The sequence below is a fragment of the Dendropsophus ebraccatus genome, chromosome 11 (assembly GCF_027789765.1).
Source record: "Dendropsophus ebraccatus isolate aDenEbr1 chromosome 11, aDenEbr1.pat, whole genome shotgun sequence".
Taxonomy (NCBI): domain Eukaryota; kingdom Metazoa; phylum Chordata; class Amphibia; order Anura; family Hylidae; genus Dendropsophus; species Dendropsophus ebraccatus.
Window position 1 is genome coordinate 61,764,933 of NC_091464.1, and position 288,358 is coordinate 62,053,290.

The following is a 288,358-nucleotide window of genomic DNA, read 5'->3' on the forward strand; positions in this document are numbered from 1 at the left end:
GACTTGTGGTTCATGAGGTGTTAAAATGACAGGTTCCCTTTAGGGACAGGTTCCCTTTAGGGCCATGTTCACACAACATCCTTTTTTATGAAACGAATGGTCATTGTTTTCCATTAAAACAAAGGCTGTTCTTTTCATACTGCAATGATATGAACTGAAGTTAACGCAACAATGGAACAACGACAGCCAAGTTGTTGCATTGACTTCAACGCATATCATTGCAGTATGAAATGAACAGCTGCTGTTTTAATGGAAAACAATGGCTGTTCTTTTACTAAAAAGTATATTGTATGAACATAGCCTAAGACCACAAAGTCGTCACATAACATGGATAGTGAGACGCTTCTGTATTGCCCGATGCCCAGCAAGTATTGTGCATGTGCTCTGTTCTCTTTTATAGGACACGTGTGGGACGCCTGCTGGGCAGCTCCAGGTTACCAAGGCAAGTAAGTCCTTGGCTTTACGTAACCAGCTGAAGAAAAAAAAAAAAAAAAAAGGAGAAGATTGTACATGTGAAATAAAAATGTTCTGAAACTACCTCCTTGTGCCTGTACTGTGGTAACCTGTGTAATTTGCCCACCAGGAGGGCTCACCACTTGCAATAACTGCAGTGCATTATGGATTTCAGGGCCTGTTTTGCTGTTGCTGGGTTTCTGGCACCGTATCGCCAGAACAGATGTTGTACAGCAGAAAAACATCAAGAGCACCTGCAAAATAACTCCAAAAGGCAGTCCCCCACCTTCTCTTCTGTGGAGACACGATGGGAATTACTGTAATTGTGTTTAAACATGGGGGAGAAAAAGTTCCACCTAAACATATTCATTCAGCAGTGATTGATTATTTTGGGCTAAATAGAGGGAAAAGATTTACAATTGTTCTAAGTCTAATAAGAAGCAGATCTGAAGTAGTTCTTTATAAAGACTGAGAGGTTTGATATATGCTGGGGATCAGGTTTCTATCCCACGCTCTATATAAGCCATGTGACATCCTGTGGAGCTTGGTCACTTCTAGTATAGGGCTACGGGGACAACATCAGTCATGCAACAGCAAATCACTTTCCTACTGGACCAACCAAAATATTTGTGCTTTTTTAAACTTGACATTGCGCAACATTGCTTAAAAAGAAACAAAAACACAATTCACAATTTCAAGCAGGTTACAGTCACATGTAACATGCACTGAGGTCAGGTACACAGACCCATTACTGTACAAGGGCTTGGATCTCCATATGGCCAAGTATGATAACAGCATTAGGTTGTCAAAATTTACTGTCCCCATGTAGTTGCTATACCTAAAGGGGTAGTCCCATATCTCTCTCTCTCGATATACACTCACCGGCCACTTTATTAGGTACACCTGTCCAACTGCACGTTACCACTTTATTTCTAATCAGCCAATCACATGGAGGCAACTTAGTGCATTTAGGCATGTAGACATGGTCAAGACAATCTCCTGCAGTTCAAACCGAGCATCAGTATGGGGAAGAAAGGTGATTTGAGGGCCTTTGAACGTGGCATGGTTGTTGGTGCCAGAAGGGCTGGTCTGAGTATTTCAGAAACTTCTGATCTACTGGGATTTTCACGCACAACCATCTCTAGGGTTTACAGAGAATGGTCCGAAAAAGAAAAAACATCCAGTGAGCGGCAGTTCTGTGGGCGGAAATGCCTTGTTGATGCCAGAGGTCAGAGGAGAATGGGCAGACTGGTTCGAGCTGATAGGCAACAGTGACTCAAATAGCCAACCGTTACAACCAAGGTAGGCAGAAGAACATCTCTGAACGCACAGTACGTCCAACTTTGAGGCAGATGGGCTACAGCAGCAGAAGACCACACCGGGTGCCACTCCTTTCAGCTAAGAACAGGAAACTGAGGCTACAATTTGCACAAGCTCATCGAAATTGGACAGTAGAAGATTGGAAAAAACGTTGCCTGGTCTGATGAGTCTCAATTTCTGCTGCGACATTCGGATGGTAGGGTCAGAATTTGGCATCAACAACATGAAAGCATGGATCCATCCTGCCTTGTATCAACGGTTCAGGCTGGTGGTGGTGGTGTCATGGTGTGGGGAATATTTTCTTGGCACTCTTTGGGCCCCTTGGTACCAATTGAGCATCGTTGCAACGCCACAGCCTACCTGAGTATTGTTGCTTAACATGTCCATCCCTTTATGACCACAATGTACCCAACATCTGATGGCTACTTTCAGCAGGATAATGTCATAAAGCTAGAATCATCTCAGACTGGTTTCTTGAACATGACAATGAGTTCACTGTACTCCAATGGCCTCCACAGTCACCAGATCTCAATCCAATAGAGCATCTTTGGGATGTGGTGGAACGGGAGATTCGCATCATGGATGTGCAGCCGACAAATCTGCGGCAACTGTGTGATGCCATCATGTCAATATGGACCAAAATCTCTGAGGAATGCTTCCAGCACCTTGTTGTATCTATGCCACGAAGAATTGAGGCAGTTCTGAAGGCAAAAGGGGGTCCAACCCGTTAGTAGCATGGTGTACCTAATAAAGTGGCCGGTGAGTGTATAGATTGAGGGGAACCTGTAGGCCCTGGACGACCCCCCCAAACCCATTCTACCCCTGGATACAGCCCCCATACTTACCCCATCCTGCTGGTCCCATCACCCGCTCATCTGCACACTATGCAATATGCAAATGAGCAAAGAAAAGTGGAGCAGTGATTTCCTATGGACGTCGGACTCATCTCTGCTCATATGCATATTATATACATACATACACACAGCCATTTATCATCCAGACCACTGCTTTTAAAGCACAGCAGTGGCCGGTAACCTAGACAACAAGCTGTCAACAATGGGAGGGAAAAAGCAGCATATCTGTAGGAGGGGACAAGTTTTATAAATGTACATGCAAAAAGTTAAGATGGAAATACTGCTTTAACACCAACAACCTTACATATGGTACATCCATTCCTACATGTCATTTGCTTTGCATGTTAAATGTGAACATTGGGAGCATTTCATGACATATGCTAACGTATATTGCACAGTATACGCTCTTTCACGGGACATCTCTATATAATCATTACTTTTCTATTGGGCAAAAACGTTCACCAAGATAAATTGTCCAGTGAAGGTCCTAAGCACAATCTCAGACCTCTGTTAGGGAATGGGTGCCTACGAATATGTTTATTATATACAGCGAGAACCTTTAACGTCTATATACCTTACATAGGCGGTGTCACATCCATTAGAAATCCACTTCAGATTGGGGATGTGTCCTCACCTGGCTGAGACACTGCAGACCTACTCCCATACTGGAAGCGGCTTCCCCATATACAAACTAACTTCTTTGTTTTTTTTCTTCCCCTGGATACCGCAGCCCCAACCAGAGGTCTAAAGGAAGTAAAGTGCCTAGCTGCACGCTTCTCCATGCTATATCTAATGATTGATGGGGTTGGAAAACAAAACCTTGACCAATAACTATTGAGACGTAAAAATTTTTTTAAAAAAAATTTACGTGACATGGAGACTTTAGACCCGCACTGTAAAAGCAACCAGTCACCGGGGCAGAGGAATTGTGCTAGGCTGTGCCAAAGAAAACCCTGTTATCTCTAGGTCACAGCCAGCAGACTCTAGCCTCTGGTTTTGTCTATAGCTAGGTTCACACTGTGTTTTATCAGTACGTCACATGTTGAAGTTGATAAAATGTTCCATATCTTTGTAGTAGAAACACATATTACTTCTATGGTATCTTTATTCCAAAGATGAACAATCCCAATTCTTGTAACCCATTCAGATCTCCTATATCCTTTTCCTGAGACCTGTGACGATGAATTATTAGTGAGAAAAAGCGAGAGACATCGCGCCTCACTCCCTGCCTGCCCACCCAACCACACTGATTATAGGATTCCAGCTCCACAGACTTAGGGTCCTATTACACAGAACGATTTTTAATAACGATAAACAATAGCAAACGGATTTATTGTTAACCTAAAATCGTTCATCACATTACACAGAATGATGGTCGTTATTTACGATCATTACTGCCATCGTTACTATGATCATTTACTCCATCTGATCCCAGCTAAACAATGTGCAATTACACTAAATTATTAAGGAACAACTGCGGAGCTTGAGCGAACGAATGTGGAATTACAGCGAATGATTAGCGATAATTTTAGGTTCAGATCTAAATCAACGATTGTTGCCTGCAATTACACAGAACGATTATCGTTTAAATTCGAACGATATAACGCTTTTTCGCATAATAATCGTTCCATGTAATAGGTCCCTTATATTAAAGGACAACTCCGGTGCCAAGAAGAAAAAAAAAACAAAAAACAATCAGAAACATAGTTTATATACTTCTCATCCCTCCTGAGCTGTTACTGTTTTAATTTCCCACCGTCTGCATACCGCCTGATCTCTAGTCTTGGTGTTCATTTCTTCCTTACTTCCTGGTTTCAGCTTCCCATGATGCACTTTGGCTGCTGTGATGTTGCAAGTGCCTGCCCCTCCATTCACTTCAACTCCCATCATACACTTAACATGACCCCCTCTCTCTTTCTTCCATCAGGCTGCTGTATAATCACACAGGTTGTCAGCCCCTGCACTGAAGCTGCACACACATACTTTCACTTTGCAATGTAGTGTACATAGCAAAGTGACATCTGCAAGCTGGCCGTCCTTAATGAGGTCAGGGTAGCAGGAGAGATAAGATGGGGTCTGTCAAGGAGGCACAGGACTCTTTCACTCACTGAGTTCACTCGGCAGCAGGAGAGAGTATGAGGGGAGGGGGGGGGGGGAGGCTGTCTATGTGCTTGGAGTCTGTAAAGGAGAAAATAAGCAAGTGACATGACTTGCAGTTGCTCAGCCAATGGGATTGGAGCAAGCTGAGTCACCTGACAAGGCAGGGGAGGGGGAGGCTGGTGTAACAGGAGCTAGAGCAGCCCTCCTGCTGATGACTCAGTCACAAGAAGGAGCTGCCTGGTGATGTGAGGACAGTCATTAGGTCTGTGTGAGTTAGGACACTTCCTGGTGGGGGGTGGAGGGGGAAAAAGACAGGGAAGGGAGGCAAATAGGTGATTGAAGCACATTACACAGTTATATAACTTTGTAATGTGCTTCAATTACTGGGAAAAAGTTTTTCATTGGAGTTGTCCTTTAACCTCTTAAGGACATATGACGTACCGGTACGTCATATGTCCGCACTTGCACTTCAAAGCGGGGCCGCGCGGCGGCCCCGCTTTGAAGTGCCGCGATCCCGGGTGCCGCGAGTAGCCCGGGACCGCTGCTATTAGCGGGCACGGTCTGATCGCCGTGCCCGCTAATTAGCTAATCGGAGGCAGCTGTCAAAGTTGACAGCTGCCTCCGATTACCGGAGGCAAACGTTTCCCTGGTGTCTAGTGGGGGAGATCGCTCCTCCGGGACCTTGTCCCGGAGGAGCGATCTCCGTTACTGATGCCGGGGACGCGTCCAAGATGGCGCCGTCCTCGGCTCGGCACTCGTTCGTTTTCGGCTGCAGCAGCCGAAAGCAAACGAGTGCCGATCTCATGGATCTCTGCAGCATATCTATGCTGCAGAGATCTCAATGAGAGATCACAGTGTATATACTAGAAGTCCCCCAGGGGGGCTTCTAGTATATGTGTAAAAAAAAAAAATATAAAGTGTTGTTAATAGTAAAAAGCCCCCTCCCCTAATAAAAAGTCTGAATCACCCCCCTTTTCCCAGGTTTTAAATAAAAGTAAACAAATAAATAAATAAATAAACATGTTTGGTATCGCCGCGTGCGTAATCGCCCGAACTATTAATTAATCACATTCCTGATCTCGTACGGTAAACGGCGTCAGCGCCAAAAAATCCCAAAGTGCAAAATTGCGCATTTTTGGTCGCATCAAATCCAGAAAAAATGTAATAAAAAGCGATCAAAAAGACGTATATGGGCAATCAAGGTACCGATAGAAAGATCACATCATGGCGCAAAAAATGACACCTCGCACAGCCCCATAGACCAAAGGATAAAAGCGCTATAAGCCTGGGAATGGAGCGATTTTAAGGAACGTATATTGGTTAACAACGGTTTGAATTTTTTACAGGCCATCAGATACAATATAAGTTATACATGTTATATATCGTTTTAATCGTAACAACTTGAGGAACATGCATAACAAGTCAGTTTTACCCCAGGGCGAATGGCGTAAAAACACATTTCCCCCAAATAAAAGAAATGCGTTTTTTTTTTTTCAATTTCACCACACTTTGAATTTTTTTCTGGTTTCGCAGTGTACTTTATGCAAAAATTCAGCCTGTAATTGCAAAGTACAATTAGTGACGCAAAAAATAAGGGGTCATGTGGGTTTCTAGGTGGAAAAATGCAAGTGCTATGACCTTTTAAACACAAGGAGGAAAAACCGAAAACGTAAAAACGAAAATGGGCCATGTCCTTAAAGGGTTAAAGCTCAACTCCTGTAATAGGGCCCTTTTATTAAAGCTCAACGACTGGTCACACTATGCTGGTGCACACTGTTGTGGCTAAAATACAGACAAAAACAACAGAGGACCATCTCTCTCAGGTTCACCTTAACATGGCGAATTGGTGCACTCATTTGCTAAGAACTCCATTTTTTTTTACCAAATATTTTTAGAGTAGTTTTCCATTTCAAAACTATACCTATATTGTGCATACAAACGGAGAGGGGGTTGCATGTTCGCTTAGGAAATAAATTGTGACCTAGATATATTGTCTCTCTGTATATATTATTTACTAATATAGTATTTATTTACTTAAAGGGAACCAATCACCGGAAAAAAGCATATAGAGCTTTAGAAATGTGCTGTTAGAGCACACAGCACACTTGTCACACGTGTTTCCATAGCCTCCGTGCCTTCCCCGTGTAAGCCGCAAAGTAACTTTATAAAACTGGCGCCCTGTATGCTAATTACCTGAGGTAGTCACTTGGGCGGTGTGTGGCTAGCAGGTAGTCACTGTCCCCTGGGCGTTCTTCCGCTGTAATCACGCCCCTCTGGGCGTGATTCAAATGGCCGAGTAGCTGTGACTTTCTGATGCCGGACGCCGCCGCACATGCGCAGTGCAGCCGCTTCCATTCCGGCGGTACTGCGCCTGTGCAGAATAGCCTGTTAGCCGGAGTTCGAGGCTATTCTGCACAGGCGCAGTGCAACCGGAATGGAAGCGGCTGCACTGCGCATGTGCGGCGGCGTCCGGCATCAGTACGTAAGCGCACCGACGTTGGGCACGGCGCGCTCCCGAGTGACGCCACAGCCACTCTGCCATTTGAATCACGCCCAGAGGGGCGTGATTACAGCGGAAGAACGCCCAGGGGACCGTGACTACCTGCTAGCCGAACACCGCCCAAGTGACTACCTCAGGTAATTAGCATACAGGGCGCCAGTTTTATAAAGTTACTTTGCGGCTTACACGGGGGAGGCACGGAGGCTATGGAAACACGTGTGACAAGTGTGCTGTGTGCTCTAACAGCACATTTCAAAAGCTCTATATGCGTTTTTCCAGTGATTGGTTCCCTTTAAGGACGTCTTACCCCAACAGCTCTAAAGTCTTGGCCACTAGATTTCCACCTTTGCTGCTATCTGTGGTTTGCAGTCTGTTGTTGGGGAAAAACTGTCTCTAGAAACAGGTAAATCAGGACAATATACAGAAAGTGGAATGTACCATGTGCAGAAGAGAGAGGGGGGCACAGACAGACTGTGTGTGGGCTGTGTGCATGCAAGCCAAGCCAGTTTGCCTGCTAAAAATGATACCACTGCTTGCCTGCAACATCCGTGCGTCCACTTCTATCAGCTTCCAGCTGCTTGACAGACATCCACTCGGCTTTACTTATATCTTCACCTACTGAGAGCTGAGCTTCTCCCAGCAGCCTCAATGACTGGTCTGTGCTTGGGGTTTTGAAAGCTCAGACAAGACTCTAGAGGCAGCTGAGAGAAGCCCAGAGAACAGAGCATGCACTACGCATGGTTTGCAGAGCACCGGTGTGGTATTTCATCTCAGGAGACACAGCTGAAAGTAAAGCCTGGTGGATGTCACTCTACAGCTGGATGTGGATAAAAGTGACAACAGGGGCACTGCAGGCAGGCAGGCATTGCGATTTGCATAGCGTGCATCCATAGGGAAAATCCCTCGGAAATCATTTCCATAATAAGACAGCTAGGCACTGGAAGGCTCAATCTGTAAAAGCAAGGTATGCATGAGATCAGACCGAGAAGCCCTATTCAACCATTCCCCTTAGTTTAACCACCTAAAACCCTGAGACAGATATGCTTTAACACCTTGCTGCAAAATGACATAGCAGCACGTTATGAAAACATGTAAATTCTAGCATCATGACGTGCTGGTACGTCATAATGTGCAGGGGCTCTATGTAGCAAGCTCAGGAGCTAATAGGCTCCGGGTCCTCACCTGCCGCCTGCCATTAACCCCTAAATGTGCCGCTTAACGAGTCGCTGCCCTTCTGTCACTGTCTGATCAGAATCCCCACAGTGTGATTGCAATCAGCTCAGCGAGCTTCTAATAAACTTTAACAAAGGTAGATCTCAACATGCCCAATCCTTCTCTCCCCTACCATCATCTGCCTGGGAAGAGTCGGACAACTTCTCTACTGTTGATATGAAATATACAGAAACCTTGGTGAACTAGCGACTACATTGGTGTAAAGAGAGAATAAACAACTTTAACACACACACACTTACCTATAAGCTCTGCAATCGCACTGAAAGGCCACGTATGACTGGTGGAATTGGTGTGCAGAAACTTGGGGCACAACTGGAACACAAAGAGACAATAACATCAGCAAAAAAACACTACAGGTTACATGATCCAAAAGCCAATGACAGACGCTCAACCTCCCGATCGATCCCAAGTGGTAGACCTGGTATTCTGTGTTATAGATGCCATTCTTTGCCTGGATCTATAGTGCAGTACCATTATAGCTGGTGACAGTACCACAATACGGCAGAAGGGAAATACTGTGCACATATATACTAAAACACATCTGCAGGTGGGTGCCTTACCATTAGTAATTGGACTCTAGACTGATACATTGTACATAGCCAGTCCTGCCCTTAGCTGAGAAGTAATACAATTGTATCCAGTGTAGACAATGCTCTGTGAGCTCTACAACCTGGACTCCAGACTGATACATTGTACATAGCTAGTCCTGCTCTCAGCTGAGAAGTAACACAATTGTAGCCAGTCTGTGTATTTCTGCTGTGTATGAATTCGCCCTGAATGTAAACAGGAGCATTGTTATTCCCCAACAGTAAAGCTTGGGCTCTGTACACATTTGCACTGGACTCCAGAGGAATCCACGTATCACAATGGGTCTAATGAGATCTGCTAGAATTCTAGGTAAAGGGTTATTCACATCCTATGTAATGTCCACAGGATAGGTTGCTGCAACTACATCAAGAATGAGGGCCCTGGTCTGGTTGCAGTAGATATTTCATGGGTTGTTTCTGTTGTCTCCATAAATAGGAATTATGGGAACAGTGTAGCACCATGGGCTCTGCTGCATCCATGATATCTATCAGATACAGAGACGGCTGTGTTCACTATCCTGGGCACCTATGGCTGCTGCAGCCAGATAAGGGTTCTGCTCAGGGCTTTATCCTAGATTCCATAGATGTCAGATAGGAGCTGTACTGTGCACCACACTGGCTGTATCACTGCTGTGTTTATCTTAGTCTGAGCTGTGGGGGTTGTGTTCAGTGTGCTGTTTTACACTGTATGGTTGTGGAAGAGGATAACCTGTAGGGTTAAGAGGTCATAGAATGAACCGGTTACGACTAGCTCAATAAAGACATTTTCCCATCATATACACTATTACATCACTATACACATCGCTGTTTCCCCTGCTGAGCTAGGGTGGCGGAAGAATAGTGAACAGCGAGTAATGTCAGCTTCTGAACAGTTACATTACTTCCTATAGTGGTCTAGGGTCCTGAAGAGGTTAAAGGGGTTATCCAGCGCTACAAAAACATGGCCACTTTCCCCCTACTGTTGTCTCCAGTTTGGGTGGGGTTTTGAAACTCAGTTCCAATGAAGTAAATGGAGCTTAATTGCAAACCACACCTGAACTGGAGACAACAGTAGGGGGAAAAGTGGCCATGTTTTTGTAGCGCTAAATAACCCCTTTAACACAACCCAAAGTAGTTCCCAGCAATGTCACTAGCGGCCCTTAGCTCTTGCAAAACTACAATTCTCATCATCATCATCATGCCTGGACAGCTGAAGCTAAAGCTAGGGCTGAAGCGTGAGTTTTACAACCCCTGCCCTGTTCACAGGATAGTGATAGATTCCCACTATGAGAATAATGCAGAGAATCAGGCAAACAAATGGTTAAGGCGCTGTATATATTGATCGGCTGATGCACATGCCTGTATTTCTGCACCGGCCTGTAAGGAGAGAACATACATATACAATATACATATACAATATATATATATATATATATATATATATATATATATATATATATATATATATATACACCCTTATGTGTATAAAGGATCCTTTATGACGCCGGAAAATAAAACATCACTGATATAGAAACAAACAAATAGTAAACTAAAACCCGAAACCAGCCTCTCCTCTGTGACTCAGACGTGCGAGACGTCACAACAGGGAAACGAAACTGAAACCAGTTAAAGATACAGCTTATCCCTCACTACCAAATCTACCCAGACTCCATCATCAGAACCAGGGATCTCAGACACTACTCATAGAACCAGTACCATCGACTTCACCCAGCACTGATAGAACTGCAGTGTCCCAGAGCAGGGGTCACTGCTTTTCTAGCAGCAGGTATAGGACGGTACCATGTGTTGTGGACTCAGAGACTGAAGTACGTGTGATGCTGCTCCCACCACCGTTTACTACTGTCTTATTTGCACGGCTGACGGATTTCCTCTATTGATTGTATAAGCCACTATATACTTGCACTACACTTTGACTAATCCCTGAGCTAGCTACCGCAGGAGCTACTGCCCTATCACAGAGGGTTATTTTGTCCTTCTACTTAGGCCCCAAAGGCCTAAGTTATTTATATTAGGATTGGGACTGATTTAGGTGGTCTGTAGTCAGTTCAAGTCAGAGTGTGTATAAGACAACACAACAGAGTCTGTTGAGAGACTTTCCTGGGCCTGGCCAGGCGGCCAGGACCCTTGTGCAGGAATATACTTGCTTTTTACTTCTGAGATGCTAGCTACGTCTAGCTAGAGCACCACAAGAGGGGCATTGGATGCCAGGACTAAATGCTAAGTGCATAAGCCAAGCCTCTACTCCAAACACGTTAGGTCCTAAGGGTAATCCCGATGGCTAGCTTTACCCACAAAGTGGGGCCTACATCGCTGGATTTGTTTCACTCTGTGCCCACATTAGGCGGAAGTCCATACCTGTGGGTGTAGGTAAGTCTTATCTAAAGACCCCCAAGCTCAGTGCCAAAGTATGCCTTGACAGGATCCCATATACACTCCACAGTTTCCTAAACCGCTTCAGTACAGCTACACGAATTCTAAAGTCACTTCAATTCAACTCACACCAAGGTCTAAAAAGTATACTGTCTACAGAGACTGTACCAGTACTCCTACAGCTAGAGATATACTTGTTTAACATTGTGCAAAGTATCAAAGTGATTACTCTTATCTACTACTGTTTCAACTGTGTCTGTAATATCTGGAAAAAAAAAAGCACAAAAGTCTATTATTTGACCAAAGATTCCGATACTCAGAGAGGCTGTTTATCCTTGTCCTTGAACACGTAAAAAGCGATATTTGTATATAACTACATTACGCTGTCTCGAACTACAACATTACTCAGTAAAAGCCTTAAAGGGGTATTCCACTCAAATATAACGTCTCATATTGCTGAGACTAACAATTCATTCCCTACGTACTATCTAGTCTGTCTCCTTTTCCCAGTTCTGAACTGCTGCTTTCGGCTGAAAACAAAAAATTGTGTCTGAGATGTTTTCTTAGTCTCCTCCTCCTTCCCCCTTTCTTCTGAGGCAGATGATGTAAACAAGTCCCTGGCAGTCTTTATCTACAACACTACAGCTTTCTTGTAAAGCTAGAATGCTAGCGGAACCGGCCCCGGGGACCCCGCACAGCCCTGACGGAACCGGCCCCGGGGACCCCGCACAGCCCTGACGGAACCGGCCCCGGGGACCCCGCACAGCCCTGACGGAACCGGCCCCGGGGACCCCGCACAGCCCTGACGGAACCGGCCCCGGGGACCCCGCACAGCCCTGACGGAACCGGCCCCGGGGACCCCGCACAGCCCTGACGGAACCGGCCCCGGGGACCCCGCACAGCCCTGACGGAACCGGCCCCGGGGACCCCGCACAGCCCTGACGGAACCGGCCCCGGGGACCCCGCACAGCCCTGACGGAACCGGCCCCGGGGACCCCGCACAGCCCTGACGGAACCGGCCCCGGGGACCCCGCACAGCCCTGACGGAACCGGCCCCGGGGACCCCGCACAGCCCTGACGGAACCGGCCCCGGGGACCCCGCACAGCCCTGACGGAACCGGCCCCGGGGACCCCGCACAGCCCTGACGGAACCGGCCCCGGGGACCCCGCACAGCCCTGACGGAACCGGCCCCGGGGACCCCGCACAGCCCTGACGGAACCGGCCCCGGGGACCCCGCACAGCCCTGACGGAACCGGCACCGGGGACCCCGCACAGCCCTGACGGAACCGGCCCCGGGGACCCCGCACAGCCCTGACGGAACCGGCCCCGGGGACCCCGCACAGCCCTGACGGAACCGGCATCTGGAAACACATTTCCAACCAGGGGCCCCAGCCATTAGCACAATTCATAGAGATAAGCCTGAATCAGGAACAGCCGCCCCCAGCAGCCTCAGCCTCCTCAGTCCCTGCGGAACCATAGTCACAGAGCCCGAGTTCCCTCCAGCACATCACGGAGCGCGCACCCAGCGTTATCAGCCCCTTCACCACAGAGCTGGAGCCGCGCTCAGTCCCGGGCAGCCCGGCTGTGTCCGGCCTCAGTGCGCCCCCATCCCTCCCTGTACCGCGGCCGCCCCGTTAACCCCTCTCTCACCGCACTCAGACGGATCCCCTCCGTTGCCTCTGCCGCCATCTTTGGGGAAAAAAAAAAAAACGAGAAACAGCTGAGCACTCCCCACTTCCGGGCGGAGACAGCGGCCGCCTCATCCAATCAGAACAACGCGCGAGGAATAACATTAAAATCACGTGACTGAGGCCGCTGTCAGCGTGCTGGATGGGTGCTGTGCGCGCTTGGCGCTCTAGGTGGCGCTGTACTCATCAACATAAATATTTACTACTGAATATATACGTGTATCTGTGCACGTGTCTGATTTGCATAGTGTGAATCCTTTAGGTGTGTGCACGTGGTTCCTACCACTCATATTAGCCAGGATTCGGCTGAGGCTGTTATGGCGACCGGACAGGATACTGGTCGTGTGGGGAAATATGGCTGTGGTGTGCTGCTGCCTCACAGCTTAGGTTAGGGTTACACGACCAAGGATCGCCATGTGCAGCTGATATAACATAGATAATGAATGTAAATCGAGTCTGGGTGGCGGCCATTGGTGCTGTGTCTGTGGGGTGGTGTCTGGTCACCATTGTTGGTTCGGTGGGGTGGGGCTGCCATTGTTAGTGCTGTATTTGTGGGGTAGGTTGTAGCAGCTATTGTTGGTGCTGTGTCTGTGGGGTGTGGTGGCCATTGTTGGCGCTGTGTCTGTGGGGTGTGGTGGCCATTGTTGGTGCTGTGTCTGTGGGGTGTGGTGGCCATTGTTGGTGCTGTGTCTGTGGGGTGGGGCGTGGTGGCCATTGTTGGTCCTATGGGGTGTGGTGGCCTTTGTTGGCGCTGTGTCTGTGGGGTGTGGTGGCCATTGTTGGCGCTGTGTCTGTGGGGTGTGGTGGCCATTGTTGGTCCTATGGGGTGTGGTGGCCATTGTTGGCGCTGTGTCTGTGGGGTGTGGTGGCCATTGTTGGTCCTATGGGGTGTGGTGGCCATAGTTGGTGCTGTGTCTGTGGGGTGTGGTGGCCATTGCTGGCGCTGTGTCTGTTGGGTGTGGTGGCCATTGTTGGCGCTGTGTCTGTGGGGTGTGTTGGCCATTGTTGGTGCTGTGTCGGTGAGGTGGCCATTGTTGGTGCTGTGTCGGTGGGGTGTGGTGGCCATTGTTGGTGCTGTGTCTGTGGGGTGTGGTGGCCATTGTTGGCGCTGTGTCTATGGGGTGTGGTGGCCATTGTTGGCGCTGTGTCTGTGGGGTGTGGTGGCCATTGTTGGCGCTGTGTCTGTGGGGTGTGGTGGCCATTGTTGGGCCTATGGGGTGTGGTGGCCATTGTTGGCGCTGTGTCTGTGGGGTGTGGTGGCCATTGTTGGTGCTGTGTCTGTGGGGTGGGGCGTGGTGGCCATTGTTGGCGCTGTGTCTGTGGGGTGTGGTGGCCATTGTTGGTCCTATGGGGTGTGGTGGCCATTGTTGGCGCTGTGTCTGTGGGGTGTGGTGGCCATTGTTGGTCCTATGGGGTGTGGTGGCCATAGTTGGTGCTGTGTCTGTGGGGTGTGGTGGCCATTGCTGGCGCTGTGTCTGTTGGGTGTGGTGGCCATTGTTGGCGCTGTGTCTGTGGGGTGTGTTGGCCATTGTTGGTGCTGTGTCGGTGAGGTGGCCATTGTTGGTGCTGTGTCGGTGGGGTGTGGTGGCCATTGTTGGTGCTGTGTCTGTGGGGTGTGGTGGCCATTGTTGGCGCTGTGTCTGTGGGGTGTGGTGGCCATTGTTGGTCCTATGGGGTGTGGTGGCCATTGTTGGCGCTGTGTCTGTGGGGTGTGGTGGCCATTGTTGGCGCTGTGTCTGTGGGGTGTGGTGGCCATTGTTGGGCCTATGGGGTGTGGTGGCCATTGTTGGCGCTGTGTCTGTGGGGTGTGGTGGCCATTGTTGGTGCTGTGTCTGTGGGGTGGGGCGTGGTGGCCATTGTTGGCGCTGTGTCTGTGGGGTGTGGTGGCCATTGTTGGTCCTATGGGGTGTGGTGGCCATTGTTGGCGCTGTGTCTGTGGGGTGTGGTGGCCATTGTTGGTCCTATGGGGTGTGGTGGCCATAGTTGGTGCTGTGTCTGTGGGGTGTGGTGGCCATTGCTGGCGCTGTGTCTGTTGGGTGTGGTGGCCATTGTTGGCGCTGTGTCTGTGGGGTGTGTTGGCCATTGTTGGTGCTGTGTCGGTGAGGTGGCCATTGTTGGTGCTGTGTCGGTGGGGTGTGGTGGCCATTGTTGGTGCTGTGTCTGTGGGGTGTGGTGGCCATTGTTGGTGCTGTGTCTGTGGGGTGTGGTGGCCATTGTTGGTCCTATGGGGTGTGGTGGCCATTGTTGGCGCTGTGTCTGTGGGGTGTGGTGGCCATTGTTGGCGCTGTGTCTGTGGGGTGTGGTGGCCATTGTTGGGCCTATGGGGTGTGGTGGCCATTGTTGGCGCTGTGTCTGTGGGGTGTGGTGGCCATTGTTGGTTCTATGGGGTGTGGTGGCCATTGTTGGCGCTGTGTCTGTTGGGTGCGGTGGCCATTATTGGCGCTGTGTCTGTGGGGTGTGGTGGCCATTGTTGGTGCTGTGTCGGTGAGGTGGCCATTGTTGGTGCTGTGTCGGTGGGGTGGGGTGTGGTGGCCATTGTTGGTGCTGTGGGGTGTGGTGGCCATTGTTGGTGCTGTGTCGGTGGGGTGGGGTGTGGTGGCCATTGTTTGTGCTGTGGGGTGTGGTGGCCATTGTTGGCGCTGTGTCAGTGGGGTGTGGTGGCCATTGTTGGCGCTGTGTCTGTGGGGTGTGGTGGCCATTGTTGGTGCTGTGTCGATGGGGTGGGGTGTGGTGGCCATTGTTGGTGCTGTGTCTGTGGGGTGTTCCATGGAAATGAGTGAACGTTTTCAGGTTTTTCGCAATAGTGTTCGTTTGAGATTGTTAATCGTTAACGATTATGCAAACGATAATCGTCTGGTGGAATAGGGCCCTAAGAGAGAACTCTGGCTGTGGCTTGTCCCTCACAGAACAAAGGGGTCAACTGGTGATTTTCCATCATGCACGATCCCTATCTCCACTGACATCATCTGCACCATTGTATTTGTCACCATTTAGATTAGCGACCCAGACAAATCAGGAACCATGAAGTGCCATGTGGGCTTCTACAATTTGATCAAAATGTATGCCAACTAGGGATGCACGATGCACCGAAATATCGATACTACTATCGATATTTCGGGCAAAAATACGGTTCGGTACCAGGATTTCCTGATATCGAAAGCAGAGAACATGGCCGGCGGCTAACTGAGCGCTGGCCATGTTCTCTGGGTGCTGCCCCCTGGTGTCACCTCCTCCGTCCCTCCCCTCCCTCCGCTCACAGCAGTGATAAGCTATAGCCGGCACATAGCGATCGCATGTGCCGCCTATGTAGCTGTAGCTCACGCTGTCCCACTGACAGCAGCATCTGACCCGTTCCAGAAGCAGTGGGGGTCGGCTACTATGTGTAGCAGATCCCCTCCGCTAATGACTGCAGCCTGCCGCAGGGTGAGGGGGTCCTCGGGTGGAGGGACAGTCTTGTTGTAGTGATGACCCCCGGACACGCACACACCAGGGTCCCGCAGCTTTCCGGCAGCCTCAGAATGGAGGTCGGAGGTTATCCGTGCAGGGGATGATAAGGCATACATGTCTTGTATTGTGGTCTTTAACCCTATCGGCTCCTGTAATGATAGCCTCCTTTCTCCATTCTGCCGGCAAGGACTCCGGTGTGTGTGTCCAAGGTTCAACAGAGCAGGAAGACGGGCCAGGGCCATCCTGACAGCATTATGCCACCCCTCCCACCTCCCCTATATATGATCTCTCCTACCTGATAAAAGCAATTAAAATGGTAGGAACGGCAGCAGCCTCATAATGCAGGCTGTGCTACACTACTACAAGTCTTGCCACATGCAAGCCTTTACCTAAGAGGACGATAGAGCAAATTGTCAGAAAATGCATAATGGTATATAACAAAAAAATTCTAATTATATCACATGCAATACTGACAAAATACCACCTGCTAAGTCTATGTCCCCATGTAGTAGTGGAGGAAAAACTCTAGGGTATCGCCACCATATTATGGCTTCGTCAGGACGTGGTGGCGATACCCATGCAGTTTTTTCCTCCACTACTACATGGGGACATAGACTTAGCAGGTGGTATTTTGTCAGTATTGCATGTGATATCATTTGAATTTTTTTGTTATATACCATTATGCATTTTCTGACAATTTGCTCTATCGTCCTCTTAGGTAAAGGCTTGCATGTGGCAAGACTTGTAGTAGTGTAGCACAGCCTGCATTATGAGGCTACTGCCGTTCAGACCATTTTAATTGCTTTTATCATTTCTTTTGTAATGGTGCCGGCACACAGAGAGATTTATCTGACAGATTCTGGAAGCCAAAGCCAGGAATGGATTTGAAAAGAGGAGAAATCTTAGTCTTTCCTTTATGACCCGTCTCCTGTTTATAGTCTGTTTCTGGCTTTGGCTTCAAAAATCTGTCAGATAAATCTGTCTGTGTAAACGCACCATTAGCCGGCTTAATGAAGCTATTTTAATTACATTTCATTGGTGTGCACTGTGATTTATATATCCTATATTTCTGTCATTTTTTGTTTTGTTCCATTGGTATTAGTGTATAGGGTACACGGTAGCACCCTTTCTTATTATTGTGTATACCTGTGGGGCCCACTTTGTTCTTCTTTTTCTCTTTTTTTTTAACCTCTTCTACCTGACATGTTATTAAAGGGGTCTCCTCTGCTGGGGGCACCACAAGTCTCAGCAGATAATCAGTCCTGCTTGGGACACTAACATTCCCACCATAATGTTTCCTGTTTGGGGCACACTAACCTGTAGACATCTGGATCTTAACTAACAGAATATTACAAGCACCATCACTCCCAGCATTGTGAATACTTCCTGTCTGATGTACTACAACCCTCAGCAGAATCACCTCTCCAGTCTGCAGCAATACAGGGGGATTGACTATAGAGGGGGTGCTTACTACAGGGAGCTGACTATTCTGTGGGCTACCTACGAGAGGGATAGCTACATATAGGTTACTATATTTTTACTATGATTTTTGGTCACATCACACCCCCCAAAAAAATTCATTAAGTGATCAAAAGGTCACATATATACTAACATGATACCAAATAAAACTGCAGATCACAGTGCAGAAAATAATCCCGCACACCACAGCCATACAGGGCAAAACATGAAAGGTTAGAGTAGTCAGAGTAGGACAACTTTTAAGCTCTTTTATGTAAAAAAAATGTAAACTATTTCTAAGATAGTAAAATAAAATAAAAAGCCCATAACCTGATGTCACCATAATAGTGCAGACCTGAAGACCATAACAGCACAAAAACAGTTGGGGGTGTAGCTTTTTCTCATACTTGGGTATCGAATTGGTATCGAGTATCGAAATAAAAAATTAAGTATTGGTATTGAACTCAAAATTCTGGTATCGTGACATCACTAATACCAACTCCTGATGTTAGCCGAGACCAGTGTATAGCGTGTGGATGTGCAGCCATGTCTTTCTCTCTCCTTAGCAGTGGGCCATTCACATATCCGCAATATAGGGTCCGTGCATGGATTGTATACTGTGGACCAGACTTTCCATGAGAGTTTACTGCGGGGAAACTGAATAAGCTGGACTCCGCTCTATGCCAGGTTTCCGGGAAACTCAGATGAGTGAAATCCTTCCTTGATGTGGTCCAGACTTTAGAACTCCCACCATTTTCATTCATTATTTTTTATCTTAAAGCACGCCTCTTAGCGAATCCAGCCAGGCTCCCTTCCCTGCGCCTGAGGTGCCAGATCTACAGCAGGCGTAAATCATGATAAATGAGGTGAGCTCACCCATCAGGCGAGTGGAGGATGCAGCAGGCGTATGCCAGGGAGAAGGGGCAAATCTGCTTTTTTTCTGCTTTCCTTTAGTCTTTTAGCAGCACAAGTGAAGTACATGTGAACTGGTAAGACAGATGGAAATGTAATGACTAACATAAATGAATAAATAAATAACTATTAAGCCTGTAAACTCCCCTCTATAAAGGAGATCCCACCCCAAAGAGAAGTGTGTAATAAGTAATTTCATTCAATTTGTGTGCTGTTGTTGGGACTAAAAGAAAACAGGTGAAAAGAAGCTCCACGAAAATAAAAAACAATAGTTGGGCAGGGGGTATGGGAACATAATAAAGTATACTTACCGGTCGCCGCGCCCCAGTAGTTCTTACTGCGCTCGGACAAGTGACAAATGTCATTTCGGTCCACTTCCTGGTACGTCACAGCCCACTAATGGATTGCCTGCTCAGCCAGTCAGTGACTGCAGCAGTGTCCTGTCCCAGTCACTGATTGGCTGAGCGGGACGTGAAGACGATGGAAGCCCGAAAGCAAGCTGGAGCGGGGAGGAGGTGAAGTATGCGCTTCGGCAGCGGGGGATTAACGGGGCAGGCTGTTGACATACAGCGGGATGTGCATCCCATTGCGAGTCTGTCTGCCCATAGAGTGTACAGGGCAGGGATCCGCAGCGGGTCTCGCATCGAGAAAATCCGTTGCGGAAAATTGGGGGGGGGGCTTGGCCGCACTATAACACAGCTCCTGCTCAATACAGCAACTGGTAACCAGTTCTAACATCAAAACGGGTCCATCTGCACCACAAAGACCCCTTAAAACGCAAAGGATGGGCAAGAGAGGAAGACCTTTGGTGAAACAAAGAAAACTCACTGATTTCTACTTCTCTGTGGGCAGATCCGAATCCCAAGATGGATACCAAATGACCTGTGCAGCATGATTCTTCTGTATCTGGCCCGCCTGGGACATATTCCTCCTGCAGTCGCAGAAGCTATTCTCTACCTCCAAACTCGCCTCAGGTTCACCACCCAGGGGGTAGAGGACAATCTGATGCATATTGAAACTAAAATGGGGGAATATACCACTTCCCACAACAACCTTATTAATGCCCACTACAACCTGGAATCGGATGTCATTGCACTACGATCCAAAGTCGCAGACCTTGATGGCAGCTTGCACTGGTTGAATTTAGGAGCGTACTAATATCAGTACCCCCTTGATAAGGCCAGGATATGCAATTTTACCTACCTGCACCGTACCTATATGACTACACACATATATAGGCCTCTTGCTCAGAAGCTCATTTCTTACCTTGGAAAACTTCTGATATGGACACTAGAAAGAATGTTTTGTCTCAAGAACTATTTCCCTCAGAGACATGTTTATCAGCGTTCAAGGCCATTCTCAGAGGAAAGCTGCCTGTCTGTTACAGTGGGAATAATGTGAAAGTATCATTGCACAGAATGTATTGTTCTAACCTTTTTGAATAATAATAATGAATACTAATATAGATGCCATTGCGCATGACTGAATATCTAAATCACTAGCACCGCCTCATCTATGCCTTATTAGCATTTGTTACCACCCTATATTTTATCTGTCTATAAAATGTGATGACCATAATAAAACTTGGGCCATTTTCTCCAGGCTTATAATCATGATACATTGTCTTATCTGTGTCCATGACGTATAAGTAACGAGTGGGAACACTGCAGGTTTCACCTCTAGATATAATTAAAAAACCATCCTTTACCTGGGTTTTTGGCTTCTCTCCATAGAGAGAGGTCAACATATAAATTTAACCTTAACACCCCTAAAGATCTGAGCCGTTATATTCAAGACTTTATGAAAGGACAAGTGCCATGAAAAACTTTTTCCCAGTAATTGAAGGAGCTGCCTGGTGACGGTGACAACAGTAATCAGGTCTGTGTGAGTCAGGACACTTCCTGGTGGGGGGTGGAGGGGGGAAAAGACAGGGAAGGGAGGCAGATAGGTGATTGAAGCATATTACAGAGTTATATAACTTTGAAATGTGCTTCAATTACTGGGAAAAAGGTTTTCATGGCACTTGTCCTTTAAAGTCATGCTGTCCAACTGCACACCTCAAGATATAATTATTGATAGGGCAAACAGAGTGCCAAAACCCGGACACTTGTCTGAAGAGGTCCAGAGAGTAAGGCTGCATTCCCACATTCCGTGATCCTGACGGATCATGGACGTGGAATGCATGTACCGGAGTCCCCCCGCACCCGGACAGCATCTGTAATTCGATGCTGGGAGCGGGGGAGACTGTATTCATAAGCGCCGTGCTGTAATGAATCAGCCGCGCGGTGCTGTTACTACAGCGCGGCGCTTATGAATACAGTCTCCCCCGCTCCCAGCATCTAATTACAGATGCTGTCCGGGCGTGGGGGGACTCCGGTACCGGCATTCCAAGTCCGTGATATGTCAGGATCACGGAACGTGGGAATGCAGCCTTAGGACCCTACTACACAGGACGATTGTCATGCAAAAAACTTATATCATTCAAATTCAAACAATAATCATTTAGTATGGATGCAGGCAATGATCGAAAAATCATTCATGTGTCGATCGTATCTTTTGAGCAGAACCTAAAATTATTCTTAATCCTTTGCTAATCGTTCACTGTAATTCCACATTTGTTCAATCGTTCAGTGTAATTTCACATGGAGTAAACAATCGTAGTAAGGAGAGTAACTAACAACTGGCGATTCTTTGGGCGGATGGTGGATAAGGCATGAGAAATCTTATTGAATCAATGGAACAGGAGGTGCAAACTCCGCTTGAAATTCAGTGCCTATTCCATAGTGTGAACATACCCTTATGGTGCATTGTAGTAAAGGCCAACAGAGTTTAGCCTTAAAACTAACTTTGTTACCCCACTAACATTGCATATTTTTCTTTCGCAACACATGTAGTGTTTTCATCTGTTTTCGTGTTGTTATTTTAATTTTCAGTGCATCTCTATTTTACACAGTTTCATTCTAGTGTATTTGTGATATGGGATGACAAAAATAATAGAGGAACGCGGTTGTTATTTATTTGTTATACGGCAAAAAAAAAAATAATAATAAAAAGATAGAATTTTTACTTCTTTCAAATCAACTGGTGTCAAAAAGGTATACTGATTTGTAAATTACTTCTATTTAAAATGTAAATTTTCCAGTACTTATCAGCTGCTGTATGTCCTGCATGAATTGGTGTATTCTTTCCAGTATGACACAGTGCTCTCTGCTGCCACCTCTGTCCATGTCAGGAACTGTCCACAGCAAGAGAGGTTTTCTATGGGGATTTGCTACCGCTCTGTACAGTTCCTGAAATGGACAGAGGTGGCAGTAGAGAGCACTGTGTCCGACTGCAAAGAATAGTCTACTTACTGCAGGGCATACAGCAGTTGAAAGCTCCTGAATGGACTGAGATTTAGAAGTAAATTTAGAAGAAGTAAGCAAATTCATAGAGAAAAGATGAGGGCACTCACCACTTCACGTGATCTTCTTTTTATTTCATCTCTTTGCGTGTATTAAAATTACTGGGCATTCCGGGCTTCAGCGTGGACGCCAGACACCCACCGGATCGGGTAACAGCTGTTTCACGCGCATGCGCGCTTCTACAGGTCTGTAGAAGCGCGCATGTGCGTGAAACAGCTGTTACCCGATCTGGTGGGTGTCTGGCGTCCACGTTAAAGCCCGGAATGCCCAGTAATTTTTTTATGCACGCAAAGAGATTAAATAATAGATCACATGAAGTGGTGAGTGCCCTCATCTTTTCTCTATGAATTTGCTAAGTTTAGATACATCTAGTATCGTAGTGAGCACCAACCAGTGATCACCATCTAAATCTCTATTCATCTGTGGGATCCTAATACGTGAAGCCTAAGTTCAGCAGTGGCGGTGGCTATTTGTCTTTTCAACTGTTTAGAAGAAGTAAATTAAAAATCTATATAAATTAATGATACCAGTTGACTTGAAAGTTTTTGTTTTTTTCCATCGGAGTACCCTTTTAACAAGAAGTATCCCTATTTAAAATAGACCACCCCAAAGGCCGTGTATTCTGAAAATTCAACATCAAACCTACAGCGGCTAATAAATGTTGCATGTGAACTCCATGGGGCTGCATTACATACCTGATCGAGAGGAATCAGACTCGGATGTAGAGACAGACTGAGTAGAATCAGTGGCATCCATAGCAAAAATGGCATGCCTGATCCATCTACATAGAGTGGGCTCAGGAGATTTCAAGCCCCTATTCCTGCCAGAAAATTGGTTTAGGATTCTACTCTTTTAAAATCCTTGGTCTCAGAGTCGCACACAGAGTCGCACACTTGTACACATGTAAAAAAAAAATGTGCAAATACACTGCATAACAATATTATACATTTTGTGCAGTTGAAACTGGCACTTCTAGAAATGTTCTTTGGACTGAAAAACAAAATAAATCTTATTTAGGGTGGCTTTACACGTACCGTATCGCTGCGTTCTTATCGCTGCGTGTTTGGTGCGATTTTTACATGCGAGTTTTGAATTTCACATGATTTTCATGTGAAAATCAAAACTCGCATGTAAAAAAAAAATCGCACCAAAAACGCAGCGATAAATACGCAGCATTAAATACGCAGCGATACGGTACGTGTGAAGGCACCCTTAAAAAGAAAAAAATGACAAAGGATGAAGTGCAAGCTTGAAAAAGGAAAGAAAAGTTGCAAATGATAAAGTTCACCCATAGTGTAACACTGAACACCTAAACCAGACCTGTACAAACTTCAAAGGACTCCAATACACATCTCCTTATCTGAGCTGAGGAAGGGGGCTGGGCAAAAGGATAATCTTTTTGCCCCCCACCAGTTATCCCATTATTCATCCATGAGACACCTCATTTGCCTTATAATCTGGTGAACTGTTTAGGAAACCCAACTTTACATTATCATGGGGGCAGCCTTCTTGCCTGATCTGTGATATCAGCATGCACCATTGTCAGGTATGGAGGTAAAGGTATGGCCCTCATAAGAGAAACATTTCAATCTACAATGTATACTAACACGTGATTTTTATTACAATATATAATTCTTAACAAACTGCTTCAGATATATTATATATATATATATATATATATATATATATATATATATTTATTAGTAGCTCGTAACTGCTTCTGCAAGGCAAGCCTTCACATGGAAGATTAATGGTTCCTGTCCTGGACAAAGAGTGGTATGCTGGTGGTTTGCAGAGGAAGCTAGAGGAAGTCACGTCCAGAAGATATGTGAAGATAGAAAACGTTACTACTACAAGAGTCTAACGGCCTAAGCTACGCAGTAGAAAATGCATAAATGAATAGAAATTGGTGTAATCCAATTAGATCAAAGAGGATTGTAATAATGTCATATTGTAACCACCCCTATATTCTACCGTATAAATGTATGGATCAAGGAAGTAATAAAAGAAGTGTATATGGAACTTGGACCAAACTGGTTGTTGGTGTGATTTCCTGACGGCCGACACTTCCCTATTTTCCAATCTGGACATAGGCAGTTAGTTGAAGCGTGGCAGACTAAATTACCCTAATTACCTCATACCTCCCTGCCACGACACCATGAACATGGGCAACAATGGCCAGCAGTTGTCCAAATGACATGATTGGGAAATGTGACCTCCTCCAGTGCCTGAGGTATCATAATATTGCAAAAAAGACATTTAAGAAACACAGGAACAGCCAGATATCCCTCCGGGAAGGACCCAGGGCCGTATTTGCCACTAGGCACCCGTGGTCCGATGCCTTGGGGCGACGGCCAGCGGGGGGCAGCATCTGCAGGGATCTATATAAATATAATATAAATTTTATATATATATTATATAATATAAATATTATTAACCCCCGCCGCGCTGGGTACCGGGCCAGTGGTGCCTAGTCCGCGGCCGGTGGGGGGGGGGGGGGTCGTGCAGCCCTGGGGCGTCCGGGGTCAGCTCCTTCCGCAACAGACTGCCTCTATTCACAGGCCAGAAGCTCACCCCTGCAGCCCCGCGGTGCCCGAACGTCTTCTTGCTCGGCGCAATGACGTCACGTGCGCTGCAGCAGGAGAGAAGTTCAGGACCGCGGGGCTGCAGGGGTGAGCTTCCACCCCGGACGCCCCGAAGCTGCTTTGGGGGGACCTGCCCAGTCTGCCTCTTCCCCCCCAAGATTCTCCCTCTGCCTGTCCCCCATCTGCTCCCCCTTCCTGTGCCCCCATCTGCTCCCCCTGCCCCCCAGCTGCTCCCCTGCCTCCAGCTTCTCCGATTCCCCCCAGCTGCTCCCTCTTCTCCCCCTGCCCCCCATCTTCTCCCCCTTCCACCCCCCCCTTCCACCCCAGCTGCCCCCATCCTCTCCCTGCCCCCCAGATGTTCCCCCTGCCTCCCCAGCTGCCTCCCTTCCCTAGTCCCCCCCCAGCTGCCAGCCTGCAGACTAGTTGTGGTCGGAGAAGTCTTCATGATGGCTGCCAGATGGAGAAGAAAGCAAAAAGTGAGCAACGCCAATCGGAGAAGACGTCACCTGTGAGTCATTAGCAACTGCACTGTAATCACCTCTATAGTGTGCAGAGCCTGTGTACCATTGGTGTCTAATGGCCCTATTCCACGGGCCGTCTAGAGGAGCAAACGAGCGCTCTCAGCGCTTGTTTGCTCCTCGTTTCCCGCTCGCTGCCGCCGCTATTCAGCGTGGCTGCAGCGAGCGGGTGAGTGCGGGAGGGGCGGCGGGGAGCTGCCCGGGTGATTGCTAATCGTCCGGGCAGCCCATAGGATATAGCAGCGTCTGCTGCTGATGCTCCTATTCAACAGAACGACGGCAGCAGATCGTTGCTGTATCAGTCGCTTGTTTTTCAACGTTAAAAAACAAGCGACTGCAACGATCAGCCGACAGGAACGATGTCGGCTGATCGTTGCACTCTATTCCACGGGACGATTATCGTCCGTAGCGGCCGATAACCGTTCCGTTTAACAGGGCCTTAAATGGGTCAGTGTATGGTTTGCGGTAGTGTACTGACACAGCCCCGCACACTACAGTACACTAGCACAAACTTTTAAACTTGGACCCAACTAAAAGAGCTGCAGGCACTACAACTTCCAGCATATCCTGAGGGCTGCAGACTGTCAGTAAATGCTGGGAGTTGTAGTGCCTGCAGCTGTTGTAGTTGGGCCCTAGGTGGCATAAAAGAATACATAGGGGATAAGGGTAGATGTTTTTGTTCTATCCCCTATCAGTTCTGCTGTTCTGGGGTCACTTCCCTGCACAGAGCACCCACAGATCTATGTATTCTTATATACCACAAAGCATCCAGTGTATAAAGCACCTAGGACCCAACTACAACAGCTGCAGGCACTACAACTCCCAGCATTTACTGACAGTCTGCAGCCCTCAGCATATGCTGGGAGTTGTAGTGCCTGCAGCTGTTGTAGTTGGGTCCTAGGTGCATTATACACTGGATGCTTTGTGGGAGATCAGAATACATAGATCTGTGGGGCTCAGTGCAGGGAAGTGACCCCAGAACATCACTAATAGGGGATAGAACAAAAACATCTCCCCCTATCCCCTATTAGTGCGGTTCTGGGGTCACTTCCCTACACTGAGCCCCCACAGATCTATGTATTCTGATCTCCCACAAAGCATCCAGTGTATAATCCACCTAGGACCCAACTACAGCAGCTGCAGGCACTACAACTCCCAGCATGTACTGACAGTCTGCAGCCCTCAGGATATGCTGGAAGTTGTAGTACAATAGTAGACAGATGTATTGCTGGACCTTCAGGGCTGATGGCTGCAATCTGTGGGTGACAACTACCAGGAGACTCTGCACACAGTGATTTATTAAAGGGTTGTCCACTGAGAAACTACAACTCCCAGCATACCCTGAGAGCTGTATAAATGTAGGGATTTGTCACAGATACAGATAAATCCAGGAGAGGAGCGGCTCAGCATGTCGTGTCTCACTTGTTCTATATTGGTGGGCCCCAGGGATCATTTCCTCTGGTGGGCCCCAGGTACCCAAGTCTGACACTGGATAGAAGGGGTCCCCAAACTAAGACGTCCCCGGCCTCCTTCCTTCCTCCATGACGTCTGTTTGATGACAATAGCGGGCATTAAACAGAGCGGCACACAAGTGCCAGGGTATATACCATGCATGTAACCTGCCAGTGCCGGGAGGGGGGGGGGGGGGAGGGAAACCACCAAAACCACCATATAAAGTGGCGCTATAAGTCAATGTAATGACAAGAGGAAAAACCAAGGCCAGGTGTCTATCCACAGACAGCTGTTTCAGGGTGTTGCCCCTCATCAATGTGGAGCAGGATTCTGGGAGACCAGCCAAGGATAACACTGTCAGATGCTGGTTAAAGCGCTCAATGCAGTAAAATCCTAGGGGCATTGCTCCCAGGGAAACATGAATATGCAAAAAAGAGCCTGTGAAGCCTCATTTAAGAGTCTCAAAAAATGAGTTATCATTATGTACACCTGCTAGCAGGCATAAATCATGGTGAAAATCTACACCAGCTCCGGAGCTCTGGATTTCTCTGACTGCCATGTGGCAGCCTTGGAATCACATTTACTGAAAATCTTGTTCCTCTTAGCTTGTGCTTTGCATTACCCTGCTTCTGCCATGTTATTATTTATTTATAAGACGTCCTCAATTCCAGAGCACTATACAGTAAATAGGGGTAACATTACATGAAGGCAAATGGCAGACTGGTACATGGAGGAAGAGGACCCTGCCCGCGAGGGCTTACAATCTATAAGGTACAGGGAGAGAGGCTGGAGGTAAAGTGCAGCCAGTCACAGTGTGATGCACACTTGTTATAGGTTGTAGCCTAGTTTAAAGAGATGTGTTTTCGGGTTACTTTTGAAGGGCTTAATGGTGGATGAAAGCCAGATGTGTCGGGGTAGCGAGTTCCAGAATATGGGGGAAGCTCAGGCAAAGCATTGGATGTGGTTGTGTGAGGTAAGAACAAGGGGGAGCGCAAAAGGAGGTCACTAGAGGATCGAAGGTTGCGTGAGGGGCAGTAGCGGGATATCAGGTCAGAGATGTGTAGAGGGGACAGGTTGTGGATGGCCTTGTACGTAATGGTCAACAATTTAAAGTGAACACGGGCAATGGGGAGCCAGTGGAGGGATTGGCAGAGGGGAGAGGCAGAAGTAAAGCGAGGAGAAAGGTGGATTAGTCGGGCAGCAGTGTTAAGGATAGACTGGAGGGGACCAAGGGAGTTAGATGGAAGGCCAGAGCGGAGGATGTTACAGTAAGCGGGGGATAATGAGAGCATGGACCAGCAGTTTTGTGGAGTCAGGGGTGAGAAAAGAGCGGATTCTGGAAATGTTTTTGAGGTGAAGGCGGCAGGAGGTGGTCAGGGCCTGAATGTGTGGTTTAAAACAGTGCTTCTTAAACTGTGAGGCGGGCCTCACCAGTGAGGCGCCCCCTAGTTGTTGGTGAGGCCCAGCTGGGGAGCCAGTTTTCACAAAAAAACTATGATCTGCACAGTCCTTTTGCTGTTTGCAAAAATCTCCATTTTAGCAACAATATTAATGTATTTTGTACTTGCTTTATTAGTATATAGAGCTTGGGAGATGGGTGAAAGGTAAACCTAGCATTATTTTCAGCTTTTAAATGGACTTCCACCACAGATAGTGAGGCCCAGGAGCCCTCTTGGTCCGTCTGGTGAGGCCCAGGCATTGCCTTGGTCTGTTGGGTGAGGCTCCAGTAGAAAAAGTTTGAGAAGCACTGGTTTAAAAGACAGGGCAAAATCAAAGGTGACCCCAAGGCAGTGGATTGGGGGACAGAGTGCAGCCACTGTGATTGACAGATTAGATGGCGAGGTGTTCTCTGTCATACACCCAATGCGGGTACTGGCAGCATTCTATTACTCTACAACTAGAGCAGTTAAAAACATTAGCAGGGCTCTGATTGGTTACTTTCAGTTCCTGTTGTTTTTTTTCTGTTAGATTGTTTGCTCTGTATTCAGTGCCTAATCATGGATCACTGAATCCAGAGGTAGGTAGAAATATATGAGGCATATATAGTGATCATATAATATTTGGCCCAACACCTCTTTTCTCTTGTTCTGTCGTTCAACCATTGTACACACACATTCGGAAAAAAAAAGTTTATTAAACCTTTATTGAACGTTTTACACAATTCCTGGTTGTGCAGATTCCATTTTTACAAACCCACAACCGGCAAAATTAGAAGAACCAGTAATCAGAATTACATTCATAATAAAACACAGTAAAGTTCACATTCTGGCTGAGAAATAAAACATAATTTCAGGGATGAAAAGTTAAATGTACAGGGCCTCACATATAGAGAACATGCGGCCTTGTTGCCCATAGCAACCAAGGCCCTAAAATGAAATCTGCATTGTGATTGGTTGCTATAAACAACAAGGCCATTTTATTCCCCTTGAGGGCATTTTTTTTCCTTTTTAAATAAAACTACAATCAAATCTAATCTATTTTCATATTCCGTATCTGCCTTATACTGGGATAAATTATCAAAAAAATAATTACTGCAAGAAATATTGGGGTCCCCAGCAAGTTAATGTTACTCTTTTTCTGATTATATAGAATCAAATAATAGATCCTAAATATGGAAAATTGAGACTACGTTGGAAATTGTAAACGTGTCCTATTAGATGGGGTAATTATTTGCCAGACTGGCCGATACTGCCCTGTGTAATGAGACCAGCTGATCAGGTACTTTTAACACGTCATAGTAGATGTGCAACCAATGGCTGATTGCATCAAAGGGCTGCATGGGCGATCCAGTAATTATTAGTCTGGCCCTTCCTACCTGACACTTGGGACATGTAAAGGCTCTATACACAAGTGCCAATCTACAAGACTGATGCTAGTTTCCTATGCGAGGTCTGGCCGCACAAATGGGCCCTGACTCTCAGAATGCTGGGAACTATACTTTCACAGTCATAGGGCTGCAGACCAAAATCTCTGAATTCTTTACATGCTGAGATTTGTAGTCCCATAACTACTGGCCAACAACTGGTTCCCCATGTCTGAAAGCTTTAATGCCATTGCCACTGTATTTGTCATATCTAGAGATGAGAAAATTTACAGTAAGTTTAAGGTTTTTGCATACCCGAACTTAATGTAAATTTGCTCATCTCGAGTGGTATTGATTATTGATCAGTGGAGTATTACAACAAAACATCTTATTAGCAGCTACATATTATCACCATGAATCTTAATTAGAGATGAGCGAACCTGGAGCATGCTCGAGTCGATCCGAACCCGAACGTTCGGCATTTGATTAGCGGTGAAAGCCCTAAGGCTATGTGGAAATCATGGATATAGTCAGTGGCTGTATCCATGTTTTCCAGACAACCTTAGAGCTTTATCCAAGTTCAGCAGCCCCAGCTAATCAAATGCCGAACGTTTGGGTTCGGATGGACTCAAACCCAAACCCGGTTCGCTCATCTCTAATCTTAATCTCTTTTGTATGTAATCTCTATTGTATGTAATAAATATACAGGAAGCCTGCGCATACATAGGTCATACTTCACATAGGTCATACCGCACATACATAGGTCATACCGCACATACATAGGTCATACTGCACATACATAGGTAATCTTGCTAACAATCTCTTTGGGCTTTTGTTCCTTCATTAATGTAAACATAGAAAGTCCTTACTGAAGTCTCTGCAGAGTAATCCGTGCAAACAAAATGAAACAAGCAGTATTAAAGAGGACCTGTCATTGGGTTTAGGTGTTTAAATTTAGTGCATTGTTGTATAGGGCTTCGAAGTCTGATGTCATGCATACCTTGCTTTTACAAATTGAGCCATTAATGCAGAGATAGAAATCTTTTTATTAATATGAAAATAATTCCAAAAACCCAGGGGGTATTCCCCCTGGATGAAAAAGCCCAGCTGTGTAGATCCCATGGCTTACGTGCAATGCCTGTGTTCACTTCTATCAGCTACCAGCTACTTGACTGATGTTCACTAGACTTTACTTTCATCTTAACCTACTGGGAGCTGAGCTTCTCCCATCAGCCTCAATAACTGGTCTGCGCTTGGGCTTTTAGCAGCTCAAACAAGATCTAGAGGCAGATGAGAGAATCCCAAAGAATTGTCATGGTTTGCAGAGCACTCACACAGGACTCTCATGAGACATAGATAAAAGTAAAGCCTAGTGAATGTCACCTAAACAGCTGGAGGTGGACAGAAGTAAGCACAGAGGCGATGCAGACAAGGGCTAAGATTTTCATAGCTGTCATATCCAGTGGGAACACCCCCTGGGGTTTTGGAGCTTATTTCCATATCACAGTACTAGAGGGCTCAATCTGTAAAAGCAAGGTATGCATGAAATTAGACGTAGATGCCACTTAGTTTAACCACCTAAAACCATGAGACAAGTCTGCTTAAAGTATAAGGGAAAGTTTTACATTGGCATAAGCGCAATACAGGCGCAACACTTAGCGCTACTGAACCACAGTTAGACCTGAAAAGTAGAGCGCAAAATGGAAGTCAGATTTGTGGCCTCGTCTGGGCTTCGGTAAACACAGTCAAACTTCTTATTAAAAGAACTTAAGGGGTTTTATCCACAAAGGGCACTTTATAATCTATCCATAGGATAGACGTGTCTGATCACTGGGGGTGGGGGGGGCACAATAAAAGGAATCCTACGTCCCTGTTTGATAGGCAGTGGTCAAGCATGTCCTTGATGAGGTCCCTGTGATCAGACCCTTGTCACCTATCCTGAATAGGAAAATCGTCTGAACCCACTTGTCCACCTGCCATAATACCCCATGGCTCATACATAGCCAGTGTCACGTTACCTAAAGTTATTATGAAAAATTAACTAATACGGCAGTAGGCAAGGAAAGAGTGGTCCAAGTAATGTCAAGCCTCCTCACACATTCTTTTTCACCCAAGATATATGTAATCTGAGTCAGACTATGGACATGCTACTTGATAACCAAGGACTATGTTACTGTGTAACCCCAGAGCAGCTGCAGCTGTTAAGCAATGCATGTCTAAAAATCTGACCTATTCAGACATAATTCAGTATTTAGCTTTAAAGGGGTTATCCAAGCTTAGAAAAACAAGGCCGCTTTCTTCCAGAAACAGCACCACCCCTGTCCTCAGGCTGGATGTGGGTTTTGCAATTCAGTTCCATTGAAGTGAACAGAACTGAATTGTAATACCACACATAACCTGAGAAGGAGCTGCAATGTTTTTGCGCAGAACTTTTTGACATTCTAATAAGCTATGAGAAAATTTAGGCTGCAATCTGATTGGTGGATATCAGCAACACTGACTTTATATGTTTTGTTTATATGAGTCTTCTTCAGCTATTTTGGGCTCCTCCCATACTATACATATATGTACTGTATAAGCCAACTTATCTTATATTAGAATATCTTAAATACAATATACTTACAACCTCACAGAGATTCCCTATGGAAGGAATATTTGTCCTATTTATATATATTTATACTGGATTTATGTGTATTTTATGTTCACCATCCTGTGTTGTATAGCGGCACTGTAAACAGTGATCATGCCCCGCCCCATGATCTGTACATGGCGACATTTTAACTTGACATGCTCTCCAGGAAGTCAGATTCCACGTTTTCTTCAAGATCCCTCAGGACCCGTGTAGTGTCTTCTACGGGGTATTCCACCAAGATGTCCAGATCATGAGAAGCCCCTAATCCCCTTCCCTTTGCTTTAAAAACAAAACTGAGAGTCCTAAAGAACGGCATGAGCTGCATGATTTTAGATATAGAACGGAGACTGAGAAGTGGGAATTCCCTCTTCAGATCTGAGCTTTCTGTCACGGTTTCCTGAAAATCAGAAGAAAATCTGCTTTATGCCTTATGCTTATAACAGAACAGTGAGTGCAGCTCTGGAGTAACTCAGTACAGGATGTAACTCAGGATCAGTAGAGGATAAGTAATGTAATGTATGTACACAGTGACCCCACCAGCAGAATAGTGAGTGCAGCTCCAGAGTATAATACAGGATGTAACTCAGGATCAGTACAGGATAAGTAATGTATGTACACAGTGACCCCACCAGCAGAATAGTGAGTGCAGCTCTGGAGTATAATACAAGATGTAACTCAGGATCAGTACAGGATAAGTAATGTAATGTATGTACACAGTGACCCCACCAGCAGAATAGTGAGTGCAGCTCTGGAGTATAATACAAGATGTAACTCAGGATCAGTACAGGATAAGTAATGTAATGTATGTACACAGTGACCTTATCAGCAGAATAGTGAGTGCAGCTCTGGAGTATAATACATGATGTAACTCAGGATCAGTACAGGATAAGTAATGTATGTATATAGTGACCTCACCAGCAGAATAGTGAGTGGAGCTCTGGAGTGGTGATTGCAGCTCCAATTAGTTTTGGGTGTGGTCCTGCTGTGTGAGGCTGTGCGAGTCTGCTGCTCCTGAGCTCCAGGCAAGCAAGATCTGCCCCTGGGCCTGCTCTCTCCTCCCCAGGGAGGGAGCAGGTTTTCAGGCATGAGCGAGCCAAGGAGAGCCCCAACTCCTGCCCCCCGAACCAGGTCCGTGGGGGGCAGAGGAATCCAGCGACCAACAGAGGGAATACCATCAGAGGTCCAAGGGCTGAGGCGTTCTACTAGGAGGTGCAGCGATGCTTCTCCAGCCGCCCCTGAACCAGAGGTAACAAAGGGTAGCCGCAAGGCTACAGCAAGTTGTGGAACTACAAGTGCCGGAAGTTCTGGAACAACTATGGAAACCAGCCAGGAAAATCTGTGCAGTGACACTCCTCCTGGAGCAAGGCTGTCTGCCCATGAAGGTGTGGAGGAAGATTGGGGGGCAGACCTATGGCCTACAGATTGCTGCAAGCCTCTGTGGGTATGAGGAAGCCAGGAACCAGCTGTACAAGCTCCAGGAGGAGGTATGTGCTGTAAAAGCATTGATGGACACTGTTATCAGCAAAAATGAAATGTCTGAAAGCTGACATCAAAAAGATAGTGAAAAAGAGAACTTTTGTTTTGGAGAACAGTGGTCTGTTTAAAGAGAAACTGCAGAATGACGATCGTTTTGCTCAAACAGAGAGAGAAAGGCAGAGAAGGCTGAGAGGGCTCCAGCCAGAGAGCCGGGTGGAGGAGGAAGGAGACGCTGCGGAGGTACGTGATGTTGAGCCGAATCCACCCAGGGGTCCGCAACAACAGACCCCATACAGTGGGCTCCCTGCAGGGCAAGCAGCATTGTCATCTAGCCGCGGTTCGGGGGATGAAAGCAACACCAGTTACCAGGGAGGGGCGCTGATGGCCCAGATCCAGCTCCTGGAGTCACCAGGGCGCCTCCAGGACTTCGTATTCGGAGATGAGTTACCAGAGGAGGCGCCTGGGAGAAAGACTAAGGTAAAGACCACCAAGCTTCAGGAGCAGGTAACATTTGTATATTCCCCCCTCCCTGTGCCCCCCGGACTGGCCTCAGGGTCAGCTCACTGTGTGAACCCCATATCTCAGCCCGGCCTGAGTTCTGTTGTGGACTCAGTGCAGGAGAATGGGGAGAGTATGGAGTCAAGTATGGCAGTAAGCTCCATCTCTGTTTGCAGTAGCAGAGGTGGAGCAGGTGAGGAACCGGCCGTAAGGTCGGACAGTGATATTGGCCCAGTGGCGGGCAGTGGTAGGAGAGATGGCCCAGCAGTGGGCAGTAACCTTAAAAACACTGGTGCATCAGCTCACTCCCTGCCGGGAGGGGGGAGCGGCTGTGTGCCGGAGTCAGCTGCGGGAGCTCCGGTGGCGCTTGGCGCTGGCACTGCTGTTCCTTTGGGGCAGCGGTGTCGTCGTCGAGATGCTGCAGGGGCTAAGATGCCTTCGCCTCCCAAGAGAAAGACTGGACTTAAGCCTTTATTTTGTATTGGAGTTGCTGGACCAGATCGTGCTGAGGACTCTAGTACTGATGAGGCAGAGGGTACCAGCAGAAATAGGGCAGGGGCTGCCTCTAAACAGTCCAGGCAGGCTGTTCGGTCCTTTCTTAAGGGATCGGTGGCCTGTCCTGTGGAGGTGGCTCCGGTCCTGGTACCCAATGACGCTGATGGTACAAAATCTCTTTCTGTCCCAGAACACACCGGTCCACCCAATGTGAATGGGGGAATTAATGTTGGGGGGAAGGCAGGAGTGAATGTGGGGAGGAATCTGTCTGGGGCTTTGGAGGGTGGTCGGGGCAGTGTGACATGTGGTATTGGTGTGGGTATGGATTATGTGGAGGAGGGTGGTGAAGGGGCACAGACTAGTGGTGGGAGCATAGGGCCTGGTCCAGTGGGGTGCCTTCCTCGTCCTCGGGCCCTGGGGATGGTGACTTGCATTGACGCGTCCTGCAGGCCTTAAAGAGAGGGGAGAGAACAATCAATGTAGAGGGTAGGGAGGTTGATCTGTCTTTCTTGATAGAAAGGCATGGCCTTGCAGCCTTCCGAGAGGAAAGGGGTAGGGAAACTGTGTGGTCTCTCCCAACAGCCGGGCCGGGCGGTGTCCGAAGGAATGTGGTCCGTCTGAGGTGGAGAGGCAGTGATACATGTCCCCCAAGATCTAAAGTTGTTGAGCTCCTGCTGAGGATGAGCTTCAAGGCAGCCGACATCTTTGCCTTGATACATCCCTTTGGTACCCCTGAATTCGATATCAGCTTTGTTCGGCCGGAGGGGCTTGAGCTTTTTTGGTCGAACTATGAGCTGGTAAAGGATGAGCCCGGCTGGCGAGACTTTGCCATTCAGGTGGTGTCTCGCCAAAATAACGTCAAGAGATTGACCGTTTTAACCCGTAACGAATCACTCTCTTGTATTGACATCATGACGTGGCTTGGCCGGTATGGAGAGGTGGTGGAAGTCCCAAAAAAGAACAGGGACGAATATGGCATCTGGTCAGGGGCTTGAACCTTTATGGTCAAACTTAGGTATTCAGGAAACACCGTTACCCATATATCATCTCCCACCTTCCTAGGAAGGGATCTAATCCAGGTCTTCTACCAGGGTCAGCCTAAGCTCTGTCACAGGTGCGGTGACCCCACACATTTCAGTGCTAGGTGCACGGTGATGAAGTGCTCATTGTGTGGGGAAATAGGCCATCTCGCTGCATCCTGTGTGGAGATTAGGTGTCACCTGTGTGGTGACTTAGGTCACCCATTCAGTCGCTGCTCTCGTTCCTTTGCCAATGCAGTTGTTACCCCGGTGGAGAAAGGTCGTGAGGAGGAATCTACTGGGGGGGCAGCTGACGGAGGTGAAGGAGTAAAAGAGCCAAGGAAGAAAAGTAAGCAAAAGACGCTAGCCCAACTGAGGCGTCGGGATAAGCGCCAAAGGGAGAGGGAGATGGGGGAGTCTCAGGAGCCTTGCGCAACTGATGTGACCTCTGATCTCATCCCTGAGGCCAATCTTACTGCTGAGGCTCTGAGAGACAGTGATCTGGATGAGGAGATTTGGAGGATTCGGAAAGAAGAAGGTGCCATCTCTTCACTGTCCTCCCATGGTGAGAGCGCGGATGAGGATAGTGGGAGATGGGTGGAGCACAAGCGGGGTACTAAAAAGAAGAAAAGGGGAGATGTAAGATCTTCTCCCACCCCCCAGATGCCAAAGGAAGGTACAACCATCCTCCCTCTGATTGGTCTCTCGAACCGGTTCCAAACCCTCCAAGATATTTCCTCCTCAGAGGTGCAGGAGGCACAGGGTGAGGTTACGGTTTGTGTGATGACGGGGGGGCCTGCAGGGGACGTCGAATCCTCTCTCCCTGGGGAACGTATTTCCTTTGGGGGGAGGATCTGCCCAGAGTCGGGGGACGAGGAAATTGTAAATAAAGGGGACATGGATACATCTGTTTCACTAAAGAGAGGTAAACCATCATCAGATGAGGAAGGTGGCGGGCAGGATGGTAAGGATAGTGGGAAAAAGAAAGCCGTCTAACTCAATCACCCATGATGGCGGCACCCTCTCCGTTGACGCTGGCTTCCATTAATGTAGCCAGCATTAAGTCAGATACGGCTAGATTTGCGGCCTATGATTATTTTGCCCACGTTAATGCTGACATTTTCTTTTTGCAGGAGACCAGGCTAACAGACATGTCATCTATATTTAAAGCCAGAAGGGAATGGAGGAATGGGCCCTCCTACTGGTCTCTTGCGGCTGAGCCGTATAGCGGGGTGGCGGTCCTTTTTGCCGCATCGGTAGAATGCCGACGGGTTATTGAGTTAGAGATGGGGAGGTGCCTGATTCTAGATGTCCTCATGAAGGGACAAGAACTTCGCCTTATTAACTTCTATGGTCCACAGTCCAAGTGGGATCGGAAGTGTCTCTTTATGAGGATCAAGCCCTATCTTTTTACAAGTCGGCAGGTGGTCTTTGGAGGGGACTTCAATGCTGTCACAAGGCCCAAGGATAGGGGAGGTTCCAGAGACAAGCTGACTTATGATGGCGTCGCCCTGAATAGTATAGCTAGTGAGGCTCGCCTGGTGGATGTTCACATCCGGCATACACCAGGCCATGCGGGATTCACCTATCATAGGGGTAGTTGTAGGTCCAGGATAGACAGGTTTTATTTAAAGGAGGAAGACGTCTCTTCAGCGGTGTCCGTTGTTGAGGTGGAGTTCTCCGACCACTGTTTAATTTTGTTTTCTCTGAATGTTACAGAGACCCCCCCGGATGGGTAGAGGCTACTGGAAGCTCAATTCGTCTCTCTTGGAAGAAGCGGAAATAAGACAGTCCTTTGAGGATTTTCTTCAGAGCCAGGTACCATTGCTGGGCCTTTGTAGCAGTAAGTCACAGTGGTGGGAGATGTTCAAAAAAAGGGTTGCGAGATTCTCTTGAGCCTCAGGAGTCTGGACAGGTATCGCCTGTACCAGGGCCTGAGGAAGAAACTTCAACGTCTTGTCTCGACTGGAGGTAGTCGTGATGATATCTCCAGAGTGAAAGCCTTGCTATTGAGGTGCCAGTATGATAGACACGCATCTTTGGTTTTTGAGAGGGATTATGGGAAGTACCGCTCGCCCAACCCTTACAGAAACTGCAAGATGTCAGTGAATAGTAAAATAGTCTCAGGACTGATTGATAGTACAGGATCCCTGAAAAAGTCCAGATCAGGGATCCTGGAGGTCGTCAGATCCTTTTACTCGCACCTCTTGGGGAGGAAGGATCTAGATCGGGATAAGGACTCAGCTTTCTTGACTGAAACCGTCCCTGAACCAGGGGTAGACCCCTCTCTTGACGTTTTGACAGAGATGATCCAAGAAGAGGAAGTCAGGGTGGCTATTGATGGTCTTGCCCTCAAGAAGTCACCCGGTCCAGATGGCTTAACATCTGAGTTCTATAAGACCTTTAAGGACACTTTGGTACCCCTCTTGACTGAGGTATTTCTGAGTGTCTCTCCTCGGGCACTCTGCCGAGGTCAATGAGGAGGTCAGCCTTGATCATCTTGTCAAAGGGTAAAGACCCGTCCCGCATTGAGAATTGGCGTCCCATAGCGCTTCTCAGTGTGGACAGAAAGATTCTGGCAAAAGTGCTGTTTAATCGGCTGGTGAAGTTTGCATCCCAGCTCCTTTCGGGGGCCCAGCATTGCTCTGTTCCAGGCCGCAGTACCTTTAGTGCTGTGCTCGGTGTCCGGGAGGCTGTGGAGCAGGGTAGGGCGGGTCACTGGAAGGGGTACTTGCTGTCCTTGGATCAGGCAAAAGCGTTTGATCGGGTTAACCACGAGTACCTCTGGTCTGTTCTTCTGAGATATGGCCTGCCGGGGGTTTTTGTTGATTGGCTTAAGACCTTGTATGCAGGGGCAGAGAGTTTCCCGCTTGTGAATGGTTGGATTGGCCGCTCTTTTGAGGTTGGGTCTGGTGTCCGTCAGGGTTGCCCTTTGAGCCCACTGTTGTACGTGTTTGCAGTTGATCCTTTCCTTAGGAGGATTGATTGTGGACCGTTGACGGGGGTGAGAATGGACCCTGCGGTGCCGGATTCCACTCTGAGGGTACAAACCCACTTGACCTATTTGCTGCGTGAATCAGTCTTAAAAATAAGCAGGCAAAACGCAGGTTGGCTTTATACAATTGTTCTGCGCTAAAATACGCAATTGCGTATTTTTGAAGCGTGAAGCTACATGCGTTTTTCGCAAAGGTTGTTAACAACTGATGCTTTGCTAACAACAAGCTTCACGCTTCAAAAATACGCAATTGCGTATTTTAACGCAGAACAATTGTATAAAGCCAACCTGCGTTTTGCCTGCTTATTTTTAAGACTGATTCACGCAACAAATACGTCAAGTGGGTTTGTACCCTGAGGGTGGTAGCGTATGCCGATGATGTCACCATATTCGTCTCCTGGCAAGAGGAGGTGCAGTGTGTGATGTCAGAGGTGGAGCGCTACTCAGAGGCATCTGGGTCCAAGATCAACCAGGATAAGTGTGAGAGTCTCTGGCTGGGAGGTGGAGATCCTGGATTTGATCTCCCGGACACCCTTCCAAAACCCCAGGAGTTTGCAAAAGTTCTCGGCATCAAATTCGGCCAAGGGGATTACCCCAAACAAAACTGGGACAGCAGGCTTAAGATCGCCGCTCAGAAGGTGGATCAGTGGAAGGGTTGGTCTTTGACCCTCAGGGAAAGGGTTAACCTGATCAAAACTTTCCTGCTCCCTTTGCTGATATATCTGGGCAGTGTTTGCATTTTGCCAGAACCTCTCTGGACTCGGGTCTACAGTGTGTTCTTTCAACTGTTATGGGGGAATAGACTGAACCTAGTCAAGAGGGAGGTTACTTACCGTACGAGGAGACAAGGGGGGTTGTGTATGGTCAACCCCGTGGTGTTCCTGGTGAATACCTTTCTTAAGACCAACATTTCAAACCTCTGGAAAGAGAGGGCTCCTCCGTGGGTATTCTCCTGTAGGGGATGGTTTCGGCCTTTCTTCCAGGAATGGGAGACAGGAGGGCAAGTGAATGATCTCCGCACACCACATTGGCATCTTCCGGCTTCTGCTACCCTGGTTCTGAAGGTCATTCGTCGGTGGGGTTTGGGGATGTGGGAGATTAGGACTCTGTCGAGGAAATTCCTTGACAATAGGGTCCTGTCATCCCATTTCCAAAAACCGCTGGCGCTCAAGGATTGCCCAAGTCGGGATCTGGAGGTTGGTTTGGGCCTATTGAATTCCATCAGGATCCCCTTGAAGTTTTAGGACTTGGCTTGGCGCTGCTTCCATGGGAAACTGTATGTGAGGGACAATCTGAAGTGCAGGAGCTCTGAGGATCGGGGATGTCCTCGGGAGGAGTGTGGAGGCATGCTGGAAAGCATGGAGCATTTTCTGCTTCATTGTCCCTTTAATACAGAGGTTTACAACAGGGTGGGCGCTTCCATCGGGTGGCCCAGGTTGGCCCGCCTCTCCTATGCGGAATGGGCCTATGGAGCATTCAGAGACCTTGGTGGCTGGGACCGGAGCACTTTATTCCTAGTCAGCATAGTGGTCAGGTACCACACGTGGAGTGCACGGTGTCGACGGTCGTCGGTATCGACGCAGCGTAAAATCCTCCCTGTGGATAAAGTGGTTAGGGGCACACTCGGTGAACTGGTGAAGGTGCGTTCTTTGGAGTACGAGAGGCTGGGGGCTGGTAGGGCCTCTTGTCTTTGGAGGGGCTTTGCCTATAAGGTTCCTTAGCCTGCGTCTCCTCTCCTGGTGGTGGGCTGATGCTGGCACCTTAGTCTTTTGTTTTGTGCTGTAGAGATACTGGAGTATAGGGCTTGCAGGCGCTGAACTTGGGCTTTTGGGCGTGTGTGGGGCTGAGAAGTCTCATTATTGTTGGGTTTAGTATGTTATATATTTTTGTATTGTGATTGTCTTTGTATGTTTGTATAAATTGTATATACTGTATATATTATATATGTTTTGTTTGCACCTGGGGTTCGGGTTTAATGATAGGTTGGGTGGTGGGTAAAAGGGGGGAGGGGGGGAGGCGGAGCGAGCAGCCGATGGAGTAGGACGTGCAGAGGAGAGCTCCTGACCCACGCAGCCTATACAGAAGACCCCTTCACTCCCAAGGCACCCCGTACATGGGGAAAACTACCAGAAAGTCCTCAAAGGCACCCTCCGCTACCCCCAGACCTGGTCCGGGGGTCTCACCCATAAAAAGGTACTTTGCCCGCCTCGGTACCGCGGCCTCTCTCTCCCCCAGCCCTCCTCCTTCAGCGCTGCGGAGATCGAGGAGAGCCCGCACCCGACCCCGAACTGATCCCCCTGCTGCTGTCTTACCCCACGGACGAGCGGGTGCTCCGATAGCGGGGGAGACCCCTCCAAGCACCCCGGTATTGTCCACGCAGCCCTCCCTCCGGCAGGCGCTAGAAGACTCTTCGGCTCCGGGCCCGGCGCCATCTTGCCGTCACGTGGGACGACCGCAGGGCCGGCTGGGTGAACCGCACGGCAGCAGCCCGGACAAGCGGACCGGCTTTCTTGAGCTGACATCGGCGGTCGGGGGTTCTCTGGTGCCCTCTCCGTTTGAGGAGAGATCAGGGGGGATCTGTTGTGGTGGGAGCCCGCCATCTCCCCTCCTGCAAACTGTGCCGCCGCGATCCCCTGCACGGAGGCTGGGGACTGTGCCTCACTGCGGCTCTCCAGGTAGTGTGCACCTGCTGGACACCCCCACTCAGCTCCTGCAGCCCCTACATCGGCCTGACAAACCGGACTGCCCACCATTAACCCTCTCAGGGCTGATAAAGGGGACTCCCCCCCCCCTCGCTACGTGCAGCCCCCATCACTAAGGCCCAGGCCTATAGCCCTACCATGGCCTCCCAGCCTAAACCACAGAGAGCTGAAAAGGGGCGCCTGACCACACGGGCCCTCACCCATGTAGCTGCTGAGAGTCATGCCTCCCCTGCTGACCCCCTATACCCGCTGGGTGCGGATAGCTCTCCCTCAGGGATTTGGCCCATGGCCCAGGACTCGGACTCTGACTCTCTCCCCCCTAAAGGGGCCTCCATGCAAGATGTCCGCCACCTCCTATCCCAACTCCCTACAAAAAATGACTTCCTTTCATTGATTTCGGAGGTCAAGAAAGCATGTATGGAAATATCTGAAGTGCGAAAGGATATCCAGCTGATTACGACTAGAATGGAGACTCTAGAGGATGATCATGACGCTACCAGGGGCTATATAGCACAATTACAATCCACGGTCTGCTCCCAAACTTCTGCCCTGAGCGACATGCAAAGACACCTTGAGGATTTGGACAATAGGGGGAGGCGGAATAATGTAAGGGTTCGAGGCTTACCAGAGGCTACACGAGATGAGGATCTATCTGAGACTCTGGAGGCTATCTTTAACTCCATCCTGGGGGAGCCTGCATCTCACAAAGTGAAGCTCGATCGGGCTCATAGGGCCCTACGGCCACGGTCCTCCTCTGGTGTTCCCAGGGACGTAATTTGCTGTGTACATGATTTTCAGCTGAAGGAGCGTATAATGAACACGGCAAGAAATATGCATAATCTGGAGTTTGATGGGGCCCCAATTCAGCTATTTCCAGATCTCTCCTGGATCACCCTGCAAAAACGACGTTTACTCCGCCCCCTCCTGACCTTGCTGAGGGACAACGACATTACCTATAGGTGGAACTTCCCGTTTGCCTTATCTGCCCGCAAAGATGGACGCTCTGCTGTTCTACGGGACCTCTCGGATCTTACTCGATTCTGCGACACTCTGAATATCCGAGAACCCAAGATTGAGGAGTGGACTCTATCACCGCCGCCCCCCCCCTCTTCCTCCGGTTTGGCAACAGGTGGGACAAAAGAAGCGTCGACGTCGATCTGGAACTCTGTCCCCTGGTCATCGGTCCTCCCATGGGACCCCCACCTGAACCCATGGTAGCTTGGAGCTAGAGGACTTGGGTTCGACTATGTTTGCCTTAATGCATTAACGGTATTCTTATTGCAATTAGGGTCTTCTCATTGGTCTTTGAAATGTGCATTTTCTTCTCTTTGCTGCGTGGGTCTGCTCTGTAGATCGGAGTTTGTTTCTTTTTCTGCGCTCTCCTCCTCTGTCCCTATTCTTTCGCCTCTGTTGGGGTTCAGGCTTTCTTCTTGTGAGTTTATCTCCCTGGCTTTCTCTCTACCCCACTCCCTACGTTTGGTGTATGGGGCATTGGCCTTGTGCCTTCATTGTAATGTTAACACTTTACCCCTATGGGTTAGTCTTGTCTGTGTCTTCCCTTGCCTTCCCTACCTTGTCTCTCCATAGTTTTGTCCTAGTTTACAGATCTCCAGTCCGACACCGTCTTTGTCGGGTCGAATCTACTGAAGGTCCTCCGCCTGCGGGTCTTTGTTGCACCCTGGAGCCGGGTGAGCCTCCATATGGGCAAGTATCCTCCCTTAATTGCCTCCAATGATTAAGTGTGTTTCAATTAATGTGAAAGGACTAAATTCTAATGTTAAGAGGAGACTGGCGCTGAGGGAATTGAAGGAGGCTCAGGCCGATGTAGCTTTCTTGCAGGAGACACACTTTGATCACACTGCTAATTTTAGGTTTGCTCAGCATCAGTTTCCTCAGGTGTACTCTGCCTCGGCGGGTAGTAAATGTGCGGGAGTGGCTATTTTAATATCACGGCACTGCCCTATGCAGGTGATTTCCTCCTTTCAAGACCCAGGGGGGAGATATGTTATCGTGGAGGGTACTATTCAGGGGCGGCCGGTTCTACTTTGTAATGTGTATGCGCCGAACCGCACTCAGATTCCCTTTCTCCGCAGGGTCCTCAAGCGAGTGGCTGCCTATCCACCATCGCCACGTGTGATTGGAGGGGATTTTAACCTTCCCGTGTCGGGGATAATGGATAGGCACTCTGTTGCGGGTACGCCTCCATCTCCTGAGCTGCTTAGACTTTCTAGGGAATTCAGGAAGCTAATTCGTACCCACAATCTTTATGATCTGTGGCGCATTGATCACCCTGCGGAGCGCTCCTATACATTCTATTCTCATCCCCGTCAGACGCATACTAGAATTGACTACTTCTTTGGGAACGTGCCGACTGTGCGTTTATTAAAAGGTGCCTCCATAGGGCCGATCTCCTGGTCGGACCATGGTCATGTCGCCATATCAGTGGCCTCTCTGTTATCCCCTACCCGCTGCTGTCATTGGAGGCTAAATGAAACACTCTTGAAGACTGAGATTCATAGGGACTCTATAAAAGAATGCATTTCCACATATTTTAGGGAAAACGAGGGCACGGTTGGGCTGCAGTCCACCCTATGGGAGGCTCATAAGGCGGTAGTCAGAGGGCACTGTATCGCACTAGGCTCCCGACTTAAAAAAGACACCCAGGCACAGGCACAGACTGCTAGGACGGAGATAGCGACACTTGAACGGAAGTTGACTGATCAGCCCTCCCTTGGGACACTGCGTAAGCTCATAGCGGCTAGAGCGCGCCTAAAGGACCTTCTCATGCACAAGGTGGAGCGTTTGTTGCTCTACTCTAAACAGAGATTTTATGAGAAGGGGAATAAAGCCCACACATTACTGGCACGCATGCTTTCTGACCGCTCGGCCGCTCAGACCCCGCATGTCCTCAAGGATCATATGGGCATTCCAAAGTACCACCCCCGGGATATTGCCTCTGTATTCTCTCGCTTTCTCTCTACACTGTACTCTCTCCCTTCCACCTTGCCCTCGGACCCGGGGGCTCGACAGCGGCGGATACGGGACTTCCTGAAGGAATGTCGGCTTCCGACTTTGCCTTCAGAGGCACTAGAGGAGCTTAACGCCCCAGTTACCACGGAGGAGCTTCAGGAGATTTTGAAGTCCCTGCCGTCTGGCAAAGCCCCGGGCCCGGATGGCTTTACGTATCTGTACTATAAAACTTTTTCTTCTCTTCTCCTACCTCACCTTGTCCTTTTGTTTAATGCCTTCATGCGAGGGGAACAGATGCCCACCCCCCTTCTCCACTCATATATTACCCTTATCCCTAAGCCGGAGAAGGATCCGTCGGACTGTGCTAATTACAGGCCGATCGCGCTACTGAATTCTGACCTCAAATTGTATACCAAGTTATTGGCGACCCGATTGGGATATTGGCTCCCCACCCTTATACACAAGGACCAGGTTGGTTTTGTACCTGGACGCCAGGGGGCGGATAATACCCGCAGGGCTATAGATATCATTGACGCAGTGAATAAGCAGTCGGGACGGGCTCTGATGCTGAGTTTGGACGCGGAAAAGGCGTTTGATCACCTTAGTTGGCCTTTTCTCTTTGAGACTTTACGCTACTACGGTATCTCGGGCTCGTTCCTGACTGCAATTCATGGCCTCTACACTAACCCCACAGCTTCGGTTAAATTACCCAATCAATTGTCTAGCCCCTTCCAGATCCATAATGGCACGCGCCAGGGGTGTCCTCTCTCACCGTTATTGTTTGCATTGTGCATAGAGCCCCTGGCGTGTGCCATTCGGAACAACCCTGATATCCGGGGAGTGAAGGTGGGGGATAGGGAATTTAAAATTATGCTTTTTGCAGATGACATCCTGCTGTCCCTGACGGACCCCCTCACTACCTTGCCTGTCCTCCACACCCTCCTGACTTCTTTCGGCCAGCTGTCTGGTTATAAGGTTAACACGACTAAGACTGAGGCCCTTCCTATTAACCTCCCTCAGGCCCAAGTGGTGCACTTGCAGGCCAATTATAAGTATAAATGGTCTACATCGTCCTTAAAGTATTTGGGTAATGAGCTCACACCCTCGTATGAGACTTTGTATGCTGCAAACTTTCCGCAGCTGTTTAGGGATCTCAGGATTCTCCTGGGGAAGTGGAACTCCCAGTATATCTCCCTCTTGGGTCGCATAGCCTCGGTGAAAATGACCATCTTACCGAAACTCCTATATTATTTTGAAACCCTTCCTGTCCGAGTCCCCCTGAGTGAGCTGAAAGCACTGCAGGCGGCGGTCTTTCGCTTCATATGGGCTAATAAGCGGCATAGGGTTCCTAAATCAGTGATGATGCATAACAAGTCCCAGGGGGGACTGTCCACCCCCAACATCCTCCATTATTATTGGGCCACACACCTGCGCCAGATCTCAGGATGGGCGTCCCAAAGCACGTTTAAAGTATGGGCGGTGATAGAAAAACTATGGTTGGCTCCTGTTCATCCGAACTCCTATCTGTGGTCTTCTGCCCCTCCCCCCATTCCCTCCTCTTCCACACTTGGCCCGATTCTCTTCACTAGACAGATATGGACCACGTGCGCAGCTAGGTTCGGCCTTTACTCTCGGGCCTCTCCTCTCATGTCCTTCTTGCTAACGCCCGCCCTCGAGACGGGCATGTCCCCCTCAGTGGTGAGACATTGGATAGATAGAAAGTTGTTCCACTACGCGGACATCGTGGATCCGGTGACGCGAACCCTCCAGCCCTTTGACAAGCTCAGGGAGAAGTACGACCTTCCTAGGTCGGAGTATTTCTCCTACCTGGCCATACGACATTATATGCACTCGATTTTTGGGTCATTCACAGTCTCGAGACCCACAGCCTTTGAGCAGTTGATAAGGGCTGGAGGATCCACCAGAGGCCTCATCTCGGCCATATACCAAATTTTGAACTCTCCTGTGGGGGATATGCCTGTTCGACACAAATACATGGATAGATGGGAGGCTTCACTGGGTAGAGTGGTTTCCCCTGAGCTGTGGCAGGTGATATGGAGCAGGGCGGCCTCTTCTTCAATCTGTACAAACTATAAGGAGACCCACTACAAGTTCCTAATGCACTGGTATCATACCCCTGAATTGCTACATAAATTGAATTGCAGTATTCCCTCGGCTTGCTGGAGGTGTAATGGTGGGGTGGGCACCCTGCTCCATGTCTTCTGGGACTGCCCGCTCATAACGGGCTTCTGGCTTCAGGTGGCTGCAATGCTTTCATCAGTCTTGGAAGTTCCGGTCCCCTTAGATCCCCTAACGTATCTTTTTAATGTTACGCCTAAAACACTAGGTAAAAAACCTACTAAATTGATGCTACAGATACTTACAGCGGCTAAGACCCTCATCCCCCGTAATTGGAAGCAGACATCCCCTCCATCATTTGAGGACCTACTGGCTAGGGTAAAAGAAATCAGGGGCCTCGAAAGACTCACCGCATCCCTGAACAATCAACTTCCATTGTTTGAATCGGTTTGGGCTCCCTGGGAAGCTTACTGTGGGCGCTCTGGAATACCTCACTAATAGAGTAGAGTATTGGCTGGGTTGATCTGTACCTACCCCCCCTCCCTTTTCCCTGCTTCTCCTTTATGTGTTTTCCCTAAGTCTGCGTGTATCTGTGTTTTTACCCATAGCTCTATTTTTTGGGGGGGCTACCCAATGTTTCTTTTTGACTGAATTGCATAGGTGTATTGATGGTCTGGCTGATATATGTCTACTACGGTTAGCAATGCTATTTGTCTGCTTTCAAACTTTGCATTAAGCCATACACCTAAGTTGGCATGTGTTTGGTAGCCCTGTTTGCCTGTTTACTTTGTTTTCTTCTAAAAACTGTCAATAAAAATTACATTTATAAAAAAAAAAAAGGGGGGAGGGGGTTTCTGTGGGACTTTGTAGGGACTTTTATATATATAAAATCCTGGGCTGGTTCATGGACGTCCGTGATCATGTACTGGGGGCATGGGATGCGGGACCAGCTCAGGGCCAAAAAAAATAAAAAATAAATAAATAATTAAAAATATTATATGTATTGTTTAGTTGTAGGTTATTATTTTGTATCGTGTCTTGTTTAGTTTTAGTTTATTTGTGTAATGATGTCTTGTTTAATTGGTGTTGGGTTGAGTAGAATTATGTCTGTGGTATTAGGTTGTGCACAATGCAACTGGGCCAGGGGGTTCACATTTAGTTATTTATATAGGTGTATAGTATATAGTGGTGTATTGTATATAGTAGTGTATATAGGTGTGTTTATAAGTGTATAGTATATAGTAGTATATATAGGTTTGTGTATAGTAGTGTATATAGTTTATTAATATGTTTAGCTAAATAGTTTATATTGTGTATATATTGTATATAGGTATATGGGTTGTATGTGTGGAAGAATGAGTGTGGGGATGGACCGGTGGTTTATGTTATAGTTTCATTTTTCTATTGTTTTGTTCTGGTCAGATATGGTGTGTTATTTCTTGTTATTTATTTATTGTTATGTTTAAAATTTTAATAAAACAAATACAAGATGTAACTCAGGATCAGTACAGGATAAGTAATGTAATGTGACAGTGACCCCACCAGCAGAATAGTGAGCACAGCTCCGGAGTATAATACAGGATGTAACTCAGGATCAGTACAGGATAAGTAATGTAATGTATGTACACAGTGACCCCTCCAGCAGAATAGTGAGTGCAGCTCTAGAGTATAATACAGGATGTAACTCAGGATCAGTACAGGATAAGTAATGTAATGTATGTACACAGTGACCCCTCCAGCAGAATAGTGAGTGCAGCTCTAGAGTATAATACAGGATGTAACTCAGGATCAGTACAGGATAAGTAATGTAATGTATGTACGCAGCCTCTCCACCAACAGAATGGTGAGTGCAGCTCTGGAGTATAATAGAGAATGAAATTTAGTGCTTAACGGAGAAGTCCAGGGTCGGGCATTTCTTTCAAGCCGGGGAAGATGTGGCTGAACATAACAACACATACCTACCTCCTCGGTGGCCAGCGCAGTGGTCCGTTGTCCTCCACTACGGTTCCCGGTCCCCTGGCCACTTCCTGGTCTGAGTGAGGACCTGCGTTGTGATGTGTCAGCCTTGCTCAGCCAGACAGCTACCATAGTGGGGTCATGTTAGTTATGTTAAGTGCATGTTGTTATGTTCAGCCACCTCCTCCTCCTTGGCTCTTTTGGAAAAAAAAAAAGTCTGACCCCGGACTTTAAAAGGTAGTGCAATGTATTTACAATGTATGTAAACATGATATATAGATCACATCAACATACCTGTTTACAAAGGCGTAGCATAGGAGATAAAATAGTCTGCAGTTACACAGACACACAGATACATACCCTAAACCTAAACCTCATAAGCTCCAGGATGCGGACAACGTGGGGTTTACACTCCTGGTGATTTTCTACCATGTCTGCTGCTGGGACCGCACAGGACTCTGTGTCCACCTCCGGAACAAAAGCCCATCTGTACCTGAAATACAGCAGAAACCATAAAGGACCATACAGAATGACGTCATATTCAGGATACAATAAAAGTAGTGTGTTTCCCCTAAATTCTATACATTTACACCTTCCCTACTGCCTAACATTAATTGATAGACTAGACAGGGGAAGGAGATGTCTGCTGCTATGTGCCTTTACTTACCCTCTGTGACTGCCAAAGTCTGTCTACTAATAGATTGTGGCTCAAGCAGACTCTGCTAGCAGATCACCGATCATACGGATACAGGCAATGCCATAACATTTCATGTTACAGTATCTAATCCTATGAAAGATCCCTATGGGGACTTTGTATACAAAAATACACATATTTGGTATCACTGCATGCGGAATTGTCTGAGATATTAAAATATAATGTTATTGATCCTGCATGGTTCATGTCATCAGAAATTTGTTTTTGGGGTCACATGAGTCTAATTGGATAAAAAGTGACCAGTTTCAATTTTCACTTTTTTTTCCCATTTTTGTCTGTATACTTTATGGTAAAATGTAGTCTGTCATTACACAGTCCAGTTGGTTCTGCAACAAGCAAGCCCTACTATGGCTGTGTAGGAGGGAAGATTAAAGAGCGTGAGGTGGAATAAGATTAATGAGGGTTCATCATAACATTTCTTATTTAACCTTAGGGGGTCTGACTTTAAAGGGGTGGCAGCTACTTAAAGGAAATAAGCTCCAGTACCAGACCCAGCTTCTACAGTACCAGACAGTACCAGATGCAGCTTCTACAGTACCAGATGCAGCTCCTACAGTACCACATGCAGCTCCTATAGTAGCACAGTACCAGATCCAGTTCCTACAGTACCAGACAGTATCAGATCTAGCTCCTACAGTACCAGACACAGCTCCTACAGTACAAGACAGTACCAGATGCAGCTCCTACAGTACCAGATGCTGCTCTCCTACAGTACCACAGTACCAGATGCAGTTCCTACAGTACTAGATGCAGCTCCTACAGTACCAGACGCAGCTCACAGTACCAGATGCAGCTCCTACAGTACCAGATGCAGCTCCTACAGTAGCAAATGCAGCTCCTACAGTAGCAAACAGTACCAGATGCAGCTCCTTCAGTGCCAGACAGTACCAGATGCAGCTCCTTCAGTGCCAGACAGTAGCAGATGCAGCTCCTACAGTACCAGAGAGTAGCAGATGCAGCTCCTACAGTACCAGAGAGTAGCAGATGCAGCTCCTACAGTACCAGATGCAGCTCCTACAGTAGCAGATGCAGCTCCTACAGTACCAGACAGTACCAGATGCAGCTCCTACAGTACCAGACAGTAGCAGATGCAGTTCCTACAGTACCAGACAGTAGCAGATGCAGCTCCTACAGTACCAGACAGTGCCAGATGCAGCTCCTACAGTACCAGACAGTGCCAGATGCAGCTCCTACAGTACCAGACAGTGCCAGATGCAGCTCCTACAGTACCAGATGCAGCTCCTACAGTACCAGACAGTATTAGATTCTGCTCCTATGGTACCAGATGCAGCTCCTACAGTACCAGACAGTAGCAGATGCAGCTCCTACAGTACCAGATGCAGCTCCTACAGTACCAGACAGTAGCAGATGCAGCTCCTACAGTACCAGATGCAGCTCCTACAGTACCAGATGCAGCTCCTACAGTACCAGATGCAGCTCCTACAGTACCAGACAGTACCAGATGCAGCCAGGGCCGCCATCAGGGCAGTATTGCCGGTAGTGCTGTAAGGGGCCCGGGCCAGGTGACTCACAGAGGGGGGCCCGGTGCTGCTGTCAGGACACTGCAATGCTTAGTGAGAAGAACGGACCTTTACAGACCTGTTCTTCTCACTAAGCTGCAGTCTGGGGATCCTGCTCCCTCCCTTGTGTGGAGATGTTACCGGGGCCCCCACCCTCCTGGCTTTCACAGACTCCTTCCTGCCCCGTGCAGATGAGGAGGGGGAGGGGCGGGAGAGCTGGTGCCAGTGAGAAGGAGGAGGACAGAGGATCTGCAGGTGCTGGGAAGATGTAAGGAGCTTCCTAATGAAATGTAAGTGCCTGTTGGTGTGTGTGTGTGAGAGTGTGAGTGAATGAATGTATATGTGTATGTATGTGTGAGAGTGAATGTATGTGTGAGAGTGAATGTATGTGTGAGAGTGAATGTATGTATGTATGTATGCAGGGGCGTTGCTAGGGTCCTAAAACATCTGGGGCACGGGCCCCCGCAACTGCCCCCCCCCCCATCCCGGCTACATTACTCACCAACGTGCAGAACACTACGCCACTTGACCCATCCCCACACACACACTATCCCAGTTGACCCATCCGCACCCACACTACACACACTACCTGACCCATCTTCTCCCCCCACATTACACCTCCTCCATTCTCCTCAGTCCTCTCCCCCCACATTACACCTCCTCAGTCCTCTCCCCCCACATTACACCTCCTCAGTCCTCTCCCCCCACATTACACCTCCTCAGTCCTCTTCCTCCACATTACACCTCCTTAGTCCTCTCCCCCCACATTACACCTCCTCAGTCCTCTTCCTCCACATTACACCTCCTTAGTCCTCTCCCCCCACATTACACCTCCTCAGTCCTCTTCCTCCACATTACACCTCCTCAGTCCTCTTCCTCCACATTACACCTCCTTAGTCCTCTCCCCCCACATTACACCTCCTCAGTCCTCTTCCTCCACATTACACCTCCTCATATTGTCAGACTGGGGTACCTGGGGCCCACCAGAGGAAATGATCATTGGGGCCCACCAATGAACAACCAGCAAGACACCAGGAATCTTACCTGCCTCACTGATTAATTGTGATGTCTTGCGCACCTCTGCTCTCCGCTAAAATAATTGACATGTCCTTAAGCGGAGGCACGTGAGACATGACATTGAGTCAGTGAGGCAGGCGAGATTCCCAGCGGAGTCTGCGGCGTGGGCTCCACAAGGAATTTCCACCTGTTTTGATCAGTGTTAATGTACCCCAACTCAGCTTTTCAAGGATTATGAATACATAAACTAACATTATGTTTTGCTTGCAGGTACTATGGGACACTAAAGAGTAGTACAAGTACTCATACTATCTATCTCCTATCTATCTATCTCCTATCTGACTATCTATCTATCTATCTATCTATCTATCTCCTATCTATGATAATAGATGGAAGATAGATAGATAGGAGATAGATAGATAGATAGATAGATAGAGAGATAGATAGGAGATAGATAGATAGATAGGGGCACAGGTAGACATGGAGAGAGGGAGACAGAAGACCCTGGAGGCTGCACAGGGAGATTGAAGAGGAGGAGGCACACAAGCCGTGCAGAGGTCACCACACTGCAGGGAAGCACGGCCAGATAACCCTACAGCTGCCTCACACACAGACTACACAGCACAGAGTTTAGCAGGCTGTATGGGCAGCTGGAGGGTTATCTTATCTCCTTCTCCTCCAGCAGGCCTGACAGTGACAGGAGAAAGCGCTCCCCCCTCCCCTCACTCACACAACACGACTCTTCAGTGTACTGCCCCCTTCCCCAGTCGGCACCCGCAGGGTTAAAGCTCCTCTCCCAGGCCCAAGTCATGAGGAGCCATGCAGCAGACAGGTAAAGATCAGGGACTCGGATCTGGGCTGGGGGAGGGGCCTCAATCCTGCAAGTGCCGACTTACTGTTCAGGGGAAAGGACTGAACCATCGGGTCCTGCGAGGGGGCATACACTGCCTGTGCCGCTGTGACAATGTCTGCAGCAGGGGGCCCGGGACTGTCACATTCAGTGTGCCTGTGTGAGTCTGCAGGTGCTGGACTGGGGGCCCACCAGAGGATCCTCCGGTGGCCCAGTCCGACACTGCCTCAGTCCTCTCCCTCCCTCTCTCCCTCTTGGTAGCCGGCATTACCTCTCTTGTTCTTCATCTCTTCTCCCGTCTGTCATATCGTTTCCCCGCCATCAGCACTCTCTCATCAGGCTCCTCTCCCGGCCCTAGGCAACAACAGAGCGACACTTCCGCTTCTGTTTGCCCCATCCAATCAGGAACAAGCAATGCTTGGCCCGCGCGGGCTGCTAAGAATTTGAACATCAGTGTAAACAGTGTGCGGGGCAGGAGTGTGGCGCCGGCATCCAGTGAACAAGTGACGGGTGACGTCACTATAACAGCGTCTGGGAGGTACATGGAGCGGGCAATACATAGTGAGGCCAGGCCAGGGATCACAGCGGCTGCTGTCATTTTGGTGCAGGCAGTAGGCAGGTGGCGGGAGCAGAAAAACCTTCGGGGCTAGGCTGAAATCATTCGGGGCTTCAGCCCCGAATGATTGTGCCTAGCGACGCCACTGTATGTATGTATGTGTGAGTGAATGTGTGTATGTATATGTGTGAGAGTGAATGAATGAATGTGTGTGTGTGTGTGTGTGTGTGTGTGAATGCATGTGTGAGAGTGAATGTGTGTATGTGAAAAGTCTGCTCTGACCTGCAGAGGAAGCTGTAGCACTTCGGGCAAGCTTCTCTTCCTGCAGGTCAGGGCACCCGCTGCTGGGCCGTTCGCCTGCCCGTCCCCAGGAGACCAGAACCGCTGTGCGCCCCCATCACCTCATCCCGCGGAGCAATTCATGTGAAGGCTCCTCAGTGTCATGTGATGAAGAGTTCATGACAGCGCGCTTGTTTGCTGACAGGGATGCTGCAGCTGTTGGTGCTGCCTAATTCAAACATGGCAGCCAGGTGAGCGTGTCCTGTGAGTCCAGTGCCATCGCACATGCTGGGATCATGCTCCCCCAATGTCACCCACATTGGTGATGTCTCCTCCCATACTCCCCTACACTGAAGAGGTCAGAAGTGAGAGACACCTGAAAGGAACATGTGCTGGGCCGGTGTAGCAGAGCTGAGTTAGTAGACATGCTGGGAGCTGAAGGACTGTCATGTGGTGTCAGAGAGGGTTCTCCCATTCTGTGTGTATCCAGCTGGTGCAACACTACAACTCCCAGCATGTACTGACAGCTAGCCTGTGACAACACTACAACTCCCAGCATGTACTGACAGCTAGCCTGTGACAACACTACAACTCCCAGCATGTACTGACAGCTAGCCTGTGACAACACTACAACTCCCAGCATGTACTGACAGCTAGCCTGTGACAACACTACAACTCCCAGCATGTACTGACAGCTAGCTTGTGACAACACTACAACTCCCAACATGTACTGACTGCCTGTGACAACACTACAACTCCCAGCATGTACTGACTGCCTGTGACAACACTACAACTCCCAGCATGTACTAACAGTGCATGCTGGGAGTTGTAGTGTTGTCCCAGGCTGTCAGTGCATGCTGGGAGTTGTAGTGTTGTCACAGGCTGTCAGTACATGTTGGGATTTGTAGTGTTGTCCCAGGCTGTCAGTAAATGCTGGGAGTTGTAGTGTTGTCACAGGCTGTCAGTACATGCTGGGAGTTGTAGTGTTGTCACAGGCTGTCAGTAAATGCTGGGAGTTGTAGTGTTGTCACAGGCAGTCAGTACATGCTGGGATTTGTAGTGTTGTCCCAGGCTGTCAGTACATGCTGGGAGTTGTAGTGTTGTCCCAGGCTGTCAGTACATGCTGGGAGTTGTAGTGTTGTCCCAGGCTGTCAGTACATGCTGGGAGTTGTAGTGTTGTCCCAGGCTGTCAGTAAATGCTGGGAGTTGTAGTGTTGTCACAGGCTGTCAGTACATGCTGGGAGTTGTAGTGTTGTCCCAGGCTGTCAGTAAATGCTGGGAGTTGTAGTGTTGTCACAGGCTGTCAGTACATGCTGGGAGTTGTAGTGTTGTCACAGGCAGTCAGTGCATGCTGGGAGTTGTAGAGCTGTCATAGGCTGTCAATGCATGCTGGGAGTTGTAGAGTTGTCATAGGCTGTCAATGCATGCTGGGAGTTGAATTGTTGTCACAGGCTGTCAGTACATGCTGGGATTTGTAGTGTTGTCACAGGCTGTCAGTAAATGCTGGGAGTTGTAGTGTTGTCCCAGGCAGTCAGTACATGCTGGGATTTGTAGTGTTGTCCCAGGCTGTCAGTACATGCTAGGAGTTGTAGTGTTGTCACAGGCTGTCAGTACATGCTGGGAGTTGTAGTGTTGTCACAGGCAGTCAGTAAATGCTGGGAGTTGTAGAGCTGTCATAGGCTGTCAATGCATGCTGGGAGTTGTAGAGTTGTCATAGGCTGTCAATGCATGCTGGGAGTTGAATTGTTGTCACAGGCTGTCAGTACATGCTGGGATTTGTAGTGTTGTCCCAGGCTGTCAGTAAATGCTGGGAGTTGTAGTGTTGTCACAGGCTGTCAGTACATGCTGGGAGTTGTAGTGTTGTCACAGGCTGTCAGTAAATGCTGGGAGTTGTAGTGTTGTCACAGGCTGTCAGTACATGCTGGGAGTTGTAGTGTTGTCACAGGCTGTCAGTAAATGCTGGGAGTTGTAGTGTTGTCACAGGCAGTCAGTACATGCTGGGATTTGTAGTGTTGTCCCAGGCTGTCAGTACATGCTGGGAGTTGTAGTGTTGTCACAGGCTGTCAGTACATGCTGGGAGTTGTAGTGTTGTCACAGGCAGTCAGTGCATGCTGGGAGTTGTAGAGCTGTCATAGGCTGTCAATGCATGCTGGGAGTTGAATTGTTGTCACAGGCTGTCAGTACATGCTGGGATTTGTAGTGTTGTCCCAGGCTGTCAGTAAATGCTGGGAGTTGTAGTGTTGTCACAGGCTGTCAGTACATGCTGGGAGTTGTAGTGTTGTCACAGGCTGTCAGTAAATGCTGGGAGTTGTAGTGTTGTCACAGGCAGTCAGTACATGCTGGGATTTGTAGTGTTGTCCCAGGCTGTCAGTACATGCTGGGAGTTGTAGTGTTGTCACAGGCAGTCAGTGCATGCTGGGAGTTGTAGAGCTGTCATAGGCTGTCAATGCATGCTGGGAGTTGTAGAGTTGTCATAGGCTGTCAATGCATGCTGGGAGTTGAATTGTTGTCACAGGCTGTCAGTACATGCTGGGATTTGTAGTGTTGTCCCAGGCTGTCAGTAAATGCTGGGAGTTGTAGTGTTGTCACAGGCTGTCAGTACATGCTGGGAGTTGTAGTGTTGTCACAGGCTGTCAGTAAATGCTGGGAGTTGTAGTGTTGTCACAGGCAGTCAGTACATGCTGGGATTTGTAGTGTTGTCCCAGGCTGTCAGTACATGCTGGGAGTTGTAGTGTTGTCACAGGCTGTCAGTACATGCTGGGAGTTGTAGTGTTGTCATAGGCTGTCAATGCATGCTGGGAGTTGAATTGTTGTCACAGGCTGTCAGTACATGCTGGGATTTGTAGTGTTGTCCCAGGCTGTCAGTAAATGCTGGGAGTTGTAGTGTTGTCCCAGGCTGTCAGTACATGCTGGGAGTTGTAGTGTTGTCCCAGGCTGTCAGTAAATGCTGGGAGTTGTAGTGTTGTCACAGGCTGTCAGTACATGCTGGGAGTTGTAGTGTTGTCACAGGCAGTCAGTACATGCTGGGATTTGTAGTGTTGTCAGTACATGCTGGGATTTGTAGTGTTGTCACAGGTTGTCAGTACATGCTGGGAGTTGTAGAGTTGTCATAGGCTGTCAGTGCATGCTGGGAGTTGTAGAGCTGTCATAGGCTGTCAATGCATGCTGGGAGTTGTAGAGTTGTCATAGGCTGTCAGTGCATGCTGGGAGTTGTAGTGCTGTCGCATGTTAGCTGTCAGCCTGTAACAACACTAAAACTCCCAGCATGTACTGACAGCTAACCTGCTACTACACTACAACTTCCAGCATGTACTGACAGCTAACCTGCGACTACACTACAACTCCCAGCATGTACTGATTACCTGTTCTACTACACGCTGCAATACTGATAACTGTTACTATGACATATCAGAGATTGCAGAAAAGGTACCGTACATTATATTTTGGCTTGTAATTCAGCAAATATTTTGGACTGTAAAAAAACAATAATATGTCCCCCATTTTGGTAGGGGGGCCCAGACATTTTGGCTGTATGGGGCCCAAAAATTCCTGATGGCGGCCCTGGATGCAGCTCCTACAGTACCAGACAGTGCCAGATGCAGCTCCTTCAGTACCAGACAGTGCCAGATGCAGCTCCTGCAGTACCAGACAGTGCCAGATGCAGCTCCTGCAGTACCAGACAGTGCCAGATGCAGCTCCTATGGTATCAGATGCAGCTCCTACAGTACCAGACAGTATTAGATTCTGCTCCTATGGTACCAGATGCAGCTCCTACAGTACCAGACAGTGCCAGATGCAGCTCCTATGGTATCAGATGCAGCTCCTACAGTACCAGACAGTATTAGATGCTGCTTCTATGGTACCAGATGCAGCTCCTACAGTACCAGACAGTAGCAGATGCAGCTCCTACAGTAGCAGATGCAGCTCCTACAGTACCAGATGCAGCTCCTACAGTACAAGAAAGTAGCAGATGCAGTTCCTACAGTACCAGACAGTAGCAGATGCAGCTCCTACAGTACCAGACAGTGCCAGATGCAGCTCCTACAGTACCAGATGCAGCTCCTACAGTACCAGACAGTATTAGATGCTGCTCCTATGGTACCAGATGCAGCTCCTACAGTACCAGACAATACCACATGCATCTCCTATAGTACCAGATGCAGCTCCTAATGGTACCAGATGCAGCTCCTACAGTACCAGATGCAGCTCCTTCAGTGCCAGACAGTAGCAGATGCAGTTCCTACAGTACCAGATGCAGATCCTACAGTACAAGACAGTACCAGATGCAGCTCCTTCAGTACCAGACAGTATTAGATGCTGCTCCTATAGTACCAGATGCAGCTCCTACAGTACCAGATGCAGCTCCTACAGTACCACACAGTACCAGATGCAGCTCCTACAGTACCAGACACAGCTCCTACAGTACCAGACAGCACCAGATTCAGCTCCTACAGTACTAGATGCAGCTCCTACAGTACCAGACGCAGCTCACAGTACCAGATGCAGCTCCTACAGTAGCAAATGCAGCTCCTACAGTAGCAAACAGTACCAGATGCAGCTCCTTCAGTGCCAGACAGTAGCAGATGCTGCTCCTACAGTACCAGAGAGAAGCAGATGCAGCTCCTACAGTAGCAGACAGTACCAGATGCAGCTCCTACAGTATCAGACAGTACCAGATGCAGCTCCTACAGTACCAGACAGTGCCAGATGCAGCTCCTATGGTATCAGACAGTACCAGATGCAGCTCCTACAGTACCAGATGCAGCTCCTACAGTACCAGACAGTGCCAGATGCAGCTCCTATGGTATCAGACAGTACCAGATGCAGCTCCTACAGTACCAGATGCAGCTCCTACAGTACCAGACAGTGCCAGATGCAGCTCCTATGGTATCAGATGCAGTTCCTACAGTACCAGACAGTAGCAGATGCAGCTCCTACAGTACCAGACAGTATTAGATGCAGCTCCTATGGTATCAGATGCTGCTCCTACAGTACCAGACAGTAGCAGATGCAGCTCCTACAGTAGCAGATGCAGCTCCTACAGTACCAGATGCAGCTCCTACAGTACAAGACAGTACCAGATGCAGCTCCTACAGTACCAGATGCTGCTCCTACAGTACCAGATGCAGCTCCTACAGTACCAGACGCAGCTCACAGTATCAGATGCAGCTCCTACAGTACCAGACAGTAGCAGATGCAGCTCCTACAGTACCAGATGCAGCTCCTACAGTAGCAGATGCAGCTCCTACAGTACCAGACAGTGCCAGATGCAGCTCCTACAGTACCAGACAGTGCCAGATGCATCTCCTACAGTACCAGACAGTGCCAGATGCAGCTCCTACGGTATCAGATGCAGCTCCTACAGTACCAGACAGTATTAGATGCTGCTCCTATGGTACCAGATGCAGCTCCTACAGTACCAGACAGTAGCAGATGCAGCTCCTACAGTACCAGACAGTAGCAGATGCAGCTCCTACAGTACCAGACAGTAGCAGATGCAGCTCCTACAGTACCAGACAGTGCCAGATGCAGCTCCTTCAGTACCAGACAGTACCAGATGCAGCTCCTTCAGTACCAGACAGTGCCAGATGCAGCTCCTACAGTACCAGACAGTGCCAGATGCATCTCCTACAGTACCAGACAGTGCCAGATGCAGCTCCTACGGTATCAGATGCAGCTCCTACAGTACCAGACAGTATTAGATGCTGCTCCTATGGTACCAGATGCAGCTCCTACAGTACCAGACAGTAGCAGATGCAGCTCCTACAGTACCAGACAGTAGCAGATGCAGCTCCTACAGTACCAGACAGTAGCAGATGCAGCTCCTACAGTACCAGACAGTGCCAGATGCAGCTCCTACAGTACCAGACAGTGCCAGATGCAGCTCCTATGGTATCAGATGCAGTTCCTACGGTATCAGATGCAGCTCCTACAGTACCAGACAGTAGCAGATGCAGCTCCTACAGTACCAGATGCAGCTCCTACAGTACCAGACAGTATTAGATGCTGCTTCTATGGTACCAGATGCAGTTCCTACAGTACCAGACAATACCACATGCATCTCCTATAGTACCAGATGCAGCTCCTACAGTACCAGATGCAGCTCCTTCAGTGCCAGACAGTAGCAGATGCAGCTCCTACAGTACCAGATGCAGATCCTACAGTACAAGACAGTACCAGATGCAGCTCCTTCAGTACCAGACAGTATTAGATGCTGCTCCTATAGTACCAGATGCAGCTCCTACAGTACCAGACACAGCTCCTACAGTACCAGACAGTACCAGATGCAGCTCCTACAGTACTAGATGCAGCTCCTACAGTACTAGATGCAGCTCCTACAGTACCAGACGCAGCTCACAGTACCAGATGCAGCTCCTACAGTAGCAAACAGTACCAGATGCAGCTCCTTCAGTGCCAGACAGTAGCAGATGCTGCTCATACAGTACCAGAGAGAAGCAGATGCAGCTCCTACAGTAGCAGATGCAGCTCCTACAGTACCAGACAGTGCCAGATGCAGCTCCTATGGTATCAGACAGTACCAGATGCAGCTCCTACAGTACCAGACAGTGCCAGATGCAGCTCCTATGGTTTGAGACAGTACCAGAGAGATGCAGCTCCTACAGTACCAGATGCAGCTCCTACAGTACCAGATGCAGCTCCTACAGTACCAGACAGTGCCAGATGCAGCTCCTATGGTATCAGACAGTACCAGATGCAGCTCCTACAGTACCAGATGCAGCTCCTACAGTACCAGATGCAGCTCCTACAGTATCAGACAGTGCCAGATGCAGCTCCTACAGTACCAGACAGTGCCAGATGCAGCTCCTATGGTATCAGACAGTACCAGATGCAGCTCCTACAGTACCAGATGCAGCTCCTACAGTATCAGACAGTGCCAGATGCAGCTCCTACAGTACCAGACAGTGCCAGATGCAGCTCCTACAGTATCAGACAGTGCCAGATGCAGCTCCTATGGTATCAGATGCAGCTCCTACAGTACCAGACAGTATTAGATGCTGCTCCTATGGTACCAGATGCAGTTCCTACAGTACCAGACAGTAGCAGATGCAGCTCCTACAGTAGCAGATGCAGCTCCTACAGTACCAGTTGCAGCTCCTACAGTGCCAGACAGTAGCAGATGCAGCTCCTACAGTACCAGATGCAGCTCCTACAGTACAAGACAGTACCAGATGCAGCTCCTATGGTATCAGACAGTATTAGATGCTGCTCCTATGGTACCAGATGCAGCTCCTACAGTACCAGATGCAGCTCCTACAGTACTAGATGCAGCTCCTACAGTACCAGACGCAGCTCCTACAGTACCAGATGCAGCTCCTACAGTACCAGATGCAGCTCCTACAGTACCAGACAGTGCCAGATGCAGCTCCTATGGTATCAGATGCAGCTCCTACAGTACCAGACAGTATTAGATGCTGCTTCTATGGTACCAGATGCAGCTCCTACAGTACCAGACAGTACCAGATGCAGCTCCTACAGTACCAGACAGTACCAGATGCAGCTCCTTCAGTACCAGATGCAGTTTCTACAGTACCAGACAGTATTAGATGCTGCTCCTATGGTACCAGATGCAGTTCCTACAGTACCAGACAATACCACATGCATCTCCTATAGTACCAGATGCAGCTCCTAACGGTACCAGATGCAGCTCACCTCAGACAGTACCAGATGCAGCTCCTACAGTACCAGATGCAGCTCCTTCAGTGCCAGACAGTAGCAGATGCAGCTCCTACGGTATCAGATGCAGCTCCTTCAGTACCAGACAGTATTAGATGCTGCTCCTATAGTACCAGATGCAGCTCCTACAGTACCAGACACAGCTCCAGGCCTGTATTTAGAGTTCATGCTGCCTTAGGCACCTTGCTTGCTTGTTCTATCCCCTATTAGGGATGTTCTGTGGTCACTTCCCTGCACTGAGCCTCCACAGATCTATGTATTCTTATATGCCACCTAGGGCCCAACTACAACAGCTGCAGGCACTACAACTCCCAGCATGTACTGACAGTCTGCAGCCCTCAGCATATGCTGGGAGTTGTAGTGCCTGTAGCTCTTGTAGTTGAGTCCTAGTTTAAAAGTTTGCGCTAGTGTACTGTAGTGATCGCGGGGCTGTGTCAGTACACTACCGCAAACCATACACTGACCCATTTAGACCCCAGTGGTACACAGGCTCTGCACACTATAGAGGTGATTACAGTGTAGTTACTAATGACTCACAGGTGATGTCTTCTCCTATTGCCGTCGCTAACTTTTTGCTTTCTTCTCCATCTGGCAGCCATCATGAAGACTTCTCCGACCACAACTTGTCTGCAGGCGGGCAGCTGGGGGTGACTGGGGAAGTGAGGCAGCTGGGGGTGACTGGGGAAGGGAGGCAGCTGGGGGGGGGACTAAGGAAGGGAGGCAGCTGGGGGGGGGCTGAGGAAGGGAGGCAGCTGCGGGGGGGACTGGGGAAGGGAGGCAGCTGGGGGTGACTGGGGAAGGGAGGCAGCTGGGGGGGGCTGAGGAAGGGAGGCAGCTGGGGGGGGCTGAGGAAGGGAGGCAGCTGGGGGGGCTGAGGAAGGGAGGCAGCTGGGGGGTGACTGGGGAAGGGAGGCAGCTGGGGGGGGGCTGGGGAAGGGAGGCAGCTGGGGGGGGGGCTGGGGAAGGGAGGCAGCTGGGGGGGGGGCTGGGGAAGGGAGGCAGCTGGGGGGGACTGGGAAAGGGAGGCAGCTGGGGGGGGACTGGGGAAGGGAGGCAGCTGGGGGGGGACTGGGGAAGGGAGGCAGCTGGGGGGGACTGAGGAAGAGAGGCATCTGGGGGGGGACTGGGGAAGGGAGGCAGCGGGGGGGGACTGGGGACGGGAGGCAGCTGGGGGGGACTGGGGAAGAGGCAGCTGGGGGGGGGCTGAGGAAGAGAGGCATCTGGGGGGGCTGGGAGGCAGCTGGGGGGGACTGAGGAAGGGAGGCAGCGGGGGGGGGGGGGGCTGGGGAAGGGAGGCAGCTGGGGGGGGCTGGGGAAGGGAGGCAGCTGGGGGGTGACTGGGGAAGGGAGGCAGCTGGGGGGGTGACTGGGGAAGGGAGGCAGCTGGGGGAGACAGGGGGGAAAAGCTGGGGTGACAGAGGGAGAGCAGCTGTGGTGACGGAAAGGGGGAGCAGCTGGGGGTGGCAGGGGCAGGGTGAGAATCTGGGGAGGCAGGGTGAGAATCTGGGGAGGCAGGGGGAGCATCTGGGAGTGCAGGGGGAGGATGGGGCAGCTGGGGTGGCAGGGGAGAAGCTGGGGTGTAAGGGGGAGAAGATGGGGGGCAGAGGGAGAAGCTGGGGGGCCAAGGGGAGAAGAGGGAGCAGCTGGGGGGCAGCCGAGCAGCTGGGGGCACAGGCAGGGGGAGCAGATGGGTGGCACAGGCAGGGGGAGCAGATGGGTGGCACAGGCAGGGGGAGCAGATGGGTGGCACAGGCAGGGGGAGCAGATGGGTGGCACAGGCAGGGGGAGCAGATGGGGCAGATGGGGGGCACAGGCAGGGGGAGCAGATGGGTGGCACAGGCAGGGGGAGCAGATGGGTGGCACAGGCAGGGGGAGCAGATGGGTGGCACAGGCAGGGGGAGCAGATGGGGCAGATGGGGGGCACAGGCAGGGGGAGCAGATGGGTGGCACAGGCAGGGGGAGCAGATGGGTGGCACAGGCAGGGGGAGCAGATGGGGGGCACAGGCAGGGGGAGCAGATGGGGGGCACAGGCAGGGGGAGCAGATGGGGGGCACAGGCATGGGGAGCAGATGGGGGCACAGGCAGGGGGAGAAGCTGTGGGGAGAAGAGAGAACAGCCGGGGGCAGAGGCAGACTAGTCAGGTCCCCCCAAAGCAGCTTCGTGGCGTCCGCGGTGCCCGAACTTCTTCCTGCTGCAGCGCTCGTGACGTCATCGCGCCGAGCAGGAAGAAGTTCGGGCACCGCGGGGCTGCAGGGGTGAGCTGCCGGCCTGAGATAGAAGCAGCGTGTGCCGGAAGGAGCTCGCCCCGGGGCTGCACAACGGCGGCGTCGCACCCCCCCCCCGGCCGCGGACTAGGCACCCGTGGCTCGGTACCTAGGGCGGCGGGGGTTAAAAAATATTTTTTATTTAAAAAATATATATTTTGATCCCTGCAGGTGCCGCCCCCCGCAGGGCGCCGCCCTAGGCACCGGACCACGGGTGCCTAGTGGCAAATACGGCCCTGCACAGCTCCTACAGTACCAGACAGTACCAGATGCAGCTCCTACAGCACCAGATTCAGCTCCTACAGTACTAGATGCAGCTCCTACAGTACCAGACGCAGCTCACAGTACCAGATGCAGCTCCTACAGTAGCAAATGCAGCTCCTACAGTAGCAAACAGTACCAGATGCAGCTCCTTCAGTGCCAGACAGTAGCAAATGCTGCTCCTACAGTACCAGAGAGTAGCAGATGCAGCTCCTACAGTAGCAGATGCAGCTCCTACAGTACAAGACAGTACCAGATGCAGCTCCTACAGTACCAGATGCAGCTCCTACAGTACAAGACAGTACCAGATGCAGCTCCTACAGTACCAGATGCAGCTCGCTTTGTGCTCGTGTAAAAAATAAAGAAGACGTGGCACTCACAGGAATGCTGTCGCCCTGAAATTGTGCCAATGATTGACACTTACACTGAAAGGAAGCCCATCAATGTTAAACTTCTGGAGAATCTCTTTGCTCACATGTTATGTTATGTATGCAATGTTATATCCAGTACTATGTCAGAAAACAGCATTCCTCTCTATGGGAGGTGTGCACATAACCTAAGAAACTACTCGATTAGTAATATAATGGTGTCTCGGTAAGTAATATAACAGCTGTCTCACTACACACATAACCTATACTGTATACTGGTGATGAGTTGATAATCCCTTAAAGGTTTTAATGATGCATTGGAGTTAAAGTGGTAACTCAGCTATATAAAACTCAAGACCATCTATAATAGATCAGAAATATTATGACTTCTGGCAGCTCCACCTATCAGTGGTCATGGTGCTCATTAGAGTGCTGCAGCCTCTTCAATGTTTACTAGTGCTCACATCTGCACTAGTAGCAGTGCCGGAGGGTACTGCAGTGTTGTTCCATTAACATAAATAGGACAATGGTGGAGTAACCTGCATCAGCACTACCAATATGGGTGCAAGCAGCAGTGAATATTGAAGAATGTGTAACACCTAAACGAGCAACGTGGCATGAGCAGCTGGGGGTCACACCCTGCCAATCTAATATTAATAGCCTATACTGATGACAGGCCCTGGATTTTAGATCCACTTTATACCAGTGTCTCAGTGGAGAACCGTGCACACATATTCTTTGTTCTATTACCTGTATACTATGATGATATAGTAACTCAGCTAATATGTATGTAATAGAAAAAACTTTAACAATGACCTATAAGTAACAAAAAAAAGTAGTGACCTACATCTGGAATAGCTGCATCTTGTCTGGAGGAAAGGACAGTGCGGTGTCTAAGAACTTGCAGGCAGATAAGTACAGGTCTAGGCTGTTCTGCGGGATCTCAGTGTACACCGGGCCATTGCTCTCAGCCGTCGCAGCCTTCTGTTTATTGGCTTTGCTGTTCCTGAAATTAATAACATTCTGTAAATGAGCAGACAAGGAATAAAAAAAGCCATTCTGACATTACTGCACAGATGAGAGGATTACGGATAAAGAAGTGAGACATATGATGTTACATACAGAGACATCAATCAGGTCTTACTTTGCTGTGGTCTCCTCTTCCATCAAATCATCTTGCAGTTGGACGAATGTGTGTATCTGCGGACAAAGAGATTGTTTCAGGACACATCAGCACCCAAAAAAATTTATATTTGCATGCCTACACACCCATAGCTTTGGGTATATAATACATGGCTCTGGCATTGTGGTCAGGGAAATATGGAATGAGTCAGAGTGGAGCTGCATGCTATCCATATTATAGGAGTTGTGCAGGCAGACTCTCCTATCAGGCATAGAGAGATGAAACAGCATGCTGAGCAATAAAAATGAGAGACAGCCGTCTAAAGCCCAGCAAGTTCTGTGTATGGGGCCCATAAGTTAGAATAGGGCCCGTAGATGATACTTGTTGGGAGTCATAAGAATGATTTTGCATCAATTCGCCCAGCCCACAGCTGTGCCTCTTCATGTCATTAGAGCAGAGAGTATGGCCACAAAACCCCTCGAGGGTACAAACACACACACCGTATACGCAGCAGATACGCTGAAGATTTGATGGTGCAGATTTGATGCTGTGTTCAGTTATTTAGATCTAATCCGCTGCTTATCTGCTGCGTATCACATCAGAAAATACGCTGCGGTGTGTGTTTTTACCCTTAGGGTACAAACACACACCGTATACGCAGCATATTTTCTGCTGCAATACGCAGCAGATACGCAGCAGATTATATCTAAACAACTAAACACAGCATCAAATCTGCACCATCAAATCTGCTGCGTATCTGCTGCATATACGGTGTGTATGTTTGTACCCTTAGGGTAGCTTCACACGTACCGTATTGCAGCTGATTTTCTGCTGCGGATCCGCAGCAGATTTGACTAAATTAATGGACACAGCATTAAATCCGCACTGTAAAATCCGCAGCAGAAAATCCGCACTGCGGATCCGCAGCAGAAAATCCACTGCAATACGGTACTGTGGGAAGCTACCCTTAAGGGTACAAACACACACACCAGATATGCAGCAGATATCTGGTGCATATCTGATGGTGCAGATTTGATGCTGTGTTCAGTTATTTAGATCTAATCTGCGTATTTGCTGCGTATCGCAGCAGTAAATACACTGCGTATACGGTGTGTTTGTACCCTAAGACTTTTCATAAATGGCTGCAAGGTATATGCTGCAATAGCGCTTGTCTTAAAAAAGACTGGATAATTTGTTATAGTCTTATTGCGTGGCATCACATTCCTTGGCATCAATTATTCCACAATAAGTCCATTATATCATCTCTTGCCTGCACCATTAGTCTGTGGTCTCCAATCTGCTGTTCTGCAGTTTTTTTTGACAATCCAAATCCCAGCCAGATGCAGTTGGCTGGGAGCATGCTAGGAGTTGTAGTCCAGCTGTCATCACAGTCCAGAGTCATCACAGATTAAACACCACTGGGTTATAGTTGAAAAATGAGTCTTACATTTACTAAAACTGAGAACAGATATAAAGATCGTCACCCTCCAAGATGCCAGGGGTCTGTGCCATTTATGCTACTGTATGATTAATATTACGGATCTTACAGTGTTTGGGGTCACACTTTGGTTTTGCATTGTGGATTGTATACACACTAATGCACGCTTAAGGTACAAACACACACAGCTTATACGCTGCGTATTTACTGCTGCGATACGCAGCAGATACGCAGCAGATTAGATCTAAATAACTGAACACAGTATCGTATCTGCTGCATATCTGCTGTGTGTGTTTGTACCCTTAGGGTATGTTCACACCAGGGCAGTTTCTAGACCATTTTGGCTACAGGGCGACTTTGAAAAAAGTGCCCCCCCCCTTCCTATTGATAACGGCTGATTGAGGTCCAGGAGGGGGGGAGCTATCAATCACTGCTAAGTAAGGTATGAGGCCTGGGTGAGACACAGACTGCAGAGTGCCCCTATCTGGAACATGTGTCCTGGATTCCTGGGAGGGATGATGCTGACGGACACTTACAGAAGGAACCAGTGAGAAGAGACCTGCTCCCATCCATCCTGTATCAGTCACTACAGCTTCTTTGAATAACAACTACAACTCTCAGAATGCCCTACACTTAGGGTATAAACCCACACACCGTATATGCAGCGTATTTACTGCTGCGATACGCAGCAAACTCGCAGCAAACTCGCAGCAGATTAGATCTAAATAACTGAACACAGCATCAAATCTGTACCAACAAATCTGCTGCGTATTTGTTGCATATCTGCTGCGTATACGGTGTGTGGGTTTATACCCTTACAGTATAAAGCTCTTAGGGTATGCTGGGAGTTATAGTTTGTGAGGGGACAACACCTTGAGGTGTCTGCTCATTTGTACTTCAACTTCAGCTGTTGTAGTTGGAGGGTCCCGGCTGCATTGGTTTATTATGCTTTATGCCTGCAAACAGGTGGAAATCATGGTGGAAATCTACACCTGTTCCAGAGCAGGCGCAGGTCCCTCTGAATTTACTAAAGCAGGGTTTACACAGGGAGATTTATCTGACAGATTTTTTACGCCAAATCCAGGAATGGATTTGAAAAGAGGAGAAATCTCAATCTTTCCTTTATGACCTGTTCCCTGTTTATAGTCTGTTACTGGCTTTGGCTTCAAAAATCTTCCAGATAAAATCTCTGTGTAAACGCACCCTTAGGGTACAAACACACACACCGTATATGCAGCAGATTTGATGGTGCAGATTTGATACTGTGTTCAGTTATTTAGATCTAATCTGCTGCGTACCGCAGCAGTAAATACGCTGCGTATACGGTGTGTGTGTTTGTACCCTAAGGGTGTCTAAACACACACTGAATCCACTGCAGTTGGATTGCATGTATGTAAGTTAACCCCCCGCCGGCCGGAGCATACATCATCTCCTCCCCGCTCCGGCTTGCTTTGGGGGTTCTTGGCTGGATGTCCCACTCAGCCAATCAGTGGCATGCAGTGGGGCAGCGCACTTATTGGAACTCCCAAAGCAAGCCGGAGGGGGGAGGAGATGATGTATTCTCCAGCCGCCCGGGGGTTTACTTACATACTCGCAGTGGGATGTATACTCACAGGGATGAACTGGCACTGGATACGCAGCAGATTTCCCTGCAAATTCACAGTGTGAAATCTGCTGCGGATCCGGTGTGTGTGAAGACACCCTTAGGCTATGTTCACATGTAGCAAAAGTGGCGGAATGCCACCAGCCTCCCTATCATAATGACAATCTAAGGGAGGCTTACGCACCTCCTCTCTGCGCTGAAGAATGAACACTTTTGCTATATGTGAACGTAGCCTTAGGAAGTTCATTCCCAGATGGCTATATAATAGGACCAGCGGTCAGCCAACAGGTGAGCAAACTCCTTCTTGTTTGCTGACTGTATCTTTTGGACGACCATATAAACTACTGTGACTGGTTGCAGATAGCAATGCATTTAAATAGCTGATTGAATGATACAGCAGCCTGGCTGCACAATACTGCGTACTGGGCCATGTAAAGGGTCCTTCCTATAGTAATATGGGTCTGCACTGTAACTATCACTTCTCTGGCTCTTTCAGTTTCTCCTCATCAGACACTTATGGTGCGTTTACACACACAGATTTACCTGACAGATTTTGGATGCCAAAGCCAGGAATGGATTTAAAAACAGGAGAAATCTCAGTCTTTCCTTTATCACCTGTTCCCTGTGAGAGGAATGAGTTAATCCATCCAAAGAGAGGAATGAGTTAATCCATCCAAAGAAATAAGAAGAAAAATAAATTCTTTTCTAAATGAACTTTCCTACATGACTGACCTTCAAGGACTTGTTTCACCATCTGTTTCCAGCAGATAATAAATGTTATTTTATTATTCACATTTTTGTAAGCAGATAACAAATATTCATGTATCAACATCCTTATGTAAACAATTTTTAATTGAACATTTAATCTTATTGTATAGCCATATCTGTCAAAACATATCTGTAGTTATTCGTTCTTTTGAAGTTGATGACTTGCATAGTGTATGACTTTGCATTTTACATTCATATCCATTGGTTTTTTCCTGTATAAATAAAGGTGGGTTCTCAGAGATGGGGGAACACACCAGACTTGTTTGCAAGATACGTAATCTGTGTCCTCATTCTAAGTGCATGGTGTGGGAGAGGGGATCCGGACCCATTCTCCAACTCAATTAGGAAACAGCCAACAACAGTAGGCCTTCTTTGGGAAGGCACCTCGACACCTGTTTACAGTCTGCTCCTGGATTTGGCTTCCAAAATCTGTCAGATAAATCTGCCTGTGTAAACGCACCATTATTTATTGCAGCAAAGAGATAGGTGTAACCCTTACATTGCCTTTACAGGTAACTGATTCAAGGCAGTGAAAGGGTTAATTTCTCAGCAGTAAGTACAAGTGTCTGATAAAGAGAAAGAGGAGACTCCAGAGAATGAAGCTGCCTGTTGCTCTACCACCCCCCCCCCCCCCCCCATATACAGGACGACACTGAACTGCTGATTCTCCTCAGTGACCCCAGCCCCCCAGCCCCCAGCCCAGCTATAATACAAGACAAGAGAGCAGGACTCACACTGATGCTGCTCTTCTGCTGTGTGCCGGCCGGGTCGGGGGAGGAGATAATAGCACATGGGAGCTTCTGCCTGTTTGCTTAATCAGCCGCAGAGGAGCGTCAGGAAGTCCGTGCTGCCTCCACTCTCTACTTCCCTGCAGTGACAGGCCACAAAGAGGACCCTCCCAGGAGCCAGGTGCCATGTGTGGGGGCGCACTGAAGTCTCAGCTCACTGCACTGGGCACAGACAATGTCGGCCACTGCTACAAGGTGAGGTGGTGGAGGGCGCCCCCTAGCTGTCAGCGCCCCGTGCAGTGGCCCGCCCTGCACGGTGCTAGAAACGGCCCTGGTTCACACTATGTATCTGTGCGGCTGTATTTTTTACGCGGCTGGAAATGTGCGGCTGAAACTACGGCCGTGGGAAAAAATAGACATGCCGCTGAAAACATACGGTCATTTACTTGGAAATCTGGTTCAACTAAAAATAACAAATAAAATCTTTAGAAAGTGATGCAAACACCTCTGGATGCATCTGGGAAAGCAGGGAACACAGTTTACATGAATTGCTATTACCGGGGTTTGCGATCCTCTGCAGTAATGCGATGCCTCTCATGGTTAATATATTTAATTAATAAAACACATTTCGTTGTAATAAAGTCCCTTTCGTTGTTCAATAATTAAATTTAAACGAATCCATCATTTTGCAATTAAATATACTGTTAAAATAAATATATATATATAAATAATATATATATAAATAAATGTATATTTATATATATATTTATTTTTTGACAGTATATTTAATTGCACAATGATGGATTTGTTTAAATTAAATTATTGAACAACGAAACTGATTTTATTACAACAAAAATGTGTTTTATTAATTAAATATTAATTAGTACAGGAAGCTCCATAAGCCGTTAATTCATATTCCCGGCAATAGAGCATTCTGTACTAATCATCACTTTACTTTAATGAAAACATCAAATGTTTCTTCTAATTATGTTATCACAATAGCATTATTAGAAGAAACATTTAGAATTATATGTGCGCTCAGCTGATTGGCTGATCGGCTGAGCGCACATATAAAGAGCCGGTCTTCAGTACAGTGACTTCATTGTGCTGCGGACCAGCGAAGAGGACACATTGGGGTGAGTATACAGCTCTCCCCACCCCCTCCCCAGCACTGCACCCATCCCAGCAAGGAAGGGGGGTCACTTAACCCCTTCCTTGCTGGGATGGGTGCAGTCTGACATCAGTCTGGCCCCCAAGGGGTTAAGGGGGATGCAATGCATTTTCCCTTAACCCCTTGGGGGCCAGACTGTAAGCAGCGATCTGTAAAGATGCTGCATACTGTAAGAAGCACGACACTGCTCACAATGATGGGTGTTGTGCTCCTGTTTGTGTGTTTCTCCCTTTTTGGTTTTCAGATATCGGTATCCTGTGGATTCCGACGATGACCAGCGGTTGTTTGGTGTTTTTTTTAACAAAATGGTCAATGAGGGGTGTGGGGGTGTTTTTATTTGAATAAAAAAAATTTTTCACTTGTGTCTTGTCTTTATTTCTTTACTTTATAGACTTAGTAGTGGAAGCTGGATAGACGGAATCCATTACTAAGTCGGGACCTAGTGTTAGCCGGTATAAAATGGCTAAAACTAACCCCCCATTATTACCCCAGTACCCAATGCCACCAGGGGTACTGGGAAGAGCCGGGTGCCAGGGGTCCCGGAATGTCAAAATTGGCGCTCCTGGACTGGGGCGGCAGCAGGCTGGTAAGATTTAGGCTGGGGAGGGCCTAAACCAATGGCTCTTCCCACCCTGGTGTTACCAGGCTGGTTATAAAAATAGGGGGGACCCTATGCGTTCTTTTTTTTAAATAAATAAATATTTTTAAAAAACAGCATAGGGTCCCCCCTATTTTCACAACCAGCCGGGTTAAAAACCAAGCAACAGCAGCCTGGTAACATCAGGGTGGGAAGAGCCATTGGTTTAGGCCCTCCCCAGCCTAAATCTTACCAGCCTGCTGCCGCCCCAGTCCAGGAGCGCCAATTTTGACGCTCCGGGACCACTGGCACCCGGCTCTTCCCAGTACCCCTGGTGGCATTGGGTACTGGGGTAATAATGGGGGATTAGTGTTAGCCATTTTATACCGGCTAACACTAGGCCCCGACTTAGTAATGGATTCCGTCTATTAGACGGCTTCCACTACTAAGTCTATAAAGTAAAGAAATAAAGACAAGACACAAGTGAAATTTTTTTTTTATTCAAATAAAAACACCCCCACACCCCTCATTGACCATTTTATTAAAAAACACACCAAACAACCGCTGGTCATCGACGTAGTCCACGGAATCCGACGTAATCCACAGGATACCGATATCTGAAAAACAAAAAGGGAGAAACACACAAAAAACACACAAACACAACACCCATCATTGTGAGCGGTGTTGTGCACCTTACAGTATGCAGCATCTTTACAGATCGCTGCTTACAGTCTGGCCCCCAAGGGGTTAAGGGAGGATGCATTGTATCCCCCTTAACCCCTTGGGGGCCAGACTGATGTCAGACTGCACCCATCCCAGCAAGGAAGGGGTTAAGTGACCCCCCTTCCTTGCTGGGATGGGTGCAGTGCTGGGGAGGGGGTGGGGAGAGCTTTATACTCACCCCGATGTGTCCTCTTCGCTGGTCCGCAGCACAATGAAGTCACTGTACTGCGGACCGGCTCTTTATATGTGCACTGAGCCGATCAGGCAATCAGCTGAGCGCACATATAATTCTAAATGTTTCTTCTAATAATGCTATTGTGATAACATAATTAGAAGAAACATTTGATGTTTTCATTAAAGTAAAGTGTTGATTAGTACAGAATGCTCTATTTACTGGGAATATGAATTAACAGCTTAATGGAGCTTCCTGTACTAATTAATATTTAATTAATAAAACACATTTTTGTTGTAATAAAATCAGTTTCGTTGTTCAATAATTTAATTTAAACGAATCCATCATTGTGCAATTAAATATACTGTCAAAAAATAAATAAATATATATATATATATATATATATATATAAATTTATTTATATATATATATTTATTTTAACAGTATATTTAATTGCACAATGATGGATTCGTTTAAATTAAATTATTGAACAACGAAAGGGACTTTATTACAAAGAAAATGTGTTTTATTAATTTAATATATTAACTATTAGAGGCATCGGCATTCAGCATCATTGCCGGCTATTTTTTTTTAAGTACTCCGTACGGACCGCCTGTCAATCCACGGCCGTGAATTTGCACAGTTCCGGCCGCAAACAATGGTCTTGTTAATTTTTTACGGGTCAGTTTACGATCGGCCGTAGGCTCATACATAGTGTGCACTGTGCGCCGTATATCGTATACTATCCAGCGTACGCATGAACCTGAAAAATACGGCCGATGATTTACAGCCCGCAATACAGCCGCACAGATACATAGTGTGAACATAGCCTCAGTCAGTAACTAAGTACAGGAAAGAGTTCAGAACTCACCAGCTCTGTCACCATAATTGGCCACAATGATGTAAGATGTTGTGGAGAAATCCTCAGCAACAAGACGCGGAAAAACAGGAACATCTGTGCTGCCATGATGGGCGTCTGTCCTACACGAATATTTTCTGTCAAACGTTCTTAAAAATACAAAAGGTAAATGGTATTTCCAAATATGTAACATTCATAGAGGCCATAAAGAGAAAGGACCCCATTCACATCAAGATTTTTTTTGTGTTTAGTGTTTTAAGTAAAAAACTGAACTCAACCTTCCAACTCTCCATGGACAGATGATGTCGGGGGGGAGAAGGTCAGATGTGTTAGATTACTACCACCTGAACCTATTGTTCTAGGAGAGATATGCTACTGGCAAGGCTGGCAATGACTTAACCCCTCTCTATAGGTGAGATATGAACATTAGACCGTGCTGAGTGTTCATATGGAGAAGTTGGGAAAGAGAGAACTGTCGGCCCACCTAGCAATAAAAACCCTCCAGTACAATATTGTGCTTGAAATTCATCAAGGAGAACACACTTTTTGCTCCTATAGACTCTATATTTGTATTCTTTCCTTTTTTCATAGGCTTTTTATATAAAATATCCCTGTCTTGTTTTGATTTATATAATAATCATCTTTGTTAATGAGACGTAGGGACAAGTAGGGAAGCAGCGATCACATGTATCCAGTTTCTTAATGTTGTAAAAGAAATCAAGTATAATATATATATATATATATATATATATATATATATATATGTATGCTATATATGCTCTATTTCTATCCAGTCTGCAGCCTTTATTCTTTATCCTTGCTTATGACCTATGGAACATTGGATTCTGCTGTAAGCAGGTAAACAAGAAAGCAACATATGCATTTTGAGACGTATATCTCACATAAATATGGCAGCTTTCTTCCAGCTACTACCTCCATGTGTAATGTGATCAGACCAGCAGAGTGATGACCTTTCAGCCTTCTACATGTACGCTGTGTGGAGTCAACAATCTGTCGGCAGTACTGTATATATCTGGTGCATCTCACCATGGAGTCGACCTATACTGACCTTGAATCAGTGGTAGGTACAGGTGATACTGATCCAGTTCTCCACTAAATACGGCAAAGCCCTGACGTTTTAGCAGCATTGCCTTCTGCTCGATGCTGGGGTAAAGCTTCAGAGAACTGCTTGGCATGTCTGTCAAAGAAAAAGCAAGAAACATATAAAAAAAGAAGAAGGAATATATGTTCACCTTACATTCAAGGGTTTGTCTGAGAAAAGGTTAACTGTGATCTTCATTTGTATATGGTTTACAGCTCAGGATGTTTTTTTCTTTATCTACTACTGCTATAAGTGGGTATAAACCAGGAGGATATTCCTATTTCTGAGCTGCAAATTTAATAATAACTAATTTCGGTGCCTATAGATGAAGATCATGACATACTGTTCTATTATTGTGAACAATTGAAGCTGTATAATTATGCAGAGAGCTCCCCCTAGTGGTGTCTGCAGGAACATAACTTTATCATAGACAGAACTGGCAACCTAGTCCTCTGCATCAAAGAGAAAGCTAGGCCTAGGCCTAAATAAAGATATGATTATAACTACACTGGCCTATCCAAAACCTCTCCATCATCTCCTGCACTATCCCTAACCACCAGGAATAATCAGAGTCGTCCTTTATTTCCAGACAGTACATGTAATGTAGAATCCAGAACTTACCCTGTCTAGGCTATGACATAACACTTACATACACTTACTCATCAGATCTTTAAACATGGTTTTCTCATGGGTCAAAAGGTGGTCGATGATTGATTTCCAGCTATTTAATGATAGAAAAGAAATTTAATACATATGTTTAGGCAAAGAATATACATAAAATACATAAAACTGGTAAAAAATAGATGTCACGCCAACCAAACTAGTCTAGAAGGTCTTGTTTTGGGATCACAGTGGTTTGGAGACTACATATAATGTACAGGGGCATTATGATACTACAGAACATTTACTGACGCATAGACTTGACTGAATACTGAGATCTCAATTTGTGCTCACTGAATGCAAGACGTATCCATCTGGAAAAATCCGGGATCCATGTACAAGTCCAGCACCTCCTTCTTCCAGGCCCGCTTGGTGTAGGCATACCCACTGAGACTGCTCAGGAGCTGGGCACCGGCACGGAAACTGGGAACGTTGTAGGCACTGAAAATGGAGTAAACATGAAATGGTAACAAAATCTCATACCTATTACTGCATGATCACCTCTCCATACAGATCCATCACTGACTCTCACTTATACTCAATTACTAACTCTCTGTTACAACGTCAGAGGAGCCCAGACATACAGCTCACCAAATACCCCCTCACCTGCCCCATTCTGCCCCGTGCACTGTCTACTACTGCATTAAAAAAAAAAATATTTTAAGATCTATTTTATTATTATACATTTTTCTTTTTTCCTGGGGGTTCTAATCCTAAGTACACTAGATCATCTCCAGAATATGAGTAGGTGTCCATACTTATGATTTCGCAGATAAGGAAAGACGAAGTACAGAAGCCGGGATATTAAAGGCACAGCTTTCTCCTTCTCATCACTTCTGTACACCATATCCAAGAGGGTAGCCAGGACCTTTAAGAAACACAAAAGAATGGTCACCTATAGGAAAATACTGTACAATCATGATAATGGATCCTGGAGGTCACAGTGACTGCTTTCAGGACCTCACTGGTCATGTAGTAGGTATCATCCCACGTACCCCTGACTCATGATAGATGTACAAACACCACTGTATAATATATAGGAGCACTTACCTCTGCGAGTAACGACAATGCATGGACACTATAGACGGATGGGGCGGATGCAGAGACCATGGAGGACTGAGCAGCAGCAGCAGCATCATCTGTACAGAGAACACAGATTATTCTCATATATTCTAAATGGCTTAGTACTGGTGTCATCTTCTACCTGTATCTACAGGAGCAGCTTTCTAGCACCCACAAATCCCGTCACTAATACCCCACGATAATCAGAAAGAGATGTCATATAATGTTGTAATCTCACAGTACAACCTATTTCTTACCATACAGCTCCCCGTCGGCATCCGCTTCATCCAGAGACACCTGTGGTTGAGCCTTCACCTCCAGATTCCTGCTTAGCCAGCTAGTCTGTTCCAAGGATGATCCGGCCACATTGCCCACCGCCTCCAGGATCTTCTGGGTCACCTCCTGCCATGACAAGAAAGAAAACACATCTTGCAAAAAGTTTTAGTACTGAGCAAGTTTTTTTTCTATAATGGCAACCTATGGGTGACATACACCATTGTATACCTATATACTTGTATGTCTTATAGGCTTCATGTAGACATAAAAGTCAGAAGGCTTTCCTAGCCCAACCTGGTGCTGCAAATGAGTGCAGATCAGCGTTTGTTTGCAGATCATTTACAAAGCTGAATCATTGGTGCAGTCAGGTTAGTCATATACATAAGAGCTCCCAATACATCTATATGTTCACAGGCAACAGTCTCTCTCCATCCCCATACATGAGTGTACATATGTTTAGAATGGCAGCTTATCGCCTTGAGAACAAAAGAATCAGCCATCCTGAAAACCATCATGTCTGATCCTTCTCTCCTGACATCTACCATCAGATGAGAGTTGGAAGGGACCCTGTACACATTACATGTATGATCAGCTATATACTCTATAAGAAATGACAGATGGAAAGGTGCTATTTTACCTGCAGATCTTTTTGGTCTTTCTTATTCTCCAAGTTTGGTGTCCTTGTCACAAAGTCATTCAGTATACTGTCCGGGACCAAGGAAAAGAAACATGTGTATCACAGAGCATTGATTTTTTTTTAATATAATATATGTGGTTACATAGATACGTATAGCATTTTTACAAAAACACACACACACACACGCACGCACACGAGCAGTTCTAGCTCTTTCCATAAATCCCAGCATATCCTGGGATGGGAAAACCATTTAACTCTATTTAAATTCTAATTGATTTCTCTAACCAAGTAAATGAGAAACCAGGCCTGCTGAGGCAATATCCACAGCATTCTTATTCTGATACTATATGAACACAGAACAGATTCCCTATATATAAACTTAGGTGCAACTATGGCTAAAGGTGGCCATACACCTTCAATCATTTGGCCTACAGTTATCTCTCCTGTCCTCCCATTAACGTGAATGTTTGGCTTGGCCAAACGTCCCTATATTCTTCATGGGGAGAGGAAAGAGAGCTCTGTTTAGCGATTGTTTATTTCTCCGAGAACAGAGGGGTCGGGCAGAGAAACTCCATTGTGCCTGTCGGGTTGGCCGACATTGGTATATAGTGTATGAGGACCTTAACTCAAATATAACAAATCTGAATACACACAGTAAATATAAATATACCTTCATTGAGAGGAAATGATTTTATGTGACTTATCTTGGATAATAAAAAGCTGAAACAATTGGATCATACGGTCTTGCATGCACTATGAAGGGACACTGGATACATTGTATTTTTTCCTAGTTTAGCTTGCAAGTTGGAAATCTCCTTATGTACACCTAAACATCCAGACCCGACCAATCTATAGGTTTGATATGTTTGTGTACAAGTGACAGGAACACTTTCATAAGAGAATATAAAGGGTTACCTCAAGAGCAGAAAGAATCCTGGTGGAGCCAGATTTAAAGGGACAGATTCCTTTAACAAAATCAGCAATGACTGAAAGTTTTCCTGCATATCAGATGGTGAGAGCCTGCAAGGTGAGAGGACAAATTTACATCATGTTTGAGTCCTATGTCCTGGGCTCTATTCACTCAACTATGCTTAGTCGACTATGCTACACTATTTGGCAGCAATCTGCAAAAAAAGGTATAGAACCCGGAATGTTTTTTGTTTTTCCAACATGGATGTCTACAGGCAACGTTTACCACTGTATGCCTATACAGTGACATAAATCAGTGCTTCCTGCTGGAGGTATGCCTCAAAAAATTCTACCAATGTAGATATTCAACAGATGGTTTCAATATTATGAGAATAGGGACTAAACTCATGTAGTACAAGTGGCTGCCATTAGTTGGCATCTTGCTTACACTTGTTTGCGTCACATAAAGACGCCAATGGTCGTCTAAAAATAAACTAACTCCGCCTTTTTGTTCATTTAAAATCAGTAGTGTATGGAGAACATTAGGCCTCATTCACACGTTCAGTGATTTTTACGAGATGAGAAGCCAGGACCGCTACCTCCACTGTTTTTTCTCTGTGATCTGTGGAAAGTGATCCGTAATTGCATTTATGTCAGTTTTCACAAAAAAAAATGTACACTACCAGTAATGACGACGTTATGATCTGTGCTTTTCTCGGATGCAACATCAATGACGTCCGTGAAAAACATAGATCCCATAGACTTCTATTGGCTAATCCGAGCTGCAATTTCAATCTGCACTAGGATATGTGCTATTTTTTTATGACTCGGATTGCAGATCTGTGAAAGCACAGAATATATTAATAGCCCAATAGAAATCAATGGGCAAGAAATCAATATGTTGATTCATGGTTTCGGATCCGCAATCACGGACATCTTCGCTGAATGTGTGAATAACGCCTTAGTAGCTACAAATATAAGTAGAGGAAAGATGATAACAGTGCCACATACAGGTCATAAACAGTACTACTACACAGAAAGAAATACATCTGTTATAAAACAATGTAACATCCATTGTTCAACCTGTCACAGATTGCCCTTTACTATATATATATAAAAAAATAAATATATATATATATATATATATATATATATATATATATATATATATATATTATAAAGTTGAGGCGGCACTCCGGTATAAAGTGAATGAAAAAGGTTTGTATTCACCAATTAATGTGCGACGTTTCGATCTCTCATTGAGATCTTTTTCAAGCAACAGTTGCAATGAGACAATGACTGGTATTTAACTTAGAAACCCCTCCCATTGTCCAATCATTAGTGACATCATCATGATTAGTATATATAAACAATAAATGATTTTTGATGTTTATATATACTAATCATGATGATGTCACTAATGATGGGAGGGACAATGGGAGGGGTTTCTAAGTTAAATACCAGTCATTGTCTTATTGTAACTATTGCTTGAAAAAGATCTCAATGAGAGATCAAACGCCGCACATAAATGGGTGAATAAAAACCTTTTTCATTCACTTTATGCCGGAGTGCCGCCTCATATCAACTTTATTGTGGACTCGGAAGTCTGGGTCTGACTACCTGAGGTTGTGCACCCACCTGAGCCTTAAGCCTGCACAGTGCCATCCTGCAACCTTTTCCTTTGTGTGTGTGTATATATATATATATATATATATATATATATATATATATATATACACACATTTATTTTTTGCTCCAATTAATTATGAAACAAAGTACTTTGCAAACAGTGATCTTAAAGTATCCCTGACAATAGAAAAAACTTTTGACATGTTTCAGAGGCACGGTCAGTGTTGAGGTTCCACTGTTTCCATCACTGTGATCTTTGACTGCATGAGACGGGCTTCATTACAAGTTTATGCAGGAAGCTGGGGGTGAAGAACATAACTTCACGCTTCTCCTGGCTGGTTTGAAAGATGATTGGGGGTCTGAACACCCAGAAATCAATAGAGACAAGTTTTATGAAGACTATTTGCATAACCTACCTTTGTATAAAGGCAAAGCTGAACTGAAGCATCGGTATATCGACTAGTGATGTCTTCTAAAGAAATCAGAGAAGAATCACAATTTAGAAAGATACTTGTAACAGAAACATGAAGGTAGACCATCACCAACAAGTACCTCATCCCCTTTTATCTGAGGAGGCTTCTTCACCACCTCTTTTACAAGATGCAAAATGGTGTCAGTCTTCAGTGTCTTTAGAGCACATACCAGATCAACCAGTGTCAGCTGAGACTCACTGGGCACCGGTATAATCTGCAGGAGGAATCAGAAGGCAGGTTCAATGTGATTTGGATCTGACAGCCTGGTTGTTACAAATACAATGATTATGAAGATATATTGTGTAAATGGGCATCATTGCTTTGCGTTCTCAGCTCCTATGCAGACAGGTATACTGCCATGGTAACAGACAACAAACAAGGCCTGTGTAGTCTCATCCCTTAGGGTACTATTAGACGAGCCGATGGGGGCCCGATAATAACCGTAAACGAGTGCCGATCTGCTAGATCGGCGCTCGTTTACTAGGCCTATTACACGGCCCCATAGTTCTTTAACAACGGCTGCATGGACATCGTTACTGATGTCTTTGCAGCCCTTGCTTAAACTGTATACTTTACCTATCCACGCTCCAGGGCTCCTTCTGCGCTCTGCTTCTCCTGGGTCCTGCGCACTGCTGCTTCAGAGCGGCCTGTCTCATCTCACAGGCTGCTCAGCCAATCACAGGCGGCGGTCCCGACCTGTGATTGGCTGAGCGGCCTGTCAGCTAAGACCGCTCTGAAGCGTCAGCGCGCGGGACATGGGAGATGCAGAGCGCAGAAGGAGCCCTGGACCATGGATAGGTAAAGTATTCTGTTTGCATATCGTCAGCCGCCAGGCCGCGCACCGCTGTTACACGCAGCGATGCGCGGTTGGCGCCCGACGATTATAGGTCAGAACCTATATCAACGATCAGCTGATGACTACGATCATCGGCTGATCGTTGTCGTTATTACACGGAACGATAATTGGCCGGATAGGGCAGATTATCGTTCCGTGTAATAGTACCCTTAGTCCCTTCTATCTGTCCTCTGTGTTTTGCTAAACTACCAAAGTTAGCATATGTTAGCATAAAATACACAATGAAGGTAAAGAAACGTGATCTCACTTAAAAAGGTCTGTTTGTAGTATGACACCATGAAGACACATACAGTAGGTCTGTATAGGAGCCAAAAAAACAGACCAATTGCAGAGTTGATAGTATTTTAGATGCAAAATGTGATTGTAGAAGTTAAGGGGGTTCTCCAGGATTATAAAAAAGATACCTTTTTGCTAAAACAGCGCCATCCCTGTGCTAAGGTTGTGTGTGGTATTACATTTTTGCTCCATTCACTTTAATTAAAATGAGTTGAAAAACTGCATCCAAACTGAGGACAAGCGTGATGCCCTATAATCCATTATCTCACCTTGGCTTTGCTCTGAGCCTTGTTGAATCTTTTCCTCTTCCACACAGCGGCAACTGCTGCAATGAGCTGCACCCCCAGATGTGACGTCAGTGGGTTGAGAAATTCCAAGATTTTCTGCTTCAGTGTCTGTAATGCAGGAAATAATGTAGATAGTAAATATCTCCCTTCTCTTTTGCACAAGGCAACAGATATTTGATAGACCAAAAGAAGATGCAGGAAAGTGCAGATCTGAATGGCTGGATTATTGATCATAAGCAGCGGCAGATGAATCAAATTGACTCTTAGGGGGTATTCACACCATAATTCTACTGTCTAATGCAGGGGATGGCAGAATCTTGGTGTGAGCCCTGCCGTATCCAAGCCCCACCTGAAATAAGTGTGGTGTAGTAAAGGGAAGGGGCCTTGTCTGATAAGTTTAACACTAGGGATGGTCCGAAGCTGCCGAGGTTCGGGTTTGTACGAACCCGGACTGTCGGCAATGATTCCCGCTGTCTTAAACCTCCGTGGAGAGGGTGGATACAGCGGGAGGACCGACTGGAAAAGCGGGATACAGCCACAGCCATAGACTGTATCCCAGTTTTCCAGGGGGTCCTCCCGCTTTATCCACCCGCTGCACGAAGTTTTAAGACAGCGGGAATCATTGCCAAGTCCGGGTTCATGCGAACCCAAACCTCGGCAGGTTCGGACCATGCCTATTTAACACCTAACGATTATTGGCCAAAAATCGCTTGGTGTTTTAGGGCCTTTATGGTCTATCATCAATATCTGATTGTAGAGTATCAATACCTAGAATCCCTGCCGATCAGCTGCCGCACCAAGATATACAGAGTAAAGAGAGCTGGAGGCTTCAGCTCAGTTAATCATGTATTGGCCATACCGGGATACCGCAGCTCAGCTACAATTCCCTTTAATGGGACATCCATTGCCTTTAGGGGTTCTCTGTAAAATCAAAGTCTCTTTGTATGAAACTACAGGTAATGGTCCTATTACATGGACTGAAGTGTGCTGTAAAAGCCTTTCACAAGACTTTACTATTGTACAGGAAAGACTGAATAAACGAATGCTGGTATGGGCTCCTTGCTTCATTCCTTCCTAGGCCAAACATCTCTTATTCCATGGGAAGATATGCGGTCAATGAACAATGTTTTCCTGGCAAAGTGGAATGAAATGATCAGCTGACGAGCGAGCATTTGCTCATTTGTCATCTAGTCACTGACCCTATGACACAGGACAATATTGGCCTGTTCAGTAGATAACCGCTCTATGTAAGAGGGCCCGCTACCTAAAGTCAGTTTTAGGTCTTACTTTTGTAGATTTGAAATAGACAGAAGTTGATCCTTTTATTGTCCCCAGGAGATCGGAGGGTCTTCTCTCCCGCTCCTGTCGGGTGATGACGCTCCACAGGAGAGATAAGCTGTTGACGATACGCGGTAGTTCCTCCAGGAGAGCGTGGCGAGCATTCTTAAGATTAGCCGGATCTGAAGAGGAGGACTGAGCGAAATACACATATATATTAAGGAATATTATTACTTGACTTGTTGACAGTCACATTAACCTACAGCCAACCAGATCCTAGCAATAAAGACAACAGTGGCAAAGGAGTGTGCTGATCATGTGGGAGGCAGTGACCTGTCCAGTCATTACACTACTAATGTAACAATATTAACATGGTAAGAAGAGATCGAAATTAATAAAAAATCATAGACTAAGAAAAGGGGCAACACATCATAAATAGGATTCCATTGATTTTCATGCAGACAGTGACCTGACCACTTGTGGTTATGTTATCATGGACGTTCACGGTTCAGTGTGCTTAGTATTCTTATTAAAACTGCACAATATCTGCAACAATACAGTGCCGTAGTAAAAGAATTGCTTTAAATAGATGACACTAAAAGAAAATGATAGAGAATACCTTCTTTGTCTGACCTGGATGATCCATCAGGCAGAAATGACCAATGGTAGTGAGTCCCTCCAGGAGGGTGAGGGGGTAATCTGGGGAAACGTTCTCTCTTTTACAGGCCGTGCTGTTGGTGAAAATCCACTATGAGCTTTTTATTCTCAAAAACGTCTACCCACTCAACCAACCCATCCATCTCTACAACATCTACTCATCCACCCACCTCTATACCTATCCACTCACCCAAGAATCAACACATCCATCAATCCACTCACCCATCTCTACAGCCATCCACTCACCAACCAATCTACACATCTATCCACTCACCCACCCATCACAAAATCCATCCACTCACTGACTCATCTATACACTCACCTAGCTGCTTATCTGTACTCCCATCCATCCATAAATCCATTCATCCAATTTAATCTTTTCAGTCTGCATAGGAACTGAATACAATCATAACATTCTATTAGATTACATACTTCTTTTTAACTTACCTTATTTTAAGTGATTCATTTTCATACTGCTTCACAAGTTCATCTAAGTTCTTACATATCTGGGCAACAAAGGGTGCTACAGTGAGTCCTAAAGATTTGCCAAAGTAAGGCAGAGATGATGTGACCAGAGCCACCCATGGAGGGTGCATGCCATAGCCGTACTCCGGACGTAACGCTCTCACCACTGCGGACACAAACAATCCTTGTGACGTTATCGCATGTGACTGCACATACTGCATGGCATTAATAGACTGTTGAAAGTTTACACCCCGATGCCATTCCTTAGAGAGGTCTACTGGAGAATCTTGGTCTTCTTGTAGCTGCCGCAAGTGATGCTCCAGAACGATCAAAACCTGGAGAAGCTTCAGCAACTCAATCTGAAGAGGGTGCTCACTCCAGATCTGGTCCTGACCAAAATTGATGACGCTCTCTTCGAACAAGCCTTCGTCTGCCATGTCCTTGTTGCCACCATGAGACACCAGCTCATACTTCTTCTGACTCGTGTACATGGATGCCGACAAGGACAAAAGAACAAATTCCTGAACTTTGCATCTTTCCAGTAAGTTGTGTATAAAGTCGACATTCTTCCCTTCTGAGTTTTTGGCTGTAGCGGCCAGCTGTGACATCACCCGGATGAGAACCTCCACGCTCTTTACTTGGACATCCCGATTGCCGAGCACATCCCTGTGGTTCACTTTTAGGTAGCAAGGGTAATATGATCGCAAAAAACTAAGGCATAGATATGTCAGAAGTTCAATCAGAAGAGAATGAGGACACATGGATGGTGATTGACTCTGAAGCTTCCCATAAAAACTTTGTCCAACCAAAGCTTCCTGGTGGCGTGCAAGAAGGTTGTATATTAAGTTGAGGTGTGCGGTGGAGCTGGTGTCCATACTAGTGCTGGCTACGGCTTCAATAAACTCTTTGGGGTTTGTTTTTAGAACAGCCTCCAACACTGAAAATGCATATAAGACCCTCTTGGAGTCATAAGGCTGCAAGTATAGGAGGATGTGCTTAAAGAGTGCTTCGATTAATTCCTCCTTCTCCTTTTGTTGCTTGAGAAGCTTGGAAGTCCTGATGGCCTGGAGTTCTAGATCAGCTTCATCGTCACTAGAAAGTGACTCCGAGGTCTGCGTGACATCAGACTCTGTACGAACCAAGTTCAACAAGGCGCTAGGTCTGGGCGCATTGATGCAGGACATGTTCGGATGGCAAAAAGGCCTTGTAGAACCTTGCCCATCAATGTTGTCGCCATTACTCCAGCGATGGTCGACACTTGAGTCTACAGAGCTGGGGTTAAAGGAAGATGTGTTTTCACTGGCACTTTGCCCAACGCTGGTGTCAGCGGATTCTGTGTGCTCACTCTCCTCCTGGTCATCATACTCGTAGAGCGGAAGTTCAGCGCCCTCTGAAATATGGTGATCGGTGAACTCGTTCTTCATCTTTTCAGGATCCTTTTCCACCTCAGCCCAGATGGCTTCTCTGTCAACGGTGTTAAACTGAGGGAGAACCTCATCTGAATTACTCTCAGGATACTCGAGGCATCCTCCGGTGTCCTTCAGGGAAGATCTTTTGCGTCTGCACCAGTAGCTGATTTCTTCTAGATGTTAAAAATTAACAAATATTATATTGCAGATGGTTGTAGACTCATGAGTGCAACTGGATAACCCTGGTACAAATGCTCTACTATGCTATATATATATATATATATATATATATATATATATATATATATATATATATATATATATATATCAGAAAGTGTAAGGCCAGCTCTATTTCATGGGTATCCAATAAGTGGATTTTCAGCTGTTTCACAACTACAATTCCCACCACGCCTGGACTGCCAAAGGCAAAGCTTGACATGGCCTGCAAGTTTACCTATATTAGTTAAGATGGGAATACACCTTTAAGAGGTGAGTATGAAGTTGTAGCTAATGGATGAGTGTCTGCAGTACCTGAGGAGTTCTTCTGTTTAATACACTGGATCGATGTTCTCTGGGTCTTAGGATGCAGAAGAAGTAACAAGACAGGTTCTAGGATCCGGGCAACATCATTTAAGGAGAGTGCGCGTACCAACCAACCCTGAGCAGCTGCACCGATAGCACCATCTGTGCAATTCAAGCTGTCCAGAACCACAAAGAGAGACCTGCAAAAAGCAAGGGCTTAGTAATGCAGAAGGTATAGCAGCTCAAAGCTGTACTACTATCTGGTCAGGAGAACTTCTCTTTTAACAATATATCTGAATCACCTATCAAAGGATCTGTTATGGGATGTTACACGGCTGCCTTGAATCTCCCTTGTCAGATGCCAAATCACAGAGAACCGAAACAACGCCTCCAGTCTGATCACCTGCAACGTAAAATACAAGAATTAAAACATATTATAAAAATTAAAAGCATCAAAAAGAAAGTTCATGTCCAAATTTGTTAGGAGGGTCTTGCGTATTAGATGGTCAGCAGGTCCCTCTAATATTGACAGGTTTGGCCAACATGTACCAAATGAGTATGGTTAGCTTTAATCTTTTTTTTTCAAACTCAGTTTATTAGACAGATGTGCAAAATAAAAATAACGTTTTACAGCAAATTAGAAAACAAGAGCCATAGAGCATAGAGCCATTTGTAACCAGTTATATCTAGGCACTCACTGCATGAGCTGGTGTAGCCGTCAACTGAGAATTATACCACAAACACCACATCTTCTCATATTTTCTCAAATTCTTGGGCATGCCCAAATTAGATGCCAAAAGTCTGCAGGTTGATTTGGGGCATGACATTCAGGGATTCTAGCCATTCTACATAACTTGACAGGGGTCAGGTAGCATTGATGTATGGTATACAGTTGCGTTAACCTATTGTTCGTAGCTGGAGTGATTTTGCAATTGGCAGTGTTGGGTTTTGTCCTAATGATGTGGTTGTATAAAGAGGAGATCAGTCTGGCCTGGGGGCTTTAGATCTAATTATCCCGATCATTGGGTATGAAGAGCTTGCTGCTTTAGGTGGAGGGGACTGACTGTTGAAAGCGCAACATGGTTGAAGAAATCTATAAAACTGGTTGTATGGGATGTCACATTTACGATAGGGTAGGGTTTTAAACGTTACCACTCTGTCATTCTCAAATACATTAGCCAGCATGCTGATCCCTAACCCTGACCAAAACTGCTGATCTGGTGGTTAGCTTTATGTTAGCTTTATCTTGATGTGATTCAAGGGATAGCTGTGTCAGGGCCATATTACATGGGGCAATACCGCCTTTTTGACAGGTTAATAAACCATTGTTTTGTAACCACACATCTCACTGTGTTATATGAGCTATGTGTCCAACAAAGAATGGAAGTATAAAACCACACAAAACAATCAAGTGATTGTTCATGCAGCACCGCGGCTTGTAATAGGCTCTGTAAATGGACACAAACCTAAGTGATCGACGCTTGTTTACTGCACAAGTCAGGCCTTTACTCAACATTAAGCAGATTGGCCTTTATCCAACTAAAACAAAGAAGTGAGTTTACCTGCAGGCTTGTGCAAATCCACAAATACACATCGTGATTACAAATTGGGCTCTGCTACATGAGCACACATAGAGGTATCACCCTGGCACACAGGCCTGCCATACCTTATCATTGTCCAGCAGGGTCTGGCAGATGATCTCTTCACAGATATTAGCAGAAGGTGCCAGGCAGTGCAGTCTATAGAACAGCTCCACACAGGTGATATGGTGCTCCCTGGTTTCCATGTTCAGCTGGTTCCACAGCACATTAGCCACTCTCTGGTCAAGGAGAGAAGTCATTACTATCACTGTGCTAACTACTTTCTTAGATTTTGAACATTCTACTATGTGTGACCATTTTTACCATTGCTCCAAAGCATCTACAATAAAAAAAAATTAAACAATGTTGCAAAGAGTCTTGATTAAAAATCTACCGTCTATCTTTAGGTTATCAAGAAGAGAGGGCAGAGGGAGTGAAGTAACACACGATTGCAGGATCTGACTACACAGGGTTTATTTGTAGTCTGTAACCATGGAGACACAGACTTGCATAGGACTTGCAAAATGTATTTTATTTCTTTATTTATATGTATAGGTGCGATAAATTGGTTGCAAATGTGTACATAGATTTATGATCCCTTGGTTAACACTTACTGGGTAGAAGTCTGTCTTTTCCGCAATAAGTTTGAGGACTCCTGGAGAGACGGGAGGAACTGTGACCATCTGCAACTTCCCAAAGACTGCACTGTAGCTGGGCATTTTTGAGCGCTTCATTCTGTCTTCCATGACCAGCGAAAGGGACTGTGAATGATTAACCACTTCCAATAGAGTAGAGATGGCCACGTTCTGTATGTAACAATCCTTCACACAGCAGCAGACCGTCATAAGGGACTTGAACCACAGGGGGAATCCGGCATCACCTGACCCTGGTACAGATCAGGGAAAAAGAAAATTAGCCAACTATGTAAAAGAACATTCCCACCTACTGCTGTCAGAGTAGAGCTGTCACTCAGGGCCAGGGAAGTGCTTAGTGCCCATAGCTCTTTCCATTAATGGCCAACCTCCTTGGCACCGATGGTAGCAGAGCCCAGGACAATACAGATGTTTTTCACAGGTTTTTACTCCTCTTACAATCCACTATATATGAGAATCCCTTTAATCCAACCAGCACTTTAGGGGGTTTAGTGATCCCTATTGCACCTCCTATTTCATTCTTGCCCTTTTAGGGTATGTTCACACTGAGTAAAATAGGCCTTATTGTGTCAATGGGATGTTTTGTGTGCCTCCACTCTCCGCTCAAAGAATTGACGTGTCAATTCTCTAAGCAAAGAGAGGCAGCATGCAAGGCATCCCATTGACACACTGAGGCAGGCAGGATTCCACGGCGGGGCACCGTCACGTAATTCCGCTTATTTTACTCAGTGTAAACCGAGCCTTACCGAAAAGGCTTACAATTATTATTTTTATTTTTTTTACCAGATTATTTTTGTTAGCCTTTTTTCACAAAATACAAAACAAAACTGTACATTAGAAAAAACTTTTGACACGTCAACCGATCATTAGAACAAACCAGGAGAAGTGCTCAGTTAGGTGCATGAGACGAGTGCCATAAATTTATAAAGTATGTCTCATGCAGTATGATGGGAACTGCAAAGAACTAGGGAGGGAAGCGCACAACTGTTCCCTTCTCCCTGCTCATTTTAATGATTGGTGAGGGTCTGAATGTTCAACTCACCAATAATTAAAAGAGCATGCATATGACTGATCAAATCTATTTACATGTCTCTGTGACAGGGACAACTGGCATTTGATTAGGATGCTGTCACTTTAACCCCCTCTTACCAGGAACTTGGCATAGCGAGGAATATAACTGTTCCATCTCTTCTTCTGATAAATAGACAGGGAAGGTGGCACAATCCAGCAGGAAGTGACAGGCAGCAGCAAAGGCGTCCCGGCAGTCTTCTGACATCTGGCCCATATTCTGGATGAAGCTGTCGATGTCCCACTCTTCATCTGACCCCTTAGTAACTCTCTTACCGGGGCTGTAAGATGGAGAATATTCAATCTTATCATTTTTCTGTTTTAATATTGTAGGCCGCGGAGTAAAGAAATCAGTCAGCATCTGCTTGAACTGCGGCACAGTGATCTGTTTGGGTTCCCAGTGACCCTTCCTCTTTATAGATCCTTCCTTCCCCTGGGACCCAACTCCATCACTCTGCGTCTGTAGCTGTAAACCAAACAGATGCTTGCTGGCAAAATTAGCCACTAGATCCTGTATACAATGTAAAGTCTTCTGTACGCTGCCCCCCTTCTTCCAGACGTCTCCCTTTTCTGGGCACACTTTGGGCATGCGTAAGTATCCAGACAACTCCGGGGATGAAGCGCTCAAACCAATTCCGCTGTCTTCTGACTTTAATGGAGGGAATATAGGGTCTTCTCCCACCTCCACCTCGGATTCACTGTTCGTCTTCAGTTTCAGTGACTCCTTGGATGGACTCTACAATAAGAGAGTGATTGTTTAATATGGCAACAATAAGAAAGAAGTGTCTCCATTTAAACCTGAGCATAGATACACATATAAGGCTGGGTTTATATCTGCACTGCATACATCAGTTACAGTTACATCAAAAGCACCAGGCAAAGTAGACAAAGCATGCTGCGCTATTTACTAAGTTACGGGCTCCATGATAAAACCTTACCGACTGAGTAAAGTCAAAGGGATTTGCAGACATTCATGGCATGTAACAGATCTGCCGATTCCATTTTTTCCATTATTCTGCTCCAAGGCTGAAAATACTACACAATGTGACCCAACCCAATGTACCTGATACATCTGACTGTATAAGTATTGATAGACCAGCTACTCCTAGAGGGTAGTCCTGAGCAGGGAAACTCTGCCTATACCATCCATATGCCCTAGCAGGGATAGGGAGTTCAATATCCCTGACTGATTAAACGCAATGGGCGGCTTACACTGTCCGGGCTCACAGACTCCATATCCAGGTAGGCTGGAGGCATCTGCACTTTACTGAGGACTTTGAAACAAGTTTTCAGCGCCTGTGTCAGTTCCGGGAGGCTGAGTGCATCCATGTTCTCCGATAGAGACTGAGCCATGTAGCTCAGCATCTGCGGCAGGTACTGGGTCTGGACTTCAGAGTAGAGTTCCTGACAAGAGCAAAAACAATTCATTGAGAATATTATTTCCCCATAGTGCAATAAAACAATAACTGATAAGTATAAAATATATAAAGAGGAGATGAGCTTCTTGGTCATGATGTGTCCACCAGTCCCACTCTATAGGAACACATAAGATAGCTGGTTTTGTTGGCATCGTTATCCCTTCAAATACATGAAAGCTCAGGGCGTCCTAGCATTCAGGTGTTTGTAATGAAGGAGTCTGACAAACTCTGGCAGCTTATTATCTAACAAAGAACAAAAGGATCAGGCAGTTGAAATACAATATACCTGATCCTTCTATTCCTCAACATAACAAATGTTGCTCCCCCTAAATTGTGCAGCTAAGGTGAGTGGATTGGTTTGTGTTACAACCCACGAGTGGCTACAACCCTACATTTGCCAGGTGGATTTTTGGAAACGGACACTTGCATGCTGTGGTTAAAGTCGCCATGTAACCTAAAGCTTTATTAATCTATAAGCCTGAACAACCCCTTTAAGGTTTGTGAATGCACGTACCAGAGGAATGACGTCAAGCAGGAAGACCAGGAGAGTGCAGACCTCGGACACACAAGGAGCTCGTCCCACGTACTTGTGGTCACTATTGTCACCGGTTTTTCTGTAAAGAAAGAGTTAATGGTTCAGGCTCTGACTAAACTGATTAAACTACAGGTCCAAGCATATAATCTTTATTTAGCCGCTCACCAGATACAATGAAAAACCATACCGTACAGCATACACACCTGAAACTATGCTCAAAGCACAAAGTCATGTAATCCCACAGGAAGTCGGTGCTGAGGGAGGTGATGAGGAGATTCACCGTCTTTACAATTTCGGAGGCGGTTTTATTTTCTTTAATTGCACTGGAAAACAGGAAATATTGGGGGAGAACTATCACAACCAATAAAGATTTCAGCTTTATAAAAGTATGTAGGGGGAGGGGGCACTTATGCACGTTGCTGATCCATGCATTATCTATAGAAGTCTCAGAGATACTAAACACTCTACTTGGCTAGCTTCAGCAGGTAGGAAGACAGTTTCCTTGGATCCTTGGATCCTTGGATCCCCATCATGTCTGGACAGCTGAAAGTTTGGCTTTCCCATCATCCCTTGACAGCCAATTATAGTTCTGAACAGCTAGAGGGCCCCAGGCTCTCTATCACTGCCATCAAAATTGTTGGCCATCAATATTAGATGAGAGGGGATGTGACTTGTAGCACCTCAGCTTTTTCAAGGGACCATGACATTCATGCGAACGTACCAGCTTGTGCTCCTCCCTGCATTGCTGTACTATTTGTAGGTGGTGCAAGGAATGGCAGTGTTGTTCTATTCAAATGAACAGGTCAGAGCTGGAGTGGCTACGACACTGAAGCACCGAGCACCGTGGCCCCTTTAAACAGCTGAATGGCGAGGTGACAGGAGTCAGACCTCCGGCCATTCAGTCCTAGGAATAAACCATCATGTGTCATGAAGAAACAGCCGAACAAACATGAAGTTGGGGCCGTTAAATGGGACATCCAAAGATTAAAACATTATACCCTATATATGGGATAGGGGATAAGTATCTGATCAGTTGGGATAAAACCTCTGGCAACACCGCTTATCACAAGAATAGGGTTCCCTTGTCTCCAGAGCATGTCACTTGTGCCAGAAGAGCTCTGCACTCGGCCATCTTCAGCATAGTGAGTTTAGTGGTGGCCAATCACATGCACTGTTCCTCTGTTCACTTGGAAAACAAGGGACCTCTGTTCTCAAGGTGGCTAGATAGATAATAATGGGATAACCACCAAACTGTGCACAAAATTGCTAAAAAGTGCTAGGTTTTGAAAGTGTGAAGCACTCTGGTTAAATTCTATAAATATTATAACATCCAGGGATGTGGCTCTAGATATTAAATTATTGACTACATCTATGTGCCCAAGCCATAGCAGAATAGATGAGCTGTACTCTGTGATGGTGCTGATGTAGTCAGATGGAGTCTTCATTTTGGCAGATCCCTGCACTGCTATGAATACCTTATGAGCTGGCTGCCGCTCTGGCCATAGCTCAGCTTTATATCTGTCCCAAGAGTGTCTCTGCAGTAGGCATAAAAAGCTCGGATCACTTCCAGGAACAAATCTCCCACCACCGGAGGACCTGAGGGGATACAACATATTGTTCCATCATACATAATGTGCCGCCAGTGACATCAGACTGTACAGGGATCTTAGGCCTGGATGGGACTGAGGACAATTTTCTATAATGAGAAGCTTTACACCTGTTTAATATACTTTGTTCGCTCTAAACATTTCTAGGCATTCTTAAGTGAATTTTCCACTGCAGAAAGTCCACAGCTTATCCGCCCAGCTTAAATCCGAACATAAACTTAAGGGATATTATAAATTATTACCATTCATGGTTTATCTATAGGTTACTCTGGGGGCATTGCTGCAGTTGCTATGAAAAGGAGAAGTAGAGGGTGCGACAGTCAAGCACACTGTGACGTTAAGGGTACATTCACACTAACTCAATTTACTGTGTACTTGATGGCGCCAATTTTAGCTATTTATATTGGTTAAATCCACACCATAAAATCTGCACCATGAAATCGGCAACAGTACGCTTAATGCCCTAAAGTGTGTAAAAAGCCCAGCTGTTTCCATACCTCCCATAGGCTGCAATGGAAAGAGCCACACACATTCCCAGTTTGACCCCACTACAGGAGTGATAGAAGCTATGCAATAAGTTATACCCATATTCTCACAGGATATTATTATACAGCCACTCAGATTACCTATCTCTGGCTTGTCCAGAAGACTGACAAGGATTCGGAAAGGCTTCAGATAGACATGCAGGCCTTGTTCTGTGTCAGAATACAGGATATTCTGGTGCAAAATCTGCATCAGGGCCTGTAGAAAAAAATAACATCAATAAGTGAAGGCAGGGCTCTCTCCTTCTAGATCTATTACTAAGTCTGACCCACATTTCTTTTACACACATGTGTATTACATATATATATATATATATATATATATAATATATATATATATATATATATATATAGTAGAACTGTACAGCAGAAATATTGCAATGCCATACCGTGTTTCTCCACCAGAGGGAGTACAATATTTTTTAGCAAACAAAAGGCTTAATAAAAGTTACACAAAGATACAGGAGTAAAAGCCCTATTCCGCTGAACGATTATCGTCCGTATTCAGCTGTATTCGGCCGCTGCGGAAAATAACCGTCCCGTGGATAGAGTGCAGCGATCAGCCGACATCGTTCATGTCGGCTGATCGTTGCAGTCGCTTGTTTTTCAACGTGTTATAGCAGCGATCTTCTGCCGTCGCTCCGTTGAATAGGAGCATCGGCAGCAGACGCTGCTATATCCTAATGGCTGCCCGGACGATCAGCGATCACCCGGGCAGCCCCCCCCCGCCCCTCCCGCACTCACACACTCGCTGCTGCTGCGTTTAATAGCGGTGGCAGCGAGCAGGGAACGAGGAGCAAACGAGCGCTGAGAGCGCTCGTTTGTTCCTCTATGACGACCCGTGGAATAGTGCCATAAGAGTCTAATAAAGTATAATATTCTAGAGCCCTCAGGACTTGACGGATGATGCATTACTGAATATAAAACTGGGGTTGTCAGGAAGAACTAATTCACTTTATTTTTTTATCCTTCATCTAATAAGGATGGTCCTTGGACAATTCTCTTTTGCTACACACAGAACAGTGATTCACTTACCTGGACTAATAAATCTTTTGAGTATTTTGCAAAAAAGCAGGAGCCATATTCCTCTTCTCCCGAAGTGGCTTTCAGCTCTGGAGCAACAACGCTGCCTTTTATGTCAGAACCTGCACACAGAAAATATAGGTTTGTGGGTGAGATCACAATAGGCCCATAGAAGGGTTATGGACTTGGTGCCAGAATCGACTAACTTTATTTATATAGTAAAAAAAAACAAACAAACAAACATGGTGAACATAGAAAACCCATGGTTTTATTGTTTTATTCATGGAGAGATAAGCCACCACCAGAGGAGTCTGACAGAAGCTAACCCCCCCCCCATCATAACACATGGAAGTTCAGGCAAGCCGTGTATGTGGGAACCAGGAGAGATAGCTGTTCAGCCATCCCATGTATATGTGGGAATCCTGAGAGATAGCTGTGCAGCCATCCCATGTATATGTGGGAATCCTGAGAGATAGCTGTGCAGCCATCCCATGTATATGTGGGAATCCTGAGAGATAGCTGTGCAGCCATCCCATGTATATGTGGGAATCCTGAGAGATAGCTGTGCAGCCATCCCATGTATATGTGGGAATCCTGAGAGATAGCTGTGCAGCCATCCCATGTATATGTGGGAATCCTGAGAGATAGCTGTTCAGCCATCTCATGTATCTGTGGGAATCATGAGATATAGCTGTTCAGCCATCTTATGTATATGTGGGAATCCTGAGAGATAGCTGTTCAGCCATCTTATGTATATGTGGGAATCATGAGATATAGCTGTTCAGCCATCTCATATATGGCTACTTTACAGGCTCCATTACTATATGGAGTATAAACTGGTAATCTGTGGTTACTGTATTGACAACCTTGCCTGAAACTTATAAAGTATACAGACAATGCTGAATGGATGTTGTTAGCTGTATAATAAACATATGGACACAGCTGAACTGATTATGTCATATATAAGAAATCTGGTTCCAGAGAGTAGGGGGCTGGAACTTGTCAGGAAATTACATTTATCAATGTCAATGGTGACTGTATAAAAATCACTATGTAAAATAGCATTATGTCAATCTTGGCATTGCTACAGGTCTACGGCTCCTTACAGGGGTAATTGTCGTCAACTGACAAAAGTTATACAGATATTGTAAATTACTTCTGTTTAAAAATCTCAAGGACTTATCAGCTGCTGTATGTCCTGCAGGAATTGGTGTATTCTTTCTTTCTAGTCTGACACAGTCCTCTCGGCTGCCACTTCTGTCCATGTCAGGAACTGCCCAAAGCAGGAGAAGTTTTCTATAGGTTTTGCTGCTGCTCTCTACAGTTCCTGACATCGAACGAGGTGGCAGCAGAGAGCACTGTGTTAGACAGGAAAGAATCCACCACCTCCTGCAGGACATACAGCAGCTGATAAGTACTGGAAGACTGGAGTTTTTTAATTAGAATTTACAAATGTATATAGAGTACCCCTTTAACAAACTCACCTAGCAGCCAGGCAAATAACCTTCTGTTGAGCGACATGTCCCGTCTCAGCACAGTCTGGATGGCACAGGAGAGGATGTGAATGATATCCGTTTGCTGCAGCGACATAGGACAATCCCCGGAATCCTGCGCAAAAATGTCCCAAAGCACACTGTAACCACAAGTAAGGACCAGCGAACAACTACTGAAGAAGCGGGGGATCCAACCAGTGAGCACTATGTGTACTTAATAATGTTTTCTGCTGCCCGTTTCTGGCCATTATATATAGTAACTTGTATATGACATTTTTGTATTATGTTGCATTTATAATAGTTTGACACCCCTGTGTTAGATTGTTATACAATAATATACAGTAAGATTACCAGACAAGTGTGAAAAGGGAAGAAGAAAAGCAGAATTTCCAGCGTGTTCCTCTGAACTAGAACATTGGAATCCATTACCGAGACGCAGAGAGATTTTATCTGGAGGATAGAGAAAAAAAAAGTCACATGATTCTGTCGGTGAAATCACAAGAAACTAATGGTGGCTGGCTGGCGTTCTAACAAGCTGTTGTGTTATATTTAAAGGGGTTGTAAACATGGCTGCTTTCTTCTAAAATGAGTGCCACTGTTGTCTACAGGTTGTGTGTGGTATTGCAGGTAAACTGAGACACCAGACACAACCCATGGACAGGTATGGCAATGTTTTTGGAAGAAAGCAAAACAATAGCAGGACTGTAGTTAAAAGGATTGTCCATGATTAGAGAAAGGAGTTTTTTTCTTGGAAACAGTGCCCTTCTTGTCCATAGGCTGGGTCTGGTATTGCAGTTCAGCCCCATTCACTTTAATTTTGCAAGACCAGATAAAATCCACAAGCAACAGTGGTGCTGTTTCTGGGAAAAAAAAGTTTGCTTGCAGTCCTAGGAAAAAAAAAACTGACTGTGACATCACCTAGCTGTATAAGTAGTACCATGACATACCCATGTGTCCTTAGCACGGCCATACACCTTAATAGATGTCACCTGAACATGCCAGCTATCTCTCCATACTTGGTTGAGGACTGGCCAAATAAAATCCAACATGCCTGATCCTTCTCACCCTTGACTGATTTGTTGGAGGAGAGTCAGAGGGCCTCCTTACACATAAGATGATCAGCTGCTTCCTATGGAATTTGCAGGTATTAGCCAGCTCTCTCATGGAGGCCTTATGGCTTGTGTTTTGGAAACAATATACCTATAGATCAGTGGTCTAACACCAGGGTGTTTCCAGCTGTAACTACAACTCCTAGCATGCCCATGCATGACATGCCACAGGCCACTACAGAAGACTGTTCATACTCACAGCCAGCTTCTTGTCATTCCCGAGCATGTGACTCTGCGCTTTAGCTGAGACGTCTCTGTTGATGTGACTGACTACAAAGAGAGAGGCTGGTAGTCGGATGGAGCTGCTGACCAGGACGCTGCCCCATAGAGAGCTGTAGAAGACTTCTTGTCCGATCACCATGGACAGCTTCTGAAGTAATATGTCCGTCCTGATGAAAAAGAAATGGACAAAATAGGAACATGGAGATTTGCTAGAATCTTAAAGGGCAAACCTGCTTTGTTACAAGGCTTGCTGCATTGCTTTTTATTATAACTAAACCTAAGTTCTTGGTTAGGCTAGGTTCACACTGCGTTTTCAGCATCCGTTTAACGGATCCGTTTTTTTTAACGTCCACAAAAATAGGGTCAGCAACGTTTTTTGGTCCGTTTTGGTCCGCCAAAAAAAACGGATCCGTTTTTTTTTTATAATGGAAGTCAATGGAAAAACGGATGCACACAAATGAATCCGTTTTTTGCAATCCGTTTTTCATGCGTTTTTGCAAAAAACGGATGCGTTAAACGGATGCTGAAAACGCAGTGTGAACCTAGCCTTACCATGAAAAAAACATTTACACCAGTGATCATGCTTTTCGGCTGCTCGTGTAGTGACAGAACCCCACAGATTCCTTTAAGGGATCAGCTACACTGCTGCCATTTTACGACAGGCAGGTAACCATCCAACACAGGTCTCCAAGGATCATGGGAACTTAGCTTAAAGAAGAACTCCAGGCTGGGGTGATTTTAGGCAGAGTGCTGGGGAGGGGAAGGATAAAAGACATCACATGCTCTCACCTCTCCTGCTCCAGCGCTGGTGCCAGCTGGAATGTGACGTGCCATGCTCGGTCAGCCAGTCAGTGGTCGTAGCGGGGTCCTGCCTTGGCCACTGATCGGCTGAGGGGGCCTGGTATGGCACATCCCAGGTCCCAATTCAGACCCAGAAGCGGCTGGGATCAGGGGACCTAAGCTGCGGGATACCGGCATCAGCGCTGGAGTGGGGGAGTTTAGAGCATGTTACTTCTTTCATCCTTCCCCTCCCAAGCACTCTGCCAAAACTCACCCAGCCCAGAGTTCCCCTTTAATTATGACATGGTTCTGGCACTTTAACCCCTGACATGTTAGATTGTGACCATGACATTTAAACAGGGTTTGTGCAGAACCCTAGGGTGAACTGTCTTTGATGGAATACAGGCTCTCATTGAAGAGACCCATCTGGTGTATACAGCCTGGAAAATAGGTCTCTCTAGTGCCACGTATCAGTAGCTACCCTGTAAGCCGATATCTGACCCAATAAAGATCCTTGAAACAAGACGAGGGATTGTGCAGCTCTAGGAAATGTACCAAAAGCTACTGAAAAGGAGGAGCACAGTCAGGACACAGCAAGACTTTTACATGTGGTTTTGTATACTGCAGTTTGTCCAAGTCTGCAATTATTTATTATTGTTCCTTTGCATGAAACATTTAGTGTTATTGTAATTTTGACAAGTCCTCAGACATTCAGTCAGTTACTGATCACAGCGGTCGTTCTCCTGAGACCCACTGTGACCACAAGATAGAGCCCGAGGGGAGTGCGCAGCCGTGTTCTCTACTCCTTGCTTGTCAGGAACATCCAACTTGTTCTCTCTATAGACTCTAATGGAGCAGTCAGTCGGGGAGTGAAGACACAGATCTGCAATAGCAATGGGTTTATATTCCTTACCTGTCATAAATCTCAGAACCTTCTTCAAGGCCTGGCAGTAATCCTGTGATGAATGCCTGGAGACTGGGCAGCAAGGACCTCTGAAGAGGTAAGAAGTACGTCTCATACAGGCCTAGGAGCAGCGGCTTCACAGACATGGCCGCATGCGACAGCAGCGGAAACAGACCTGAACTGTATATGGAAAAGCCGTAAAGGTAATTACATAGGTGATATCACATAGGGAGGGCTGATATGAGGGCCAGATATAGAAGCTTTCTATACAAAGTTATTACAAACATTTATATACATAGAGCCATATTCCCAAGGGATCCATCAGCCACAATATTAAGTATACATCACTTATCACAGCTATAATGCCATTGAAGTACCTGTATATTCACAGTGCATTTTAAATGGTGCAACTTCTCTAATGTATATGGCCAGTAGAGATGAGCATGCTCGAGTCCATCCGAACCCGAACGTTCGGCATTTGATTAGCAGTGGCTACTGAAGTTGGATAAAGCCCTAAGGCTATGTGGAAATCATGGATATAGTCATTGGCTGTATCCATGTTTTCCAGACAACCTTAGAGCTTTATCCAAGTTCAGCAGCCCCCGCTAATCAAATGCCGAACATTCGGGTTCGGATGGACCTGAACCCGATTCGCTCATCTCTAACGGCCAGCTTTAGTCCGCAATAGAGCAAATATGTGTTATCTGAGAAAATGTGGAATACTACCTACACTTTGTAAAAGAGGAACTTACAGCCAGCTGTAAATAGAGGCAATGTCTCAGAGGAACGATCATAGGAACAATAGTCCTTTATATTGGTAATTTGACCAAAAGCAAGACCCGGTGGCATCAAAACAAAGGTGCTATACAGAACTGGGCAAAATAATGAAAAATAACTATTTCTAAGCTGCATTCCCATTGTACTTTCTATATTTTTATTTATACATTTGAAAAAACCCTTTGATAAAAAAAAAAAAAAAAAAAGGTTTGGCATGCTCAAAAAGGGGTTACCTGTACAAGAAAAGGTCTCTGGAAAGCCATTTTGTTCCAATGATTTTAAATATGATTTCATAGGTCTCAAGAGCTTTTAAGTGCACCCCGCTTGGCAGAGCCGGGTGCAGGCATTGTGCCAGTCTCTTACTAATGATCAGTCTCCTTGGTAATAAGCAGTACTTGAGATTACTCTGCAGAGCCTGAAATACATAAGTATAAAAGCAATGTTAATGATAACACTCTGACTCACCATGCGCCATATGTCCTGAGGGAAGAAACCGCAGACATTCATACCGGGACATGTAATGTGTTTATACCGTGGATATAAACCCCACAAGGCATTCCCCTCCTTTGTTTACCTGGAGGCCGCCATTCCAGCCTCCAGAAGGGTTATCATTCTATTTTTTCTGACTTCTAAAAGATGGTGATTTTGTATACTCACCTACATAATCCAGACGCCCATATTCCCATATACATAGCTATAGTAGGTACAATGATGATAGATGCGCAAGGGCCCTGATGCTTAAAGGGGCCCACTTTGCCACAATATTAGTATTTTCAACTAGTGCACACAGCAGAAGGTGGATACCCTGGAGCTACAGCTTACAGCTCTGTATATCCTGCCTACTTGGAATCAACATGATTATTCTACATGGTTTTATAACGTCACAATAATTGCAGATTCATAACATAGGAGCCATTGTGTAACTTCCCCCCATCTGCGGTACGTCCTATCTCTCACTTCATCGCTTTATTATTCCTTATCTTACATTTCAAATACTGCATGAGCTAAATAGGCGGTAATATACTGTACAGATTCCTAACATATAAATCTGCTATTCTATCCCATCTGCCTATAGAAATTTTTATCCTGTGCAAAATTTAAGTATGTATAATTGTGCAAGGTTGTCCAGGGTTGCGCACACAGCTGGCCATAGCTGGAGAAAAATGGCTGCCTGCCTGGGCATCCCCCCACGTTGTGTATTATCATGAGTTTGGGTGGAAAATCATACTAAGCTTTAGGCCCCAAGACGGAATTTTATGCTGGTCTGATGATAAAATCTGATGTGTGAACAAGCCTTTAATCTGTACAGCTACCTTACCTGACTCACCAATAATTATCTCTGTGCAACTACAGCAAATGTGCAGGTGTGTAAGTGCATGTATATGGTATATGGTGTTGGCATAGTGCTGAGGTCTACATGCAAGGTTACACGACCTTAGCCATTCTGTTGCATACATTTGCACAATCCACTGCAAATAATGGGGTCCATGATAGTGTCGGTCATTATACTAGGAAAAAAGTGGTACCATGTAAGTAGTGACAACTTTCCTTACTTTAGGAAGAAAATCTGTCAAATATGTCAACCAGAATAAATCCCAGGATCAACAACCTTTCTTCAGAATCTAGTGACCATAACCTACAATATTATTACACTCCAAGAACGCATCAAGGCTTTTATGGAGTTCACCCTATTTGCTTCCTTTGGCAGAAAGCTCCACAGTCTCACTGCTCTTACAGTAAAGAATCCCTTTCTGTCTTGGTATAAAACCTATTTTTCCACTCCACATTATATTAAATGCACAATTATGTCTACATCCCCTATGTGACCATTACTTGACCAGAACAGATTTTTATCCACTAAAAGTGAACACTAAAGGCCCCATACACCTTCAGCACCTGATGGCCGAACAATCGTCTAGCTGTTAGTTTTATCTCCCTCTTGCAGCCCGTCCTCCCCATCAATACACAGGAACATTTAGCATGGCCAAGCATGCCTGTGTTCTCTATGGGTAAAAGTTCTCTCTTTGCAGTTTATCTCTCTCTGAACAAAGGCATAGACAGAAGACTGACGACAAAGCAGCCACAAGCAGCGGGTACGGCTGACTATAGTCTAAAGCAGGGGTCTCAAACTCGCGGCCCTCCAGCTGTTGCAAAACTACAATTCCCATCATGCCTGGGACAGCCAAAGCTTGGTCCTTTTAAGAGCGAAATATGTCCCTTCAAGAGTGAAATATGTCCCTTTAAGAGTGACCTGGGTCCTTTTAAGAGTGAAATGGGTCCCTTTAAGAGCAACCTAGGTCCCTTTAAGAGCGAAATGCGTCCCTTTAAGATCGAAATGGGTCTCTTTAAGAGCGACCTGGGTCCCTTTAAGAGCGACCTGGATTCCTTTAAGAGCGACCTTGGTCCCTTTAAGAGCGAAGGGACCTAGGTCGCTCCTAAAAAGAGACCCATGTCCCCTTCAAGGGACGGGAGCAAAGTTGCTCTTAAAGGGATGGGACCCAACTCGCTCTTAAAGGGACGGCACCCAGGATTAAAGTTTCTCTTAAAAGGAAGTCGCTGGTAAAGGGGTGCTCTGGAAGTCACTAGTAAATGGGCGCTCTTGTCAAGCACTATGTATTTCCCTGGAAATGCAAATCTAGTTTTTTTTATTATGCAAAGAATGGCTTAATTGCTATGGCTATACACGGTTAAAGATCACAGGTCGCGCTGCCTGAATCACAGCCAGTAAAAGTGAACATGGCCAGGTTGCGGCGACTATTGAGTTGAAACACGACCACATTTACTTTCATTAGCATTGACACAGCTAGCATGACAAACCTATCACTACGTGACCTGTGTTGAAAGAGGTTAAATAATAATAGCGACTTTCAATTATTACTAGTACAATAGTAAATGAAACAATACATTTAATGGCATAAAAAAGGACTGGAAATGATTATGAATGATTCTTTGCTTACTGGTATTGTGCCGAGGGACTGGCGTAAGGCAAATGTAGTGCCGATCTTCAAAAAGGGCTCTCGAACTTCCCCAGGTAACTATAGACCCGTAAGCTTAACGTCCATTGTGGGGAAACTATTTGAGGGGCTTATAAAGAACTACATCCAGGAATATGTAGTGGCTAATAGTATTATAAGTGATAACCAGCATGGTTTTACTAAGGACAGAAGCTGTCAAACCAACCTAATATGTTTCTATGAAGAGGTAAGTAGAAGCCTGGTGCGGCTATGGATATCGTGTACCTGGATTTTGCAAAAGCGTTTGACACAGTTCCTCATGGACGTCTGATGGGTAAGAAAGTCTATCGGTTTGGAAAATTTAATGTGTAACTGGATTGAAAACTGGCTTAATAAGAGAGTGGTGGTCAATGATTCCTACTCCGAATGGTCCCCGGTAATAAGTGGTGTACCCCAAGGGTCAGTACTGGGCCCTCTTCTGTTTAACTTGTTTATTAATGATATTGAGAATGGAATTAACAGCAATGTTTCTATCTTTGCAGATGACACCAAGCTTTGTAGTACAGTACAGTCTATGGAGGATGTGCAGATGTTACAGGATGACTTAGACACACTGAGTGTTTGGGCGTCCACTTGGCAAATGAGGTTCAATGTGGATAAATGTAAAGTTATGCACCTGGGTACTAATAACCCGCATGCATCATATGTCCTAGGGGGAGTTACACTGGGAGAGTCACTGATAGAGAAGGATCTGGGTGTACTTGTAGATAATAGACTACAGAACAGCACACAATGTCAGTCAGCTGCTTCTAAGGCCAGCAGGATATTGTCATGCATTAAAACAGGCATGGACTCACGGGACAGGGATATAATATTACCGCAAGAGGAGAAGGGGGATTGGGAAGTCGGCACTCCAGGACGTAGTGGATAAAATATAACTTTTATTCGTGCATTAAAATCCCATGGTGGGCAAACAAAGACCTACGCGTTTCACGCTTCTGCGCTTAATCATGGTTTTTTTAGACCACGATTAAGCGCAGAAGCGTGAAACGTCTAGGTCTTTGTTTGCCCACCATGGGATTTTAATGCACGAATAAAAGTTATATTTTATCCACTACGTCCCGGAGTGCCGACTTCCCAATCCCCCTTCTCCTCTTGCTGAAGTTTAGCTTATGGCGTCTGGCCAACGCCCTGGAGTTCGAGCACCCACCTTTGCACTCAACCTGTTGCTGCTATCCCTGAAGGACTGGTGAGCTGTATCTATTTTTTCTTTTTGCTATATAATATTACCGCTTTATAAACCTTTGGTGCGGCCCCATCTGGAGTATGCCGTCCAGTTTTGGAACCCGATTCATAAAAAGGATGTTCTAGAGCTGGAGAGGGTACAAAGACGGGCAACTAAACTAATAAGGGGAATGGAGCATCTTAGTTATGAGGAGAGATTAAAAGAATTACATTTGTTTAGTCTGGAGAAGAGACGTTTAAGGGGAGATATGATTAACTTATTTAAATATATAAATGGCCCCTACAAGAGATATGGAGAAAAGATGTTCCAGGTAAAACCCCCTAAAAGGACAAGGGGGCACTGCCTCCGCCTGGAGAAAAAAAGGTTCTATCTCCGGAGGCGACAAGTCTTCTTTACCATGAGAACTGTGAATCTGTGGAACAGTCTACCACAGGATCTGGTCACAGCAAAAACAGTAGAGGGCTTCAAAACCGGCCTAGACAAGTTCTTAGAGCAAAATAATATAAATGCATATGTATAGAACCTATCACCCCTCCGATTCCCTGTATCCATCCCCTCCTTGGTTGAACTTGATGGACATGTGTCTTTTTTCAACCGTATTAACTATGTAACTATGTAACTATGAATGAGGTCATTGACAGGTAAGTAAGGATGAGGTGAGAGCTGCAGCACAGTAATAGAAAATGACGCACTCCGGCACATGACCGGGAATGCCAGCGTGTCAGTATAATGTAAACAAGTGACACAATACACATGGCATGTGACGGTCAGCAGTGACACATCTCACTCTCCATGGGCTTTCTACTTCATTTATAAATCCTGCTGCCTAGAACATAATGCTGATGCCGATGCCCCTGCCAACCACTAAGGTTACACTTTCACTTTCATTTTCAAAGCTGGAATCTGGCTGGTTGCTATGGTGACCACTCATCTATGAGTCTGAGGCCTAGTATGGTCCCTGTGATACTTTACCCTGGGTGAATACAAAATTCATTGTGTTGCCCATAGCAACCAGATTTTTTTTTTTACCTTTCTTCTTCTAGTGTAACTTCAACTTTTAAGTAAACTTTCAAGTTTTACTCTTGTACTAATAATATACAGAGGAATGTTTCGCTTGGCTTACACTATGTATTAGTATTCCCCAGCACTGTAAAACATTGTGCACATGGTCATATAACCAATCTTTCAATAAAGGAAACACCATATTGACTATATGGTAGTGCAGGGTAAGGCAGTGCAAACATCCCCTGCTGTGTAATACATACTTAAAGAGACCGGGACTACAGCAAGGACATTTAACTAGCAGAAGAAAAATCAATGCATTCCTCATAGAGCCTCTAAATAACACAGAGGTGCAATGCAGCTACGATAACACATCTTATTTCTACCATGTCATAGAAAAGGAGACTAGCTCCAGTAATCTCCTATCTCCGGCGATGGCATTAGGCACCAGGAACACTTGCCAATGGCTTTGGATGCAAAATGAATCATATATTTATTGTCTGCTACCACCAATGGCTGTGTTGGGAACTGCAAGGCTGCTCAAGCCCAGTCCTGACACAGTAAGGGTATGTCCATACTACGGAATCCCGCCGGCCGCGTGCATCTCCGCCGGTCTCATAGGCTTCATTCCATGGTTTGGCAGATTCTGCCATCTGCCCAAAGAATAAACCTGCTCATTCTTCGGGCGGATGGCGAAAGTGTGGCCCTTTACACACACAGATATCTGACAGATTTTTGAGGAATGGATCTGAAAAGAAGAGAAATATCAGTCTTTCCTTTATGAGCTGTTCTCTGTTTATAGTCTGTTCCTGGCTTTGGCTTATGTCAGACACCTGTGTGTAAAGGGACTCTTACATATTGCTTCAATTTCAAGATTTTGAAAAAGATTTTATTTTTATTTTTTTTACAATGGAAGTCAATAGAAAAATGGATAACATTGGATGCACACAAATGCATCAGTTTTTTCAGCCATATTTTTTGCATAAAACAGATGAAAAAATGGACTAAAAATACAGTATGAACCCAGCTTTCTAAATGTTAGCATCAGAATAAATGTTACACTGGGGAAGCTGTTGGTGTCACTAGTGCTGACAGTTATCCCTGCCCGCTCTGCTACACTGTGCTGAACGCTCCAGAAAAAAAAGCTTCCCCAAGTGTAATGTCTATTCTAATATTTACACATATTATCTGGACATCATGGGAGGCTCAGTATCTGCATGCAGTACTAATGATAGGTCACTGTGCCAGGACCAGGGCTTGGGCACGCCTGTAGTTTCCGACACAGCCATTGGTGGCAGCACCATGTCGCCCTGCTGCTGCTCAATGTAAAAAAAAAAATTACATTTTCTTCTATAACATTACATTACAAAGTTATACATTTTTATTAAAAGAAATGTAAATATATAAATAAATACATTTTCGCCAGAATACTCCTTTACAATGTAGGTCTACAGTGAAGTACACAGTTACTACCGCAAAGAATATATTAGGAAATCATTTGGATCAGATTTTTCAAACAATTTTAACGTCATTTCCATCACGTACTAAAACATATCCAAAACTTACCTTCCTCGCAGTCTGTCAGACCACTCTCCATTACTTGTTCAGCTGCAATGGGGGTATAGACCCCCTGGTTCGGGGCCAGTGTGGCGACTGAACCCCTTCTGGTTACAATTGATTGATACTGACGGGTCTATGGGTACAGCTATTACTGAGTTTTTTGCACATAATGTTGGCTCTGCTGCCAGACCCATTGTGTGGGATGCCATGAAGGCATATGTCCGGGGTCTCTATATCCAAAAAATTAGTAGACACAAAACTAAATCGAGAGCTATGCTACTTTCTTATGAACATCGAGTGGCAGACACTGAAGCTAAATATGTGTTAGATCCATCCGCACAACATTTGAGCAACTGGGAAGAAGCTCAAAAATTGCTTAAGGACTACCAAATCAGCACTGCTGATCATAAACGATTCTTTTGCAAACAAGCACATTACCAGGAGGGGGAAAGTGTTGGACATATGTTGGCAATGGTTGTCAGGGCGCAAACGGGCTCTCCACACATAGCTGAACTTATGTCACCTGATAAGGGGAGGGTGGTGGATGACGCTAGCATCTTGACATGCCTCTATGATTTCTATAAGTCACTTTATGTTTCTAGGTTGTCCGACTCTGATCGGGACAGTATTGGGGAATATGTAGCTGATATACCCTTGCCCACATTGACCATAGAGCAAATGAGAATGCTAGATGAGCCGGTGACTCTGGAGGAACTGGAGAGAGCTGTGCAATCTTTGGCAAATGAAAAGGCCCCGGGGGTGGATGGTCTACCAGGGGAGTTCTACAAAAAGCATAGCGATATTCTTCTCCCACAGCTTCTGGAAACATTTAATGAAGCACTGTTGGCCGGTAGTCTGGCCCAGTCACAAAGGGAAGCCATTATAGTGGTTATTCCAAAACCGGGTAAAGACCCCACATGCCCCGACTCATATAGGCCTATATCCTTGCTCACGGCTGACATCAAGCTCTTGGCGAGAGTGTTGGCAGACCGATTGACCTTGGTTATAGATAGCCTAATCCACCCGGATCAGTCGGGCTTTATGCCTAGCCGTTTCACCTCACAGAACATCAGGCGGTTGTATATGAACCTCCAGGCTCACTCGGGGGGAGGAGGGAGGGGTGGTGCAGCGGTGATCTCACTCGACGCGGCCAAAGCTTTTGACAGCGTCGAGTGGGAGTACCTTTGGGCAGTGATGCATAAGATGGGTATTGGCGAGGGGTATATGAAATGGGTCCGTCTATTGTACGCCAACCCGATAGCAAGGGTGCGGGCTAATGGGGGCCTCTCGGATAGCTTTTCTTTATTTAGGGGAACTAGGCAGGGCTGCCCGCTGTCGCCCCTGTTGTTTGCCATAGCTGTGGAGCCATTAGCCTCATTGATTCGCTCATCTACTGACATAAAGGGGTTTCCCTGGGGGGGGGAGGGGAGGGAGGAGGAGAGAGTCTCCCTATATGCAGATGATATGCTGTTATATACGGATGACTATAATAGCTCCATTGGCCCTATTATGAATATCATCACACGGTTCGGGTCTAAATCAGGCTTTACCATTAACTGGGACAAATCCGTGGTTATGCCCCTGACGGCCTCGGTGTTACTGTCTAGGTCCCCTTCCATCCCCCTGCAGAGAGTTGAACGATTTAAATATTTGGGGGTGGTGGTGTCGGTGCAAGCAGGAGCGTACGTCCAAGATAATCTAGTGCCCATTATTAGAAGAAGTGTAACCAAGGTAGATACATGGTGCCGGATGCCCTTATCGGCAGTGGGCAGGGGTAATCTAATCAAGATGGTGCTTATGCCACAGCTTTTGTACATATTACATAATTCTCCCATATGGATCCCGAATAAATACTTCAAAAAGATTAATACCCTGTTTAGAGAACTCATATGGCAGAAGAAATCAGCTAGAATTAGACTAGATACTTTCCAGAGACCCAAGACAGAGGGGGGGCTAGCAATCCCGGATCCCTTCCTCTATTTTATTGCAGCTCAGTTGCAGCATATGAAAGGGTGGGGACAGACAGATGAACTGGGTGTAGTGGGACGGCTGACCTCCTGGTTGACAGGGCACACACCACCTCTGGCTGCAGTGGACACGGCCTGTGTTATGGGCAGGGGTAGGTTTGTGCCTACTTTGCGCTTATTGAGTAGGGTTTGGGCTCACACAAAAACAATGCTGGGGGTATCTGGCTTTACTAACCTCACTCCGCTATGGAGGAATCCGCAATTGCCTGAACTGTTTCGACTGGAGGGCTTCTCTCCATGGAAACGTGCAGGAGTCTATTATGTCGCACAGGTATGGAAGGATGGCTCTATTGTTTCCTTTGAGACGCTCAAAGAAACCTTCCTCTTCACGAATGTCATGTTCCATAAGTATTTACAGATCCGCCACGCATTGCAGGCCCAACATAACTTAACGCCCCTAGCCCTGTCATCTCACCACCTTCTAGACGCTGTAGGAGATAGGGGGGTGCGAAGAGGGGCTATATCCTATGCATACTCCTCTCTGCTATCCTCAAAATTTTCTGCAACGCCCCTGACTATCAGGGATAAGTGGGTGCAGGAAGTCGGACCCGTTGATGACTCTCAGTGGCAGGAGATGCTGGAACTGGTCCCCTTGTTATCTTTGTGTGAGGCCCAACGGATGCCACAGTTGTTTTTGCTACACAGGGTCTATAAAACCCCGCATATTATGCACAAGATTGGTTACCGGGCGACATCTCAGTGCCCGAGATGTGATGAGGGGGGCGCCCACATACTCCATATGTTTTGGGACTGTCCAGAATTAGAAGCCTTCTGGAAGGGGATAAGGGATATAATTCGCCAGGTTTTTGGTATTTCTATACTTTTAACACCGCAACATTACATTCTTGGGCTACTTGGCACCCTACAATTGGATGACTACACAACATTAGGGGTTCAACGGATTATATACCAAGCGCGTAAATGTATTGCTTCTAAATGGATCAATAGAGAGCCGCCGACCATACCTGACTTCTTGAACAGAATGAACAATATTGTTAGATTGGAAAGGGGTGTCTATGTAAAACGGAAATGTCTCCGCAAATTTGAACAAATATGGGGGAGGTGGCTGGACACACCGGGCATACCAAGCCAAATATTGCTGCAGACCTGTAGAAACCCCCTTCAGCAGTTCCTCAATGCAATGTCCAGTTAAAGGACACATAATGGAAGTACGGTACTGTTGAGGGGCGTGGAGGGGCTCCCTATATAGTTGCGTCAAAATGAACGACGCCAGTGTGGGCGCCGTAGCTAATTATATATGATACGCAGTGAGAGCTATAGCAGTTTTCGGTTCATAGTTTAAGTTGAATGTTAAGATTTTCTCCTTTTTTCCTCACTATACATGACCTACCTAAGCCGGATATGGTGCACTATCGACACGGGGTGTCGAGCAAGCTGTAGGGTACAACGTGCCCGATAGTATCTTCATAAATATGGGGGGGAGGGGGAGGGCTGGTAGCTCTACTTGTTATTCGCGGTTACAGTATAGTTGGTTTGATTAGGAGGAAAATGCAGAAAATGGAGGTTGCATTGCAGACGCCACCTATTGTCTTCCCTGTAATAATTACAGAACATTTCAAACTGTATATCGTGTATTTTTCTACTGTATATTCCTAAATTTCTATGACACGTAAACATTCTGTACATGACGTATATTGCATGTGTGGCTGTACTGCAATGTGTATGTTAATAAAAATTACCTGATTAAAAAAAAAAAAAAAAAAAAACATATCCAAAAGGATGTATTTGAGAAGGAATCCTCCATTTGCCCTTCAGACGTCACTAAAACAGAAGCAGGGATGGAGGCAGATTGTGCAGATGCCAAAGCATAGCTGATAAGAGAATGGAAAATACAAGCTGCAGTCCTGCCAAGCACATCCCACTACAATTTCTGGAGTGTGGGCACTTTCTTAAGGATTCCCTTACATGAGTGTACAATCATTAAAACTCCCTGCAAAAAAAAATCTATTCTTCATTATCGTCCATTACACAGTGGAGCCTGGAGTCCGGCTGCCTTAGGACGTGCACCCATCAGCTATAAGCTTTACTTTTGACTTGAAGTCCACACAGTGCCATTCAGCTAATACTGATTTATTGATTCTTAAAGGGGCATTTTAGAGATTTTTTTTTCAAATTTGCATTGCTCATTACTTTGTAATATAACTTACTTTTGTGTATTACTTTTATATCAATATTAGTGTTGGGAACTGCAGGGCTACTCATGCCCTGATCTCCACTTGCCCATTGTGTTCATGCGCTCCTGTGCACACAACACTACTGACACAGATCCTCCCTCAATGTATTCTAATGCCGATCTAAAATGTGTTAGGATATATAGTACACATAGGTTCTGTGTCAGTGGCACTTAAACACAGCGGTTGAGCGGAGACCAGAGCATGAACAACCCTACAGTTCCTGACGAAAACATTGGTGGTAACAGAGAGCCCTGTGTTGCCTCCTATACTGCCAAACAACGTATAAAAGTAAGTAATACAAAAATTATACAGTGGTGCCTTGGAATAAGAGCATAATTCGTTCCAGGACTGCACTTGTAATCCAAATCCACTCTTAAACCAAAGCAAATTTTCCCATAAGAAATCATAGAAATGCAGACAATTGGTTCCACACCCTAAAAATAATGATTTATTATCCTGAATAACATGTAAAACAGATGAAACAAACATTCAGAAACAGCAGAATATGTGATATTATAGGTTACTGTACAGTAATGGAGAGGATGGGAAACACAAGGGCGGACGGACTGCAGGGAGTATGAAGGAAAGAGCAGGGCAGATGTGGGCACATACATGCAGCACTCTCTGTCCGGGGAGAGAGGGGTTACAGCTATGGAGAGATTACCACCACAGTCCTGTCCTCTGATGTAAGCTCCAGCCTGAAGTGGATCTGCTATGATTTGGAAGGTAAAGGAGACTTCCTGGGTCAGAGTACAGTGCTGTAGACCCCGCTATGCAGGCCATGCCCCTCCTTCACTCTCGCTCCCACCCAGTACAGGGAGCTCTTAAACCAAAACAATGCTCTTAAACCAAGTCACAATTTTGAAAAACTGTGAGCTCTTAAACCAAGGTACCACTGTACTTTTTATTTTTTATAGAGTTGGTCATGAGATGATCTCATAGGTGCAGGGCTCAGTAATGGAGTTCGGCCCTTGTGTGTCCATCATATGACCAGGGCAGATTTCTATCCGCAGGAGGTAAATAAGGAAAACAAACAGAAAAGGTGAGTAATGGATAAATAAAGCATATTACATCCTATTTCACTAAATAAAGAAAAACAAAAAAAAACTCAATCTGTATCAGTAGATTTAGTATTGATTTGCAGCTTAATATGGGCTATGCATTAAACTATGACTGTCCTAGTGACAGGCTGCCCACGTGTATATATTGTGCAAGAAGCAATAATAAAGCCATCCCGCCACAGCTGCTCCATTCGCTCTTACATTGTCCTTCCACATCCTGTTGAGCACTGTTTACTCTCTCTGTCTGTGACACACCCGCAAAGATCACTGTGCACACCAAAGAAGCTGCAGCCAAGTGCCGAACAATTGTGGAATAGCAGAGATGTCAGTGCCCTGCACCTATAACACTGCCAGGAATCAGAGGGCACCTGCAAACATAACATTTGCCAGTACACCATACATATGCCCCACAGTTAGGGCCCTAATAGATGGGTCCATTATCTATAGATGGATCTGTAATATGCTGTGTTTACACAGAGACATTTATCTGACCGATTTTTGAAGCCAAAGCCAGGAATGGATTTGAAGAGAAGAAATCTCTTTCATTTATAACCTATTCTCTGCTAATAGTCTGTTCCTGGCTTTGGCTTAAAAAATCTGTCAGATAAATCTCTCTGTGTAAATAGGGCTTGTGATTAGTTAAGGCCCTATTACACGGGCCAATGTTTAGGAGCAAGATCACCGTTTGCTTGCTCCTCCTTCCCTACTAGCTGTCACTACTATTACACGCACCAACAGTGAGTGGGGGTGGGGGGGGAAGCTGCCTGCACGATCTTTAGTCTGCTGCCGCCACTCCTATTACATGGAGCGATGGCCAACAGACTATCGCTATCGTTTAAGTTTTTTTCAATATGTAGAAAGACAAGGATCAGCCAACAATATGCATGTCGCTGTTCATTGCCTTTTAACAGGAGCTATTACACCAAGTGATTATCGGCCATAACAGATGATAATCGCTTGGTGTAATAGGGCCTTTAGTCTGGCAGCTGAACAGGTCGTACTGATAGGTTGAAAAGATCAGCGCCCATTGGTTGCAAGTCTTCCTGTGTAATTATGGATGTGCATCCGACAGCTGATTGCCAGAAAGGGACGCAGGAATGATCCAAAAATGAGAGCTGATCACAGATCAGGCTTGTACTAACAGGCGGCCTCGGACCAACTAAAAGGGCCTTTAAAGGCTAAGAAAAACATGTCCACTTTCTATTAGAATAAGCACCTCTCCTGTCCTCAGTTTGGGTGTGGGATTTGCCGCTCAGTACCATTTAAGTGAATGGAGGTGATCTGTAATACCACACACAACCTGAAGATAGGGGCGGGGCAATTTTTTTTAAAGACAGGGGCGGGGCAAGAAAGTTGCTGTTTTTTTTTCTAATCCCAGAAAACTACCATATACTTTATGCTAAAGTTGGCTATCCGTATCAGGTGTATGGGGGCTTCCCAAGTTTCCACCAGAAGAGGAGATTGCTGGAGATAGGGGTCAGATGCAATAGAGTTTTACTGTCCAACTCTTTTGTTCTCATTGGGATAAGCCGGTCCCATTGTGTTGAAGGCCAACCTGTTCTCTCACCACAGAAAACACTCGAACATAGCATTATACCTCACGACTCCCTATATATGTTTGGCTTGGCCAAATGTACATTTGGCTGCAATTACAAGCCTCTGCCAGGCACCCTATCAGCAAGCCCTGGATGCGTTATATCTAATGTGTACTGGCTTCTAAATTCCCTTTTTACAAAAACAATCCCAGTCATACCATCATGTGTCATATGTAGGTCATAGGAAATGTTTTGCAATGCTTAAAAAAAAAAAAAAAAAAAAAAAAAATCACCATTTTGCCAGGACCTGCTTTCTATAACTGCTGCAGTATTATAGCAAAGTCCTGTGAAATTGGTAATGGTATAGTAGTGGGCAAAATCTAATTGAACAGCACCATTAAAGTGGGTCATACACAAAAATGTATCTAGATAGATAATAATGGGCCAATTATTTGGCAAAATGAGTGCGGATCATATGAGTGTTCGTGGCAGGAGGTTTTCTCCCCAAGATCAAAAGGACCTGACATGCCAGAATCCAACTTGCCCAAACTTTCTGAGGGGCCTTCCAGATGTTCCAAAATGGTGTACAGGCCTGTCAAGGTAATACTGCATATGCTGTACCTCCCAACACAAAGGGGGAGATTTATGAAACATGGTGTAAAGTGAAACTGTCTCAGTTGCCCCTGGCAACCAATCAGATTCCACTTTTCATTCCTCACAGACTCTTTGGAAAATGAAAGGTGGAATCTGACTGGTTGATAGGGGCAACTGAGCAAGTTCCACTTTACACCATGCTTGATAAATCTCCCTCAATGTTTACCAGTTGGCAGCCACCACTAGGGGGAGCTCAATGCATACAGTTGTATGACTGACTAAAATGTATAGACAGTAAGCAGTAAGCTTCTCCACTGTCTATAGTGGTGGCTGCAGACAGACAGAGTCCTGTCACTTGACTTTATGTCTATTCAGGGGGTTTGATACTTAGTATAAGAAACCCAATTCTCCAATCCTTATCAATATATAATTAAAGGGAAAGTCTATATTTAGTTATCTTCTGGTATGTCAAAACATAAGAGAGAGGGTTACAGGAAGTAGTGCGCGCTGGGAATATTAGTATAGTAGTCACTAGTACATAGTATGAGAATTGACTCTCTGAACCGGATAACCCCTGTAATAACCCCAGGAGTCTCCTCCAGACCATCCACCCTAGGTCACAATGATGAAGCACAGTCAAAATATAGTAAAACCCTTTATAGAAAGTAGAATACCTCCAGAACATATACTTATGTATAGCACACCCAGAAATCTATGACTAAGGGCATGAGCTGAACTCTAATAAAGAATTCATGACTATATTTAGAGGCGTGCTGGACCTTAATTGCTCCCAACAAAGGCCCGATGGCCTAAAATGCGTTAGTAATAGTTGTACAGATGCTCATCACCTGTATAATGTAAGTGTCAAACTATAATAACAGGAACCTGGCAACTCATAGATTGATCAAATACCGAAAAATGAATTACGACCCACAGGATGTGTCAGCCTTTAAATGATCACTTTTATTATAACTTTTAACATCAAATAATCAGTAGATGAAATATAACGCAAGTTTGCAATTTATTATTTTATTTTCTTATCATACTTTAAAACAGTGCTATATTTACTATACTTACCTGTACCCAGGTCCAGTCCCCTGAAGGTAGTATTATACTACTGCACTCACTATTCAGCTGGAAGGGTCACTGTGTACATACATTACATTACTTATCCTGTACTGATCCTGAGTTAGGGTGGGTTCAGACTGAGGAATTCTCGCGGAAAATGTCCGCGGAATTCCGTCAGCTGTCCACCCGTACGGGCACGCGCTTTTCCGCTGGCTCCATAGACACCATTTTATGGGCCGGCGTATTCTGCGATCCGCTGAAAGAAGTGACATGACACTTCTTTCAGCGTATAGCGGAATACGCTGGCCCATAGAATGGTGTCTATGGGGCCAGCGGAAAGGCGCCCAGATGTGCGGGCGGACAGCTGACGGAATTCCGCAGACATTTTCTGCGAGAATTCCTCAGTCTGAACCCACCCTTACATCCTGTATTATACTCCAGAACTGCACTCACTATTCTGCTGGAGGGGTCACTGTGTATACATTACATTACTTATCCTGCACTGATCCTGAGTTACATCCTGTATTATACTCCAGAGCTGTGCTCACTATTCTGCTGGTGGGGTCACCAGGAGGCCATAACACACACACACACATATTATATATATATATATATATATATATATATATATATATATATATATATATATATATATATATATACACTGTATTTTGTTTAATGAAAAGAAATTATAAAGTGATAGTCTAGTTTAATATTTTAATCTGATATTGCTATATATATATATATATATATATATATATATATATATATATATATATATATATATATAAATATATATATATATATATATATATATATATTTATTTATTTTTTTATTTTTTTTTTATTTTTAAGCTGAAAATCCAAACCGGTGTCTGGTAATAAACAGGACAACCTGGCTGAGCTGTATACAACTGGACTATGTACTGTGGATGATAAGCTCTGTGAGTGATTTATTCCTTACAGGAGTGGAAGTCTTGGAAGCACAATGCCAGCAGCTTATTATGTATCAGAGTGTAATAGGCACAAAGTGAGCTTTTATTTTACCAGAGCTGTGATGGGTGATTATTGGCAGTTCTGGGCCCATAGGACATCTGTATAATGGTATACAAGCTGCAGTAGGCTGGAATAGTTTCTTGCTTGCAAACTCAGGTCCTGAATAGATTGGCCAACAAATCCCCATTCTGCTAAATTACAGGGTGCCTATCACAGGGTACTAGAACAAATCTATAGCCTTTCTGGACTCCTGGCCTCATGGCTCCCATGTGTTTTTTGGGTGGTTATGGGCCCCACAGGAGCTCAGGGCCCCGGGCTGCCACCCGAAACACCCCTATTATAATCCACTACTGGTCATCCACTCCAGAATGAACAGGAGTGTGAATAACCCTTTAAATGTTTAAGGCCCCCCAGCCTTTTACTAGTAAGCGTTTCAACAGCTTGAAACCCCCTTTCAATGTATGAGATCAGCAAGAACCCACCACCACCACCACCACCAGGAAGGAGTGTGGTCCAAAAGGTCAGGGTCCACCAATACCCAGGTCCATACTGCTATGCCCAGTCCAAACAGTGTAAAGTACAGAAGTCAGCAAAGGTCATCAGGGCCATCATCTCACAAGAGTCCAGTCCAACCTGTCTGCCCTGCTGCCCAGTGATAGGATCTAACACCAGCCAATGTGCAGCCTCCAGGAAATAAGCAGACATTGCTGAGCTGGAAATGCCAGGTCCACAGGAATGGGTAGTTACCATCGGACAAAACAACACCTGTCTCATCTGTGATTGCAGCTCTGGAGTATAAAACAGGATGTAATTCAGTATCAGTACAGGATAAGTAATGTAATGTATGTATACAGTGACTCCACCAGCAGAATAGTGAGTGCAGCTCTGGAGTATAATACAGGATGTAACTCAGGAGCCTTACAGGGTAAAGATATAATGTACGTACACAGTGACCCCACCAGCAGAATAGTGAGCGCAGCTCTGGAGTATAATACAGGATGTAACTCAGGAGCCTTACAGGGTAAGGATATAATGTATGTACACAGTGACCCCACCAGCAGAATAGTGAGCGCAGCTCTGGGATCTAACGGGAAATCAGTAGAACCTGTAATGTATTATGTCATACTGTATAATGTATAATGTCAGAAACTAGGAAATAACACTTAAAGGTTGACATTCCCTGCCTTTTCGTATGTGATCTCTGTATAAATTTGCAGGTATCTGCTTTCGGAAGGTTTGGCACTTATATTATACAAATGAAGAGTATATCTGCACAACTATTACATATGCATTTCTTGCAAGTTTATCCTATAAGTAGGGAGTAAAATAGACCTGTACTTCAGATAACTGTGAACAATCACATGTAAGGATGTGAATCACATTCTATTCCTAACATAGGACAGGAGGAAGCTTGGCATGACACAAGGGATATCTACTGATGTTCCTGTGTCATGCTCCGTCCCCTTAGGCCCTGCACTTGGATATACATATGGCGTAGTGCTCCTTAAAGGGAACCAATCTGCACAGGCCTCGCAGCCAGGACTCCTATCATGTCGGTGGTTGCAGACTCTGTAGCTTCAGGTCCCGGTAAAACGCTGTTTAATCACGAGTGCGAGGCAGTGGGAGAGCCATGATTAGTCATGTGGGTGGTGTCCTAGTGACGGCTATCTGCCTGTCAGCGAACTCTGCAGGAGTGGGGGCCCAATGGGGGCCCATTAGAGGCAACATTACCGGTCATTTACAGAGCCCATTAGAGGCCACTTTGCCTGTCAATCACAGGACCCAGAACCCCCTACACAATAGGCGACCCAGCTGTCAGGTCTGTGCAGCCGCTCTGGGAGCCTAATCAGCACAAATGTGCTGATTGGTTCCCTTTAAAAGGGAATCTACCAGTACCCGGGCTCTACCTGAGGTGTTAACAGTGTGTTCTAAGCTGGCAGTCCTCTTGTGAGCAGGTTATCATTTTGGAATTTGTCCGTAGAGTGAATTATGTGGATCTTGGGTCAAAGAGGAGTTGTGTTTGTGCACTCTTGCCCTCTCCTTCTCTCCTCTTCATGAATAACCTCTGCTGCCTGGCTTCCTGCTCACTCAGCTGTCAGTCAGTGTCTCTGGGTGTTTATTTCAGACAGAAACTGCCCACAGAGGACTAATCTGCAATCAGATATACAGTAGTTAAATCTCCTACCCTAACTATTAGAGCTGTGATCTAGGGGTAAATCACCAGTCTAGAAACTAAGAACAGTTTATTTTTCCTGGGTTCAATTCCCCTGATGGAAATGAAATATATATTTTTTTTCTTCTCATTATTGTATCATTTTTAAAAATGCAAAGAATTCTCAATCAGGTCCAAATTAGTTTCAAAATGTAGTTTTTTTAATGCAATGATGAGAAAAAATAAATAACTATATATTATTTCCATCTGGGTAATTGAACCCGGAAAAAAAGCTGTTGTTGGTCTTTAGACAGGTTATTTACCTCTGTAGACAGACACTGTCTGACAGCGCAAGCGAGCAGAACAGAATATTCATGAAAAAGAGGGAGGAGGAAGGAGTAGTGAGGTGTGCCAGAGTGCAGCACAAACACTGAGCCACAACTCCTCTTTCACTCTTCATTACAGAAGGAGACCTGAGATTGTGAATAATCCACTCCACGGACAAATTACCAAAAGGTAATATGCTCACTAGGGAACTTCCAGCAGCTCAGGTAGGGGCTAAGTGCTGACAGATTACCTTTAACCTTGTGTTGAACACTAGTCAGTAGCTAAAGCAAACATGATCAGCGCTGCACATGAACTGCATTATAAACAACACAAACATACATTTGAATGACAAATTGAGCTCTGCTACATCTGTTTATTTTAAGGTACATTAGGCATGTGGCAGAACAAGCTGTGGTGCCCATGAGCTAGCGTTTCCATACGGATAATAAACAGTACAAATTCTGTACATTATTCTGCACACTTTCATTTACCAGTTCACACTACAGGCCTCACACATCCAGGATGCACAGGGCGTCAATCAGCCGTATAGTGGGAACTGGCAGACGTAGCATGAGCCTCTCCCTGCTCCGTCACTGGTGCATTCATGCAGAGCCGGCAGCATCAATCTCTTTCTAGAAGTGAGGACAAATGAGCAGCAAATCAGCGTGTGAACAAGTCCTTGAGGCCATGTCTAGTTGGATCTGGGCAGATGTGACTGCCATCTCAGATGATGCGTGCCGGTGTCACGTGCGGCCCACTTTTTACCGGATCTAATGGGATCTTATTATTTATTAAAGTAAAGTAAACAAAGCTTTGAACCAACAACGCAAAGTAAAGTCCTATGACACTATAGAATTCTCTGTGGATTTCAGTATGAACTTGAATTTTAACTTGGAAAAAGTGATCCAAACTGATGTCTGTTATTTCAGTCAAAATCCCATAGAACAATGTTTTCCAATCCTAATACTAAATGATGCTTGAGAGATGTATGTTTCTGTTGCCTTTTAAAGAGCAGGATAGCCTAAAAATAAATTGATCACAGTCAATAGAAAGTGTCATCGCCATCATGACTTGTGTAAATAAATACTGTATAGCAAATTACACCATATAATCCAACAGTCCAATTTTTGCAGGACTGTGCACCAAATGAGGCGACACAAAGGTGGCATGTATGCAAATCTACTTATAAAAGTGAGTTCTGATAGTTCTGGGGCGCTGCCAGATGAATTAGGACACGGCTTTGAATGGTTATTTTCATTTCAAACCACTTCCCGTCACCAAATAGCCTACGTGATTCCTGATAATTCTGTGAATCACTTCACGTACTATAAATGAATTCTGACCCCAGAAGAACAACACTAAAATCTCAGCAACCAGATGTCTTCCTTTTCTGATATCTGCTGTCCGATGCATGAAAAGAAAAATCTGTCTCTAGTAGCACAGAGACCAAGACCGAGCTCAGGAAATGGGGGTGGGGCTTAGCTAGTGCTATGTGAAGAAGAGGGGTTGAGAAATACGGTGAAATGACTACCACATTGTTCTTTGAATTTGTTGCACTACCTGTAAGCTGTGTCTTTCAGTCAGAAGATATACACTGTCCCTGAAGGTTCAAGTTCAGGATCAGCAGTTCGGGGCATAGTGTAACCCCCCTGGAAGGCCACCGTGCTATTGAACGGTGGACACATGAGAACAGGGGCCCCAATAGGTGATGTTATTTTGGACTAGGTTTGCTTTCCCTGTCTCTCTTTATTTGCAGGTGATGGTTGTAAGGATCCGAGTCTATTGGCTGCGGGAGTGATGACGTCACCACTATGTCTTAGTAATGCTGTATCCAGGCAGATTAGATCACCATGGTGACAGCCGGGCAGCGCTGATTGGACGCAGCACTGAGCGGGAAGGAGCCTGTATATAAATCAGCGCTCTGTGACAAGAGGCTCAGTTAATTACCTCACCAGTAACAGCGCCCCGCCCCCCCGGCCCTCAAGTTATCCCCATAAAAAAAAAAAAAAAAAAAAATCGTCACTGTGTTTTATTAGTGGATGTGGTCACAGAAGTAATCTCTGTGGACTGGGTTTTATTTTGGTCTTGAAGTTATTATATTTATGAATATTTATTAATAAATAATATTTAATGGTTGGTTTTAATAAAGTAAGCCATAATAAAACACCGTGGCCTGTTTCACCAAAGCAATTTGTCGCGTTTTATTTAGTATGATGTTTATATTAAGTATATATGTTAAGTGGGCCTTCTGGTTTCATGCTATGCAGCAGTAACTACATACATTACTTATCCTGTACTGATCCTGAGTTATATCCTGTATTATACTGCAAAGCTGCACTCACTATTCTGCAGGTGGGGTCACTGTGTACATACATTATTACTGATGCTGAGTTACATCCTGTATTATACTCCAGAGCTGCACTCACTATTCTGCTGGTGGGGTCACTGTGTACATACATTATATTACATTACTTATCCTGTACTGATCCTGAGTTACATCCTGTATTAGACTGAAGAGCTGCACTCACGATTCTGCTGGTGGGGGTCACTGTGTACATATATTACATTACTTATCCTGTACTGATCCTAAGTTACATCCGGTGTCATCCTCCAGAGCTGCACTCACGATTCTGCTGGTGGGGTCACTGTGTACATACATTACTTATCCTGTACTGATCCTAAGTTACATCCGGTGTTATCCTCCAGAGCTGCACTCACTGTAGTCCAGAGATGCTGGAGGGGACAGGGGCTGTAGACATTAGTAGACAAAGAACTCTGAAGAGGCTGGAAACACAAACAGCAAGAACCAGGAAGCACAGTGGTCAAACAGGATACTGGTGCTGAGAGACGCCTCCATACATTTCTGTTGTAAGACGTCTCCAGGATCAGTACACCCACCAAGCGGAATTCATATTTCTTCCTCCAACACTGTGGAATCCTTATATCAGAAACTGAAGGGGAACTGGGCCAAATGTTGGTGTAGGAAGCTTATTCTGTGTATAATAAAAAGTTCTGCAATGTTCTGACAACCCTTGTGTTTAAATCCTTCATTTTTAATATCTCTGCTTACTGCCAGTGACTGTTCATCATCCAGAGACCTAACACAACTCCAGATACATAACAAGCTGGGACGCCAGGTAGATGTCTTCTTACTCTTGTCTCATAGAGGATTTAAGCGGCTCCACAGTCCTGGGTCGTCTTTGCCTCATTTTCCTGTCATGATGCACCAAATCTTTTCTATTGGTGAAAGGTCGGGAGACAAGTTCAGTACACGGGCTGTTGTGATGCATGTACATGTGGTTTAGCGCTGTCTTAGTGAAATGTGCAAGGACTTCTCTGAAAGAGATGTAGTCTGGATGTGTAAGCTGCCCACACCACAGACATTGGATGGAGGCCTAAGGGTACTATTACACGGCTGATGAAGGCCCGATCAATATTGTAAATAAGCGTCAATCTGCTAGATCGGCGCTCGTTTACTAAGCCTATAACACGACCCGATAACCGTTTAGCAAAGGCTGCACAAACATTGTTAGCGATGTCTGTCCAGCCGTTGCCCAAACAGCTAATACATTACCTGTCCACGCTCCCGGTCCTCTTCTGCACTCTGCTCGCTTCCCAGTCCTGCAGCCGCAGCTCCAGAGAGGTCCACTCAGCCAATGGATGGGACCACCGTGGCCAGTCATCTCAGAGAAGCTGCAGTGCGTGGTGTCGGGAAGAGAGTAGAGTGCAGGAGAAAACCAGGAGCGTGTACAGGTAATGTATTAACTGTTTGTTCAATTATCAGCGATGAGCACGCGACGCCTGATGATCTTAGGTGAGGGCCTTAAGAAATGATCAACCAACGATTGTTTCATTTGGCTGCTTATCTCTCCATGTAATAGGGCCCTAAGTTGTTCTATATACCATTCAACATTGATAGCGGCTATACAGATGTGTAAGCTGCCACACTAATGCTCCTTTAGCTGTTTGTTATTAGTACCACTTACTTTTTTAGCTTTTTGCCGCCCCTGCCCAAACTTTTTTGCGATGCCTTCAAGTTCATTTTTTCACGACCCAGTAAAATGTCTGATTTCCCCATCTGATAGGTGCTCTAGTGTATGTGTCTTACTGTGAATGAATGATGGCTCTATGTAATGTGCATTTATTTACATTTTACACTGTATTCCAACTACTCTGGTATTGGGGTTGTACCTCCAAAGGCTCCGGGTTTTCTACAATTGTATCCAATCTAGACATCAGGCTGTGTAGGTAAAATGTATTGGATACACTGTATAAAACAGTCAGGGCAGGAGATACATTTGTGCTGTTTTTCAGTGACATAGACTGCAAACATCTATAGCAGACTACCATAGGCTCCATTTACCCCTTGGTGTCTGCTGGAGGTGCAGGCACACAGTGACATATAGCGCCCATAGGCTCTCATGTAGTGGGATTTGTTTACTAGATTCCCAACAGCACATAAAGTGTATAGGAGCCAGGTGGAGGCCAAACGAAATGACTGGCACCTATACTCTCTTTTTTTTTCTATGTTTTCTATGTTTAAATGAAGGTAATACATATGGCCATTGGATGACTCCCTTCTTGTTAAACTGCAGTCCATGCTCCCTCTGTACTGATATTTGGTCTTTTCTCTGGTCTTTTCAAAAAAAGAGACCAACCACCAGAAGGCCCAGTCCTTTGCGCACTGACAGACGTGACTTGGTATTGATTGACAGCAATTCCTGAGCGCACATGGACAGGGAAAAGTCTTTACTGTGCACGTGTACAGCTGCTTCGCGTCCACATTCAGTAGCGTAGAATCCTGGGGGGGTGCTTGCATTGTATGGTCAGCTCTCCTGTCACACAGCACCAAAACCTCTGTAATCTCACAGTGACATTATACTGACTGAATTGTTGCATAATAAAGAGCATTGTCTCCTGGTAATCATGCATAGTTAATATAATTAGCTTAAGTTAATAACATAATTAGCGCTCAGTTGATATACAACCTGCATGGTGGACAGGTGTCTCTCCTTGTTTGACTGCACAATGCAATGGGACTTCCTGTGTTTGGTCTTTTTTTTTTTTTTAAACCAAATATAAGCACGGAGGGAGCATAGGAGCAGCTTGACAGGAAGGGAGACATTTAGACCAAGATTTATCAAAGGGTGTAAAATATACACAGGTGTAAACTGCTCAAAGAAACCAATCACAGCTCAGCTTATATTTTACCAAGCTGAGAGCTGAGCTGTGTGGGTTGCTGGGTGCAGTTCACACCAGTGTATATTTTATACCCATTGATAAATATTCCCCCTAGTGGCCATATGTATAACATTGATTTAAACACAGAAAACTTGCACAACTGCTTGTGATCACAGCCCCTGTTGATGTCTGATGACATGCCAAAAGTTAGTTTTAGTTACAGTGCCCATTTACAGCGTTCTTGTTTTTTTTCAGGTGACATGAACGTCATATGGTAGCTATTTACTATAGTGGTGCTTCTACAAAACCTTTAATTTTATTATCTAGCAGTAAGTAGCTTCCTTATACGACTTTTAACCTAAGGGTATACCTGTCTTACCTTACCACATGCACTTGGATCCCCAGGTGTGTGATACAGCCCGCAATGACCGCCATCTTTGTTCTCAGCATCCATATAGCATCTCATTAGAGATACTCCAGACCTTTATTTTAGGACAACATACATACTATCTCCACAATATTCCCTGATGAACCTATGCACACCACATAGGGGAAACACGTTGGAAGTGGAACAACCCTGATTAACTGTTTCTCCAAAATTATTTGTTTAGACTATATGTCCTCCTCTCTATGTTCTGATGCACTCTACCTCACCAGACGGCAATACTGTATTCCCCTAACACCAATACCTGACTGAAACTTATCTTGACAGCCTGATAACAGTTTTCTAGTGTAAGGCTGCATTCACACGTTCAGTGTTTTTCCCGGTCCGTGATTGTGGTCCAGCAGCAACCTCCGTGATCCGTGCAAAACAGTCCGTTTTTCATCCGTTTTGCATCCGTTTTGTATACGTGTCCGTTTTTTTTCATGGATCTTTGCTAAAGCATTTTAAATACATTGATTACATCACATCCACGGATCTCATTGATTTCTATGGGGAATCCTTTCGGTGCATCCGTTCCGAGTAATGACATGTCCTATTTATTAACGGAACAGATCACGGATCATCACGGAACATCTGAATAGCCCAATAGAAAGCAATGGGCTGTAAAATTGTCCGTGCGCACGGACAACTTCCCGGAACGTGTGAATGCAGCCTAAGGGCATCTTCCGTCTGGCTAAGGGACGCCTGACACAGCAGTTCTCTTCTACGCTAGGCAGGGTCTTACAGGGCTACCTTCCCGACAGAACCTTAGCCTACTTTCTTACCTATACCCTCTGCTGTACAAATTTGTAATACTTGTATATACTTGTATATAGACTTTTCAGCGCACACAGCGCACAGCAGCACTTAAAGCGCAAATCTAGTAAAGACATTATACGGGTAAGTATCTAGCATTACCTGTTCATTCTATGGAGAGTAGCGGGGGTTGGAGGGTTATGCTGCTGCAAGTCACTTCTGGTGCCACATTTCCCTTAGAGAACAATAGACAATTGCACAAAAATTCCAAATTGGCTGTTCTCTACTCACCAGAGTACAGATACTTCGTGGGGTCAATACACAATGAAAAAAAGCTCTTATGGCAGTTATCCAGGTAGGCCCATAGGCAGGGTGTAGAGGTACCATGTCCTACAGAATATATATACCAGACAGCAGACACATGGTATACAGCACCACCTCTTACCTTATTGAGCTTCCCCAGTGACGAGATGAGATCCGCCCATTCTGTAGAAGACTCAAAGTTTCTCAGCGCCTTCTCAATGACAGAAGAATAATTCCTGTATCTGTAATCCCCCAGCAGCTCCTGCTCTTCAGGGTCCATTTTTCATCCTTTCTGGGGGATGCCCTGAAAAACAGAGACAGGGTGAGATGGGTCTATAGAAAAAAGGGTGCAACAACTGCTGTAAATTTAAGGATTTTCTAGCAGGATAGACTTTTTAGGGTCAATAAAACAAAGTTTCTCTATAAAGTATAAAGAAAACATTGATTAACTTTGCAACTGGATTTTAAACTTTCAAAATTTCTCTCGTTGCTCTTAGAAACAGACAACAGTTTAGCTCTACACTGCTGTCAGACATGTGACCTCACTGTAACTGCTATCCAAGCTCCCACAGTGGAATCAGAACTTTGAATTTTTTTATTTTTTTTTTAATTCAAAATTTTATTCATTTTCAAAATTTTACAGAGAGACACAGGTATACCATTAGCTGTACACGTCAGAGTAAGGACAAAGCACCTTTGGGTGCGCAAGCCAAAAATGAAACATGGACAAAGAGCCAACATGGCTCAACATTACCAACAGAAGCTTCCAAAGTAACTCCCACAACGGGGAGGCCATCCATAAAGGTGAGACACATCTCATCATGTAGAGAGCAGAACTTTGAATTTAAGTGGAAAAGGAAATCAATGAAAAGTGAACGTGGCAAGTAGAGACTTTGTCAGGTGATATTACACATTATCACAGCACGGGTGGCCACGTTTTTATAATAAGTTTACATTTTTAATACATTACAAAGTTTCATATTTTTTGTTTTTAGTTGTTTTTAAAAATCTTATAAAATCCCTTTAACTATTCACTGGACTCCACACGGCAGGACACTGTCATCACTCACATAGCAATAATGGAGATTAACAGCAGGATGTCAGGTCCTAGTCCTTAATCTAGACGGGAGATAAAAGGACTTTGACACTTATAACTTCAGTAATTACTATAGAGCCGTGTATTACCAGTCAGCATCTGATGCCCCTCCTACTCTTACTGACACATGTACTAGAAAAGTGGCATATGCATCACGTAACTGCCTTAATGTCCTCATGACAACACTGAACTTCCAAGGTTAGTAAACAGTACTATTGACCAGTCCTTGCTAGTGACAGGAATGTTTGTCAGAGGTCCACCGTGTATAGACATTCCTCGACATTCCTCAGCAGCCTTATATATTTCCCACATTCTCTAGGTGGTGCAATGAAGTAGCGCAAACAGAGGTGGGAGCGGGCTGAAATATTTACAGACCATGCAAAGTGCAGCACTGAGAAAATCAGAGCAGCCCACCCTCAGCTCCCCAGAGCAGCCCACCCTCAGCTCCCCAGAGCAGCCCACCCTCAGCTCCCCAGAGCAGCCCACCCTCAGCTCTCCAGAGCAGCCGACCCTCAGCTCCCCAGAGCAGCCCACCCTCAGCTCCCCAGAGCAGCCGACCCTCAGCTCCCCAGAGCAGCCGACCCTCAGAATTACCCTCAGTAATTCATCATAGAAACCGCTGCAGATCAATTATGTAGAGGAATTCCAATACTTACAATGGCGCAGTGTTCACAATTATCAACCTAAAAATAGGTTTCTGTCTGTTCCTAGGAAAGCTGGGTGAGAACCAATATGGCCGCCATACTAGCTCGGCTCACCAGGGTTGCCACCTGTTTATATAAGGGGCAGTGTTCCCAATCACTATACAATAAATGGCTCTCTTTATAGTATATAGCATAGTATATAATATATCAGGTTCGAAAACAGATTTGTGCTGCTGGTTTATGACGCTCACAGAGTATTGTCCTGAGGATACTGCTGTTGTAAAGCCTGGAGTTCTATACCTCATTGTAGTCACAGTCACATGACTGTGATATCCTAAAGGTCAACACAAACATCACCCTATAGAGCGATGACATATCCCACAGCATTACAGCTGGAGAGACTAACTACAGACAGTGGTCCCTATAGAGAGGAGCAACAGTCCATAACAGACAGTGGTCCCTAGAGAGGGGTTATAGTCCATAACAGATAGCGGTCCCTAGAGAGGGGTAACAGTCCATAAAAGTTAGCGGTCCCTAGAGAGGAGTAACAGTTCATAACAGACAGCGGTCCCTAGAGTGGGGTTATAGTCCATAACAGATAGCGGTCCCTAGAGAGGAGTAACAGTTCATAACAGACAGTTGTCCCTAGAGAGGAGTAACAGTCCATAACAGACAGTGGTCCCTAGAGAGGGGTTATAGTCCATAACAGACAGTGGTCCCTAAAGAGGAGTAACAGTCCATAACAGGCAGTGGTCACCAAGAGAGGAGCAACAGTCCATAACAGACAGTGGTCCCTAGAGAGGGGTAACAGTCCATAACAGTTAGCGGTCCCTAGAGAGGAGTAACAGTTCATAACAGACAGCGGTCCCTAGAGAGGAGTAACAGTCCATAACAGACAGCGGTCCCTAGAGAGGGGTAACAGTCCCTAACAGACAGGGGTCCCTAGAGAGGGGTTACAGTCCATAACAGGGCCCTAAAGAGGGGTAACAGTCCATAACAGACAGCGGTCCCTACAGAGAGGGGTAACAGTTCCCTAAGGGAGATGTACTTAAAGGGATTGTACCATCAGGCTCGGGCCGAAGCACTGGAGGCGGGCCAACCCACCCCCAGTGGGAGGAACCCCCCACCCTTTTATGATGCGGCTCCCACTGGGGGTGATTCGGCCCGCCTCCAGTGCTTCAGCCCGAGCCTGATGGTACAATCCCTTTAAAGGTAGGTAATGGTCCACAAGAGGCAGTGGTCCCTGAGAGGAGTAATAGTCTACAAGAGGCAGTGGTCCCTGAGAGGAGAAATAGTCTACAAGAGGCAGTGGTCCCTGAGAGGAGGAATAGTCTACAAGAGGCAGTGGTCCCTGAGAGGAGGAATAGTCTACAAGAGGCAGTGGTCCCTGAGAGGAGGAATAGTCTACAAGAGGCAGTGGTCCCTGAGAGGAGGAATAGTCTACAAGAGGCAGTGGTCCCTGAGAGGAGGAATAGTCTACAAGAGGCAGTGGTCCCTGAGAGGAGGAATAGTCTACAAGAGGCAGTGGTCCCTGAGAGGAGGAATAGTCTACAAGAGGCAGTGGTCCCTGAGAGGAGGAATAGTCTACAAGAGGCAGTGGTCCCTGAGAGGAGGAATAGTCTACAAGAGGCAGTGCTCCCTGAGAGGAGGAATAGTCTACAAGAGGCAGTGGTCCCTGAAGAAAAAGAATAGTCCCCTGCAGGCAAGTGGGCCAGAGCGAGGAGTAAGGGCCCTATTACACAGAGCGATACACTCCATGTATAGAGAGATCGGCCGATGACAACAATCATAGAGACAATCATCGTCCGATCGTTGATTTAGGTTTGGACTGAAAATCATCAGGTGCCGACCGCGCATCGCTACGTGCAATAGTGATCGGGCATACAGTAACATTATAATGTGTACCGTTTAATGTACTGTATGTATACTTTTTAATGAAGGGCTGCAAGGGCATTGGTAACGATGTCCGTGCAGCCCTTGGTAAAACATTATCGGGCCGTGTAATAGGCCCAGTAAACGAGCGCCGACCTAGCAGATCGGAGCTTGTTAACAGATATGATCGGACCCCATCGGCCCGTGTAATACTACCCTAACAATAGTACCCTAGTCCATTACATATAGTGGTCACTATAGAGAGATGACAGTCCATAACATGTAGTGGTCACTATAGAGAGATGACAGTCCATCACATATAGTGGTCACTATAGAGAGATGACAGTCCATCAGATGTAGTGGTCACTATAGAGAGGTGACAGTCCATCAGATGTAGTGGTCACTATAGAGAGGTGACAGTCCATCAGATGTAGTGGTCACTATAGAGAGGTGACAGTCCATCACATATAGTGGTCACTATAGAGAGGTGACAGTCCATCAGATGTAGTGGTCACTATAGAGAGGTGACAGTCCATCACATATAGTGGTCACTATAGAGAGGTGACAGTCCATCAGATGTAGTGACAGTCCATCACATGTAGTGGTCACTATAGAGAGGTGACAGTCCATCACATGTAGTGGTCACTATAGAGAGGTGACAGTCCTTACATATAGTGGTCACTATAGAGAGGTGACAGTCCTTACATATAGTGGTCACTATAGAGAGGTGACAGTCCTTACATATAGTGGTCACTATAGAGAGGTGACAGTCCTTACATATAGTGGTCACTATAGAGAGGTGACAGTCCTTACATATAGTGGTCACTATAGAGAGGTGACAGTCCATCAGATGTAGTGGTCACTATAGAGAGGTGACAGTCCTTACATATAGTGGTCACTATAGAGAGGTGACAGTCCTTACATATAGTGGTCACTATAGAGAGGTGACAGTCCTTACATATAGTGGTCACTATAGAGAGGTGACAGTCCATCACATATAGTGGTCACTATAGAGAGGTGACAGTCCATCAGATGTAGTGGTCACTATAGAGAGGTGACAGTCCTTACATATAGTGGTCACTATAGAGAGGTGACAGTCCTTACATATAGTGGTCACTATAGAGAGGTGACAGTCCTTACATATAGTGGTCACTATAGAGAGGTGACAGTCCATCACATATAGTGGTCACTATAGAGAGGTGACAGTCCATCAGATGTAGTGGTCACTATAGAGAGGTGACAGTCCATCAGATGTAGGGGTCACTATAGAGAGGTGACAGTCCATCAGATGTAGTGGTCACTATAGAGAGGTGACAGTCCATCAGATGTAGTGGTCACTATAGAGAGGTGACAGTCCATCAGATATAGTGGTCACTATAGAGAGGTGACAGTCCATCAGATATAGTGGTCACTATAGAGAGGTGACAGTCCTTACATATAGTGGTCACTATAGAGAGGTGACAGTCCTTACATATAGTGGTCACTATAGAGAGGTGACAGTCCTTACATATAGTGTTCACTATAGAGAGGTGACAGTCCATCAGATGTAGTGGTCACTATAGAGAGGTGACAGTCCTTACATATAGTGGTCACTATAGAGAGGTGACAGTCCATCAGATATAGTGGTCACTATAGAGAGGTGACAGTCCTTAGATATAGTGGCCGCTATATCCTTAGATGTAGTGACAGGCCATTAGATGACTGATATTACACTGGGATGTACCATTCGCACAGGGCAGGTGGGTGCCTGCAGTGATTTCAGGGTTAGGGCAGTATATAACATACGGGTCTCTCTCAGTCCCCCCTCCCCTGTTCCCCAGGTCTGCACCCACCTGGCTCCGCCGTGTCCTCCGCTCCTCCCCTCCGGGCATCAGCCTCCTGTCCCGGGTACAATGTGCCGGAGCTGCGGACACTACAGGTCTGACAGACAGCCCAGGACTGCCAGCCAGCGGACCACACCACTCCCTACAGGAGGGGAGCACTAGGTCACAAACCCAGCCCTTTCTCACACTGGTCAACATCACTATAGTGAATGACTAGTATTTCCATCTGTATAATGTAACATTATCTCATATGAACTCAAACTGTTCTACAATACTGCAAACATTGCTTAATGGGATAAAATAGGCTGTTCCTCTGTATCCCCCTGTGCAGCACATGGTACAGTCCCACAGCTCAGCTAGTTGTTCAGGTTCTGCCGCTAAAAGTGACGTCAGACGGGCGAAATTAACTCATTTGTCGCTGGTTAGTATCAGACCTGTATGAATCAAGTGCAGAAAACTAGTTGTACAAGGCTCTTAAGCTGTTCCAAAACTACAACTCCCAGCATGCAGTTTGATTGCAGTACTGACACAGTGCCCCATATAATAGGGCCTGTGGGTACCATCACTACCATGTAGTTACACCCCTGCAGTGGGGTCGCTTACACTTATGTTGGATGTGTGTCCGTACATGATGGGAGTTGTAGTTTTACAACAGCTAAGCAGTCATATGCTGGGGAACATATAGGCTGAAAGTAGTTTTTTTTTTAATTATTCTAAAATATTTAAGCAACATCTAAAGACAGTGGTGTACCTGCTATGTGATGCTAATGGCAATGCTGCCTCCTGCAGGTCAGGAGTGGGTATAACAAGGTCATGTCTAAACAGTGTGCAGCTACCTGACCAGCCAGTCTAAGGACCTTCTTAGCAGGGATTCCCTGAGGTAAGAAGAAAGCAGGAGGCGGCAAAGCTAGGTAAGGCTCAGTTTACACTGCTGTCACAGTTTTCATTACAAAATCCCTTATGGCAGTGCCAGATTTGGCACCATTCACATGACATTATAAAAAGTACACAAAAGTACACTTTTTTCTGTACATTAAAATGAAATGTACTGAAATAGGGAAACCGACAGGAAAATGTAGTGTGAACCATCTGAAGCCTACGCTCTATGCCAACATAACATACATACATTCTAAGCCTACATTCTTTGTCAACATTCTATGCATACATCCAATGCCAACATGATATGCCAGCATTCTATTTCAATATTTTAAGCCTACATTTTTCTTCTCCAGGCCACATTATGGCAGCAGCATTTACATTAATATATAATTCATGTATGTAAGGCGGGCAGGAGGTGTGGCCTCTCCCTGCCCCTGATTTATCATTGGTTTATTTCTGGAAACAGGAGCTCTGGATCAGGTGTAGATTTCTGCGCAAGCTCTGTGACAGGCGCAGGTCCCACCAGATTTACTTAGAGACTGCGCCTATGCTGGTCTTTATAAATGTCCCCCATTGTGTTAACCCTTTTCAATTTGGAACCTGCCTATGCTGTTCACCAACAATGGTTAAAAATATATAATTTTTAGCTCTTTATTATATATCCAAGCATTTGCATTAGGGCCCGTAAATCTTTAGCTATGCCCCTAGTAGGGCAGTTAAGGGCACTATGGGTATGGCACTGTAAGGGCATGTTCATATCACATTTGGGTCTTTCATGGCATATATATACATAGGAAAAATGTATACATGTTGCAGAAGGCACAGATGTGAACCCTGCCTCATTTATTTAACTTTACAGCAGTCAGGGGCTTGGAGCAGCAAATAGGATTAAGAGGGGCAGCAGGCTGGGAGGTTGTGAGACGGTCGGGAAGGAGAAACATGGAGCCAAAGGTGTCTGTGTAGCAAAGTCTACAGAGGTGATTCATCACTGTAAGAAGTAATCATAGCCATATTGGTTATATGGAGGAGATGGGAAAGTAAGCATGCACAATCAGAGATGGGGACTCTTATACTGTGCACTGTATATAGGGCCACAATCTGCCACAGTGCACCAGAGATATCTGACAGATTTTTGCAGTCAAAGTCAGGAATGGATTTGAAAAGAGGAGAAATCTTGGATATCGGCAGCAGATTTGATTGTGCAGATAAATAACTGAGCACAGCATCAAATCTGCTGTGGATCCTGTACTTGTAAATGTGGTGTCCCACCACGGGTGATCCTAGTCTGACTCCTGTCGTAAAAGTCTTATACTCTAAAGCGGTGCTTCTCAATTCCAGTCCTCAGGCCTCACCAACAGGTCATGTTTTGAGGATTTTCCATACAAAGAAAACCTGTGATAAGACCTGATGCATTGAGTATAATGATATCACCTGTTAAATACTGAGGAAATCCTATAAACATGACCTGTTGGTGAGGCCTGAGGACTGGAACTGAGAAGCACTGCTCTAAAGTAAGGTGGTGATGAAGTTGTATGTAAGTTTCACCACCAGATGTCTGTGTTCATAACTCTGTATGTATTGCACAGCTGTGGTCACTATAGGGTTACTGTTTTGTTATTTGATTCTGTGAACCAATGGGAGATGCTTTTTCCCTCTACTTATCTCTATCCTCCTTCCTCTGCATACTCTTTTCTCCATCACTCACAGGGACTCTTACACCTGTAGGAAGTAGTAACTTGGGCAGAGGAAGTGTAGCGTCACATAGTTAGTTTCCCTCTGATTCTCTGAGGAGTAGGACACACACAGATCAGGCATCCCTACTGTACTTAGCCAGGGCCTGGCTCTGTTAGGTTCCTGCCTGGGACAGACCAGCTGTGGTAGTGGACACAGACATGTGTATGGAGAACCCAGAGACTTTCTTTCTACAACATATAACTACAGACACTATACAGTGTTGAGCAACTAAAGGATGACAAGTCAGAGATGACCCCAGCCAACGCCGAGAACTAGGGCGGTATCCTAGGACAGAGGAACTGACTCGGATAGAGTAAAGCTACCGTATAAAGGTCTACGTACTCTATTTCGCAACGCAGGAGAAACCGGGACACCCTCAGACACTTAGCTTCACCCGGGTAACATAGACTGGGACTTGTGTCACCCTCGTAGGACGGGTACCCAGACACTGCAGGGCAGAAGGTGGTATAGAAACAGTAAGGTCGAAACATGGAAATAAGTATTCACTTCTTAAGTCCTCTTCTGTTCAGTACTTTTCTCTTAAGTTCCGGCAGAGCACATTACTACATTGGGTGGGGGCTCTCCAAACAAACTACTCTCAACTTCTCTAAGCTCCTCTACTCTTCTCAACACTCAACTGAAACAGCACTGCTACTCTACAGCACTTGAATATTTCTCAGCACAGATTCAGTGAGCTCAAGTCTGTATCACAGAAGTCACCTATTGAACAGCTATTGTGCATTGCAAGAGACTTTCAGTAAAACCACTTCATTATTCTACTGGGACTCACTGATCATTGCACCAGCACAAACACACACACCAGTTACACCATCCTTGGTTTATTTCCCCTTTCTGTGGGTGGCGGTACCAACAGTCCGGGTGGGTCATCTTCCCACTCTGGACCATTGTGATAAGAGCCCAAGGAACCCATCACAGCCCGGCAGGTTACCAACCATTGAGAATCAATATAGACACTAAACAAAGTAGGTATACCACCACACCTGTGTGCTGAGTTAGCACTGGCGTCAAGACTGTACCATCACTGGCTGAGCTATATTCCAACCACCGACATAACAACATCCAGGCGGTTGGGCACAGATACCACATAAACACACCCTTGATTAGATGTAGGTATATATGTAAGGTGTGTTTTGTCTGTGTGTGTGTTAGTATTATTAGATGTATGTATATGTAAGGTGTGTTGTGTCTGTGTGTTAGTATGATTAGATGTAGGTATATATGTAAGGTGTGTTTTGTCTGTGTGTGTGTTAGTATGATTAGATGTATGTATATGTAAGGTGTGTTGTGTCTGTGTGTTAGTATGATTAGATGTATGTATATATGTAAGGTGTGTTTTGTCTGTGTGTGTGTTAGTATGATTAGATGTATGTATATGTAAGGTGTGTTGTGTCTGTGTGTTAGTATGATTAGATGTATGTATATATGTAAGGTGTGTTGTGTCTGTGTGTGTGTGTTAGTATGATTAGATGTATGTATATATGTAAGGTGTGTTGTGTCTGTGTGTGTGTGTGTGTGTGTGTGTTAGTATGATTAGATGTAGGTATATATGTAAGGTGTGTTGTGTCTGTGCGTGTGTTTGTATGATTAGATGTAGGTATATATGTAAGGTGTGTTGTGTCTGTGTGTGTGTGTTAGTATGATTAGATGTATGTATATATGTAAGGTGTGTGTGTTAGTATGATTAGATGTAGGTATATATGTAAGGTGTGTTGTGTCTGTGTGTGTGTTAGTATGATTAGATGTATGTATATATGTAAGGTGTGTTGTGTCTGTGTGTGTGTGTGTTAGTATGATTAGATGTAGGTATATATGTAAGGTGTGTTGTGTCTGTGCGTGTGTTTGTATGATTAGATGTAGGTATATATGTAAGGTGTGTTGTGTCTGTGTGTGTGTGTTAGTATGATTAGATGTATGTATATATGTAAGGTGTGTGTGTTAGTATGATTAGATGTAGGTATATATGTAAGGTGTGTTGTGTCTGTGTGTGTGTGTTAGTATAATTAGATGTATGTATATATGTAAGGTGTGTGTGTTAGTATTATTAGATGTATGTATATGTAAGGTGTGTTGTGTCTGTGTGTTAGTATGATTAGATGTAGGTATATATGTAAGGTGTGTTTTGTCTGTGTGTGTGTTAGTATGATTAGATGTATGTATATGTAAGGTGTGTTGTGTCTGTGTGTTAGTATGATTAGATGTATGTATATATGTAAGGTGTGTTGTGTCTGTGTGTGTGTGTTAGTATGATTAGATGTATGTATATATGTAAGGTGTGTGTGTTAGTATGATTAGATGTAGGTATATATGTAAGGTGTGTTGTGTCTGTGTGTGTGTGTGTTAGTATGATTAGATGTAGGTATATATGTAAGGTGTGTTGTGCATATTTGTGTATGTCATTTTGTGTGTATATATGTGTATGTGATGATAAAAAGTTTGCACACTGGAGGTCCAGTTGTGCAGGAGATCCCTGAGGCTTAGGGGCTGATCGGCTGATTCAGTATTATAGGAGTGATGGTAGGATGATAGGAGTAGTAGTAGACATAACAGTAAGACTTTCATCAATGGATGAGGCGTTTTGAGGGGAACCCTCTTTGTCAGATCTATTGAGGGTTTTCTACAAAAAATTTCATCCATTGATTAAAGTCTTACTGTTACTTCTACTACAACTCCTATCATCTTTGATGTGAGAATCCTGAATCAGCTGATCAGCGCCTAAGCCTCACAGATCTCCTGCACAACTGGGACCTCCAGAGTGCAAACTTCTTCTCAATTATTGCACCAACTCAAAAAATAAAGATATAAGCAGCATCAGACACAGGTAGTATAATGCCCAGCTCATCTGACTGCACCCCCTCCAGACACAGGTAGTATAATGCCCCCTCATCTGACTGCACCCCCTCCAGACACGGGTAGTATAATGCCCCCCTCATCTGACTGCACCCCCTCCAGACACGGGTAGTATAATGCTCCCCTCATCTGACTGCACCCCCTCCAGACACAGGTAGTATAATGCCCCCTCATCTGACTGCACCCCCTCCAGACACAGGTAGTATAATGCCCCCTCATCTGACTGCACTCCCTCCAGACACATGTAGTATAATGCCCCCTCATCTGACTGCACCCCCTCCAGACACAGGTAGTGTAATGCCCCCTCATCTGACTGCACCCCCTCCAGACACAGGTAGTATAATGCCCCCCTCATCTGACTGCACCCCCTCCAGACACAGGTAGTATAATGCCTCCTCATCTGACTGCACCCCCTCCAGACACATGTAGTATAATGCCCCCTCATCTGACTGCACCCCCTCCAGACACATGTAGTATAATGCCCCCCTCATCTGACTGCACCCCCTCCAGACACATGTAGTATAATGCCCCCCTCATCTGACTGCACCCCCTCCAGACACATGTAGTATAATGCCCCCCTCATCTGACTGCACCCCCTCCAGACACAGGTAGTATAATGCCCCCCTCATCTGACTGCACCCCCTCCAGACACGGGTAGTATAATGCCCCCTCATCTGACTGCACCCCCTCCAGACACATGTAGTATAATGCCCCCCTCATCTGACTGCACCCCCTCCAGACACAGGTAGTATAATGCCCCCCTCATCTGACTGCACCCCCTCCAGACACGGGTAGTATAATGCCCCCTCATCTGACTGCACCCCCTCCAGACACATGTAGTATAATGCCCCCCTCATCTGACTGCACCCCCTCCAGACACATGTAGTATAATGCCCCCCTCATCTGACTGCACCCCCTCCAGACACAGGTAGTATAATGCCCCCCTCATCTGACTGCACCCCCTCCAGACACAGGTAGTATAATGCCCCCTCATCTGACTGCACCCCCTCCAGACACAGGTAGTATAATGCCCCCTCATCTGACTGCACCCCCTCCAGACACAGGTAGTATAATGCCCCCCTCATCTGACTGCACCCCCTCCAGACACAGGTAGTATAATGCCCCCTCATCTGACTGCACCCCCTCCAGACACAGGTAGTATAATGCCCCCCTCATCTGACTGCACCCCTCCAGACACAGGTAGTATAATGCCCCCCTCATCTGACTGCACCCCCTCCAGACACAGTTAGTATAATGCCCCCTCATCTGACTGCACCCCCTCCAGACACAGGTAGTATAATGCCCCCCTCATCTGACTGCACCCCTCCAGACACAAGTAGTATAATGCCCCCTCATCTGACTGCACCCCCTCCAGACACAGGTAGTATAATGCCCCCCTCATCTCACTGCACCCACTCCAGACACAAGTAGTATAATGCCCCCTCATCTGACTGCACCCCCTCCAGACACAGGTAGTATAATGCCCCCCTCATCTGACTGCACCCCTCCAGACACAAGTAGTATAATGCCCCCTCATCTGACTGCACCCCCTCCAGACACAGGTAGTATAATGCCCCCCTCATCTCACTGCACCCACTCCAGACACAGGTAGTATAATGCCCCCTCATCTGACTGCACCCCCTCCAGACACAGGTAGTATAATGCCCCCCCTCATCTGACTGCCCCCTCCAGACACAGGTAGTATAATGCCCCCTCATCTGACTGCACCCCCTCCAGACACAGGTAGTATAATGCTTCCCTCATCTGACTGCACTCCCTCCAGACACAGGTAGTGTAATGCCCCCTCATCTGACTGCACCCCCTCCAGACACAGGTAGTATAATGCCCCCTCATCTGACTGCCCTCCCTCCAGACACAGGTAGTATAATGCCCCCCTCATCTGACTGCACCCCCTCCAGACACAGGTAGTATAATGCCCCCTCATCTGACTGCACCCCCTCCAGACACAGGTAGTATAATGCCCCCCTCATCTGACTGCACCCCCTCCAGACACAGGTAGTGTAATGCCCCCTCATCTGACTGCACCCCCTCCAGACACAGGTAGTATAATGCCCCCTCATCTGACTGCACCCCCTCCAGACACATGTAGTATAATGCCCCCCTCATCTGACTGCACCCCCTCCAGACACAGGTAGTATAATGCCCCCCTCATCTGACTGCACCCCCTCCAGACACAGGTAGTGTAATGCCTCCTCATCTGACTGCACCCCCTCCAGACACAGGTAGTATAATGCCCCCTCATCTGACTGCACCCCCTCCAGACACAGGTAGTATAATGCCCCCTCATCTGACTGCACCCCCTCCAGACACAGGTAGTATAATGCCCCCTCATCTGACTGCACCCCCTCCAGACACAGTTAGTATAATGCCCCCTCATCTGACTGCACCCCCTCCAGACACAGTTAGTATAATGCCTCCTCATCTGACTGCACCCCCTCCAGACACATGTAGTATAATGCCCCCCTCATCTGACTGCACCCCCTCCAGACACAGGTAGTATAATGCCCCCCTCATCTGACTGCACCCCCTCCAGACACGGGTAGTATAATGCCCCCCTCATCTGACTGCACTCCCTCCAGACACAGGTAGTATAATGCCCCCTCATCTGACTGCACCCCCTCCAGACACAGGTAGTGTAATGCCCCCTCATCTGACTGCACTCCCTCCAGACACAGGTAGTGTAATGCCCCCCTCATCTGACTGCACTCCCTCCAGACACGGGTAGTATAATGCCCCCCTCATCTTACTGCACCCCTCCAGACACAGGTAGTATAATGCCCCCCTCATCTGACTGCACCCCCTCCAGACACAGGTAGTATAATGCCCCCCTCATCTGACTGCACCCTCTCCAGACACAGGTAGTATAATGCCCCCTCATCTGACTGCCCCCCCTCCAGACACAGGTAGTATAATGCCCCCTCATCTGACTGCACCCCCTCCAGACACAGGTAGTATAATGCCCCCTCATCTGACTGCACCCCCTCCAGACACAGGTAGTATAATGCCCCCCTCATCTGACTGCACCCCCTCCAGACACATGTAGTATAATGCCCCCCTCATCTGACTGCACCCCCTCCAGACACAGGTAGTATAATGCCCCCCTCATCTGACTGCACCCCCTCCAGACACAGGTAGTATAATGCCCCCTCATCTGACTGCACCCCCTCCAGACACAGGTAGTATAATGCCCCCCTCATCTGACTGCACCCCCTCCAGACACGGGTAGTATAATGCCCCCTCATCTGACTGCACCCCCTCCAGACACAGGTAGTATAATGCCCCCTCATCTGACTGCACCCCCTCCAGACACAGGTAGTATAATGCCCCCTCATCTGACTGCACCCCCTCCAGACACAGGTAGTATAATGCCCCCCTCATCTGACTGCACCCCCTCCAGACACAGGTAGTATAATGCCCCCTCATCTGACTGCACCCCCTCCAGACACAGGTAGTATAATGCCCCCCTCATCTGACTGCACCCCCTCCAGACACGGGTAGTATAATGCCCCCCTCATCTGACTGCACCCCCTCCAGACACGGGTAGTATAATGCCCCCCTCATCTGACTGCACCCCCTCCAGACACAGGTAGTATAATGCCCCCTCATCTGACTGCACTCCCTCCAGACACAGGTAGTATAATGCCCCATCATCTGACTGCACCCCCTCCAGACACGGGTAGTATAATGCCCCCCTCATCTGACTGCACCCCCTCCAGACACAGGTAGTATAATGCCCCCCTCATCTGACTGCACCCCCTCCAGACACAGGTAGTATAATGCCCCCCTCATCTGACTGCACCCCCTCCAGACACAGGTAGTATAATGCCCCCCTCATCTGACTGCACCCCCTCCAGACACAGGTAGTATAATGCCCCCCTCATCTGACTGCACCCCCTCCAGACACAGGTAGTATAATGCCCCCTCATCTGACTGCACCCCCTCCAGACACAGGTAGTATAATGCCCCCTCATCTGACTGCACCCCCTCCAGACACAGGTAGTATAATGCCCCCCTCATCTGACTGCACCCCCTCCAGACACAGGTAGTATAATGCCCCCCTCATCTGACTGCACCCCCTCCAGACACAGGTAGTATAATGCCCCCCTCATCTGACTGCACCCCCTCCAGACACAGGTAGTATAATGCCCCCTCATCTGACTGCACCCCCTCCAGACACAGGTAGTATAATGCCCCCTCATCTGACTGCACCCCCTCCAGACACAGGTAGTATAATGCCCCCTCATCTGACTGCACCCCCTCCAGACACAGTTAAAAAATATCAGCAGCACAGACTGCACCAAAGTAGGAAAAAAATCTTGTGACTTGATTCACACCCTCTAGCGCGATATTTCGGTTTTAGCCCTGAGAAAGGCTAGAGTACACCGAAACCTCGCACAGGAGGGAGTGAATAAAATCACAAGATTTTGTACTACTTTGGTGCAGTCTCTGCTGCGAAATGATTGTACAGAGTCTCCTGGTTCCGTTGAAAGGGCTGCAGGCGGCATCAATGTGTATAAGGTACCGCTAAAGTAACTGGCCAGCAGCGCCACAAGAAACTGACATGTCAGTTTTTTGCAGCCACTATTCATTGAATAGCGGCTGCAGAGAACCTGTCAGTGCATACAATGGAGCTCCGGCTGCATGCTCCATTGTGTGCATCGGGGAATTCAGATGCGAGCACACACGGGTGTGCCTGAATCACAATTCAACAGAGATGAAGACCATCCGGCTGGGATATTCTGGTAAAAGGGGTATTCTGGTGAAAAATATTTTTTCAAATTAACTGCTCTGAGGAAGTTATAGGAATTTGTAAATTACGTCTAATTAAAAATCTCCAGTCTTCCAATACTTATCAGCTGCTGTATGTCCTGCAGGAAGTTGTGTATTCCCTCCAGTTTGACACAGTGCTCTCTGCTGCCACCTCTGTCCATGTCAGGAACTGCCCAGAGTAGGAGAGGTTTTCTATGGGGATTTGCTACTGCTCTGGACAGTTCCTGACATGGACAGAGGTGGCAGCAGAGAGCACTGTGTCAGACTGGAGAGAATACACCACTTCCTGCAGGACATACAGCAGCTGATAAGTACTGGAAGACTGAAGATATTTAAATCAAAGTAATTTACTGATCTGTAACTTCTGACAGATTTGAAAAAAATATATTATTTACCTGAGTACCCCTTTAACGCTTTAATGACCACTGATATGCCTTTCATGAAGGTCCTTAAAAGTCTTATTCTAGCCCAACACCTTGTGGTGAGGCTAGAATAAACCATTATTGGTCTCCTCTGCTGGAGATTGTAATATAAGAATAGACTAGATGGTCATTTTCTCCTTCATCGTTTATGTTTCTAAGTCTGTGTTCACACATGACATTTTTCATGTGTTTTTGCAGCAATATTAAAGAGAACCTGTCACCTCCCGTGCCGGGTCAGAGCCCGGCCGACCCCGCTAGAGCCCCTTATAGTCACCTCATTCCCGAAGTACCGCTTCTTCAGCCGGAGTGGGGCGACGGAGATATCACTGTGGGAAGCCCGGAGCACGCGCTGCTGAGATGAGAATGACGGCTCCATTCATTCTCTATGAGCGTCGGACTCATCTCAGCCGCACTCGCCAGGCTTCCCATGGTGATATCTCCGTCCCCGCACTGGCTGAAGAAGCGGGACTTCGGGAATGAGGTGACTATAAGGGGCTCTAGCGGGGTCGGCCGGGCTCTGACCCGGCACGGGAGGTGACAGGTTCTCTTTAAGTTTCTACCTAAATGGTGCAGTTTTACCACAACTGCATCAATCAGTAACAACTGTATAAGTGTTGGCAGTGCACTAGTATTGCTGCTCACATACACAGCTCTATGCAAAATCGCTGTACTAACGTGAAAGGTTTGGTGCTGATTATGTCTTTAAATGTTGGGTGGGCCCCAAGAATCAATTTCCCTGGTGGGCCCAAGGTACCCCAGTCCGACACTGAGCGAGCGGCTCCGGCCGCACGCTCCATAGTGTGCTGTGAGAGTTCTGATGCATCAGAACTCTGCGGTTTCAAAGATCATTCGGCCGGTACTGCAGTATTGGTTGGGATGATCTTTTCAGAGACTGGCCGGTCTCTTACGCAGTCTGAACATAGCCTTAAGCAGTATTCATCAGTCACTGTATGGTGGTATTCAGTCACCATATAGCAGTATTCATCAGTCACTGTATGGTGGTATTCAGACACTATATAGCAGTATTCATCAGTCACTGTATGGTGGTATTCAGTAACCATATAGCAGTATTCATCAGTCACTGTATGGTGTTATTCAGTCACCATATAGCAGTATTCATCAGTCACTGTATGGTGGTATTCAGTAACTATATAGCAGTATTCATCAGTCACTGTATGGTGTTATTCAGTCACCATATAGCAGTATTCATCAGTCACTGTATGGTGGTATTCAGTCACTATATAGCAGTATTCATCAGTCACTGTATGGTGTTATTCAGACACTATATAGCAGTATTCATCAGTCACTGTATGGTGGTATTCAGTCACTATATACAGTAGCAGTATTCATCAGTCACTGTATGGTGGTAATATTTGGTCACTGCCTGACTGAATTATTCAGTCATTATAGGATTATTGCTAAGTTTATATAATGATATTATTTTGTTCGGTGACATATTTATGACAGGATGGCTATTATATCCCCATTTAGTGCTTTTCTACACAAATTTTAATATTAAACTAACACAATTCAGCATGCAGTTAAAATAACATATATATTAATAAATGTCTTCTATGGGTCACTACAATTACAGCGATACTAAATTTGTATTTTTTTTTTAACTATTACCACTTTGGCACAATGGAAACTACGGTATCTTCCTGAAAAAATGACATAACTGTCGCCCCATTGGAGGATCAATAGCGTTCTTATTTTCGTGTGACAGAGCTGGCAATTCTGGTTCTGCTTTTTTTTTAAAAAAAACAAAAACAAAACAGTTTTACAGCAGTGCATTGTGCAGCCTAAATAATAATATAGTTTTATAGCTTGGGTTTTTACAGACGTGGCGATACCAAACATGCATAGTTTATTTTTGTATTTTGTTTTTTTATATTTTATGTACCAGTTTATTTTTAATGGAGAATACAATATAATTTGTATGTTTTGTTTTGTATGTTTTATTTCCCACTTTCTTTCCCACTAGTGTACATTACAGTACACTAAAGTACATTAACCATTGATCTTTTGATTACTGTCACAATACACTACACTACCACATCAGTACCAAACACCATGCATCAGCACAATATGCCTCCACAGGAGTGTCAAACACCACAATACAGCACAATATACCTCTGCAGCAATACCAAAACACCACAGTGCAGCACAATATACCTCCCAGCAGTACCAAACACCACGGTGCAGCACAATATACCTCCCAGCAGTACCAAACACCACGGTGCAGCACAATATACCTCCGCAGCAGTACCAAAAACCACGGTGCAGCACAATATACCTCCGCAGCAGTACCAAACACCACGGTGCAGCACAATATACCTCCGCAGCAGTACCAAACACCACAGTGCAGCACAATATACCTTCGCAGCAATACCAAAACACCACAGTGCAGCACAATATACCTCCCCAGCAGTACCAAACACCACGGTGCAGCACAATATACCTCCCAGCAGTACCAAACACCACGGTGCAGCACAATATACCTCCGCAGCAGTACCAAAAACCACGGTGCAGCACAATATACCTCCGCAGCAGTACCAAACACCACGGTGCAGCACAATATACCTCCGCAGCAGTACCAAACACCACAGTGCAGCACAATATACCTCCGCAGCAATACCAAAATACCACAGTGCAGCACAATATACCTCCGCAGCAATACCAAAACACCACAGTGCAGCACAATATACCTCCCCAGCAGTACCAAACACCACAGTGCAGCACAATATGCCTCCACAGCAGTGTCAAACACCACAATACAGCACAATATACCTCCGCAGCAGTACCAAACACCACAATACAGCACAATATACCTCCGCAGCAGTACCAAACACCATGGTGCAGCACAATATACCTCCGCAGCAATACCAAAACACCACAGTGCAGCACAATATACCTCCGCAGCAATACCAAAACACCACAGTGCAGCACAATATACCTCCCCAGCAGTACCAAACACCACGGTGCAGCACAATATACCTCCGCAGCAGTACCAAACACCACAGTGCAGCACAATATGCCTCCACAGCAGTGTCAAACACCACAATACAGCACAATATACCTCCGCAGCAGTACCAAACACCACGGTGCAGCACAATATACCTCCGCAGCAGTACCAAAACACCACAATACAGCACAATATACCTCCGCAGCAGTACCAAAACACCACAATACAGCACAATATACCTCCGCAGCAGTACCAAAACACCACAATACAGCACAATATACCTCCGCAGCAGTACCAAAACACCACAGCATAGCATCACATATTTTCTCAGCCACACTAAACAAATACCACAGTGCAGCGCAAAATACCTCTCCAGCAGTGCTAAAGGATCAGCACAGATCTGGGTAGGGATCTGTTCACATCTGTACACATAACAAAGATGCATATCTGCAAAACGAATAATTAATGCACCGAAGGACTGAACATGATATTTTGCAAAAGAACAGAGGATGGCCCACAAAATGAAGGTATAAGTTCTGAAAATGGTCCTAATAGCAGCACTAATAGACTACATGCAGTCCATTTATGTCAATGGGCTTGCTGCCTGGTAGCCATGTCAGCATAGCTTCTTGAAGGATGGGCTGATATATACTCAGAATGAGGTAAATGTTATTGGAACACAGCCATATTTTTACTGCCTAGTTTCGCCCCCCTCCCACCCCCTCCTCCAAGTGAAAGGGAAATGTTCCTGCATGACAAACCCTACACTGATGATCTATCATAAGGTTATTGTGAAGAATGGCCCATGGGATTACAAACTAAATAACTTATTATGCAGGCACTATATGGTCGCATGATATAGGCTTTAAAATGCAACTTTTTTTGTACCATATAGCAATATTATGTGATTTAGAGTAGCATCACCATGTAAAGATGACGACGAAGGGGCCAGGGCCTTTGCTTATTGCCTAAGGCGCCCTGGTCAACGATGTTCATGTAATTTACCAATGTAATAATAATAATAATAATAATACTTTATTATTTCACCATAAAATGTTAATAAATGTACAGTGGATAATGGTCCCAATGTCTATGCAATCAAATCTGCTCCAATCTGATTGGTTGTAATGTGCCTGGTTCGAATCCCAGCGTTTTTGTTGTGGTTACCAAGTCACAACTTTCTTCTCGCTGACCAGCTCCCCATGTGGGGAATCTGCTGAATCCGGGAGGAGAGCCAAATATACCGGGGTCAGCGCACCCTCATCTGGGGACTTGGTGGCATTAGGACCCGCCATATCAGTCCTCACCCACCCTGGGCAGCAGGCATTGAGGAGAATGCCATCTCCTTTACTGGTCTTCTTTAGTTCCCGTGCTTGAATTTTAGATAACACTGTTACCCCAATTTTGGACACCCCATAAGCAAAGTTTGGCCAGCCCCTTTCTTGATGGACTCCGTTCTTGGCATCTTCCACAAACTTCTCCATGAGCCTGACCAGCTCGTCTTCTGTGATGGTGTCGCTGCGGAATCTCTCCTGGAGTTTGGGGCTGCACTTTGAAAGAGACGTGTGGCTGAAGATACTGGACACGTTAACCACTCTGCCTATGGGGCAAGATATGAAGATATTAATAAACCTATTACATCCATGGGCCTAGCGAATACATAGTATGTTCTCAAGAGGCTACATAAAGATTATTCTCCTTTATTTCAAGATTCTCATCATCTAAACAAGTCTGTGCAACATGAAGAAAGTCTCTTGTAGAGCAGTGGCTGCTTCTATTAGCAGACCAATGAAAATCCTGATCCCACAGTGATTGGCTTGAGGGTAACAATGGTCACTAAGGCTGGGTTCACACTGCATTTTTGCAATCCGTTTTTTTAATTAAATTTTTGCAGAAAACGGATGCATTTGTGTGCATCTGTTTTAATCCGTTTTTCCATTGACTCCCATTATAAAAAAAGAAAATAGATCAGTTTTTTTTAACAGACACAAAAATGGGGGCAACTACGGTTTTTTTGTGTATGTTAAAAAAACTGATCTGTTATGATCATTTTTTTTTTTTATAATGAAAAATGGATGAAACTAAACGGATTGCGTAGTGTGAACCCAGCCTAAGAGACCTAATTTGTGCCCATACGCCATGTTACAACCTGGCAGAAATATGAGCTTAGCTGAACCACTACAGTCAGGTTTTTGCTCTAACAACTGGGATTAGAGAAACCAAAAATGTAACCCCTGAGATGCAATAGTTAATAGGAATGTGTTACGTGGTTTCAGACGGAGAGCGCTCCTTATGTGATCCCATTGCAAGGTGCTCCAGTTTTTAATAGCAGCCATGGGTGGATAGAAGGTTTCCAGGGTTCGTACTCCAATTAGGTTGAATAAGATGCCAGTTAGAATTGCAATGCACTGTATAAGTACTCCAGTATATTATATCAGTGATAAAACAATTACATGTCCATTGCGTCCATAAGGCAGAACCCTGGGCTGTGCTCAGCTTTCCAACCACCTCTGGTTGCTGCAGGCAGGTGTGAGTTAGGTGTGGACCAAGAGGTATCAGAAGTTTAAGGAATATCCTGTGGATAAGCTATACATGGTGTAGATTAGAATAAACTTTTATGAAAAGTTAATCAACTGTACGGCCCTCAAAGTGGTGCCAAAATTGTGGTAAAATCTGACTGGCTATCTGGCGACATATGTGTCCCGCTGCTCCAATCTGACAGGAGACTCTGGTCCCCATTCTCAAGATTGTGTGTGTGTGTGTGTGAGCTGATGTGCATTGAAAGTCTGTCTAGGTCATGACGCATGGAGTGAATGCGTGTGGACTTCTCCCAGCTCAATCTCCTGATTGGTCAAGTCTAAACACTCTAATGGTGCGTTTACACACAGAGATTTATCTGACAGATTTTGGAAGCCAAAGCCAGGAATGGATTTGAAAAGAGGATAGATCCCAGTCTTTCCTTTATGACGTGATCCCTATTTATAGTCTGTTCCTGGTTTGGGCTTCAAAGATCTGTCAGATAAATCTGTCTGTGTAAATGCACCATAACTCTGACCAATAATTTTTTTTCATATGTCTCTCTGAGGTATCAAAGTTATTTTTTAATAACAGTGCCCATTTAAACTTACCATTGGGCTTGATGAGTGGCAGCAGCTCATTACAAACATCCCTCGTACCAAAAAAGTTAGTTCTTAGAATGACTTTGGCTTGGATTCCAAATGGGGTTGTGTCAGCAGCTGATGATTATAGAGACAGAAATTTAGTAAGTTATATATCTTGGGGTGATAGTTTAATTCAGAAACTATTTTCTGATGCCAGAAAACCCCTTTAATTCTTTGGTGTAGCCTCCATTTAACCCTTTTAAAAATAAACTCCTAATTTTAGGACCTTCCTTGAAAAAAGGTATCCCTTGTTTAAAGAGAATCTTTCAGTGTGCTGACAGTGTGCTGTGGCTGGCAGTCCACTAGTGAGTATGGTGACTGTCCGTGCAGTGGATTATGCACAATCTTACTGTAATGTAGTGTCAAAAAGTTGTATGTGCCACACTCTGGCCGCCTCACCACTCGTTCCTCCTCCCTCCTCTTCATGAATGAATAATCAATCCTGCCCGGCCTTTTGCTCCCTCAGCTGTCAGCCAGTGTCTCTGATTGCAGATCAGTCCTCTGTAGGCAGGTTATGTCTGAAAGAAACCCTCAGATATAGTTGAATCTCTGAAGCCAAACGTGTTGTGGCTGTGGTCTAGGGGTAACTCACCTGTTTACAGACCTGCCAACAGTTCATACTTTGGTTTGAATCCCCATGATTTAAGATTAAATATAGGTCTTAATTTTTTTTCTCAGTCAGTCCTCTATTTGCAGACACTGACTGACAGGTGAGTGAGCAGGAGGCCGAGCAGCATTGATTATTCATGAAGAAGAGGGAGGAGGCGTGCCAGAGTGCAGCACAAACACTGAGCCACAACACCTCATTGACTCTTTATTACAGTAGAAAAACAGAGATGCGCATAATTCACTCCACTGACAAATTATCAAAAGGTATCATGCTCACTAGGGGACTGCCAGCTACAGCACACTGTCAGCATTAGTGGTGGGGATAGGGTGCTGACAGATTCTCTTTAAACAGACATCCACTGTGTGCTGTCCACTGTGTGGTGCTATTGGTTACACACTTCGTAAAAGACTGTACTTTTTGAGTGTAAGTGGTGATGTAGTAGTACCAAAGTTTCGCCACAAGATGTCGGTATTGCTAGTATGTATGCTCAGTTATTGCACAGCTGTAGTTCTTAAGGGGTTATTGTTTGTGTGTCACATAGATGGATGCTAATGCCAATGCATGTATGCCAAAAAGAGTTCTTTCTTCTTCTCCTCACCTATCATCTCTCTCTTTACTTATCACATACACACTGCTCACACACTCACAGCACACTTTAGAGGAAGGACACAAGCCAGAACGCTCTCTACAGTGGTCCAGTTGGGCCCTGGCCCCTGCCAGGTCTCCAGTCTAAGTTGTGGTCTAGACGTATAGCACATGTACCTAGACACCGTTTCTTCTCAAGCCACCTCACTCAACACTATGCAGTGTTAAACCTTCACTAGAGAGGACAAGTCAGGGGTCATCCTAACCCACTCTGTGGACAAGGAGAGACACAGTTCAGGACAGTATCCATAAAGAAAGTAAAGGAACTGATCCTGATAGAGCAAAGTTGCTAGAAGCCTATGAATTCTATCTCGCCGCGCGGGTGTAATCAGGGAACCCTCAGCATTCCGCTAATCCCAAGTAACAAGGTCTCGGGCTTGTGTCACCCTCTAGGATGGGTCATTTGACACTGGTGGGCAATAGGTGGTGCAAAGACCAAAGAGTCAAAACACAGGCACAAGTATTCTCTCTCCTTTCAAGTATTCTATTTCTACCTCCAAAGTTCCGGCAGAGCACAGTACTACTTGGGTTGAGACTCTCTCGACATCCTCCACTCTACTCTTCTGATTCTTTCTTCTACTTATCAGCACGCAGCTCAGTCAGTACAACTGTACCACTCTCTCTACTCTCAATACACATCTGGATCCTAAAGTATTAAGTAAATAAGATTTTATTTATGCTAAAGAGACTCTGTGATTCCTCGTCAAGCACCGACACAGTACACACACACTCTTTGGGCCATTTTTTGATGGGTTGGCTGACTAATAGTAATAAAGTCTAAGGGCCCTATAACACAGGGAGATTATCTGCCAAATCAGGCAGATATCTCCCCGTGTATTAGATATCATGTAAAAAAATAATCAGCCAGGCATCTCTTTATATAATAGGCAGAAGGCTAATTAAAATCTGATCTACCATCTACAATGTTTCTAGTTTTTACTTGGTTCCTTGAAGAAGCCTGAGTGTCGAAACGTACGTAGGGACGGTTGTAGCCGCTGCAATACAAATGGGTGAGTGTTGGCTCTAATTAGTGTTTACAAATGTCTAAGTGCACTATTGCACATTATGTTTAGTGAGAGTTTGTTTACATGGATCAATAGCCTAGGAACATAGCAGTCCAGCACTTTATCTATCAAATTTCCATATTGCTCGGCAGTGGTGTATATTTTTTATGTTAATCATTGGTGATCATTTTTTTAACTATTGATAATAATTTTTATAATTTTTTCTGTATATGTGCAGTTTATATTTTTAAGTATGTGAATAAAAAGATACTTCGTACTTTTTGAACTATACCCATATGTTCTTTTCACATATGTAATAATTGCTTTGATGGGTTGTTCTTACTAAGGATTTAGTGACACCTAGTGGTGGTTTGATTTATTACAGCACCTTTTTTACACTGTTGGTTAGATATTTCTTGTCACTACATCCCAAACCATTTGTGTATTCTTTTAGTTTATACTTTTGCACATTGAATTGGATCTAAAATGTAATACACATACATATATGTGAATGCACCAGGGCTAATGTGTACATATACAACTATATGGATGGAAAAAGTGGGGATAACTTAACTGCGCCATGCTGATTGTTGCAAAACCCAACATGCCTGGGTATGCTAGGACTTATAGTTTTGCAAAAGCTGGTGAGCGACACTTTGGAGAACGCTGTTTTAGGATCTATCTTTTTTTTTTTTTTAAGTAAATTAATAATAGCCGGTGTTCTACCCATAGAACAGCAATAAACTGAATTATAACATACCTTTAAATGCGATTCCTGCATTATTGATGAGAACATCCAGACCACCATACTTTTCCTTTAGGAAGTCCCGCAGAGCCCGGATACTGGTCAGGTCATTGATGTCCAGCTGATGGAAGAGCGGAGACAACCCCTCACTATTCAGGGCCTTGACAGCTTCTTCTCCAAGCTTGGGGTTCCTGGCTGTCAGATACACATCCCCCTTAAACTGCTTGCACATGGCCCTGACCACAGCCAGCCCAACTCCCTTATTGCCCCCTGTGACTACTGCAACTCGCACCCCGGCCATGCTGACAGCTCTTACTGTGTACAAGACCCAGCTTTTGTAGAAGGAACTGGAAATGTTAGTGGCTCTTTGTATTTATTACAAGAGCTCCACCTCTATAAGAAGATAAAGCTGAGTTACAGAGATCATATAACATAGTACGATTAATGATTGTTAGAATGTTATCCCTCACATTATCTTCACATTGGCCTCTCTAACATTTATTTTGGCGGTGAATATGCATGTGTGGTGACTGAGGGGCTGCAAGTTGTTATATACAGAGCTAGCAGGTGTTGCGGTACCGCTGCAGCACTTGTCACCTGGCTTGAGTGGTATACTGGGGTTTTCCAAAGTCCCAACACACATTGAAAATGTTCCTATTACCCTTTTTTTCTTTTTTTTTTTAACCAGGTGTTGGTGCAGGACACAGTCACAAGGAGTCCAGGGATGACTGCTGAACGTTAAACTTTATTTGAAAAGTTTTTAAAGGTGCAGGTACAGAATAACAGTCACAGTTCAGTAAGGGTAGTAGTGGGTGTAGGGAGGGCACCACTGAATAATATATGGAAGGGTGCTGTAATGCCTAAGCAAATTACAATGACTAAAAAAAGAAAAGAAATAGAAAGCACTATACTAGCACACCTTCATTATCAAGCAAAAATATTTTTTATTGAGGCACAGAAAGAAAAATATTTAAAAACATGCATACACATAGAACAACCCATGATAAGGTGTACTAATGACTCTGTCCAAGACAGCAATTGTATGGGGTTAATAACCCTGATAGGGGAAAAGGAAACAATACACTAAAGCAGATAGGTATAGGGTGCAGATAATTAGAGTATCAGATATGCATAATATGCTGCTCCCAACTCCATATGCAAAAAAACCCTAGTGCACAGGAATGCCATGGCCGGGCAAACCGAAAGTTCCCTCTGAGCCGGAAGTGATGTATGGAGGATGGGCACTAAGATGTTACCCTGCCGCAATGCCAACATGAAAGACTAACATGATAGATATACTGTAGAAATTGTACTGCATAACAATAATGTATGTTCAACATACTGAGTAAGTACAGCACATGCGCACGAGAGGTAGCGGGCGCCATATTGGAAGAGGCAATATAGTAAATCTGCATAGTTCGTCTGCGCATGTGCATGGATGATAGCGGCCGCCATGTTGGTAGAGATGTTAAGTAACATGAAATTATAACAATATACAATGCGGGTGCAAATGGCAATCAAATAATATCGCTGTATATCCGCATATTTATATGCTCACAAGGTTACAGTATATGCTGACAATACTCAAATATGTACAAAATATAAACTATGTAATTTAACTCCTATAAATGTATGCATACTACCCCTATTTCTAATGCTTAAGAATGGAATAACCATATAGGCATGTTGCCATAATATAAATATGTATAACTGGTTCCTCACATTTATAATATCTATAGAAGCATATATGAATAAAAAGATAACTGCTGTCCAACTAAGCAAATGCGACGCATGCGCACAAAGGGTAGCGGGCGATATATTCAAAAGGGTAAAAATAATATATTTGCAATGTACGTTTGTGCAACGCATAAATAATAATGGCCGCCATGTGGGTGAAAATATAAAATGACATGAAGTCTTGACAGATATACAAAGCATGCGCAGACAGCTTTCCAATGGTATCATGGTGTACTCACATGCTCATATGTCCACATATAATATACTAACAATAAATATTGAAGCATGAAATATCACTAATGCTAAATATGTTCATCGATTCCAATAAGTGTATTGCATGCAGCCCATATAGCTAATACCAAAAAAATGGGACAAACATGTGGGTAGACTGCCATAATGAACAGATCATATGCCATGCTAGATATACAGAATAATAAAGCTAAATGTAAACCAATCTCATATAATATTGCACTATACCAAATAGTAAACACAATAGCCTAATTGATTGCACTAAAAATGTAAGTGAAGATAAAATATAGTGTCCATATTTACATGCATACATATGTGATATAACATGCCAAATACAGTGAAGTATTCTATAGTGAAAAGTAATATCATATAAAGTAATATATGCCCTATGTATTAGGATACCATTTAGGGCATGATATGCCCGTCGTGGTTACCATGTGATCAGTCACAAACAATAAACAAATAATAATAATAAGCATTAGATAAAGTGATAAAGTGCAAATAAGCTGTGTAGCTACATAGCATAATCACGGCATGTGAGGAGATTATTGTCCAAACCATATGGGGAGCAACCACCACTCTGCGCTACGACGGCGGGACCACTGGCCCGGAGACCAGAGAGACACCACGGAATATGCCCCAAGATGGGGTGATGCATATATTCTGCATGTATTTCAATGTCTCTAACCATAGATGGGTCCAATATGGAACATAAATCATGAAGCGGATCCAAGACACTAGTGAGTTAGGCAAGGAATTTTCTTATTGTGTGAAGGCATCCTACAGTTCAGTAAGGTACAGCATTTTCTTCACAAGGCAAAGTAGCCTTCCCCTTTAAGAGGGTTGAAATCACTGCTTTGTTTGGGGTAGTGATTTTATTTACAATAGTTAATTTAGAGGTGAAATATAGAAGAGTGAGAAGGTAAACTACAAAAAGGGGCATCGCCCATACAGTACTGTACTCTCCTAGCAAGAATCCTGACAACTTTGGTTAGGTTGCAGTTACTTACAAGATGTAGAGACAACTAGTACTCATGGTAAAAAATACTTTCTTGCTGTGAAGAGTATGTGGATGGGCACATCCAGGAGTACTTGGCATAAGTGCGGCAGTGGTAGTAGCCGACCTTTCACATTTTTCAGGAAAGGGTTTAAAGAAAGCAGAGGAACACTTCGGCAAAAATGCAGCTTCTCCAACCTCTGACAAGACTTGACTCGAGACTTTAAAGAAGATTACCCTCTCAGCATTCACACGTATGTTCCCTCAGGCGTAGTTGCACCTTTGGTGGTTTAACTGTGCATGCTTATGCACACAGGAACAACAGCAGGATGGAAAGTGGTGGGCTCTGGCCAGTGGCCATATCCCTGGAAGAAGACTGTCTGGAGCAGGAACAGACTGGAGTAGCCTCAGGAAGAAAACTCAGACCAAGAACTAGGAAATACCTCATACCTGCACTAACCACCCTACATCACAAATCGTTGTTTTAGAACACTGCACATGTACTCTGAAATACTGCCACTACTGAAAAACACCTATTTTTTCCACAGAGGAATATGTGCCATTACAACTTCCACTGGGCCATATGTAATAATAACCACCATGAAAATCCCATTAAAACAATAATATGTTGATTTCCTTCATAATCAGCATCAAAATACACAATATATCATCTCCATCTTTTTACAGTGTAGATACCCTTAGCGTCAAGAGACATCTAGTGGTAAGAAATCAAAATGCACCAAGTTTTCTATAGAACTGTGACAATTTTTTTGCATTTATTTCATTTATATTACATATAAAAACTTCCACATTGGATCTGGGTCTTGTTATAAAGAAAAAAACTGGTGTTGAATATACATTTATGTTCATGCTTGTTGTGGCACATGATTGTAGAGCATTGCATTACAGAAGAAGTATAGTCACAGAGATCAGCTCTGCTACATCTTGGTATGCACAATTTCATTGTAGGGTATTTTAAACTTGGTTCTAGTTGGAATGATGAGAAATTGTATTAGAATTACCTTAGGGCCTGAAGGAGTGAAGCGCTCAGCCAGACGCTTTTCCTGGCTCTATCTGTCCGTGGTCTTCAATGACCGATAAAAACCTTTGATGTCTGTGTGACACTTTCAGTGTTCCTAAAGAGATAGGTTAAGTATATAGAAAGTAAACATAGATTGTATGTATTTGTATAGTTTATAGATATGTAATTTCTCAGTAGCTCATAGGACACACAGATCAAGAAGAGCTTAGTCATGGTTATTCTGCATCATAAGATATTAGCTGGCTCATTATGAGCTTCTAAATAGGGTCATCAATATCAGATCAGTAGTAGTCTGACTGTCTGCTGATCCCCTGATGCTGTGTTCAGTTTGGATCCAGCTTGAGATGATATTGCGGCTTAGTCCCCTTTTACTTGACTAGGACTGAGCTGCAGTACCAGCTTTGGTCACTTCCAAATGGGCAGCCCTGTGCCCTATAAACTATGGGGGGGGGGGGGGGGGGATCAGGCTCACAGCAGCATCTTCAGCTAACTGCGAAGGGTCTCAGGAGTTTACTAATTGGATATTGGAGGATATAAAGTAGATGGGCACAGAACGGTGGTACAGCCCACAAGTACACCATGGACCCTCTTGATGACCTAGGATTTATGGGGCGAAAGAATTGAAAAGTGACTCATTACCTCTGTGTCAAATTCCACCGGTGGAGTCCTACAATTCTACACCTGTGCCACAAACATACAAGATTATAAAATACCTTAAAAGATCGAGAAAAAAATATGCATTTTAAATAACCTCATACTTTATTTTTAACTGAGGCCAACATCTGACAAAAGGGCACCTTGCTCTCAAATTAGACATCTACCAGGAAACAACTTTATTTTCACTGACCAGCTCCTCATAGGGTGAATCTGATGAATTGGGGAGCAGAGCCAAATATACCGTGGTCACAGCACCTTCATCTGGGGGCTTGGGGGCATTAGGACCCGCCATATCAGCCCTCACCCACCCTGGGCAGCTGGCATGGGGAGAACAACATCTCCTGTCCTGGTCTTTTTTAGTTCTCTTGTCTGAATTCGGGACAATGTCATATTCCGGATTTTGGACACCCCATAGGCAGTGTTTGGCCAGCCCCTTTCTCGATGGACTTAGTTCTTGGCATCTTCTACAAACTTCTCCATCAGCCTCACTAAATCGTCCTCTGTGATGGTGTTGTTGCGGAACCTCTCCAGGAGTTTGGGGCTGCACTTTGGAAGGAACGTGTGGCTCAAGATACTGGACATGGTAACCACTCTGCCTGTGGGGAAAGGTATGGAGAAGTTAATACTTATGGCAGGTTCTTTAAAAGAATCCCACCCCTAAACAATTTGTAGTTACTTTTTCCTACCATTAAAACTAGACATTCTGAATAGAGATGAGTGAACCTGGAGCATGCTCGAGTCCATCCAAACCCGAACTTTCAGCATTTGATTAGCTGTGGCTGCTGAACTTGGATAAAGCCCTAAGGCTATGTGGAAAACATGGATATAGTCATTGGCTGTATCCATGTTTTCCAGACAACCTTAGAGCTTTATCCAAGTTCAGCAGCCCCAGCTAATCATATGCCGATAAGTGTAACTGTCATTTAGTTGTCACTGTCAAGTATCAATAGTACAAGCTATTTTAAGAAACTCTGTAATAGGTTTTATTAAGCAAAAGAGCCTAAGGCTGTTTTGCAGCCTCCCCCCTCGCTTCAGAGGAAGCAGGATTTCTGTGTCCATAATGCTCTATGGAGGGGGAGGGGCAGAGAAGGATGAGTGAGCATGGAGAGGAGAAAAGGCAGCCCTGCAGAGCACCTCATCCTGCAATCTTATCTCACCAAGCTCCCAGACCTGCACTGACTTTTCTGACCTGGGAATCCAGCCTTTTATGTGCCCAGACAGTCTTCAAACTACACACCTGCTTGTCTCCTCTCCTTCTCACTCGTCCCCCTTGGCCCCTCTCCCTCCATAGGTTATAATGAACACAGCAAACCCGTCTCTACCTTGCACCTTTGTAATGAAGACGATTTTGCCTGATGATGAGCAGATAAGAAGTGAAGGCGGAGGCTGGGAAACATGTTTTTGCCTGATAAAACCTATTACAGAGTTTCTTAAAATCACCTGTACTATTGATTTCTCCAAAAATATTTTAAAGGACAGTTACTTACACCTTAAATTCATCAATTAAATTATTGCTAAAGGAGCTGCTTTCCATCCGCACATTCCTAATCAGGTATTGACAACTATCTGTACATCTAGTGCATATAGAGAGCTGTCAATGAGTAAGACCACCCACTTGACTACTAGACTTTGTAGAAGTTTACACGAATTAATGATAAGTTATTCTGGATTTTTTCACACCAACATATATATCAGTCTGATCAGATCCTCCTGCTTTATAACTTGGTGCTTGCAAGTTTGACTGCTTTTTAAACATGACAAGTTTCCTTTAACAGGTTTCCCTAGAACTAACCTTGTGGTTCTAACCATACACTTATGCTACTACCTACCAGCAGTGTCTTATATATCTTTGCAGAAGCAGAGCCATCTAGTGACCACAGCAAATCATTGCAGCCAGTAAAGTACAACATACAGCATGAATTAGAAAGCAGTGCTGCAAACATTACAGTCATCAACATTTTTAGGCTGCGTTCACACTACGTATATTTCAGTCAGTATATGTATATTTTAGTCAGTATATTTCAGTCAGTATTGCAACCAAAACCAGGAGTGGATTAAAAACACAGGATCTGTTCACACAATGTTGTAATTGAGTGGATGGCCGTCATTTAATGGCAAATATTTGCAGTTATTTTAGAACAACGGCTGTTATATTGAAATAATGGCCGTTATTTACTGTTATATGGCGGCCATCCACTCAATTTCATCATTGTGTGAACAGATCCTTTCTGTGTTTTTAATCCACACCTGGTTTTGGTTGCAATACTGACTGAAATATACGTAGTGTGAATGCAGCCTTAAAGAAACAGTACCTGCAAATAAAAGCAGGCTAGCATTACAAAAAGAGACACATACAACGTATTTACATGGGTGAGCTCTAAGAGCAATTTCCCACAATATCATATTCGAATACATACTGGTCCACATACTGGACTCCTTATTTAGCTAATGCTGCAGGTCACACATGCTCAGTCACTCTTCATGTCCACCTACTGTGCTGAGGCTGGAGGGCACACATGCTCAGTCACTCTCTGTATCCATCTACTGTGCTGAGGCTGGAGGGCACACATGCTCAGTTACTCTCTGTATCCATCTACTGTGCTGAGGCTGGAGGACACACATGCTCAGTCACTCTCTGTATCCATCTACTGTGCTGAAGCTGGAGGGCACACATGCTCAGTTACTCTCTGTATCCATCTACTGTGCTGAGGCTGGAGGACACACATGCTCAGTCACTCTCTGTATCCATCTACTGTGCTGAAGCTGGAGGGCACACATGCTCAGTCACTCTCTGTATCCATCTACTGTGCTGAGGCTGGAGGACACACATGCTCAGTCACTCTCTGTATCCATCTACTGTGCTGAGGCTGGAGGACACACATGCTCAGTTACTCTCTGTATCCATCTACTGTGCTGAGGCTGAAGGACACACATGCTTAGTCACTCTCTGTATCCATCTACTGTGCTGAGGCTGAAGGACACACATGCTCAGTCACTCTCCATGTCCACTTACTGTGCTGAGGTTGAAGGACACACATGCTCAGTTACTCTCCATGTCCACCTACTGTGCTGAGGCTTGAGGACACACATGCTCAGTCATTCTCCCTGCTTGTTTTAAAGCCAAAGCCAGGAATAGACTATAAATAGAGAACAGGTCATAAAGGAAAGACTGAGATATTTCCTCTTTTTAAATCCATTCCTGGCTTTGGCTTCCAAAATTGGCCAGATTAATCTCTATGGGGGACATGCATCATCCGGCGTACTGATGTTTTTCGGTGTAAAGTGCCGATATACGAATGATTTTATTTGCAAATGGCTGATTTGCAAATAAAATATTCGCATATCGGCACTTCACGCGAGTACGCCAGGGGGGGATGCGGGGAGGGGGCGGAACGGGGGGCGTGGACTCAGAGTCCGCGCGATTTATCATTTTTTCTACTCAAAGATATGCCGAAAACCTACTCCACCTTTCATGTGATGTAGGTTTTTCGGCTGTGCGCACCGACGCGCACGGGATTTATGTAGAGGCAGTCCGCCTCTACATAAATCTCCGTAGCGCCGGAGATGCGGGGACATTTATAAGTCCGGCGTAAAAAAACGGAGCTGGGACCTCGAGGGCGCGGTCCTGAGGGAGTTGACTTTGGCGCCTAAACATCAAGTAGAACGGGGAGTAGCCCGTGGAGCAATGGGTGGTATTGTTGTAGATTTCCACCAGCTCGTCTAGCAGATGAGGCCACTCCACCCTTTTGGTCACTGAAGCAGTCCTCAGCATATTGATGAACACTTGATTGATTTTCTCGCATACTCCATTCCCTTGAGGGTGATAGGCCGTGGTGCGGAGCTTCTTGCACTCGTGGTAGGCACACAACTCCTGGAACAGTTGTGACTCGAAGGCCGGGCCCTGGTCTGTCAGCAAAGACTCTGGACAGCCGTAGTGTTTCACGTACTCTCTGTAGAAGGTGACGGCGGTGGTTCTAGCGGTCAGATCTCGGACGGGCACCACGACTACCCACTTGGAATAGTGATCGACCATGGTTAGGGCATAGGTATACCCACATCTCGTTGGAGCCAACTTCACATGATCTAGAGCAACGAGTTGATTCGGCCTGTGGGAGTTGATAGGATGCAAGGGGGCTCTGACTTCTCTTCCCCCAGCCTTGGAGATGTTACAGGCAGGGCACTCAGCACACCAGTTCTCAATGTCAGCTCTCATTCCAATCCAATAGAACCGCTGCCAGATGGTGGCCTCCGTTTTATGCACCCCGAAATGACCGGACTGGTCATAATAGGCGTCCAGCACCATCTTAGCATCTCACCGGGGAATTAGGATCTGGTGGCACCTCTCTCCGGAGACAGGGTCGAGGGAGTTCCGGAGGATTAGTCCCTTCTGTAGGAAGAGTCTCTTTCTCTGCCTCCAAAGTCGCCTTAGTTCAACATCAGGGTAGGGCCTCTTGATCCGCATGGGGACCCGTCCAGTTGAGAGGTAGTCATAGATCTCCCCTAGAACTCTGGACTCCTCCTGGACAGTTTGCCACCTGGCCAGGTCTTGGGGGGCCCCTGTTGGGGAAGGGGACGCTTCAGGCCTAGCTGCATCTATGGCACTCTGGGAAGCAAACCTTTGATAGAAGGGAGGCATTTCTACGTCCTCCCAATCACTATTCTCCGGGGGCTCTTTGCCTCTAGATAGCCGGGACAGGAGGTCTGCATTGACGTTAGCCTTGCCACTGCGGTATTTGATTTCGAATCTGAAATTTTCCAATCTAGAGGCCCACCATTGTTCCAGGGTGCCTAGCCGAGCAGTGTTGAGATGTGCTAGCGGGTTGTTGTCTGTATAAATGGTGACGGGGGAAGCAGCGAGATAGTCCTTGAACTTCTCCGTGACGGCCCACACTAGGGCGAGTAACTCCAACTTGAAGGAGCTATAGTTGTTGTCATTCTTCTCTGCGCCCCGCAGGCTCCAGCTGGCATAGGCCACAACCCTCTCTTGACCATCTTGGACCTGGGACAACACAGCTCCTAGGCCTTGGAAAATGGCATTGGTGTAGAGCCGGAAGGGAAGGTTATAGTCCGGATAGGCCAGGATGGGAGGCGTGGTCAACAGACGTTATTTAATGTTTGGAAGGCAGTCTCCTGTCGTTCGGTCCACTCAACGGGGAGTCGTCGATTGTAGCTCTCCCGAGGATAACCCCGTAGCAGTTCGGTGAGGGGCTCGGCCACTTGCGCAAAGTGGGAATGAAGCGGCGGTAATAGCCAGCAAATCCGAGAAAACTTCTCACCTCCTTCACAGTTTTCAGGGTGCCCCAATGTTCCACAGCCGAGATCTTTTCTGGATCAGGTTGTATCCCTTCAGCACTCACAACGTGCCCCAGATGTGAGAGTAGACAATCACGTCGTCTAGATACAGCAGAACACTCTGGAAATTGAGATGGCCGAGACATCTTTCCATCAGCCGCTGAAATTTAGCGGGAGCGTTGCACAGGCCAAAGGGCATACTGGTGAACTCAAAGAGTCCCATGGGGGTGGTAAAGGCCGTCTTCTCCTGATCTTCGGGCGCCATGGGAACTTGCCAGTACCCACTAGTAAGGTCCAAGGTGGAGAAGTAGGCAGCCGAGCCCAGAGCAGCAATCGACTCCTCAATTCGGGCAAGGGATATGCATCCTTGTGTGTAATTGTGTTTAGTTTCCTATAGTCCGCGCAGAACCGGATGTTACCGTCTTTCTTTCTTACGAGGACAATAGGGGCGGCCCACGGGCTCTGACTTTCCTGGATGATGTTAAAATCTTTCATCTCCCTGAGCAGTTTCTTGACCTGCTGATAGCTGGCAGGAGGAATTGGCCGATGTTTCTCCTTGATAGGCGGATGGTCTCCAGTGTTGATTCGATGCTGAACCAGGCTAGTCTTCCCAAAGTCGAGGGAGTGCTTGCTAATGGCCTCGTGGTGCTGTTTGGCACTTTAAGGATGCTGTGGAGGTACTCAAGTGGGGTATTGGCATCGCCAATGTGGAGTTTGTCCCACCAAGGGACAGGGGACCTCTGATAGGCAATGGTTTCCTCACAGACGATGTCCTAAGGATCAGGTTGGTACAGCATGGCTACAGTGGTGAACTTAGGTAAGTCAGCGGAGGAGTCTCCGAGGTTTACCAGACGTACAGGGACCTGACCATTAGAGACAGTCACCAGGCTCCTAGCAGCTCTGACAAGAGGTTGCCCCTCGATCTCAAAAGCATGAGACATAGAAGCATGCAAGGCATCCAATACTTCAGTGAACACATGGCGGATAACATTCATGCCTAATACAACAGTTCCACTATCTCCCTGAGCTTCAGTGACAATAATACCCTGACGTGCTAGCTCTCGATTCCCTATACAAATGGTAGGTTCCCAGTAGCCTAGTTGCACAATAGGTCGACCATTACTGGCAATAAGTTTCAGGTGCTACTTCTCAACTGGGCCTAAGGCCTTTAGGTCCCAATGTTCCTCAAAAATATGTGGGGGAATAGTGGTAACCTGGGAACCCGTATCCACCAGAGCTTCCAGGGGTACTCCGTCCACCCAGAGAGTCACATGTGGGCATGGCGAAAGGAACCTGGAGAACCACTGTGCTTCCTGCGGGCCTGGAGCTCAACCTCCTGGGTGTTGGCCCTCGGACCCAGGGGTAGCCTGTTTAACTGATAGCACTGGGACCGGTAGTGGCCATGCCGCCTACAATGATTGCAATAGGGTCGTTCAGGGTTTTGGAGTCTTAGTGGTGGAGGCCTGTCAGGACTCGGATACTCAGGGCAGGAGTCCTGTGGTGAAGGTGTAGGGGAGGGCCCTTGTAGCCCCCTTAGGGCTTGGCAGAAAGAGTCAACTACCTGAGTGAGGAGGTCAGGAGTCACTGGTGGATTAGCAAAGGTAGGCTGTTGTGCAGCCTGGACAGCGGGAACAGGTGGGGCCAAAACTGAGGTTGGAGGTGATGGTGTAGGGCCCGCTGGTTCTGGGGAATCCAGACTTGGGATACAGCCAGCGCAAGGAGTATCAATGCCAACCACACTTAGGGCCAGAGTCTTAAAGTCCAGGAAAGGCATGGCAGGGATTTGGGCGGCTAGCATACGCAGTTGGCTCTGGATGAGTCTAGAGTCCACCCCCTCTATGAAACGGTCAGTGATCATACTCTCCACAGCCGAGGGATCTATGGTATCAACTTGTCTCAGGGCCCTGTAGGCAGATTGGAGTGCTAGTGCATAGTCTCTTAGGGTCTCACCTGGCCTTTGTCGTCGGTCGTAGAACTTAAGGCGGACCTCTGTGGGTGACTGTACCTCAAACTCTTTACCCAGCCAGGCCAGGATCTGTTGCACATCGGCGTGTGCGCGCTCGCGCGGGAGACAGAACACCAGCCACTGGATCAACCCCTTAATAGGCCGCAGCGCGGCAATAGCCAAGTCTCTGGGGGGGAAAGGATGATGTATAGCTGATTATGAACACCGCGTGGTGAATCCTGTTCGTGACGCCAAAATGCGATACCCCCTGAACGGAGGGGGTCACTCCGCAGTGCGGATGGTATTGCAGGCAGTAACCGGGGCAGCTGTGGGATGTAGAGTGGTCACGGTTAGGGCACGAGGGTGGCACAGCTGGAGGCGGTCTGTGGTACTATGCAGGACACTGAGCATGCGATTCTTTGTTGTACCTAGTCGGGGCATCAGATATTAGACACCAATGCCAGAGTTCAGTAACAACGGTGGTTACAGTTTTATTGTAACTGAGGTAACTGGTAGCAACAGTCTCATCCGGATGCAACAGGGTATATAGCAGACTTGTGCAAGGTTACGGGGCACGGTCACGTGATCACCAGCCTCTGCATACCAGTGTACATAGTTATACACACAGAAACATACATAGAATTGTACAGGATCCTGAGAGCAATAGGGGTGAAACAGCAAGTAGTTGCAGTGCATAGAGTTACCAGGACAGGCAGGACCATAATAATAAAAGTAGACTTAAAGTGAGAAAGGGACAGCCTGTACTGGGACACTGCATAAGGGCTTTTTTTTTTTTAGCAATGGCCGCGGAGGGATTGGATGAAGGCAAAGACGTCCACTTACATCCTTGGTTCCAGCGCCGCATTCTGCATTGCGTTAATCTGGTCTGCAGTCCCCGGGCGCTTCCTGGTCTGTGACGTGGCTTGAGATGTGAAATTTCCAGCCCACTCAGCAGCAGAGGTGGGATTCCCGGGCACCACAGACCAGAGCAGCGCAATCCGGGACCCGGTGATTCAAACAGGGAGGTAAGTGGACGTTGTTACCTTCATCCACCCCCTCTTCGCCATAGCTAAAAAAGCTCGAGTGCTGCAGTGAACAGAAGGCAGGAAGAACAAAATTCTGAGTGCTTCTCCCTGCTTGTTCTAATGATCGTGGGGACCTTTACCAAACATTTTGGATTTCACTATGACACCCCTCACCGTCACAGAGGCAAATTAGACAGTAAGAACCCTTGCAGACAGCTCCCCATATCTCAGCTTCTTGGGTCAGATGAAAGACATTTTTCTAATTTTTTTGAGTGGAGGTAAAATTTTTATTTCAGAAATGAAACAATGCCACTCTTGTCCATGGTCTGTTTCCAGCTTTGTAGCTCTTCCCCAGGTGCATACAGTTCTATGACAGCCCATATACAAAAGATGACCTGTTTCTGAAATAAAAATGGCCTCCCCCCAACCTCTCAACTATAGGAGTATAAGCATAGGGAAGGCAAACTCATATTCTATTGAGATGGGAAGGTCCAGGCATGGATGGTGACCAGGACGGCCAATGTCTTCAGCTACCACAGACAGATGAGTTATTAAAAGAGTTAGATGGGTTGGGTCTACAGAAGGTAAATACAGATTGTGTGCACTCTGTGTAGTCAATGACTATGTAACCGGCAACAGATAATAGGGACATAATATTATACTTTGTAAGAAGAGCTTAGTCATGGTTGTTCTGCATAATAACTTATTTGCTGATTCATCGCCAGTTTCTAAAAGGAGGTTATCAATATCCGATTAGTAGGGGTCTGACACAACTGATCACCTGAATAAAGGAATGGATGGAGTATGGGAACAAGACAAGATGGTGGCAATGTTCTGCTGGGGACCTTGTGTCCTGGCATCATGTGGATGTTACTGTGACCTGTACCACCTACCTAACCATTGTACACACCAAGTGCCCCTCTTCATGGAAGCAGGAACACCTAATGGCGGCAGGATAATGCCCCAGGGGCCACACTGCAGACATTGTTCAGAAATGGCTTAAAGAGTCACTGTCGTATTTTTTTTTTTTGCAGAAATCAATAGTCCAGGCGATTTTAAGAAACTTTGTAATTGGGTTTATTAGCCAAATCTGCCATTATCTGCATGTAAAAAGCCTTTTCCCAGGTCCCCCCCTCCTTCCTCTTTTTCATCCACTCTGAAAAATCTGAAAATTGTGACTTGTTGCAGGAGACGTACCCTGTCTATTCCTATAGAGAGGGGAGGGGGGAGGAGGAAGGAGGGAGTTAGCCGGCAGCAGAAAGCAGATAACAGAGGATTACAGGCACAGAGCTGGGTGACAGCTGTAATCTGAGCTCAGACAGGTCACTGGTGATGGTCAGTAGAGATATCCCGTGAGGGATTTGTAGATTAACTCTTTGTTGTCCTGTTTTGGTCTTTTCTTTAGCTCTCTCCATAGGAGAACAATGAAGACAGGGGGGAGAGCTTCAAACTGCTTTTTCATGATAAAAATGCATTTTTCGGATAATAAACCCAATTACAAAGTTTCTTAAAATTGCCTGGACTATTGATTTCTGCAAAAAAAAATTTCACGACAGTGACACTTTAAAGAACACAATAAAAAATGACTGCAACTTTTCCAGATCTGTTTGATCCATGGAGACCACATCCCAACTCACAGGACATATGGTTGTTTTGTCACCAGAACAAATATTGCTAATCCCCAGATGGGGAAAAAGAGATCATAGGGGCATCCGATAGCTGAGATCACCCCTAATCTTGATGCACACATATTCTCTCCTGTTCTTGAGATCATTGGCAGTTCCAGCGGTCGGAACCCCCCCCCAATAGCAGGGGAGAGAAGTTAGGGGGGATCACCAGGTACAGTGTATGTTACTGACCCTGGTGATACTCCCTGCTTCTTCCTCCTGGCTATCATGCTCAGTGGCAGCCACACTGCTGGGAGGGCACAGTTGTAGCTGTTACTAGTGGGCAGGGGTGATCTGTCAGAGCCATCACTTCCCTCTTCTCTCTCTGGCCTGAAATAGTCAGACAAAGAGGCCATAAAGCATAGCTTGTCTGTTGTGCTGAATACAGATCACATGAGAGGAAGTGAGAGAGACAAACCAGGAAATTGTCTTCATGTAGGAATGTTAAAATGTTATAATAATAATTAAAAAAAATTAAAAATTATTGTGTCATATTGTTTGGGGCCCCGATCCAACATACCTTTAAAGGGCAACTCCAGCGTTTTTCTTTTTTTAGCTTATTTAACACACATATATAACTTTGTAATGAGTCTAAATAAGAGGTCTGGCTCCGATCCCCCCCTTTCCGACCCCTGACACCCCCCACCCCCCCGGAAGTTTAATAAAGTATACATACCCGATTACAGTCGACCCCGTCCTCTTCTCCCAGGCGCTATTTTGTGACAATGTCGTCACGGCAGGGGGCGAGCCAGGTCTTCATCCTCTTTGGCGTCTTCAGGTAAAGTGAATGGGACATGAAGAAAGCAAGTGCACCAGCAGCCTTTTCATTGACTTGACCGCATCATATGGCTTACAGCTTGCTCAGCCCTGATTGGCTGAGCTTGCTGGAAGCCATGTGATGCGCTCCAGCCAATGAAAATGAAAAGGCACCGCCAGCCTTTTCCCTCCCATTCACTTCACACAAACCCGGAAGTGAGGGAGTTCCGAAGACGGCGGCCGGAGTTGACGGAGTCGCGGGCGGCGGGAGATTCAAGTGCTGATCGTCACCGGAGGGATGGTGAGTATGATCTGTGTGTGTGTCTGTGTTTTTTATATTTTTTATGTCTCGCCGGAGCTGTCCTTTAAATGGTAATTATTACAAGAACTGAAACCAAGAAGATAAAGTCACCTTATAGAGTAAGTTATACATATAAGAGTTACTGAATGTTTATGTGGTGCACTGCTGTGAGACTCGCCTGGCCACTTGCCAGTTGGTGAAATGTGACTCCACTACAGTGGTGGTTGGTCGTAGTATAGCCCAGACAGATGTTAGGTTGTTGTGACGCCAGTGCCGGTTGGGCACACAGGTATGGAGGCACACCTGCTTTTATATTAGTGAGGCTGACTATACCCTTTCCCCTGCTGTCAGTAACCTGCCGAAATGTGAGGGGGTCCCTTGGGCGCTTATCATGGCGGTCCAGAGTGAAGTTGTGACCCACCCGGACTATTGGTACTGCCACCCACAGAAAGGGGAGATTACCCAAGAAAGGTGCTGTTACTGTGTAGGTGCTGAGATAAGAATCACTGAGTCCCGTTACAATAAATAAACTCTTCTTTACTGCAGGAACACTTGATACAGTGGTATACAATAGACTTCTGACTTGATAATAAACTTTGGACTTGACTGACAAGACTTGATAATAAACTTTGGACTTGACTGACAAGACTTGTGCTTGGAGCTTGAGAAGGAAAGTAAGTTCACAGAAGTAGAGAGAAGGATGTCGAGAGAGTCCCAACCAATGTAGTACTGCGCTCTGCCGGAACTTTAGAGTTAGAATAAGTAAACTTGAGAGTAGATAGAATACTTGTGCCCGTGTTTTGACTCTTTGGTCTTTGCACCACCTATTGCCCACCAGTGTCGGGCGACCCATCCTGGAGGGTGATACAAGCCCCAGACCCTATTAACTGAGCAGAGTGGCCAAGGCTGGGATGATCCCTGACTTGTCCTTCTCTAAGAGTGTTTAGCACTGCATAGTGTGTAAAAGTGCTGCTTTCAAGAAAAGAGTGTCCTTGTTTCCCATGTGCATTCTGTTCTGTTCTGACTAAGACCCACTAGACTTGTCCTCTAACAGGGGACCTAGCATAAGCAATGGCCCAACGCGTCTGCTTTAGGGACTGCTCTGGTTTGCGTCCTCTCTGTACAGGAACGTGACTAAGACTAAGTGTAACTACACTTCCTCTCCCCATGTGACTACCTTCTACAGGGTATGTAATACCTGCTGTGATTGGGTGAGAAGAGAACGCAAGAGAAGAAAGGAGAAAAGCTCTCATTGGTGCACAAATCACAAACAACAATAATTGAGTACCACAGCTTTGCAATCCACAAGATATACATACTAGGACATCTAGTGGCAAAACTTATGCTGCGTTTACACGTAACGATTATCGTGCGAATTTGCGCGATAACGATCGAATTCAAACGATAATCGTACGTGTAAACGCAGCAAACGATCAAACAACGAACGAGAAATCGTTTGTTTTGCTGTTTCAACATGTCACCAAATCGTCGTTCGCAAAAAATTCGCAGATCGTTTCGTGTAAACAGTCATCGCACGATAGTCCAGCCGCCCGGTGCTCGCAGCCCCGCCCGCCGCCCGGCCCCCCGCTCACAGCCCGGCCCCCGGCTCATCCGCAGCCCCCTTCGCCAGCTCGATCGCCACCCCCGTCGCCGCTCTGATCGCCGCCGCCGCTCTGATCGCCACCCCCGCCGCCGCTCCGATCTCCCACCGCTGGCACTCTGATCGCCACCCCTGCCGACGCTCTGATCGCCCCCTGCCGCCGCTGCTCCGGTCGCCCCCCCGCCGCTCCGGTCGCCCTCCCACTGCCGCTGTCGCTCCGGTTGTCCCCCCGCCGCCCCTCCGATCACCCCCGCCGCAAGCATACGTTACCTGCTCCGCGTAGCAGATCTTCCGAGTCCAACATCCCCGGCTCCCCTCTTCAGTGCACTGATTGGCTGAAGAGGGGAGCCGGGAATTTCAAACGGCTCCTCTTCAGCCAGTCAGTGCCCCTCTTCACCCAATCAACACAAGGAAGCACTGATTGGCTGAATAGGAGCTGTTTGAAATTCCCGGCTCCCCTCTTCAGCCAATCAGTGCTGCCTTGCATTGATTGGCTGAAGAGGGAAGTCGGGAATTTCAAACGGCTCCTCTTTAGCCAATCAGTGCTGCCTTGCAGTGATTGGCTGAAGAGGGGAGCCGGGAATTTCAAACGGCTCCTCTTCAGCCAATCAGTGCTGCCTTGCAGTGATTGGCTGAAGAGGGGGTCGGGAATTTCAAACGGCTCCTCTTCAGCCAATCAGTGCTGCCTTGCAGTGATTGGCTGAAGAGGGGAGCCGGGAATTTCAAACGGCTCCTCTTCAGCCAATCAGTGCTGCCTTGCATTGATTGGCTGAAGAGGGGAGCCGGGAGTTTCAAACGGCTCCTCTTCAGCCAATCAGTGCTGAAGAGGAGCACTGATTGGCTGAAGAGGAGCCGTTTGAAATTCCCGGCTCCCCTCCTCAGCCAATCAGTGCACTGAAGAGCGGAGCCGGGGATGTCGGAAGACCTGCTACGCGGAGCAGGTAACGTATGCTCGCGGGCTGGCGGGGGTGATCGGAGCGGCGGTGGCGGCAGGGGGGGGGAGGTGGCGATCGGAGCGGCGGCAGGGGGGGGTGGCGATCGGAGCGGCGCAGGGGGCTGCGCTTGACTGTGGGGCCGGGCAGGGCTGCGGATGAGCGGGGGACCGGGCTGCAAGTGGGGGGCCGGGCTGCGGGCGGGCCGGGCTGCGAGCGGAGGGCTGGGCTGCGAGCGGGGGGCCGGGCTGCGGGCGCGCAATCGCCAAACGATCGCAAAACGATTTTTCCATACAATATATTGTACCGTCTAAACGCTAATCATTATGGAAAAAAAAAGCTACTCTGACATCGTTAATCGTACGATCGGGCCAATTATCGTTTCGTGTAAACACCTCATTAACAGTTTACTGACATCTAGTGCTGAGAAAAGAAAGTGCACTAAACAACTATATTATAACGATGCTTGTGAGTTTGACACCATTTGGCATTTTTTTATTCAAAACCTTATACCGTATGTTGGCATTTGAGCTTTCTTGGTGGACCCAGGTTTTGAATATACTTTTTTGTTCTTACTTCTTCATTCTTTAAAGGGGTACTCCAGAGACTAAAAATGTATTTTAAATAAATTGCTTTCAAGGGAATCTGTCAGCTCCCGGGCCCCAACTGAGGTGCTGACAGTGTGCTGTGGCCGGCAGTCCCCTAACAGGCATGGTGCTTTTTTGTAATATGTCCGTGGAGTGGATTATTCATAATCTCACATCTCCTACTAAAATAAGGTGGCAAAGAGGAGTTTCAGCATTTCAGGTTCAGCGTGTGTGCCGCACTCTGGCACGCCTCACCACTGCTTCCTCCTCCCTCTTCTACATGAATAATCAATGCTGGCCGGCCTCCTACTCACTCAGCTGTCAGCCAGTATCTGCCAACAAATAACTGAGCTGCAATCAGATATAGTTAAATATCATAGCCTGTGTAGGAACCATGGTTTGGGGTAACTCACCTGTCTAGTGAACACCAGCAGGTCTTTCTTTGGTTCAAGTCCCCTGATGGAAATGAAATATAGGTCTTTATTTTTTTTCTCATTATTGTATCATTTTTAACCGTGCAAGGAATTCCCTATCCAAATTATATTTATTTATACAATGATGAGAAAAATAAAAAATAAATACCTATATTTAATTTTCATCAGGGGGTTCAAACCAAAGAAAAACCTGCTGGTGGTCTGTAGGCAGGTGAGTTACCCCTAGAACAAAGCTCCAACACATTTGGGTTCCGAAATTCAACTATATCTGAGTGTTTCTTTTAGATATAACCTGCCTACAGAAGACTGATCTGCAATCAGGGACGCTGGCTAACAGCTGAGCGAGCAGGACACTGGGCAGCATTGATTATTCATAAGGGGGATGGAAGAGGAAGGAGTGGTGAGGTTTTCCAGAGAGCAGCACAAACTCTGAGCTACAGCTCCTCTTTGACTTTTCATTACAGACCATAATCCCCTCCACAGAGAAATTACCCAAAAGTAGCATGCTCACAAAGGGACTGCCAACTACAGCACACTGTTAGCACCTCAGGTAGGGCCTGGGTGCTGACAGATTCCGTTTAAAAAAGCCATAATACTTTGCAGTACAACTTTATTAGAAAAAAAAGTATGCTTTCTTTTTTAATGGACATATTCACTTCTGTTGTCTTGCAGCAGTAGTGGGCGACACAGCCCCCTCTGCTGCCACCAACGTTTTTTTGGCTTTCTAAGCCACATAGCGATATACAGATTATGGTCTAGCCCTTGTCCCCCAGTTGTGCAGGGATCAGCAGCTTTGAATGGAGTGGTACAGCAGTTACCTGCCAGGTGGCTGGGTCCAATATGGAGGGAACATAATGAAGGGGACGCAGTGCTATACCAAAGCTGCTTTCCCGTTATTCCCACAATTGATGGGTGTTGCAGAGGCTCCAAAATCATAAATTCATGGCATGTCCTTGCAATAAGAGGATTATTAGGACAGCAATTGCCCTTCATCATAGGGTTTGGGTCACCTCTGATCAAAATGATGGTTTTACCCCTTCATATCAGAACTTTTGCCATGTTTGCAGTTGGCCTGACCACTACTGGGCTCGCACAATGGACGCTTCAGCAGAGAGGAGATGAGCTGCTGGAAGACAGGGGGACAAGGAAAGGTGAGTATTTTGTTTTTAAATCTTGATTCACCTAATCACAATATGGGGGCATAAATGGGACCTAATTTGAGTACAGGGACACAAAGGGAAGCTAACTACTATATAGGGGCACAAAGTAACAAAGAGGCACCTAGTAACAAAGGGACACCTAATCATGATATAGGGGCATAAAAGTATGAGATGATCATAAAACGGCATTTCTCACACACTTAGATTTTAAAACGATAGTTTCTTTGAAAAGTTGCTGTGGTGTCCCACCACGGATGTTGCTGCTTTATACACCCCTTTTCTCTTCTCCACTTATCTTTTCTTCTTCTGCACTTTGTTCTCCACCACTCACAGGGGACATTACACTTTCGGTAGGAAGTTGTCACATGGGGAGAGGAAGTACATACCCACACTTAGTAGGTCTTACCTAAGTCTTGGTGGAGAGAGGACGCAAGATAAGACGGTCCCTGCTGTAGTCCAGCTGGGCCCTGGCTTTGCCAGGTCCCCACCTATTCAATATCCAGTGTAGTCTAGTCTGGAGTGTGTTATTGGGTGGACGCACATGGGAGACTGATAAAGGGAGTTCTGGTCTATGGCAGCACTTCTACTCACTATGCAGTTTTAAACCACTAAAGAAGAGGACGAGTCAGAGATCACGCCAACCCACAACGTGAACATTTCTAAAAGAGCAGGACAGTGTCCTGAAACAAGGGGAACTGATCCAGATAGAGCAAAGTTGCTACAAGCCTATGTACTCTATGTCGCAGTGCAGGTGTAACCAGGTAAACTTGGCCACTCTGCTCAACTCAGGTAACAAGGTCTGGGGCTTGTGTCACCCTGATAGGACGGGTCACCTGATACTGTAGGGCAAGAGGTGGTACAACGACAACAAAGGTTGAAACACAGGCACAAGTAGTCTTCTATTTTCAAGTCTTCTGTATTCTACTTCTTCTAAAGTTCTGGCAGAGCACACTTCTACTCTGGGTGAGCTCCTCTCTACTACTCTGAACTCTCAGTACAAACTCCTCTCTACTAATCTGAACCTGCAGTACAAACTCCTAGCTACTGTTTACAGCTCTTCTACTCACAAGGCTCTTAGCACAGATTCTATTCTAATACGTATACAGTTTATGATCAACTACTGTACAAAGTATTCTTACAAGTAAAGAAGATTTATTGTATATAAACAGGACTCAGTGATTATTGTTCCGACACCTGCACAGTAGATAACTCATCCTTGGGTCATCTCCCCTTTCTGTGGGTGGCGGTACCGATAGTCCGTGTGTGTTACAACTCCACTCCAGACCACCGTGATGAATACCCAAGGGACCCATCACAACCCAGCAGGTCACCAACCACATGGGAAAAGATATAGCTCGCCACCCTAAACTAAAAGCAGGTGTGCCTCCATACCTGTGTGCCCAACTGGCACTGGCCACTGAGCTATATTTCGACCAACCACTACAGTAGTGGCGTCACACTCTACCATCAGGCAAGTAAACAGTCGGCCGTAGTGCACCACACTGCTTTTTGCATTAGAGTGAGTTAAAAAATTGCAGTAAAGTAATGCATTAGTTTGCTGCCTGTGGGTTGTGCAGTACAAAACAAATCGCTGGGTTTACTACAATAAATGAATTTTTATGTCTTAATAGAATTTGTTCCTTGATAATTGTAATGACTGATTCTATATTGCCAATCTATGGAGAACTCTGTGTCCTTATATAGGACTATAGAGAATGAAAGGAGTAATGACACCTGACCTGTTACTTTACTTTGATGGGAGACTGGGGTCCTCCTTTTTGAGATGATGGAGGACCAATGGGATCACCTTTCCTATGGATAGAAGATAACTCTTCTAGAAGGGAAAATCCCTTTAAGGGTCCTAAAGCACAGATGATATATCACAGTTTCTTCTGTGACACAACCATACAATATGATATCAGAGCAGAAAACAAGACCATACATTTCAGGGTACCTCAAACTTTATTTCTTACATAAAAAAATACATATAATGGAAAAAAATAACTATTACCATATCAATAGGTATTAAGGTCAACATCAGAAAGGCTTGGTGGTTGGATCTACCAGGGGACAACTTTCTTGTCGCTGACCAGCTCCCCATAGGGTGAATCCGCTGAAACGGGGAGAAGAGCCAAATATACCGGGGTCACCGCACCTTCATCCGGGGACTTGGTGGCAGTAGGACCCGCCATATCAGTTCTCACCCACCCTGGGCAGCAGGCATTGAGGAGAATGCCATCTCCTTTCCTGGTCTTCTTTAGTTCTCGCGCTTGAATTCTAGATAACACTGTGACCCCGATTTTGGACACCCCATAGGCAGTGTTTGGCCAGCCCCTTTCTTGATGGATTCCGTTCTTGGCATCTTCCACAAACTTCTCCATGAGGTTCATTAGCTCGTCCTCTGTGATGGTGTCGCTGCGGAATTTCTCCTGGAGTTCGGGGCTGCACTTGGCGAGAGCGAAGGAGCTTGCCATACTGGATACATTGATAACTCTTCCTGTCAGAGCAAAAGACATTACGTTAAGCACCATCATAGAGAACTCGTCCTACAATTGAGCCATCCACATGTAACATATTAGGACTACCTAACACTTGCCACTAGTGTAAAGTTGGGTGTTTCTCTTCCCTGATGCTGTTGGTTCCTATAGATATGAAATACTAGGGGCCTATGGCAGCTGCTTATCTACCTTGGGCCTCTACAAAAATAATATGGGGGAAATGGCTATCATATAGTAAGTATTGACAAAAACATATATAATAACCACTGAAAGTGTATAGCTGCTGGAAAAGCTTACATTGTTCTTCTAATATTAACACGTTATATACCCATACCATTGCTATGTACTCACCATTTGGCTTAATAAGTGGAAGTAGCTCATTGTAAACATCCTGCGTGCCAAAGAAGTTGGTCTTCAGAGTAATTTCAGCTTGGGTACCAAATGGGGTTGTGTCAGCAACTAAGAAAATGGAAATAATAGAAAATTTAGGCCATGTTTCGATCAATTAAAGGGATATACCCCCCAAGAGCCAAAAAAAATAATAATGAAATGCTCCCAAACCTAGCTGATCTTGCTCACCAAGTCCCCCTGAGTATTTAAAGCCATCTCCCATCTTTATAGCTGACACCGTTCCTGAGTTACACTTTTTTCTAATATCTGGTTTATATGAAAGATGGCACTGGCCTGGAAACTACGTTTCCCATCATGCTGTGCTTGTCCCTGATTGGTCCCTTTGTACCCGCCCCCTTAGCTTTGTTTGAGGCCCACTGCTGTCATTACTGCATTGCACAGTAAACACAGTTGCAACAGAAAAAGAGCAGCCCTGACGGAGCAGATCAATCCCTGACTATAGGAATTAGTGAAATCATTATAGAATATAGTATTATATACCTTCAAAGCCTTTAAACACCTCCTGGCATTATACTCCTGCAACACCTCCTGGCATTATACTCCTGCAACATCTCCTGCATTATACTCCTGCAACACATCCTGACATTATACTCCTGGAGCACCTCCTGACATTATACTCCTGCAACACCTCCTGGAATTATACTCATGCAACACCTCTTGCATTATACTCCTGCAACACTTCCTGGCATTATATTATGAAAAACCTCCTGCGTTATACTCCTGCAACACTTCCTGGCATTATACTCCTGCAACACCTCCTGGCATTATACTACTGCAACACCTCCTAGCATTATACTCCTACAACACCTGGCATTATACTCCTGCAACACTTCCTGCGTTATACTCCTGCAACACATCCTGACATTATACTCCTGGAGCACCTCCTGACATTATACTCCTGCAACACCTCCTGGAATTATACTCATGCAACACCTCTTGCATTATACTCCTGCAACACTTCCTGGCATTATATTATGAAAAACCTCCTGCGTTATACTCCTGCAACACTTCCTGGCATTATACTCCTGCAACACCTCCTGGCATTATACTACTGCAACACCTCCTAGCATTATACTCCTACAACACCTGGCATTATACTCCTGCAACACTTCCTGCGTTATACTCCTGCAACACCTCCTGCATTATACTCCTGCATTATACTCCTGCAACACCTCCTGCATTATACTCCTGCATTATACTCCTGCAACACCTCCTGCATTATACTCCTGCATTATACTCCTGCAACACCTCCTGCATTATACTCATGCAAGACTTCCTGGCATTATATCATGAAAAACCTCCTGCGTTATACTCCTGCAACACCTCCTGGCATTATACTCCTACAACACCTGGCATTATACTCCTGCAACACTACCTGCATTATACTCCTGCAACACCTTCTGGCATTATACTCCTACAACACCTGGCATTATACTCCTGCAACACCTCCTGCATTATACTCCTGCAACACCTCCTGGAATTATACTCATGCAAAACCTCTTGCATTATACTCCTGCAACACCTCCTGGCATTATACTCCTGCAAAATCTCCTGCATTATACTCCTACAACACCTGGCATTATACTCCTGCAACACCTCCTGCATTATACTCCTGCAACACCTCCTGGAATTATACTCATGCAAAACCTCTTGCATTATACTCCTGCAACACCTCCTGGCATTATACTCCTGCAAAATCTCCTGCATTATACTCCTGCAACACATCCTGGAATTATACTCATGCAACACCTCTTGCATTATACTCCTGCAACACCTCCTGCATTATACTCCTGCAACACCTCCTGCATTATACTCCTGCAACACCTCCTGCATTATACTCCTGCAACACCTTCTGCATTATACTCCTGCAACACCTCCTGCATTATACTCCTGCAACACCTCCTGCATTATACTCCTGCAACACCTTCTGCATTATACTCCTGCAACACCTTCTGCATTATACTCCTGCAACACCTTCTGCATTATACTCCTGCAACACCTCCTGCATTATACTCCTGCAACTAGCAATTACTCCTGGGCTAGTAATTACTACTGACCAACAAGCCCACTATAATAAACATTGGTAGCGATTGGTGCTCTACATGCAACCAAACACTACCAATGTCTATTACATTACTGTAATGGCCACACAGTGTTCATGGGGGAAGGGGGAAGGGACAGAGGTCGGAGATAGAGGGGGCACATAGTGATGATGGAGGGGAACCAGATGTAGGTCGGAGACAGAGGGGGCACACAGTGATCATGAGGGGGAACGGGACGGAGGTCGGAGGGCGCACACAGTGATCATGAGGGGGAACGGGACGGTAGGGGCACACAGTGATCACGGGGGGGAGAACGGAACGGAGGGGCCACACACAGTGATCACGGGGGGAGAACGGGACGGAGGGGGCACACAGTGATCATGGGGGGAGAACAGGACGGAGGGGGCACACAGTGATCATGGGGGGAAAACGGGACGGAGGGAGCACACAGTGATCACGGGGAGAGAACAGGACGGAGGGGGCACACAGTGATCACGGGGAGAGAACAGGACGGAGGGGGCACACAGTGATCACGGGGAGAGAACAGGACGGAGGGGGCACACAGTGATCACGGGGAGAGAACAGGACGGAGGGAGCACACAGTGATCACGGGGAGAGAACAGGACAGAGGGGGCACACAGTGATCACGGGGAGAGAACAGGACGGAGGGAGCACACAGTGATCACGGGGAGAGAACAGGACGGAGGGAGCACACAGTGATCATGGGGGGAGAACAGGACGGAGGGAGCACACAGTGATCACGGGGAGAGAACAGGACGGAGGGAGCACACAGTGATCACGGAGGGGGTAAGGGGATGGAGGGAGCACACAGTGATCATGGGGGGAGAACGGGACGAAGGGGCCACACACAGTGATCACGGGGGGAGAACGGGATGGAAGGGGCAGACAGTGATCATGGGGGGAAAACGGGACGGAGGGGGCACACAGTGATCAAGGGGGGAGAATGGGACGGAGGGAGCACACAGTGATCACGGGGGGATAAAGGGATGGAGGGAGCACACAGTGATCATGGGAGGAAAACGGGACGGAGGGGGCACACAGTGATCACGGGGGGATAAGGGGATGGAGGGAGCACACAGTAATCATGGGGGAAAAACGGAATGGAGGGGGCATACTGTGATCACGGGGGGATAAGGGGATGGAGGGAGCACACAGTGATCACAGGGGAGAACGGGACAGAGGTCGGAGGGCGCACACAGTGATCATGCGGGGAGAAGGGGACACGCAGTGATCATGGGGGGGGGAGATGTCGGAGGTAGCACACAGTGATCATGGGGAGGGACAGGACGGAGGTCAGAGGGGGCACAGTGATCACACAGTGATCATGAGGGGGAACGGGATGGAGGGGGCACACAGTGATCATGAGGGGGAACGGGACAGAGGGGGCACACAGTGATCATGGGGGGGAACAGGACGGAAGGGCCACACACAGCAGTCATGGTCAGCAGACACAGGGCGAAGAGAGCCACAGTGATCGGCTGAATATGTAGAGAACCAGACTGTGCTCAGGGGACTGACACAGCACCATACACACTGCTCAGCTGCAGCATCAGCCAGGGGTGTAGAGAGCAGCAATGATCATGGTGACGGTGGAGGGGGTTTGGGGGATAGAAAGCCATAAAGTTCCAACCAGGGGATGGGGAACAGATACAGAGAGCCGCACAGTGATCAGCATCTGGCGGGGGGTTTGTAGGGGGGACGGAGACTAAGAGAGCCCCACAGATATAAGCTGCTGCAGCGGCGTGGGGGGGATTTGACAGGGAAATGAGAAATAGAGCCACACAGTGATCAGTGGCAGGGGAGAGGGGGGGGATGCAGAGAGAGAGACACATTGCTTACTGGAGACATGTGCCTTCCTTCATTTCAGTGGGCAGGGTTATAATCACTAACCCGGCCCATTGAAGAGACGGAGGACACGTGATGCCGACACGGAGGATGGGGGCCAGGAGCATAGAGCGGTGTGGACACCAGTTAGCTCATTTTTTACTTCCAGCGGGAATGAGAAAGCAGAAAAAGCACTGAAATGGTGCAAAACACATAATTACATGCTTTGACCAATATGTAAAGCTATGGGTGGGCTATAACATTGTTAAAAATTTTTTGGGGAGGAATACCCCTTTAAAGGGGTTGCCCGATAGGAAAAAACTTTTTTTTTTAAATGGGCAGGCTGTCCCCTACTGCTGTGATTCTTATGCTCACTATGTCCATGCTGATCTCCAAATCCAGGTCCTGTCTCAACAAACAGGAAACGCAGCCAGTGATTGGCTAAGCAGATCGGTGCTTGTTTACATTATTTTTGGGCCGTGTAAAAACTTGACAGCCCCTTTAGAGGGAAAACCAGGGACAAAATTAGGTCGAGTAATCTGAATGGGCCCACTACAGGAATCCCAATGTACACTGGCAATGTACAACCGAAATTTGGTGTGAACCCAGCCTAACCCTCACAAGGGGACAGGGCCGTATTTACCACTAGGCACCCGTGGTCCGGTGCCTAGGGCAGCACCTTGCAGGGGGGCAGCACCAGGGAGCAGGGGGACAGAAAAAACTAATTTTTTTGTTTTTATTTTTTTAGTTTCCCTCCTCCCGTTCAGACTTGCCAGTAAATCTGATGTCTTTTCCTGGGGGGTGGGGGGTATGGCGGTATTGGTCAGGTCTGGTACCGCCAATAGGTGCGTGAAGATGGGGAGTCTTCAGGTTTAGTGCCTAGGGCAGCAGCAGCTGTTAATACAGCCCTGCAAGGGGATGTCGAATTTTCCACAGGGAATCCTTAGGTTACCACCTAAAATGTAGCAATGACTTGGTTAATAATAATAATAATAATAATAATAATATTTATTTGTATAGCGCCAACAGATTCAGCAGCGCTTATTTAAATATATAAATACAATACAGGTTATACAATAAAAAAATTAAAATAATATTAAAAGTACAGAATTAGAGAGCTGCTCTCAAGAGCGTACAGACTAGGGTTACTGGGAGTAACACGAGGGGCAACAAGGGCTTTATTCATCGATGTTCCAGTCATTGTACATAGAATCTCAAAGTCCCTATAGCTGATTGGGCGAGCCAGTCGCAAGCCATTTTCTGAGCTAAGGTAGCAGATACAAAGCAGATGGCACCAAAGAGGTTATAGAGAGGATGCAAAGGGAATAGCAGAGAGGGAGACGAGATTAGGAAATGTTATAGGCGCATCTGAAGAGATGAGTCTTCAGGGCATGCTTGAAAATGGGGGTGTTGAAAATTAGTCTGAGGTCTTTGGGTAGGGAGCTCTAGAGAACTGGTGCAGCACGAGAGAAGTCTTGGAGGGGGGAGTATTCCCATTAGCATGTCATGTAGAAGGGTAGAGGACACCTGAATGCTGTACCAGGGTGGTAGAATGAAACCAAATTTATGAAACCAAGGGCCAGTGCTTTGAGTCCTTTTGCAAACAGCAGACTGGCAAAGGTCAGAGTAGGCAACAGACTGGTAGAAGAAGTCTGTAATACAGTAGATTGGTGAAGGTCAAGGTGTAATACCTTTAAGACATATTAGGAGACAGGGATTAAATCTGACAGTAATGCACATTATTCATGTCTCCACACACAGATCTGCAGCTTCTAGTTCCTGTCCCATGTGCTCTACTCTTAAAGAGACAGGAATGCTTACCATAGTTGTGGGCCACTCTAGGAAAATTTTACAGACGTTTCTATATTTCTTAATTTAAGGATGCATTCATACATCCAGGATCTTCTGCAAATTGATGCATTTAGTTACATTGATATCTGCAGCAGATCCTGTATGTGTGATGCATCTTTAGCACATCAGTAACCCTGTCTGTAATTGCAGACCCGCAACTGTGGACAGGATTACGAATGTGTGCCAGTAACTGTCCGCATTTGCTGGGACACACTGTCACATAAGTAACACGGACGCACTATGGATCATGGCGCCAAAACGTATCCATAACAGCTACAGATGTATATGGGGCCATATGAACTGCATGTATGATATGATGTGGGACAGGGGCCATAATGTTACATGATTCATCTGAATATAAGAATTTTTAGGATCCAACTAGCACCACATGATGGAATAATATGCAAGTTATACAGTTAAAAAACAACAAACACTTTCTAGAGCAACAAAGAACGTTTACTAATGCAAATCTAATTCCTAGGTTAAAAAAGAGGGACATATAAGGGGTAAAGAGGGACATGGGTCAAAAGTAGGGACTGTCCTCCAAAACAGGGACACTTGGGAGGTATGGAAGTCACTAATACAGTGGACTGGTAAAAGTCAGGGTAGGCAGCAGACTGGTAGAAGAGGTCAGTAATACAGTGGATTGGTGAAAGTTAGGGTAGGCCGCAGACTGGTAGAAGAAGTTAGTAATACTAGCTGGGTTTGTTAACAAGATTAGCAGGGAATCCTTTCTCAATATAAATAGGGGTACCGCATCTCCTTTAATAATATGGGACACACTAAAGGCATATATCCGAGGTCTCCTCATAAAAGATATAAACACTTGTAAAACTAAATCAAAACGTATTCATGATTCGTTACAGAAAAGGGTGGTGGACACGGAACGGCGGTTTATTAATAGCCCCTCGGAAATTACGAGGAAGGCATGGGACGAGGCCCAAACAATTTTTAAAAAGCACCTAGAACACGCTGAGGACAATAAAGGTTCTTTCAAAAGCTAGCATATTTTGAAAGTGGGGAGAGCACGGGTAGGCTGCTCGCTAGAATAGCCTCAGCACAAAGGGGACCGTCATTTATATTGCAATTGAACGGATCGGATGGTGAGTTAATTACCGGGGATGGGGACATCCTGCAGGCAATGGTGTCGTTTTACAAGGAAACTTATTCCTCTACATTGTTGCCCACTTCTAGTGAAATAATGGAGTTTGTCTCTAACATTGATCTCCCTTCCCTGACACAGGCACAGAGGGAACAATTAGATGATCCCCTGACGGTGGAGGAGTTGGAGGGGGCGTTACAAGACTTTCCCAATGAACGCTCTCCTGGGTCGGATGGTTTGCACAGTGAATTCTTTAAATTACACAGTGAGTGCCTATTGACACAACTTTTGGCCACCTTTGACTCCTCCGCGGCAGAGGGAATATTGCCTGCCTCTATGAGGGAGGCAATAATAGTCCTCATTCCGAAACCGGGCAAAAACTTGCAACAAATGGGTTCATACAGGCCAATCTCACTATTGTGCGTATACATCAAAATCATAGCCAAAGCGCTGGCCAATAGACTGATTCGGGTTATCTCGGGTTTGGTCCATGGAGACCAGACTGGATTTATGCCTGGAAAATCCACTGCAGATAATATAAGACGTGTATTCTTTAATTTGCAGGCGCCAGATGAGGGGGGGGGGGGAGGGGCGGCGGGCGATGCTCTCACTCGACGCTGCCAAAGCATTTGACAGCGTCGAGTGGGAGTACTTATGGTGTGTGCTGTCTCACATGGGATTTGGTCCTAAGTACATTTCATGTATTAAACTACTTTATACCGAGCCATCTGCACGGCTCAGAGTGAACGGTCTGCTGTTTGAATCGTTCCTCCTCCAACGGGGTACTAGACAGGGGTGTCCCCTCTCCCCGTTTCTTTTTGCATTGGCTATTGAGCCACTGGCCTGCATGATTCGGGCCTCAAATGGTATAGTAGGTTTTGGACATAGAGGGATTGAGGACCGCATCGCACTGTACGCTGATGATATGCTCCTGTTCCTGAGAGATGCAGTGAGTTCCCTACCACTAGTCATGGACCTTCTTTCTGTATTTGGCAGGTATTCGGGGTTGACAATCAACTGGGACAAGTCGGCGCTGCTGCCCTTGGATGCTTCCCCGGAACAGTTCCGGCTGTTGGATGCAACTGTCCCTGTTGTTTCTCAATTCAGATACTTGGGGGTGCAGGTCACTTCGGATGTTTCTAAATATCTTTCACTAAATCTGTCTCCTCCCAAAGGTAAGGTCGGCTAGTAAGATAAAGATATGGCGCAAGCTTCCCCTATCGCTTGTAGGTAGGTCTAATTTAACAAAAATGATACTGATGCCGCAGTTTTTGTATATATTGCACAATGCACCAGTATGGGTGCCTATGACATACTTTAGTCGCATTCAGTCCTTGTTCCGAGAACTGATATGGGATGGGAAGACACCTAGAATTCGGTTAGACACGTTACAGAGGGGTAAAGATCGGGGAGGATTGGCGGTAACCAACCCTTACCTATATTATTTGGCTGCGCAGCTTCAACAGCTCAGAGGATGGGCAGGATCAGGGAACATGGCTCCTACGGGCGTACTGTTTCAAAGTGTGGCTGAGGGGCGAACTCCTATATATTTGCTAGAAATAGCGTCTCAAACAAGGCCGCCGGATGTGCCTCTCCTGTTGCCTATGCTTAAAAAGGTCTGGTCGCAGGCTAAATCTTTCTTAAACTGTACGTCTTATACTAAATATACCCCACTGTGGCATAATGCAGATTTTCCTCATCTGTGTACTCTAGATGGGTTTACCTTCTGGGATACAAAAGGGGTGCATACACTTTCACAACTGTATAGTGAGGGAACCCTAAAAACATATGCCCAGCTCCAGGTCGACTATGATCTACCACACTCTGCCTTCTACAGGTACTTGCAACTACGACATGCCTTGGAGGCACAGTTTGGTGGGACTCCAGTCACCATATCCACACCGCCAATATTAGACACAGTTCTCACTGCGTCAGACTCTACAGGTCTGATATCTCTAATATATCAGGAGCTGTTAGAGGCCTACCTCTCACGACGACCCCTGGTGGTTAAGGAACAATGGGAAGTAGACATAGGCCCAATAACTGACGAACAATGGACAAATATACTTGCCCTAACTCCCAAATTGGCTGTATCAGAGACACACAGATCCTCTCAATTGTTCTTACTACACCGAGTGTATAGGACACCCAAGTTTCTGCATAGAATTGGTGTGCGTGCTGATTCCAATTGCCCTAGGTGTGGCTTAGCTGACGCACATATTATCCATCTGATGTGGAGTTGCACTGAGCTGGAGGGTTATTGGAGGGAGGTTGTAGCCCTCATACGAAGGGTGTATGGAGTTGATGTGCCAGTGGAACCTAAAATGTATACTGGGTCTGATACCTGAGGAAGATGAGCCTACTGGTATTGAGTTAGCTATATGCAGAATTCTATACCAGGCACGTAAATTAATTGCCCGTCACTGGATACAGGCGAGTGCGCCCACCATCACGGAACTCGTAGCCAGACTTAATGAGGTTATACGTTTGGAAAAAGGGGTGTATCAGAAAAGAAAGGCATCCAAGAAATTTGAAAGTATATGGGGCCCCTGGCTCGATGCACCTGGTATACCGTCTAGAAATCTTAGACGCAACCCAATGGAAGCTCTCTTATCATTGTCAGACCAGGCTGCGTCAACTGTTCGCCTTGATGGGACAAGGGGAGGTAGAAGAGGTACTATACGGTAGATGACTGGGTTCTCCTGATGGTGGGTGCCTTGACTGGACTGCTGGGCTCAAGCTAGGGAGGCTCATACCCAGGTCTTTGAACATGATACTGTGCCTTATTGTTCTTTAATGGATGACACTGCGGAGAGTTGCACTTTATGATCTCATTTTTATGATGATAGTTTTTCTTTGTATAGCCTGACCAATGTTGTTGCCTTCATACAATTATTATTTTCACTTTGTGATAGGGAAGTTGGTTCGGGGGAGGGGGGGGAGGGGGGTTGGTACTTTAAGATGGGTGGGGGGAGGATGGGGGGTCTGTTTTGTTTGTATGTTTAACAAAAAAAGGCACGCTTTTTGTGTGTGTAAAATACTGTTAATAAAAACAATCTGATTTAAAAAAAAACACAAGATTAGCAGGAAACACCATACTTTAGCTGGAGTAGGAACCTAATGGACCTTATTGCTAAGGCCCAAAGTGATAGGACAAAGTCCTTTATAAAACCCAGATGTCTGGGTTGTTAGATGGCAACTGTGACAATTGTCACTACTGGCCTGAATGCTTGCACATGCTTACAAGACAAAAGAAAAGCATAACAAAGCAAGAAAATAGTAACAAGCAGAATACTGCATGACATGCATACAAAGTAATAGTCCTATAAGGTTCTATGTGTTGTACAATGGACTCCTTCTATATACTACACAGACATGTACAAAGAAATAGAAATACAAAGACATAGTGCTATAAGGTTCTATGTGTTGTACAATGGACTCCTTATGTATACTACTCAGACATGTATAAGAGCAGTCCATAGTGATGGTGGATCATTCATTTATATGGAAAAATGGAAGATAGACCCAACTCTGGTACTCAAAATTCCCTATTAGAGTACAGTATAAGACTGTTCAGACTTTGTAACATCTTATATATAGTCTCCAAAGGATGAATTCCGGGTATTGCTGTGTAACTGTTTATATGGGCATTTATATAGTAGTTGTCCCCCCTATCTCTGTACTGTATATGGGATTCTTGAATTAATGGCATGTCTTCACAAGCACTGTACTCTGTAGCTGCTGTTTAGGCGATATATAGTCCCTGCATGTCTCACACAAAGCATAGGAACAAACAATATAGATGATTCTGGGGGAGATTTACTCTCTCTTTTATAGGTATAGTGTCCTCCATCTGGATACTCGGCACAGTTTGCCGTTAGATGGTTGTGTTTTATTCATGATACATAACTTCCTTACTGTATACATGACAGCTACACTGCAGTTATAGGAACTGCACTGGGTGAATTAATTATATTGTTCTTATGGGCAATTCATGGACAAGAATGGTGTAGTTACATATGTAGAAACACATGGTCCAGACATTACTCATTAAGAAGTTCAGGCCCCATAATTACATACCTTTAAATGCTATAGCAGCATTATTGATGAGAACATCCAGACCGCCATACTTTTCCTTTAGGAAGTCCCGCAGAGCCTGGATACTGGTCAGGTCATTGATGTCCAGCTGATGGAAGAGCGGAGACAGCCCCTCACTATTCAGGGCCTTGACAGCTTCTTCTCCAAGCTTAGGGTTCCTGGCTGTCAGATACACATCCCCCTTAAACTGCTTGCACATGGCCCTGACCACAGCCAGCCCAACTCCCTTATTCCCCCCTGTGACTACTGCAACCCGCACCCCGGCCATGCTGAGAGCTCTTACTATGTGCAGGACACAGCTAGAAAAGTTAGTGGCTCCTGGTATTTATTACAAGAGCTCCACCCATAAAAGAACATAAAGACATCCTATGGAGTAAGTTAGACTGATAAGACTAATAAGTTACTGAATGTCGAAAATCTATTGACGTCTAGTGTAAAAAAAAAAAAAAAAAAGGAAGGGCACTAAACTACTATGCCATACTATGTCACTGTGACTTTTTTTTTTTTTGCATTCCACTTTCTATATAAAACCTTCTATCCTGGCGTTTGAGTTTTCTTATATAGGTGACAACAGGTATTAGATTTAAATTTATATTCATGCAAGCTCATACTTTAAGACTGAAACTTCATATTGGCTATCACCCTCAAGCAGTTCATTGGTTTACTGTCCTTAGACTCTTAGACCCTAATGTACTGTTTCCATCATAAAGTACACTCTCCTATCATGACGTAACAACACAATAGTTGGAATGACGAGTTGCCTCTTAGATGAATATGTTGCAAAATGTATGTGAGGTCTTGGACAGTCTACACACACCTCTAACATATCTTTTAGGATATGTTCACACAACGTAAATTTTGTATTAATCACGGCTGTTGTTGCCGAATTGCAACAATGGCCATGATTAATAGAAAATTTATGTTGCATTGCAGTATATGGAATCCCAGACGGAGTGTATACAGATATTATCCCGGAATCCCTATCAGCCGCACAAAACTGACATGTTAGTTTTTTGGGGCCGCTATTCATTTTGCAGCCACACACAGATGCGCCCGCATCCCAATTCAGCACAAATGAAGTTCATCTGGCTGGTACCGCAGTACCGGCCTGGATGATCTTCACTGACACTGACCATTCTGTGATGCAGCCGGGTTACAGAACGGCCAGTGTCTTAAAGCATGTAAACCTGGCCTTAAAGGGGAACTCCAGCGCTGATAAAAAAAACAATCACTCAATCATAAACATAGTTTTTACACTTACCATCCCTCCTGAGTCTGTCTCAGTTTGAATTTCCTGCTGTTTGCAGGTCCCTGAAGCTCCAGTTGGTGTCTTCATTTTCTTCTTTACTTCCTGGTTTGGGCTTTCCCATGATCCACTTTGTCTCCTGTGATGTCTAACTAACTGATGTAAAACTGTTAGATGGCTTACATCTTGCTCAGCCAATCAGAGCTGAGCAACCTGAGTCATTTGACAAGGGGGCTGGCCTAACAGTGGCCATGCTGACAGGCACACTTTACTGTGTGGGTACTAGTCTTGAGTATCTTCACTGAGGTAATCTTTAAGGGTGGGTTTAATACAACATAAATATACTTCTACCTCTGCAGGGTACAGGACTTTAGGTTAATTTGTTACACAAGAGTTATTATGTCTCTAGGCCCATCCTGGAACCCTGAAAGGTCCCAGAAGTGTTGAAGGGTCCTTCATCAAATTTCTGAAAATGCTCTGTTAAAGGGGTAGTGCAGCGTTTAACATTTATTCACTAAATAACACACATTACAAAGTTATACAACTTTGTAATGTGTGTTATTTAAGTAAATGGCCCCCTTCCCCGTATTCACCCCACTCCGGAAGTATGGTTCATTATACTCATCGACCCCGGCCGCCATCTTAGGTCGACAACGTCATCTTCGGGAGGTTGGCCAAACCGCTCCAACCTCCCCTCACGCCGGCCCCCCTCTGCCGGGTCATCAGCTGCTCAGCCGCGATTGACTGAGCATAACTGTGCTTATTCAGTCGCGGCAGAGCAGATGATGACGCGGCAGAGGGGGGGGGGCGGCATGAGGGATGGCTGGAGCGGTTCGGCCGGCCTCCCGAAGATGACGTTGTCGACCTAAGATGGCGGCCGGGGTCGACAGCAGTTAAGTAATTATAATGCACCACACTTTCGAGGTGGGGGGGAACACGGGGAAGGGGGCCATTCACTTAAATAACACACATTACAAAGTTGTATAACTTTGTAATGTGTGTTATTTAGTGAATAAATGTTAAACGCCGCACTACCTCTTTAAGCTGGCGATTTTTCGGCCGTTAGTTATCTCTCCTGTCTGCTTCCTGTCCTTCCCATACACAGGAACATTCAGCATGACCAAGCGTTCCTGTGTTCTTTATAAGGAGGAGGTAAGCCGCAACAAGAGAGGTCTTGCTGCGGCTTGTCTCTCCCAAAACAAAAGGGTCAGGTGGTGATTCTCCATCATGTCTAACCCTTTTCTCCACCAACATCATCAATCGTTGGTCGTTTGGAAGAGCCTTCTATACTTTAGGGCCCTTTTACACAGAAAGATTATCTGACAGATTATCTGCCAAAGATTTGAGGCCAAAGCCAGGACTGGATTTGAAAAGAGTAGAAATCTCAGGCTTTCCTTTATGACCTGGTCTCTGTTTATAGTCTGTTCCTGGTTTTGGCTTCAAATCTTTGGCAGATAATCTTTCTGTGTAAAAGGGCCCTTAGGCTAGGGAGGTTCTCTGCGGATTGTTCTGAATGCAATGTAATGTAACAGTGTGTATATATGTAACCTCATTTACTATGGGGCCCTGTGGAGGAACACTGTAGATGAATAGAATGACATTCCCACAGACTCTTCCCAGAAGAGTGAAAGCTGTACTACCTGCAAAGAGGGAACCATCAATATAAATTACCAATTTAGAATAGAATGTTATAAAAATTCCTGGACATGGTATGTATAGGTGTCCATATAGTGCAATTATACTAAGAGCTTCTTTGTTACTTACACACAGCTAGGATGCATGGTGCTAGAGCTCTATTAAACATTCAGCAGGGAAATTTCGGAAAGCTGAGATTGTTCTTTATTTTGCATGACTGTTAATTTAAGGAAGAGAGATGCCTTAAAGTTCTATAGGGTAGGTCTATAGAAGGTAAGTGTAGGCTGGGTGAAATATACTCCTATGTAATCATAATAATTTATCAGCTCATAGGACACACATCACAAGCTGTCTTCAAAATCGCTTAGTTATAATGATTTTGCAGAATTAGGTATTTGCTGACTCATCATGAGTTAGGGTACAAACACACACACCGTATACGCAGCAGATACGCAGCAAATACGCAGCAGATTTGATGGTGCAGATTTGATGCTGTGTTCAGTTATTTAGATCTAATCTGCTGCGTATCTGCTGCGTATCTGCTGGGTATTTGCTGCGTATCGCAGCAGTAAATACGCTGCGTATACGGTGTGTGGGTTTGTACCCTTAAGGTGAGTTCAGGCATGGGGCACCACTGATCATGAGAATGCACCATGGCTGTGTACCCTTCTGAGTTGGATCCTAGCCCCCCAGGTGTGCAGAGGTGTGCAGAGATTGGGCTGTATAGAGGTTACCTGTCAGGTTTCTGGGGTCTACTGTGCAGGGTAAAACAGTGAAAGGGACACAGCTCTAGACACTACTGCTTCCCTTGTTTGCATTGTTGGCATATCCTAGCAGTAAGAATGTGGTGTCCTACCAGGGTGTTACTATTGGTTACACCCTTCAAAAAAGCCTGTACTTATTGTGTGGTGATGATGGTAGTGATAAAGTTTCGCCACTAGATGACGCTGTATTAAAAATGTGTATCCAGATTCTGCACGACTGAAATGTTTGAAGGGTTATTGTTTGTATGTCAAATGGATCTGCGAACCTATGGGAATCTGTTCTTCTTCTCTCCTATCACCTCTCTCTTTACTTCTACTATTGCACTCTTCACCCACTGACAGCGCACTTTAGATACGCTGAGGAAGGAAGTCACATGGGTAGAGGAAGTGTGTAGGTCTTTCGTGCTGGACATTGTAGAGGAAGGATGCAAGCCCGACAGCTCCCTACATTGGTTCTCTCCGGGCCCTGACCCTCTGCCAGGTCCCCTAGTCTGGTCAGTCTTAGTTAGAACCCCGTATAGGTAGGACGTCAGACAAGACACAGCTAACAGTTTTCTTCTCAGTAATGCCACACAACACTATGCAGTGTTAGACCCCCTTCAAGAGAGGACAAGTCAGAGACAACCTCAACCCACACCGTGGACTAGGAGAGTCACAGAGCAGGACAGTATCCACAGACAGCAGTAGGCTAGAAACTGATCCGGATAAAGCAAAGTTGCAAAAACCTAGGAACTCTATCTTGCAGCGTGGTTGTCAGCAGGGAACCCTCAGCATTCCACTCATCCCAGGTAACAAGGTCTGGGCCACAGGTATTCTCTTCTTCTTCTAAGTATTCTACCTCATTCTCCAACATTCTGGCAGAGGACAGTACTACTTGGGTTCAGACTCTCATGACATCCTCCTCTCTGCTACCCTGCTTCTTTGTATCACTCAACAGGCTACTCAGTCAGCACGACTGTACTCCTCACTCTATTCCTGTCGCAGATCTGGTTATTGTACTATCCGGTGTCTTATCTCATGCTTTATCAAGGGAACTATCAAGTGTAGCTTATCTTGTCAAAGTAAAGCTGTATAACTTGCTGCACTCAAGTACCTTCCAAGTAAAACCAAGCTTATTTATGATAAAGAGACACTGTGATTCTTCAACCCGCACCGACACAGTGTTTACCACATCCTTGGGTCACTTCCCCTTTCTGTGGGTGGCAGTTCTGATAGTCCGGGAGGGTCACTACACCACTCCGGCCATTCGTGACTACACTAACCCAAGGGACCCCGTAGCAACCTGGCAGGACACTGACCACAGGGAAAAAAGGTACAACTGGACTTATAAAAGCAGGCCTGCCATCAAAACTGTGTGCCCCGCTGGCACTGGCATCAAGAAGTAACATCTTATGGTCCAGCTGGGTCTCGGCCAACCACCACCGGAGTGGCGTCCCACACTACTATCTAGCAAGTGACCGGCTGTGTCTCCTCCACGCTAGCGCGGGGGTGTCCCACCACAAGAAGTAGCTTTTTTTTTTTTCATAGACATAGTAAAAGGATAACCAAGGACAGCAATTGTTGTTCATGAGAAGGTTTGGGTCTCCTCCTCCAAAGATAGTTCTCCCATAGCAGGGGTGTAACTAGAAAAGGCTGGCTGGAGGCTGTCAGTACCATAGTGCTAGCACATTAGCACCATGGAGAAAGGCCTGCATCCCCGGTAGCTATGCCACTGGCCCATAGCAACCAATTGTATTTCAGCTTTCAGCTCTGGTAAAATGAAAGAGAAACTGTGGTCTATTTACATCAGCGCTTCTCAAACTGTGAGGTGCGCCTCACTGGTGAGGCGCAGCTCGCAGTCTGGTGAGGCGCAGGGTCCCAGTCTGTGCCCGACACTGCAGGGACTCCAGGATTTGTGGCCAGCGTTCCCGATGCACAGTTGCTCAGCTGACAGGGAGGCCCCGCGTTCTTCCTCCAGCCGCCCGCTCAACCCCCTCGCAGCTATTTTTTCTTTCAACCTGGTACACTGAGGCTCCGTACAGCCTCAGCACACCGCTGCTCGTGATTGGCCTGCCACCTGTCAATCACCGCAGGCGCTCGTCCGGCTCCTATCCTCCTGTCACTGTGACTGTTCGTCACTCGGAACCCAGGGGGAGAGCGCAGCGCCGGTGGTGATGGACAGGTGGGCAGGCCAATCACAAGCCGGGTGCACTGAGGCCGTACGGAGCATCAGTGCACCAGATTAAAGCGGGCGGCTGGAGGAAGAACGCGGGGCCTCCCTGTCAGCTAAGCGGCCGAAGGTTAGGGGACAAGTGTGTGAAAACGGGGAGGGGGACATGTGTATGGAAACCAGGGGGAGAGGGGGACATATGGAAAACAGAGGGAGAGGGGGACATATGGAAAACAGAGGGAGAGGGGGACATATGGAAAACAGAGGGAGAGGGGGACATATGGAAAACAGAGGGAGAGGGGGACATATGGAAAACAGGGAGAGGGGGACATATGGAAAACAGGGGGAGAGGGGGACATATGGAAAACAGAGGGAGAGGGGGACATATGGAAAACAGGGAGAGGGGGACATATGGAAAACAGGGGGAGAGGGGGCATATGGAAAACAGGGGGAGAGGGGGACATATGAAAAACATAGGGAGAGGGGGACATATGGAAAACGGGGAGAGGGGGGAAATATGGAAAACAGAGGGAGAGGGACATATGGAAAACAGGGAGAGGGGGACATATGGAAAACAGGGGGAGAGGGGGACATATGGAAAACAGGGGGAGAGGGGGACATATGGAAAACAGGGAGAGGGGGACATATGGAAAACAGGGGGAGAGGGGGCATATGGAAAACAGAGGGAGAGGGGGACATATGGAAAACGGTGAGAGGGGGGACATATGGAAAACAGAGGGAGAGGGACATATGGAACACAGAGGGAGAGGGGGACATATGGAAAACAGGGGGAGAGGGGGACATATGGAAAACAGGGGGATGGTCAGGTGGGGATGAGAGCCAGGTAGGGGAGTGTGTGTGTGTGTGTGTGTGTGGGGGGGGGGGGGGGTCAGGTGGGGTAGTGTGTGTGTGGGGATGGAGGTCAGGTGGGGGAGTGTGTGTGGGGGGAGGGGTCAGGTGGGGTAGTTTGTGTGTAGAGGGGTCAGGTTGATTGCAGGCAGAGGAGGGAACTTAACTGGTGGATACAGCAGGGGGCATTATTACTATATGGGGCACAGCAGGGGACATTATTACTAAATGGGGACACAGCCAGAGACATTATTACTATATGGGGGCACAGCAGTGGGCATTATTACTATATGGGGGCACAGCAGTGGGGATTATTACTATATGGGGGAACAGCAGGGAGCATTATTACTATATGGGGACACAGCAAGACACATTATTACTATATGGGGGCATAGCAGCGGGCATTGTATGAGGGTCCCAGTCGGGGCATTATTACCACATGGGGAAAAGCAGGGGATCTTACGCACAGGGGGCAACCCACATACCTAATCTGGGGGATTTAACTGTTTGCGGGGCACTACAGGGGATTTAACTATTTGTGGCACACTGATGTGTCACTATTGGGGGAATTAACTATTTGTAGGTCACTAGTGGGGTTATTAACTGTTTGTGGGAGACTAGTGGGGGAATTTACTATTTGTACGGCACTATTGAAGGTATTAACTACTATATAGGAGCTATTATGGGAATACCTACTACTTTGACAGTGCCAGAAACACTGCACATCACTCTGACAGTGACAGGAATGCCAAATGTACAGAAATCGAGTAATGAGGGGAAAGGGAGCTACCACAGGAAGAGGAGGTAAGTAGAATCATGCTAGAGTGTGTGTGTAAGCTGCCAGGTGGGTTATGGAGAAAGAAATGCTGCATTGTGGGGCTGGTATACAGATGGAGCAATATTTGGTAATTGGATACTGCAGGTGGAGCAGTATGTATTTTCTGCACTGTGCTGGTGGTTTACTAAAGGTGAAGCAACATTTATTTCTGCACTTGGTGTTGTTTTGACGCTGCTATGGGATATTATGTGCACTACATAGCGTTATCTGGTGATTCATAGTTGTATGTTTGTTGGTGAGGCCCGAGCATCAACATAGATTGCTGGGTGAGGCCCGAGAACAAAAAGTTTGAGAAGCACTGGTGTACACCATGTTTGCATATGATATGAATGCGCTCGCACAACAGAAGCTTTAACAGAGAGGATGGGAGCTGCTGGACAACAGGGGAACAATGAGTAGTAATAGTCATTCATTTAATCAGATGGAGAGGGGATGACTTCTCTAGATGGTAATACACCTTTAAGGGTCCTACTGTACAGATGAGATCTCATAGTTTCTTCTGTGCCCCAACTACACAATATCATTTAAATCAGGAAACAAGGCCATACATTTCAGGTAACCTCAAGCTTTAATTTTACATAAAATTACCTTTAATGGGAAAAAATAACCATCATTATATCGATAGGTATTAAGGCCAACATCTGACATAGGGCACAGTTAAAGGATGTTACAACTACCAAGGCACAACTTTCTTGTCGCTGACCAGCTCCCCATAGGGTGAATCTGCTGAATCTGGGAGGAGAGCCAAATATACCGGGGTCACCGCACCTTCGTCCGGGGACTTGGTGACATTAGGATTTGTCATATCAGTCCGCACATATCCTGGGCAGCAGGCATTGAGGAGAATGCCATCTCCTTTCCTGGTCTTCTTTTGTTCTCGTGCTTGAATTCTAGATAACACTGTGACCCCCATTTTGGACACCCCATAGGCAGTGTTTGGCCAGCCCCTTTCTTGATGGACTCCATTCTTGGCATCTTCCACAAACTTCTCCATGAGTTTCGTCAGCTCTTCCTCTGTGATGGTGTCGCTGCGGAACTTCTCCTGGAGTTCTGGGCTGCACTTGGCGAGAGCGGAGGGGCTCACCATGCTGGATACATTGACAACTCTTCCTGTCAGTGCACAATACATGGAGTTAATTAGAAAACTTACTCAACAGTTTAGCAGATAATCTGCTTCTATGGAGGCTCCCAAACCTTCACCATTAGTGTGAGACAAGGGAAATCCCACCTAATATCAGGCTATGGAGGTACATGGCAGCCACTCATATCCCTAGGGGGCTCAACAAAAAAAGATCCTGGGAACTATCATAATAACACACAATTATTAACATGGGAAAATCTATTTTTAACAAGAGGATAATTTAAAGTCCAAAAGGGCTGCATTTTCTGTCAATTTTGCTAAATTAGCCAATAATTTTAAGAAAAGTCTATATTTCTTTAAACTACTAATATTTCATAAATTTTTCATTGTAGAAATTGTTAAATTCCTCTTCAAATGTTAAGCAAATGCATTAGGTACATTAGTTTTAAGTGTTTCACATGAATAGAAAGGTGCATGCACGGGGAATCCGGTGCCTCGGTCTTTATTTTAAACCGCAGCCCCATTTCTGTGCACGGCGCCGGTCTATTACCAAGCATTGCCCGGGCTGAAGCACTGGAGGCAGACCGGCCCGCCCCCAGTGGGAGGAATCCCTGCCCCTCTATGTCGCGGTTCCATTGATTCTAATGGAGCCGTGCTTCAGCCTGGGGTGGTGCCTGGTAATAGACTGGCGCTGTGCACGGTTCAAAAAAAGGACCGAGGCAACTTCCCCACTCTGGCACCATTCTATTCATGTGAAACACTTAAAGCGAATGCACCCGGTGGTAAATTCGCTTTAACTATTTACTCACCATTGGGCTTAATAAGAGGAAGCAGCTCATTGCAGACATCTCGTGTGGCGAAGTAGTTGGTCTTCAGAGTTACTTCCGCCTGGGTGCCAAATGGGGTTGTGTCAGCAACTGGAAAAACAAACCATAGAAATGACATGAGGTTTAGGTAAAATAAGCTGTGCCTTTTCTTTGTAGACTCAATAGACACAAAGGAGAATGCGATTGATCAAATGCAGACGGTCTGACTTTGGATGAAGCCGAATATTCAGCAAGTTCACTCATCACTATTCACAAACACTTTGCATAGTGGATGGCTTCCTTATATTAAACAGGCTTGTTTTAGGTGCAGTGGTTCCTATCTGTATATCAACCTTCGACTTAAATATAAATTTATCACTTTTGGGAAAATAGAAAAACTGTTGCCCATGGACACATTTGCTTCTAATCTTTCCAGTCACTTTATCCTCCCAGCCTTGTAAACTGTTATCCACAAAGTTCAAGGAAGATTTTTATTGGGCCTGATCCAAAAAAACAAAAGCGAGAACAGTTATCCTTCTTAAAGGGGTTGTCCAGCAATTTTATTTTATTTTTTCAAATCAACCGGTGTCAGAAAGTTATATAGATTTGTAATTTACTTCTTTAAAAAAAAATCTCATGTCTTCCCATACTTATTAGCTGCTGTATGTCATGAAGGAAATGTTGTTTTATTTTCAGTCTGACACAGTGCTCTCTGCTGACATCTATGGCCGAGACAGGAACTCTCCAAAGCAGGAGAGGTTCTCTATGGGGATTCATAGAAAACCCGAGACAGAGTTCCTGTCTCGGCCAGAGATGTCAACAGAGAGCACTGTGTCAGATGGAAAATAATGTGTTTGTATGTGTATTATTCCATGCACAGCTGAAGTCTTCCAAGTATTAACTATTGTATTTCAGGGAAGAAAAAAGAGCGCTGCACCTCACACCTATGGCTGATACCAGTGCCCCTAGGCTAAATAAAAAACACATCAGAATTTTGTGTATGAATTGATCAAGCCATACTGCCCCATGTACCATCGTGCAGGTATCTGATACACATGGGTCCCTACACTAAGTCCACACCGTGCCAGTCAGTGGCCACCAACCCCGCAGGCGTGCACAGTCAGGGAACGGGGGCCATGGGACGGCCCTGCGACCCCCATGCCACAGGACCAGACCCAAAAACACCACACCAGAACCCGTCCAGCACCGCCGGCGGAGAAGGTCGCCCCCAAACTGCACAAGTCTGGATGAGGTATTGCGCTCACCATAGCTGCTGCAAACAGAATGGGAAAAGGCAGGAGGGATTAAAACCATGTGCACTCAGGTGTCTCCTGCTAATTGCGGTCATGTGGGTCTCACCAGGAGGAGTGCAAAACACGGAGAAAAGAGAGAAACAAAATGCGGTTCAGGGAAGAAAAAAGAGCGCTGCACCTCACACCTATGGCTGATACTAGTGCCCCTAGGCTAAATAAAAAACACATCAGAATTTTGTGTATGAATTGATCAAGCCATACTGCCCCATGTACCATCGTGCAGGTACCTGATACACATGGGTCCCTACACTAAGTCCACACCGTGCCAGTCAGTGGCCACCAACCCCACAGGCGTGCACAGTCAGGGAACGGGGGCCATGGGACGGCCCTGCAACCCCCATGCCACAGGACCAGACCCAAAAACACCACACCAGAACCCGGCCAGCACCGCCGGCGGAGAAGGTCGCCCCCAAACAGCACAAGTTTGGATGAGGTATTGCGCTCACCATAGCTGCTGCAAACAGAATGGGAAAAGACAGGAGGGATTAAAACCATGTGCACTCAGGTGTCTCCTGCTAATTGCGGTCATGTGGGTCTCACCAGGAGGAGTGCAAAACACGGAGAAAAGAGAGAAACAAAATGCGGTTCAGGGAAGAAAAAAAGAGCGCTGCTGTTGGCAGTCGCTGACCGACACGGTGTGGAGTTAGCATAGGGACCCGTGTGGACCAGAGGACCTGAGCGGTGGTACACGGGGCAATATGGCTTGATCAATTCATATACAGACACTCTGGTGTTGATTTTTAATATAGGCTTAGCGGCATTAGTATCAGCCATAGATGGGATGTGCAGCCGTTCCATTCTCTCCAGTTCGTGTTTCACAGTTCTCCCTCTCTGAACAGCTCGCACTCCTTTATAAGACCCACATGACCAAAATTAGCAGGATATGCCTGTGCTCACATGTCTGCACCTTATGTCTTCCCCATTCTGTGAGAGCAGCAATGGTAAGTGTAGTACCATATCCATACTTGTGTCGTTTGGGGGCAGCCTTCCCCGCCGGTGGTGCTGGCTGGGTTTTGGTGGGGCTTTTTGGGTCTGGTCCTGTGACATTGGGGTTGCAGGGCCGTTCCATGGCCTCCCTTCCCTGCACGTGCACGCTTTGCGGGGTTGGCAGTCGCTGACCGACACAGTGTGGAGTTAGCATAGGGACCCGTGTGGACCAGAGGACCTGCGCGGTGGTACACGGGGCAATATGGCTTGATCAATCCATATACAGACACTCTGGTGTTGATTTTTAATATAAGCCTAGCGGCATTAGTATCAGCCATAGATGGGATGTGCAGCCGTTCCATTCTCTCCAGTTCGTGATTAACTATTGTATGCCACATGCTGTTCTTTTGACCACTCACAGGTGCAGGTGCTTTTTCCTCTTTCCTCCGCCAATCTGCTCTTTGCTTCTTTCGGTACACACACAGCCCACCAATCACAGGCAGGGTTGGACAAACCCATGTAGGACTTAGTTCCTTAGGAGGACTTAGGAGTTAGTTGTACTCTGGAGTCAGCCTAACAGAGACACAACCAGACAAGCCAGTTTCTTCTGATGAGCACTAGAACTGCTATGCAGTGCTAAACATTACAAGGGCAAGAGAAGCCAACTTAGGAACACCTTGTCCACACCAGGAGCCTCTCTACAAAGTGCAGGGCAGTTACCTCAGAAGTCATAGGAACTGACCCCAGTGCAACAAAGTTACTGAATGTCTACGCATTCCACTGCGCAGCGCAGGACAACTGGGAAGTCTCAGGAGTCTGCTCAAACCAGATAACAGGGCCTGGGGCTTGTATTACCCACCTAGGAAGGGTAGCTCGCAACTAGGGGGCATAAGGCGGTAAGACTAGAAGTCATCCTTACGTACGAGTTTTCTGTATTTCTTCTTCTACACACCTCTACTGTTCCGGCAGAGAACACTTCTACCCAGGACAAGGCCCCTCTGGCAAACCCCTTTCCTCTACTCTCTCGACTGCAAATCACCTTCTTCCTTAAAGTACCTGATCTCTACCTCAGTTACCATTACCTGAACCTCTTGAAAAATAGTATATTTGTTGTATTGCACTAAACTGTATTCTGAACCAAAGTACCTTTCTTGTATTGCACGTCCATTGCATTGTATGTCCTTCCAAGTAAACTGTTCTGTTTCCCTTTTGGACAGTGTGGTGGCGGTGCCAACTCTCTGGGGTGGGTCCTACACCACTCCAGGCTACCGTGACAAGTGCCCAAGTGACCCTAGACCCACTCAGCCATCACACCACCATATCGGCTGACCCGGCAGGGAGTTTACCAGCAATAGATCCCTCCTCTTGGCACCGCGCCCTCTCGCATGGGAATTCCCACCCCTCAATTATCATCGTTGCTGGGTTTCAAGCAAACACTTGTATTCATTATGAGAAAAAAAATTAAGCATTTTATTATTAGAATTTTACATTGTACCATTCCTCTCTTATACCTATTATAAATATTTGAAATAAATTGACATCTGGGTGTTACCATAGAAAAGTGGTATAAAATTCTTCTGACATCACTGTTGATGGTCCTTTCTATGTGTTATATAAAAAGTGTGTGTGTGAGGGGAATATATATATATATATATATATATACTCTTCAGCTGTTACAAAAATGAGAATTCCCATCAAAGCTTTGGCTGTCCAAGTATGATGGGAATTGTAGTTTTTAAAAATGTCTTAAAAAGTTCTTAGTACACCGGTCATAGAAGTACATTTTGAATTGGTTGTGATCTGGCTAACGGCAGGGAACCCAAAACTTTTCATGTGTTCCTATGGCGTGTCACAGATTTTTCTTTTAAGGTGACAGTGCCTATTTAGGCCTCATATACGCTGTAGTGCCACATGCCTGTAAGCACCTAGAGATCTTGTGACTGTATGAGACTACAGGCAGAGGTAGAGCGGGATCCTGTGTATTGAATGAAACTGTACACAATCATTGTGCATGAGGCATTGTGGTAGTATTTAGAGATGAGTCAGATGCCGAGATTTCTGGTTCGTATGAACCAGAAATCCGTCAGGTTCGCTCATCTCTAGTAGTAATATCTTTTCTGCTCAGGTTTTATTGTAATACTAGCTATAGAATGCTGTCCCTTTCCACTTTTGCAGCAACAGCAATAAAGCAATGCAGTGCATTTTCCCACACATATTATGGCTTCAACTCCCAGAGACATATGCCCTTCAGGAGTCTAGGAAAGCTGGATGACAAACCCTGGGGTGCTGCTATTGAGGACTAAAGGGAGTAACCCAGTAGTAGAAGCCCTTACTTAAAGGGGTTGTCCGGCGATAAAAAATTATTCACAGAATAACACACATTACAAAGTTATACAACTTTGTAATGTATGTTATGTCTGTGAATGGCCCCCTTCCCCGTGTTTCCCCCCACCCACGCTAGACCCGGAAGTGTGGTGCATTATACTCACCGCATGTCGTGTCGTCCACGGTCTCCGATCGTCAGCAGTGACGTCTTCTTCGTGAGTCCGGCGGATCTTCCCGAGTGCCGGCCGCCCTCTGCAGCGTCATCCGAAGCTCAGCCGCGATTGGCTGAGCATAACTGTGCTCAGCCAATCGCGGCTGAGCGGCTGATGACGCGGCCACGTCATCAGCTGCTCAGCCGCGATTGGCTGAGCACAGTTATGCTCAGCCAATCGCGGCTGAGCTTCGGATGACGCTGCAGAGGGCGGCCAGCACTCGGGAAGATCCGCTGGCCTCCCGAAGAAGACGTCACTGCTGAGGATCGGAGACCGTGGTCGGCACGTGACAGGTAATGTATAGCGCACCACACTTCCGGGTACACGGGTGGGGGTGGTGGGACACGGGGAAGGGGGCCATTCACAGACATAACATACATTACAAAGTTGTATAACTTTGTAATGTGTGTTATTCTGTGAATAATTTTTTTCGCCGGACAACCCCTTTAAGGGGTTCTATAAAATGTGAGTTACATAATAAAACCAGAACTACAGGTTATCGCGCAGACACAACTCAGCATGACTGTGCATTTCTACAGGTCAGACAGCAGGCGGGGTGCGGTATAATATATTCAAGTGCAAAGTGAAGGCAAACCACATGTAAGGAAACTAAAGAAACAAGAACTTCTTATACTGTTTTCTCAAAGTCTCTATTTAGGAATATGAGTGCATATCTGGAGTATATTGCAGGATGTAACTTAGGATCAGTAGAGGATAAGTAATGTAATGTATGTACACAGTGACCCCACCAGCAGAATAGTGAGTGCATCTCTGGAGTATATTGCAGGATGTAACTCAGGATCAGTACAGGATAAGTAATGTAATGTATGTACACAGTGACCCCACCAGCAGAATAGTGAGTGCAGCTCTAGAGTATAATACAGGATGTAACTCAGGATCAGTACAGGATAAGTAATGTAATGTATGTACACAGTGACCCCACCAGCAGGATAGTGAGTGCAGCTCTGGAGGATAACACCGGATGTAACTCAGGATCAGTACAGGATGAGTAATGTATGTACATAGTGACCCCACCAGCAGAATAGTGAGTGCAGCTCTAAAGTATGTATATATTGTATATAGATATATGGGTTGTCTGGGTGGAAGAACGAGTGTGGGTATGAACCGGTGGTTTGTTATGGTTTCATTTTGTTTTGGTAATTTTTCTGTTTATTGTTTTGTTCTAGTTAGATAGGGTGTGTTATTTCTTTATTAATTATTGTGATGTTTAAAATTTTAATAAAAGAAATACAGGATGTAACTGAGGGTCAGTACAGGATAAGTAATGTATGTATATAGTGACCTCACCAGCAGAAGTGAGTGCAGCTCTGGAGTATAATACAGGATGTAACTCAGGATTAGTACAGGATAAGTGATGTAATGTATGTACACAGTGACCCCACCAGCAGGATAGTGAGTGCAGCTCTGGAGGATAACACCGGATGTAACTCAGGATCAGTACAGGATAAGTGATGTAATGTATGTACACAGTGACCCCACCAGCAGAATGGTGAGTGCAGCTCTGGAGTATAATACAGGATGTACAGGATCAGTAATGCAATGAATATCCCTGACAGCAGATCTCCAGGTGCTGCAGCTTGCTTATATAGACCAGCACTAACACATGGCCCAGAAGTTATCCACTAAGAAGTTCCAAAGCCAACGTAACATACCTTTAAATGCAATTCCTGCATTATTGATGAGAACATCCAGACCGCCATACTTTTCCTTTAGGAAGTCCCGCAGAGCTCGGATACTGGTCAGGTCATTGATGTCCAGCTGATGGAAGAGCGGAGACAACCCCTCACTATTCAGGGCCTGGACAGCTTCTTCTCCAAGCTTGGGGTTCCTGGCTGTCAGATACACATCCCCCTTAAACTGCTTGCACATGGCCCTGACCACAGCCAGCCCAACTCCCTTATTGCCCCCTGTGACTACTGCAACCCGCACCCCGGCCATGCTGACAGCTCTTACTATGTGCAAGAGATGAGCAGAGGAAATGCAAAGTGCAGATCACAGAATGGGGTTATTGTCATTGCACAGAAGCACAGCTCCTCCCTGCAAGACATGGACTATGCTCTGCCCCTTCTCATACAACTGTGTGATGATGCTGCCATCTATAGACCAAACAGCAGAACTCTGCAGGGTTACATAAGGTGAAGTTCACACGGGGTGTGTTGGGTTTTTAATCACAATATAGGGCATAAAGAGGAATGTAATCACAGTATGGAGGCATAAATGGGGGCCTAATCCTGACATGGGGGCTTAAAGGGGTGAGGTGCACGTACAACGGCATTTCTAGCTAATCTCTTTTTACCTTTTAAATTATATAATTTCTTTTACATATTTTTAAGTATACTTTTAGTCCTCTATTGCAGTGCATTGCCATTGAACCGCTCTATTAAATGACTCTTCACTAGCTGTGGGTCGGCATCTCAACTTCTTGGTAATCAACATTATTGGGAGAAAGTATGACTGAAGGACAGAGAGGCCTAGATCATGCGGTCACTCTTGCCTGTGGCATCTAGGGAGTTAAAAACCAGGATCAGAATGATCTCCATCCCCAGCTGCAAATTGTGGGTGTTAGCTTCAGTTCACAACTGACACCCGGTCCTTACTGCCTGCCCAATGTCTAACCCTAAAGAGTCATAAGAAGATGATTTAGTGTTAGGCCTTATTCACACGTTCAGTAGTATTTTCTAGTCCTGAAACAACGCACTAAAATTACGGATTGGACATCCATAGTACATCTGTATTGCATCCGTATTTCCGTTAATCCGTTTTTACTACTGACTGCTTTATACAAGTTAATAAAGTTGAGTAGGTTAAAAAAAAATAGCACCAGTTTGGCCAACCCCTAAAATAAGTCACATGATCGCTTGTCAGCCTGTCGTTGCTTAGAAACACAACCTTGTGACCTATGAGTCATCCGTATTTTTTTTACGGGAATACGAAAATACGGATGCCAAACATGTTGCAATCCGTAAACAATTGATTTCAATGAGAGGATCCATAAAAAAAATCTGGGTCCGCACTAGGACATGTCCTTTTTTTTTCGGCATTGATTTTCATCCGTTTCATCTACCAGTGTGAATAGCTCAATAGGCATCAATGTGCACCAACTCGGATACGGAAATACGGATCTTTAAATTACTGGATGTGTGAATAAGGCCTTATGCATCACAAAAAAAAACCTGCAGAAAAAGTAGGTCAGTATACTAGTATGGGATTCTTAACTTGAATGTTTAACTTATAAATAAATGTAATGATTGATTCTATATTGCCTCTCTGTGGCGAGCTTACATATAGCACATACAGCATATAGCACTAGGCTATAGAGAATGAATGGAGCAGCGGCAGACCTGTTGCTCTTTTGTAATGGTAGGCTTGGACTGTCATTCTCAAAATGCTAAGGAATGCCCAAGATCAGCTACTTATCACCTCCTGTGGATGGGAGATAACTCTTATAGATGGAAATATCCCTTTAAGAGTCCTACCGCACAGATGAGATCTCACACTTTCTTCTGTGCCACAATCACACAATATGATACCAGAGCAGAAAACAAGACCATACATTTCAGGTAACCTGACACTTTACACTTTATTTTTACATAAAAAACTACATATAATGGTTAAAATAACCATTATTATATCAATAGGTATTAAGGACAACATCTGACATAAGGGCACTGTGGTTTTGGATCTACCAAGCACCTGGTTTTAATCCCAGCGTTTTTCTTGTAGTTACCAAGGCACAACTTTCTTCTCGCTGACCAGTTCCCCATAGGGTGAATCTGCTGAATCTGGGAGGAGAGCCAAATATACCGGGGTCACAGCACCTTCGTCCGGGGACTTGGTGGCATTAGGACCCGCCATATCAGTCCTCACCCACCCTGGGCAGCAGGCATTGAGGAGAATGCCATCTCCTTTCCTGGTCTTCTTTATTTCTCGTGCTTGAATTTTGGACAACACTGTGACCCCCATTTTGGACACCCCATAGGCAGTGTTTGGCCAGCCCCTTTCTTGATGGACTCCGTTCTTGGCATCTTCCACAAACTTTTCCATGAGTTTCGTCAGCTCTTCCTCTGTGATGGTGTCGCTGCGGAATTTCTCCTGGAGTTCAGGGCTGCACTTGGCGAGAGCGGAGGGGCTCACCATGCTGGATACATTGACAACTCTTCCTGTCAGAGCACAAGACATGGCATTAAGCAGAAAATGTATTCAACAGTTTAGCAAATAATATGTTGTCTATGGAGGCTCCCAAACCTTCACCATTAGTGTGAGACAAGAGAGATCCCACCTAATATCAGGCTATGGAGGTACATGGCAGCCACTCATATCCCTAGGGGGCTCAACAAAAAAGATTGGGGTAACTATCATAACACACAATTATTAACACAGGAAAATCCATTTTTAAGAAGACATTTTTTGAAAAGATTTTTTTTTAAGTGAAATATGGTTGCAATTCCTGTCACTTTTAAAAAAGTAGTCAAAAATTACAAAGAGTCTATATTCCCTAAGTAAATTATTAATATTTCACGGCTCCTCTTTACATTTTAACCCCTGGTGAAGAGACACCTAAATACTTTATAACCATAACTATACTACTCACCATGTGGCTTAATAAGAGGAAGCAGCTCATTGGAAACATCTCGTGTGCCCAAGTAGTTGGTTCTCAGAGTGACTTCTGCCTGGGTGCTAAATGGGGTTGTGTCAGCGACTGGAAAAGCAGAACACAGAAGTTACATGAGAGTTGGTAATAACAGGCAAAACTTAGCTGCACACCTTCGGTGTGGACTAGAGATGAGCGAGTACTAAAATGCTGAAATGCTTGTTACTCGATTCAACCTTTTTTCAATGCTCGAGCAAAGACAATGGGACAATAGAGCAGAGTCGCTTTAAAATTTGAATGATGGACTGACTATGCACCAAGTGCAAGGGCTGCCAAAAATTAGAAGGAAAGAGGCACTACCATACACATAAAGGAAAGCCTTATGTACACCCTGTAAAAATTATGGGCCAGGGCCTGGTGGTTACTCTCTAAAAAAAAAATTAAATTTAAATTTCAAGTTCCAATTCAATTTGAAATGTTGAGCGGTTCAGAAACTGTGACAAGTAACAGATCCAAAACTAAAACTGGAGGATCAGAGTAAGGATTCACAGATTCAGTCCCTTTGCTAGCGTAAATGGACAAAATAGAAAACTGACTGAACACGATATGTACCGCTGTGAATTCAACAGTGGCATCCTGCATGTCCCTGCTAACTGGGAACAGAGGCCAGGGAACCTGCATTAGTGGTGGTCTCATTTTCCCTTAGCAGCAGGCTCTGTTTTACCACCAACATGCCCATGGCCTCTGCCCGCACCCTTATCACTACACCCACATGTTCGTCCTTGTCCCTTTCCACTAGTCCGTCCTGCCCATGTTTTGTGTTAATTCATCACAACACATAAACTGGATTATTTAATGTGTATATGTGTATTCCAATCATGCAAAGTGTAGCACAGTATACAAAAGGGGAGCAGGACCCTTCCCCTGTTCTTTGGATCATTGGTGGTCAGAACAATTGTGGTGTACTAAATAAATATGACATAATTGGTGATGGTAGTGACAGAATAATAAAAAGGCATAATAAATGTATGTGTGTCTGTAATAAATCAGGTACTGCCTTGTTCACAAGAATAGGACAATTCGGCACATACTTTACACTGACACTACTTAGGCTGGGTTTACATATATAAGTTGGCATCAGTTGCGTTTTTTGCCTAAAAACTGACCACAACTGATGTCACAACTGATGCCAAAAATGCATCAGTTGTCATCAGTTTTTCTATCCGTCTTTTCATTAAAAACCATCAGTTGCCATCAGTTTCCATCAGTTGTCATCAGTTGTCACAAGTTGCGCTCATCAGTTGACATTTTTTTCCCCAGTATGTTTTCCTGTCATTTTCAATGGGATTTGCGGGGGAGCGCACGGGGGCTATATACTAATTGGGGGAGCTCACAGGGGGGCTATATACTACAAGGGGAGAGCGCACAGGGGGGCTATATGGGAGGGGGAGAGCGCACAGGGGGGCTATATGGGAGGGGGAGAGCGCACAGGGGGGCTATATGGGAGGGGGAGAGCGCACATGGGGGGCTATATACTATTGGGGGAGAGCGCACAGCAATGCTGTATACTAATTGGGGGAGAGCACACAGGGAAGCTAAATATTACTGGGGGGGCAACAGGGGGGCTATATACTACTGGAGGAGAAACAGGGGGGGTGATATACTACTGGGGGACCAAGGGGGGACTATAGGGGAGGGGGAGAGCACACAGGGGGAGATATATGTTTATTTTGTGTACTATTTGACTGAACGCCGGATGCCAGAGCCGAACGACATGCGTCCTGCCCGGCGAGGCATCCGGCGCTCTATTCCATTGTATTGGTGCGGCGCCGCATCACCGGAGCGGCGGTCTGCCAGGACGCTGCAAGATGCGTCCTAACGCACCGACGGTCCGGCGATGCGGCGGCCACTATTTCCCGCCGCACATTTTGAACGATCCCATTGAAAACAATGGGATCAGTTCAAAGATGCGTTTCCCTCCGGCGCTTTTCTCCTGCGCCGGAGGGAAACGCCGCCGCACCGCCGGACATATGTAAACCCGGCCTTATAGTATAGTGATGCAGGTATGGGTGCAGCGAATGCCAAAGAGTACCACAAGCCCTCCACATTGGCAGGGGTACCTTAAGTCAAAATTGTTGCCCACAGACACATTTACTCCTGACTTCTCCAGTGACTTTATCTTTGCAGATTCTTATCCAAAGTTCAAGGAAGTTGGACCCATTCCAACAAACCAAATTCGAGGACATTTATCCTTCTTAAAGGGGTAAACCATCAAGCTGTCTTATAGACCGTGAACAGGGCGAGGGGAATAGGTGGGTGCCAGTGCACATGGGAAGTCTGCCCCCTCCATTATGGAACTGCCAAATTCCTAATTTATTTATTGCTCTTCAGGAAGAATTACAAAGGACTGGAGCCTGGACTAAATATGCAATTAAAGGAGTTCTTTGGAGAATTTAGTTTTTATCAACTGGTGTCAGAAAGTCTATTTAAAAATCTACAGTCTTCCAGTACTTATTAGCTGCTTTATGTCCTGCAGGAAGTATATATTATAGCAGTCTGCATCTGCTGTGGTTGCTTTAGAAATGCACAGTCATGCTGAGTGGTGTCTATGAGGATTTGCTGCTGCTCTGGACAGTTCCTGACATGGACAGAGGTGGCAGCAGAAAATCCGTTGCAATACGTTAAGTATAAAGCTACCCTCAAGGAGTGAGGGCGCTCTATGAGGGTGCGTGCACACAACGGAATCCGCGCATATGACCCGCGGCGGATTCTGCTGCATGTACCCACACATGGCGGCGCACACCCCTGCCCATGCCATAGACACTATTCTATGCACGGGCAGATTACGCATTCCGCCGAGAGAATTGACATGGGGTAAGAATTCTGCTAAGAAATCAGATACCTGAAGGCAATAATGAAGAGATGTGGCTGAGAAGGGAAGTCGAGATGTACAGTGACTCCAGCAGCAGAATAGTAATAAGTCATGTAATGTATGTACACAGTGACTCTAACAGCAGAATAGTAATACGTCATGTATACGCCTGACAGCAGATCTCCATGTGCTGCCGCTTGCTGTCTTCTAGTGTTAGTTTGCATTGAGTAAGTTCCAACGTAACATACCTTTAAATGCAATTCCTGCATTATTGATGAGAACATCCAGACCGCCATACTTTTCCTTTAGGAAGTCCCGCAGAGCCCGGATACTGGTCAGGTCATTGATGTCCAGCTGATGGAAGAGCGGAGACAGCCCCTCACTATTCAGGGCCTTGACAGCTTCTTCTCCAAGATTAGGGTTCCTGGCTGTCAGATACACATCCCCCTTAAACTGCTTGCACATGGCCCTGACCACAGCCAGCCCAACTCCCTTATTGCCCCCTGTGACTACTGCAACTCGCACCCCGGCCATGCTGACAGCTCTTACTATGTGCAGGAGAAGAGCAGAGGAAATGCAAAGTGCAGATCACAGAATGGAGTTGTTGTATATTCACAGAAGCACAGCTCCTCCCTGCAAGACATGGACTATGCTCTGCCCCCTTCTCATACAACTGTGTGATGATGCTGCCATCTAGTGACTATAAAGTGGAACTGCTCTGCAGGGTTACATAGGGTGAAGTTCACACTGGATATGTTGAGTTTTTTTAATCACAATATGGCAAACAATGAAAAAAGAGAATTGAGGGCACTCACCATTGCATGCATAGTCTGTGTTCTTGTAAAAACTTAAAATGCTAACAAAGCCTCTCAATCACAATATGGGGCATAAAGGTGAGGTGACCATACAACAGCATTTCTGACCAACCTCTTTTATCTTTAAAATTATACATATATATATTTATTTTTTTCTGATAATATAATATCTATTATTATTATTAGAAGTAGTATACTTTATATAATATCTATTATTATTATTATTATTAGAAGTAGTATACTTTTAGTCCCCTATTGCATTGTATTGCCAGTAATCTTCTCTATTAAAGGGGAACTCCACATAAGGAAAATTTGTTTTCTATTAAAAGTACATTAAAGGTTATATAGATGTGTCTATATAATGTATTACCGGATCTGTGCGGTTCTGTCACACCGGTAGCTGATAGAAATCCAGGTAGTGAAGAAAAATGTCCTCTGTGCCAATTCACATTGTCTCCTGCTCCCACTGCTCTCCCACCTTAGGAGACAAATATTCCATGCCTCTGTCTAACATTGTGTGTGTTTGCTGAGTGCAGGCTGATGATACAGACAGGGGGCAGGGCGTGATGTCACAGGAGGCTTGGCTGGATCCCCCAATCCCCTGAGTGATTCACCATCTCTGACCGGCCAGAAGCAGGTGCTGTAACTTCTCTGGCACTGTGATGAACAGCTGAGGAAAAGCATTGCATTCTGGAACCAGTACTTTATCTTGGAACTGTTCAACCAGGAAGTACAGAAACACAATACAGACCCCCCCCCCCCAAACAAATGGATTTTTGGTAGTTTCAAAACTGGGATAGACAGGTAAGTAATGCGTTATGCTTCTGCAGAAGTTTCATTTTTTTAACCTCTACCTGGAGTTCCCCTTTAAATGACCCTTCACTAGGCGGTGGGTATATACAGCAGGTTATCCTGGAGATGTTTGGTGCAGTAGTGTATATTATTACATGCTATATACAGCAGGTTACAATGGAGATGTTGGGTTCAGTAGTGTATAATATTAAATGCTATATACAGCAGGTTACAATGGAGATGTTGTGTGCAATAGTGTATATTGCATGTTATGTATGGCAGGTTATGTAGCAGATGTTGGGTGCAGAAGTGTATATTATATGGTATAAACAGCAGGTTACAATGGAGATGTTGGGTACAGTAGTGTATATTACATATTATGTACAGCAGGTTATCCAGGAGATGTTGGGTGCAGTAGTGTATTTTACATGTTATATACAGTAGGTTACCTAAGAGATGTTGTGTGCAGTAGTCCCCAGGCACTCAGTCTCTGTAGGTGCAGGTCCTGGTTGCTGCAGTGGATGTTGCTGGTCGCTTCTCCCCCCTGGTGGGGCTCCAGTGTTGTAGCCAGTAGTGGAGCAGGAGACACAGGTTGGAGACACCAACAAAGACAACAAAGAGCTAATCTACAAATACATCACCCTCTATCTCCTCTGACAGTCACCACTGACCTCTCTGACCTCTGAATACAGAGTTCACCTAGCTCCTGCCTCTAATCCTTTGTTTTCAGTAGAGATGAGCGAACCAGGTTCGGGTTCGAGTCCATCTGAACCCGATCGTTCGGCATTTGATTAGCTGGGGCTGCTGAACTTGGATAAAGCTCTAAGGTTGTCTGATAAACATGGATACAGCCAATGACTATATCCATGTTTTCCACATAGCCTTAGGGCTTTATCCAACTTCATCAGCCACCGCTAATCAAATGCCGACCGTTCGGGTTCGGATGGACTCGAACCCGGTTCGCTCATCTCTAGTTCTAGTTCTCAACTCCCTCCTCCCCTCTCCCTAGAACAGACAGGGTTGTGTCTGATGCAACAAGTCACAATTTCCTTTTGTTTTTTATAATGGATGAAAAAGAGGAGGGGGGGGGGACCTGGGAAAAGGCCTTTTAAATGCAGATAATGGCATATTTGGCTAATAAACCCAATTACAAAGTTTCTTAAAATCGCCTGGACTATTTATTTCTGGAAAAAAAAAAAAAAAAAAAATACGACAGTGACTCTTTAACCCTTTAAGGACATGGCCCATTTTCGTTTTTACGTTTTCGGTTTTTCCTCCTTGTGCATAAAAGGCCATAGCAGTTGCATTTTTCCACCTAGAAACCCCCATGACCCCTTATTTTTTGCGTCACTAATTGTACTTTGCAATTACAGGCTGAATTTTTGCATAAAGTACACTGCGAAACCAGAAAAAAATTCGAAGTGTGGTGAAATTGAAAAAAAAAACGCATTTCTTTTATTTGGGGGAAATGTGTTTTTACGCCATTCACCCTGGGGTAAAACTGACTTGTTATGCATGTTCCTCAAGTCGTTACGATTAAAACGATATATAACATGTATAACTTATATTGTATCTGATGGCCTGTAAAAAATTCAAACCGTTGTTAACTAATATACGTTCCTTAAAATCGCTCCATTCCCAGGCTTATAGCACTTTTATCCTTTGGTCTATGGGGCTGTGCGAGGTGTCATTTTTTGCGCCATGATTTGATCTTTCTATCGGTACCTTGATTGCCCATATACGTCTTTTTGATCGCTTTTTATTACATTTTTTCTGGATTTGATGCGACCAAAAGTGCGCAATTTTGCACTTTGGGATTTTTTTGCGCTGACGCCGTTTACCGTACGAGATCAGGAATGTGATTAATTAATAGTTCGGGCGATTACGCACGCGGCGATAGCAAACATGTTTATTTATTTATTTATTTGTTTACTTTTATTTAAAACCTGGGAAAAGGGGGGTGATTCAGACTTTTATTAGGGGAGGGGGCTTTTTACTATTAACAACACTTTTTTTTTTTTTTTTTTTACACATATACTAGAAGCCCCCCTGGGGGACTTCTAGTATATACACTGTGATCTCTCATTGAGATCTCTGCAGCATAGATATGCTGCAGAGATCCATGAGATCGGCACTCGTTTGCTTTCGGCTGCTGCAGCCGGAAGTAAACGAGTGCCGAGCCGAGGACGGCGCCATCTTGGACACGTCCCCGGCCGGCATCAGTAACGGAGATCGCTCCTCCGGGACAAGGTCCCGGAGGAGCGATCTTCCCCACTAGACACCAGGGAAACGTTGCCTCCGGTAATCCGAGGCAGCTGTCAACTTTGACAGCTGCCTCCGATTAGCTAATTAGCGGGCACGGCGATCAGACCGTGCCCGCTAATAGCGGCGGTCCCGGGCTACACGCGGCACCCGGGATCGCGGCACTTCAAAGCGGGGCCGCCGCGCGGCCCCGCTTTGAAGTGCAAGTGAGGACATAGGACGTACCGGTACGTCCTATGTCCTTAAGAGGTTAATTTGAAAGAAAATCAAATCTAGGTTTGGCCTGAGTACCATCTTTTTGCTTTCTTTTCTTTTAAATATATAGTAAAGTATTTCAATATTGGCTGGATGCTTTCATGTACACTTTTCTAACTACCTCCTAAGGGTAACCTCTGTAGTGATGAGCGAGTACTAAAATGGGTGCTCGTTACTCGAGACGAATATTTCCCAATACTCGAGTGCTCGTTTCACCACCGAAATGTACAGGAAACAGCAGGGGCAGAATGCATGGATGCCTCTGAGGCTGCCTAATTGCACCATTATGCCAAATTATGGGCAACAGCCTGGTTAAAACAGAGGTAGGCATATGAACCACCCAAAATCTCAGCCTGACACAGCATGGCAATGAGAACACAGAGAACCATTAAAACAGAGGTAGCATATGAACCACCCAAAAACTTAGCCTGTCACAGCATGGCAGTGAGAACACAGGGAACCATTAAAACAGAGTTAGCATATGAAGCACCCCAAAATTTAGCCTGAGACAGCATGGCGGTGAGAACACAGTGAACCATTAAAACAGAGGTAGCATATAAATCACCCAAAAACTTAGTCTGGCACACCATGGCAGTGAGGACATAGAGAACCAATAAAAGTGAGTGAGGTAGCAAGTGAGCTTCCCAGAAATTAGGCCTGACACAGCATGGCGGTGATGACAGAGTGACCAAGGTAGAAGCGGTAGCAGGTGAGCCTCCCAAAAATTATGCCACACACAGCATGGCGGTGATGACAGAGTGACCAAGGTAGCTCAGACTCAGGGAAGGGTCCAAAAAATAGTTCCTGGGAGCATGGTGGTGGATCTGAATCCCTCCTTTCCCTGGAGGGGCCAGGCTGTGGGGAAGGAGGCTGAGCTGCTGGAGCAAGGGTTCCACTCCCTTGGGTAGCGTTGGCGGACTGCGTGGAAGACTGGATGGTGGATAAGTTACTGGACACATTATCCGCTATCCACGTCATCACCTGTTCACACTGCAGCGGTTTCAATATCGGTCTACCATGAGACCCTGGAAGTTGCGCAAAGAAGCTAGGGAGTGAATGTATGCCATGTGCCACTGCTCCTTCCTCAATGGGTGCTGCTGTGTCACCCTGCTCTGAAACACGGCCTCTGCCCACTGCATCGCTTGGAACCCCACTCCTCGACCCTTACCCCTGGGGTTCACCATTTTATGGACACTGCACAGTTTAGACTGAGATAGCTGCACTAAAGATCACAGCAAGCCAAGAAAATATATTACTGAGACTACTTTTGGAGGTAGTCGCATAGAGTCTGGGTGTGCAAGTGCAGCTATATACTGTCTGCCACCCTCTCACACAGGGCAATCAGTAGTGAGCTTGGATATGCCTTAAGTAAGAACTATAGAAATCAGAAAATATACTGGTAGTCCCACTAGTTCTTTGGAGGCTGTGGTATACAATCTGTTGGTGGCTGCACCTATACACCACTGTGTGACACCTCCTAATGGTGCGTTTACACAGACAGATTTATCTGACAGATCTTAAAAGCCAAAGACAGGAATGGACTATAAACACGGAACAAGGTCATAAAGGAAAACTGAAATCTCTCCTTTTTCAAATCCATTCCTGGCTTTGGCTTCAAAAATCTGTCAGATAAATCTTTCTGTGTAAACGCACCATTACACAGTGCAATCACTAGTGAGCTTAGATATGCCTTGAGTAAGAAATACAGAAATCAGAAAATATTCTAGTGGTTCCACTAGTTCTTTGGAGGCTGTGGTATACAATCTGTTGGTGGCTGACCACTGGTGGTCAGTGTCACACTAGTATTTGGAGGCTGTCGTATAGAGCCTGTGTGTAAGTGGTGGTCCGTGGTGTATGGCACCTGATAGACAGGACAATGAGCAGTGAAGTTCTATGCAGGTGTACTACAATACAATGTACGACAGCAGCACCACCAGCCACAAAATAGTAAAAGAGTACTGAGCACTTCTTAGGGGTCTGTGTGCAACACCTAATGTCCCCTTTCTTTCAGCAGCCGATCACCACAGTGTGCTGCTGAAATCGTGGTAGCAGCACTGCAAGTCCCAGCCAGCAGTCTGGAGTAATACAAAAAAATAACGATTTTGGTTGTTTCGCTAGTATTCCCTGCATACTGGAATGCTAATTCCCCTCCCTGACAAGCAGCAGCTCTGTCCCTAATCTCTTCCAGCATACATGTGAGCTGAGCCTTGCCGGCCACAATTTTTATATGGCAGGGTCATCTGATCTGGCCAACCAATCGCTGCTATCGACATGTATGGGTCCCACGTGATCACAGGATGTACCAAAGAGTCTCCTGCATGTTGATTGGCTAAGAAATTGCGCCCAAACTTACAGGAAACGGATGATGAGATTTTACCATCGAGTACCCTAATACTCGAACGAGTACCAAGCTCGGACTCGCTCATCACTAAACCTCTGGCCTTCAACCTTTTGCTCAACTCCTGGGCTATGGTAAGTCTTGTCAGTGACCGTCACTGATTGGCTGCGTGGGCAATCCATCAGCTGGGTCAAGTATTTTCCCCTGAACTGTGACGACAGGGATCTTGTAGTGTGTGACACAGCACTTCAGGGACATGGGGAGAGGTAAGTAATGATTGTTTATTCCTGCTGGCAATTTTTCAAAATCATCTGACTTCTCTTTTAAATATAAATTAGCCGACGTACAAACTAATGGAGTCCCCATGGCCGTTCCATGCCTCTGTAAATACTGTGTAGTATCAAACTGAAAAGAATTTTTCTCTAATATAAGTTACAGCCTTACATATGAATTCAGTCATTTCCTTAACTTTATCTGTTTCCAATAGCAAATGTCTTATACACTCGCCACCTAATTTCTGAGGTATACGAGTATACAAGCCTTCTACATCTATGGATCCTAATAAAATCCCCTCTTCCTTAATGGCTACCAAGAGCTCATTTGTGTCTTTCATTAGTGGTGGCAATCCTTTAAAGGGAACCAATCACACTTAAATTGGGCATAAAGGTAAGGAAACGTGCTGGTACATCAGCCAGCACGCTTCCTAACCATCCCCCTGTCCCCCCCGTCCCATGAACATTCAGCCCGCAAAGTTAATTTAATCATGTCCCGCGCTTTATGCAAATTACCATACAAGTAGTCACGGTGGGCGGGACGGCTGTTCGAGAAGTAACGGTGGGCGGGGTCTTCGTCAAGTAGTCAATGGGTCCTGGGCCGGCTCCTGCGCTGTAATTACGCCGCTCCGGGCGTGTTGTAAAGCGGCGCCTGGTGACGTCACTCGGGGGGCAGCATTGCACGTCGGCCACGCCGACGTCTTTACTAAGCTGCGTATGCGCAGTACAGTGGGTGAAGCCACTACTGTACTACGCCGCGCAAGCGCAGTACAGCAGCTTCTTCTCAGGCTGCACTGCGCATGCGCAGCTTAGTAAAGACGTCAGCGTGGCCGACATGCAATGCGCCCCCCCCCCCCCCCCCGAGTGATGTCACCAGGCGCCGCTTTACAACACGCCCGGAGGGGCGTGATTACAGCGCAGGAGCCGGCCCAGGACCCAGTGACTACTTGACGAAGACCCCGCCCAACGTGACTACTCGAACAGCCGTCCCGCCCACCGTGACTACTTGTATAGTAATTTGCATAGAGCACGGGACACGATTAAACTAACTTTGCGGGCTGAATGTTCATGGGACGGGGGAGACAGGGGGATGGTTAGGAAGCGTGCTGGCTGATGTACCAGCACGTTTCCTTACCTTAATGCCCAATTTTAGTGTGATTGGTTCCCTTTAAGTGGTGGCCTTAAGAGCCAAGCCAGCAGTAGCGGATTATAATAGGTCAGTTTTGGGCGGTATCTTGGAGCCCAGAGCTCCTGGGGGTCCCATGGCCACCCAAAAAAATTATACATTCAGTGGTGCATTGTCTCCTGGTTTCACTTCTGCCATAATTTGCAAAAAAAAAAAAAAATCACTGCTTTTTTACCACAATTTTGCACAAATCAGGAATATCATGGCATTATCTATCCTCTATGCCAGTGATTTTCAACCAGTGTGCCGTGGCACACTAGTGTGCCGCGACACATGGTCGGGTGTGCCGCGGGGAAAGTTCCCCAAACTATGGTGCCCCTGTAAAACAGGAGAAAACAATGGGGGAGAGAAACCTGGGGATGGGGGAGAAACAGGGGAGAGAAGCAGGGGGGAGAGAAACCTGGGGATGGGGGAGAGAAACAGCGGAGAGAAGACGGGGGGGGGAGAGAAGTTTGGTGGAGAGAAGCAGGGGGGAGAGAAGTATGGTGGAGAGAAGCACAGGAGAGAAGCATGGGGGAGAGAAGCGGGGGGGAGAGAAGTATGGTGGAGAGAAGCACAGGAGAGAAGCATGGGGGAGAGAAGCAGGGGGGAGAAGTATGGTGGAGAGAAGCAGGGGGGAGAAGTATGGTGGAGAGAAGCACAGGAGAGAAGTAGGGGGGAGAAGTATGGTGGGGAGAAGAAAACAGGCCCAGGTTTCACACTGAGTATAAATACATTTAGAATCTATATTATTAACTATATGTATAATATGTACTGTTTTAGTGTAATTTTGTGCCATTTTGGTTGGTGGCGTGCCCCGGGATTTTTTAAGTATAAAAAGTGTGCCGCGGCTCAAAAAAGGTTGAAAATCACTGCTCTATGCACTATGCAAGTGCTGCCATAGTTACAGTGGGGTGGGGGGGCCCAGGCTTGGTGAACAGCCCGGGGCCTATGGTAAAGTTCATCCGCCCCTGCAATCCAGATACTTAGAAAGAGGTTCTAAGATGTATCCTACCCCAGAAACTTTGGGACAACCAGGGGGACTCTCCAGAGACTTTTTGATACTTAGGAAATGTAGGCAGTCATTTTTCTGCCATTTTCTCTGTCAGAATACTGACTTGGTAAGGTCTGTAAATTTAATTTACAGACCTTATGGATAATAACCCTATTTCTGCTATTTTTATTATGATATCCTCCCATTTTTTCAGTTTATCGAACACTACTTTTTATTGACGACAAATTGGGGGGAATCCTTCATGTACATTAAAGTTTTTATTTGGAGTAGGTCCAAGTTGCTACCACTTGGAATTGGTGGGGCGAATGTAGACCTAATTCCACTTGTGAATTCTGATGTAACAGTATCAGTGTGGCTGTTCACTCAACATCCTTTGAACTTGTTGCACCCAACATGTTAAAACCCAATGTGCCAAGAGTGCCAGTTTAGTTGCAAGTATATTTTTAATGGGGTTAGAATCGCTTGATCGTCCTGGCAGCCCGTGGCATATAACAGCTGTCTGCTGCCGCCGCTCCTGTTCAATAGAGCGACGGCAGCATATCTCTGCTATAGGAGTCATTTGTCTTTCAACATGTCAGTCACCAGAATTGATCGGACACGAGCCCAAGTACTTTATTAAAGGGTGCAAAATATAGACTGGTGTACTGCCTATAGCGACCAATCATAGCTGATTTGGTTGCTGTGGGCAGTTTACACCAGCAAATATTTTACACCCTTTGATAAATCTGGGCCTAAATGTAAAAAAACTCCAGAAGAAGCAGGTCTGTACACTAGTATAGGATTGTTATCTTCAATGTTTTACATTGCCTCTCTGTGGGGAGCTTACATATAGCATATAAATATATATATATTCTTTCGTGCCACAACTACTCAATATGAAACTAGATCAGGAAGCCATACATTTCAGGTACCCTCACACTTTATTTTTATATGAAACTACATATAATGGAAAAAATTAACTATTGTTATATCAATAGGTATTAAAGGGGAACTCCAGTGATCCCATAAAAAAAATCGATCTATCCATCTATTTATCTATCTACCCTGTTTTCACGAAAATAAGACATCCTCCTTAAATAAGGCATAGTGGAGGACTTATAGGATAGCTTAAAATAAGGCATCCCCTCATCACACACCTTCTCTCCTTTCCCCGTCTCTCCCTTCCCCTCCCGCTTGGCTCTGACTACCTACCTTTTCTATTTCTCCCCCTCGTTACTTTTTGTTAGTGCTTTTTCACCTACTGCCTTGTGTGACATGCTCATACGTCTTTGCGTGTCGGTCAATAGGCCCTTTAGTGTTGGCCTTTGTTAGTATGTATAAGTTTGTGAAACTTCCACATTGTGCTGGATTTCAAGTTGCTGGTTATTTACTATTCTTACTGCTGAGGATACTGTAATATTGTTGCATTGTTATTTCCTTGCTCCGACCCTTTCGGCCGCAACTGCCAACTATGTGCCTTGGTTTATTATCTGTTTACGTTCTTCTTGTCTCTTTGTCTTTCTTATATGAAAAATTTTCAACAAAACTTGAATTGGAAAAAAAAATAAGGCATCCCCTCAAAGTAAGACCCCCGCCACCACAATGCTGCTAAGAGAAGGGGGGTGGGGAGGATGTCTGGTTATGCTGGTTTCTAATGAAAACTACTATACAGTATATAATAAATGCCCCCCCCCCCCCCCAACAATTAGTGTGAATTCTTCTTCATGGAAAAATAAGACATCCCATGAAAATAAGACATAGCGCATCTTTAAGAGCAAAAATTGATATAAGACACTGTCTTATTATCTATCTATCTAGATTAGAGAGAGAACTGAAACAACAGGGTCTCATTTCCCCTATACTACTCAGTGGAGGCTGTTGTCCCCCAGCCCCTTGGTCAGGTGATCACAGGTGAACAGTGGTGGGCAGGGTTACACCTGAGGCATTACAGCTTGCCTGGAAACAGAAGAAACAGAGATCATGTGACCTCTGTCTCAGAAGGTAGGGGAGGACAGAGGAGTGGAGACAGAGTGGAGCAGGCAGTGAGGATTTTCAGCAGCTTCAGGATAAGCTGCAGACAAACGGCCCAATTCCTATTATACTCAAACTTAGATAATAGGTGGGGATTAAACAGGGTTAAATCTTTCTTAACTGGAGCTCCCCTTTAAGGCCAACATCTGACAAAAGGGTGTCATGGTATCAGATGTTACATCTACCAGGGGACAACTTTCTTCTCGCTGACCAGCTCCCCATAGGGTGAATCTGCTGAATCTGGGAGGAGAGCCAAATATACTGGGGCCACAGCACCTTCATCTGGGGACTTGGTAGCATTAGGACCCGCCATATCAGTCCGTACATATCCTGGGCAGCAGGCATTGAGGAGAATGCCATCTCCTTTCCTGGTCTTCTTTAGTTCTCGTGCTTTAATTTTAGATAACACTGTTATCCCAATTTCAGACACCCCATAGGCAGTGTTTGGCCAGCCCCTTTCTTGATGGACTCCGTTCTTGGCATCTTCCACAAACTTCTCCATGAGTTTCGTCAGCTCTTCCTCTGTGATGGTGTCGCTGCGGAATCTCTCCTGGAGTTCAGGGCTGCACTTGGCGAGAGCGGAGGAGCTTGCCATGCTGGATACATTGACAACTCTTCCTGTCAGAGCACAAGACATGGCGTTAAGCAGAAAATGTATTCAACAGTTTAGCAGATATGCTGTAGTCTATGGAGGCTCCCAAACCTTCACCATTAGTGTGAGACAAGGGAACTCCCACCTAATATCAGGCTATGGAGGTACATGGCAGCCACTCATATCCCTAGGGCACAGCAAAAAAAATCAGGGTGAATTGCTGTAATTATACACAGTTAATAACATGGAAAAATCAATGTTTGAGAAGAAAATGTAAAGTCACCTTTGGTTGCCATTTCTGCAGCTTTTCCAGAGGTAGTAAAACATTTTAAAGTGTCTTTATTTCTTAAAGGGGTTGTCTGTGATTAGGAAAGAGCTCATTTCTTGCACATTCAGTACCACCCTTGCCCTCAGGTAGTGTGTTGTATTACTATTTAACTCTATTCACTTTAAAACAACACCCCACAATAAGATATGGAATAGAAGAAATCCACCAGCATCCAGAAATGGTGTAATGACATATATCTTCTGTTTGGTCCTTCAATAAAGGTGTGAAGATCATCATTTCTGGATGCTGGTGGGTTCCTTCCATTCTATGACTATACAACTCACCATGTGGCTTAATAATTGGAAGCAGCTCATTTGAAACATCTCGTGTGCCGAAGTAGTTTGTCCTCAGAGTGACTTCTGCCTGGGTGCCAAATGGGGTTGTGTCAGCGACTGGAAATACAGAACATGGAAAGTTGAGTTAGTAGTGATTTTTAAATGTGGACTCAATAGGCACAAAGGGAGAAGTAACTGATCATCTGCCAGTAATGGGCGAGCAGGCCCAATCACCTGTTTTTGATCATTGGGAGTCAGAACATTCACGGTGCATTAAATAAAAAGGATATGATATGAATGGTCATTGTAGTAAAAGAATAATAAAATAATAAAAAAGCATAATAAATGTAAGTGTGTTTGTAATATATCTGGTACTGCCTTGTTGACCTGTTCACCTGAATGCAGCACATACTTGCCTCTTAGTAAATCCCATGTTGCATAGTGGGCACAGAAATCTACACCTACTCTGCCATGGTTTGTGCCTGCTTGTGGTGTAAACCATGATAAATCAGGTGTGAGTGTGGGTTAGTTATCACAAGCAGCAGCAGTAATTGTAGGGGTAAAATTGGGAAAAGCGGATATTAAAAAAAAAAAGAGGAATTGTTTCTTTACTGTAAGGGGCCACTCACACTTCGGAATCGGTGGAATCCCGCCTCTGTGCCTTTCCTCTCAAAGAATTGACATGACATAGCAGGCAGGATTTGTTGCGGGGTTCCGAGCGGAATCTCCGCACCAATTCCATAGTGTGAACGGGCGCCTTAGGATTATTGATATTTAGTAATTTATACATTTATATATTTTGTTATGAGCAGTCAGGCTTTACATTTGTTTTTGTTATGTTGGCAGATGTAGCCTGGTTTATGTTTTTGTTATGTTTTATATTTTACAAATAGGGTATATGCACACGGAGTAATTGTGTTGGAAAACTCAGTGCGGAATCCGCCGCGGTCCCTGTGCGCTCACACATTTCTTTCCGCTGGCTCCATAGGCTCAAATATATGCTCTGGCGGATTCCGCTGTACGCCCAAAGAATTGACGTGTCAAATAAGAAACCAATAAAGAAACAACAACTGAACCTCAGAATTATCTCAATATAACAAATAGTTTATTTAGTTAAAAAACACATATGACAGAACAGAAACAGGAAAGGAGCAATGAATTGCAACTGGAAAGATGTTAAAAAAAACCCCAACAACGAACATACAAGCAGGGGGTAAAACAAGTGGACCAGATAGGGTGCGATATAAATGAAGGTAAAAGTGATGCTTAGTCCAAAAAATGGGCAAACACACACCTAGATGTTATACACACAGCATAAGTATAAGGTGCCAACAAAGTAACAAGGGTATATTACCAGAATAGGGTGTAATGGAATGTCCACCAGCAGCCCCCAGGGTTCCTGACTAGAACCCAATATATGTGCTTCTACATCTACTTAGTCCCTTATCTACTACATGAGACAATTAAGCTTACAGATTGAGGGCAATCTGCTCAATTTATTTTTTGTGTATATTAACGTGTCAAATAGCTGGTCCTTAAAAGGAATTACAGGATGTAACTTAGGATCAGTACAGAATAAGTAATGTAATGTATGTACACAGTGACCTCACCAGCAGAATAGTGAGTGCAGCTCTGGAGTATAATACAGGATGTAACTCAGGATCAGTACAGGATAAGTAATGTAATGTATGTACACAGTGACCCCACCAGCAGAATAGTGAGTGCAGCTCTGCAGTATAATACAGGATGTAACTCAGGATCAGTACAGAATAAGTAATGTATGTATGTACACAGTGACCCCACCAGCAGAATAGTGAGTGCAGCTCTGGAGTATAATACAGGATGTAACTCAGGATCAGTACAGGATAAGTAATGTAATGTATGTACACAGTGACCCCACCAGCAGAATAGTGAGTGCAGCTCTGCAGTATAATACAGGATGTAACTCAGGATCAGTACAGAATAAGTAATGTATGTATGTACACAGTGACCCCACCAGCAGAATAGTGAGTGCAGCTCTGGAGTATAATAAAGGATGTAACTCAGGATCAGCAGAGGATAAGTAATGTAATGTATGTATGTATGTATGTATGTATGTATGTATGTATGTATGTATGATTAGTGAGTGCAGCTCTGGAGTATAATACAGAATCAGTACAGGATAAGTAATGTAATGCATGTATGTATATATGATTAATAAATGCAGCTCTGGAGTATAATACAGGATCAGTACAGGATAAGTAAAGTGTAATGCACTGTATACACCTGACAGCAGAACTCCAGGTGCTGCGGCTTGCTGTGCTTCTGTGTTAGTTTACATTGAAAAGCATAACACATATAGACCGGCACTAACACATGGCCCAGAAGTTATCCACTAAGAAGTTCCAAAGCCAACGTAACATACCTTTAAATGCAATTCCTGCATTATTGATGAGCACATCCAGACCACCATACTTTTCCTTTAGGAAGTCCCGCAGAGCCTGGATACTGGTCAGGTCATTGATGTCCAGCTGATGGAAGAGCGGAGACAACCCCTCACTATTCAGGGCCTTGACAGCTTCTTCTCCAAGCTTGGGGTTCCTGGCTGTCAGATACACATCCCCCTTAAACTGCTTGCACATGGCCCTGACCACAGCCAGCCCCAGCCCTCTGTTGCCACCTGTGACTACTGCAACCCGCACCCCGGCCATGCTGACAGCTCTTACTGTGTGCAGGAGAAGAGCAGCGGAAATGCAAGGTGCAGATCACAGACTGGGGTTATTGTCATCGCACACAAGCACAGCCAGACATGGACTATGCTCTGCCCCCTTCTTATACAACTCTATGATAATGCTGCCATCTAGTGACCAAATAGGAGAACTGTTCTGCAGGGTCACATAAGGTAAAGATCACATATGGAGTATACAAGGCATATACACCAGGGAATGCTCTTGACCATGGGTCTCCAAACTGCGGCCCTCCAGCTGTTGCGAAACCACAACTCCCATCATGTCTGGACAGCTAAAGCTTTGGATTTGGCTGCCCAGGTTTGATGGGAAATGTAGTTTTGCAACAGCTAGAGGGCCGCAGTTTGGAGACCCATGCTCATGACACATACGCCATGTGTAGCCATAGATTTCCTAGATTTTTAGCCATAGATTTTTTCTTTTACAATATGCATATGTTATGCACTCTCATTGATATTTCTGGAAGCTGCGCAAGTGGCTATGCTGTTTACATAGCTCTGGAAGTTAAAGGGTGTTAAAGATTAGTTACTTTCTTCCAGAAACAGCACCATGTCTGTCCTCAGTTTGTGTGTGGTATTGCAGCTTAGCCCAATTGCATTGAATGTTGTAATACCACACACAACCTGAGAACAGGGGTGGCGCTGTTGTTGGAAGAAAACATCTATATCTTGGATAGCCCTTTCAATGTCAGAGTTACATAACACAACCAACCCGCCTGTTTTAGGCATCCGCTGGCAAACAGGCCGGAGGGGGAAAGGCAGCCATGTTTTACATTCTTGGGCAGTCCCCTTTAAACACATAGGATGAGAAGTATCAGACATTCTTATAGTGAGAGGCTCTTTGTTGCCCATAGCAACCAATCACAGCTCAGCTTTCATTTTATCAGAGCAATACCAGAAATGAAAGCTGAGCTGTGATCGGTTGCTATGGGCAACAATGGGAATTTTCCTATAAAGGTGATAAATCTCCCTCTAACTATATGAATTTGGCATCACTATAATAATTCACCCAGATTATGGCACTGTCTTACATAATAAATGGCTGTATCTCCTAAGGGGTTAAATCTGCATTGTCTCTCAGCCTGGGCAATGGCTGCTGTCCCAAAAATAGTCACTTTCATGTTTTTCTTATTTACAGTTACATTACCAGATATAATTCCAGTCTTGAGGATAGTTTTGCACCAGACTGCAACTTTGGCACATTGTTCACTTCACTCTTTCCGTTCTGACTACAAGTTCCAGCATGCCTTGATGGACGATGCAAACAACATAGGGGACCGGCTTCTGGCCCTGCGTGTTGTCTACAGCATGCGCTATAGAAGTAGGCTCAGGAAAGATGGCGGGCAGTGAAGACACTAAAGCGTATAAATGTATAGTACTGTGTTTAACTCTTGTAGCGCCTTTTCCGTGACGTCACACCAGTCTATCCAATGAGACGTCTCGCCTATGGAATCATACCCGGAAGTAAAGTTGTGTCTCCCACATGGACGCTGCTGGCGGAGTCCTCACGTCCATATCAGGGCTTATGTAAGCTTGTCTGTTCTACTCATCCCCGATACAATGTTATTGTCACATTTCCCCTGTAACTAAATGATCGCTTCATTTAAATCCGAGAAGGGCAGCCTGCTGCTTTCCAGCTGCTGTAAAGCTTTAGCTGTTCACCCAGGCATGTTGGGAATTGTAGTTTTCAAACAGCTGGAGAGCCGCAGATTCCCATCTATGCTGCATACCACAGCTGGGGGTTTGTTTCAATGTTTCAGTCTAGGCAATCTTTTTGGGTTGCTGCTGTATAAACTGGCAGAGGATTGGGCAGACTGGATACATGATAAGAGATTATAGCAGACACTATAAAGGAAGGGGTGGGGGGTCTTTCTGCCCTAGTAGGACATACAGCTATGGTAAAGGGGTCACATGCTTGTACCACATGGATAACTTTTAAAGTCATGAATGTTCCAACCCTGGCTGATCAGTAGAACGAGCCAGGCAACACACACACTTATTGGGGGGGATTTGTTAGGTCTCGTATGCCAGTCTTAAAGCCCCGTGCCCTTTTCCCTGACCAGTTTTACTAACCGGCACCTTCGTGGGCGCAGGTGTAGATTTGTATCATGATTTGCACGTGTGAGCGGGCATAAATCCTCCCCATCTTGCCGCTCTCCCCTGCCTGCCTGTAAGGTGAGCGTGCGATACGGCTGGTGTACGCCACCGAAAATAGGCTAAATCTGTTCTGTGGCATATGCCAGGGGGCGCATCTTGATAAATCTCCCTCATTGTGTTCCCTCCAGACTCTGTCTCCCTATATAAGTCTATGGGACCAATCACATGGACATGGAGCCAGGAGAGAGGTGAGCTTGCTAGTTCACACAGACCCATGAAAAGTGTTGGCATAACCTTTAGAGCCCATCTCCTGCAACCTAGGAAGAGACAGTGAGTCAGGGAGTGGAGTGGACTTTTCCTGACCCTGCATGTAAACACTCAGCTCCTGATCGATGAAGCCTTTCGATGTGTCTGACTTCTTCATGAAACGATTGTTAAAGTGACAGGGACACTGTAAAGAGAGTGATAATAAGGTGTTGAGATTGTTGAGTCAATACATCTACATGGCAGAGGTCCCTGTATACATCCACTCATACAGCATGTGTACACTTGTCTTGTATCTTGCATTTCAGGTGCGAATAAGTATGAAAAATGAAAATTAATCCTAAGCGAGGGCGGACGGGCAGACGCAGGAAGAAGAAAGTTCTAGATACATCTCCAGGTACCAAGAATGGTTCTCAGTCATTGAAAAAAAAAATGTATTAGACCGTGTCTGCCCTTTTGACATGCTTACTTTAGTTCTTGTATTCCCTATGAAACATCAGTTTATAAGCATCTTTTCTTATAAGTCTGTGTTGTAATGTTTCTCTGTTATTCTTCCTGGGACCGTGTAAACAACATGAGAACTTCCCTATTCAATAAGGTTGTCTAAGCAGTCTGACAGTATCACACTGTATTGGGGCACATCCTATCAACAAAGGAAATGGTACAGGCCAGTAGTCAGTTTATTCACATATTAACAAAATGAGGAATATAAGAATAAGGTATATATTTATTAAGACTGATACGTGGGGATAGCTGAGGTGACAGGTCATCTCTGTGGATAATATGTGACTTGCCCTCTTATTTGCTGTTGTTTCCTATAGTGAGTGAGAGTCATGAATGGCGGTACATCCAGCTGATGAAATGGATGAAGGAGAGAGGGTTTCAGGACAAGCAGCTAAGGGCGGCACATTTTCCAGGTGAATAAAGGTCCTCTTTTTAAGAGCGTGTTGTCAATGCAGGGGCTGTCATATGAAGATGGACCCGGCCTGTATGGAAGTACAGTTTTTTCTCCCTCTACTAATGATCGGGTATAATGGCTCCGGTGCACTTGCATCTTCCTTCCTCTGCAGGGAAGTATTTGCCTCTCTGTTTGCTGTGGGTGCTGGCTGGGATCGGGCTCTTTACTAAAAAGGGATTTTCTCTGATGCTTTTTTTTTGTTTGTGTGTCTCCATAGTTACAGAATACAACTGTACCCTGTGTAGTCTGATCCTCCTTGTCATCTGCCTCCTTTTCCGGGAGCACATCCCATCCTCTTCATTTACCCTGGTTTCACATTTTCACTTTTTCAATTCTCTTCTAGATACGGGGAGAGGACTGATGGCAGCTCAGTTGCTGCAGGTTGGTGATGATACATTAATAGTAATAAGTAATATTATAGAGCCAAGTGTTATTTCCAGGGGAAAAAAAATATTGATAGCCTAGCCACATGACACCGTGCACCAGTGTCAATGTTGACATTCAATAACCCGATTTCTCTTTCTACGTAGTTCTGCTTGTGCAGAAGAACTAGAGTTCTTGAGTAGTACTATACTACATGGGCACCATATGGCGGTACACCAGTGCCTACCTGTCAGTAATACAGATCTGTAGAGACAGTGTACAGTGCACACAGCAGCAGCAAAGGGGATGAGATGTTATTTTCTGATGTATTGTAGGATAATTCTTGGAGGTTTTTTTCTTTAAAAGAGACCCTGCTTTCCTTTCTTTCCCCAGCCAGGGGAGCTGATCATTTCCCTACCAGAGTCCTGTCTGCTCACCACCAGCACTGTCCTCTCTAGTTACCTTGGCAAGTATATCTGCAGGTGAGTAATTCATTATTAGAGGTCAAGTGTCAGATCAGGAATGACTATTCATTGTCTATGGGTGTGCCAAAATAGCAGTCAAAACTCACCCCCAATTCCCCCAATCCGAGATCTATGAGGTAAATTATGTAACTTAGAATACTTTGTTAAAGGTTCTGTCCACCTTTAAAACAATTATTTTTCTTACAGCGCATGTAAAATAAAATTTTTTCTTGTGCAAAAAGCTTTTAAACAGACTTGTGTGTCTCCATGGTAACAGACTACAAACAAACTTAGTGTAGTCTGCTCCTTCAGTTACCCTTCACTCTCTCTCTTTACATTGTGTTTTAGCAAAAAGGACAGATGGGTTGTGGTGTGACTGTGGAATCAAACTACAAGGAGTTTATTTGTAGTCTATTACCTTGGAGACACGTGTGTGCATAGAAACAGTAGAGATGAGACAATATTGAATTTGCACAGCTGCTTTATTTTTTACTTTTTAGATGTTAAAGTCATTAAAAACATCTGGTTTTTGGAGGTGGATGCCCCCTTTAAACTATATTACCATTGCTTACATGTGCTTGGTGGTGGGTATATAAGCTGGGTGACAACCCCAGTGGGTAATATAATACCTACTTGTCACTCATGTTTTCTAAAATAAGAAATACCTAAGAAGTGTTAGCACAAAATAACTTGAGAAACTTGCAGTCCAAGCTAAATGCATAGTTTTCATCATCAGAACCAAATAGTCGATTAGGCTCTGCTACATCCAACCAGTGTCTCTGCTTCTTCTGGATTATTTCTGTTTATGGCTAGGTGGCGCCCCCCTGTGTCCCCTTTGCTGGCTCTGTGCACATTCTTGGTGTTGGAGAGGTACGCCGGAGATCAGTCACCATGGAAGCCGTACTTGGATGTATTACCCAGCGCCTATGACTGTCCGGTGTACTGGGAAGCAGAGACAGTGAATTATTTGCCAGATCCTGTTAGACAGAAAGCTGTGGAGCAGAGGAGCACCCTTTGTGAATTCTACTCTTCAGCATTGCCATTTTTCAAGTCCCTGAATCCCTTGTTTCCGGAGATTCTGAAGAACATTCTAACGGATGACGCCGTACGGTGGGCCTGGTGCACGGTGAATACCAGGACGGTGTATATGAAGCATGCACAGAGGAATTGTTTTTCTGCTGAGCCGGATGTGTACGCTCTGGCACCATATTTAGATCTACTGAACCACAGTGCAGGGGTGCAGGTAACCTAAGCAAAGTGAATGAACTGAAGAGTGCTACATATGGTGGATGTACAGACAAGTGCTGCGTATGGAGGATGTACAGACAGGTGCTGCATATGGTGGATGTACGGACGAGTGCCGCAAATGGTGGATGTATAGATGAGTGCCACGTATAGTGGATGTACGGACGAGTGCCGCGTATGATGGATGTACGGACGAGTGCCGCGTATGATGGATGTACGGACGAGTGCCGCGTATGATGGATGTACGGACGAGTGCCGCGTATGATGGATGTACGGACGAGTGCCGCGTATGATGGATGTACGGACGAGTGCCGCGTATGATGGATGTACGGACGAGTGCCGCGTATGATGGATGTACGGACGAGTGCCGCGTATGATGGATGTACGGACGAGTGCCGCGTATGATGGATGTACGGACGAGTGCCGCGTATGATGGATGTACGGACGAGTGCCGCGTATGATGGATGTACGGACGAGTGCCGCGTATGATGGATGTACGGACGAGTGCCGCGTATGATGGATGTACGGACGAGTGCCGCGTATGATGGATGTACAGACGAGTGCCGCATATGATGGATTTTCGGACGAGTGCCGCGTATGATGGATGTACGGACGAGTGCCGCGTATGGAGGATGTACAGACGAGTGCCGTGTATGGAGGATATATAGATGAGTGCCGCTTATGGTGGATGTACAGACGAGTGCCGCATATGGTGGATGTACAGACGAGTGCCGCATATGGTGGATGTGTAGACAAGTTCTGCATATGATGGATGTATGGATGAGTGCCGCATATGGTGGATGTATAGACGAGTGACGCACATATGGGGGATGTATGGACGAGTTCTGCATATGATGGATGTATGGACGAGTGCCGCATATGGTGGATGTATAGATGAGTGACACATATGGTGGATGTATAGATGAGTGACACATATGGTGGATGTATAGATGAGTGCCGCATATGGTGGATGTATAGACGAGTGACGCACATATGGGGGATGTATGGACGAGTTCTGCATATGATGGATGTATGGACGAGTGCCGCATATGGTGGATGTATAGATGAGTGACACATATGGTGGATGTATAGATGAGTGCCGCATATGGTGGATGTATAGATGAGTGCCGCATATGGTGGATGTATAGACGAGTGACGCACATATGGGGGATGTATGGACGAGTTCTGCATATGATGGATGTATGGACGAGTGCCACATATGGTGGATGTATAGATGAGTGACGCATATGGTGGATGTATAGATGAGTGCCGCATATGGTGGATGTATAGACGAGTGACGCACAAATGGGGGATGTATGGACGAGTTCTGCATATGATGGATGTATGGACGAGTGCCGCATATGGTGGATGTATAGATGAGTGCTGCATATGGTAGATGTATAGACGAGTGATGCACATATGGTGGATGTATGGACGAGTTCTGCATATGATGGATGTATGGACGAGTGCCGCAAATGGTGGATGTATAGACGAGTGACACATATGGTGGATGCATAGAGGAGTGACGCACATATGGGGGATGTACATATGGTGCAGTATGTACAGATGAATGCCGAATATAAGGGATGTACAGACACATCCCTTATGACACATATCCAGCACTACAAAAACATGGCCACTTTTCCCCCTACTGTTGTCTACAGTTCAGGTGTGGTTTGCAATTAAGCTCCATTTACTTCAATGGAACTAAGTTTCAAAACCTACACTCAAACTGGAGACAAGAGTGGTGCAAAAGTTGCCATGTTTTTGTAGTGCTGGATAACCCCTTTAAAGGAATATTCCCATCTGAGCTTGTTATCCCCTATCAATGTGATAGCCCAGACCCTCTCCAATCCCATAAATGGGGACACAATTGTCCCGTATGCACCAGTGATCAGTTTGTTATCCCTATAGGATGATAGGGGATAATAATCTCAGAAGGTAATACCCCTTTAAGAGGCCTCAGAACGTGTCCTGGGATTTAATAGGCCAAGGCGGTAAAATTTCCCAAGAAGGAAAAGGGATCCATCTGTGTTCTGAGCCTTTTTAAAGAGGTGTAAACATTGACTGGAGGGGAAAAGCCCCAAAAGGTGGTGCTTTACACATATTCTACCTATGGATATTGTTTCTTCGGTATGTCCTGTCTTTTCTTTTAGTTTGTTTGCCTGACAACTTAACGCCTTCTTTTCCCAATAAGGTGGAAGCAGGATTTAATGAAAAGAGCCGATGTTATGAGATAAGGACTATGGCTGCTTACAGGAAGTATCAGCAGGTGTTTATATGCTATGGACATCATGATAACCAGCGCCTCCTCCTGGAGTATGGCTTCACTGCAGCTAAAAATCCTCATCAAAGTGTCTATGTGACAAAAGGTTGGTATAGTCTTCCTATCTATCTATCTATCTATCTATCTATCTATCTATCTATCTATCTATCCCATATCTATCTCATGATATTGTATATTTTAGATGCCATCCTTCGTTATGTGTCCAGAAAAGATAAACAGTTACAGAAGAAGTGGTCACTGCTCAAAGAAAATGGCTTTTTAGAGTAAGTTCATATAAAACACCTATCAGTCATTCCCCAGAGCTGTATAACATCTTGTGTCTATCCTCAGTATGTGGCGGTGTCTACTTTGCACAGTCTCTTTTTGGTAAAAAGTTCCCCTCAGAGTGCCTGATCATAGGAGATGTTTTGCTTGGATCCCCCTGTGATCATATACTTAACACTGAAACTGTAACATGAGAAGGAAAAGTTGTGGAATGATGGAACTCACAGGATGGATATATATGTTATAGAGATGAGCCCAACTGGAGCATGTGCGAGTCTGTCTGAACCCGGAAATCTCGACATTTGATTACTGGTAGCTGAAGAGGTTGGATGCAGCTCCAGAGAGTCCTGAAAAACCTGGATACAGCCAAAGGCCATAAGCTGTATCCATGTTTTCCCAGACTCCGTAGGGCTGCATCCAACCTCTTCAGCCACCAGTAATCAAATGTCAAGACTTTCAGATTTATACGGACTTGTGCATGCTCCAGTTGGGCTAATCTCTAATGTGTTACTGATAAGTAGATGAAAAAAATAGAAACAAACAAATATTCCACACATCTTGGGCAGCAAATCATCAGAATCCACCTCTGGCAGCTCCCTTTGACGTCCAAATTTCATCCCTTTCAGAAACCTGACATTTGGACATGACGGCCCCTCCTGGCGGCTCCTCACAGCGTGCAGACTACTGTGCCTGGGACCGGATGAATTGTATGTAATATGCTTCCTCTTTGTATATAATATATATTATTTTTATCCAAACGCTCCATTAGAGGAGTGTTTCCTAACCTGCTGCTGCAATACTACAACCCTGGCTGTCTGGGAATGTTGATCATGTTGATTTGTAACAGCTGGAGGGCCGCTGGTTGTGGGGACACTCCGTAAGATGATGATATCCAGTTATCGACAACACCTGACAGACCTATAACATATATATTGGTGACGTAACCTCTCCTCTGCCCGTAGCTTCTACCTAGGAATATTCTTGCTGCTGCAGAACCTCTTTCAGACAAGATGACAAATAGCTTTTTCAGTGTCTGACACTTTTAGAAGAGGTTCTGCAGCAGCTCCCATCTAAATTCCAACAAGCAGAGCAATGCACTCTGTAATATGCCCCAGTCATGTCATCTAAATTTAATTGGCAACAGAAGGCCCTGCAGTTCCTGACACGGACATTGGTGGCAGTAGAGAGGCCTATGTCTCCCCTTACGTATAATAGTAGATAAATAAAGAATTATTTGCACATTTTAATAAAATAATTTTATTTAAAGCAAGGTAAAAAAAAAGTCTCTCTCTTGAGTACCGCTTTAAGAGGATGGATTTATTGTAAGTAATCCGGGCTTCCCAGCTCTGTTGTAGGTGCCGTCCATCAGATTTCAATATTACAGGAACACATAAAGGAGATTTAGTGAATAATAAAATGAACATAATTTTCCTTCCCTCGATATTTTCATTTCAGCTCATATTGGAAAAAAGTTCTTCTGGGAAGTTTTGTTTCTGAGTCCAGTGAACGCGCCTCTGTGGAGCTTGTAAGGAAAATCTGCCTTCATTTACTAGAAGAGACCTCCCGCACTCTGGACGAGGTGAGTCAGGAAGATAGGGAAATAGATCCCCAGGAACTGGACTAAATGGTTATTTCTATGTCCAAACTAAAAGGCATAAAATATAGCTCAGCAAAATTGAAAATGACTTGGCTGCTTTCTTCTAAAAACAGCACCACTCTTGTCCAGTGGCTGTGCCTGGTATTGCAGGTCATTTTTATTCAAGTGAATGGAGCTGAACTGGCTCGCAGGCTCTAAGGTTGTGTTTTACAAAACTTGGCTTCCCATCATGCTCTGACAACTGAAAATGAATGCTAAATGCTGTGAGGGCATGATGGGAGTTGTAGTTCTGCAACAACTGAAAAGCCACAGTTTGAGGAACATTGATCCAAGGGCTTGTGTGAGTTAAAAAAAAAACGTGGCTGCATTCTTTTGGAAACAGCGCCACACTTGTCTGATGGCTGCGCCTGGTACTGCTTTTTCAATCAACTCTATGAAAAATAGCTGCTATAGTCATTCATTGTTTTGCTGACCACCTGATTGTGCTTGCTCTGGGGTTGCCATGGTAACAGGCTAGCATCAGGTTAGCTCTGCATCCTGTCAGTAAGCATGCACAGCCTAAACTGTAACTCCCATACACTACTCATGTGACCCCCAATGCCTTGATCGGCTGTGGTTGTTATATAAATGGGGCTCCCAACTGTAAGACCTTTACAGCATAACCTTAGAATTGTGACTTCTAAAGCAACCTTGTCCTTTCAGATCTCTTCTCGTAAAAGTGAAAAGACTGCAGATCCTCATCTCGGTTTGGTTGAAGCGTTAAGACGAGAGGAAATGAAGATCCTGACATCTTCTGCCGATATCTTACAGAATGATGGTGCCCGTATGATATAACACTGAAGAGAGAGTTCAGTTGTATCCACAGTCAGGCAGGGTTCACACTAGTCTAATGTGGATCGGTCTTTGTGTCACTTTTGCTGCCACAGGTCATTCTAATAACCCAAGTTGTCATTTCAGACCTGTGCTCCGGCTGTTACCACCAACCAGAATATAATATAAGGCTATGTTCACATACTGTAAGAGCCACAGAGTTCTGATGTGGGCGCATCCGTGCGCGCCCGCATCAGAACTCCCTACTGCAGATAACTGACATGTCTGTTTCTCGCGGCGCTGCTAGGGATCCTGGACAGAGTGTATACTATATGTATACACTCCGGACGGGATTCCTTCAGCCAGCAGGACTATGTAAGCTCTGTGGAAATCATGGCCGTTGAAACAACGGCCCTGATTTCCACGGAACTTAAGTAGTGTGAACATAGCCTAACTCTGGATAATAACAGTGTGAACCCAGCGTAAAGTGACATCCTTTTGTCTGCAGTGGATGTACTCACCCCTCCCTTTACCTGGTCCTTAGAGGTACATAGGTATCATGTATCAGATCTATCCCAAAAATAAGCTTCTGCTCTTTTTTCAGAGGAAAAAAAAATAATATGTCACCGTTCTATTCCCATTTACCTTCTGGGGGGGAAGCACTGGAGGCAGGCCAGCCTGCCCCCAGTGGGAGGAAACCCCTGCCCCTCTGATGTGGCTCCATTGATTCTAAACGGTGCCATGAGTGGGAACTGGGCTGGGGTTTAAAAATAGGACCATTGCACCGGCTTCCCTGTGCCAGTGCCATGTGCGAAGCTTAAAGCGAATGTGCTTTAAATGGACATGATCATGTTTTAACATATATTACAGTTCATATGTAATCTACATAAAAAAAAGTGTAAATATACTATTTATCCTGTATTATACTCCAGAGCTGCACTCACTATTTTCTGTTGTAGCCAGGGTATATATAGCCAAAGCACAAAGAGTAAACAGTTTTTACTGTAGTTTTTTGGGTATTTTTAGTTTACAGCGTTCACCAAATTTTTTTTAATCTTATTATGTTTTACTACTTTTGCACAATTTTTTTATAAAAATAAGTAAAAAAAAATGTGTTTTTTGTTGCGGCACTAAAACATTTACCTTTTTATTTTCCTGCTGACTGGGTGAGGGCTTGTTTATTGTAGCTATGGTACTTTTTATCACTTTTTATTCTGTTTTATGGGAGAAATTAAAAACATGAAAGTGTATGAAAGCTAGTGAAGTGAAGAGTTTTGTTGCTATGTGCAACCAGAAATCTAGAGGACGCAACATAACCCCATTTACTTTACTTATCTGTGAGTCAGCATGAATAAAGGGAACCTGTCACCGGGGACGAGAGCACAGAGCCTGTCCGACCCCCTGGTGCAGCCCCCAGATACTTACCCTTTCCGGTGAGTCCCGCTCCTGGAGCCAGTCCCATTTCCTATGGGCACCGGACTCACCTCGCAGCACGCGTGCACAGCTTCGGGCGCTGATATCTTTGTCCCGGGACCGGCTCTAGGAGCGGGACTCACCGGAAAGGGTAAGTATCCGGAGGCTGCTCCGGGGGGTCGGACGGGCTCTGTGCCCGCTTCCCCGGTGACAGGTTCCCTTTAAGGCACTCAGGATTAAGGTTTTTTCAGGATCAGAAAACAAATTTCATTCTTTTTGCAAAAACAGCACCGTCCCTGTCCTCAGGTTGTGTGTGGTATTACAGATCAGCTCTATTCACTTCAGTGGAACTGAGCTGCAAAATCTACACTCAAACTGAGGACAGGAGAGGTGCTGTTTCTGAAAGAAAGCAACCATTTTTTCTAATTCTGGACAACCTCTTTAAGTCTCCTGCTGTCATGGTTAAACACATGGATAGAACCTTAGATTGTGACTTCTTACGGGCCTATAAAGTGATGTGAGTATAGAGAGAACATCAAAAATTGGTGAATCTCAGGGTTATAGATGTAACACTGATGTCTGTCAGAGAAAGGGTTAAACAATCTGTAAAGCTTCATCCTGTACTTTGCACGCTGTCCTGCAGGTGGTGCTGTAGGCTTTAGGATTCGCCACTTGCCAGATCATTGCGCAACCTTCTGAGGGCTAGAATTTATGAGCAGAGGAAATGGCTCTCACTTTATAAAGTATATAGCAGACTGTAAGGGCTTCTCATGATGTCAGATTGAAAATAAACTGCAGTGAATATTCCCGTAGTTCACAGGAGGATTTGGCAGCTGTAAACCTTTCACTTGGCAGGAACCAGTAGCTGTGGGGAGGTGAGGGGTGGAGGTTACAAGTGTGGGGCAAGTGCTGAAATAATGGAGTCCTAGTCCTTAGGATACTAACATTATAATGGGCATTCAATCTGGTGGATCCCAAAGGTCAGGAAGTGGCATCATCCTAGGGCGGAGAGCCTTCATTTTAAACTTAATGAGTAGCTGGTTTCTTATATAGACAAAAAGCACCTTAAAGGGGTGGTCAAAAAAAAAGGAGAACATGGCTGCTTTCTTCTAAAACAGTGCCATATCTGTTGTCAGGTTGTGTATGGTATTGCATCTCTACTCCATTCACTTCAATAAAACCGAGCTGTAATACCCCATGCAAACTGAGGAGAAGAGTGGTGCTGTTTTTGGATAATAAGCTGCTTTGTTTTTCTGATGCTGGATTAAGAAGACATTGAAAGTACTGATAATTCAGCTCTGTATACAACCTTTCTCTGGTTTTTCTTTTATCCTTTATTCAGAGACATTTACCAAGGGGCGAGGGCTGAATGGCTTCTTGGCATTACTCTGTAGTATCTGGGTCAAAGGCTAAGCTACACTTCCTAGCCATAAACCACCTTCCATGCTGGCCATACACATTAGACATCAGCGACATCACTGATGACATCATTGAGAACATCTCTGATGACATCACTGATTTCATGATCTACGACATCACTGATTTCATTATCTACAAAAGGACGCTGGTTGACCTCAGGGAGATCAACCAAAACACCGCAGAGACACCATCACGTGTCTCAACGTCAGTGTATTCTAGAACATTGCCCCCTGGGAAATCGAATATGCAAAAGAACACTGCAGAGACACCATCACATGTCTCGACGTCAGTGAACTAGCCAGACCTTCCCTCCGGGAAGGAACAACCAAGCCAAAGCGTTCTCCAGTCAAGGAAACCACCTCAGCAAGGTATCCATCCACAGACAGCTGTTTCGGGGTTTTTGCCCCTCATCAGTGTGGAGTAGGTTTCTGGCTAGTGGGAGCAATGACTAGTAAGTGCATGCAAAAGGACGCTGGTTGACCTCAGGGAGATCAACCAAAACACCGTTGAGACACGTGATGGTGTCTCTGCGGTGTTTTGGTTGATCTCCCTGAGGTCAACCAGCGTCCTTTTGCATGCACTTACTAGTCATTGCTCCCACTAGCCAGAAACCTACTCCACACTGATGAGGGGCAAAAACCCCGAAACAGCTGTCTGTGGATGGATACCTTGCTGAGGTGGTTTCCTTGACTGGAGAACGCTTTGGCTTGGTTGTTCCTTCCCGGAGGGAAGGTCTGGCTAGTTCACTGACGTCGAGACATGTGATGGTGTCTCTGCAGTGTTCTTTTGCATATTTGATTTCATTATCTACGACATCACTGATGACATGATCTACGACATCACTGATAAAATCATCAACATCATCGATGACATCACTGATGACATTTTCGATGAAATTATTGATGACTGCTAATGACATAATCAACATCATGGACAACATCACTGATGACATCATCAAAATAATCAACATCTTTGATTACATCCTCAACATCACTGATGACATCAACATCATTGTCGAGATCATAGATGACATCACTGTTTACATCATCGACAAAGACATACCAGAAGACATTATCAATGACACCACTGATGGCATCATCCACAATTCCACTGAAACCTCATTATCAACCTCATTGATGATATAACTGATGACATCATCGAAATAACTGACGACATTACTGATTACATCCTCGACGTCATCAATGACATAACTGGCATCAATGTGGACGAGATCACTGATGACATCAATGATGACAAAATCATTGAAGACATCACTGATGACATCGACATCATCCATGACTACAATAATGACATCGACAACATTGCCGACATCACTGATGATATCAATGGCATTGACTACATCACTGAGGACATCATCAACAACATCAGTCATGACATTGTCAACGACTTCATTGTTGACATCACTGGTGAAATAATCGACGACATCACTGACAACATAAGCAACGACATTACTGTTGACATCATCAATGACATCACTGACGACATCATCAATTACATTATTGATGACATCACTGATTACATCGTTGACAAGACATTATCAACATCATTGTGCATATGTGTGGTGTAATTGGGCAAAACAATTTTTGGCCAAAAAAGAGTACATGGCCAACTTAGGTTACTATATGATATACAGTACTTACCCCACAAAATGCACGTAGTACCTATCTGCAGTATTGTATTAACAATAAACGAGCTCTGGGATTCTATTAATATCAATAAAATGGGGGTCCTGTGGTGAGGAGGTCAAGCATGCACCCTACTGTATCATCGAAAGTCTAAAGGACTAGTGGAATAATCGAATACTAAGCTTGTTGTATTTGGAAGCCCAACACAATATGGTATGACGATGTGACTCCAAAAAAATTGTTAGTTTTTGCATGCAATTTCTTTATACATCCACTGGGCGGTGCTATTGTTCTACAGGAGATGTCATTCTGTCAGTTTTCTGTAAACTAGTATCTCCAGAAAAAGGAGAGAAGAATCTTTCCTGTATAACCCACCACCACCACCTCTTTCTGTTGCACTCCAGAAGAGTGAAGGCATCCTTAGGTCTGTATACAAGAATGCTTCCATTCCTTGACAACAAGCAGAGATCTTGAAAACAGGACAAGTAAACATTATGGGCAATTCTTGATTTAAATCAAATTTTTTTGTTAATATACATTTTTCCTCTTTGCAGGCGCCTCTGATACTATTCTAATGGTGTTTGAGGCAGCAACTGTATCGCATCAGACAGTAACAGCACCCCTCTGTGCCCCATATCAGCAGTTATGATTAGAGATGAGCGAACCGGGTTCGAGTCCGAGTTGATCCGAACCCGAACGTTCGGTATTTGATTAGCGGTGGCTGCTGAACTTGGATAAAGCTCTAAGGTTGTCTGGAAAACATGGATACAGCCAATGACTATATCCATGATTTCCACATATCCTTAGTGCTTTATCCAACTTCAGCAGCCACCGCTAATCAACTGCCGAAAGTTCGGGTTCGGATCGACTCGCATGCTGGAGGTTCGCTCAACTCTAGTTATGACCAATATGTGTCTCCAAATAGTATTGAGGCCATTCTGTGCCCCCATATTGTACTCAGGGTTTGGATAGATACTTATTCCTGCCAGAAAAGATCACTGAGTACTAGGTCTGGTAGCAGAAGCCCCTGGCTTCCACAACTAAGCATAGCTAGCCACTCAAGGTTCCCGAGAGTGAAGATCAATTGTGTACTTCGGCTTTACCTACTCTTTGCTCTGCTGCAAACGATCCTGTAACTTTCTGGAACGTCCTGACTAGAATAAGCACTGTCACCCCTGACAGATGCCTATGTGGTAGTTACCCTACCATTAGGTTTTAGTGCTGCATACTCTTGTGAAGGGATACCTTCCAGGCCAGGCCCTGGAGAAAACCTTCAGCAGTGTATTTTTCTCTGTGTATTTTCTCAGACTAGACTAGATGACCCCACCCAGGAAGTAACAGGGTGTTTTATAGTAGAGAATGGGACTTGTCTTCCATTGGTGGGGAAGCTTCTGGAACAGACTACACTTTAGTATCTGATGCTGGTTGTGGTGCTGTATGGTAGCCAGCCTAAGGGCCCTATTCCACGGGACGATTATCGTTCGCATAATCGTTAACGATAAACGACCGCTATTGCGAACGGCCTGAAATCGTTCACCCATTTACATGGAACGATAATCGTTACTTATGATCGTTCTTGCGGTCGTCTTGTCGTAGCTATTGCATTCGTTGCAACTGCGAACGACCAAACGACGTCTTATTCAATGCGAACGATTTGCGAACGGGCAACGATAAAAATAGATCCATATCTTATTAAACGATCAACGATTTCTTGTTCGTCGTTTAATCGTTAACTGCTATTCAACCGAACGATTATCGCTTGGATCCGAAGGATGTAACGATAATTCGAATGATAATCTTCCCGTGGAATAGGGACCTAAATATTGGACAACAGTGGCAAGACATAAGTGCATAGTTAACCCCTATAGTACCTTTAGTTGTGCAACGCATAAGCGTGACACCTAGTGGTGGAAGAGTAGGAAGCAACCTTCAGCCCAGATTATAAAGACATATACCAAACACCTGTTCTGGGGCACTACATGTGCATCCATGTAGGTAGCCCTCCCCCTTTGTTATCCTTCCCGGTAAGTGGATTCCCCCCTGTAGTATCTTTCCTGTGCTGGTCACATAGCCAAGACACTGACAGGTGGCTACATCCAGGACACACCGCTGCTCAACACTCATCTCTGCATGCTGTCAGTGAATGGAAATATCTTCACTGCTTCTGATTTGCTACACTGTAACAGTGCAGGTTAGGCCTATCAAGCATCACTTACATGCATTAAAGAAGAGGTTAACAGCAGGGGACATTCACCTCTTATGGGATTCTGCACTGCTGACCTCACAGTGTAGAAGCATTGCAGCACAGAAAGTGTTAACATCAGAAGCTACTGGAAGTCAGCAGTGCAGGAGCAGATAAGGCTTGAATGTCCCCTGTTAACCTTTTTGGGGCAGCTGGGGGCCTGGCTCGGCTCGTACACAAGGAAGCGCTGGGAGCATTTGCAGCGTTGTGGGCTTTGCTTTAACAACAGGCAAAATCAAATTTACAATTTAAAAAGAAAATAATATTGTGAGGCCCCCTAGGGACAAATTATTCGAATTAATTCAATTAACCACCCAGCCCTACCTAATGTTTCAAAGGTTTTTTATTGAGAGAATTTTCATTTAGAGAATATTTTTACACAGACAAAAGGAAGATAAAAGGGTAACAAATCAAGAGCAAGAACAATGGTACATGGTACAAATAGGAGTAGCAGGGACCACCGAATAACAATATGGGGATAGATAATCCAGGGACCAGCAGAGTCCAAGGTATGGCGCCCTCCTGAGGATATGTCATCTCGGATAATCTAGTAGTCCATGTGATGGTGCAGGCAAGGCAGGATGTTTTCCTCATGGGTGGTCCAGTTAGGTAGCAATAGTAACAATATGATGGAGCAACTGTAATAAAGGCAACGAAGCAAACAATTTAGGCAAACAATTTAACCAAACAGCAGGCAGAGCAGCATCTCCAGACTTTTTAAAGAACCAGAGTCAAACAATAGGTTAGCAAGAGGTTGACTAGGGTGGCTTATATGCTATAGGGCATAGGATATAGGTTATAGGTTGCTGACTAGGAGAGAAGGGGGGGGGGGAGGGAAAAGAGGGAACAAGAGGGAGTGCATCATATATGACAATATCAGGGATCAGAAAGAGTATGGTATTTGCTGCTTGTCCAGATTTCCCATTGTGCAGAGAACGTACTCACAGTGCCTCTACCTTGGGCTATATACAATTCCATGGCATGTACTAATCTAATTTCTGCTATGACATACCAGCCCTACCCAGGGCCGTTTTAATACATTGGTGGGCCCAGTACACAGGCCTCAAGAGTGGCTCCCCCCCCCCCCCCCAACCCAGAGTTATCAGAATCGGAGCTCCACACACAGTATGATCCCCTGAAAATGTCCCCACACTGTATTAAGAGCCCCAATACATACGGTAGTTACCTCATAACGATATCACCAATGATACCATTATATAATATCGCCACACCATGACCACTATCACTACAGCCCTATAACAGTTACATCCATTTACTCACAGGGGGCGTCTTCTCTCATCAGAGTCTTTCACCTTTTCTTTCACTCCATCCAGCGTGGGCCACCTTGAAGTCTTCCCCGGCTGTGAATCTTCTCTCCAGAATCTGCCAGAGAAACATTTTAGGCTCCAACACATACAGTAGTAAGGTCCCCTGTACCCCTATACAGTAGTTACCCCCCCTATGTACCTCTATACAGTAGTTACCCCCTATGTACCCCTATATAGTAGTTACACCCCTCTGTGCTCCCCCACAGCTGTGTGCTGCCCCCAGTAGTATATAGACACCTGTGTGCTGCCCTCAGTACTATAGACCAATAGGTGCTGCTCCCAGTAGTATATATACCCCCTGTGCACCCCCCAGTAGTATATAGACCCCATTGTGCTGCCCCCAGTAGTATATAGACCCCTTGTGTGCTTCCCCCAGTACTATAGACCACTAGGTGCTGCCCCCAGTAGTATATAGCCCCCTCTGTGCTCCCCCAGTTATATATACCCCCCGTGCATCCCCCAGTAGTATATATACCCCCCATGCAGCCCCCAGTAGTATATATATCCCCTGTGCTCCCCCAGTAGTATATACTCCCCCTGTGCACCCACAGTAGTATGTATATCCCCTGTGCTCCCCCAGTAGTATATAGTCCCCCTGTGCATTCCCCAGTAGTATATATACCCCCCTGTGCACCCTCCAGTAGTATATATATCCCCTGTGCTCCCCCCAGTAGTATATAGTCCCCCTGTGCACCCCCAGTAGTATATATATCCCCTGTGCTCCCCCCAGTACGCTTTCCCAGTTATATATAACCCCTGTGCACCCCCCCATTTATATATATATATATACATATAACCTGTGCATCCCCCAGTTATATATATATATATATATATCCCCTGTGCGCCCCCGAGTAGTATATAGCCCCCATGTGCGCTCCACGTTATATATACCAGTTATATATACCCCCTGTGCGCCCCCAGTTATATATACCCCCGTGCGCCCCCCAGTTATATATACCCCCTGTGCACCGCCCAGTTGTATATATATCCCCTGTGCGCCCCAGTTGTGTATAGCCCCCCTCTGCACTCCCCCAGTTATATATACCCCCCTGTGCGCTCCCCCAGTTATATATATACCCCCTGTGCGCCCCCCCAGTTATATATACCCCCCTGTGCACCCCCCAGTAGTATATAGCCCCCCTCTGTGCTCCCTGTTATATATACCCCCCTGTGCACTCCCCCAGTTATATATACCCCCGTGTGCTCCCCGTTATATATACCCCCCGTGCGCTCCCCCAGTTATATATTGATAAGGCCAGCGATACGATTTTACCTACCTGCACCGTACCTATATGAATACACATATATATAGGCCTCTTGCTCAGAAGCTCCAGCACATTAGAGAGTCCCTGATAGGGTTAACTTATAGTTGGACCATTTCTTACCTTGGAAAACTTCTGATATGGACACTAGAAAGAATGTTTTGTCTCAAGAACTATTTCCCTCAGAGACATGTTTATCAGCGTCCAAGGCCGTTCTCAGAGGAAAGCTGCCTGTCTGTTACAGTGGGAATAATGTGAAAGTATCATTGCAGAGAATGTATTGTTCTAACCTTTTTGAATAATAATAATGAATACTAATATAGATGCCATTGCGCATGACTGAATATCTAAATCACTAGCACCGCCTCATCTATGTCTTATTAGCATTTGTTACCACCCTATATTTTATCTGTCTATAAAATGTGATTACCATAATAAAACTTGGGCCATTTTCTCCAGACTTATAATCATGATACATTGTCTTATCTGTGTCCATGACGTATAAGTAACGAGCTGGTAATACTGCAGGATTCCAACTCTAGATATAATTAAAGAACCATCCTTTACCTGGGTTTTTGGCTTCTCTCCATAGAGAGAGGTCAACATATAAATTTAACCTTAACATTTGGCGCCCGAACAGGGACTCAGCCGCTTGCAAGCAGAACGCAGACAGACGGGATGCGGTGATTTATCCGTCATCGGACGCGCAGATATAACTGGCCAGGTAAGAAAGACTTTCCTTTCTTACGTACTATCTGCGCCTCAGGGGAACGGATCTAATCAGATTCCCGTCACACCTGTGTTCTCTATATATGTTTGTAAAGCTGAGTCTATTTGTTAGACAAAGAACTCTGTAACCCAGGATAGGACAAGGTTAAAGTGCTGCATTGCCATCGCAAACTGTTGTGTGATTGAGATAAGCTGTTGCTGTATTTATGCTGAATTAAGGAAAGGGATTGCCGAACATGATCACTTCTGCGTCCTTACGGGGAGGCTGTGATTAATGCTTAACCCTTGTAATACAGCATGGCATCGAGAACAGCTGCGAGGTCACAGACAGCAGGCACATAACTTTTGGAGTGAACGGGTTCCTGATAAGTGATATCTGTCTCGAGCAGCGGGAACAATACTTGTATTGATCCCATTATTTGTGCTTGTACTGTGGTAGAGAGCAGGTCAGAAGATCTGTGACTTACCCCCTTGCCCCCTAGGAGGAATTAGCAACGAGGGACAGTAGGTTGCTGTAGTGCGTCGCCATAGTGTGTCACTGTGACGGCTGGGCCTATAGCGGCTGTGCTTGTTAAAACCTAAGGTTTAGGTTTCGTTCCCCAATACGCTACCTAGGGATTAGCTGAGCAAGGATGAGACAGTTATTCACTAAAAGAAGGGATCCCCAGTCTCCACAAGAAGTTTATGTGAAGCTGATGTGAAGCTAAGGAAGATATAGTTAGCGATGGGCATGAGAAGATGCAGTGCAAGATCTAGAACAGATCTTGAGGAGGTTTGATATGAAGGCAGATACATGCCTTAGCCCCACCAACCTCTGGCTCTCTGACCAACACTTGGGAAACCCCTTACACTCCTGTGCACACTTATTTTTGCCTTGTGGGTAGGTAACCAGACCTACATGTAACATGCAGGGCAAATGGGTCCTTGGAATTTCCAGGAACCTTGGGGGTTAATCGAAGTATTATCCCTAAGGGGGAATCAAGGATTAGAGTTCTAAGAGGGGAGGGTGTGGAGTAGATAGATGAGAGCCAGAGGGTCAGACAGAAGGAAAACATTCAGGATAATGGGTGGGAAGCACAGGTCCAGCTGGGTGGACATGTCATGTGCCGGTGACCAACAATATCTAGATAAGACAGAATATTGTAGTGTGTGTGGCAGACCTAAGCCACATCATTATGTTACACCATTGTACCCAGTTTATATCTGTATACAAACCCCAGATCCTGCGAAAAGCCAACCTACGTCCAATGGTGGCATATAGACCCTTTGTTCTGCAGGAATCTTCCCCCTGGTCGGCTGTTGAAGTAGTTACTTTGATTTAAAGTGCCCCTGACCTGATAGTAAGACCAATGCCTTTGTGGAGGTGGGCAGCCTAACCTCAAATAGTGTATATTGCCATGTAAGTGTCTAAGTACAAAGCCACGTACTCAGACAAGGAGAACAGTCCAGCTCATTGCTAGATACAGTACTGAGAGAGCTGAAGAGGTTAATTAATGCTGCGTAGTGAAGCAGCATACAAAGTTTTTTTTGTGTGTTATTTGTTATGTTTTGTACAAGGCCATCAACCAGCTCTGAGAGCTGCAGATCACATGCAAGCAGCATTAGGAAAAAGAATCAGAGCTGTTAGTGTAATGTAATGTACGCTCCTACATTATACTGTATTTCAGCCAGTCTTACTAAGCTGGTGTTCCCCTTTAGAAGTATGTTACATGTTACAAAATGTTGATCATTTTCTGTTGTCCCGACCGTGGAACATTTGCTTATTTGTGTACGCCACTTTTCTGTAATCAGCCCTCAAAGATGGCGACGGAAAGCCGACCACTCCCCATATCATCCACGTCTGTATTATAATTGTGACGTCTCAAAACCATGCCCTAAGCCAACACCCCTATATCCGGTTATCTAGTCCGGTGGCCATTTTAACTCCTGGCATTTCTGTCCTCCGCCCATACTGCTTAGTGTCACTGAGGGGGCGGGCACAGGACTTTCCGATAGAGTCTAACAACTGTTTTGCACATTTATTAATGAATATTATTACCTGATGGTGAAGAAAGTTAGACAAAGGTTTGTTGGAGGGAAAAGCAATGAGACTGTTTGAAGGAGCTGGGTCTATTAGACCTATTAGTGTATAAGATTGTTATACGGAAGTGTCAGTAGGAGTCAGAGAGAAAAAGTACGTTTTATTAGGAATGTCAAGAGAAAAGTGATAATTGGTAAAGATCAAACGCAGAATTTTGTGCACTTATTAAGAACCCAATGGTATAAGGAGCCTGTAGTAACTTATTACTGTAACTTACACATTTATTTAAAAAGTATATATATGTATCCCAATATATATTGTAAGCAGATTTTCTTTAAGTGTGTGTCCCCAACGTATGATATTTCAAAGAAGAAGTAGTTTACTACAGTAAAATATATATATTTCTATGTAACTTTATTTAACAAGTGTTTATATATATATATGTGTACATATGTGTACACATCTATCCTAATAAGTTCTACGCAAATTGTTTTTTTTCCTACTAAGTTATAAGTATGTGTGCCACTGTCCAAGGTTACAGTCTGGTGCATAAGAGCACAGCGCTGATATCTTCTGTAACTTCAAGGATGTTAGAAAAAAAAAAAGAAGTTTTAACTCTTGTATCTATGATTTTCCTGCTCACTGCTCAAGGTTAGAAGTGAGGTACAGAGCGTTCTACTTACTGATAAGAGACGCTTACTAGAGGAATGGATTCATTTCAGCTAATGATGGTACAAATTAAGCTGAAGGTTCTGACAAAAAGAATTATTCTATATACCGTATGTTTTACATTTCATCTTTAAGGTGTGTTTTATTAAATTTTTTTATCAAAAGAAGGTTAATATAGGACGAGTGTACAATGTTTAATTATTTTTATTTGTTATTTTTAGGGGTAACAGTTTTGTGATGATTATAGCAAACTTAGCTCATGAATATATATGTACTTTTATCCCTAGTAAAAACCAAACCCATGTCCATGGCTCCAGTCTGCACTCCTTATGCCCCCCCAATATATATATATTTTGTGTTAAGTGCATTGAATCTAGCATCTCTGTTGCCTCTTGATGTAGATTCAAATGGGGGAGGGGATAGAGGTGAATGGAAATGGGAGTAGCCCATTTTGATGTTTAAAAAAAAAACAAACAAAAAAAAAAAACATTTTAAACACCGTACAAATTTTTATTTTTGAATAAGGATGTTTTTGTTACTTATTGTGTTTGATATTTTAAATTGTGAAAGATGAAAATGTAATTGAAAGCCCAAATATTAATGAAAGTTTAAAAGTTTTCATTGTAGATTATCTCAGACTTTTCAAAGATGGATGACACAAGACGCAAGGATATATGGTGACCGCCATGCAGTGTGACGTTCCACTGCAGAAACCGCTCCTGCCATAAGCTGGAGGTGAGGACAATCACTGAGACATGTAGGATGGTTGAAGGTAACTGTGCAGATGTCTATATGAAGCCCACCATTATGGGTTAATTGGCAAATTAGAGATTTGTTTGGTCCCTGGGCTTACCAAAAACACTTCAAAGAAGCGTTCAAAAAAACTGTTCAAAGAAGAAGAAAAGCTGCCATAGAGCGGCTGAAGCAACGTTCACGCAGACAAACCCTGAAGCCTAAATGGTGATGGATGATGGATGAAGCTGGTGATGCGGTGGTTTCTGTGCTCTTCCCAAGGTAACAGTGTACAAAGCGTACAAGGGAATGGGGAGATGTTTCCAGTCTCTTCCTGAGGTAACCGCACATAGTGTACAGGTGGATGGGGAGATGTTTCCAGTCTCTTCCTGAGGTAACTGTACATAGTGTACAGGTGGAGGAGGAGATGTGGATCTGTTTGTTTTTAAGTCTTTTCCAGAGACAATCAGCAACAAGCTGTGAGACCAGCGGATGGAGAAGAGGTACTGGGTAAAGATGGCGTCAGACAGTAAGTAACTGTGTTTGCCGCCTGCCTTGTATCCCACTGTAAGTTATCTGACAAAACCAGCAGAAGGAAGCCATGTGTAATGTGGTGTAGAATCCTCACATTGGGCGGCCCAGGGGACAACAAATATAGCAGAGAGGGTTGTGTACGGCTGTATTATCTACACCTGCCATAACCTACTGTAAGTAACACCGTAAAGTGCCTGTCTGCATAGTCTGTCATCTTCCTGCCTGTTTCAGGGAATGTAAGTGGACGTCATCCACCTGCCACAGGTGGTCCATATAGGTATGTCCTTGTCTGTATTGGTGTCTTCTTTACAGGTCAAGCCAAAACTATGGGAGACGACAAAGCCAATGTCTGAGGTGATACGAGTGGCCTTAAAAGAAGCGATATAACTGAGGCCAAGAGTCCAAGTGTCTGTAAAGAGGCCTGTCAGTCAAAAGATGGGTTTAAGGATAAAGGATCCATACCAATGTTACTATTACAAAAAGGATCATATGATATATATTATTCTCATAAAAAGGCTTTGAAACTTTAGGTGATGTATGGTTTACACTTTGCTTTTATTTCTATGGTGGTTATTTTATGTGTAATATATGATGATCTCAGTGAGACAAGAGACAATTCAGTAGGATCCAAATATTATATCGGTATTAAGCGCCCAGTTACTTCATATTATTGGTCTATGTATAATACTATATGATTATGTACAGGAAGAGATGTGACCATGCGACCAGTCATTAGTCCTGTGTGATCTAATCATAAAGACGTTTTCTAGGTACAAAATGAAGTAAAAAGACTAAAAAGAAGTGGAAATTTTGAAAATCCCTTACTGAAGATTGTGAATTCACTAATTGGTTATTATAAGTGAATCTAGTGGTTACATAGTAGGTCACATTGTGGAGATTTTATTGCATTTACCTGTTATGCTGTTTTTGGTTTATGTATCAATCAACTTTTTATTTTTGCTTTTGCCATGAGATAAGATTTGTTCACATCTTAACTTTTTATTTTCAGAAACTTTTTAAAGTTAGTTTTTGTGACTTTCCAATACCCACATGATACCAAAGTGGTAGAGTCCTTGTGATAGAGTCACATCTGTTATATACAGTGAAGAACTTATTGTCTGATCACTCAGTGTCACAGGGAGACGTAGGAGTGACAGGAGACTAGTTAGGTTCGGGACGGAGGATTGTCTTACCTTTAAAGCAGTCCTACGGTAAAGGGACCTAGAGAAGGGGGCTACATCTGTAGTCAAGATTAGGGACAAATCTTAGGGACAGGAGTGATGAGACAGTAAGGTTTGGTTATTTTGATAAAATCCGGAGAGGTATTTGTCATATACATATATTAGTTTGGGTATTGATAATAAGCTTTTATTTGTTTTGTTGTAACTAAGCTGTATATTGATGTATACTATACAGACTCACCCATTGTTTAGTATTTTCTTTCGGTTATTGCAGATCTCACTACCACATCTGCTGTAAGTTTGTTCCGCCATCTATAACTTTCAATAAAACGTATGGTACTATTTTTGTCTATCCTATGGTGATGCCCATAAACTAATGGGAGTCCTTCAGGGTCTCTTCCAAGTGGTCTTATGCATAATACTGATCTGTTTTTCAGTAAAAGTGTTCATGTGTATTTTCTCTCGTATAAAACCTCGACAAACAGGAAGAAGCTTCACCCTCATATAAGAGACTAACGTTACTATGCTTTCTTTCTCTTATCGGTTCTCTTGAATCTGTGCCGCCTGGACATTTCTGGAGGTTGGATGCTGTACTAGTACTTGGAGGATGTTTTCACCTGTGGTCCCTTGATCAACCTGCGACTGAGGGTAGAGTCCTTAAAACCTCCAGCTACGACCCAACCACCAGTGATGAACCATATCCATGCTCCACGGATGTCAAATGGGGGAATGATAAGGCCAGCGATACGATTTTACCTACCTGCACCGTACCTATATGAATACACATATATATAGGCCTCTTGCTCAGAAGCTCCAGCACATTAGAGAGTCCCTGATAGGGTTAACTTATAGTTGGACCATTTCTTACCTTGGAAAACTTCTGATATGGACACTAGAAAGAATGTTTTGTCTCAAGAACTATTTCCCTCAGAGACATGTTTATCAGCGTCCAAGGCCGTTCTCAGAGGAAAGCTGCCTGTCTGTTACAGTGGGAATAATGTGAAAGTATCATTGCAGAGAATGTATTGTTCTAACCTTTTTGAATAATAATAATGAATACTAATATAGATGCCATTGCGCATGACTGAATATCTAAATCACTAGCACCGCCTCATCTATGTCTTATTAGCATTTGTTACCACCCTATATTTTATCTGTCTATAAAATGTGATTACCATAATAAAACTTGGGCCATTTTCTCCAGACTTATAATCATGATACATTGTCTTATCTGTGTCCATGACGTATAAGTAACGAGCTGGTAATACTGCAGGATTCCAACTCTAGATATAATTAAAGAACCATCCTTTACCTGGGTTTTTGGCTTCTCTCCATAGAGAGAGGTCAACATATAAATTTAACCTTAACAATATATACCCCCTGTGCGCTCCCCCAGTTATATATATACCCCCTGTGCGCTCCCCCAGTTATATATATCCCCCTGTGCGCTCCCCCAGTTATATATACCCCCGTGTGCTCCCCGTTATATATACCCCCATGCGCTCCCCCAGTTATATATATACCCCCTGTGCGCTCCCCCAGTTATATATATACCCCCTGTGCGCTCCCCCAGTTATATATATACCCCCTGTGTGCTCCCCCAGTTATATATATCCCCCTGTACACTCCCCCAGTTATATATACCCCACTGTGCACCCCCCAGTAGTATATAGCCCCCCTGTGAATTACCCAAGTTATATATACCCCCTATGCACCCCCCAGTAGTATATAGCCCCCCTGTGCCCTCCCCGAGGTATATGTACCCCCCTGTGTGTTCCCCCTGTTATATATACCCCCCTGTGCGCTCCCCCTGTTATTTATACCCCCCTGTGTGCTCCCCCCCAGTTATATATACCCCCTGTGTGCCCCCCCCAGTAGTATATAGGCCCCTCCTGTGGCACCACTAGTAGTATAGACCCCCGCTGTATGCTGCCCCCCTTTGTGCTCCCCCCTCCCATATAGCAAATAAAAAGAAAAAACACTTTATACTCACCTGGGTCGGCGCGTTCCTCTTCTCTTCACCTCATCCTGGTGGCCGCAGGCAGAGCGGCCTCTTGTAATCGCAGGCAAAGCACTGCCTGCGGCCACCGGGATGACTGACAGGGAGGGAGCCAATGGCTCCCGACCTATCAGTGCCGCTGCTGCTGCCTGTACCTATGAGCGCTCGTTACGAGCGCTCATAGCTACAGTACAGAGCGCAGCAGCAGGCGGGGGGGCCCTGCAGGGGGCGCCATGAATGGGTAACTTACCCATCCTGATGGCGCCCCCCCTGGCAGACTGGTGGCCGCAATGGTCGCACAGAGCAAAGGCCGGCCCTGCTCAGGGTGGGCCCCTTTAACCAGTGGGCCCGGTGCACGTGCACCATGTGCCCTCTGGTTAAAGCGGCCCTGGCCCTACCTAAGGGTGCGTTTGCATAGACAGATTTATCTGACAGATTTTTGAAGCCAAAGCCAGGAACAGAATATAAACAGGGAACAGGTCATAAAAGAAATATTGAGATTTCTCCTCTTTTGAAATCCATTCCTGGCTTTGGCTTCAAAAATCTGTCAGATAAATCCGTCTAAACACAGTATAAGACTAGCGGTTATCACCTATTTACAGAACAACCAGGATCAGGTCTGATCAGGAGGTTCAAGCACTTTCGGCATTTGATTAGTGGTGGCTGCTGAACTTGGATAAAGCTCTAAGGTAGTCTGGAAAACATGGATACAGCCAATGACTAGATCCATGATTTCCACATAGCCTTAGGGCTTTATCCAACTTCAGCAGCCACTGCTAATCAAATGCCGAAAGTTCGGGTTCGGATGGACTCGAACTCGAACCCGAACCCGGTTCGCTCATCTAGTTGTAACATCTCCTATGGATTCATCTGAATCTTAGCATAACCCCTTTAAGGGTACGTCCACACTTACCGGATCCGCAGCGTATTTTCTGCTGCGGATCCGCAGCAGATCCGCAGCACATTTCATTTAAATAACTGAACACAGCATCAAATCTGCACCATCAAATCTGCTGCGGATCTGCTGCAGATCTGCTGCGGATCCTGTAGGTGTGAACGCACCCTAAAAGGATATTCCACGTTTTAAAACATTTACAGGCATCAGATCGCTGGGGGGTCCAAGTCCTGGGAGCCACCATAATCTCAAAAAAACGGACCCAAGTTGCACATCAGAATGGATCTGTGAATTGTTCATACCGTACATGCCACTGCTCCATTCATTGTCTATGGAGCTGTTGGAGATAAACCTACAAGCTTCAGCAGCACCATAGATAATGAAAAGAGTGCGACTTAAGTCACCATTCTCAAGGGTTCAGGTGTCAGACCTCCCGTTATCTGACATTCATCCCCTATTCTGTGGATGGGGTAAGTGGTTTAAATTAGAATACCCCTTCAAGACTCTCTTGGACCCTTTGCTAGAACCTTCCTTTGGGGGTATGTATAGGATTTTTAGCAATTAGAATATTTTTGCTGTCAAAACAGTTGGGAACCTTGACCGAGTCAGTGCAGACCATAGGTCACTGTTCAGATCTATTGTGTAAAGGATCCATCATGGTTTCCATTGACTTTCCGCCATGACACCAGAGTGAATGAACAGAAACTTCAGACCCTACTACATGGGGTGATTATCTGTCCAATCAGTCTGATTTGGGCAGATATCACCCAAAGTGAGGGGCTAATCATCGGCTGATCATTGTCTTTCAACAATTTGAAACCTCATCTTCTGCTGGCTGTGCATCGGCCTGTGTAATAGGAGGTGCGTGGTAAGCAGCTGATTAAGTGTGTACCGTAGTAAATAATAAACATATATACTTACCTGCCCACACCCCTCCTCCTGCCTCTGCCCAGCTGACCGGAGCCGCCGCTGAAGCTTCTACACCCGCCACTCAGCAATTCATAGGTTACGGCGCTGTCCTGTCTTGGGCAGTGATTGGCTGAGCCGTGGTGGCTCCGGTCAGCTGGGAATATGCAGGAGGACACTGGGGAGTGTGGGCAGGTAAGTCTATATGCTTAGTATTTACTATACAAAGCAACGGTTGCATGTACATCGTTATATATATGTACAGCTCTTGCCGCACGTTAGTCAAGCTGTGTAATAGGCTCTTTAAGTGAGGGCCAATCTAGCAGATTGATGCTTACTTAGGGTATGTTCACACTAAATAAAATCAGCGGTATTCTGCCGCAGAGGGCTGCCTTAGTGTCCCTCATCTCTATGGAGATGGAGATAGAAACCACCTGAGGAGAGAGAAGGGGGGAGGGGGGAGAAACAGCCTACTTGGTCTGAATCAAAAAACTAAACTAATATCTGACCTACAGGAAAGTGTGGTGGGGGTGCCATTCCAGGTGTCCCCCTTTTTTTTTAAAGGGGGGACCCTGCCAGAACCAGAGTTGGGTCAGGACATTCTATAGTGGTACAGATGTAATATTGCTCCTCTTTGTATGACTGACCCCTCATTTAATCTCTTGATAAACAGCTCCAGGACTGTATTTATAACCAGTGATGTCATGGCTATGAGTTACATCTCCTTCGTCTTGTGTAGGGTGGGGGACATGGTGGGGTGAAGGACTTCTTTTGATCTAATATCACGCCTTGCCATTGTTTTCATCTCTCTTTTCATCTGTAAACAGAACGGATCCTATTTAAAGAAAGCGGCACACCACCGCCGAGGAAAAGGATTTATTTATTATAGTCAAAATTGTGACCTATAAGGGGGGAGAGTTAAAACAAAAACTAGTTCTCTTAATAGAAGAACCTAGCTTTGTTGCCCATACTTCTATAACCGATTCTTGCCTATTCCATGTTGCTGGTCTGCTCCACCCTGTATTTAATGTGGCAAGAGGGTTGCTTAAAGAGTTTATCTGGAGAGCAGAAAAGGTCCTACTCCTTCTGCTCTCCAGTGCTCCACTTCCTCCCTCTGTCCATCTGTGCTGATAATTTCTGCAGACAAGAGGGGCACCGAGGCATGGTTCGGGCTCTGTAGGCATTGCATGCAGTGAAACCATGCCCGCATGCAATGTGCAGTGGCTGCCCAATGTTGCTGCAACACTGGTAACATCGACAGCTATAGGTCATTGCCTGCAACTTGCTCCCGCCCCCTCTGGTCTGTGCAGAGACAGAAGAGGAAGGAAATGGAGCGCTGGAGACCAAAAGGGGTAGGACCTTTTCTGCTCTCGGGATAACCCCTTTAAACCTTTAAGGAGTATTCTGGTATTAGAATGTTTTTTTTTTTTAACATAACTTACCAATATAGTGTAACTGCTCTTCAGCTCCTCCATTTCCAGACAACACGTCATCATCTGATGACACAGAAGGCTTGGCTGGATCTTAAAGGACAAGTGCCATGAAAAACTTTTTCCCAGTAATTGAAGCACATTACAAAGTTATATAACTCTGTAATATGCTTCAATCACCTATCTGCCTCCCTTCCCTGTCTTTTCCCCCCTCCACCCCCCACCAGGAAGTGTCCTGACTCACACAGACCTAATGACTGCCGTCACCGTCACCAGGCAGCTCCTTCTTGTGAGGATGAGTCATCAGCAGGAGGGCTGCTCTAGGTCCTGTTACAGCAGCCCCCCCTCCCCAGTCCAAGTGATGGCTTGCAGTTGTTCAGCCAATAGGAGCTGAGCAAGCTGAGTCACCTGACAAGGCAGGGGAGGGGGAGGCTGGTATAACAGGAGAAGGAGCTGAGAGAAGAGCTTGGTGACGGTGAGGACAGTAATCAGGTCTGTGTGAGTCAGGACACTTCCTGCTGGGGGGTGGAGGGGGGAAAAGACAGGGAAGGGAGGCAGATAGGTGATTGAAGCATATTACACAGTTATATAACTTTGTAATGTGCTTCAATTACTGGGAAAAAGTTTTTCATGGCACTTGTCCTTTAACTCTCAATTTACATTTGGTTAGCTGGCCCTTAAAATGACAAGCAGAGGACCATTTGGGCCCAGTTGCCAGAAGAAACTTTAAAGGGGTAGTCTGGAGAAAATTATTTTTAATCAACTGGTGCCAGGAAGTTATACAGATTTGTAATTTCTTTCTATTTAAAAACTTGTCTTCCAGTATTTATCAGCTGCTTTATGTCATGCAGGAAGTGGTGTATTCTTTTCAGTCTGACACAGTGCTCTCCTGTGCAGAGCAGGAGAGGTTTCCTATGGGAATTTGCTAAAACTCTGGACAGTTCCTGACATGGACAGAGGTGGCAGCAGAGAGCACTATGTCACACTGAAAAGAAAACACCACTTCCTGCAGGACATAAAGCACCACTTCCTGCAGGACATACTTCCAGTACTTCCAGATAAGTACTGGAAGACTGAAGCTTTTTAAATAAAAGTAATTTACAGATCTGTATAACTTTCTGACACCAGTTGATTTGATTTTTCCCCCTGGAGTACCACTTTAAGATAAAGTTGTTACATAAGATGGTACCAGTACATAGCACAAGGTAGCTGCGGGCCCTGTTACAGATTCAAAAAGCATTCCTAGCACGGGCTGAACACTTTTATGGTGGTCAATATATGTCAAGGAGGATCTAATATAAACATAAACCTCTTAGTAACCGTAATATACTGTACCTCATACTTCAGAAAACATATTGAGAATACAATAGCGGTGTCTTAATGGATGCCTGGAGGTGACAGGTCTAATTCCTGTGAGTGATACTCCGCGCTGGTATACGATGGGTGGTCTAGGGAAAAGCAGTTACGCAGTGAATAAATCACACTTGGCCTGGCAGCGATGAAACATGTTGGGACGGAGCGCTCGCTATACAGCTGTATATACACTGTAAGTGTGAGGAAGTCAGAAGTATATTACTAGCAGATGTAATGAGGTGACAGCACCCAGCTACACAGGTGGAGGATCCCCCCAGGTCCTGCCAAGGACCAGGACTGATGAGGTGACGGGATGAGGGCTGTCATGAGAAGGACCAGGAAAACAATGAAAATATGAATAGACCTCCGTATGGGAGAAGAAAAAAAGATTCCTTTGATAAACTTTACACTTTTCTTTGACAAAATTTTTAAGATCGCTGGTCAAGATTAAGTATGTGTTGGCCTGGAATTTGAGACAAAGATTATGGAAGTAATAAACTCAGAAATAAAAATGTACGACGAACAAATTCCCTTTGTACGGCAACATTACATTATGAACCCTAAGTAGCGTCTCCAGGTGAATGCATACTTAATAATTTTTCCGTAACCAAGCTGCACCTACTGCCCCCATGGATGGACCTTTTAGTGTACAATAAAAATACAAAAACTGATCTTGAATATCTTTCTTCTAGGCTAAGGCTAGGTGCACACGGAGAAAAAGTGGCGGATCAAGTTCATTCTTCAGCGGGGAGAGAGGAGGTGCGTGAGCCTCCCACAGACTGCCATTATGACAGGGAGGCTGGAATTCTTTTGCTTCGCGTAGCCTTAAAGGGGTAGTGCACCAAAAAAATTTTTCTTTCAAATCAATTGCTGCCACGAAGTGCCAGAGATTTGTAATTTACTTCTATTAAAAAATCTCAAGCCTTCCAGTACTTATCAGCTGCTGTGTGTCCAGCAGGAAGTGGTGTTTTCTTTCCTGTCTGACACAGTGCTCTCTGTTGCCTCCTCTGTCCATGTCAGGAACTGTCCAGAGAAGGAGCAAATCCCCATAGAAAACCTCTCCTGCTCTCCAGACTGGAAATAATACCACTTCCTGCTGGGCATACAGCAGCTGATAAGTACTGGAAGGCTTGAGATTTTTTAATAGAAGTAAATTACAAATCTCTGGCACTTCATGGCAGCAGTTGATTTGATTTTTTGGTGCACTACCCCTTTAAGTTATAGGACCTAAGCCTGAAACTGCACTACTGACACAATCTGATAACAATGGGGAAGATTTATCAAACATGGTGTAAAGTAAAACTGGCTCAGTTGCCCCTAGCAACCAATCAGATTCCACTTTTCATTCTTCACAGACTCTTTGGAAAATGAAAGGTGGAATCTGATTGGTTGCTAGGGGCAACTGAGCCAGTTTTACTTTACACCATGTTGATAAATTTTCCCCTATGTATCTTCTATGGAGTTCTAGTGTGTGTGTGTGTGTTGTTAAATAGATTTCATGTGGATTCAAAACCAAAAACAGTTACTCCCAGATGTTTCCCAGGTTTTATAAAATCAACTTGTAGGTCAATTGTTACAAAAGTAGTCTTGTAGGATGACTCTGTTATAAAGGTACTGTTGTAGGCCAACTCTCTTGAAGGCATTGTGGTCTTTGTTATACGGCACTGTGGCTAATCTTTGTATGTAGCTATATGACTCTCTTATGAAGGCTCCTTTACTGAAGTAATAAAGTGGTTCTGGATCTGTTATAGTGGCACTGTAGTAGACTATGCCGCCTAACTATGTTATGAAGGCTCTGATACTGTAGGCTGGCTCTGTTATATGGCACCATGCCTTTTATTGGGGAACTATGCCTAACAATATGTAATGAAGACTCTGATACTAAAGCATTGTTGTAGGCTGGCTCTGTTATGTGGCACAATGGCACTTATGGAGAACCTATGCTTAAATATCTAATGAAGGCTCTCATACTAAAGAACTGTTGTAGGCTGGCTCTGTTATATGATACTGTGGCTCTTATGGAGGAACCATGTCTAACTATGATAGGAAGGCTCTAATAGCAAAAACTGTTCTAGGCTGGCTCTGTTATATGGCACTGTGGCTTTTATGGGGGAACTATGCTTAACTATGTAAGGAAGGTTCTGATACTGAAGCACTGTTGTAAGCCAACTCTTTTATATGGCATTGTGGCCCTTATGGGGGAGCTATGTCTAACTATGTTATGAAGGCTGTGATACAGAAGCAATTTTGTTACCTGTTTCTGTTATAAGGCATGGTGGCTCTTATGGGGGAGCTATGCCTAACTATGTTATGAAGGCTCTGATACTAAAGCACTGTTGTAGAGAGGCTCTATTATAGTGGAATTTTAAGTGACTCTCGACACTGTTGTGAACATGAAAATTGGGAGAATTGTAACTGACTTTGTTTTAAAGCTGATAGACACTTGGAATTTTTTTTAAAGTGTATTTTTCCCATCTGCAGTAGTTGGACCTCCAGCACTGTATTAGGATGTAGCTGTTCATAAATAAAATGGAACAAAAGGGGAAAAGTAGTGAAAGTTTTCTTGGATCCATTCCCAGTTGTGCCCAATAAGTGCATAAAAATTTAAACAAGACAAAAAAAACAGTCGCCTGTCTGTTTCCTATAGCATGTATGCATTATAAATTTATTATACTGTATGTCCTAATATAACCCAGTAACTCTCCTTCTTACACCATACAGAAATATCCAGTCTCTTCTGATTTCGACTTTCCAGCTCCAGTCCCACAAATCCCTCTGCATATTCCCTCAGCCGTACACAGGAGCGCATTGATGAAGTCACCATACGATTACTCCGGCCCTAGGAAGCCGACCTCTTAATTCGTGGTTTATACAAATGGCTGCCAGGTCACAAGCCGTCCTAATCTGACACTCACTCTGTGGTCTGTAAAAACACCAGAGCTCATCTCCAGCAACAACAGGATCCAAAACCAAATATCACATAAACCTAATTACAGCCGGGGAAGGAATGTGAGAGCGACCGCCAGGGGCCTGGACACTGGTTAACCCTTTGCTGCCATAGAAGAGTTTGGTTATGTAAATGTCCTAGTAACAACCTCGATGATGTCATAAACTCTCCAACATAACTTCATACAGCCTCCACATAATAGTGCCTTTAACATAGAATATTGTTATATAGTCCCGAAATAATAGTGCCACACACTCTAAGATAACAGTGCCCCCTAAAAGTACACAGCTCGTAAATAACAGTATCAGTTGCCAAATAATAGGGCCATTTACTGCTGAAATAGGAAATTAATTATACCATAGAGATACTTTGCATATACATACCAACTCTTTGTAGAGAAAACGAGGAGACTCCTGGATAAGTAGGCAAATCCCACAATCGGCTGACCTTCTGCTCTATATAAACGGTAGAACATATGTTAAAAACAACTTCTCAGAATTTAAAGGGTCTGGCCTGGGGTTGGAATTAATTTAGGGAGATTGATCTGGGGTCTGTATCTATTCGAGATTGGTATTTATTTAGGGGGATCTGCGTGGTACTCATAGGGAGGAGAGTTGGATCTGGAGTCTGTATTTGTTTAGGGCACAGGTGTTTATTTAGGAGTCTGCATTTGTTTTGGGGTTCTGGTCTGTATTCTGTGTTTGTTTAGGGGTGTGATCTGGAGTCTGTATTTGTGAGAAGGTCTGATCTGTGGTCTGTATTTGATAAGGGGTCTGATCTGGAGTCTGTATTTGTTTAGAGGGTCTGGAGCCTGTTTTGGGGAAAAGGTCTGGCCTTGGTTCTTAATTTGTTAAAGGGGTATGACCTGTGATCTGTATTTGTTAAGAGGGTCTGGTCTAGGGTCTATATTTTTCATGGCATTTGGTCTGGTGTCAATTTTGGGCATGATGAAGTCAGTCATATGCACTATGCCTGATACCAAACTAATAAGTGAATTGAGCAGATAGCCTTGTACATTGTATGGTGGCCAATCTGGGTTCCTGCAGCTCACCTCCTTTCACTTTAATGGACAGTAACCTAACATGGCCCAACATGGCCCTTTCTGCTTCCAGTTGACACTGTGGCTTTGGTGAACAGTTGATTGGCAGGGATTCTGGGTCAGATATTGATGACATATCTTGAAGATAGGCTATTATAAAAAGTCCAGGAAAAATACTTTAAGAAAGAGGCATGTCATATAAAAACGGGTGCGGAATCACAGAATTATCCCTTGCAAAGTTGGCAATGCTATAGAACTCTCTCTTCTTTATGTATTCCACTGGCTGGAACTTCTGGATGATACCTAAAGATTAAAGAGATTGTCTGTAGAGATGATTGAACCTGGAGCATGCTTGAGTCCATCCGAACCCGAACTTTCGGCATTCGATTAGCGGTGGCTGCTGAAGTTGGATAAAGCCCTAAGGCTATGTGGAAAACATGGATATAGTCATTGGCTGTATCCGTTTTTTCCAGACAACCTTAGAGCTTTATACAAGTTCAGCAGCCCCAGATGCCGATAGTTTGGGTTCAGATGGACTCGAACCCGAACCCGGTTTGCTTGGACTTGAACCCGAATCCGGTTTGCTCATCTCTAATTGTCTGGGATTATAAACAGCACCACCCCTGTCCTTAGGTTTTGTGTGGTATTACAACTGACCTTGATTCACTTCAATGAAACTGAGCTGCAAAGCTTACACCCAAACTAAGTGGTGCTTTTTCTGAAAGAAAGTGGCCATGTTTTCCTAAACCTGGATGACCCCTTAAAAGGAATTTTCCTGCATAATAACATCTTATTAGTAAATCTCAAGGAGTTTACATTGTGTTCTCGGCTTCTCGGTTACCATGTTGGAGTTGCATGAAATCAGTGACAAGGGCATAAATCCAGCCTTGTGAACTTACAAGTTACAGTAATTTCTTAGCTGAGGAACAGAATTCCTTTCATCCAGCTATCTCCGCTCACACTGCCTTTTTCAACTCACTACCAAATGGTATTTGTCAGAAGTAATTGGCAAGTGCCTGAGGCGGTCTTCAAGGCTGTCTGAATGGAAAATCTCAAAGCAGTTTGTCTGCGTTGAAAGAAAATATTACATTTGATCTTTTTTTATTGTATTCGCAGACATGATGTATGTCTGCATTCTTTAGCGTGAAGACACTTATCCCCCCCCCCCCCCAAAAAAAAAAGAGACTTACCATTTACAATTAATTTACAGCAAGTTACCAGGGCCTGAGCTGATACAAATCCCTGTAAAGCTCTTTAAATAATGAATCAATTACACTCAGAGGCCACGGTTCTCTATAGTAGGTTGTGGATCTACAGCACAATGGCACTTAATAACATTACGCTGCTGGGACAAGTTATCTGTTGAACTGGGTTATAATAGCTGTGACCTTAATATTAAAGAATAATTTATATTTATAGTGTTTATATCTCTGTTTTATTCTTATAAAGAGTGAATATGATAAAATTCTTCTGCCTACAACCACTACTAGTATACACTGGACTTATTAACAAAACTGTATGCAGTCAGCTCCCTAGCATCCTCTAGTGGTGTCTCTGTGCATCCAGAATCTTATCATTCTATGGGTTACAGATAGATTTCAGAGAATCAAATCCAGATAACACAGAATGGTTAGAATGGTTCTATCTGGAAATAGTAGTGTCACACACAACGTGTCCTGGCAAGTTTCACTAGACACTTATATTCTAGGACTGTATCCAGTGGAATGTTATACAGGAGTCTAATGTGTATGACAAACTTAAAGGGGTAGTCCCACATTAAAATAAATTTAAGGTGTATGCCCAACTTCATGGCTTCCTGGCCCCATTTGGCCTGGTCGCAGCAGCCTAAGGTTACCGGGAAGCTGAAAACAGCCAAGGCATCTGAGTTAACCAATTTGCGTAACTCAAATTGACACTAATGGGAAGTGTGTAATTGGAATATCCCATTGAATTATACTGCCTGTGTGACCTCCAGAGTTACAGAATTAAAGTAGTTTGCGGGAGTAATGCCATTGATGCAACTCTCATTAATGTCAATGGGAAATATGAAAATTGATTTGGCTGTTTTGGGTTTCTGGTTTACAAACAGGCCAGAGAGGGTTGGGAAGCAATGATTAGTAATGCCCCTTTAAATATGGTAATACCCCTTTAAAGGAAATCAACAGCCTAAATTGGTGTTTAGAGTGAGGGTTGAGGAATCAGCTACTGCCAAATTCTTTGTTAAGCCGGCCTTACATTTTAGCTATGTGTTGGCCAAACCAATTTAGGCAGGACTGGCATCTACTTTGTGGTGGCTTCTTCACTAATCCCCAACAGCAGGTGTTGAGAAGAAGGATCGGGCTTGCTGAGTGTAAAGTTCTTGTGTTCTCGTGGTGACAAGTCGCTGCCAGAGAAAACCTTTTGCTTATTCAGTACACTTGCACCCTCGCCTCGACCCACTTATCTCTGACAATCCCCACCCAACTTTCCTCCACATTTCCTGATTAAGTCAACCCCCCGCCCCCAAATACATTAGACAATCATCCGATTTGAGCAAAATCCACATCTAATGTGTATGGCCACCTTTAGCCCCATTCTTTATCTGTAGGTCAACCTCCTTTGGGCCTGTAACCTAATGCACCATAAAACAACTAAATAAAAAAAAGCTACACAAGAAAAGCCGCCAGACTACATAGCATTCCTAGAGTAAGTCATCCATTTTTTTTCTTGTAGGATAAGTTCTTTCGGGTCGGTAACCTATTTCCAGGTGATGTGTTGAAGCCTGCAGCAGACAGTGTCTGTCACAATGTTATCTGTGTGCATGCATCAGAGTTCAGGTGAGTGATCACATGACAACGGATGGCTTCTCGCACACCTCTTCAACTCGTGTAGACCCCCCGGGCATTACAGGATGCTTCCAGCCTGCTGTCATGATTAAACTCTAGCAGGGATCACGGCGTATAGTAATAACGCTTCTCCTACATCTTTATCATGATAGATTGAGACATTTTGGCCCCGTTAACTGGTGTTTTTCTGTTCTACCTGTGATAAAATTTTCAAAGGGATAATGGATGAAATGGAAGAGCCGGCTGGGATGATGAATGTATTTAGTAGCACAACGTTCTCAAGTGTCTTCTACATGTTAACGGATTGAACCGTGATGGTTTATTTAATATAGTAAGTCCCCATGGAATATTGTTGATGAAGACGCCTCTAATGGATGTTTAGGGTAGCCTTACATTTGTTTTGATAAGAATAAAACTTTTGTAATGACGTGTAAACTAATACCAATTGTCTGAAATGGCATTTGTTGTGTTTGTGAGCATAATGTAAGAATTTATTGAAAGTAAAAATTGTCAAGTTAAAATTGGGTGAAATTTTTGTTATCTTCCTGTACTGACAGGGGTCGCTAGAGAACTTGCCCAATAGTCTGAGAATGATGGCTCTTATTGCATTCTCATTATTTGTTTCTTTCATGGGTGTTCTCTGTAAATATATGGGGGGTTTTAGCAGTGTTTTTTAAAGGGAATGTGTCATTAGAAAATTACCCATTGTCAAGTTTTTATGTTAAACATTAAGATTTTTTTCTCCTTTTTTTAACTATTTTTTAAATAAAATAATCCTGAATCCTCATTCTGTCTACTAGGCTTAAAGCAAATGTAGGAGCAGATTAAATAAACAAAGCTTTAGATACTACCAGATCAGCACCGCCGCACTGACGATACCATTCATTATTTATACTGCCACCTGGTTCCCTAGATATCCTCCTTTTGAACGTGCAAATAGGCTAGTTTGGTGTAATAGAGGCGGACCCAGCACCCCCAGTGCACCGATTTCTCTTCCCATCTTGCAGCGCCAGGCAGGAAACAGACTTAAATAATGGGGAGACACGACAGCGATGGAAGGAGAAATTAGTACACTGGGGATTGTGGGTCTGCCTCCAGTGCACCAAACTAGCCTATCTGCATATTCAGCAAAAAGAGGATATCTCAGGATATGTCAGGTAGTGCCATTTGTAGTGATCTGATAGTATCAAAAACTTCAATCTGCTGGTACATTCACTTTAAACTAATGGCCCTATTCCACGGGCCGACTTGAGGAGCAAACAAGTGCTCTCAGCGCTAGTTTGCTCCTCGTTCCCCGCTTACTGCCACCACTACTCCACGCGGCAGCAGCGAGCGGGTGAGTGCGGGAGGGGGGGGGGGGCGGGGACCTGCGGGGGGGGGGCTGCCTGGGGAATCGCTGATCGTCTGGGCAACCCATAGCATACAGCAGTGTCTGCTGCTGCCGCTCCTATTCCACGGTGCGACGGCAGCAGATCGTTGCTGTATCAGTTGTTTGTTTTTCAACATGTTGAAAAACAAACGACTGCAACGATCAGCCTACATGAACGATGTCAGCTGATCATTGCCTTCTATTCCACAGGACAATTATCAGCCGTAACTGCCGATATCGGCCGAATACGGCCCATAATCGTTCCGTGGAATAGGGCCTTAAGCTGATAATTAGGTCTGCTGTAAAGGGATCTGTACAGTATTACAATCGGACAATAGATAAAAACAATGGATGAAACTCACAGCTCAGCCCCCCCCTCCCTTTGGAATGACCTTTGCACAGGTCACAGAGGTAACAGAGCATGCTTACAAATGTGTCCAATACAAAAAATAAGGTCTGGAGATGTTCATTGTGTTTATGTCCATAAGAATTGCCATAAAGCATGTCACTTAATGCTACCAAGACAGCTTGGTAAGAGATTGGAAAAAAGACAGGTTCCAGAATCTAGAGCAAATGGGGTAAAACCAATCTAAGTGATATATTCCCTTTAAGTTGAATGTAGGCAGAGCTTATATACAGTGCCACTTTTAGTGGGCTTAAGTTGGGCAGTGACCCCACCAAGGGCAACTTGAACTTACCATTGACCATTTACTGTCTTAAGTTGACCCTTTAAATTCCAAAAAGCTGTCAGCTGAGACTTGAAAGGTCCCCATAAGCACTGGATGATTGGTTGATGAATATCTGACATCAGAAAAGAGTTAGGAGGCCCCTATACAGATTGGATGGTCATTAAATCGAACTAGAAGGTTTGGTCCATTTCTTTCTACATTATTTTATAATTCTTATGGTTTCCCTTGGAAAGAGACAACAATTTAGCCCCACCCCATTATCATCTTAGCTCTAATTTTTGTGCTGAGTTTCTGTGTCGAGACTTTAGAGATCACAAAGATCATATGATTAATTTTACCTTTGTTTTCCACAATTTGGAATATTGCTTGAGGAGGAGATGTAAACACACGAGAAGGACGATGGTACTGTAGATCACCGTTATCCTACGTCTGCATTGTTTACCAATGACATCACCATGCCAGTCCTGTCCCACAACCTGAATATTGAGGTTAGTGGCCTGAATCAGTCACCAGACAGGAGAGGATTAATACTGCGGGGGTGGAAAACCGAAGAGAAGAGCTGAGAGGCAGAGAAATTCTCCAGGATTAGGAGGTCATGTATTTTTTGAGAATTAAAATTTGGCTCCTCTCCATATCTGTACATGATAATTCTGCACAGTAGAATTCTTTTTCTCACTAATTTGCTTTCTGCAGGCCATAGGATGTGCATGACATTGATTCCTAATTTACTGTGTATCCATTGTAATTTAACCCTTTCTTTCACAGAGGCATTTTGGCTTTTACCCTATTGCCAATCCGAACAGTTGACTTCTGACTGACAGTGTGGTTGCTAAGTAACGCATTCTCTAACGACCAGTATAGATTTAAATAACCCAGGTTGCCAGGCAGGGACCAAGGTGGGGGTGGGGTGCCCCATCTGCGCCTAAAAAAGGCGAGTCAGATGGGCCCATTGACTAGAAGACCAATTGTAGTCTAATTTTGACTATATTTAACCCATTTTCTAAAACATACTCGTATTAGGACTCTTTTTCGCCTATTAAAGTGAAAGGGCTCATTGGACTTCCCAAAGCAGAGCCTGGTGGAAGCCCAAAGACGTATGTAAACAAAGGCAGAATTTGTTTTGTTTTCAATTCCCCCCAAATATATTAATATTTCAAGATTGTATATGTACCCCATATGATGGCAATTTTTTATTTATTTTTTTTTAAATCCTAAAAAAAAAGATATGTTTAAAGGGGAATGGCTCTGCGAACACAACAGTCAGTGTGCCTTCAAGACCCCGAATAACTGTGTTCTCAAGGGTTAAAGAAGCATGGTGGTGCTTGTTTCATTCAGAAAATTGTTAATGGAGATGAAGACTGCATCTAGATTTTGATGGTTTCATAATGGGACCATGTGACCCCTTTACCTTACGTAAGAACTCTACATCTTCTGCTAGATGTCATTCCCGGATAGAAACCGGGGCCTCAAGAGTTTGGCATTTTAAGGACTTAAAACCTTCCTTTACCAAACTTTCCATAGGAGACAAATTAATCAAAGTCACAGTATGCTTTTAAGAGAGAAGAACTGTTGTAAAACGACTTGTTTCTTCTTAGATAATTTTACATGGAGTTACCTTTGAAGCCGAAACCTGACCTGACTTCTTGGTGTAGTACAGTAGCTGTGAAGAAGTCTCGGTGTCTGAAAGCCTCTGGGAGGAGCAGACAGGTGTTTGGTTTCAGGATGATCAAAACCTTCTTTTATCAACTTCTGCCTCTTTTGTATCTGGACTTTTCATGTACTGCAAATGTAGTGGGGAGAATGGTAGCTGTCAGGTCATGGGGAGAATCATGTGTATGATGGGGACACATGGGGGTGGATGTATCACTGATGTCACTGGGGAGGTTTTTGTGGCTGGAATCTCTTGAGTGTCCATATACCAGGGCTATACATGGGACACTATAACTGTGTTATGGGGGCACTGTCACTATACATAGGACACCATGACTATGTGTTATGGGATCACTGTGGCTGTTTGTTATTGGGACACCATGGATATGTGTTATGGGGGTACTGTGACTGTCTGTTATGGTGGCTCTATAGCTGTTCTATCTATCTATCTATCTATCTATCTATCTATCTATCTATCTATCTATCTATCTATCTCCTATCTATCATCTATCTATCTATCTATCTATCTATCTATCTATCTTTCTATCTATCTAATTATCTATCATCTATCTATCTATCTATCTATCTATCTATCTATCTATCTAATTATCTATCTATTTTCAATTTTCTTGGCCCAGCTAAGTTTTACAATTCTGGTTACCTGTTTTGGAGGTACTGTAGCTGTCTGTTATAGGGGTACTGTAGCTGTCTGTTATGGAGGTACTGTAGCTGTCTGTTATAGTGGTACTGTAGCTTTCTGTTATGGCGGTACTATGGCTGTCTGTTATAGGGGTAGTGTAGCTGTCTGTTATGGCGGTACTATGGCTGTCTGTTATAGGAGGTAGTGTAGCTGTTTGTTATGGCGGTACTATGGCTGTCTGTTATAGGGGTACTGTAGCTTTCTGTTATGGCAGTACTATGCCTGTCTGTTATAGGGGTACTGTAGCTTTCTGTTATGGCGGTACTATAGCTGTCTGTTATGGAGGTACTGTAGCTGTCTGTTATAGTGGTGCTGTAGCTTTCTGTTATGGCGGTACTATGGCTGTCTGTTATAGGGGTAGTGTAGCTGTTTGTTATGGCGGTACTATGGCTGTCTGTTATAGGGGTAGTGTAGCTGTCTGTTATGGGGGTACTATGGCTGTCTGTTATAGGGGTACTGTAGCTTTCTGTTATGGCAGTACTATGGCTGTCTGTTATAGGGGTACTGTAGCTTTCTGTTATGGCGGTACTATAGCTGTCTGTTATGGGGTAGTGTAGCTGTCTGTTATGTTGGTACTATGGCTGTCTGTTGTAGGGGTACTGTAGCTTTCTGTTATGGCAGTACTTTGGCTGTCTGTTATAGGGGTGCTGTAGCTTATTGTTATGGTGGTACTATGGCTGTCTCTTATGGGGGTACTGTAGCTGTCTGTTATGGCGGTACTATGGCTGTCTCTTATGGGGGTACTGTGCTTTCATCATCATGATCAGTGTTGCATCTGACATATAATATACTGAGCACAGACATCCAATAACCCTGTCCCTTTTTTTTCCAAACTTTAAAGGGTTTATGATAATTTTACTTTGGTAGTGTGCCACCATCATACAAAGTTTACAAGGATAGTGTGCGTCCTTTATGAGTAGTTACAAGTATGGAGCATATCCTCGTTCTGCGGTGAGACAGTATAACTGATCTGTGATAGCACCTTCTCCATATACAGGTGCCGGCGGTACACTGGAGATGTAGCACTAGCTGGATATTTGCTTATCTCTGGGATTGTTTGGAGACTAAAACCACAAGCATGTTGTGTAAAACAACTGAGGTCAGGCAGTGATAGCGCACTCTGAAAACACACAATTCTGGCTTACCACAAAAACCTCAGCCTCACACATCCCTCCACCTATACAACAGAGCGCAGGTTGTCATACTGTACAATGTCATCTACCTGTGTCTGCTCCGAGGAGTCAAGAATGGCTGCCAGCTATCCCGCTAACCCTCTGCAAGCAAGTTGGAACGTATTACTGAAAGAGAGATCACATCTAATAATGAATGAAGAATTTGTTTCACGTCCAAAGAGCTGTCCTTCAGCTTTCATCACTTATAGTGGGAGTGTGTGTAATTGTATTATGGATGAACACTGTTACCTATTCTCCATACCCAGCTATTAACCCTCAAGAGCTCCCTTCTCCGTATCAGGGATCTAGTTACAAGGTTATATCCATCTATCACACAGGGGAGAACCCTGAGCAAAAAATAGCAGGGGGTGACCCTCATTCTAAATTTACACTGTCATATAGTGGTCTATGAATATTACCATACAATGCCATACAAAATGAAGAGGGGCTATGGGGTGTTTGCCTATATGGCTCACCATTTAACCTAAAACGCAGGGTGAAAAATACAGAAGGTATGAGGAGAGAAAGTGACTTTTGCATTAATAGAAATTCAAATTTCGAACTCGTGGCCCCTATTTGGCCCTTAAAAGTGAAAGTTCAACATTAAAAAAGAAAAAAAAAAGGAAAAAAAATTAAACATTTTAAAAAAGGGACCTGTTATCACTTTAATGCTCCCTGTACCATGAGCTTCTCCCCACCCACCTGCCTTGACTTATTAGATCTTTCCAGCAGATCAGGCAAAAACCATAAAAGTGATGACAGTTTCCCTTTAAGGCTATGTTCCCACACAGGTTTTTTGCTCAGTATTTTGCAACCAAAACCAGTAGGGGATTGAAACACAGAAAGGCTATGTTCTCACACTGTTGAAATTGAGTGGACGCTATTTAACAACAAATAATTACCATTATATTAAAACAACGGCCGTGTTGAGAAATAACGGCTGTTAACAGTGTGTGAACATAGCCTTTCTGTGTTTCAATCCCTTCCTGGTTTTGGTTGCAAAATACTGAGCAACAATACTGTGTGGGAACATAACCTACAGGTGAATTCACACTTGACAGATCCACTTTTGGATGAATAGAACAGACAGCAGATGGGCATTTTGCAATTATGCTATCTGTTATGCTATCCGTAATGCTATCGGTTGTGTGTTGTTTTTTTTTTGTCAAATTCAAGTCCACAGTTAGCTATCTCACCAACACTACTGGTCCCAGGCGCTTGTGCTCAGTCAGATGTGCAATCACATCTCATCAGTGCTGTAGGTGGTGCTCAGCTTAACACATAGGTCCATATAAGTATATACAAGAAGTTTACATACCGCAGCACTTCACCTTAAAATCTTCATCTTGTATCCAAAAACACATAAAAGGATGTAAAAGAAAAGCACATTCCCTGCCGACTGTTTCGCGCTACCAATCGCTTTCTCAAGGCCTTGAGAAAGTGATTAATAACGCAAAACAGTTGGCAGGGAATGTGAGTTCCTCTACATCCTGTTATGTGTTTTTGGATACAATAAAGATGAAGCTTTTAAGGTGAAGTGCCGCAGTATGTAAACATCTTATATATAAATTCAATAATGTGGCAAAACTACAAAACTAAAACCTGATCATCCCGCCACACTAGAAGTGGCTGCTTTATAGCATTGAAAAGCCATAAAAAATGACAGTTTGCTTAATCAATCTCTCTGTTGTGGTTGTGTTTTTTAAAGGACACACTCATGACACACCCACTTGATGGGTTTATAGACAAAAATGGGTCTGTCAGATTTTTGGACAAATTGTGTCACACGCCATTAGTAAATATGCCAGAACACTTAACCGACAGGAAAAATGGGACAAAAAACGGCCAATTTGCTGCCGGGAACACGTTAGTAAATCCACCCCAGAGAATATAGTAGGTCATACGTCCTTATTTGTTGATGGCCGAATGCTTTTTCACTCATCAGCTTTCCCTCCCAATCCCTACCAAACACAAGCACGCTCAGCCGAATGTGCATACATTTTCAGTGGGCAGATAAATCAAAGGCATCACTGGTGGCGGATTATCATCATGAAGAGCAAGACAATTCAACATGGCCTGAGTTTTCTCCTTAATCTCACCATAGGGTGTACCAGGTGATCATCTCAGCTCTGCTACATCTGACAAGCTCAGCTCTATATCATTGTATGGCTGCAAGATGAGGGTGGGGCGTATTCCCATGTAAAACCTTTAAATGAAAAGATTATTTTCAAGTATTCTGCCAGAAAACAAAGGCATCATCTGGGTCCGGCAGTGATACAGCAGACAATGCCGTGTTGACTTAGTGTTCTGGGCCGCATTCTTCACATACAGAAGCAGGGGAGAGGCCGACATTAAGGAAAGTCCACCTAATCTCCACTGATAGGAAACTAAAACTCTCTAAACACTACGACATACAGACACTAGATCCCAGGCTGAATGTAAGGCCCATAAATACAGGCTATTCTTGGGTATAAAAAGTCGTCCTTGTTTCAATTCCCTGAGTCCCTGATGATGACAAAGAGGAAAAAAAACTCATACAGATAGAGACGTCATCAGGTATTATAGTGGATGAAAGGAGCGATCTCATGTCCAACCAACATAACTATACATTATACTCTACAACCTGTATTACCTTTGTTGATTTCAATCATAGGGCCAGAATGGGCCTCTCCACGGAGTCTTTTCTTTTACCCCGCCACCATTGTCCCCTACCTTCACCATCTGTTCCAGAGCCTGTACTCAAAAGCAAAAGTGGTAATGAAGTTATGCCTAAGTTTTGCCACTTGATGTCGCTAGTATGTATGTGTATACTTATAAATTGCACATCTGTAGTGAGTAAGGGGTTATTGTTTGTGATCTGTGCACCAATGAGAGCTATTCTTCTTCTTCACGTATCTCTATTCTCCTTTCTCTTCACACTCTCTTCTCCACTACTCACAGGAGTTGTTACACACCCTTTAGGAAGTTGTCACATGGAGAGAGGAAGTGTACACCCACTCTAGTGAGTTCTTGTATTTTTCTCGTATAAGCAATACACACAGACCAGAGTCTCCTGCAGAGTTTAGCCAGGAGCCTGGCTTTGCCAGGTTCCCCCTTCGGGAAAGACCAGCTGTAGTGTACCTACATGGGAAACACAGAGACTCTTTCCTTCCAAGTTACACTTATTTCAACTCTGCAGTGCTAAACGACAACAGTGAGGACAAGTCAGGGATCACCCCAACCCACGCCATTGAACATCTCTATCCTAAAGCTAGAGGAACTTATCCGGATAGAGCAAAGTTGCTAGAAGCTTACATACTCTATCTTGCAGCGCAGGTGTAACCAGGTAATCTTGGCCACCTTGTTCAACTCAGGTAACAAGGACTGGGGCTTGTGTCACCTTGTTAGGACGTCACCCGACACTGCAGGGCAATAGGTGGTATCACAACAAAGGTCGAAACATGGGCACAAGTATTCTTCTATTCTCAAGAACTCTCAAGTATTCTATTTCTTCTTCTTTTAAAGTTCCGTCAGAGTACAGTTCTAAATTGGGTTGGGACTCTCAAGGCAAACTCCTCTCCACTACTCTGAACTCTCACGACCTACTCCTCTTCACTACTCTGAACTCACTCTACTTCTCAGCACGCAACCTATCCTACCTCTAACGCTCTTAGTACAGATTTGTCCAGTCAAGTCAAAAGTCTATTGTCAACTTGTATGCCGAACCATTCCTTTAGTAAAGAAGAGTTTATTTATCATAACGGGACTCAGTGGTTATTGTTCAAGCACCTACACATCAGTTACACCACCCTTGGGTCATCTCCCCTTTCTGTGGGTGGTGGTACCGACAGTCCGAGTGGGTCATAACTCCACTCTGGACCGCCGTGATAGGCGCCCAATGAACCCATCACAACCCGGCAGGTCACTGACTACAGGGTAAAGGATATAGCCGGCCTCAAAGACTTAAAGCAGGCGTGCCTCATACCTTTGTGCTGATTCAGCACTGGCATCACGACAACCTACCATCTGGCTATATCCCACCAACCAACGACCATAGTAGTGGCATCACACTTTACCATCTAGCAAGTGATCGGTTAAGCACACACCACACATACAGAACATGAAGACCATCACCTGCTGGCAAGCCCAATATTCTCTTCCGAGGCTTTCACTTTTAAATTCAAGACATCAAGAGGCATATCGCATGCCACCATCCCTGTTGTCCCCTACCGCTAGATGTAGAGCTGCACACAGTCTGCCGTTATCCCGCCGCCTGTCTCCATACTGTATGCTGTCCCTGCTGTGCTGTACAAGTATGCTGTTGTGAGCTCCCCCTGGTGGCCACAAGCTGCCATAACGCATGCTCTGTCCCTGCTGTGCATGTAACATGGTGGTATCTATCTATCTATCTATCTATCTATCTATCTATCTATAAAACGTGGTATCTATCTATCTATCCATCCATCCATCCATCCTGCTGTATTTTCCTGGCTCAGAAGTTTTACAATTTTGGTTACCTGCAGCCACCACTAGGGAGAGCTTAATGCAAGGAAAGAAGAACAGACTTTTATTATTTTCCTCGGATGGCCCTGAACAGGGGACCCCTCTTTTTGATGTTTCCATATTCTATAAGTCCTTAAATCTTTAAGTAATGACCCTGCTACATACCTATATACAGTATACAGCATCTCTGAGGTTCCATTTTCTTTGTGATACAACCCCTTTAAAGGGGATATAGTCTTAGTAAGTCCTAAGTGTTAATCATAGTCCTCCCGTCTTTGTCTACATACACACAATGCCCACATGTAGAAGCTGACATTTGCTTTGCTGTTAGGGATTTTGCATAGCATGTAAAGCATGTCAAAACATCTATTTTGTCTGTCAACTGCTGCAATATTTCACTTTCCTAGTCAGCCCCAACAAAGAACAATAATCCTCAGAGAAAAGCGATAAAATCATTATTCCAGGTATTAGTGGTCTAGTAGGTCTCTTTAGATCAGGGATGGGGAACCTTTGGTCCTCCAGCTGTTGCAAAACTACAATTCCCATCATGCCTGGACAGCCAAAGCGAAGCTTTGGCAGTCCAGGTATGATAGGAATTGTAGTTTTGCAACAGCTGGAGGGCCGAATGTTTCCCATCCCTGCTCTAGATTGTCAAACCTTGGGGCTCATCATTAACAAATAATTATGCCAATCCATATTAAATTATTGTCAGCAAAACCTGACAGGATCACTCAGCCACCTAATGTGTATGGGGCCTCTCAGCTCTTAAGAAGCCCTACTTAAGATGGCCATATACTTTCAACAGCTTCTTCCATTGGCAGCTCTACAATCTCAGTCCACTAGACACATACGTGTTTATCTCAGTTGAGCATGCATGTGATTTAGGGGGGAGAGGAGTGAAAGGTGCTGCCACAAACCACTGGTGGCAACTTCTCGATAAGAAAAACAAAGGGATTGGCTATTGAGTTATTACATGGCTGATCATTTGCTTTCTGTAGAATGTGGTACAAGATTGGATGACTTTTCTGGGAGAACTAATACGTCTCTAGATCTTTGCCATAGCAGGAGATTCCCCTAAATGGTGTCCATACAACCCAAGAAGACCTGAAGACAAAATCACATATTATGTAGCTGATTGTTGGAGATTCAACCTCAACCGATTCTGAGAATGTTTTGTTTTCTTTGGGACTTCCAACCTGAATTCAGTGCTCAGTAATGTTTGGAAGCCATAAATAATGAACGCCCCTCCATTCATTCAGAGGACAACTGATCTCTGATATTGAGATCGGTAAGGGTCTGAGCAGGCAAGCCCCCACTGATCAGCTGGTCATTCCATGTTCTGTGGATAGGGGATATCTTTTGATCTAAGGATAACCCCTTTAAGGCCACATTTGGAGAGGTTATAAATGGTTAGGACTAGTGGACTTGCTGAACTGTTCGGGCTTGGCAATGTTCTCCGAACCTGAAACGTTGGGATTTGACTCGCGTCATCAGTAGAAGTTGGATGCCACCCCAGGGCTGCCAGAAAAACATGGATACAGCTTATGGTTGTATCCATGTTTTTCAGGACTCCCTAGAATCCAATTTCTCCAGACAATGGTAGGCAAATCCTGACTGTTCAGGCTTGGATAGCGTTGCCAAACCCGAACAGGTCAGCAAGCCCTCTCAACACTAGTTAGGATTAGAGATGAGCGAACCGGCTGAGGTTTGGGTTCGTATGAACCTGAACTATCGGCTTCTGATTCCCGCTGTCTGCCCGCTCCGTGGAGAGGGTGGATACAGCCTGAGGACCGTCTAGAAAACTGGGATACAGCCTATGCTGTGGCTGTTTCCCAGTGTTCCAGGCAGTCCTCAAAGTTGTATCCACCGTCTTCACGGAGCGGGCAGACAGCGGGAATCAGAAGCTGATAGTTTAGGTTCATACGAACCCGAACCTCAGCCGGTTCGCTCATCTCTAGTTAGGATCCATCTTACTATTAGATTTAAAGCGCTAGTTGCCTGTAAGCAGATACTTGTTTTCTTACAATCTTTTCACTAACCACATAAGAAGCAGAACGACCATTGGGTTCATTCAGTTGTTAAGACATATGATCCAAATCCGGGCATTAAGCTGAAGAAAGGAAACAATAAAGCAGATCCCTCACGCTGAATGCGGCTCCTGGTATCTCAGCAACATTACGACTTGAAAGTACAAGGACTTTTGGGAGATCACACACCCTCTTTGTCAACGTGGCGCAGGTGGCCGACCATAATACCTGAATAAATATGACCAGTCACTTATGAAACTTTTCTTTGTATCTACATTTGTTGGCTTATGTCGGGTAAACAGTTTGATTTAGTACAAGGAACATAGAGCGATTTCTGGGGAGAGGGACAGCGGTGAAGTGGCTGATAGCGATATCTCACCTACTGTTTTCACCGTATTAGTTGTACTATTTACCTGGGGTTCACGAGGCAGTGGACGCTGTGTCAATAGTCTGCATTCTATGCTGTGCACTGTACCACTATTGTCCTATGTAATCTCATAGATGTCATAGTTTGTAAATGGTTCTCGTGAGCGTAAGTCCCATTTCAGGTGGCTGTTATTATATATGGCAAATCTGCTCATGTACCCTGACATATCTACCCAGACACTTTGTCCACAATATGGATGCTACATGCAAGCATCCAATAGTATGAAAGATGGTCAGAAATGAGAAGAGTCTTGTTGTTACTTTGTCGATGTATAGGAAAAACTTCTTTATGGGTTGTTGATGCCACTTATGGTACCCATTGTACTATGGAGATGAAACAGCAATAATCAGACACAGTCCACTGCTTGCAAACATGGATTGTTTTACTCCAATGAGGCACCTCAAGCTTGGTGGTTACATCTCCTTAATGCTTGGTGGTTCTCATTTAGAGGCTTAGTGGTTCTCATTTAGATTTCCTCTTATAAACATAGCTTTTTGAGCCCCCGTAGCCTGTTTGTGGCTGCTGGAGGAGGTTGGGGTGCAGAAAACTGCCAAAGCGTGGGAGTTACAAAATATTAGTAACTCCCTTGACTATAAAGGGAGTTGCACAAATGGTGTACACCCGTAAACAACACTATTTATGAAGCTTATTCAATTCATGATACTCCTACTAAAGTCAATGGGATTAGCTTCTGTGCTTTGGCTGGGAACACTTCTTTAAGTTCTATACAGCGAGGTCCCCTGAGTCAGAAGTATGGGGGTACATGGTCTCAGTTCTAGGTCTACAAAGGTTCAGTGTTGAAGTCTCAGCACTAGGTCCCAACACTAAGGACACATTACCACCCACAGATGATATCTATCTATCTATCTATCTATCTATCTATGTGAAATATATTGGTTAAACTCATGATTATGTTCCCAGTGTTGGAGGACAACAGTGGCATAGCAAAGATCTATCTAGACCCCATTTTGTTTCTTAGTTTTAGATCCCAAGTTAGAAGGGCCTTATGTATTTTCCTTCATCCACACCTTTTCAATGACCCTTGAGTCAACTCACCATCCTTCATTTGATAGAAAAGCAAGTCTACTATTCAGAACCAGAGCCTGGCTTTCATTCACAAGGTTCAGTATATTTCTCTAACCCTGTGGTGTATCCCACCACGGGTGTACCTAATATGCCACCTGTCAAAAAAACCCTTCAACCAAACGTTGTGTGGTGATAAAGGTATTTGTTGTTTCACCACCAGATGTCAGTATTTTGCATGAGAACTTGTAGATATTGCACAGCTGTAGTGAACAAAGGGTTACTGCTCCTCCTGTATTGTTTTATTTACTGACCAATGGAGATACTTCTTACCCTTCTGCCTATCCCTATTCTTCTCCCTCTGCACACTCTCTTCTTCACCACTCATAGGGGCTCTTACGCACCCTTGTAGGAAGTAGTTACTTGGTGGGAGGAAGGGCACTTTCAGTTCCCCCTGATTCTCGTAGAAGGATGGCACACAAAGAGTAGGCATCCCTGCTGAAGTTAGCCAGGGCCTGGCTCTGTCAGGACCCCTGTCCAGGACAGTTCAGCTGTGTTAGAGAGTCAGAGTGACACGTATATGGAACAATCAAAGAAACTCCATTTCTTCAACTATGCAGTGTTAGACACTACAAAGAGGACAAGTCAGGGATCACCCCAGCCCACCTAACTGAAAAGTGCAGGGCAGTATCCTAGCTACAAAGGAACTGACCCGGACAAAGCAAAGCTACCATAACAAAGGTCTACGTACTCTATCTCACAGTGCAGGTGACACCGGGACACCCTCGCCCAGGTTAGGCCCCCCACAACAAACTCCTCTTCTCTTCACTGCTCAACTCTAAACTGTACAAGCACCACTATACTTACCTCTATTATATCAGCACTTATTAGTATCTCTCAGCACAGGTCCACTGAACACAAGTCTGTACCAAGAGAAGTTATTCACAAACAAAGTATCCTGTATTTTCAGAGACTGTTCTGTAAAGTCATTATATTTATCTTACTGGGAGTCATCATACCATCACACCTGGGTGCTGAACTAGCACTGGCGTCACAACACAACCATCACTGACTGAGCTGTATCAAGCAGCAACATACACCATCACGGCGGTGCAAAACACCACACTTGTATCTAAAGACTACTTTTTGGTGTCCTGCAACAACAATCAGCTACCAGGGCACCCCCTCCTAGCTACACCCCAGTGTTTGCTTGAGAGGAACATACTGCAAAGGTTTTCACTCCTTAAAGAGGTATTCCATTCCATATACTTACCTACCCCCATGCAGCTCCCATTCAGTTCCTTCTAGTCCCCTAATGCTCATTATTTACACCTGCTTCTGAGCAAGACCTCCCCGTTGAGCTAGTCGTTGGTCGAGATGGGACACCTCTGCAGCCAGTGATTGGCTGAGCCGGCAGGTCCTCCTCTGACATCTTGACTCAGAAATAGGCAGAAGTAATGAGCATTAGGAGACTAGAAGGAGATGAATATGAGCTGCAGGAGACCAGGGGCAAGTATGTATGTATATACATATATATATATATATATATATATATATATATATATATATATATCCATGGTAAGAGACTACAAACCAACCCTGTGTAGTCTGACTCTGCATTTACCCTCCCCTCCATCTGTCTGTGATTACTAACTGCTCAACTAAATATATGTTAACAAGTAGATGGCAACAAATGGAAGAGAGAAGGAATAAAAATGTAGATTCAGCCAAGCGAAAAAGAGTCATTTTTCTTCCCATAATAAAGCGAGTAACCATTTCACATATAATCTGTCCTGTGATTTCAGACTGTTTTCGTTTTGTGTATCCAGTCACATCCTCCTCAGCTGGACTGAGAAAACATTTATTCACGGAATAAACTCTGCAGACGCCCAGGGGAGTCAGGGAGCAGATTTACCGGAACACGGCTAAATCATGCTTGGAGAAAAGCCCCCAGGCTAGGAAGACCTGACATGTAGAGGACTCTGACTGGCAGAGTTGGGTTCACACAGAAGAGTGAATATGGAGAAAAAAGTGGTGACAACACTCAGAGTCGTGTATCATAGAGGTAACAGAGCTTAGTTTGTAAAGTGTGAATAATCAAAATTTTAGGATATCACTGTGTGTTTCCTGTGGCCATAGGACTGCATGTAAACTTACTTTATTGTAAGAGTTAGAGTTCCACTTTAAATTGGTTACCTAGGATCAGAAAAATCACAGCCACTTCGTTACAAAAACAACGCCACCCTTGTCCTCAGTTTATGTGTGGTATTCAATACAGGAGAGAAAAGAGCGCTGCACCTCACACCTATGGCTGACACTAGTGCCTCTCGGCTGCATAAAAACATCAGAATTTTGTTTATGAATTGATCAAGCCACACTGCCCCATGTACCGCGTGCAGGTATCTGATACACATGGGTCCCTACACTAAGTCCACACTGTGCCGGTCAGTGACCCCCCCCCCCCGCAGGCGTGCACAGTCAGGGAAGGGAGGCCATGGGACGGCCCTGCGACCCCTATATCACAGGACCAGACCCAAAAACACCACACCAGAACCCGGCCAGCACCGCCGGCGGAGAAGGTCGCCCCCAAACAGCACGAGTCTGGATAAGGTATTGCGCTCACCATAGCTATCACAGATAGAATGGGACAAACAGGAGGGATTAAAAGCATGTGCACTCAGGTGTCTCCTGCTGATTGCGGTCATGTGGGTCTCACCAGGAGGAGTGCAAAAACACTGAGAAAGAAAGAAAGCAAAATGCAATACAGGAGAGAAAAGAGCGCTGCACCTCACACCTATGGCTGACACTAGTGCCTCTCGGCTGCATAAAAAACATCAGAATTTTGTGTATGACCCATGTGATCCAAATTAGCAGGAAGCACCAGTGTACATAAGGGGAGGATCTACTAGTATTCTCCCATTCTACCTGCAGAGGAATGGAGAGAGAGGTAAGAGCTTGTTCACACTTGTGTTGCTTGGCGTCCACTTTTTCCGCCGGTGGCGCCTGCGGGGTCCGTGGGGGCCTTTTAGGGTCTGCTCCTGTGACAATGGGGTTGCAGGGCCATTCCATGGCCCCCCTTCTCTGCTTGCGCACGTTTTGTGAGGATTGTGGTCGCTGACCGGCACAGTGATGTTTTTTGGTTAGGGACTTGTGTATCAGAAGACCTGCACGTGGTACATGAGGCAATATGGTTTGGCCAAATTATATACTAACTTCTGATGTTGGTTTTAAATGTAGCTGAATAAGCTTTCGTGTAAGCCATGGGTGCGATGTGCAGCCATTTCTGTCTTTTTGGCTTGTACATATTTTATGTGTGGTATTGCAGTTCAGCTTCATTCACTTCAATGGAAGTAAGCTGCAAAACCCACACCTAAACTGTGGACAGAAGATGTGATGTTTCTAGAAGAAAGCAGCCATGTTTTTCTTTCCTTTAAATTGGATGAAATACCAATAAACCAGAAATCCCCGTTCTAAACCATGATCTACTGCATTGTTTAGTGTTAGAATAAAAAGCGTATGAAATTTCAGCCCTGTCCTTTTAATTAGGAAGAGGTTGTAGTACCAGCAACAGCCTATGGACAATGTTGGCGCTATTGTGCTAAACAAAAAAAACGTCCTATGACGTCCTATGACCCCAGTTTTAGTTACATCCTTTGCTGGAACAGATTTTACTTCTTAGGGAAATCATTTATTTGATGCCGGAAAATCTAATTTATTTCACAAGTAATGGGCAAGTTTCCATAAGAGAAATCATTTGCCTGTTATGGACCAAGTTCCACCACGTCTCCATGTTGATGTAGTGATAAATCCCTTGAGGATTGCAGCATCCGGGCCGCGTTACTCTCTGCCCTTTATGCCAGGACTATTGCGAAACCCTGAATGAAACAACAGTCAGAAGTCTTCTGGAATAAACAGCCCGTAGACTGTTCCTGTATAACGAAAAGTGCTTTAACTTCTACACAACATAACTCGAAATGGTAGAAAATCTTCCCATAAGCCCAGTAGCGAAAATAGGTGGGGGGCAAGGGGGGCCGCCGCCCCCGGGCCCACCAAGGCTGGGGGCCCACTGACAGAAGTGAATTTGCCTCCAGGGCCTGCCCCTCAGTAGCTGCTTAGGGCCACAGCCGCCACCTTTTGTGACTGGGCCCTCAACTTAACGGGAACCTGCCAAGGGATCTGGGATAAGGGTTCCAGATCCCGGGGCCTGAGTGACCTTTAGTTGTGCGTACGCCTTTACTAAGCTGGGTTCACACTATGTATATTTGAGGCTTTATTTGGTCCTCATGTCAGGTCCTCATAGCAACCAAAACCAGGAGTGGATTGAAAACACAGAAAGGATCTGTTCACACAATGTTGAAATTGAGTGGATGGCCGCCATATAACAGTAAATAACGGCCATTATTTCAATACCACAGCCGTTGTTTTAAAATAACAGCAAATATTTGCCATTAAATGATGGCCATTCACTCAATTACAACATTATGTGAACAGAGCCTTTCTGTGTTTTCAATCCACTCCTGGTTTTGGTTGCTATACAGCCTCACAAATACAGCCTCAAATATACATAGTGTGAACCCAGCCTTAAGACGCACGCACAGCTAAAGGGAATGTCACGCTGGAGCAGAGATCGCTTCCTGTGCAGGCAGCCTCTGCAAGTCAGGCTGGCTGCCTACACCGGAAGCTTGAAAAGGAGGCTCGGCTACAGAAGAGCTGGAGAACGGGTGAGTGTGTGCGTGTGTGTAAAGGGAAGGGGAATCTTGCACTGCACAGAGGGGGGCCTTATCCACACTGCGGGGAGAGTTGCCATCAGTCAGTTTTTACCGGGAAATTAATCTCTCGGGTTGGTCCCGACAGGCTCCGCCCCTTTAAGATAAGCCCCGCCCCCAGCACGACTCGCGGGTCAGATAATGACCCTATTGTTGACAGAATAAACTGCCTGAGGAGGAGAGAGGAGCAGCAGGTGCGATCTGATGTCACTGCCACTTTGAGGTCACCCATCTTCCCAGCATCATGTGTGATGGAGGTTAGCCATCTTCCCAGCATCATGTGTGATGGAGGTTAGCCAGCTTCCCAGCATCATGTATGATGGAGGTTAGCCAGCTTCCCAGCATCATGATTGATGGAGGTTAGTCAGCTTCCCAGCATCATGTATGATGGAGGTTAGTCAGCTTCCCAGCATCATGTATGATGGAGGTTAGTCAGCTTCCCAGCATCATGTATGATGGAGGTTAGCCAGCTTCCCAGCATCATGTATGATGGAGGTTAGTCAGCTTCCCAGCATCATGTGTGATGGAGGTTAGCCAGCTTCCCAGCATCATGTGTGATGGAGGTTAGCCAGCTTCCCAGCATCATGTGTGATGGAGGTTAGCCAGCTTCCCAGCATCATGTGTGATGGAGGTTAGCCAGCTTCCCAGCATCATGATGTCGTCATGGACTTTATTAATTCACAGAAAGTGACATCAAACACATTGTGGACTCCAGTGGGCAGCTGTCAGGTAGTGGTAGGATACAGTCTGTTTTCCGCTGATTGTGCTTCAATGGACTCCCTGAGGTTTAATGAGGTGCAATCAGCACGAAACAGACTGTATCCTACCACTACCTGACAGCTGCCCACTGGAGTCCACAATGTGTTTGATGTCACTTTCTGTGAATTAATAAAGAAGTCCATGACGACATCACGTGGTGGGTGCAGTTCTTATGTTCTTATGATGTTGGTAATTTCCATCATCTTGTACTCAGTATCATGGGGTCACCCAGCTTTCCCAGCATCTAATACTTAGTATGATGGAGGTCACCCAGCTTTTCCAGCATCCTCTACATCCTGTGCATGCTTTCCCTTTACTGCCCAGAGAAGGCCTATTTGGGAAAGGGGTGGTGTACTGCACATAGGGGGGCAACACTACAGAGGGACCTATACTGCATAGAGGTTGCATAAAAGGGGCTACACTATGGGGAGTTTGTATAAACATGAGGATGATCCTGGATCAAGGAGTCTAAAATGTTTCTCTAGTAGATCCTATGGAGAAGAGTCATAGTCGGAGAAATCTTCATGATGGCCAGGTGGAGAACAAAGGAAAATGTGAACAACTTTGAATATCAAAAACATCACCTGCAATTCATGCAGAGAAGCCGCCTCCTGTGAGTCACTGGATGTAGATGCACTATGATCACTTATAAGAACTGCAGAACCTGTATACACCTTGATCTACCTCAATATGGTCAGGGAGAATATTGGCCTTTATATTGTGGATGTTATTCAGTAAAAATATAGTGCTATTATCCAGTCAGTGTATGGTGAGGGTAGTGGTCATGGTGTAACAGTTTATTTGTCCTGTATATGCTGGTATTATTAGTAATATCTTGTTTATATAGTAGAGATTATTCATTGAACATAAAGGGGGAGATTTATGAAAGTGTGTAAATATACATCTGGTGTAAACTGCCCACAGCAACCAATCACAGCTCAGCTTTCGGCTCTGGTAGAATATAAGAGGAGCTGTTATTGGTTGCTGTGGGCAGTTTTCACCAGGTGTATATTTACACCCTTTCATAAATCTCTTATCTTGTATAACCCCTTTTAATTTTACATGGCCATATATGTGAAAAGTAGAAAGCCTTTTTCACTGCTCTTAATCCCTATTCTCTATGAGTAATGTAGTAGAATATTTCCTTTATTATTTGGAAAGCATTGTCATCTGCTGAAGTTCCCTATGGGTAACTAAATCGGTTGGGGGCCCACTCAGACTTTCTCGCCCCCCCTAGACTGAACCCCTAGCTACGCCCCTGCATAAGCCAAACTCCCTTGAGATGTCCTCTTCCTCCAAGTTATGTAAAGAATTTTCTTACTTTTATGTGTTTTTGGGAAAGTTGTTGATAACCAATATGGCCACCGTGTCATACGTCACTCAGCTTTCCTAGACCCCTGAATGGCACATCTGCTAAGCTACACAGTAGTTCACAAGCAGGGGAGGGGCCATATTTGAACCATAGACTGAATTAAAAATTCACGTTCACTTTTTGGGAAAATTTGGACACTTAAAGGGAACCTGTCAGCAGGAAAACAGGGGCGTTAAAGGAGTTATCTAGTGCTACAAAAACATGGCCACCTTTGCACCACTCTTGTCTCCAGATTGGGTGGGGGTTGAAACTCAGTTCCATTGAAGTAAATGGAGCTTAATTGCAAACCACACCTGAACTAGAGACAAGAGTGGGACTAATGGTACTTTTACATGGAGCGATAATTTGCCCGATCGCACGATTAACGATTTTGAATGAACAATGTTTTTTTTATAACGATCAGCGTTTAGACGGAACGATACATCGTACGGAAAATTCGCTATGCGATTGTTTAAGCCTATCTCACACATAGGGGAAATCGTTGAGAGAATGTTTACACTGAACAATCTGCGAATTTTTTGCGAACGATCTACGATGATTTGTGAACATGTTGAAAGATCAAAATGAACGATTTTTTACTCGTTGTTTGATCGTTCGCTGCGTTTACACGTACGATTATGGTTCGAATTTGACCTTTATCGTGCAAAAACTAACGATCAATCGTCCCGTGTAAAAGTACCAATAGTGGCCATGTTTTTGTAGCCTCCTGGCAGTTAGTGCATACTGACAGCCGAGCTCCCACAATCCCTGCATGGGTCTATAGGCAAATATGCTTCCACCATAAAAACCCTGCAGCCCGGACGAAATACTTTTAGTAACTGCTGTAAAAATGTGTATGGGCAGTCCTTAAGGTAAGATATTAAAGGTGTTGTCCCAAGAATAAAATGTATCATCTACCCCAGTATCTGATCAGTGGGAGTCCAGCTACTTGGACCCTGACCGATCATGAGAATTGGGGTACTTTGTGAATGCTTGACTGCTACTTCATTAAAGGGGTACTCCGGGTTGGGGTTATTTTTATTGTATGGCCGGGGAAGGGGTGGAAATAGAGGCTGCCGGTCACTTACCTCCGCCAGGTCCCGGATCGCAGCGCCCTGTGCTCCCGTACCACTTTCTGGTCAGAGCTGCGGCTTGAGACGTTGTGACAGGCGGCCTCTATTTCCACCCCTTCCCCGGCCGTACACTGAAAATGACCCCAGCCCGGAGTACCTCTTTAAGAGGTACCACCCTCCTACAAAGATCAAACTGGGCCTCCATTATGACCCACCTAAAACAAAAAGGTCCCTGTTTTCCCTCTTTACACCCTTTCTTACATAGATCTAATCAAGAAATCCTCTTCCCGTTTCAGTAACCAGATGTCAACATATTTTTTTGTCATTTGGCCTAAAAATGGATTTCCATTTTGAGGCCACATAAAGGAATTGTATTGCATCGCTGTATGCCATGTTACATGCTTTATTGTGTTGCATTAGTCTTCTTCTTGTTCTCGGTGCACTGTATATGACGAATTTCTGAGAACTCTATTTGTAAGCTGTGATCTGCCTGCAGGGTGGGTGCATTGTGTCTGGTGGTGGCAGCACCCATGCCGTCTACATAGGAGTCTGTGTCACCTCCACCACAGGAATGCACTACATAGACTCAACAATGGAGGACCGACTCCTTCTTCCCTTATTGTCAGTCAGACGCTTTTACTTTCTAGGACAGACAGGTAAATGCCTTCTGGATTAATGGTCAAATAACTGAACTGAAAAAGAAAAAAGAAATCTAACAATGGATGATATATGCAGCAATGAGCATTTCCATCTACAATGAGCTCAGCTCCTTCTGTAACTCCCATAGATTTCAATGAGGACATCAAAGTCTACAGAGTCTACAAAGAGGGGTCACAGGACCCTAAGGGCCCTATTCCACCGGACGATTATCGCTTGCATAATCGTTAACAATTAACGAACTCAAACGACCGCTATTGCGAAAGACCTGAAAATGTTCGCTAATTTCCATGGAACAATAATCGTTACTTATGATCGTAATTGCGATCGTTTTTTCTTCGCTATTTATTCGCTATTGCGTTCGTATCTATTGCGAACGACCGAACGATGTCTTATTCAATGCAAACGATTTGCGAATGTTTTGCGAACGAGCAACGTCCGGTGGAATAGGGCCCTTATAAAGCGATCAACGATTTCTCGTTCGGTCCTTAATCGTTAACTGCATTTCAACCGAACAATTATCGTTTAGATTCGAACGATTTAACGATAATCTGAATGATAATCGTCCGGTGGAATAGGGCCCTAATTCTTTTGATGGGTGAGGATCCCACCTAGCAGGTTTCTATAGTCTGTACTTTCAATGTCTGATAAATGTAGGTCTCTTCCTATGTAGAGAATGGGGGTCCCCCAATGAGCGTTCTGAGGCTTTATGAGGGGTTATCCAGTGCTACAAAAACATGGCCACTTTCTTCCAGAGACAGCCCCACTCTTGTCTCCAGCTTGGGTGGGGTTTTGCTGCTCAGTTCTATTGAAGTGAATGGAGCTTAATTGCAAACCGCACCTCAACTGAGGGCAAGAGTCATGTTGTCTATAAAAGAAAGTGGCCATGTTTTTGTAGCACTGGATAACCCCTTTAACTCATATAGAAGTAAATAGAGAAAGATGTAGAAATGCATCACGGTACCATTTGTTGTCTGGGTGAGTTTGAAAGTTTGGACACTCAAAATTTCCACATAGGTGTGGGTGGCTGGACCAACATCTATGAGACACATATGGACAGAGCACTGTGTCAGACTGGAAAGAATACACCACTTCCTGCAGGGCATACAGCAGCGGATAAGTACTGGAAGACTTGCCATTTTTAAATAGAAGTCATTTGCAAACCTGTATAACTTGCTTAGTTTTAAAACATTTCTTTTCTCCAGATAACCCCTTTAACCAATTTTTCATTGCTATCACAAGAATGGGGGCCCTGTGTTCCCTTTTCTAAAGGAAGCACCAGACCAACCTATTGTATGCACTGCTACTTGCTACTCAACTTAAGTCTATGTGTGGTACTCGACTAGTGACGTACTAAGATGTTACTGGTGACGCCACTTCTGTGGTGGTCGGCTTTCCACTACTCAGCCAGTGATGGTAACTGTTGTAGTGCCAGTGCTTGTCCAGCACACAGGTGTGATGTTGGTACCTGCTTTTTAGTGTGGCCGGTCTGTAGTGGTCGGCCACCCACAGAAAGGGGAAAAATAACCCAAGGTGTTCAGTTGTTGCTGGTGCGTAGGAGGTAGTCCCAACCCAAGGTAGCAATGTACTCTGTCGGAACTTTGAAGAGATACTATTGAGTGAGAAGTTTACTTGTACTCCTGTATAGACTGTGTCTGACCACCTTGTGCCCTACAGTGTCGAGTGACCTGCCCTAATAGGGTGATACAATCCCCAGCCAAGGTTATCTGGGTGAAGCTAAGTTTCCGGGGGTGTCCCAATTACCTGCACTATGAGATAGGATACGTAGACCATCCTTGGTAGCTTTGTCCTATCCAAGCTAGTTCCTCTTGTGTTTCAGGATACTGCCCTGCACTTTTTAGACCGGTTCTCGGCTTGGGTTAGGATGTTCCTAGACTCTTCTCCCTTAAGGTGCTTAGCACTGCATAGTAGATATAGTAGAAGTAGAAGAAGTCATTGTATTTAGCTGTATCTGAACACTTGGGTGTCTATACTGCACCCTTTGGTCCCGGCCAAGGGTCCTTGCGTAAGCCAGGCCCTGGCTTGACTAGAGCAGGGATATTTGCTCTGTGTGTCCTTCTTCCATGGGAATCTGACAAGAACTGAGGCTGCACTTTCCCCACCAGGCAACTAACTTCCTACAGGGGCTAAGTAATCTACCCTGTGAGTGGTGGGGATGAGTGTGTACTTAAGAAAGAAGAAAAGAGGTAGGTGAGAAGTAACAGGCACCTACCATAGGTCAATAGGAGCACACGGTACACATAAACCATTAACCCATGAACCTTCTCAGCTGTGCAATACATAGGAATACATAGACATATAAAAGATACTGATATCTAGTGGTAAAACTGCGCAACACCTTCACCACCACTCAACCTGAAGTGAGAAGCTTTTTGAGAGGTGCACAGGAGAGACAAAAACACACATGGTGTTATACCACATATAGACCTTTCCAAGACAGCGCAGTACTTAATAAAGGGGTATTCCATTTGGTCTTGTTATCCCCTGAAAAGCTTATCACTTCTCCTGAGAAAGCTGACCACAGATCCTATGGATAGGGAATAACAAGCCCAGATGACAATATCCCTTTAACATTGATTGAAAGCCCCATAGACTCTAAATAGAATACAGGCCGCAAATGCACACCGGCACTCCATTCTTGGGATCAGTGAAGGTCCCAGTTGTCAGCCTTCATTGATTGATTGATTGATTGAGTAATCACTGTGGCCCTATAGTTCCTGATAGGAGTACCCCTTTAACATGAGTGTGTAGGCTTTTTGTATACACTGTATATCATAATAATCAGATCGGATTAACTCCTATTTCTGCACACTTCTGGATACCTGGGCGTGACTTCAGTTATCGCTGTGTGCTTCAATAATAATAGTGAAAAAAAAATCTCACCGGCCCTATTTACTCAGCTGCTGTCAGTTTACAGTGCTATTTAGTCCCTTCTATAGAAAGGATTGCCTCAAACGTTTGCATATTCCAAGAAGCCACAATGGCTGAACACACATAAAAGAAAACATTACGATGAGTAATCCGCACAAAATCAATGATAACCTCTCTGCATTATGAATGATAAAGTTTGCACTAAATCGTTTGCAGCCAAAGTATGGGTGTGACATCTCGAAGGAGCGCAGCAGAGGAGCCCTCAGTTTGCAGAAGGCAGAAATTAATGGTGCGCTTAGCATGCAAATGTCCCCCGCTGCCAATACAAATGTTTCATATTTGTACAATAAAAATCTTCTGGTGTGTCGTATTATATGTGCCATCCGTCACTGCCTGGAAAAGGCCTCTGCAAACAAACAGGAGGGACACATGATCTCATGGCAAAGCCAACCATCCAAGGTAACACCAGTGTGAACTGGGCAAGAGGCGAGGGTTACTATAGAAGCCTTAGACTGCAAATTGGCAGGGGCTCAAACAAATATTAGGATTCCCAAGAGCATCAAGCCTTGATATACATTGACAATGGCTCATATTTAAAGGCGTTAATCAGTTATAGGCGCGCTTTCATATAATTTTTTCTTTTTACATAAAATAAGTGATATGTGACTATTATTATTATATTATATTATTATATTATGTGACTATTATATTATATTATCTTCATGATATCAGTTTTTGAAGTCACATCACGTCATGTAAACTACTTCCTGTATTTTGACTTTGACTTCCTGTCTATAACTTGTGTGGGCTGTTAAGGACCTTTTACATGGGATGATTATCGACAGTGATTAGCCAAAGGCTATGTTCACACGTTGTATGAGTCACGGAACGGCTGGATCATCTCGGCCGGCACTCGGCCGCGGAGCTCTGATGCAGGCGCATTAGCGCGCGCCCGCTTCAGAGCTTCCCATAACACACAGAGAAGCGAGCGGCACTGACAGGTCTTTCTGCGGCCGGAATTCACTAAATTCCGGCCGCAGAAAACTGACCTGTCAGTTTTGTTCCGGCGCCGCATGTGATCCCCGCCAGAGCGTGTACGATGTGTGTACGCTCCGGCCAGGATCCCATTCAGGGCTGTATTAACAGATGCTGCTGCCCTAGGCACTAAACCTGGAGAGGCCCCATCTACACGCACCTATTGGCAATACCAGACCTGACCAATACCACCATACCCCCCACCCCTCTGGAAAAGACAACAGATTTACTGGCAAGTCTAAACGGGAGGAGGGAAACTAAAAAAATAAATAAATAAAAAATTGTTTTTTGTGTCCCCCTGCTCCCTGGTGCTGCCCCCCTGCAAGGTGCTGCCCTAGCCACCGGACCACGGGTGCCTAGTGATAAATACGGCCCTGATCCCATTCAATATAAGGCTATGTCACACACCGCAAAACTACTGCGTAGTCTGGGAAAATACATGATCCTTGGCTGATCGTCTGTTTAAAGCAGGCTTTATAATCTATCGCCATCGGCCACACATCTTCCTGTGTAAATAGCGGATGTGAGGCCGATGACCATAAGAAGAAACTCACAGCACGGATATACATAAATCAGTGCTGTCAGTTACTACAATGTGGCATCCTATTCTCCATCTCTCCTGTCCAGCCGCTGTGTCTTCAGGCCCTGCCTCCTCTGGCTGTCAATCATTCTGGAAGAGGTAAGGCCTGAACACACAGAGGCTGGATGCTGGATCACAGCAGCATACCAGGTAAGTAAGTACTGCTATGTGATATGGAACCCAAGCATTGTGTCCTCTTGCAATTAGAGCTGTGGTGCCATTGGACACCATTTTAGGCAAGTACCACATAGAATAAAATTGTTTTCAAATCAACAGTTTCTGATTTTAGTTATACAGATTTGTAAATTGCTTCTATATAAAAATCTCAAGTCTTCCGGTACTTATTAGCTGCTGTATTTCCTGCAGGAAGTGGTGTATTCTATCCAGTCTGACACAGTGCTCTCTGCTGCCACCTCAGTCCATGTCAGGAACAGTAGCAAATCCCCATAGAAAACCTCTCCTTCTCTGGACAGTTCCTGACACGGACAGAGGTGGCAGCAGTAAGCACTGTGTCAGATTAGAAAGAATACACCCCTTCTTGCAGGGCATACAGCAGCTAATAAGTACTGAAAGGCTTGAGATTTTATAATAAAAATAATTTACAAATCTGAAACCTGAATAATATTCTAACATCAGTTGATGTAAAAGGTTTTTTTTTTTTTTCCTCCAAAGTACCCCTTTATATTTTGCTGTAAAGCCTTTTCTTCTCATGTACACTCCTGAGGGCCACTAATCTAGTTGGCAAAAGTCATAATATTTTTGGCCAAATAATAAACCAATACGTCATACGTGACTGTAAAAATTACCGAGAACACCTGTATTTTTGACAAGAGTAATACTAACCTAAGTGCCCACATATTTCGGCAGTGCTGATTTCCAAAAATGATGACAGTGTACTTTCTATAAAGCTTTTGTGTTGTCCATACATTAACAATTTTAATTAGGCATTAAACTGAAGGATGACAGCTCCCATGATGCATTATATACCTTGATGTGTACAGATTAAGAACCTGCTTTTCATGATGGTTTTACTGTCTTAGAATTTCTATGATTTCTTTGAATAGAGATTTAGCTTTTTATTTACTACTGCTGTATTCTATGGAGCATTGAGTAAATGTATCTTCTAATCCTTCCCGGGAGATTCATAAGGATCAGTACATTAGAAGTAACCACATCTATAATGATTGAACAATACCAAACCCATACAATGTGGACCATTTCATCAGTGGTATCACACATATCTCATCATCATCTTTTTCATATCTTCAAATTTACAGGAAATTTCTGTGTTTTAGGTAAACACTTTTTTAAAATGTATAATCAGAAAGGAAATCTTATTTCAATCAAGTTTGTAATAGAAGCACATATATACGTGTTTTGAGACTCGTAACTGAGGCTCCACGGACCCCTTTTTTGCATATATATATATATATATATATATATATATATATATATATATATATATTTATAAATATATTTATGTGACTAGAGTACACAAAATAGGCTGGAAGCTTTGCAGTATAGGCTGGGACAGAGTCAGCAGAGTCATAGCATTATCATTATTAAAGGTGGGTGAGTTAATAAAAGCTTTATTGTACTGCTCGAGGTCTAGATAAGGCAGCCTAGTAAAGACGGCCATACACTTTCAATAAATAAAGGCCAAATGATCTTTTGATTGTCAGTTATCTCTCCTGTCCTCTCATTTCCATCCTTCCAATACCTGAATGTTCCTGTTGATCTCTGAATTCCCCCGAGAGCTTTAACTGTGGCTTATCTCTCTGAGAACAAAGGAGTCAGGCAGTGATCTTCCACCACATCCGAACCTTTATTCCACCGACATTATCTGATGGTGAATAGCGGGGGAGCCCTATACAGCTTATACTGAAGGCTGAACCCACCACAAGTGTCAGGTATGGCTGACAAAGTTATTAAGTGTATGGGGACCTTAAAGGCACCGATACACATTCAGTAAATGCCGGATGAACAATTGTTTGAATGCCTGTTATGCCTCTGGGAACAAAGGGGCTGGGCAGTAAAACCCATC

General features: G+C 45.3%; 8 protein-coding genes across 14 annotated transcripts in view; 1 reads left to right on the forward strand and 7 right to left on the reverse strand.

Moving 5' to 3' along the window:
* MORC3 (MORC family CW-type zinc finger 3) overlaps window positions 1-13,153 on the reverse strand; it is a 64,622-nt gene extending 51,469 nt beyond the window's left edge. For 2 of the 3 annotated variants that reach the window (XM_069945412.1, XM_069945411.1), the window contains exons 1-2: window positions 13,069-13,153; window positions 8,700-8,772 (exon numbers count right to left, since the gene is read on the reverse strand). In XM_069945412.1, the coding sequence (XP_069801513.1) occupies window positions 8,700-8,772; window positions 13,069-13,107 (112 nt within the window). In that variant the 5' untranslated portion in view covers window positions 13,108-13,153. Of the gene's footprint in view, window positions 1-3,201; window positions 3,342-8,699; window positions 8,773-13,068 lie in introns of those variants that run through there. The other variant, XM_069945413.1, reaches the window with a different exon arrangement.
* A 17,886-nt stretch (window positions 13,154-31,039) lies between these two features.
* On the reverse strand, window positions 31,040-130,316 carry DOP1B (DOP1 leucine zipper like protein B). The gene is made up of 37 exons (XM_069946294.1): window positions 130,229-130,316; window positions 124,927-125,088; window positions 99,637-99,818; window positions 98,636-98,806; window positions 96,920-97,109; window positions 95,963-96,061; window positions 95,603-95,726; window positions 94,131-94,240; window positions 93,180-93,294; window positions 92,422-92,542; window positions 91,150-91,269; window positions 90,926-91,025; window positions 90,206-90,397; window positions 89,075-89,729; window positions 87,887-88,158; window positions 87,359-87,511; window positions 85,995-86,095; window positions 85,702-85,892; window positions 83,744-85,343; window positions 83,259-83,370; window positions 82,649-82,834; window positions 81,344-81,469; window positions 80,022-80,156; window positions 79,886-79,941; window positions 77,847-77,951; window positions 76,932-76,998; window positions 76,276-76,420; window positions 76,007-76,095; window positions 75,715-75,824; window positions 75,251-75,397; window positions 74,956-75,017; window positions 74,264-74,392; window positions 73,207-73,343; window positions 65,177-65,232; window positions 64,880-65,038; window positions 48,868-49,000; window positions 31,040-32,714 (listed from the first exon to the last, which is right to left on the reverse strand). Exons 2-37 carry the CDS (start codon window positions 125,062-125,064, stop codon window positions 32,463-32,465), a joined length of 6,840 nt encoding a protein of 2,279 aa, XP_069802395.1. The 5' UTR covers window positions 125,065-125,088; window positions 130,229-130,316; the 3' UTR covers window positions 31,040-32,462.
* A 14,578-nt stretch (window positions 130,317-144,894) lies between these two features.
* On the reverse strand, window positions 144,895-150,395 carry LOC138767242 (carbonyl reductase [NADPH] 1-like). 2 transcript variants are annotated; one of them, XM_069944631.1, is made up of 3 exons: window positions 150,059-150,395; window positions 147,007-147,114; window positions 144,895-145,478 (listed from the first exon to the last, which is right to left on the reverse strand). In XM_069944631.1, the coding sequence occupies exons 1-3, from the start codon at window positions 150,342-150,344 to the stop codon at window positions 145,042-145,044; spliced, it is 831 nt and encodes a 276-aa protein (XP_069800732.1). In that variant the 5' UTR covers window positions 150,345-150,395; the 3' UTR covers window positions 144,895-145,041. The 2 variants fall into 2 exon arrangements, with proteins under 2 accessions (XP_069800732.1, XP_069800733.1); XM_069944632.1 differs by lacking the exon at window positions 147,007-147,114.
* Window positions 150,396-172,460: 22,065 nt separating this feature from the next.
* On the reverse strand, window positions 172,461-184,559 carry LOC138767484 (carbonyl reductase [NADPH] 1-like). The gene is made up of 3 exons (XM_069945004.1): window positions 184,254-184,559; window positions 173,274-173,381; window positions 172,461-172,921 (listed from the first exon to the last, which is right to left on the reverse strand). The coding sequence occupies exons 1-3, from the start codon at window positions 184,537-184,539 to the stop codon at window positions 172,485-172,487; spliced, it is 831 nt and encodes a 276-aa protein (XP_069801105.1). The 5' UTR covers window positions 184,540-184,559; the 3' UTR covers window positions 172,461-172,484.
* A 7,742-nt stretch (window positions 184,560-192,301) lies between these two features.
* On the reverse strand, window positions 192,302-200,426 carry LOC138768082 (carbonyl reductase [NADPH] 1-like). Its single transcript, XM_069946119.1, has 3 exons — window positions 200,090-200,426; window positions 193,643-193,750; window positions 192,302-192,862 (listed from the first exon to the last, which is right to left on the reverse strand). Exons 1-3 carry the CDS (start codon window positions 200,373-200,375, stop codon window positions 192,426-192,428), a joined length of 831 nt encoding a protein of 276 aa, XP_069802220.1. The 5' UTR covers window positions 200,376-200,426; the 3' UTR covers window positions 192,302-192,425.
* Window positions 200,427-201,991: 1,565 nt separating this feature from the next.
* Window positions 201,992-206,524, reverse strand: LOC138768083 (carbonyl reductase [NADPH] 1-like). Its single transcript, XM_069946121.1, has 3 exons — window positions 206,149-206,524; window positions 203,029-203,136; window positions 201,992-202,597 (listed from the first exon to the last, which is right to left on the reverse strand). Exons 1-3 carry the CDS (start codon window positions 206,432-206,434, stop codon window positions 202,161-202,163), a joined length of 831 nt encoding a protein of 276 aa, XP_069802222.1. The 5' UTR covers window positions 206,435-206,524; the 3' UTR covers window positions 201,992-202,160.
* Window positions 206,525-216,890: 10,366 nt separating this feature from the next.
* Window positions 216,891-220,803, reverse strand: LOC138768084 (carbonyl reductase [NADPH] 1-like). The gene is made up of 3 exons (XM_069946122.1): window positions 220,424-220,803; window positions 218,029-218,136; window positions 216,891-217,442 (listed from the first exon to the last, which is right to left on the reverse strand). The coding sequence occupies exons 1-3, from the start codon at window positions 220,707-220,709 to the stop codon at window positions 217,006-217,008; spliced, it is 831 nt and encodes a 276-aa protein (XP_069802223.1). The 5' UTR covers window positions 220,710-220,803; the 3' UTR covers window positions 216,891-217,005.
* Window positions 220,804-222,191: 1,388 nt separating this feature from the next.
* Window positions 222,192-232,362, forward strand: SETD4 (SET domain containing 4). 4 transcript variants are annotated; one of them, XM_069945535.1, is made up of 12 exons: window positions 222,206-222,271; window positions 223,030-223,089; window positions 223,414-223,502; window positions 223,927-224,022; window positions 224,407-224,444; window positions 224,820-224,908; window positions 225,704-226,133; window positions 228,333-228,507; window positions 228,604-228,685; window positions 229,313-229,393; window positions 230,142-230,265; window positions 230,986-232,362. In XM_069945535.1, exons 3-12 carry the CDS (start codon window positions 223,433-223,435, stop codon window positions 231,115-231,117), a joined length of 1,317 nt encoding a protein of 438 aa, XP_069801636.1. In that variant the 5' UTR covers window positions 222,206-222,271; window positions 223,030-223,089; window positions 223,414-223,432; the 3' UTR covers window positions 231,118-232,362. The 4 variants fall into 4 exon arrangements, with proteins under 4 accessions (XP_069801638.1, XP_069801636.1, XP_069801637.1 ...); XM_069945536.1 differs by lacking the exon at window positions 222,206-222,271 and adding an exon at window positions 222,901-222,919; XM_069945537.1 differs by lacking the exon at window positions 223,030-223,089 and having other exon boundaries at window positions 222,192-222,271.
* Window positions 232,363-288,358: the final 55,996 nt, after the last annotated feature.

What these genes read in the sequence shown, in the direction of transcription:
- DOP1B (XM_069946294.1), bottom strand. Translation starts at nt 125,064, where the DNA reads ATGGACCCTGAAGAGCAGGAGCTGCTGGGGGATTACAGATACAGGAAT. An exon ending in TCTATTTCAAATCTACAAAA is followed by an intron (nt 81,470 to 82,648) that starts GTAAGACCTAAA and finishes CCTGCATTACAG; the next exon opens with ACACTGAAGCAGAAAATCTT. An exon ending in GTACCTACCACTGATTCAAG is followed by an intron (nt 73,344 to 74,263) that starts GTCAGTATAGGT and finishes TGTATTTTTAAG; the next exon opens with AACGTTTGACAGAAAATATT.
- LOC138767242 (XM_069944631.1), bottom strand. Translation starts at nt 150,344, where the DNA reads ATGGCCGGGGTGCGAGTTGCAGTAGTCACAGGGGGCAATAAGGGAGTT. An exon ending in TGCAGGAATCGCATTTAAAG is followed by an intron (nt 147,115 to 150,058) that starts GTATGTTATAAT and finishes TATAATCATCAG; the next exon opens with CTGCTGACACAACCCCATTT. An exon ending in GCCACTCATCAAGCCCAATG is followed by an intron (nt 145,479 to 147,006) that starts GTAAGTTTAAAT and finishes CTTGCCCCATAG; the next exon opens with GCAGAGTGGTTAACGTGTCC.
- LOC138767484 (XM_069945004.1), bottom strand. Translation starts at nt 184,539, where the DNA reads ATGGCCGGGGTGCGGGTTGCAGTAGTCACAGGGGGGAATAAGGGAGTT. An exon ending in TGCTGCTATAGCATTTAAAG is followed by an intron (nt 173,382 to 184,253) that starts GTATGTAATTAT and finishes CCATTTTCTTAG; the next exon opens with TTGCTGACACAACCCCATTT. An exon ending in TCCACTTATTAAGCCAAATG is followed by an intron (nt 172,922 to 173,273) that starts GTGAGTACATAG and finishes TTGCTCTGACAG; the next exon opens with GAAGAGTTATCAATGTATCC.
- LOC138768082 (XM_069946119.1), bottom strand. Translation starts at nt 200,375, where the DNA reads ATGGCCGGGGTGCGGGTTGCAGTAGTCACAGGGGGCAATAAGGGAGTT. An exon ending in TGCAGGAATTGCATTTAAAG is followed by an intron (nt 193,751 to 200,089) that starts GTATGTTACGTT and finishes TTGTTTTTCCAG; the next exon opens with TTGCTGACACAACCCCATTT. An exon ending in TCCTCTTATTAAGCCCAATG is followed by an intron (nt 192,863 to 193,642) that starts GTGAGTAAATAG and finishes GTGCACTGACAG; the next exon opens with GAAGAGTTGTCAATGTATCC.
- LOC138768083 (XM_069946121.1), bottom strand. Translation starts at nt 206,434, where the DNA reads ATGGCCGGGGTGCGAGTTGCAGTAGTCACAGGGGGCAATAAGGGAGTT. An exon ending in TGCAGGAATTGCATTTAAAG is followed by an intron (nt 203,137 to 206,148) that starts GTATGTTACGTT and finishes CTGCTTTTCCAG; the next exon opens with TCGCTGACACAACCCCATTT. An exon ending in TCCTCTTATTAAGCCACATG is followed by an intron (nt 202,598 to 203,028) that starts GTGAGTAGTATA and finishes GTGCTCTGACAG; the next exon opens with GAAGAGTTGTCAATGTATCC.
- LOC138768084 (XM_069946122.1), bottom strand. Translation starts at nt 220,709, where the DNA reads ATGGCCGGGGTGCGGGTTGCAGTAGTCACAGGTGGCAACAGAGGGCTG. An exon ending in TGCAGGAATTGCATTTAAAG is followed by an intron (nt 218,137 to 220,423) that starts GTATGTTACGTT and finishes CTGTATTTCCAG; the next exon opens with TCGCTGACACAACCCCATTT. An exon ending in TCCAATTATTAAGCCACATG is followed by an intron (nt 217,443 to 218,028) that starts GTGAGTTGTATA and finishes GTGCTCTGACAG; the next exon opens with GAAGAGTTGTCAATGTATCC.
- SETD4 (XM_069945537.1), top strand. Translation starts at nt 223,433, where the DNA reads ATGAAAATTAATCCTAAGCGAGGGCGGACGGGCAGACGCAGGAAGAAG. An exon ending in CTTGGCAAGTATATCTGCAG is followed by an intron (nt 224,909 to 225,703) that starts GTGAGTAATTCA and finishes GTTTATGGCTAG; the next exon opens with GTGGCGCCCCCCTGTGTCCC. An exon ending in ACCACAGTGCAGGGGTGCAG is followed by an intron (nt 226,134 to 228,332) that starts GTAACCTAAGCA and finishes TTTCCCAATAAG; the next exon opens with GTGGAAGCAGGATTTAATGA.